General features: G+C 39.6%; 2 protein-coding genes, 1 long non-coding RNA gene and 1 pseudogene across 8 annotated transcripts; 3 read left to right on the forward strand and 1 right to left on the reverse strand.

The window, feature by feature from the left end:
• The first annotated feature begins 37,179 nt into the window (after window positions 1-37,179).
• On the forward strand, window positions 37,180-224,476 carry zmat4a (zinc finger, matrin-type 4a). Of its 2 annotated transcripts, none has more exons than XR_014877406.1 (7): window positions 37,180-37,356; window positions 70,224-70,325; window positions 107,529-107,618; window positions 140,002-140,158; window positions 162,495-162,716; window positions 183,434-183,902; window positions 184,239-184,319. XR_014877406.1 is itself a non-coding variant. In XM_085181642.1 (7 exons), exons 1-7 carry the CDS (start codon window positions 37,270-37,272, stop codon window positions 213,761-213,763), a joined length of 783 nt encoding a protein of 260 aa, XP_085037768.1. In that variant the 5' UTR covers window positions 37,180-37,269; the 3' UTR covers window positions 213,764-224,476. The 2 variants fall into 2 exon arrangements, 1 of the variants encoding a protein (XP_085037768.1); XM_085181642.1 differs by lacking the exon at window positions 184,239-184,319 and adding an exon at window positions 213,736-224,476 and having other exon boundaries at window positions 183,434-183,530.
• Window positions 107,625-119,759, forward strand: LOC146507238 (uncharacterized). The gene is made up of 2 exons (XR_014877407.1): window positions 107,625-109,989; window positions 110,176-119,759. It is a non-coding gene; the product is annotated as an uncharacterized LOC146507238 (long non-coding RNA).
• On the reverse strand, window positions 178,031-179,450 carry LOC146507239 (uncharacterized; annotated as a pseudogene). Its single transcript, XR_014877405.1, has 3 exons — window positions 179,081-179,450; window positions 178,713-178,995; window positions 178,031-178,621 (listed from the first exon to the last, which is right to left on the reverse strand). The product of XR_014877405.1 is annotated as an uncharacterized LOC146507239 (transcript).
• A 55,307-nt stretch (window positions 224,477-279,783) lies between the features above and the next one.
• LOC146507240 (uncharacterized) lies at window positions 279,784-287,856 on the forward strand. Of its 4 annotated transcripts, none has more exons than XM_085180988.1 (8): window positions 279,785-280,061; window positions 281,972-282,090; window positions 282,173-282,361; window positions 283,283-283,426; window positions 283,519-284,520; window positions 285,951-286,109; window positions 286,524-286,619; window positions 286,703-287,856. In XM_085180988.1, the coding sequence occupies exons 4-8, from the start codon at window positions 283,424-283,426 to the stop codon at window positions 287,021-287,023; spliced, it is 1,581 nt and encodes a 526-aa protein (XP_085037114.1). In that variant the 5' UTR covers window positions 279,785-280,061; window positions 281,972-282,090; window positions 282,173-282,361; window positions 283,283-283,423; the 3' UTR covers window positions 287,024-287,856. The 4 variants fall into 4 exon arrangements, with proteins under 4 accessions (XP_085037116.1, XP_085037114.1, XP_085037115.1 ...); XM_085180989.1 differs by lacking the exon at window positions 279,785-280,061 and adding an exon at window positions 280,451-280,801; XM_085180990.1 differs by having other exon boundaries at window positions 279,784-280,061; window positions 281,972-282,361.
• Window positions 287,857-288,358: the final 502 nt, after the last annotated feature.

The following is a 288,358-nucleotide window of genomic DNA, read 5'->3' on the forward strand; positions in this document are numbered from 1 at the left end:
AGGAGACACACACTAAATGGTCGCAATGGCACAATTGTCTTACTGAAAAACATCAGCTGTGTTGACATCCTTAATCCATTCATTGTGCTCAAATCTAAGCAATCAGTCATCAAATGTAAACCATAAACTGTAATGAAACAGTGATGGAAAATTCAAGGAACTTGAAAGAAATAATTACCAATGGTCAGCACAGACAGGACACAAAGCCAGTCTCTTGGGTGAAAGTCTCGGGTGTGATCTTTTCCCTCCTCTTTCTAAAAAGCACATTTATCATTTATCCTGCTTCATGTGAATCAGAAGAGTTGTATCTCCATAGTGGAAAATCCCCAACCACATAATGCATGAAAGGGTTCACACTCTCTCACTTTTTCTTACTATTTCACACAGAATCTGTCGTCTTGTCAGTCTACATCACAAAAAACACATCTTGTTTTTGTCTAGTCTGTTTGTTCACTACCACATTTGACACTGAAAGCTGCTGCCAAGTCACAGCTCATCAAAAAAAGAAAAAAAAAAAAAGACCAGAGGCTGCTCGGCACCCCATAATGAGCCTATCAAGCCTGGGCACGGCTTTTGACAGTGGTTTGTTAACAACATACCGAATGGTTTGTCCCTTTGTGATCTCACTGATTAAATAAACTTGAAATCACAAGCTGCTAGGAAAAACATAAATCTGATTGTAGACTGATATTCCAGTGGGAGGATTTTTCCATCTGTTTATATAACTCACTTAAGGGAAACAAAAAGATCTCCCCCAGGGCCTCTGTTTCATGTTGGTAGGTGTGCACACATACTCACGCCCACATACTCAAGTGGAAGTCATGCCTCATCAACACATTTTTCTACACTTATCTCTCAGTCAAGTGTGGTCTAACAGTCATGGTGTGGTACACTTTCCCCACCTGTTTTGTCTTCTTTATATTCAACAAACTTTTGTTATAAAAGGAATTGCAATCAAAACCTCAGTGCTAAGCATTTTCAAGGCTTTAACATTAGCTTATGAATTGTGTCACATGCTACGACTCTATGAACAACAATTTCAAATCTCTGTATGACTACATAGAAGTCTTCATACTTTAAACATTTAAGAATGGTTATTGTTTCCATTACAGTTGTATTCCAATTCAAGAATGATGACGGTAAGGAAATGCATCATCACAAGTGTGACTATCTTGGTCATTGCTTCAGACTTACTGGATATTGCACTCTCCTCCACAAATAATTCTGCATCTCATTGCTTTCATTCCTTTGTCCAGTCTTTTTGTTTTCTTATCACCTGCCGATAAGGGGCAGGCCTTATCAAGGATTTGATGACACACTTTCTTAACAGTAGATTCCTGGAACTCCAAATTACTTCTTGGCCCAAAAGCAGATGCTGGGAAGTATCACTGTCTTCAAGTTTGGTCAGGTTCACGCTGAACATTGGATAATTGTAGATATTTATACTGCAGTCCTGAACATTCCTATAATAGTGCCTACATTTCCCAAACAGTTTGATCGGGTATTGTATGTTAACCTGCCAATTTCCCAATCACTAGTAGAAATTTGATATGTTGTTCCACTGAATATGTTTGAAAAGCACAAACTTGTGCACTTACCATTAGTGAGTGTAAATCTCTCTCTATAAATTATAGGCAGTGTTCTGTTAACGCCAATATCTTTTACTTCATTCGCAATATTGTTATGTATTGTAAGATCTATCATCAGGTCAAAATTGGATGTTTCCCAGTACTTTGTTTGCTCACTGATAGGGCTTACAGTATCAAACAAAGAACATCAGCTGATCATTTCAGTTCAGTAAGGAGAGATCTTTTGAAGGTTTGAACATGACTTAGTGATATACAGAATTCAATTAAGCTATTTGGTGATTAGACTCTCATGACCCATCACAGCAGAACAGAATCCCAGCATTTATAGGGATTTGGGCAGGACCCCCCCCCCCCCGAGAGTCTAGACGCTGGTGTTAGAGATGAAGATAGAGCCTTGGAGCCTGAGTAATATGGGAGAGCCAGAGATTGTGAGGAGGTGGGTTGCAGCGAGGCATCTGCAATGGAAAATGACATATGAGCAGTGATATTTAAAGTATGCAGAGCGGAGCCTGATTTGTCTGAAGAAGATGGTCAGACCAGTGATGTTGCAATGAGCTGGGGAAATGGAACTGATGTAAAGCATAGATTTGCTACCAACTGGGAAGCAGACAGAAATTTAAAAGCATTTGTCATCATTGTAAAGTCCCAAGTAATGTGTGTTTTCTGTCAGAAATCCATCTGAGATAATTAGGTTTCTCAAATGGCCTTCCTACCAGAATAAAACACTAAATAAGTGAATCATCTCCTAATTTAAAGATTAATTGTCCAAACCCTAGCACCTCCAAACCACATGAAAGAATGTGGCTTGAATTAATACGTGTTTTGAGTGGTTATTCAGAGTAGAAAAGTACCAATCCATTTACCATTCACCATAAGAAGATATTTCAGGAGCCTAGTTCTTTAATTTGATGTAAGTATACTGTTTAACCCTCAGAAGTCTGACTGAGTACTGGTGATAAGCTGAACACCAGACCTGAACCACAACCCTGAAATTGGAACAAGCAAAAATTACTTGCTATGATAAAATGTAAATAGATTTTGACATATCAGTTAGAATTAATATTTTCTTTTTCCCTTTAAAGCCAAGACTTGAGAGAATGTACAGTTTTTTCAAGTCTGGCAAAGGGTTAGGGTTAGATCTCAGTGAGCCAAGGTATAACAAGACTCAAAACTCTTCATACGTCAATGATGGACTTTTCACAACGGTGTAATGACAGCCTTTTTCGAAGAATTCAGGCTGTGCTCCATACTTTAAAAACACATTTCCCTTCCACCAAAGGACAAAATGAAAGAGTTGTTGAGAAATAAGCAGTTTGGCATTGAAATGAAAGCAAGGTTGAGGAGGTTGGATGGATGCATTTACTCCAAGCCCTGAAGATCTGCTTTTAATTCCAACCTTATGCCAAGATGTTTTCTTCTGTGAGAGGAGTTTACAGTTTTTGATTGGTGTTATTCTGTTGTTATTTTTTTTTTCTCCATTTAACCACAACCAGAAGCACACAGCTAATTTTAAATGTACTTGTCAAAATATCGACCACGGTTCTTAAGCTAATCCTAAAGCTATTTCAACAAAAATTGCTCCAATCAAGACATCTTATAGACTTTCTAGCATTAGGACTCCTAGAATGACATTGTAAGTCTATCAGCTCAGGTGTCGTGTTAAATTTGGCACAACAAACTCTAAATTTGTGATTGTCAAGTTTCTGTATCTTTCCACATTGCCTTCAGGGTAGTGGGAGAAGAAACTGGGGGATTTATCCTATGTGGTACCCTTATTTTCTTATTTTAGTTATAGACTATTTATAGAAAATTCAATGCCTTTTATCATTGGCTGGTTAAAAAGGAAGGACGGTAGGAAATCAAGAACACTCTCATCTGTGAAGGTTCTCAGTCATCCAGGTCATTGTAGTCTAAGGAGCTTGGAAAGAAAAGCGAAGTCCAGACGCTTTCCAAGCTCCTTATACCAAGAATACTCTCATTACAATAAGATTTGTGAAAAAAAAGTCACAAAAAAAAGTCCTTTCTGTAAACCTTATTGAGAATACAGTTGAGTTGTTCTAAAATGTAAATGCCTGCTGTCTGCCATGCTTTGCTGAGACCTTTAATGGAACTAAGCCATTGCAGGCAATGAAATTAGTTTCACTGTTGCTTTTTCTGTTACAGCAAGTCAAAATGTCTAACTGCATTGTGACAGGTGACATATTGACACAACAGAATTTATGTGAGGAAGCACTTTGGACTTTAATTTTTCAAAGCCATATTGTGCTTTAGTAGAGCTGCATGGGAAGGAAATTGAAATTCAAATAACAAACATGAGATCCTTCACTGAGTCCCAGATTTTAAATGTATTTTCAAGACAAGGCTTCTTGATTGATTGGACTGAAAATGAATCTGTCCTATAGCTCATTAGTTTTGAGCTTCACATAAGGATATAAGCTTTGTGAAACTTCAGAGAGGATGATAAATGACTGACTGAATGACATCTTTCTAAGGAAATGATACAACGCAGAAAGATTTTCAGCATTCAACCTATCATCTGCGTCTTCCAAAGATGAATAACTGCCCATGAACAGTGACACTGGTTTCCTGCTTGCTGAAATAATGCACACCTTGTGCTGCATTACCCATTATTAGCTAGGTTACAGTAGAAATAGAGGAATGCCTGTGCTAACCTTGGACAGAAGGATAATCTGAAGAAATGAGTCTGGAGAAAGGCCTGACTCATATTTCACTGACCCTGAATGGGAGACTGAATTGCTATTTGCCCATGCCTGCAGGGCTCATAATGACCTACATGGTGTTTCTGTTAGAGCAATGGTATCAGGTTATATATCAACAGTGTCAGCAAAAAACAATACTGCCTGGACTTCAACTGAGATGGGTTTGTTTCTGAAAGCTGAATCTGAGGGGTATCTTTGCACAAAAGCTGCTTATAAGAAAATGTTAAATGAAGAGGTTAGGGGGCTGTCATTTATTGAAAGGTCATTACTGAGATACCATTAAAAACCTAGATCAGATGGTCTGGAAACAACCTCTGAGATCCAAATGTATCTGTAGATGGATTCTGTGTGAATAAGGTGACAAACTAAATTACAGCAGGGGAAAACAAAAACTCTGTTAACCGCCGTGGATAGCCCTGCACACAGCCTCCATGTATCTCTAGTTCAAACTCTTCAATCTCTCCTTTTCAAGGGTAATTTCAGCAAATATTTTTCTTTGCCTCCATATACTATATAGGTTGACGTAGGAGAGGGAAACCCCACATAAAATCACTGTTTCTGCCTCCAAGGCTGACATAAATCTTAATTATGGGAACGCATAGCACACATCACAGTAAGTAGTAAGTCAAAGGGATAGAGGCGATGTTTTTTCATGGAAAAAACATCATGTTTTTCCAAGAAGGCAAAAGATTATACACAACTTACTTACATAACTATTAATTATTAACTATAAACAAATCAAAAGGTGGTAAATAAAATAAACATAGTAGGCCTAAATTTGCAGGTTAAAAGAAAACTTTATAGAATAGTCTGCTTGAAATTACTATTGCGTGCTATTTATATAACATTTTGAAAACAAAACATAACGTGAAGAAGCAACAAAATTTTCAAGTTTAGTTTTACCTATCCTTATTTTATCTAACTTGGCTGGCTTACAAACTCTACTTGTGCCTCTTGTTCTTTAACAATTGGGATTTGACACTGAACTGGATAGGTAGCAGAAAATGTATGAGTGGATTAAAGTTTAGATTAAAGTGTACAACATCAGTTTTTACTTCAGATAATCGAATGAAAGTTAAAGTAATAAAGTTCTCTATGTCCATGCTTTTTTATATTTTTGAGCCCAAGGTACACTAGGACCAAAAGAAAAGCACACCTATATTCACATGTGCACGTTTGATTTGGAAATCCAGATAGTGAGCTTATATATGCCTTTGCAACAGTAACATGGTAACATGGAAACATGGAGGATGTATGTAGAGAAAGCATTCCTATGGAGAAGAACGCTGGATGCCAAAATCAAGGAGCCCAGAAGGACGTTGGTTGGTTAACTGAGGTGCAAAAGGGTGTCATTAAAGATAGGTCCCAGATAAATAAGAAGTACAGCAAGATGGCATAACTAAGGCTGTAGAAACTGCAAAACAAAGATTCACAACTCTGGCCACTTGGTTGAAGAAATATACCAGAAAAGCATAGACCACGAGAATAAATGCCCTCCGAAGATCTATCCAGGATTTTCTCTCAGCTACAAGGGAAAAATAATACAAGGGCAAACACAGCCAGAACTCAACAAAGCAATACTTGAAGAACATCATGGAGAAAGAGACAGGAGACAACACCAAGACCACAGTGGCTAGTGGCCCTAAATGTAACCCACAGCAACCTCCCAGAGCAAAAACCAGTCAACATCACAGAGGGAGACATCCAATGAAGAGCTGGACAGCACCAGCAGCTGACATGATCCTTGCCTGCTGGCTGAAGAAGCTAAGAGTACTCCATGAACGCCTGGCAGCTCAAATAAAAGGCCTGCCACCATCAGATACTCAGCCAGACTGGTTAAGATGGGGCAGAACAATCCTGATCATTAGGGAGCCCCACAAGGGTACCGCAGTATCAAACTATCAGCTGAGTACCTGCCTCTCCAAAAGATGGAAGCTCCTCTCAGGCGTCACAGCAACCAAACTGAGTAGGCACATGAGTCAATACATGATTCACAACGCAGGAAGGCAGTGGAAATAACACTATAGGACTAGCTCCTGGTTGATAGAGCAGTATGCAAGACCAGGTAGACTAACCTGAGCACCTGGACTCACCAGCCCGTTCTCACTCCCGAGGCGTAACATGCTGACGTTTTGTCACGTCCCACGGCGTTCCTGAGGAATGCAAAAGGAGACCTTCGGCGTTCTTATGGTACACGGCAGGTTATGGCCGAAATCCAGTGCAATGACGCTCCCACGGTAATAGATGTTCCAGCCCTGTGTTCCAGCCCTAAACCTAACCTTATCCCTAGCCCTAACCATAACCTTTTTTCCTGACTTTAACCAGGACTTTAATGATGTTAAATAGCGTGTTTCTAAGCAATTTGAAGAAAAAGAGCGAACATGTGTAGATTGAGTACATACGGTTCTCATATTTCCTCATTTTTCCGAGGTCGTCATTTGGGAACGTGGTGGGTAGCCGGAAACGTAATATGTTGACGATTTGTCACCTAGCGTAAAATGTTACGCTTTGGGAGTGAGAACGTGTTGGACTCACCTAACCAAGGTCATCCACTGTCCATGCTGTTGTTCTGCATAGGCCTCAACCCCCTAAGATGCAAGAGTTGACATGGATTTAGATTCAGAAGTGCAGTAACCCTCAGCCTTGACTCACTAATACAGCTCACCAGGATCTACATCAAGGATATCGAGATGTCAATCAGACTGGATAAGTATGGCCTAATGGTTGCAATGAGAGGGAACGTGATCCACATACATTCAGAGGACAAGATAGGTGGTAAGATGCCAGTAGGAATAAGATCCAGACCATGGATCTACTGGTCATGGAATTATAAGCTGGTAACAGGAGGAAACACATAAGCTCACAATACATGGAGGTCTCCACCCAAAGACTAGAACCCTAAGGCTCTATGAGCAATGGAAAGGGGGGGGGGGGGGTGAGGATTAGTGACTGTTAGAGCCACAAACCAGGATAAAGGAGCCTCCGCAAATACAGCAGGAAGATGGTCCACCAATATGACTTGCTCTAAGAGTGCCTTGGGCAAACACTCAGTGAGGAGGAACTATCATGGATGACCAAGCTCCTGCGTGGGCTGTACCATTGACAGATAGATTAAGTGGCTGACATCAAGAAATCCTGCTAGCAGCTAGAAAAACCCAGCCTAAAGGACAACACAGAGGGTCTGATCATGGCAGCACAAGAACAGGCCCTAAGCACTAGAGCCATAGAGTTGCAAAGGTGCACCAGAAACTATCCAACATACAGAAAAAATGCAAGCTTGTACAATGAAAGTGGCTGGGAAATTGTATACTACATAGGAGAATTTGTGCCACATTTGGACTTGAATTCCCCCTGTCCCAATGGGAGACACCAACAAAGGTAGCTGAAAACAAGATGAGATTGAGACGGATAAGCAGCAGCAATTGGTATTGGAAAGAAGACCCCAGTTGTGACAGACAGACAGACAGATAGGCAGACAGACAGACAGATTATTAATCCTTCCCAGCAGCCATAGGGTGAGAAGTGAAAATTGAAACAATACAGGTCACCGGTCTGTCATGAGGCTAACAGACAACCACTCATACTTACAGTTAATTTAACATTACTTTAATTACTGTAATAAATGACCCAGCATGCACATCTCTGGATCATGGTAGGAAGCCAGAGTACACAGATAGAACTCATAGAGGCACAGGGAGACTTGAGACAGAAAGACCCAGCCAGTGAGTTCAAACCTTGGTTCTCTTGTCCTAACCATTTTTTTTTTTTTTTTAAATGTAGGTATTAGTACTTTTAGTCCTCCCAAATGAATAAAAGGCAGCGTTTGCTAACGAATCTCTAGGCAATGTGTTTGTGTTGCCATTTTCACATGCATCAGACAACTGGCAAGACGCAGGCTAATTCAAATGTTCACATAGCATTAACATGGCTTTTTCTTTTGCTTTCTTAATGTTCTCATTCTATCCTGTAAGCATGTTTTGATCAAGTTATCCATGTAGCCCTGTGCCTTCTTTAGGTCTGTTTGACCTCTGAATATGCTCCCCACCTCTGAGTTAAGGAATATATTTCACAATACATGCCTTGGGACGACACTAAATAGTGATATGCTTTTGTTTAAATGTTTTCAACTGTTTCTCTAATGTAACTCAACAGAGGGGTATGACAGGCTGGCACGGGGCTCCCTCTAGTGTTACACGAGCGCAATTTCACAACAAAACACAGCTTAGACTGAGTGCAGAATAACGGGGGGTTTTAATGGTGATTTAGGACATGTAGTTTTGGTTTTTTTGTTTGTCTTGGTAATTTTTAAGGTAAAGTTAATTTAGCAAATACTACTACAAGTTATTTATTTAGTGCAAGTGCCTAAATAAGCACTCTGGCTGGGGAGTTGACAGGTCTTCATCTAGAAGCCCTCTGAATATTTATTTATATGTAAATGCAATTTCATATTTCCTCCCACATTCTCTTTCTTTCTTTTTTTGCTTTTTCTCCACATTTTCTAAATGGCTATTACATCAGCCACTGATTTTGACTGAAAACATACCATTTGAAAATGTCAAAGATTATTTACTTAAAAAACATATTCTTAAAAGATTAAGGATAGTGCTAGAGCCACACATTTGACAGCATTTTAAATTTATTATCCTTTTCTGGCTGAAAGCTGAGTCCATTAAATCCAACCAAACAGGGCTTCCAAGTAGTTTAAACCAAGTTGATAAAGTGATTCTCACATACCGCATGACCTCAGGTCTGGTCTCTGGAAACTGGCTTCTTCTCTCTTCTGGCCTGGACAAGATGAAGTGAGAGATGCTGTTGGACATTTACACCGATATTCAATCCTTGTCCTTGGCAGCGCAGGGGGTTCCTTATTCTCCATTCGCGCCACGCCTGAATGCAAGACAAACATGCAGCTGCCTGACAGTGCTTCATCTCTGTGGTCACCAGTAGTGAGTACCAACTCCCCTCACCCCAGTGATTCACCCTAACTCTTTTTTTTTTTTTTTCAAACTCTCTGGAATCCTGTTCTTAAATGGAAACAGTCCTAATTGCCTGTTTGTGGCTGCTGGAGCGGGATGGCAGTGGTTTATGTTAAAATGCTATTAAATGAGGTGTGGAGGGGTGAACCCTTATATGTTTCCCCTCATGCACCATTTTCTTCCTCTACATGCTTCCTTTCAGCTGTGAAATAGGGAAATTTAAAAATTAAAGATTAATTGGACCTATAAAAACTGAAATAATCAGAATAAAGCAGATATGTTTTTAAAGCTGCAGATATTTTTTAAACCATTAACCTGCACTTTAGAGTGCCCATATTTACAAGAACCAACAAATGTATCACTCAGACACATTTCGTAATCATATGTGTTTGGTTTGACACTGGGCCATTTTAAATTCTGAAGGTGAAGCTTTACCCTGATTTCACCTTATTGCAGTCCAGTGATCATTTCCAATTTGCTTTGGGATTTGGCCATGAGCATTAAATAAACAGCATATTTGAATAAGATCCATAATTTTTCAGTTCTGGGAGGAAAACTTGATGTGCTTTTAAGAATTTTTTAATGTGGAAAATGTAGGGAGAAAAAAAAAACACGAGACAATAATTTGTTTTTCATTGCAGGGTCATTTTAAATGTCTCAATGCGTGACTGGAGAGGGCCTTTAAAGGGGCCATCTGTTATCCAAGTGAAAATAATAAGCATAAATAACTTTCTTTTACAGCCTATGATGACTTACAGCCTATTTCAGTAACCCCCCACCACCACCACCATTTTTTCCCACTTATTTTTCTGAAGTTGTAAATATTGGACAACAGCTCTATAATCACAATGCATATTTCCGTAAACACCAGCAGTAATATAAACAGCTCATTTTGAGTGGAAATTGTAATTGTGGAAATATTTCTGTCAGAAAAAGGGCAATTCTCTTGAGTGGAAATGTTTTTGGTGTTTGATTAATCAGTTATACTCAAGCAAGCATCAGACATTATACTTGTCAGAAAGGCCACATAAATTCTGAGCAAACTATAAATTCTTCATGTTCTGCATGTCTAATTTATTGTAGACAACTATAGCTTTTCATTTAGAACACACTCAGACTGTGCTGTGTAATTGTCCTTGGCTATGATAGATAGCTTTACTAACAATTGATTAAATGTAATCAGCTACAGGGATCTTTCTTTCAGTGTCTTCATGAGGTAGATGATGTGAGGTGAGAGCAGTGAGAGAGTAAGTCTCGGCTGGATAACAGAAGAGTACACTAGAAGCATCCCAGTGTTTCTTCATATTATAACCACTGTGATTCAGATCAGAAATGGTCAGTGATTCATCTCTGAACATTAAACTGATCATATTTTATCTTCAGTGCTCACTTTGGTGACGGCACACAGGGAAAAGTGAGAAAAGGAACTAATTGTGATGTAACAATGTTATATGGAATAGAGGAACTTTAACAAATCAGGTGGAAGGCTGATTTATTAGCTTTATGCGGATGATAAATGATGGACATTGTTGTGCTTTTCAGCACACTTTGCTAAGAACATTAGTTTTATTTTGTTTGTTGTCATTTATTTTTCTTTATAATCTATGCAAAGCCTTCTCTGCAGTAGCAGAAAATGTTTCACATTTGCCTGCATGGTACATTTATTTCATTACATTACTTCAAAGGAACCCATATATTTATGCAAAAACAGGTGAAAAAAAACCCCTCATTATGATGCAACAGATTCAGACCCCTGAAAAAATGTAGGCCATGCAGATGTCCTTTATCCAAATTACCTGAAGATGGTGCTGTTCTCCAATGTTACTGAAAGGCAGTCAGCGCCACACATCTACTGAAAGGAACCTTCTAATATTTTTATGCTATCCTATTGTACATTGAAGATTGAGAACAGATTCCTTTGAGGTTTGGATAGATTGCCCCAGGAGTCATGGTTTATTCATCATCATGAATGAGGGTATGAGGCACTGTGCCTCAGGGTCCCATGTGTCTGTGTGATTGATGATTGGTTCAGCTGTGCACTATTGATCAGTTACTACACGTAGATGTGCTTTCCCGTCCTCTGTATCATCTCCAGAGAGCCAATGATCCTCTAACAAGAGGCCATTCTGCTGGCTGAACAGTTAATCAGCAGCTGTGTGGCCCATGCTCACCACAAGCATAGGAAATCTCCCGATGACTGTTTTAGTGGATGGTGGGGGGAAAATGAAGTGGATGATTTAGCTCCCAGCTTTGTGGTTAAATGAGACCTGTAGAAATGTTTGTCAATGTTAATTGTAGCAACACCTCTGTGGTTATTAATTTTATACATTTGTCAAATCTGGAAAAAGGAATATTTGCATTGCATATGCAGTAAAAAGCTGCTGTCTGCTCCCTTCTAAAACCTTCATTGAGAGAACTGAAGGTCCGTGATGCTGATAAGGAATGATCAGCTCTCTGTCATGACTGAGAGCTGGGGGATTTTCTCTTTCTGCCTCAGTTATCTCTCTTTGAGGTTATAATGAGTTTAGCAAAGGATTTACTGAGTGGTTTACTGCTTGGCATTGTTTTCCTCTCTTCCCTGTCACCCTAGCAGAGGTACTGAGCTTTAATCCTCTAATGTCGTTTTTTTTTTCCTCCTGTGTCTGTATGGTAAGCTGAGGACAAGTGCAAGGTAACAACTTGGGAGTGATTTCGAGTAAATGTGATCCACTATCTCCTCTAACAGCAACTGCATCGCCACAACCACAAGTTAGAAAGACGCCAACTGCACATTCTCTTTAGTATGGAGTCCTGTGCAAAACTGAGCTTGAGCACTTATTCCCCAGGTTTTCTGAAGGTCATTTGAAGCTTTTATTTGGACACTGGCTGGCATTTTTAGTCCAGTCATTGTACCTATTTGTTACTTTCCAATATATTATTCAAGCATAAAAAAGGCATCTGTCTCAGTCTCATCTGTTATGTGAATACATAATGGACAACTTTAACATTTCTTTGGTTTGATCTAAAAATCCTCAAAGACGACATCCGTGGCTAATAGCTCTTGAAGCGCTATTTGCTAAATATCTGGGCATGGTTTAAAGTGTGTCAAGCGATTTGAGAGAACTGGAAAAGTGAAGTGCAAAAGAAGAACTGGAGGGCCTAAAAAAAAAAAAAAACCTATCTGGATCAGACAAACATGTATGGTTTTATGGAGATCTTAAGGAGTAATGAATCCAAATGTCAAATCCGGGGTGACTTGAGCACAGTATTGTACATACTGCGTGTCTCTTTGTTCGACCCACCCTATAAAGAAACATCCTGATGCACATGTCTGTCAGATTTCTCATGCTCATGTTTTGAATATGATAAACAGAAGGAAATCTAAACAAATTGGACAGCTTTTACAATAACTCCGATAACACCACATCTGTCAGATGCATTAAATCATGCTTTGTTTTTTCCCCTGTGTGGAGACAATACTTATTTATTCTAACCAATATGAAGATTTTTGCACAAAACAAATTGAGCAGAATACAAATATACAAACCACACAAACCATGCCGTTTGTGTCCAACCTTAAGTATATCAGAAGGAGACGATTTTGCAATACTTGTATTGCTCCAAAAGCATTAATATATGACCCTAACACTACACACCTGCACTGTACTTGGTGAAGTAACTAAAGCTAAAACTGGTGGGAGCAGGTTATGTTCCAAGGTTTGGTTTAAAATCTGGTGGAAGTGCCACATGTTTATTGGGTCTTTTATTTATTTAGTTCAATTCAATTTTATTTATACAGCGCCAAATCACAACAACAGTTGCCTGAAGACAATTGTGTAAAGTAGACCCTATACATACAGAGAAAAACCCAACAATCTTTTGACCCCCTATGAGCAAGCACTTTGGCGACAGTGGGAAGGAAAAACTTCCTTTTAACAGGAAGAAACCTCCGGCAGAACCAGGCTCAGGGAAGGGCAGGGCCATCTGCCGTGACCGGTTGGGGAGAGAGAAGGACAACAGGATAAAAGACAAAGCATGTTTAAGTGCAAAATAAATGATCTACTGGGGGTGTTTTGGAGGAAGGTTCAGAGAAGGTTGGAAATTGTTACCATCATGGGCTCATCAGGTCAGGATGAGTGCAGTCCTTATATAATGGGTGACAGGTGAGTGCAATTATAGGCAAGCACCACACCCAATTAAAGGTGAGGAAAAGAAACAAGGTGCATCTGGTGAAGTGAGTGTGCTGAAAGGTGAGCCTTTACAACAGGGGGATACACTTCATAGGTGCAGCTTGTTAAGCCATACCTTTCACTTTGTATTAATTTAGCTGCAGAAAAATATGTTTTACTTACTTGTACATTGTTGGAATCACTGCTACAAAAACACAGAACACACGGAGGGAATAAATGTTCAGCTATTTCCACCTCTCCTTTATTTGGCTGTGGGACTGTAACCTTTGATGTTTAAATGCATCCAGTTTAAAGCTTCAGAGCTCTAATGGGCAGCCGTAACTTTGGAATTAAACAGCAGCAATGAGAACACGCTCAGCAATGAATTAATTGAATTAAGATGTTTGTATGAACTTGAATTAAGGTATGTGTCGGGGGAAAAGCATTTTGAACTTTAGAGTTTGTTTTTAAAAGCATGAAGTCATGTATAACCTTTTCACATTACACATATATGACTTAACTGTAACTGTAATCAACAAGTTATACTTTCAGGATTTATGACAGTTCATTATAAAGAATAATTGGACTTTAGAAATTACATCATCCATTGTCATCTGCTTCTCCTTAGTACAGGATATTTTTATGGTTGAAGGTGAGTGGGATCAAGGGGCTGCTACTATAAATTCTCTGCTGCCGATCACTTCATTCCTGAAGTTAAACTGACTGAGCCACTGTAGTTTAGTAATCCTATTTCAGTGAGTAAGTAAATTGCCTTATAAGGCACTATAGTAAATTTAAAACAAGAATCTGCTAAATTAAGGACAGGTTTAACCAGACATTTTCTAAATGTCTGTAGAGCTCATGCATTCGTCTACAATTCCACAATAGGTGAAAAGTGATAATAAGTCAGCTTTAGTTTATGTCAATCAATAAAGAGACAAAATATGTTGAGCATAAAATTTATTGTTGATTCTGGTTGCTACCATTTAATTTCCGTTATGATGTATTTTTTGTACAGTGTATTTTCCCTCTCTATCCTCGTCAAAATGCAAGTTTCGGCTCATAACAAGAGGCTAGCTGCAGGTTTAACTTGTGGCTGGCTGTACAACATAGAGCACAAGCATCCAGCAGGATTCACAGTATATTGTCTCAGAGCCAACAGACTGGCTGATCAGCACTCGATTACCTGCTCCCAATTTCACAGGGACTTGACCATTTCACACCAGCACAGAGAACCCCTGAAAAATAGCACTGAGATGGGTTTCCATTGATCACAGCACCTGTGCAGATGAAAACATCACGGTCTGTAACTCTAAAAATCTTCCATACCAATCCAACAACTCTGTTGGTGGCTATTTTAAAACATAAAGGAGTTTGAATTGAGAAGAAATGAACTGAAGAATGCCGTTCTGTGAAAAGGCAATAAAATGTGCAATGGATGGAGGAGGCTTGTAAAGCCTTTGCATTATAAGGCATAAAGGTGCTAATAATACTGCTTTTCATCTGTCATGCAAGCCCAATGGAGTCACTTATGCCTAACCTGTCTGTAGTGCAAAACACAAAACCTTGTCTCCACTGCAGCAAACTATCATTCAAAATTTTGAGGCAGCCAAGCACATGTACAACATGTACATGTAAGAACATTTAAGCATATTAACTTTCAGTTGACTTTATAGGCGTTTAATGTACACTTCTGAGCAGTATTCGGTGCATTTCTGAATGCCATTTCAACAGGCTCCTAATGAATACCATCAACAAAGGCTGAATCTAAAAAGGTGCCACCAGGCAGCTCTGCCACACCACGAGATGAGTGTCAGAGGCTTGATTGGATTTTCAGTGCTGGTTCATAATTGCTGGCCAGTGTTAATTTCCCTCCCTCTGCCTGAGTAGAAGAGGGTGGTGGGTGGGATGATGAATGAGATTTGCAAACAGAATCCACAGCCAGCAGTACAGGTCCATGTAGTGCTCCCGGGAACTGATCTAGCATGTATTTCCTAATAAATCACCCCGTTGGACTTAAAGCCCTTTGTGGCTGAGAGTCTGCAGATACGGTGCAGATGGTAACAGCACAGAGCCAGAGATGAGGCAGGCAATTAATCGAGAAGCCTAATATTTGATCGATCCATATCATTCCTTATTCCATACAACAAAGAGCACATTGTAAAATAGCATTTGAACTCCAGCTTAGTTACTCACTTCTGGCAAAAAAACAACAAAAACCAGACAGCCAATAGAGCAGAAATTCATAAAACAAAAGAACATTAAACAGAACTTGCGCAGACTGTTTCACTTACCACTTACCATATTCATTCATTTTAAATATTTGACCTTCATCATGTACATGGACAACATTCCTGCACCCACGTATAAGGAATGCTTCAATCTAATACAAGCGCGCTCATGCTCACAGGTGTACTCACACACAAACTACACCCTTTTTGGCTCCTACCTCAAAGCACACTGTGCGCTGTCAATCTTATGTGCTGCACAATAATATTTAATATTTAGTATTTACTGTAATATTTACATAGATCATCGCGATGATGTCGTTTATTATATTGCTCTCTTTTTCTTTGCTTGTTTTCTCTTTTTTCTTTCTCAACAGGTGATCCAGGTGATTCATATATGTATTTTTTTTGTCTGTTTGTTTTTTTGGTTTTTGCCCCTTATTCCCGTCCCTCTTCCCCGCTCTTTTTCTTTCCCTCTTTCTTTCTCCCTTTTCTTTTCCCCAGTCAAGTCTGTCCCGTGTTCAGCAAATGAAAATAAAATAAACAATAAAAGCAAAGGTGAATCAAATAGACCAATAGGGCAAGGCTGGGACGGTCCATTTGGTAAAGTAAATCCGTTGGGCATCTTTCTTTGCCTTTAGACAAAAATTCTGATGGCAATAGAGCCAAACAGGACAGGCAAAAAAAAAGAAGGAATGCTTCAATCATTCCAACATCCAATCAGAGGTCTGATGAGAACAGTCTGACAAATGGCCACCTTGCATGTAAGAGTTCCAGGATTGAGCCTGTATCATTAATGGGGTCATTAATGGGACAACACTAGTTTCTTACAACATCTGTAAAGGTTCAAAACTTCATATAAAAAATAAAATTAGAATAAAAGATAGTAGCTCTAAATCAAAACATTGCAGACCACATTTCACAGATCCTGCTCTCAGATCAGATCTTTTTTTTTAAAGATAGCATTTATTGAATACCATTGTTACAAGTTATTGATATTACACCCTGATTATTTCTGTGTCATTTTGCTATTTCAGTTTGCAATCCACTATATGATTGTGAGAGTAACAGTTTTAGTTGTGTTTATTCCATTCACTCACATGTGTTTCACATTGAAAATTAAAATACATAAAGAGCTGGTATTTCTGATTTGTGTAAGCAAATAAACAAACAGTAAGCAAAAGCTTGTGGGAGCTCTATTTGATTGTTTTTATGAAGCATTTTTTCAGCACCCCTGTTGCTCATTCAGTTGTGCAGAGATTTCATATTCAAATTTCATGACTGGCATGGAAAGAAATAAAAAAAAATAACCTGCAAGTTGTTATGGAATTGTTGGTTCAAGTAAAAGCCATGAGACACCATATTAGCAGAAGTACCAGCAGTAGCAGGGATAGGAGTTGCAGTATTTTCTCTTCAACTGCCAGGAAGCACTGATGGCAGAAGCCCTCCGTTCTTTGTACCTCATAGATTTTAGTTCCCTACAATATCCCAGGTAGATGTTGATGGTTGACACATACTGATGATTTGTGTGGCAAATTTAACATCAAGCAATCCACTTTTCACTGTCTGCAATGGTAATAAAAGCTGGTTGAGCTTTTATGTTAGTCGATTAGCACGTGCCTGAGAATGCGTCATTGCATTTTATGAGTGCACCTAAGTGGAATGTCTTCGCACGTGTGTGTGTGTTATCATGCAAACAGCTGCACTTGATATGTTACATATACCAAAGCAGCGTAATGACTGGAGGCAAACTCATATGCAAACCTTGTTTTTAAGGCTTAAAATAAGGAACTGAGTTGCTTTTTCTATAAACAGAGCCAAAGACATATATTCCAGAACAACAGCAGTGAAAAGAAATCTACAAAAAGACTGTGCAGCTCAGAAACTCATTCTTTTGTCTTTTAGAGACCCTGAGAAAAAAACTCTAGATGAATAAACAGAGACAAAAGGCGGTGTGAGATTAGAGTCATCTTGAACACAGGACAAGGCCGTTCCCTGTCACACACCCTTGTAGCACAATGGAGTCATAGTTCCTTCGGTAGTAGCTGCCAGCATCAAATAACGATGCCTGTGATGACCCTGAGATTTTCAGCCTTTGGGCATTGAGATGTGAGGACAGAGTACTGCCAAGGGATCCTTGACTCAGAGCTGCATGTTTGGGCTGGCAGTATTATTTTGGACTCAGAGAGCCTGTCTGCCAGATAGCAGACGTGCTTGACTCAGACTGGAGAGTCTGCATGACAGGATTTAAAAAAAAAAAAAAATCCATCCTCATCCTGGTGACACCCTTTTCTGTCACTGTTGAACATGTCCTAGAAGTCCTAGTTTTATTCTGTTTTGGCATTTTCATCAAACATGTTTCCAGGGCATCAGGCAGCTTTGAAACTGTGTTCATTTTGATCTCAAGTTTTGATTTAGCTATAGTCCTTTGACTAAGATTTCATTTAGTTTTAGTCATAAGTTAACAAACATAAATGTTTGTTTTTTTTGTCAGTTGCTCCACACAGTGTATAAAGCATCTTATTTTATTTAAATGCAAAATGTGTCCATATGTCTGAGGAAACAGCAACAGCACGCTTAGACTTATTGTGTTTCACTTCCTGGTCTCAGAATTGCTAACATTATTTAGCTATTCTATCTTTTCCTCTTTACCAGTGTATTCATATCTTGCAAATAACATGGACTGATATTATCACTGCAAGATGAAAGTGGGAAATTACAAATCAAAAGGCCATAACTCCATCAACAGCTGCAGACCTCCAGCATGGGCATGCTTTATTCATTTGTGAGCATGTAGTACTAAATCTCTGTAAAGTGCACTGTTTTCTCACTCAACCCCAAGTTCTTTTGCCTGCCAACCCATACTGTGCCATAATTGCAATGTGTGTGAGTAATTGCCTCGTGTGCTCCTGCGATGCACCAAGCAATTTCAATCAAGCCCTCAACAATGGTGCACTAGAGTGTGTCCAGCCTTCTATGCCGCTTACCATATCTACCCATTTACCCATTTGCCTGTTCAGAATATAAATCAGGAGGTCTGCATTATTTAGAGAGTGAGCGACAAATAAGAAAAGACAGACAGGGACGGAGAAGGATAAAATCAAACTCACGAGTCAGCTGTGACCCCATGTGATCAGTCAGGCATTGGTCTGTGTTATATTAAGATGCCTCGGGGGGGGGGGGAACTTGCTCACTTGCTTCGATCGGACTACATTTTACCTGTGTAGTCCAGGAATCTTGGGACGGGCCTAATGACTTGCTGAAACCTGCAAAACATAAACAAGCAACTCATAAAATTACAAAGTATGCGCAAAACGTTTTTGGAATACGCCCATAAATCCAGTTTTGTACTTGTGCTTCAGCGATTTGTGCTGGATCTCTTCCAGTGATTGTTCTACGTAATTTTCATTTTGGGGAAGTGGACTAAATTGCAGAGAGCCAAATCTGTCAGGTGGTCCAAGGAATTACTTGTTTTAATGAACTGTGCCAGCCCGTTCTCACTCCCAAGGCGTAACACGGCGACGTTTTGTCACGTCCTGCGGCGTTCCTGAGGAACGCGAAAGGAGACTGTTGAGTATTGCAGCATTGACAGCGATCAACTCGAAGGAAAATGACGACGGAGGCAAAAATGTCCTTAACATTTTGGGAACTTTATTCCACATCAACACGTGGCAAAACTTTCCACATGGGTGCCATTTTCGTTATGGTACCTTTTTTTGTCTTAGGGGCGTGATGACGCAGCATCCGTGCTCTTACAATGAAACAGTGCCTCCTTGTGGTGACAACTAAAATACTGTCTCTGTTAAACCACAGTAACCATAATGCAGTTAAACACTGTACAACATGAGTACACACAATGAATATCTTAACACCCCCTCTTGTACTCAGGTTGCTGGAATCTAAAGAAAAGTTGTACAATAAACAGTTGTACAATCTCTACCACACTTCCTTTTTTTTCCTTTCTTTTTCTCTCTCTTTTTTCATCTTTTAAGCACCAAACATAACGTAAGCAAACTTAGCAGGTTTTAGCTTAGAAACAGGTTTGGTCATAACATCTGCAACCATTTCTTCAGTGGTGCAATATAACAGACACATTTTCTCTTCATTTACAATGGACCTTACAAAATGATATTTAATGTCCACATGTTTGCACCTCTGTCGACTCACAGGGTTTTTAGCCAGGGCAATTGTTCCCTGGTTGTCCTCGTACACTATTGTTTGTGTGTATCTGTAGTCATCTATACCTTTCAAAAGCTGTTCTAAATATATACACTCTTGCATTGTGGAAGCCAGAGCCATATACTCTGCTTCACAGGTAGAGAGCGCCACCGTGGGCTGTTTCTTGGTCTTCCATGAAACTAAAGAACTGTTGTTACATAGATGTACACAGTAACCACTAGTGCTGCGTCTGTCGGCGGTGTCACCTGCCCAGTCAGCATCACTGTAGGCCACTAGACCCAAATTTTCATCCGTGTTTCTCCTAAAACACAACTTCTTATCTTTGGACCCTTTGAGATATCTCAACACATGTTTCACAGTTCCCCATTGTTCTTCTGTAGGCTCATGGAAATGTTGTGATAACTTGCTTACCACAAAACTCAGGTCAGGACGGGTACCTGATGCGAGGTATATAAGACTGCCCACCGCCTCTCTATACATCCTCACACCTCTCATCTTAGTAGCATCTTCTGTGTAACACAACTTCTGATCACAGGGAGTTTCTCTGGGTTTACAGTTCTGCATGTTAAACCTCATCAGTATCTTGTTGACATATGTTTCTTGTGACATTGTTACACATCCATCAGACTGAGTGAAATCAATACCCAGAAAATGCTTAAGTCTGCCCAAGTCTTTCATCTTAAATTTGACTGAAAGCATTTCTTTCGCATCCTTCATTACCTTTTCATTGCCAGCAGCAATTATCAGGTCGTCCACCCAGATTATCATAATCACCATGCCATTTTTTGTCTCTTTGGTATAAACACAGTGGTCTGCTGGGTTTTGCCTGAAACTGTTCGCTGTTAGGTATTCATGCAAGATCCTATTCCAGTTACGACCAGATTGTTTTAACCCATACAAGGATTTTTGTAATCTACAGACTAGCCCTTCTCCCTCTTCATAACCTTCTGGCTGATCAATGTAGATTTCATAATCAATGGGAGCGTGTAAATACGCTGTCTTCACATCCATTTGATGGAGTAACAGGTTCTCCTGCGCTGCTTTCTGTAACAAAACTCTTATGCTGGTTAAGTTGGCTGTTGGTAAGAATGTCTCTCCATAATCTATCCCCAACTGTTGGCTGTAACCCTTGGCTACGAACCTTGCCTTGTATCTGTCGTTTCCCTCAATGTCACTCTTAACGGAATAAACCCACTTCCCCCCCACAGTTTTCTTTCCTTTTGGCAAAGTGGTTAGGGTGAAAGTGTCATTTTCCCGTAACGAGTGAATTTCTTCATCCATGGCTTTGATCCAGTTCTTTGAGTTAGCTGATTCTATGGCTTCCTTAAATGTGTTTGGGACACCACACACTGCCCTGTAGCAGTAGTCTATGGTAGTGTGGATCCCATCGCTGCCACTGTTGGCAGCTACAAAGTCATTTAAATGTCCCGGTTTTCTTCTCTCCCTAATAGGATACCTTTTGTTGTCAGATCCATCACTTGCCACACTTGACTCTTTTTGTTCACGCTCATCAGGTATACCACTTTGTGGACTTTTGTCTGTCACAATAGGTTCTGGAACCTCCTCATTGTCCTTGTCACCTTTCTCTGAAGGTCTGTTAGCCATAGGCTGTCTTACTCTGCTACAGTCACCATTTAGTTCCCCCTCATCTGTCTGTGTTTGTCTTTCTACATTTACTTTGCTCACAAACTTAACAAGTCTATGTTTCTGAACTTTCTCAGTTTCTGGGTGGTAAACTAAGTAGGCGGGACTGTTCTTATCATAACCTACAAAGAAACCTTGGTCACATTTTGAATCAAGTTTCCCCTTGTCCTGTTTGTATGCATAGCACACAGACCCAAATTTCTGCATCTTTGACAACTCTGGCTTTTTACCAGTCAGCATTTGGTAGGGTGTTTTCCCTGTTCGCTTATTAAAGCATCTGTTCCGTGTTACAGCAGCAGTTTGAATGGCATAGTTCCATAGGCATTTTGGTAGCTGACTCTCAATTAGCCCATCTCGAAAAGAGTACGCCACCCCCTCTCGGCTGTACCCTTCTGATGGGGTGAGTACGGGGCTGATGTCTCATGCTTGATGCCATTTTTTCTTAACAGGGTTTGGAAATCTCTACATGTGAACTCTGTCCCATTGTCTGATCTGATGCATTTTACTTTGCCATATGGTGCAACATCCGCTAGAAATTTCTCTGTTGCCTGCACTGTATCAGTTTTCGTCTTCAGGAAATATACAAACACTGAGTTTGAATAATCATCAGTGAATGACTGCACATATTTGTACCCATCAATAGATTCAGTGGCTATCGGACCTGCTAAATCTGTGTGTACCATTTGTAAAGGAGCCTTTGCTCTTGTATCAGGATCTCTGTTTCGGGTTTGTGCAAACTTTCCCTGGATACACACTTCACATTCCTGGTCAGGTCTGTCGGTTCTCCCCTTAATCTGCATACCGTTAACCACACCTTGCAATCTTACTACATCTTCATAGTTGCAATGACCTAATATCTCATGCCATGCCTGTATGTCATGACAGGTGTTACACTTATCATTACCCTCAACTTCAGTCTGCAAATAGTACAACTTGCCATACACATGAATGTTAAAGTTAGTACCGTCTTTGTGGGTCAACATGTCTTGCCCTTGTTTAAAGGTGACTGTTGCTCCTAATGCGGTGGCTGACTTTACAGAGAATATGTTCTGGGGGTATGATGGAATAAACAGTGCATCTTTCAGCGTTGCTTTGCGTCGCTGGTCTGTATTGTCAATCAGGAACACCTCTGCGTCCCCCCTCTGTTGGGCGATGCCTCTGCACTGGGTACCGTCTGCCAGTTCCACGCTGTGTGACTCCGGTCTGAACGCGTTGTCGAAGCTCTTGAACTTGGCGATGTTGTTAATGATGTGTGAGGTAGCCCCAGTGTCTACCAACAGGCCTTTCTCCTCAATGCTGTATGCTGACTGCTGGACTTTGATGTCTACACCCTCAATCCTGAAGGCATAATCCGGCGTTTCTGCTTTGGATCCGTTGCCGCTCTCATCTGCGACCTTCCGCGCACCATCTTGTTTGTATTTATGTCTACATGTGGTATCACTGTGTGTGCTGCTTTTGCAATGACTGCACCACGTCCTCCGTCTGCACACTTTTGCTCGGTGGCCTTTTAGTCCACACTTGAAACACACAATGTCCACATCGCTCTTGTATCTGCATTGTGCGCTGGATCTCGTGTGCTCACGCCCGGTTCTTCCTCCTGTTTTCATTACGTTGTCGCTACACTCCGATGCGCTTGACTTTTCAGTGTCTTCGAAACTCCGTAGCTTTGTTTTGAACTCAGCAAATGTCATATCGTCTCTATCGTGAGTAACGTGTATTGCAAATGGCTTAAAACTTTCATGTAGTCCTTTTAAAACCATAGCAATCAATAATCCATCACCTAAAGTCTCACCCGCATTGCGCAGTGCTGTAATGGCGGCCTCTGCTCTGATGACATAGTCTGTGACAGTCTCTTCCCTCTTTTTCTGAAGCGATGTCAGCGTGGTGTACAGGTTGATAATTCGGGGCTTCCCCTTTCCAGCGTAGTAGTCCCTCAATATTTTTAATGCTCTTCTCCCATTATCAGGGGCATCTCTCATAATCAGTGAGAGGCTTTTATCGTCCAAAAATTGGATTAACTCGGCATAAGCGTCAGCGTTCTTCTTACCGTCTGCTGCTACTTCAGCCTCACTGTTCGGTTCCTTCAGAACAGTGTCTTTTAATCCCAACAAGTGCAAATATCCTAGCACCTTAGTTTCCCAAAGTTCATATCTGGTCTCATCTCCGTCAAACATGAGTCGAGGCAGCCTGCTTGCTCCTCGTTGATCCATGTTGCTATTTAGCCGTTAGCCTGCTATCCGTTGTGGCTCCGGATCTTCATGAGAAAAAACTCTTCTTCGAGTCGGCCCTGGGCCCATAACCTGTTGAGTATTGCAGCATCGACAGCGATCAACTCGAAGGAAAATGACGACGGAGGCAAAAATGTCCTTAACATTTTGGGAACTTTATTCCACATCAACACGTGGCAAAACTTTCCACATGGGTGCCATTTTCGTTATGGTACCTTTTTTTTTCTTAGGGGCGTGATGACGCAGCATCCGTGCTCTTACAATGAAACAGTGCCTCCTTGTGGTGACAACTAAAATACTGTCTCTGTTAAACCACAGTAACCATAATGCAGTTAAACACTGTACAACATGAGTACACACAATGAATATCTTAACAGAGACCTTCGGCGTTCTTATGGTACGTGGCGGGTTATGGCCGAAATCCAGTGCAATGACGCTCCCGCGGTAATAAACGTTCCAGCCCTGTATTCCAGCCCTAAACCTAACCTTATCCCTAGCCCTAACCATAACCTTTTTCCTGACCTTAACCATGACTTTAATTATGTTAAATAGCGTGTTTCTAAGCGATTTGAAGAAAAAGAGCGAACATGTGTAGATTGAGTCCATACGGTTCTCATATTTCCTCATTTTTCCGAGGTCGTCATTTAGGAACGTGGTGGGTAGCCGAAAACGTAATATGTTGACGATTTGTCACCTAGCCTAAAATGTGACGCTTTGGGAGTGAGAACGTGTTGACTGTTCTGGTATACTATAGCACCCTGCTAATGTACTCCACAGTGACAGTAGTCTGGGAGGAAAATTAATGGTGCAGAACTTTAATCCTTATTATCTAAAAAAAAAAGTTTTAAAAAGCTCGGAATGGCTTTGGTCAGTTTAAACTAAAAGTAGCAGATGTGCTGTAAGTCTGGGAAGATGACTTTAAACTGTGGATGTAATCTGGTAAGGTTTTTGATTTTAATGTTTCAATAAACAAAACTTTATGATGACACCTTGTAGTGTTCACCAAATATTTGGCTACACATCAGCACTATCTATACTAAATAGCGAATTGAACAGTACTGTCAGTAATGCTGTAGAGAGGCAGGACTTGGTTAGAGTTAGCTTTCGGTAAAGCTTGGAGTTTACTGTAACAGGATGGAAATTTTAACAGAATAAGGCTGATGTGATTTTATTGCACTTTTAATGATATTTAACCAAAACTATTGCCTTTCCCTGACCTTAGTCTTAGGTTTAGGCACTTGTTGCTTACATGTAATGATCATCAGCCTTGTACACTTAACATTTATCTGAACCACCTCATGATCATTCTGTTATACTACATACATTTGGCAATTCATTATTTTAAAACATTCTTTTCAGGAAGATGAAAATAAAAAAGATGACTTTTCAGTGAATAGTGAGCAATTACATTAGCACTATAATGTAAGTAGGAAAGTGATTTGGTTGTTAATGGTTGTAATTACTAGGAGAAAGAATATTGTTTAAGAGGACCCATATTAAACAGTTAGGTCTATAAATTGTTGGGTAATGATACAGTTTTGTTATTTTGCTAACTGCACACAATCACAGTGGATTTAAAATCATACAGCCAAGATGAGACTGAAGTGCAGACTTTCAGCTTTAATTCAATGGGTTTATTATTTGTGTACATGGTTCCCTGTTATCAGAGAACCCAAAATAATTGGACAATTCACAAGCGGTTTCATGAGCAGGTAGGCTGTGACCACCAGCTGTGATCTTTGTACAAAGTTAAGTTTAGCGTTCTGCTTCAGCTTACGTCAAAGCTATTCTCTGCTAGGACAAAACTTTAAACTATCCTTCCATGATAACGTATGCAAAACTGCTCATGTAAATGTATAATGTTCAAAAACATTACATATTTATTTTAGATATTCTTCAAGGTTTTATTTATTTTACATTTGTTCTAGATTGCATGGGATTGGAGGGGGTTGGTAAGCTCCATTTTTGTCCCAGGAGCTTGTTCCTCTGACTACTGCGTGACCTTATCAAGAACCAACCCTCCCCTCCACTTGAGAGCAGGTGATGTCTGTAGGTGTGCAATGATCTATTTATGAAAGAAGAATGACTCAATGTTCCTCTATATTTGAGACTTCGCGGCAGCATATGAGTGCTCTGAGCAAAAGAAAGAATGGGATTTGTAAGGGAGAGTTTAGATGTGTGCCAGAGAACCCCCGGTGGCTTATTCCCCTGCTCAATGCATCAGTGGAACTCATATTTCACCTGTCAGGATCTGTCATCTCCACTGCTGTCTTCCCTGTCCCCAAGCTTCCTCTGCCTGGTCTGTTGGCTTTTTTTCTTTAGCTGATGCGTGCGTGTGCATGCATGTGTGTCTTTCTTCATCTTTTTATTAAAACCCTAATAATATCACCCAGTCAATCTAACTTAAGGTTCCCTTGTGATCTGGTCGCCTATTATCATTATTATTATTTTATTAGATTACTCTTGTGTATAATGTGCAGTAAAATTCTTTCATTAAACATTTATGAATCTTTACCTCGTGAAGGCTTTTCATTGTAACCATGCATTACATTTTAATAAAAGCAGCGCCTTTGCTCTGAAGCTGTGCCAGCAGTTGCGTCAGGTTTACCCCTGACTGAGAACATCCAAATTCAAAGTATAAAATTATGTTTAATTCTGAGGAGATAATTTAGGGCTGTCGATGCCGGCGGGGTTTTGGCAGCAATATCTTGTCAGAGTGTGATGTAACAGAAGCTGTCATTTTTTCCAGTTAAACAGATACAGCAGGTTGCAGTCCAGCATGAACATGCAGTAACCTCTGCAGCTGAATCACACAACAAACACTCCATCTTCTCAGAGAGGAAACAAATGAATTAACGTGGAGAAATAAAGTAGAAAGAAACACATGAGAAATTAGAAGTCACTGAACCAGGTTGGGCTTTTGCGCTGCTGTGTTAGTGAATGTGCCCATGATGGCCAGTCTGCAGCTTCTTGTTGCTGTGCTAAAACACTATGTATGTGCTAAATGAGCCCCATGAAAAAAGGGAATAGAGCAACAGAATGAGCGGTCGAATCAGCCACAGGCCCTGAAGAAATGAAAGCCGTTTCACACTTTTCCTTCTTTAATCTCAATATTATCAATATAAGGAACCCCAGAAAGAACATCCAGAGAGATACACTGGCATATGGTTACCGATGAAACCTAATCTGCTGTCCTCTGGTGACCAGTTGTTACAAACCCCTACAAAGCAGTGATGGGCAACAAGCAAGTCATATTATATATTGATGAAGGCCAAATGTGCAACTACAAGAATGCTGAGCTTTTAGTTTTCGTTAGCAACAGTGCAGTGCTTCCTGCAGGTTTACATTCTGTAGGAAATACTGTGCTATTGCTGCCATTGACAGTAGTCCTTGTTCTGCTCTGTGGCCTCTGTGAGATTGGTGTAGTGGTACATGAACCAGCCCTCCATGTGCTGCAGTTTCTTCAGCTCGAGGCAGATTCCCAGAGCAAAACTACAACTACAGTTGCCAGCTGGCAGGTCAACTTCAAAAATGAGTAGAGACAGACAGCGAGTCCTTCACATGCTGATCCTCTGGCATTCTTCAGGCAAGGTCCATGGGTCATCAGCACCGTGCACACAGAGAACTATACACCCAGTAATGTTGAAAAAGCCTGCAAAATCACTATTAAAACTATAAGAATATTTCAAATTCAAATTCAACATGGAGGACAATGCAGAAAAAGTACTACAAAAAATATGAGAGGTGCAGCCCAAATTAAAGTGAAGCCTAAAATCCCAATGTTGACTGTTAAAATTTTATTTAGTAGAAAAAATAAAAACAGAGTTGACCACAGAAATTGTCAAGCTATTCTAAAAAGTTAGAATGTTTCGGTCATTCGAAACAGATGCTTGAATTACAGGGCTGTGAAAAGGTTTTTGCATCTTGTTTAATCTCCAATTCTTTTGCATATTTATCACACTTACATATGTGATCAATATATATAAACAAAAGAAGAAGCAATTAGAAAAGGACCAAATACTTTTCCACAGCAATGTAAACGCTTATGAGACTGTTTCATTTGGAGTTAGGACATCCACGTGTGGTATCTGGGCTGACAGTTGAAACTTGTAAATTGCTATTCAGTATAATCAGTATGTAAGCTAACAGGTAAAGTACATTGTACCTGTTTTTAAAATTGCATATAAAGTGTAATGAAACAGCAAATCAGCATTTTAAAAGTCACTGAATAACTTCACACAGGTGCAGTGACTTTCCCCCTTTTTAATGCTTCAGATATCTTTTCAGTCACTACTTTTCAGTCAACTCTTAACCCTCTCAGGCTCAAATTAAGTTTTTGTTGCTAATGCACAAAAGAATACCTGCAGTGGTACTTCTGAGTAAAAAAAACTCATAAAATATGTATGTGGGGTAATCAGGTTGTTAGCTTTTAACTGTTGCAAATTTGCAATGCCTGCCTTGAGAGGGTTAACACCCACCAGAGTCCCGTAGAGAATTAGGGATGGGATTTGGGTTAAGTTTATGTCCATGCCTTTTTTTAAATTGTCCATAAAATGTGCTTATTTAGCATGCTAAGACAAAGCCCAACCCTAACTCCTACTCTCGGTTGGTTCCCTAATGACCTGCTGGATGTGAGGAAGTTAATGACATGTGACATCACTCTGGCATACAGGGCATATTTAAATAGCCTGGGATGTCCTAACATCTCATTACATCTGGACACTGATAAGGTCCTTAGCCTTCTATTCTAAGGTTTACGACCTTATTTTCTGTGAGCACATAATATAATTTTTTTCCAGACGTTTTTCACACCAAGTAATAACAGCTTACCTTTTGCTCTTATATCACAAAATGATGAACCAGAAGTTCAAGTTTATGACCAAAGCTACCTTTTATAGTGTTTGTCCGTCATTTATGTACTAGAAATAAAATCTAAAAGACATCTGAGGATTACCTGCAGAACATTCAACCCCCTGAGGTCTAACCCATCCTCCGTGATGATGACATGAACTCAATCCTGACCCTTTGTTTTGCAGATTAAAAAAAAAAACTGATTTCTTTTTCAGAAATTGGAAAACAATTGTTGGCAAATAGAAGACACACAAATTTGGAGAACAATTTTCTTTAAAAAAAAAAGAGAAAGAAAGGCAGAAATAAATACATATTCTGGGAGGGCTAGGGTTATCACCTGTGATGAGGTAAAGCCCAGTAAGCCAAGTAAGCTGGAGAATATACAGCATATATTCCCCAAAGCATCCTGTTTCCAGTTCCACACTGCTGTTCTTAGATATTCACCATCATACGATCCTTTCCATTCCGGACACGTGTGGCTTCAGCTATTTTCTCCTTCTCTAAGTGTGTAAAGTCTTTGGTTTTGCCACTGTCTCCTAAACCAAGAGACTGACTGCAAGAACAGGCTGTTCAGTCTCTTTCTCATATGTTCCAGATCTCGGCATATTCCTTTTAAAAAAAAGTAATCAAAGTATTTGTTTCATCTGTGAATGATCATCATGACCCCCACCAGCGTTTGCATGCATGGTGTTCTTTTAATCTGTAAACACAATAGCTCGAAAACCTTTGAATAAATTCTGATAAAACTTTGTAGGTGTGTAGAGTGGAGTCATGTTAACTATTCCTTCAAATTTGGCCTACATCCACCAAGGCCTTCAAGGTCGACTCAGTGATTTGTTGGTCGACAACTGACAAAAAGCCTTTTAACTTAAACACTACTATGCACTATGAAATGTGCTGTATGTTGTCAATCTGCAAAAAGTATAAAGATTTATCATGTCACATTTGACCTCTGACCCCTCCATCAAAGTCAATAGATTGATCTGAAAGTCAAAGTGATAATAATGCCATATGGAGCTTTTTAAAACTATCTTTATTATTTATAGTTTTTTTGGAAATCAAAATAGAATTCAAAAATTTTGATTTTGATGAATGTAACATAGTTATAGTCCAATATACTCACAAACAAAAAAAGTATAAATGTTACTGTACTAGTTAAGAAAGACTTACTGTACTAGAGTAAGAAAAGCTTTCAGTTTGCTTATTTTTTCTGCACTGCAAACTTCTTAAAGGAAACAAAAAGCTAACATAAATTAATATATAGAAAATACAAATATTAATTCCTTAAAAATAAACAGTGAGGTTTCCATTCACTGAGTGCTTCTTGTTTTTGACTCTGACAGCGAGGTCCAGTTCACTATTTCAACAAGTCTTTATTTTTAAAGGTTCTTTCCATCCCTGAATGTGTGGTTATTAAACTTACTTATCTGTCATACAGTATTTTTGCATTTTTGTGCAGTACAAATAACCCCAAATACATCACTTGGTGACATTTTACCTTTTCAGCCATAGTGCATGACAGTTACAACAGTTGCTTGTTTTAAGGATAAAATATGACTACTAGCGTTTTTCTTTCACTGTGCTCCCAGCCACAGCCACTCTGGTGGCTATGGGGTTTGCTTTTTATGGGCTACTCGGCTGTGACTGACTGATGGTGGCATTCCCTCTCTTTGTGTGGCAGCTCCAGCTGGAAAACATAAATAAAACGGAGGCAGACAAGGAGCCAAAAGCAATGTGCCAGCCACAACAGGCATGTGTGTTACAGACTTACAGCATGGCTCCTCACAACAAACTGGGCCAGGTTTGAAAGGCTTAATTGCAGCTGCCTGCTTACAGTAGTTTATGATAATATGAAGTCTTGCAGGCGCACTTGTTTGAAATTCTAGTAAGAATCCTCTCTGTGTCTTTGGTGAAACGGTTCCTGCTTCTGCCCACAGGGAGCCCAGTGAGATTTGTATTTTGTTACTAGAGGCAGAGACTCTACCCAGAATTCCACCAAATTTAGAAGTGGCCTATATTTTGCCTATCAGGCCTCATAATGCATCTGAGTGTTAGCACTTTTTGTGCTCGGGGGGTGCGTCTCAAATGCTGCAGTTTATGACAAATCATATTAAAGACGCACTCTAAATGGCGTAATGCAAATATCTGCCTAATGTGCTAAGCCTGTAAAGGAGGATGGGATGTGATTTTGGAAATGATGTGGGGGGAAAAAGGGTAGAATTAATATTCAGCGTTCAGTTACAACCACTCCTCCATAATGCATGTCGTGAATACATTTGACTACAGAGTACTAAGTAATGAGATGCAAAGGAATCCAGAAATGAGCAAAAATCATCTGGCTCTGACACACTTTCAACTTAGAGCTCCGTTCGGTGGCGAACATGCGGCGGCGATCAAAGAACGCTTCTCCAGAGGGAGCTATGTGGCCTGGCAGTGAGGCGGGCTCCAGAAGTTCACAGGTTGGATTCCTGCAGCAGTTCTACATCAGTTGCTGGTTGTGTATCCTCCTACCTACAATAAAGGCAAGTTAACTGTATGACAGCTTCAATAAACACACTGAATGAAAATGTGGTGAAATAAGGCCTCTGGGAATGTGGCACATTTCCTGTTTCGAACCTCGCTTGTTGTGACATACTAACCATCTGGACCTGTTGGCAGATGAAAGACTTTTTCCACCTCTAACCTTTTTTTTGGTCTCCCTCTCTAACAAATGAAACTGTTCTGACCTGGTATTCTGACCTAGTTGGAAGCAGTGGAGATGTTTTTTTCAAATTGCAGTGCTGACCCTGTTTGCACATAAATGTAGTCCTGCAGCTATGCACCGCCTTTAGACCTTAACCCACATTCTGAAACAGAGCTGGGCCATTTCCAAGAGCTTACCCTATCAATGTCTAAATAGCACCCTGGTGTGTGCAGGTAGTGCCACAGCTGCATTGCCATATAAACAGTGTGACTCAGAAACACCATCAGCCTAACACAGCTGCATGAGACACACAGAGGTTAATGGTTCCCCTCTACACAGACTGTTTTACTGCAACGCAAACAAAGCTTGTTCAGCTGAAGATGGTCAATTGTTGGACAACAAAGAATAAACAGCACCAGAACATGTGCCTAGAGAAGCCACAGTAAAAAAGGAAGATGACGTTTTTGATTTAAACAGCAGGTTGATTTAAACAGCAGGTAGGTGGGTGTGATAACTATGTCATTGTCATCATCACATAGAGCAGAAGTGCCAAACATAAGGTACCAGCCTACGTCTATTGCAGCATAATTAAGGGAGGATTCAGGGTCACCTGGTCCAGCCCTAACTATATGCTTTAGCAAAAAGGAAAGTTTTAAGCCTAATCTTAAAAGTAGAGATAGTGTCTGTCTCCCGAATCCAAACTGGAAGCTGGTTCCACAGAAGAGGGGCCTGAAAACTGAAGGCTCTCCCTCCCATTCTACTTTTAAATACTCTAGGAACAACAAGTAGGCCTGCAGAGCAAGAGCGAAGTGCTCTAATAGGGTGATATGGTACTACAAGGTCATTAAGATAAGATGGGGCCTGATTATTTAAGACCTTGTATGTGAGGAGCAGGATCCATCCATTCGCTTCCGCTTATCCTTTTCAGGGTCGCGGGGGGGCGCTGGAGCCTTTCCCAGCTGTCATAGGGCGAGAGGCGGGGTACACCCTGGACAGGTCGCCAGTCTGTCGCAGGGCCAACACACAGGGACAGACAAGACTTTATTGGCTTTAACAGGAAGCCAATAAAGTGAAGCCAAAACAGGAGAAATATGCTCTCTCTTTCTAGTCCCTGTCAGTACTCTTGCTGCAGCATTTTGGATTAACTGAAGGCTTTTAAGCGAGTTTTTTGGACATCCTGATAATAATGAATTGCAGTAGTCCAACCTGTAAGTAATAAATGCATGAACTAATTTTTCAGCATCACTCTGAGACAGGATATTTCTAACTTTAGAGATGTTGCGCAAATGGAGTAAAGCAGTCTTACATATTTGTTTAATATGTGCGTTGAAGGACATGTCCTGGTCAAAAATGACTCCAAGGTTCCTCACAGTGTTACTGGAGGCCAGAGTAATGCCATCCAGAGTAAGAATCTGGTTAGATACCATATTTCTAAAATTTTCAGGGCCGAGTAAAATAACCTTAGTTTGATCTGAATTAAGAAGCAGAAAGTTAGCGGCCATCCAGGTCTTTATGTCTTTAAGACATTCCTGCAGTTTAACTAATTGGTGTGTGTTATCTGGCTTCATAGATAGAGCTGGGTGTCATCTGCATAGCAGTGAAAATGTATGCTATGTCTTCTAATGATGGTGCCTAAGGGAAGCATGTATAATGTAAACAGAATTGGTCCTAGCACTGAACCCTGTGGAACTCCATAATTGACCTCAGTGTGTGAAGAGGACTCTCCATTTACATGCACAAATTGGAGTCTATTAGATAGATATGATACAAACCACTGCAGTGCAGTACCTGTAATACCTACAGCATGTTCTAATCGCTCTAATAGGATATTATGGTCAACAGTATCGAACGCTGCACTAAGGTCTAGCAGGACAAGCACAGAGATGAGTCCACTGTCAGAGGCCATAAGAAGATCATTTGTAACCTTCACTAAAGCTGTTTCTGTGCTGTGATGAGCTGTGAAACCTGACTGAAACTCTTCAAATAAGCCATTCCTCTGCAGATGATCTGTTAGCTGTTTGACAACTACTCTTTCAAGGATTTTTGATATGAAAGGAAGGTTGGAGATTGGCCTATAATTAGCTAAGACTGCTGGGTCTAGAGATGGCTTTTTGAGTAAAGCTTTAACTGCAGCCACCTTGAAGGCCTGTGGTACATAGCCGATTATTAGAGATAGGTTGATCATATATAAGATCGAAGAATTAATCAATGGCAGGACTTCTTTGAGCAGTTTTGTAGGAATGGGGTCTAAAAGACACATTGATGGTTTGGAGGAAGTAATTATTGAAGTTAACTCAGAAAGATCAATTGGAGAAAAAGAGTCTAACTTAACATCAATGGTACTAAAAGTAGCTGTAGATAATATTACATCTGTGGGATGATTATTGGTAATTTTTTCTCTAATGATTAAAATTTTATTTGTGAAGAAGTTCATGAAGTCATTACTAGTTAACGTTAAAGGGATGGTTGGCTCAAAAGAGCTCTGACTTTTTGTCAGCCTGGCTACAGTGCTGAAGAGAAACCTGGGGTTGTTCTTATTTTCTTCAATTAGTGACGAGTAGTAAGATGTTCTGGCTTTGCGGAGGGCTTTCTTAAAAAGCAACAAATATTTCTCCAGGCTAAATGATGATCCTCTAAATTTGTGACACGCCATTTCCTCTCCAGATTACGAGTCATCTGCTTTAGGCTACGTGTTTGAGAATTATACCACGGGGTCAGGTACTTCTGATTAGAGACCTTAGTTTTCACTGGAGCTACAGTATCCAGAGTCGTACGTAGTGAGGAGGTAAAATTATTAACAAGATAATCGACCTCTGTTGGGGTAGCGTTCAGATAGCTCCTCTGCTCTGTGTTGGTACAGGGCATTGAAGATGATAACAGTGGGTGGATTATATTCTTAAACTTAGTTACAGCGCTTTCAGAAAGACATCTACTTTGATAAAGTCTACTCTCCACTGCTGTGTAATCAATTATTGTAAATGTAAATGTTATCAGGAAATGATCAGACAGGAGAGGGTTTTCAGGAAACACTGTTAAATGTTCAGTTTCTATGCCATATGTTAAAACAAGATCTAGAGTGTGATTAAAGTGGTGGGTGGGTTCTTTTACATTTTGAGAGAAACCAGTTGAGTCTAATAACAGATTAAATGCCATGTTGAGGCTGTCATTTTTAGCATCTACATGGATGTTAAAATCGCCCACAATAATCATTTTATCTGAGCTCAGAACTAAATCAGATAAAAAGTCTGAGAAATCAGACAGAAACTCTGTGTAAGGCCCAGGTGGACGATAACAAGTAAGACTGGTTTCTGAGTTTTACAGCTGGGGTGGACGAGGCTAAGCATCAGGCTTTCAAATGAATTAAAAGTCTGTCTTGGTCTTTCATTAATTAATAGGCCGGTGTGAAAAATTGCTGCCACACCGCCCCCTCGGCCTGTGCTTCGAGGTTTCTGGTAGTTAGAATGACTCGGGGGTGTTGATTCATTTAAACTAACATAATCATCCTGCTGCAACCAGGTTTCTGTAAGGCAGAGTAAATCAATTTGTTGATCAATTGTTAAGTCATGTACTAACAGAGACTTGGAGGAGAGAGACCTAATATTTAATAATCCACATTTCACTGTTTTACTCTTTGGTTCAGATGTGGATACTGTATTGTTCTTTCTTTGTAATTGTTTATGTTTAAGTTGTTTGTTGCTGGTTTTTAGTTTGTTTTTTGTCTTTTTGGGAGCTGACACAGTCTCTATGGAGATGGGTTTTTGGGTGGTAGCAGGAGGAGAGAAGCTGCAGAGAGGCGTGTAAGACTGCACAGACTCACAACAGTAATTCATACTAAACGAAAGTGCTTAAGTAATAAACAGTTCAATGATAGAACAGGTCTTGATGCATTCTCAATCATCCAGGAAAGTAAATCTCCAAAAGTTGATTCTGTTCATCTGGACGTAGCGTTTTCAGTGGGAGAAACGTTTCGTCACTCATCCAAGCCATAACTTTATAATTTGAAAGCAAAACAAATCTGTTAAATCCATATTTCCAAAAAAAGAGAAAAGGAAATTAGTGCAAAGCGAATTATTGACTTCCTATAACCATAACAAGAAAGAAAGAATTTGCAAAGATTTTTTTAATCCAGTCTACTTTCAGCATGTACTGTGCAAATGGGAACAAATATTAGTGCTTGGTGAATCTCAAATAATAATGACGAGACAGACATAGAAGCACCTAACATCTCATTGTTACATCTTTCCCTCCAACATTCTCTAACATTAAGCTGAGCTTTATACATGAATGAGATTTAAGTTATTCTACAGAAGGTTGTTTTCACATGTTTATACATAGTTTTGAGTTTCTCCTAATGTGACTACCAAAGAGGATTTTTATTCATTTATTATTTACTGATACACAGCCACACTGAAGTGTTTAGTCAGCATAATCATAGTTAGAATCAAATATTACACATAATCAAACGTTAACAGTGGTAACAAAATATGTCTGATCATGTTGTCACGGGTAAAATAACTCAATTTGATTTGATGGCAACTGAACTATAAGCCTACATCATATATCCAACTACTGAAAGCGTTCTACAGACTCTGAATTTTGAGGAGCTGCTTGAGGATACTGATCAAACAAGTGAGGGGGAGTTTGTGCCTTGTGAGAGAACTTTCCAAACCTCCAGCTGATCTCAAGGTTTGGGAAGGCCTCTGTATATAGCTGAATAGAGCTGAGGACTGCCTGGCTCTGCAAATTTGCAAAACATTTTTTTAAATTTGATTTTATTATCCTTTGTTTCTTTTTTTTCATTATACACATGCTTATTTTTCAGTCAACAGTAAAAAAATGAGTTTCACAGAATTCTAACAGGCTGTGAGCAAAGCAGATCGATTCAAATAGTGATTCATTCTGTATTTCTGCATTAGTTACGGTTGACTAAGCCTTCATTCATTATTGCCATTTCTTCTTCTGCAAGCACTAAATAAAGCTCAAAAGTTTGGAGTTGAAGTAAATGTTTCATAGCTTTGTTGTCTAGTTGCCTAATTGTCACCACTCAGACAATACCTCCACCTCAGCACTGACATAGACAGAGAAGAAGTCAAAACAGGAAGCAAAGACATTGCAGTGTTTTCTTTTTTTCAAATTTCTTTCCACAAAGTCTCAAGTTTTCAAACTGTTGCAGCACCTCCCTCTGTGTAATCTCTGAATCTCTGAGTTTCTGCACAGACACATCATTAAAACAGCTGCAAAAGCCGAAATGATCATATACTCGTGTCTTCCAGTTGGCAACCCATCAGGTTACAAAAATCAAGAGACGCACGGGAGAGCAACACCAAAACAGCACCAACTTTAACATCACTTATGGTCATGTGACAGGGTCTTTAATTACTCTGACCTGGAAGCTATGTCCATGTTTTATACAGTCTGTGATTATGACAGCTGGCAGAAGGACCATTACGCATGTTTCTGACACTGTCCCCTAGTGGCAGTAGACAGCTACAGCATGCTGTGTAGGTTCTGGATAGCACCCTTTAAGGACCCTTTACTTTGCAGGGCACAAATGTCCTTTACCTCTGCTTTTTAAACTTACTCTGCTGAGTTGTCCAACAGGCTAATCTCAGCACTTAAATGCTAAGGCTGAATGTAATGTCAGGTTAACGAAGTATACATGAAATAAAAACTAAAAATTAGATCAAATGAAAAGCTTTTGCCACACAGAATGTCCACTGCTCATATCAGTAATAACGATACTCCCACATGAATCATAAAAGGCTCTTTGCAGACCGTTTCATCCCCAGCCCCGGCTCCTGCCTGCACATCACAAACGACTGAGCTGATGACATTTGCTAATGGGAAATGCCGCTGCCTACCTGCTGCCTCAAAGTCAACTGACGTGGCTGATGAGCGGCGCGCGGCCAATGGGAGCGCAGCGGGGCGGAGAGCACGCTTAGATTGTACTACAGTGTAGTACCACTGCCAGCAGCAGACGCGTCTCCCGCTCAGTCCCGCTCTTCAGCATCTTCTTCTGGTTCATGGATTATACAGTTTCCCTCCAAGTGCAACATCAGCTGGCGGTGTTCCCGACGCATTTCCATCAGGGCTACAGCGTGGAGTTACAGGTACGATCTGCACGCGTTACCGCTCTTGTCTGCTTTCTTCTTTTTTCTTTCTTCGCTCGGTTTTTTTTTTTTTTTCTAGACTGTGATGAGAGACGTGTACGCGAGTTTAGGAGTGAATGAGTGTGACTTTATGTAGATGCCTTGCTGCAGGGGACAAGCATGGTTGTGGTGTTGCATGCTGATATCTTTAACACCGAGGTCCTTGTTGCACGGAGGATCCCGTCAGAAGGAGCGCAGCGCAGCTGTGCTGCTGCCGCGCTGCGGCGCACACCGGGGTGAAAAAGTGAGCAGAGCAGCCTGGTTGCTGGAGGTTGACCTTATGTCTCGTGTAATGTTCCTGCGTGCTGAAAAGGTGACAGTCCCTGGTCGATCCCCGAGGGAGTCCCTCTCGATAAGCTAGAAATGAAGACATTTTCAGAAACAATCTCAGTGTATTAGTCCATTATAGAAGTCAGAGATTTAACTTTAAATAATTCAACACACGGTCTAGTACTGCACACACAATGCTGCAAACACTCCTCTACCCCGGGGGCAAAATCCTCCAATAACCTTTGGAGAGTGTGTTTCACTCTTCACATTAAGCTTTCTCCTGCAGCCTGTGGCTTCTTCAGTGCAGGACAAACTGTAATCAATGTTAAGCAATCAGCGGCCCCCCATAGACCAGTCCAGGTTGCTCGTAACATTCATAATAACGCCCTTTCTGATTCTTAATGATGACAAGTAAGATGGATAGGAATGAGCTGAACACACCTGTGTCAGCCTCAGGGAAGAGTTTCAAAAGTATTGACTGACCTGAATGGTTCCCAACACCAGATTTAAAAACAGAAGAACTTTTTCTTTAGTTGTGTTTGGTGGTGAATGGAACTGAAGCTGTTCGCTTTGTGTCTGTACAGCATCAGAAGTGGAATGACTCCCGTATACCAAGTTACCCACTGTAAATGCACTTGTCAACATATAACCCCCATCCTCCCCATCGAAACACACAATTAAATTGTATCATAGATTTTTAAGTAATAAAAACAAAACAAAAATGCTGTAGGAATGTAGCAAATCACTCATATATGGTCATATATGCAAAATAATATTTAATTAATTTAAAGAAAGATTCATTAATAATAATAATAATAATAATAATTACTATTATTAGTATTATTAGTATTAATAATAATAATAATAATTACTATTATTATTATTAGTATTAATATTAATAATAATAATAATAATAAAGTAATGAAACTGCATTTGGTGAAATTTTGTTGCATAACTTCCTTCGTGTTATGTACTCTTTGTGCTCTTATTGAAATTACTGTTATTCCACAGATAATGATAACTTATAATTGTTGTTTGTTGTGCAGCACAATGCAGCAACTGATACATACGCTCTCACAATGCTCTACACTCAGCTTTTTGATGTTTTTTTTTTCAATTGTATCAAAAGTTGTGTTGACCATCAATAGTTTTCAGTGTATTGTGTATCATTTAGAAACTTGGATTGGGACTGGCATATGTGGATGACTATACGAGCCCTTTTTTCATACATAGATAACGTGCTGACAGTTCTGGCATCCGTATCGGGCGCTTGCGATGTTTTTTGCCTTAGCCGACATCGACACATCAGTGGGCTGTCAGTGAAAGTTATGTGAGAAGAGTGGACACACACACACACACACACACACACACACACACACACACACACACACACACACACACACACACACAAAACATGTCCCCAAGTACTCCAAAACAGGGGAAAAGGCATTTTCCTTTTTAATGCTGTTCCAGCCGCTGACAGTTGCCCTTTTCTCAGTAGCTGCCAGTTCCACTAGTAACAACTGATCTCTGGATGGATATCTGGAGGGTTACACTGTGGCACCACAATACAACACATTCACATCAGTTTAATAAAATTGGTATGCTCAACCATTAAGACTTCCTTTCACTGGAACTAAGGGGCTGAGCCCAAGTTAAGAAAAACACCACATTCCCCCCTCCACCAAATTACACTTGGCACAGTGCAGTCAGACAAGTACCGTTCTCTTGACAACTGCCAAACCCAGACTCGTCCTTCAGATTCCTAGACAGATAAGCATGAGTCCTCACTCCAGAGAAAATGTCTCCACTGCAGTCCAGTGGTGTGATGCTTTAAACCACTGCATCCGACATATTGCATTGTGCTTGGTGATGTAAGGCTTGGATGCAGCTGCTCGGCCATGGAAACCCCGTCCATGAAGCTCTCTACGCATTGTTCTTGAGCTAATATGAAGGCCACATGAAGTCTTGAATCTGCCGAAAGCTGCTGTTATTTTACTTGCCCTACCACTTCATGGAGTTGCAGTCATTCAGTGGCTTCCACTTTGTTATAATACCACTAAAAGTTGACTGAAATGTTTAGTGAGAAAATTTCATGACTCTACTTGCACAGGTGGCATCTTATCACGGTACTATGCTGGAATTCACTGAGATCTAGAGAAAGAGAGCTATTCTTTAACAAATGTTTGTAGATTCTATACACCTGTGTTCATGATCGGAACACCTGAACTCAATGATTTGGCACTATAGTGTATATGTCCGCTGATATTTAATGCCTCCCTTTGTAAAACAAGAAAAAAGTAAGGAGGAAACCCATGCAGATCAATAGAAAGGAAACTTTTTTCAAGGCTGTTTGCTTTCATGTGCTATATGAGTATTGTACGTGTTTTCTTACCTAAGGCTTCCTCTTCCTCCTGCAGCATCATTTCAACACATACTTAAGGATCCCAGACACATCCCAGGTGTGTTTTATTCTGCAGCCCCCAGCAAGATAAGAAAAGGAATAAAAGAATTATGCACCATTTTACCAAGTGGGTGCTCAAAGTGCCATCTGCCTTATTTAAAGTAATACGAATGTTTAAAGTTATATCATCAAGTTTCCCCTTGTGCGGAACAATAGATGGCACTGTTGAAGGCTTCCAAGTTTTCCCTGGGACACAAACATTTCTCTTTTAAAGCTCAGCAGTAAGGTTCTGCACCAAAACAGCAACATGTTATAAAGTGTGTCAGATAATAAAGCTCCTTCATCAACCCTATCTTTAATATTCCAGTGATTTTTTTTTCAACCACCAAGGATGACTACAATCCTTTCTGTTTGTGAAAACCTTCAATTGAAGAAAAAAGCACTTCCATTCCCCCGCATGCTGTCTGTAATTTGTGATGCCTATAAATAAGAGGCTTTGAAGCTCTGCGCTTCCACATCATCAATAATGTGTTTGTTTTGCAGAGTTAAAATTGCTCTGCTTCTTTGTTGCTTTCCATTGCATCCTTGCCAAAGTTGTTTCCATTCTCTCTCCGTTATTCCTTTCACAGAAGGTCAACTGAGATGGGGCTTGAGATTTTTATAAATAGCACACAAAGTAACCAATTGCTCCAACCATAGGCACTGAGCACATTTATTACACAGAGCTTGGAAGTTGTTTTGAAGGAAATAACTAAGAAAACTCAGCTGCATCACAGAAGATAATGTGTGCTTTATCAAAGGTGTGGAATCTTCTCTCAGCTTCCAGACTGGCCTCAAATATGCAGAACCACTTGTATCTGCTTACAAAAATGCAGTTACTGAATAAGATGTTAAACAAACATCCAAAAAGTGCCCCTGTTTATAAAGAATAAAACAAAGCATGGTTCTTTTTACCTCTTAACCAGGTCACCGGCTATCCATCTAATGTTAGAGTTGTGTATTTAGTTTGTGCTTAACAGGCATATTTTCAGAAATTCAAAACACTCAAAAGCCATTTTATTCAATGTTAATGCAAATATTTAATCACAGCCAGACTGCTGGAGGCAGGAAGGCCACAGTAATTACAAATAATCGCTCGGTACAACCAAGGTATGCAGAAGAGCATCTGTGAATGCACATCACGTCAAATCTTACAGCAGCAGAAGCCCACACCAGCAGGATTGGAAAAACACTGCCTGATGTGATGTGTGTCATTAAGATGTTAGGGTCAGAATTAAGTGTGGACAACATGAAAACATGGATCCAAGTTGTTGTTGGTAGTATAAAGGTGTGGAGGATATTTTCTTAATATACTTTCGTCCCCTTAGTATCAGCTGAGTATTGTTTAAACACCACAGACTACCTGAGTATTGCTCCTTAACCATGTTCACCCCTTTATCACCACACTAAATCCATGTTCTGATGGCCGCTTCCAGCAGGATAAAGCATGTCACAAAGCTCAATTTATCTCAAACTGATTTTGCAAACATGACAGTTAGTTCATTATACGCAGATGGCCTTCACGGTCAGCAGATCTCAATCCAGTAGAGATAGTTGATGCAATGGAACAGGAAATTTGCATAATGGATATGCAGCATATGTGGAATGCTTTTATGACAATATGGAATAAAATCTCAGAGGGATGTTTTAAGGAATTTTTTAAATAGTTGATGCTGTGAAGAATTAAAACAGTTCTAAAGGGTGTTCAGCCCAGCAGTACTAAGGTGTACCTAACAAAATGACCAGTGAGTGTAGAATGTTAGATTACAGGGTTTTTTTTTGTTAAGGCCTCCTCCCTTTATGTGTTTTTAAAGACATCATCTATCTTAACCCTAAACCCAGATGTTAAAAGATTAAGGACTTTAGTGAAATCAAGCCAGTAGAAGGAAAATAATTCTCCATGTATTTACTAAGGCATTGGTCATACACAACGCTTGTTTCACCTTGCTTGGAAACACTTCTGGTGTCCCAAAAGAGTCTTTTAAATCTTAGATGCATGGATATGTCACCTTGTAGTTAAGTGCTTTTGTGTAAGCTGTTATGGATGTAATTTCCAAGTTACTTTAACTACAGGATCATCCAACAGGTTTGTGCTGTCATGTCCCAAGCCACGCTATGTCTCTGACAGCGTATTATTTGATTATTTGAGTTTGAATCCTCCTTGATCTCATGCCCACGCTGGGAAGAATTAATCTCATCAGACCGACCAGTGTCACTATTTTATTGTTGCACCGACTCAACATTTGCCCTAAATGTCTGTTCTGGCTGAACACCAAGCTGATTATATTACTGAAGTGCAGGCAGTATGCCCAGTGTGAGTGCTAATGTTTTCACTCAGCAGATCTGTGGACGCCGCTTGGGTCACACTGCATGGGAATAGGCCACTTAGCAGCAAACACAAAGCAAATGCTCATTGTTTCGACCTCAAGGCATGACATTACAATTTGGCCAGCCTTTGCCTCCCCAAAGCCAGAGCAGCAGAATAATAGAGACAGAATGGGAGGCAGATCAGTGCACAGGTCTCTGGAATACGATGTAAAGTGTCTTTGCAGCCTCGCTCAACCAGTCCGGCTAATTTGCCCCCCTGGGAGCAATGTTAGAATCTCTCACATGGCCCCGGAGCACCAGCTGGACAAAAATGCTGCCGCTGATAGAGGCAGATTCTATAGAGCTTACAGCTCAAAGTGTGCACGGAGAAGTGAGACAGCTGCTCTTATTATATATGTACTTTCCTTTGTTCCTTCCTTACTAAATCCTTGACCAGCACCAAGTCGCTTCAGTCCCATGTATTTTTAGATGATTTCCTTTTATTTTAGCTGCATTTCCTAAAAGACACTATATTTTCTTTCAAACATGCACTGCTTTTCATTAATCTGAAGGTGTCTGAAATTGTCAACTTTAGAGTTAAACTTTTGCAAAGAAAGAGCGTTAATAGTCTTACTTGGCTGGACCTAGCAACATTGACATCTCACATTTATTGCAGTCTCCGAGAGCAGTTGCATTAATGAAAAAGTACGCACAAGATACTGACTCTGCGTGTCTGTTGTGTATCTAAGCTAGTTGTTCTTCTTGCTTAAGAGCAAATGCATGCACATATGTGATATTAACTCTTACCAACTATCTACAAGTTGCTATAAAAGAAAATTATCTCTCTGTGGACTTTTGCTTCAGCCAATCAGGAAGAGAGACTTGTGTAGGAGGGTACAAATTTTTAGCAGCACTGTGCCATGCACACGAAGATGCAGACATGCACACAGAAACAGGCAGAGAGAGAGAGAGCCTTCTCTTAGTGACAGTGGTGGCAAGAGCTAAATGTTCTAAAGTGTTTTTACATACACACTGGATTCTACAAGTGCAACAAATCCTTTGCTTGTATGGAAAATTTGGAGTGCGTACTGTGACAAACAATGGCCCTAGTATGTTTGAATAGTAACGTAAAAGTGACAATTGTCTGCATGACAGAATTAAATCATTTTGTCAAAGTTTAAAAATGGTCTTATATGACATTTAGCAAACCCAAAATCATCCTTCAGTTTCCCATGAAGCAGTGATGGTGTGTAACTGGGCCAAAAAAATGTGTGTCATGTTCTCAGTAAAGGTGAAAATTGAAAATAAAAGCATGTGACATTAAATTGCATAAAGAATTTGACTGAAAGCGCTTGATTTGAACCAAAAGAAAAAAATTATGCAGGCTTGGTATTTTTAATTGCAAATTGTTAAGGAAAGGGAATTACTACTTACCTAGCAAATACCCAGACAGCTAAATATGATATCATCTTAAGTATCTTAAGTGACTGACTGTCAGTTTAGAGCCTTTATTGCCTTTTTCAGATGAAGTCTCACCCAGTTATTTTGGTATCATGTTTTTTCTGTTAAAACCTTCTACAAATGGGCAATAAAATAGTTGGACATTAACTAAACTCAAACACTACCACTAACCCCAGATGTGTCACTGATGACCCTCTTAGATATAAGGATAAGACAATGCTTGTATTTCATGGGTTGTTGCCTCTCATTGTGGTATCTGCAGAGATTGAAGCTCATGTCTTTTGGGATATGTAAGCAGCAGAACACCCTAGCATTACACTGGCTAACAAGACTTGCAATTAGGCCGAACATGGGACCTCTACTGAGACTGAGAGTGAAGTCCTTTGCAATCAAGTTGTGGGGTAATCAACATTCAGAGAGTGGCAGGAACAGTGATTACTACAGACATCCTGCTTGGATTTGATGATGATGCCAATGATGGTGATAAAGAGGACAATGAAGATGAGGATGGTGACGACGATAGCTATGATATGTAAAATGGATTCAGTTTTGTCATATGTATATATCAATGTTACTGGATTTCAGTTCAGGATAACTTCGGTTATACAGACAGTCCCAGTCGAGTACAGATTGATTTACCACTAACTGATTTCTTCTTCTTTTTTTGTGTGTCAAAACTGTCAGAGTTCAGTTTTACAGATGAGATTTAGTTCAAATGATTTGAGTGAGAACTGAGAATGAATTTCAAATGATTTTTTATCCATCTCTGAATAAGCTAAAGGAACAATGCATGCTAGAAAGCAACGTCACCAGTGTAGCTATTTAGATGCTGATTCCTTCATCAATACCATATCAAGATCTAAGGCTTTTCCTCTGATCCAGATTAAAATTCTACTCAAACTAGTCAATCACAGTTTAACTAAGAAGAAAGTTTGTAAATCATTGTCATCAATCTTTGAAGCAAAAATGTCAGATATTTATTGTCTGGGTTTTCTGTGTTTTACTAAAAAAGCAACCTGCTATTTTCCTTTTTTATTCTATCTTGGTGAACACCAATAATAGATATTTCAAACACTGGGAGTTTTTAGTGTCCAGTCAAACCCTAAAAAGTCAAAGTCCAGTGTCTTCGCTGTCCCTGAAAGAAGGAAGCTTAACTCTTTACATATGTGCAGTTAACAGGTAGTTGTGAATGTAAAACCATGCTTAAAAGAAAGTACACCTTCTTTCAGTAGCCTACCTCCTTCTTATTGTGTTGTCTAATCTCAACAAAACATTGTACGATCATCTTCACACAAAGAGAAATGATTAACATCTAGATGTTTGTTTGTTTTTCTAAAGATTCATTATAAATCCCAGTTCTGTGGGTTTTCATGTTCATTGTCCTCTTGGACTGATGACCTCGCAGTTGACCCTACAATACTTGATGGTTGACTTAAAGATGGCAAGTTGCCAGATTCTGTGGCTGGAAAACAAGCCCAGCTCATTACCCCTCACCACCACTGTGACTGGCAGTTGGTTATTGGAGGTGTTTAAGCTGATATGCTGTGTTTGCCTTTCACTAAATGTAGCTGAATAAAAATAGATTCCAAATACACAAAATCAGTAGTAGCCCACTTAATACTAGTGGAGTATAAATATTGTGTTTACGTATGCGTAAATAGCTTTACAAGGGATACTGATAGTGAGAATTACTACAAAAGGTCATATTAGTCATACTGTGATTTAATTGATACGTTCTACATCTGTGTGCTAGTGGCTGTGTAAGTAACTGAAACAAAAATCAGTGTAGATCTGATTAACAAGAAGAATTATTGCCATTTTATTCTGTAATGCTTTGCTTTTATTTAGTTATGGCATTGATCCAGGAGTTCTCTGCACCATCTCTGTCTTCCACTCAGCATAGATAGAGCTATGGGACTTTCAGGTGGCGTTTTCTTAGTCAGAGGATTATTGCCCACGTTGGATTTTACACCAATATTTGGCCCCAGAGAACAGTGCTGGAGGCCCTCCAAAATTGGTGACCGACAAGCTCACTTTATTCCTTATAATAATTCATTGTCAGCAACAGGTGAGCAAAGATAACTATAGTCCCATTTATTCACCCAGTAGAATACTGGCCATTGTACCATATCACTGATTGATTATCTCTGCTGTGCTGGACATTTAACACCCATTTGTTTCACTTGCAAAGTCAGGCAAAATGAGAAAAATGGAGGTGCTGTGGAGAGGACTTAGGGTGAATGCGAATAAATAGTGGACCATGAGGTCTATACCTTTTGAAAATTTTGTCATTGCAAGCTGCTCAGATTGCAATTTTGTTCATTTTCTATGTATCAATTTTCAGACAAAAGTGGATAATGTAGGTTTCAGAGTAATGCCATCATAGAACTGTAAAAGTCTGCAGTGATCAGAATTATTGCATTCTTCAACAACTTCAGCAACTGTTCCAAGTGACTTAGAGATGTAGTCATACTTAAAGACAATCACTGTGGATATGTAATAAATTGATCAACTGTATTACTACAGCACATCTTGTCTATATCTAAACACAAATGTAACAAATGCTCTAACAATGGTTGGCTGGTGATCTCACATGAATGCTTAGCTTTGAGCTCATGGTCAGTGTTGGCCCAATGTTGTCAGTATGTACTGGCTGCGAATTCTGCTGGTTTAACCATTATCCTAAACAGTGCTGGCAAAGGGTTTCACTTTACTCATGGCATTTCTTCATAGTGTTCATTGGGGTTGGACAGTCAGTTGTTAGTTCACTTATTTTTACAAATAGGTGGTCCACTTGTGCAAAACTTAGTTTCAGACCAAGATTCTGCATATGGAAACTACTCGCCACCCGCCACACTTTGACTTGGTTATCAGAAGTACTTTACAAGTCTACACACACCCAAACACTGGTTCTCCTCAGACCTGGTATCATCAGCTCTAGTTGCACTGCACTGTGCCAAGTCATGAATACATGCATTTCCACTACACTGTTGTTTCCCTGGAGGTCTGCATGGGCCACTGGAACTAATCAGTCAAGATCGTAACCAAAACAAAGCTGTTTTTGTGCTTATTATTAAGCACAAAAACAGTTATTGTAACTGTTGGTGATTTAACTTTAATCTTTCTAATTTAGAGATCACCTTGATTTTATTGTTCCTGTTAGAATTGCTTACAGAGATTTGGTGATTGTCCCATTGTCATTTGGTAAAAATGTTTGCCATCACTGGGCTGTATGTTTAGCATGCAGATTTTTTGGATATGAATGAATAGATCTGACCACTGGGACCATTACATTCGGCAACAACATGCACCAGTGCTGAATATATAGGTTGCACAATAATACTGTTTTACCTCAGACATATAAACTTTGCTATGGGTCATTCGACTTTGAAGTTATTACTCTGCCTCCTCAGATGTGGTCCCAACTCTGCCAGCAAGAGTTCAAAATGCCCCACTAACATCTTGAAATATGTACGAAAGCAGTCATGATACAGCCTCAACTCCTGGATCAAACCATGAAATTCTCCCTGCTGCTGCCTTCGTTTGAGAACTGGATGAATCCAGAATCTCAGTTTCTTCCTTTTCTTATTTAGGAAGATCAGGATCAGCTCATCATCAACTTCTTTTTGAGGATGGATTTTCTGCATATGAAATGAAATACAATATTTTTGGTGTATGTATCAACCTAGTATTATGGCAAAAGGTGTAATAGACACTCCGGTCAACCGTGTCCATTTCACGCTTCGCCTCTCCAAAACATGAAATGTACACGCAGTACACGCAGAAGATGCAGTAATCCGAAGTACCAGCACAGGGAAATATTTTATTTCAAGCCAGCATGAAAATAATCACAAGAAAGCATTTAAACAGTAATTATTAGCACCTTTACATGTATATACATATTAGCTGCCTAGGTTAATCATTTCTGATGACGAAGGACCCTTGATTGTACTTAATACGTTTTCTGCTCACTACCGACTTTGTGGCTTTAAACATATTATCTCCCCTACTGGTAATGCATCGTCTGCATGCATTTAGATTTCACATTTTAGAGAGGCAAAGCGTGAAATGAACATGGTTGACTGGCGTGTCTATTATGCGCTTTGCCGTGATATCAGGTTGTGTATATATGGTACAGTTCACATTTGAAAAAAAAGAAAAAGATTTTCCACTACATGCTCAGTGTGTAATATACTGCTACTGGTTAGAGGAAGAGAAAGAGAGATTTGACAGTTTCATCCTCCAGGCCCAAAAGAGAATAATATATTTACCAGTAGGCTAGTCTAACTTTCCTAAATGATGGATGATTTAGCCTTGAGTAATAGGTAAATACAAGTGGAAGGATGCGCAGCCAAAACAGTAATATTTCATAAAAGTCACATTGGCTCTTTTAAAGAAAAAAGAAAACCTTTTTCCATCGTTGAGGCCAGTTGTTCAATTTGTTTTTATGTGTATAACATGGTTTACCTGTCTCGCCTTGACTGTGGACTGGGCCCTCTTCACACACAGAAGAGTCCTTCACAGACACACTCACATACTACCGTCTCTTTAAAATCACTATTACAGTAAACTCTAATTTAAAACCAGCAGACTCCTTCTGTTTTTTTCCCTGCATGCAGAGAAACATGTTCTTATTGCAAGTCAAACACAAGTTATATGTGGAGACGCAAGCATAAAACTGATCAATATATATGAAAACTGTGATCAATATGTAATATATTTATATAAATATCCTAATAATCCTTATAATTAGGCTACAGTCAGACTTCGGAAAACAGTGGTTGGAGACCGTTGGAGACGGTGTGCAATGAACTTGGAGTCTTGTTGCATTAGAAATGGTTGCTTTGAAGACGGGGACCAAGTCTACGACCAGTTGTACTCTGATTCAAACCCTTGCCTATCCGTCCGAGAGTAATTGCAATCAGTCTGAGTCGCACGACAATGACTTGGAGACAAGTTGCCTTCCACCATGTGATCTGTGCAACTGCCTTGCAGTTGAAAGGGTGCTGCACTCCTAACCTCTGGGTTTCCATTTTTGAAATTGTACCATGATAGTGTGATACATGCTGACAGTAATTTTGCATTGTTTTTTGGATGTTGTGTCAAAATATGTAAATATTATATAGTCAGTTATTCATGCCATGCACATTAATGCTCCCTCCATGCCATCAGTGCTGTGTGCTGACAGCCAGTCTCATAGTCCCTCTCCTCTGTAGCCTGGAGGATGCAGCTCCAGGCTAAAGAGCTCAAATTCAGAGGACTGTCAGAATTGCATATTTAATGTTTGTGGAGGCAGTAATCAACTATGTTTTTCATAAGTTTTCTTGTGCCCAGGGACTGATTTACAGATCAGATCAGAATTCAGTTTTCCATGAATTTAGATTCTTATTTCCAATGCAGGAGGTAAGGGTATTGAATATGCACCCAATTAAAATTTTCCTTAGCAATTATGTTATTTGGCAAGCACTTTGATAAAATTACATAACTGAAAAATGCAATGAAGTGTGCCATTAGTGGAGTATCTCATCCTTCAGACGAACTCTTGGAAAGCTGCTGGTTAGTGGTTCTGCTCTGCAGCGTCTCTGATCTTGCCACAAACAGCACTCTGCCTCCTGCAGGTTCTGGAGACCGTCCCACCCATGGACCAGATTCTTTTTGAGGAAGTAGTAGGATGATATCAAGAACTTCCATAACAGCAGTATGGCCAGTAAGCCATCGTGTAGTGAAATAGTACTAGAGGCTGGGGTCCTGTAGCTCCTGTTAGAACAGGCTCTCCAGTAATCACAAGGTTGGTGGTTCAATCAATCTACTCACGTAGAGTAGAACAGCATGATGTAAGAAACAGTGCATTTAGAGACTAGAGAAGTCACTGGTTGGCACGACTGAATTTCAAAATAGAAGCTAGTAAATTGATTGCTGGTGGTAGACAATAAAAAAAAAGCCAAAACCAGACGGTCACCAAATATTCCTGCGTATCCGTTAGTCTTTGTGTGGGAAGCAGTGGAATTGTGCTGCCTCAGGGCCATGAGAGAGTAGACATACAGATTAAATGACTGCATTTTGTGTTTATTTACATTTTACACAGTGTTCTAACTGCTGTGGAAACTGGGCTGTATAATTACACTAGCGCTTGCGTTCTACAATTTGTCATAGTCAGCGTCATAGTTAAGTGTAGTGAGAAATTTGCATACTGTGAACTTTTTTAAGAAAAGATCTTATTATGATTTTACATGATCAACGCTTCAGCAGTTCTTTGTGGCACGAGCTCACTCAGGGCTCTGCGGCCCCTCTCTTTCTCATGCTGCTACTCTTAATGTGTGGAGCTACTATGATTAATTGGCAGTTTTACTACTTGCTATACTACATATGGAATAAATGACCAACTTCTAATTTATGGGTTTCTACAGTCCTCCATGTGTAGTCATAATTCTTCATTAAATAGCTCACAATTTATTGGTGAAGCTTACTTTATGTTAGGAGTTGAGGGTTACTGACTACTGTCTACAGTCTGGTTCATTATTTTGCCAATAGATTATTATTTTGGCTGAAGGCACATTAAAAATAATTTCAATGAGCATCCCTCTTTCTGCAGAAATACAATAATATACAACTGAGCACTAACTGAAAGTGTCTCATTCTTGTGTACATGTTGGTATTAGTTAGATGTCTTGAATTCACTGGGAGGACTGTAGTCTCATTTTAAAATCAGTTAGTAATAATAATAATAGTTTGCTAATTGTGAAACATCTTCAGGCCACCCATGAAGAGAAAAAAATACACTTAATTTAAATTTGGCCATCTCCTTGTGCAATGCTGCACAACGTCCACCCCAGCTGCTTTTGTTAGGTCAATGCCTAGAACTCCTATTCTGACCATTTGGACCTGTGTCTTTGGTAAGTGCTGGATTTCCTCCACTGTACCAGAACTGTGAGACTTCAACTTGAATTTCTATTTGTAGTAGAGAACAAAGTTGAAAGGAGACAAATCTGGTAAGTGTGTGTGTGCTGAGTGAAGATTGTGTTAGTGTAACTGAACTGATCCTGCCTCTTCACTGTGCTCTGTGAACACAGATCGTATTGGCACGATAGCATGTGTCACACTTGAAGTTGTTTGCAGCAGCGATTGGTAAATGGTAAATGGTAAATGGCCTGTATAGCGCTTTTACTAGTCCCTAAGGACCCCAAAGCGCTTTACACAATCAGTCATCCACCCATTCAGCAGCAGCGAATGGTCTCCTTGAGACCTTTAGGACTTTTCAGGAAAAACAAAAATTTGCAGTCACATCTGTGGTTTCACTAGTGGAGAGAGTGGTGAGTGGACCAGCAGGGACTGGCAGCAAGAAGGTGACTGGTTTAGGGTTGAAGTAGCTGGCCGGGACATGTGGGAAATCTGGAGTGCACACTTTGGTGTTTACAGTGCTGGAAAACAGCAAGGAAAATAGAAATCCAAAAGGATAACAGTAATGGAGTCTGAATTTTTATAACACCATGGCTAACAGACAATCTGGCAGATAGTGGGTGGTGAGAGCTCATTTATAAATACTGCAGCAACGTGATTAGGTAATTGTCCTGGTGTGCCAGCCAGCCAGAATCCTACAAGAACCAAAGCCCAGCCAAGAGGGAGAAAGAGAAAGAAAGGGAGAGTAAGAGTGAGAGTAGAGGAAAAACCAAACAAATGGGCATGTTGGCACTGGAGACATATAAAGATCACGATAAGGACATGTGAAGTGATCTGCTGTATGAGGAGTTAAATGACATTAAATCACAATGGATTCGTTTTACATTGTATGATTATAAAGTGTGACTTTTTATCCAGGAACTTTGCTTTTGTAACTCCAGTACAGCAACTGGATCTGATCGTCGCAGCTCAAAACAATGCTTACAGTTCCCCAGACACTGCTCATCACACTGTATACCTAAAAATAGCAGCGGGTGGTTTTCAATTTTCAAGATATCAGAGTTTGTGCAGACTAGCTCTTCCAGTCCTAAAAGCTGCCAGTATGATCTGTATCATGGATGGAACAGCACGCAAAAGTAAATTATCAACTGAAAAGGTGCAACGTGTCCTCCGGGTGTTTCCTTTTAGATGTATTGTTTACACATAACAGGGCCATGTGGTACATGCTTCATTTAAGGATGCCTTTACATCTGCTGAGGTAACATTTGAAGCTAGAGGGCAACATGGAGATCAGAGAATATATAGCCTCTTTTCAACTACCGTATTTTCTGGACTACAAAGTGCACCCGAATATTCTTCATAAAATCAGGGGAAAATCCTGTTTTGTACATACATTAGCCGCACCTGACTAAAAGCCGCAGGCGTTTCAATGTTGACTTATCATATGTAAGAGAATATGCACAAAGGGAATTGTCAGGAAAGAGATGGCAGTTTGGAGACACACCCCTTTTATTAATATTTTGAAAAACAAGTTATGGGTACATATTTGCATAACTTTTTAGGTATATGTACAAGTACCGGTAATTACAAGTACGAAACATGTACTGTGCTTCATAAATGAGTAACAAATGTAGTACATAACAATAACCTGCAGCACACCAGAAAAATAGATTCGGCCTACCTTTTAGGCTCAGGTGCAGTGACACGGCTTTAACAAGAAGAAAAGTCAGTCATTCACCACCATCTTTCTCTTCTTCCTGCGCACTAAAACCACCAAAGTCCTCTTCTCCAGTGTCGGAAACGAACAGGCTCAGGATGGCTTCGTCATCCACTCTCCGCTTCTCTCCTTTGTTGTCACTTTCAAAACCAAAGAAATCCTCGTTGTCAGTGTCGGAGTCGAACACCCTCTGAAGGACCGTGGCGGTGTCCTCCTCTCCATCTTGCAGCAGTCCAGCCCTTCGAAATCCGTTTTTATCGTGCAAAAAGTAGCGGCTTATAGCCCGACAATTACGGTAGTTCCTTGACTCTACTCAGTTTCTGTCCTTTTCCATTATTAAGGAATCACTCACATGACTCATCAAGTGATGCCACTGATTGGCCAATTTGTGGCATGCAGTCTGTTGATGTCACGTTTTCAGACTCAGCTTGCGTCGAACCCCGGCTGAGCAGGTACTACCAGTACCATGTACTACCACCTAATGGAAAACCCTAAAAATGTCAAGCTGAGCTGAGTAGGTACAAGTGGAAAAGAGCCATATGACGGAGAAACTGGTAAGTGGTAAGGACAGAGACAGAAAAAGTCTTTGAGAACCTTAACATCAAATTAATACATCAAGTAAAAGAGAAATCACTGGTGGACTGTGAGATTTAAAAAGAAATGTTCAAAAACAAAAGCAGCCGCTGAATTCCTCGTTTTAGGAGCCTTGAAGAATAATTCCAAATAACAAGTCAATAGAAAGAGTGAGTGAAAGCATCTAAATCAGCAATTTGTGGAAGCAGGAGCTGTATTTAAAGTTGCTAACTTCTTGTTAGCAGCAGAAATCCAAAGGCAAGACTAAACGAAACGTCAGAAAGGGCATGACAGCAGAATGACCTCTCACCAAACGTAAAGCCAAACGTATGGCATAAGACAGGAGGAACTTAGAAAAACGTGGAATTTATGGGGCATCTGTATATCTGTTCCAGATAGTGTCTCCAGCATGAGTCTCACAGTAGCCAAGTCTGTTTATTACTGATTTAAAGAAAAAAAGAGTAAATGTTGAGTACTGTCACATATACTTACTGAATCAAAGAAATGTTATTTCCTTTGACATCAGTTAACTTTTACTCTACATCTGAAAAAAACCCTGTACAAACACCATTAAAGTCAGTCTTTATATAAGATGACAAAACGTGTGCACTTATAAATAGAAATAAAAGCTAAAACATGACAAAGATTCTACCTTTTCCTCTTTGTAATGTTGGCTGACACCAGGGCTGTGCAGAGATGTTTGAAGGGGCGGGTGCTCAAAGTTAAAAAGGGGCAGGTACATAGAAACAGGCTGAATAACAACAACCCACATTCATCAAGAATCTAATATGAAATCACATCATACTGTATCACTGTCATCAGGTGTGGACAACACAAACCGAATGTAGCCCGTGTTTTACCTGAAGGGGTACAATGTTCTGTTGAGGGTGTTAGAGGACAGGGCTGTGTTGATCTGAGACGGTAGACATTTAAAAAATCCACAGGAAAGATGGTAGCTGATTAAAGAGGTGTTATGAGATAATAATAAAAAAAATACAAAGATTGGTGACAGCGCTTGGAATCATAAGGCAAGAGGTTAAAAAAACTGTGGTAGTGTAAGAATGTAACAAAAAAATCTATACACATAAAACACACACACATGCACATGCAGTGACATTTTATACCTTCTGCAGAGTACTGTATATACTATACCACAGGTTTGTGTCATGGTGCTGATCCAGAATCCTCATTGTTTATTCCTAATGGTATAACACAATATAATAAGTATACACACAATACGGTAATATTATGTTGAAACACAGTACGTATCACTCCGCGAGGCTCCTCGGTAGCCATAATGCTCCGACAATCTATCAAGCAGTGCAGCTCCGTAGCTTACCAAAGTCGAACTAAAACATTTTTTGACAGATTGCTGAGCGCTGTGTACCACACCAAATCGGTTCGCGGTCATCAAGCACAACCAGAATTCATACATAAGGCGCGCTGTCAACTTTTGAGAAAATGAAAGGATTTCAGGCCGTGCATGGCGTTAGCGTGGTTAGCTCGTTAGCGTGGTTAGCTCGCTAACACATTGACGCCGTCCAGCCCCACGCACGGGGCAATGCGCAGTAACTCGTTAACGGAGATTTGCCGTGTCCATCTTGTCGCTGCCTGCAGGTGAAGCGATGGGGAAGGAGGGGGAGTTGTGTTCAGTGAAGGAGAGGCGAGGCCGAGTAACGTTGCGTAAAGACAAAAGTGGACGAAAGAGAGGCAAACTTGTGGCTCCACAACTACAATTATAACGTAACATAGACTATATCGATATAAAGGATATTGTCACATCTTATATCTCGTATAAAAATATATAGATATTTTTAAAAAACTCGATATATCGCCCAGCCCTATAATCAAGTAATAATAATTAACTTACTTTAAAGCAAACCATGTTCCCTAAAACAGTGGACAGAGCTACAGACCCATGACGACATTACACAGTAAGCTAGCTAATGACCAGCACTTCTTGTGCAGTTAATAAAAGGACAGTTAATGTTTTGAATTCCTGGACTTGCAAGCCAAAAATTCAGTAAAGACCAAATGGACTGTGAAGGTTTTAGGATGACTGCAGTTCACTGGAATGTTTCCTACATCGTAGCCTTGTTGGTGTTGTATTTCAGCCTTTGCAAATGCAAACTTAAAGGTAGTGTAAGTCATTTTTGCACTAATAAATATATATTAATTGATGTGTATTTAAAACAACAAATTCACATAAACAGAAATAATTAAACAGAAATAATTAATTATAACTTAATCAACTTTAAAATTCCACTAACGTCAGCTAGCAGCAATTAACAACAGTGCTTATAAGAAAAGTTTAGGATATTCTCAACAACTCATCTCAGTATTGCTGTAATTGGTCAGAAGTGCGCTACACAATCTCATCGAATCATATCAGTCTCCTTTTGCAAAGTTTTACAATCTCCTCTAAAGTAAATAGACGTGAACACCCGAGCTGAGCTAAGCTGTCAACATAGCTGAGCTGAAGTAAACAGAAGACTGACAGCATCTACTCACTACAGATGAGCAGCAGCCAAAGTTGTTTGTCCTGGAGTGGCCACTGTAGCTGGGATGCACTTGAAATGGGAGGGGTAAGAAATAAGAATTGTACTGATATCAATCTGCAATGTGCTGAAATCTAGTGGTGAAATTTCACTTATAGTACCTTTAATTTTTAATGGCTTCATTTTGTGATATCATCATATTGCTTCCCAAATATGTTTCCATAGTTTTGTCATGTTTGCCATTTTTAGAGTTGGAGAAAAAAAAAGAAAAAAAAAGCTTTGCTCCATTTTTACAGCAAAGTTTTACAGTCTGGTTGAGACAACATTGATGATGATGATGATTGTTTTTTTAAATGTTATTTGACTTGCTGACTGTCATTTTGGCTGTTAACGTTTAACCTAGTATGTATCAAAAGATCCAACACAAATATACAGTGGGGCAAAAAAGTATTTAGTCAGCCACCGATTGTGCAAGTTCCCCCACTTAAAATGATGACAGAGGTCAGTAATTTGCACCAGAGGTACACTTCAACTGTGAGAGACAGAATGTGAAAAAAAAATCCATGAATTCACATGGTAGGATTTGTAAAGAATTTATTCGTAAATCAGGGTGGAAAATAAGTATTTGGTCACCTCAAACAAGGAAAATCCCTGGCTCTCACAGACCTGTAACGTCTTCTGTAAGAAGCTTTTCTGTCCCCCACTCGTGACCTGTATGAATGGCACCTGTTTGACCTCATCATCTGTATAAAAGACACCTGTCCACAGCCTCAACCAGTCAGACTCCAAACTCCGCCATGGCCAAGACCAAAGAGCTTTTGAAGGACACCAGGAAAAGAATTGTAGACCTGCACCAGACTGGGAAGAGTGAATCTACAATAGGCAAGCAGCTTGGTGTGAAAAAATCAACTGTGGGAGCAATCATCAGAAAATGGAAGACATACAAGACCACTGATAATCTCCCTCGATCTGGGGCTCCACGCAAGATCTCATCCCGTGGGGTCAAAATGATCATGAGAACGGTGAGCAAAGATCCCAGAACCACACGGGGGGACCTGGTGAATGACCTGCAGAGAGCTGGGACCAAAGTAACAAAGGTCACCATCAGTAACACACTACAACGGCAGGGAATCAAATCCCGCAGTGCCAGACGTGTTCCGCTGCTGAAGCCAGTGCATGTCCAGGCCCGTCTGAAGTTTGCCAGAGAGCACATGGATGATACAGCAGAGGATTGGGAGAATGTCATGTGGTCAGATGAAACCAAAGTAGAACTTTTTGGTATAAACTCAACTCGTCGTGTTTGGAGGAAGAAGAATACTGAGTTGCATCCCAAGAACACCATACCTACTGTGAAGCATGGGGGTGGAAACATCATGCCATGGGGCTGTTTTTCTGCCAAGGGGACAGGACGACTGATCCGTGTTAAGGACAGAATGAATGGGGCCAAGTATCGTGAGATTTTGAGCCAAAACCTCCTTCCATCAGTGAGAACTTTGAAGATGAAACGAGGCTGGGTCTTCCAACATGACAATGATCCAAAACACACCGCCTGGGCAACAAAGGAGTGGCTCCGTAAGAAGCATTTGAAAGTCCTGGAGTGGCCTAGCCAGTCTCCAGACCTCAACCCCATAGAAAATCTGTGGCGGGAGTTGAAAGTCCGTGTTGCTCGGCGACAGCCCCAAAACATCACTGCTCTTGAGAAGATCTGCATGGAGGAATGGGCCAAAATACCAGCTACTGTGTGTGCAAACCTGGTAAAGACCTATAGTAAACGTTTGACCTCTGTTATTGCCAACAAAGGTTATGTTACAAAGTATTGAGTTGTATTTTTGTTATTGACCAAATACTTATTTTCCACCCTGATTTACGAATAAATTCTTTACAAATCCTACCATGTGAATTCATGGATTTTTTTTTTCACATTCTGTCTCTCACAGTTGAAGTGTACCTCTGGTGCAAATTACTGACCTCTGTCATCATTTTAAGTGGGGGAACTTGCACAATCGGTGGCTGACTAAATACTTTTTTGCCCCACTGTAAGTAAACAGTATACAAGAATAATAATGTCTGCCCAAATAAGTCTGGCTACTCATTTTAGCATTTTTATATGTAAATCTTTTTATCCATCTGAGGACAACTCAAACTGTGGTTGACTTAATGGTAAACAATCCTCTCCTTCCTATTTAGAAAGTTCAACTATTAGAGAGACTGATAAAGTCACAAAAAACGAAAAAGAAAGAAAATACATAATGCATATATGATGTTAGTGTTTAGTATATAGTATTAGTATAACATGGCTGCACACTGAAATAAAGTCTCTTTGTGTCGGAACTCTGTTTTTGTGTATTTGGTATGCCACAAATGTAGCAAGACTTAGTACGTCTGTAGGACACAGAGAAACACACAGTAATACTGTTGAAAGCTGACAGCTTTTTAAATGCCTCTTCTCTCTTTTTTAAAGCACTCTGCTGTGTGTTACATCTCTCTGACAGTTTAAGGATGGGGGGAACAATCTGGGGCAGCTAGTCACTAAAGCTCCTCACCGGAGGAATTTGAGGCCTGTGTGTGGGAAGTGCAGAATCGCCCCATGTGAATACAGTGGAATTCTAAAATCACTTAGTTAAGGATGAGACAACACATTTGGTATTTATGTGGCTTTGGTTCTAAGAGATGATTGCTCAGTGTAATCTAAGATTTACTGATATTATTCCGAACCAGACAACCAGACAACGTACCCCAGTTGTTGTTATCAGCTAGTCTCCAGTGTGATGATGCATTATTGAGCAGGGCTAGTGTTGAAGGCTGGTTTAACATGTGTGACATATTAACTTACATTACATGTTCTTAAACCTTCAAAACCGGCAACTTCCATTTACTCTCACTTCTGTCCAATTCCGATCAATCTTTTATTGAAATTTGATAAATTCTTTCTAACAATGAATGTCAGTGAATGATTAACTAATACTTTTTCTGACCTCCTGACTTCTAAGACTCTTTCAAGAATTGATTGTCATAAAAAAAGTCACTGATATAGATATTCAAGTTTGATAGCAAACAAACAAATCAGTGGGTTATCGCAACAGCTCTGAGTTGCTATAAAATTTGCCGCAGACATTTGTTGTATACATTTCTAAGTGTGAGCACCTCTTAATTTTTCGTCTTTAGTTTTCTACTTGAACAGATTAGCCCAAAATCAATTCTCAGATAACTTTGGGGATTTCATGACGTTCATCTGCAGTTCCTGGTATGTTGGCATTGATTCAGAAAGAAAGAAAAGTCCACTGAGGATAAAATGTAGTACTGATACAAGTGTAACAGAGTAATGCTATGCTGTTTAGACAGCTCATTTTTAACCTATTGGCAGCGTCTGATCAAAAGAAGCATTTGTCCCGTACTCACTGACATGCTCATTTGTATGCTTAATAGCATATGTCTTAAAGCGCTTCTGTGCCCTACAAAAAATAATTTAAGATCTAATAAAAAGCTGGCAGAGAACTGGATATTTTCTGGGTGTGTGCACTCTCCAGAGGTCTTTCCGTGTTGTGTTTCCTGATCATGCACTTTTATTTTCATTCACAGTGTAACCAAAACAGGCCTAACCTGTCCAAAGAATAGCTTACCTGACATTGGGATCAAAGCTGGAATTTTTATGTTGTGACAGCAGCAGTACCCATTTAGCTGATTATCATATTTGTTATCTGAACTATTCTTAGCCAAAGGGTCATCTGCCACTAAGGCCAGCACGAGTCCAGCTCATCTGCATGGGCATTCATCCAGCTTCCCAGCTTAACACACTCCCTAACAAATTACAACTGACCTTTTTAGCAGTAGCATCTGCTGGGCACTCACCACTGTAACCTTCTTTTCATCTCTGAACTCTTTCTCTCCCTCTGTTTCATCAGCTTTTTTCTTTTTTTCTATCCCCAGCCTCACTTTTCCAGCTCTACGGAGCTTGCCTCCGTTGATGTGCTAACACTTTGTCGTAGTCAAAGACGGTCGGTAAGCAGGATTGTCTAGGTGCGAGAAACAAGCTGGCTTTCTGCTAATTTGATCATTGGTGTGAAATGTGCTGGTTTGTTTCTTCTGACTTCTCTGGTAAAGGAGAAACAAGGGACAGAGTGGCAACATAACTTCCGTAATGAGCTCACGGAGCTGTGCTGAGAGAGCTTGCCTGTAATGTTGTTAACAACAGCTGCTCTGATCAGATATTGATGATTGAATTGTGTAAAGGACCCCCTGTTGGTTTATGAGTGCGATGCCTCCCCTTATCCAATTACACTGGGTAAAAATTAATATTTTTCTCATTTAGAAGAGAGTCAACCTCTTGCAATTATAGCAATGTATCTGACAGTAAAATCCATTAGCTTAATGAATTGAACACCAAGGAGAGGCACATGTTAATTTGGTGAGAAGCTGTTGCTCTTTGGAGCGCTGTGCTTAATACTCAGCAGGACGTTTCCTGCTTTCTCTCTTGTGCCTTTGTGTGATAGACACACTCAGGAACAAGTTCTCTTCTCAGGTAAAAAATAATTATTTTTTTCTATTTTTGCCCATCCACCACTTCTCATTAAGTTAATCTTTACAGGAATGAAACATGAGCTGACCACTAGGTTTTAATATTAACCCTGTGGTTCAGACCTAACAACAAGGTGATGCTTTATTTCTCAGGACCTCTTCAGCTTACTTGGCAACATGTTAGGACAGGGGTGGCTGTAGCTCAGGAGGTGGAACAGGTCACCTACTGATCGGAAGATTGGTGGTTTGATCCCTGGCTCTTCCAGTTTGCATGTCAAGTATCCTAACCCCAAGATACTAACCCCAAGTTGCTCTCCGATGCATCCATCAGAGTATGAATGTGTGTGAATGTAGTTGGTAGAGCTTGAACTCTCTACTAATGGCCCACCATTAGCTATATAACACAACTATAACACATAGTTGTATATGTAGACAGGGCTTAACGAGCTTTTAACTGGAACTATTAGCGTAGGTGTACACTTTGGGCTATAACTGAGAATATCAAGTATGAAACACAGAGTTGATGACCTTTGAAGGGTTGGAAGTAGACTTATGGTTTGGTTTAATGCTATCCCTTCCATCTATTTTCTGACAGACCCAAACTAGAAATCTTATAACAGAAGATCTGTTAGGACAAAATTCAGTTCAGTTAAATCCAATTATATAGCGCCCAATCACAACAATAGTCACCTCAAGGTGCTTATAAACCCCAGAGAAAACCCCAACAATCAGATGACCCCCTATGAGCAAGCACCTGGCGACAGTGGGAAGGAAGAACCAACTAAAAAGGCTCAGGGAGGGGCAACCATTTGACCGATTGAGGGTAAGGATACATGTAAGAGACTGGACTTGGCTAGATGTGGAACAGGCACTATGCAATGATCTAGAGATTTGAGACCTACCATTTATTAGCTCAAACATCAAAAGACATGAATGCTTTAAAAGCATCAACATCAGCTTTTCTCTGACAGCATCGTGGGAGTTTCTAAAAATAACGGAGTCTTCATTAATCCCATGCAAACGTACACCTATCTGGAATAACCCTGACATATTACAAAACAATAATATGATTAATTTCCCAGAATGGAGTTGTAAAGGAATTAAATACTTAGAACATATATTAGAGGGAACAGAATTTATTCCATTTGACAGACTAGTTACACAATATGGGATCAACAAGAAAAGATTTTTAGAATATCAACAAATTAAATCCATAATAAAAAAGAAATTTAACCTCAGTCAAGTTGAATTACAAACACCACCAAGTGCGGTACATTTTCTTACTCTTAAATCCCCCAAATTATTATCTAAAATATACAGAACACTTTCTAAAATAGATGAATCAATATCCCTTCCTATTGCAAAGTGGGAAGCAGATTTATCAGTCAGCTTAGACCAAAACGTCTGGTCTCAGATTTGCTTAAAAACCTTTAAATTGATTAAAAATCCCAGTGTGCAATTAATACAATACAAAATACTACATAGAGTGCACTATACAGGTCATCGAATGTTCAAGATGGGCTTTACATCCGCCAACAACTGCTCACACTGTCAAGGCAATACACCAGACATTACATCCACTTGGTTCTGTCCACCAGTGCAGAAGGGGGTCGTGGTTTGGTCCCGCCTTAGCTATTGTGGTTGATGTGGAGGTTGGGACGGGCTTAGGGCATCTGGAGGACCCCTAGAGACGTTATCCCTGGAGGGCTTAATCCGGGGGTTGTGTTCATAAACTGGTTAGTGGCTCTGGTCGCTCTTAGAGGTTGTTCTCCTCGTGGCTGCGGGCAGCGGGGCTGGAGGATGGTCTGTGCTGGCGGACGTAGGTTACTGGCCTGGTGGCCTGGCTTCCCCTGAGTGGATCCGGGGCAGGCGTGGGGGTTTGGGGTTCGGGGGTGCTTCGCCTCTGTGCTGGGGCTCTGGCTGGGCCTTGGGGGCTTCGGTCCTCGTCGGTGTGTCGCTGAGGTTGTGGGCGGGTGGGTGCACGGGGGCTCAGCCCTGGCGCAGGGGGCCTCTTGTGCATCGGCCTAACTGGGGGGTTCTTCAACTGGCAGGGAGGTTGTTCCATCCTTGCAGGAGTCCACTCTGCAGGTGGGGGAGAGACATAGGAGAGGTGGAGAATAAACTTAACCTGGGTGTCTGTTGTCTTGTGTAGTCTGGGAGATGATTGAATGTTGGGGTGGGTACAGTTTCCTCTGCGGTGGGGTAGGGTGGGCTGCCCCGGGTCCTCTGGGGCTTGGCGGTGCTGCTGCCGTAGGCCCCGGTCTGGATGGGCCTGGGCTCCCTTGCCTTGGTGGATACCAGTGGACGGGGGTGCCTACTGGGGGCATCCTCCCCTCCCTTCTTTTCCTCCCCATCCCTGGCTACCTCCCTCTTCCCGCTCCACCACACCCACCCACACAGGTAGGGCCTTGGGGTGCGGGTGTGTCACCAGGGTGCAGGGGAGACATTCCCACCCCCCTCTGTCCTCTTCTTCTGTGCCTCAATTTTATCTCACAACTTAGACATCCACATTACTTACACTCTCATAACACACACACATATATATAGGGCCTTGAGGGTGGGCACGTTAACGGCGTCCAGTAGACGGTCTGTGTATTCAAACCTACCTCTGGCGCCGGTGCCCACCTCTCAATTTTAAATCCATGTAGGCATTGAGGGTTCTCGGGAGGGGCCGTGCTAACACCTGCTGCTCTCTGGCAGCAGCACCATGCTCTCCCTTGTTTTAAATGCACTTTAGAGCAACACGCAGCAACACTACACATGAGCAGGAGGAGGGAGGTATGGGGTCTCAACACCCCCCAGTTCTCTACTAGCCATCGGGGCGGGGGGGGGGGGGGGGGGAGGAGATGCTGGCTGTCCGATTGGCCTCCCTGCTGCTGCGGAGCCTGGGACGGTCTGCTTGCCTCCACCCCGGAGGGAAGGGTAACATCTCTTGGGTCTGGGTGCCGTTTCTCCCTCTGGGGACGAGGGTACCTGGACCCGGGGTATAGAGTATGTTTGGGGAGTGTGATTGTGTGTACATGTCCATTTATGTTTATCCCTACATTGGGTGAGTGCTGAGTGTTTGTATATGTGTGCATGAGGGTGGGAATGCTTGTCTGTGTCTGTGTGTGCCTGTTTGTCTGTGTCTATATGTCAGGTCGGGTCTTAGACTCCACCTCTCTGGGAACTCCCAGGCCCTCCAAAGTGTGGAGGCCTATCTCCCCTCACCACACTCCCTGCCGGTAACTGATGCCCTCAGGGGTCGGTGCATTGGTGGTTCTTGGTGTCCGGGGCTGGGTGCTCAGGTATGTACCAGCTCACTCCCGGTGGCTACTTGGCGGGGCCTGGCGCCTGTTGCTCGGTCAGGCCTCTTAGGGGCGCGGGGGGCCCTCGGGCCTCCGGCCTCTGGGCCTGCGGCTCGGTTCACTCTGGCACAGCTGGCTGCCGGCGGAGCCGGCGGGCACACCGGTGCAGCCCCCTCTAGCTTCTGCCCGGTGGCTACTGGGTGACCCCTTGTCTGGGGATCCTCAGCCCTTCCCATGAAGGTGGCACAGATGCCCCTCCGGTGGTCCTCCTTGGGCTCTTGCACTCTGGGGCCTCTGGATGTCTGGGGCCTGGATCTCCTCCATGCCTGCTTCATGCCCTGGGGGACAGGGCTATGGCTCTCTACATCCTCTTGCAGACCATTACATGGGGAAACCATTTGAATACAAGTGCGCCGATCCACACAGGTGTGCACACGGGTGTTCACTGTTCGTAGACTTAAATCACACCTTTCTTGGCTGCTACTTCAAAGCACATTGTGCACTGTCTGTCCTGCATGCTGCACAGCAACATTCAATATTTAGTATTTACCGCTGTTTACACTTAGCTAGATTAATGCGATGGTGTTGTGTTTAGTATGTTGCTTTGTTTTTTTGGCTTGTTTTCTATTCTTTTTCTCTCAACAGGTGATCCAGGAGATATTTTTTCCCCCTTTCTCACTGTTCCTCTCCCCTTATGTTTTTCTTTTCCTTCCTCTTTCTTTCTCCCTTTCCTATCCCTCACTCATGTCTGTCCCGTCTGTAACAACTGAAAATAAAATAAAATAAATAATAAAAACAAAGGTCGATCAAATGGACCAATACGGCAATGCCTTGATGATCCATTTGGCAAAATAAATCCATTGGGTATCCTTGTTGGTCTTCAGACAACAATTCTGACGGCTAAAGAACCAAATGGGACAGGCGAAAAAAAAAGAAAAAAAAAGACTGGACTTGAAAAGCAATGTTTTGTACTTTTTCAGAATCCTTCTTACACATAAGTAGACTCATACATAAAATGCTACCTAACCCTAAGTGATTCACTAGCCACTTTGTGGACATTATGAGGTTTTGAGGGAACAATTTGGCAAATTAGCAACATTCTAGTTATGTAAATTGTCTGGGTACACCTCTGACTCACAATGAGATACAGATTTAAAGTACATGAATCTAATGTTTGTCTAATGGCAAACAGAAGATGTACGAGGTTGGTTTCAGAGTTTCAGAGAACAGGACAAAGGAGGACAAATGCCTAACCAAGGTGTTACAAGGGGTCTCGCTTCTTAGTGAAATAGGTCAATACAGTATTACCCAAAATCAAAACCATTAACAACAAAGAACTTTTTAAGAGGGCTTGTTTTAGTGTTATTTATTAGGCGGTGTTGAGATTTTTACAGTAAACTCCGACCATTGCTGACCTTAAATGCAGACAAAATATAGGGCCAGAGCTCACATCCTAACAATAGATCCAGCTGAATGATTTTTTGTGTCTCGCGGGATTATGCATTGTGGAGAGAGATAACAGAAAAATATTTACTTATTTCTTTGTCTGTTTACTCCACATTGTAGGGTCATGGCCATTTGGTCCAAACTAAGATGAATATGCAGACTTTACAATGGCAGAAATAGAACTGAGCCCTCCTTCTAACTATGGAAAATGAAGTCAGAGATAAGAGTTGCTTTCATTCCCAGGCTGCTGCAGAAGTTACCTCTGATGCCTCTGCTTCTTAACAGAATTTAGGCTGATTAATTATTCATTTTGCACATCTGTGCACCCTTGCTAAAATAGTCAGTGGCTCCAATTGACACAGGCTGATAGAGCTCTCAAAGATGCTTATTTATGTTGTTTGTCCTCTAGAATCTGAACTAGAAGTGACGGTGCTCTTGACTGATTACAAGACTTAGGAAGAGAGTGGCAGTGCTGACTTATTTATGTTTCTCTTCTTCTCTTGCTGTTTATCTGCAGACACATACACTCCTGACATGTTTCGCCCTTGTTTTCTCAGTCTGACCATATCGTCTTTGCTGCCAGAGAGCAGAAGGGCAACAGTCCAGAGCCAGAGTCCTTGTGTTATAAGTACCAGTCAAGGGCATGCCATTTCCTGGGAAAGTTATTCTAAATGCTAACAATAAAAGAAAGTTTAAAACTGGATTTAGATACTTATGCATCCATGCTTATCTATTCCAGCTGCCTGTGACGGTGTATATGTGACAGCTGCACTGCAAAAAACAAGCACAAAATGGTGACATCAAACTCATGTAGACCCATTCCTACAAGACTGCTCAAAGAAGTCCTATTAATGCTTCAGTCTTCAATATGATCATCTTATCTCTAATAATGGGCTATGTACCACAGGCCTTCAAGCTGGCAGTAGTTAAACCGTTACTTAAAAAGCCATCTCTTGACCCAGTGGTCTTAGCTAAAATAGGCAAATCTCCAACCTTCCTATTATCTCAAAATACTTGAAAGAGTAGTTGTCAAACAGCTAACAGATCAGAATGGCTTATTTGAAGAGTTTCAGTCAGGTTTCAGAGCTCATCACAGCACAGAAACAGCTTTAGTGAAGGTTACAAATGATCTTCTTATGGCCTCTGACAGTGGACTCATCTCTGTACTTGTCCTGTACTTGTCCTCAGTGCAGCATTCGATGCTGTTGACCATAATATCCTATTACAGCACACTGTAGGTATTACAGGTACTGTGCTGCAGTGGTTTGTATCATATATATCTAATAAACTCAATTTTATTTATATAGCGCCAAATCACAACAAAAGTCGCCTCAAGGCGCTTCATAGATACAGAGAAAAACCCAACAATCATATGACCCCCTATGAGCAAGCACTTTGGCGACAGTGGGAAGGAAAAACTCCCTTTTAACAGGAAGAAACCTCCGGCAGAACCAGGCTCAGGGAGGGGCGGGGCCATCTGCTGCGACCGGTTGGGGCGAGAGAAGAAAAACGGGACAAAGACATGCTGTGGAAGAGAGACAGAGGTTAATAACAGATGTGATTTAAATAACAGATATGATTCAGGGTCACCTGAAACTCCAATTTGTTCATGTAAATGGAGAGTCCTCTTCACACACTGAGGTTAATTGTGGAGTTCCACAGGGTTCAGTGCTAGGACCAATTCTGTTTATATTATACATGCTTCCCTTAGGCACTATCATCAGGCATTCACTGCTATGCAGATGACACCCAACTTTATCTATCCATGAAGAAGGTAACGCACACTAACTAGTTAAACTGCAGGAATGTCTTAAAGACATAAAGACCTGGATGGCCGCTAACTTTCTGCTTCTTAATTCAGATAAAACTGAGGTTATTGTACTCGGCCCTGAAAATCTTAGAAATATGGTATCTAACCAGATTCTTACTCTGGATGGCATTACTCTGGCCTCCAGTAACACTGTGAGGAACCTTGGAGTTATTTTTAACCAGCACATGTCCTTCAATGCACATATTAAACAAATATGTAAGACTGCTTTCTTCTATTTGCACAACATCTCTAAAATTACAAATATCCTGTCTCAGAGTGATGCTGAAAAACTAGTTTATGCATTTATTACTTCCAGGCTGGACTACTGTAATTCATTATTATCAGGATGTCCTAAAAACTCCCTGAAAAGCCTTCAGTTAATCCAAAATGCTGCAGCAAGAGTACTGACAGGGACTAGAAAGAGAGAGCATATTTCTCCTATATTGGCTTCTCTTCATTGGCTTCCTGTTAAATCCAGAATTGAATTCAAAATCCTGCTCCTCACATACAAGGTCTTAAATTATCAGGCCCCATCTTATCTTAATGACCTTGTAATACCTTATCACCCTATTAGAGCACTTCGCTCTCGCTCTGCAGGCCTACTTGTTGTTCCTAGAGTATTTAAAAGTAGAATGGGGGGGAGAGCCTTCAGTTTTCAGGCCCCTCTTCTGTGGAACCAGCTTCCAGTCTGGATTCGGGAGACAGACACTATCTCTACTTTTAAGATCAGGCTTAAAACTTTCCTGTTTGCTAAAGCATATAGTTAGGGCTGGACCAGGTGACCCTGAATCCTCCCTTAGTTATGCTGCAATAGACGTAGGCTGCTGGGGGATTCCCATGATACATTGAGTATTTCTTCTTTAGTCACCTTTCTCACTCAACATGTGTCAATAGACCTCTCTGCATTGTATCATACTTATTATTAATCTTTGTCTCTCTTCCACAGCCTGTCTTCTATCCTGTCTTCCTTCTCTCACCCCAACCGGTCGCAGCAGATGGCTTTGCCCCTCCCTGAGCCTGGTTCTGCTTGGTTTCTTCCTGTTAAAAGGAAGTTTTTCCTTCCCACTGTCGCCAAAGTGCTTGCTCATCGGGGGTCATATGATTGTTGGGTTTTCTCTGTATGCATTATTGTAGGATCTACCTTACAATATAAAGCACCTTGAGGCGACTGTTGTTGTGACTGTTTGGCGCTGTATAGAGAAAACTGAATTAAACTGAATTGAATGATAGTGGAGATATTTCATACTTGAATAACATTCAAGTTTAATCTTCTGTTCTGTTGCTGGTGCTTCATATTCCAAGAATCCAACATTTTCTCTGATGCTGAAACTACTGCAGGCTGAATTTTTTTTCCACACAAAAAAAATATCATGACTCATTAGGGCAATAAACAAAGATCCAGGTCTAGAAACAGAATTAGTGTAAAATCATTTTGTAAATAAATTTCCATCCTCCTACCTTGCTGAAAGACGACCACCAAATTTCTGCCTTTCTCTTTCTTTTGCTGTATCAGTCAATATAATTTTTTATGTCCTAAGTAGATATTCTATGGCCAGTGGATGTAAATTTAGACACTTGGTTTGTTGGCATGATGAACTATCAATTAGTAATAACGAGGAAAAAGATTTTTTTCATCTTTCTGCCAATGAAAATGTAAAATCCGACCCCAAATATAAATAAGCCTTGCAAATTTTACATTACCACAAGCTAAGTGGTACTCTCTGTGAATATTAAAGACTACACTTATGGGAAGCTTGTAAAACCACACAGACTGCATGTAAAAGGCAGAGGAAACCTCTAGGTCTAAAACATTATGGCCAGCAGGGGTAAATCATCTGAAAACTCTGAATTTAATGATGACTTTGAGACAGTGATCTTACTTCTGATTTGTGAGCTCAGTCTCTTTTTGTGTACTCTGTTGCTGCTTAAGAGTATTTTTCAGTTCACTGTGACACTAATTTTTTATAGAATGTTATCTCCTTAATAAAAAAATAAATGTTAAAGTAGGGTATCATTTAAGGTGTGCTTGCCTTGTGATTGACAAGTCTCTAATGAGCCCTTTCCCTTGGCATTCTCCAGCTCTCTGTCAGAATATTAGTGTTTCCTGCTTGTCTTAGACAAACCAGAGGACACCTGGTGCAGTTTTTAAGACCAAACTCATCCTCACCATGGCCCTACTAAGTGATTTGAGGAAGATTAAAACTTTGATGATCATATGCTGTGCAATGATTCCTTGAGTAGAGATTTTGAATCTAAAACCAATATCAAGATGCATCTTCTTCCATCTTGTTATTAATGCATCTTAGTATTGCTTGACAATCTTGAGCTGAATGTGTGTAAGACCAACAAAGAGATAACAGTGGACATTACCAGAAAACTAGCAAAGAACCTTCATCCTCTCAGCATGAATGGGATCCTGCCGGAGAGGGTAGACCAGTTATTACCTCAGGTGACTGAAGGACTTATGATTTTGCACTACAGAGACTCCTGTACTGCAAAATCCCCACCCGGATGGGGAACTGCATCCAATGGGACCAGTTGTCCATTACTAGTTCATTCTGCCGAGAGAACCCATAGTTACAATCTCCCAGGATATATAGGATATATGCAGGATATATACATCAACATATACACCTTACTAAAACATGTGTTGATGGTTTCATTACTTTGTTACCCATATGTGCCCAAGTGTATTAAATAAAACCAGCAACATAATTGTTGTTAAACTGTATTTTTAAGACTTCTTAAAACTTGTTACAGTTTTCCTAGTTTTGCTAGTAGCACAGAGCTATTAGCTATCAGATTTGTAAATTGAAACAAGTTTGAGATAAGTTCCTCCTAAGTTCCCTCTATCCCGTTGCTCCAAATGAAGCTGTGCCTTTGTAAATGAGGATGAGTTAAGCCTGACTGCTTCCAAATATGAAATGCGAGCTTCTATTGTAAACCAGGCTGAATTAGTAATAGAAAGCAGAGAGGGCTCAGCTATGAAAATAAAAGGTTTTTGCAGCCATGTCACCTAGAATACATGTTTTTTCTCCAACAACACACAGCCTGGAGTTCAATTTTATACTTTAATGAATTCCCAGGAACAGCTCGACTTTGATCTCTTGTTATTTATTCATTAACAAATAACATTTTAGCTTCATGTCTTAAGTGGGATATTTTGTATAGTTTTTCTGACTCATTGCTTGCAAAAGCTGCTCAGCATCTGTCACTAAGTTAATAAAATATTGATTAACTGCGTTGAAAATATGAGTTTATTGTTTACTTGCTCTATTACATCTTGGTTGGTTTGTCACAGCTCCCTGTAGACCCACAAAACAAGGCTGCCTGATAGTACCAATGGAAATCAGACAGCTTTCTGTGTTTGTGTGAATGTACAGTGGACATATTATGTCATTTTGTCAAAACTGTTAGTCAGAGAGGTCCAGTTTGATTCGGACTTGCCGTTTAAATAAAAAAACATTTTCCCTAATTTCTTTTGACTCATCCTGTCTGAAATGGGCTTTTTCTTTCAAAAACAGTCAGCATTATGTGTGCAGTTCTTAAAAACACCTGCCAAGAACTGAACTCCAGTCAGTAAACTCATTTTCTCCTTCTCCAGATGAAGTCAACAGAGGTGGACCAAGGGCTTTTCACAGACAGCTACTGCAAAGTGTGCAGCGCTCAGCTCATTTCCGAGTCCCAGCGGGTCGCCCATTATGAGGTGAGAGTCACATGACCCTGATATACTATACTACTCTATTGGCGCTAATGAGAAGATTTGTGCTGTTTAGGCACTGCCCCCAGAGACACTTGGAAAATCTATCCACCTGAGCCCTGCAGCTCCACACTGACATACACCTGAGTTCACCCAGTTGTTTGTTCTTTCATTTAGCCTCAGTTGAATGCAAACCTAGAAATACAGATATAACCAAAAGAGAACTTTGAGATTTTCCACAGCTCATACTTTAAGGGGTATTCATGCACACTACCTAACATTTGAACCCCAAGAGATCATTGCTAAATTCAGTTTGACAGCACAGTTGCAGTAAACAAGAAAAGCCATTACTGAAAAGCTACAAAGCATTTTAAAGCTATGAATAAGTCTCTAATCTCTCATTTTGTATTTAAGTATTGCAAAGTGATACAACTAACTACTGCAAAAATATATTTAGGAGTGGTGTTAGATTGGTAATCAAAGCCAAGTATTGTATCCAAATAAATCCCCTAAGTTTTCCCTTCATTAACCTTACTGTTCACAAACTGAATTGCCCTTTGTTTCTAATGGTTAATACAGTTCCTAACATGGAAGCCCACTAACCATTAATGATATTCTATCAATAGGATTATTGAATAATCTCAGTAAAGCCCTATTATTTTGATATTGTGGTGGCTAGCTTTGGAGCTGGCTAGTAACTACCAAAATAGAGAGATGGACTAAAGAAACCACAAAATTTGTCTGCAGTATGCCAAATATCATCTCACGTCCACTTTAATGTTCTTGCATGGGAGTTTTAAGGAGTGTCTGACAAAATAAAATAAAAAATGTAGTAAATCTATGTAAACACATCTGTACCTGTCCTTTAACCCGACGCGCTGAAACTGGCGATGCCCCAATCAGTCAATTCAAGGTCAAATTGAGGAAGGCAGCCAGTTGGTTTCCTCCTGCCTGAGCATCATCAGGTAGTGGACCTCTATCTCTCTGCAGATGCCACCGCTCACTCACTGTCAAACTGAGTTTCAAGACCAGTGAGTCTGATGGCTAGCCTGCCGCTACTGGACATCTGCAGTAACAGGAGTTGAAGGGACTCATATGAACACTACCATCCAGGCAATATTATCAAAGACTGGCCAGCTGACTTTCATTCTATGAGAGGCTGAAAGAAAACAGTTTGAGACCTTGAGTCAATTAAGCATGTTATTGATTTCCTGTTGTTGTGCATCAGTTTGCTGAGGTGAAATCTCAACAACGAAAACTAAATGTTTTTTTTGTCTGGGTTTTTTTTTTTTTTTTTTACATTTTTCTGACAGTGTCACTTTGTCCTAACTTTGCCTCGTCCTAAGCTTGCTTTCCTTGACTTTGAGTCAACTTTTCTTTTGCAACTCTTAACTCAGACTCTGTTTCCTGCAGGGCATAGTGCTCGCTGTGCTGCTGCTGCGGAGTGCTATTTAAAGTAGCCCTAACTGCCTATGGGAAACAGGAGAACTATTGTGTTCTTCAGGCTGTTGCAGGAGACAGAAAGTGGCTGTACCAATCCGAATCAAATATTAATTTTGTTATTGTGTGGTGAATGCAAAATACAGCACTTGGCCTGTTGCCTCCTGGAGATGGAGTGTATTTGGCTTCTATTTTAGCACAGTTAGGGTCTAATGCACGGTGACGTGTTTGGGTCATGTTGACGACAGTAAGAAAAAAGGGAAGTGCCACAACAAAGTAAACTTTTGAATCGAGATGGCAGTTTTGCATTTGAAAAGGTGAAGTGTTTGCATTTTGTTTTTGTCGATTTGATTCCAGCAGTGCTGCATTTGAAGATTTACAGTTGCTGTATATCAGACTGTAGAGCTTCAAATCTTCTGACTTGCATCTGAAACTCATGACCTCTTTCATTAAAAATATGAACATATGTATAAATCATAATAATGGTCGTTAATAATGAAAAAGTGCATTTGCCAAAGAAAGAAGGAAGCCAGAAGATTTTACGTCTATGCTTCAGGTGAAGCGCTGGGCCAGTTGTGTATCTGTAGTTGCAAACTCCTTTTGACGGGGGATGCACACAAAAATTTTTAAGCTTTTTGCAACAGATAATATGTTATTGTTATTGCCATTTCACATTTTTGGCCTTAAGGGTCTGACTTCATCACCCCCACCCCACTCAAGGAATCTCCAAGGGAGACAAGCAATAGTGATTTCCTCCCTTGGCCTCAAGCCCTACAGGTGGATTTTGAGGTGAAAGTAGGTCCTAAGGCATATTGTTCTAGAGGTACTGGCAACACCAACAGTGTCAGGAAGTGTAGGGTGAGCTTTCAGGCAAATGTCATGGTTTTCCTCTGCAACTGTATAAGGTATAGTGGGAAGAGTGTGCAGACTTCAAGTTCGACTCTGCAAAAACAAGAGAGATCAGAGGCAATAGAAGACAGACATGTAAAGGGCTTTCAGGGTAGGAATAAATAATTAAATAACTAACTGAAAAAGAATTCATAGTTAAAACTTCCTGGACCATAGTAGGAATGGAGAACTTTTTCTGTATCCCCCCTTCAGATGAAATCTTTTTGACAGACTGGTCATCTAACTCACTCAAATATGATGATCTGTGATCGAGTCAGTGTTGCTTTGAATTTTTAAACTCCAAAGTTAAATCAGTCTTTGGGGTGACAGTAGACATGTAATTGATCTTTAAACCTCCTTTTCAAATACATCAAAGCAAGAGCTCCCCTGCAGAGTGGATCAGAGTGGCCTTTGGTTCTCAGTTCAAAGATATGAGTGTGGCGCATGTTAATTTATGCATCTGTCTCGTTGCATGTTTTCTGATTTGGGCGTGTACTACAGCCTCTCTTGACAAGCTGCCCTCTTGCAAGCAGTGCAAGAGAACCTCTTTTAAACTAGGTGCCTATTACGTTTTAATGTATTTTCCCTAGCAGTGTTGAGTAACTGCTCTTGAAGAAATATAACACAGCTCGTTAAATGTCTGATTGTTCAACGTGTCTTTCACTTACTGAGTCAACAGCAGTTTATTAGTACTTGCTTGAGTGTGGCATGTTTTAGGGGTGATCTAAGGCACTGTTTTATGGCATCACAACAACCACAGCAACCGAACATTTTGTATTATAATGACTTATAAAAACACTTTGCAAATATATGGAACACTGAGGGCACCAGGGCACAAGTTTAATAGTGCACAAGTTGGAGGTCTATTTTAGTTACTGGTGAATTATGCAGCAAAAACAGGATAAATCTGAAAATATTAGTAATATATATATATTTTAATCCTCAAATAGAAGATGTGTTAGAATAAGCTTAAATGAACAGGCTTAATTACGCACAGTGGTAGTTCAGAGTAGGGCTGTTCGATATAACGATATATATCGGATGACGATATAAAAACGTCTATCATTTCATTTTACGCTATTGTTTGTTTCATGGTGTTGCAAAATAAACTGTTTACGGCAATATTTTTTCATTGTTTTGATGGTCAGTGTAGTGACCTATATATACCTATATATATAAGCTATATTAATTTCTTAAAGTTCTCTCTTTCTCTTATATTTAATATAACCACACTACGGATGGACAAGCGCCTGTTTTTATGCGTTGTCGTTAGCAACAACGACGGTAAAACCATCGCGTGTCCGCTTGTTTATTTTCTACATAAACCTTTCACAATAAAGCTCAAGATCCTGTTGAGACTTTTCAAAGTAAACTAATCACGTGAAAGAGTATGCAGAGTATTTACGGATTAGAAGCAAAAAAGGCCCGTCAGGTGCTAAAAAATAAACCTTAGACTCAAACGTTAGAACAGGCTTTTCCCCGCAGCACGCTGTGTAATAAATACTCACAAAGAAAACGGCGGCCATTACAACTTATGTCTAAAAATGTATCGTTTCATGCATCGGTTAAAACACTCAAATCCAGCTACATGATGCCCAGCTGGAAACACTTCCCGCAAGTCGAGCTGCCCGAGATTCACAGAATTTACAGAAAATGTTAAATTTTTCTGATTTATATCGATAGATGTCTTATATCGGGATAGGAGATTTTGGTCATATCGCGCAGCCGTACTTCAGAGAGACCTTAAAGTCAAGCTCAGATAGAGTCCTGACAGATCAGCTGAATGCTTAACTAATACCTTTCTTCACATCCAACTGCCAAATCTCATATTGATGTGTTATATAAGCTGCATCAGCCTGTCCACAGTTGGCGCTCATCTGCAAGTCACTTTGCAACCCACCTCCACACCAGTTTCTCTTTTTTTTAGAATGTAGTTAAGTCTTATATAATATATTCTCTTTTAACAAATTAAATCTAAGCAGCAGTCTGTTAGTCTGTTATTTGAGATGTGGCAATGCACAGCTTCCATTGTGCCATACCTTAATGACCTCATAGTTGTGGTCAGTTATTACTTAATATAGAGTGAAACAGGTGTACATTTCTGCCTTGCTTCAGTTCTTTTGTGTTATCAGAACGTGGCCTTTATTTAAAAATTAATTAATCATAACATTAATTAACATGAGGATAATATATACAGAATATATACATGATAGCATCTAGGACTGGGTGATATATTGAGTTTTTAAATATATCGATATATTTTTATACGAGATAAGAGATGTGACAAAATCGTTTATATCGATATAGTCTATGTTACGTTATAATTATACGTGTGGAAACGCAAGTTTGCCACTCTTTCGATCCACTTTTGTCTCTACGCTGCGTTATTCTGCCTCGCCTCTCTCCTTCACTGAACACAACTCCCCCTCCCCCATCGCTTCACCTGCACTTAATGACAAGATGGACACGGTAGCTATCAAAGAGGACCTGGTCGGTAAAAAGAAAACATTTAGAGATTACTATTTTAGTGCTGCAGCGTTACTCTCGTTAAAATGATGTTAACGCCATAACTGTATTAACGCGGCAAATCTCCGTTAACGAGTAACCGCGGATTGCCCCGTGCATGGGGCTGCACAGCGTCAACTGCACGGCATCAACGCGTTAGCGGTTACCTCGTTAACGTGTTGACGCCGTGCAGCTAGCATTACTAGTATTTTCACCATTTACAACAGCGCCATAAAGTGCAAAATGAAGAGTGTGTGAAACTGTGTGCTGTATCCCAGACCACAAAGTCTCCCGCCCTCCTGCCCCGAAACAAACTACCTTACATATAACCTTACACTAAAATCCTTTCATTTTCTCAAAAATCGACAGTGTGCCTTATGTATGAGTTCTGGTTGTGCTTACTGACCACGAACTTATCTTTTGTGGTGCAAAGGGCTCAGCAATCTGTCAAAAATGCTTTAGTACGACTTTGGTAAGCTACGTAGCCGCACCGCTTGATGGATTGTTGGATTACGGCTAGCGTAGTCAGGAGCCTCGTGGAGTAATGCATACTGTGCTTCAATGTAATATTACCGTATTGTGTGTGCATAAGGAGCACAAATGGCACCTGTAAGAGACACGGTTACGAAGCGGATTTCAAACTCCAGGCTGTCAGTCATGCAGTAGAACTTGAGAACAGAGCAGCGGCAAAATCTGTCTGTCTTTGTTATTATGCTCAGCGTTTTTTAGTTTACATTTTGACTGAACAGTTGTGAGCATTTTGTTATGCACAAAAACAACATTGTTTTATTTTATTTATGGAGAATTATTATTTAATAAATGCTGATAATTTATTCCTGAGTAATTTTTTCATGTACATCTATGCTGTATGTTAATAAAAATGCCTATGTGAGATCTGGGTCACAGTGTGACTAAGGCTACGCTCACACTGCAGGCGAAAGCGCATCAAATCCGATATTTTCAAATCCGATCTGGGTCACTTTCGTATGTGGTACTGAATCTGATACATATCCGATGTTTTAGAAAGCGACTGCTGTGTGAATGGTCAAGTCGCATTAAATCCGTCTTTTACGTCACTGACACAAGACAGACGCCAATTATCAGCGCTGGACTAGCGGCACAAATCCACTAGATAAGATAAGACATCGCGAACGCTTCCTGGCCATCCGGTGAAACTGCTGGGAAGACAACATTGGAGAAACGTGAACATTTTATTTGTACTGCATAATCTGCAGATTCAGACAGAAATCTGCAACTATCCTTTGAAGCACCGCTCCTCTAAAACAGAAATGAGGATAATTATTAGGTTATCTACATTATTATGTAAATAATAAAATAACTTAAAGCAAAACTTGGGAAACCTGAAGTCCGAAGTCTTTATATTAAGGGCCATCAGTCAAACAATAGTTTGCTCTGGGTCTAAACAGAGCGCGTTGTGTGTGTCGTCTTCTTTTGCGCATGCGGGCCGCTTTGAGCGTTCACACTAGAGCGCGTTTGCTGTCGCATTTTATTTGTAGTGTGAACGAGCAGACAAAAAAATCGGATTTGATCAAAAAAATCGGAATTGAGCATTAAGACCTGCAGTGTGAACGTAGCCTAAGAACTCTCTTTTTGTTCTTACTTTATGGCTTTAAAAAATATTGAGATATATATTGTATATCGCCACCTAGCTAAAGAATATCGAGATATGAATTTTAGGCCATATCGCCCAGCCCTAATAGCATCATGTAAATACTTAGTGCTTCCAGTCCACACATCCCCAAGGTAATATTACACTGAAATCTGATTAAAGGTATTATTATATTGAGTACAGAGAAAAAAGATAGTTTGAGATGATCCGAGCTTTGTGACATGTTACAGCTTTGTGATATTCTGCTGGAAGCAGCATCAGAAGGCCGATCCAATGTGGTCATGAAGAGATGGACACGGTCAGCAACAATGCTCAGTTGATACTAGTGACCCAACCTGTGCAAGGAAAATACCCCCCACACCATTGTGTCACCACCAGCAGCCTAAACTGGTGCTGGTGGTGTTGGCTGGATGGCTCAATCCTTTTTAAAATTTTGGCCCTGACATTTTGATATCACAGCAGAAATTGAGAGTTGTCAGACCAGACAACATTTACCAGTCTTCCTCTGTTCAATTTTTGTCAACTCATGAGAATTGTAATTTCAGTTTCCTCTTAGCTGACATTGGTGGCATCTGCTGTGGTCTTGGTCTCCACTATCTACGGATGAAAATATTTGAATACTTGTTAAACGCCTCACTATTTTACCTAGCTGTTATTTCTGTCTGTCTGCTGTGTGGTAAATTGCAGGGTTTATCAGATCATTATACCCTAAAATAGCTTGTATTATGGAACCAAGGTTAATCTTATTATGATTCACAGTTTTGAAATAATTCTCTGTAGGTTTATGAGTAGGAGAGAAATGAACACAAAATCCATTGTTATGTAATTTTTTATTTAAGCTTTAGATACAAAATGAAATTTGGAACTTTCACCTATACAGGAAAATCTGGTTTCAAGGATTCAAGCTTTCCAGTCAGAGGGAAGTCCTGGAAAACTACCGTATATTTCAGCAGCATGAGCTAAACATGCCACAGCAGACTACCTTTTGCAGAGTTTCATACATCTAAGGCAATGTGTATTTCAGCCAATTCAAGCTGAATAATCTCATTCCCCACATCCAGGAACAATGCCTGTCAAATGCTATTTGTCAGCACTGCAGAGTCATTTTCAAAATGCCACCACACTAATCCAGCAGCTGCAGCATGTATGACTTTTTCCGTGAAAGCTGTATCAAGCTCACATTTTGCATTTTCACTCCACTACATTGTGATTCTCCTCTCAGTACATAACATGATCGAACAAGAGCAGAATTCAACTGCATTGGGGACACTCTTAAAGTTCGAGTAGCTCAGTATTGGCTGCTTGTGTTGTTCTGTTCACTGCTATGCTCTTTGTGCACTTCATGTCCTCACTAATAGGTTTCTATTATCTCGGAGACATTACAAAATGAGTTTGCCTTTCAACATTTTATGCTATGCTTTATGCTTTATACAGCAAATGACTCACTTGGCTTGTAAAGAAGAGAAGGGTTTAGGAGCTCAGCTAATATACAGTGTAATACTACAGTACATAATTAAATATAATGCATATGTGTGTTAGGCTAGATTTGGTTACATTTATTGAAGCTTAAGGTTGAAAAGAAACCATGATGGTAAAATAGTCCATTGAGCTAGTATAGTGGTGTAGGGGGCAAACAGACCCAATAAACCAGTTATTCCCACCACCCATCCCCCTACCACAAACCTAGAACATCTTAATGAGCAGCTGTTTACTGTGCTGAGAAGAGACCAGACTAAAACATACCATTTATGACTCTGTACTGCCTTTCTTTCCCGTGCTGAATGTCTTTCTTGCATCTCGCTCCACTCTGCATGGGCATCTTTGTTTTTCAAGGAGTGCTCTCTGGCTGAACAAGTGTTTAATATATAATAGTGGTTTTTTTTCTACTTTTGTGTTCTTTTCGAATTGAATTGAATATCTTTATTGTCATTGTCGCTTGAACAATGAAATTTAAAAAATTGTCTTCGATCGGTGCTGAAAACCTTAAAATAAAACAATAAAACAACAGAACATTTACATTCATTCCAATACATATGCCTATTAGTATTAGTTGCAAGTTATTCCACAGCATGGTACAAGGTTGGTAATGCTGATGTTCAAATACGATATTGCTGTTGGGTAGAAGCTGTGTTTAAATCTGTTTGTTCTTGCTTTGATTGTCCTATACCGTCTGCCTGAGGGCAGCAGTTTTACCAGGAAATGGCCGAGGTGAGAAGTGCCTTTCATGATGTTCTGAATATTTCACTGTTCATTTGATCTGACACTAAAGATTTAAAATATACAACGAAGAGGAAAAGCATCTACCAATACAGGAGTATTCATAACGTGTGTACTCAAACTACAACAAAAAAATCTGCTTCCGATACATGCAGTGGTTGCTATTCATGCTAGCTTGTGTAGATAATGCCAAATTTGGTCACAAGAGGACCGTAAATCACAGTGTGCACAGACAATAAAACATAATTTATAGTACAGAACATTGTTCTGAGACAGAGATCACTTTCATGTTGGTTTCACGCTAATTAAGTTTATTTTATTGATTTAACTAGTCAAGCACTGATTGACTTGCCTGTCCTGATAACCGATCCATGAGATAACATACTGTGAATTGTAGTTGGCTAAATTTGACAAAGAGCAGTGAACTTAAGAGCTACAATGTAAAATTAGTTGAACATCTAGCTTGTATACAAAAAAAGTACAGTCCACTGGAGCTCATGGTATAAATCAGAAGTTATTTTCACAGTGTCCCAACTTGAACTCCACCGCCAGGGCCTCTGCCCTTGACTCCCACCCGACACAAAGATTTTCTCTATTTCTGTCAAACATGCTGCCCACCACAGCTGTAGCTGCTTATGTCACGGTCATGTCATGCACCTGGCCTCTACAGCGCCTCTTGTAGGTTGTGAGCCCACAGAAGAAAAGAGTCAGTTAGGATCTGACTAGGATGTTTCCTGGACGCCTGGGTGAGGTGTTCCATGCAATCTATCAGGAGAAGATGGGACCAGAACATGCAGGAGAGATTATGACTTTCAGCTGACCTGAGAACACCTCAGTGTTTCGCCAGATAAGCTGGAGGAGGTGGTTGGGGAGAGGGAGGTTTGGGCTAGTCAGTTAGTCTGCTGCCCTTGCCGCCTGGCCCCAGTTAAGCAGAAAAAAATTGATGGATGGATATTTTCATACTATTTATTAGGGCTGGGCGATATGGCCTAAAATTCATATCGCGATATAACTTGAAGCATGTGCGGTAACGATATATATCACGATATATTCTTTTCTTCTGTATAACGTATTTTCCACACTATAAGACACACTTAAAATCCTTTAATTTTCTCAAAAATCGAGAGTGTGCCTTATGTATGAATTCTGGTTGTGCTTACTGACCTCGAACTGATTTTGGCGTGTGGAAATCTGTTAAAAAATGTTTTAGTACAACTTTGGTGAGCCGCACTGCTTGATGGCTTGTCAGAATATTACGGCTGCCGTAGTGAGGAGCTTCGCGGAGTAATCTGGGTCCAAAACACCGTCCACTTCAGGTCCCAAAGTCAAACGAACACTAAGAGTTAAAAACAGTCTAAATTCTTTCATCTTTAATTAAATCATCAGCGTTGCTGCTTTATCGGGTGTAACAATTAAGTTTTACATCCATGCATCCATGAAAACAGAATTTATTAAATTTAACGGAGTTAGAAGTTAACAGGAAGTTAGCTCACTAGTTTCCACCTAAACATGACATGCCATGTTCTGACTGAGAGATTTTTGAAACTAATTAAAACGTACAGCTCTGCTACCACTTCCAACATAAATGAAGACAGAAAACTAAACAGCAGTGGCATTTGTAGGGTTACTGAAGTTGGACTACCTGGTATATAATGTTGTGGTATGTGATTGCTAGCGACACAGCTATGTTAGCATAACATTAGCACAGTGAAGCTGGAGGATGAACGCCAACTTTTTTTTCCACTCGATAAAAGTTAACGTGAGGGATTCTGGTGGTCAGGGACAAATCACATAGCAGGATGCTATATACGGGCCAAACTTCAGTCAGGAGAACAACATGGGAATAGAACAGCTGCGAGAGAATTCAACATTAATGAATCAATGTTACGGAAGTGGAGGAAGCGCAGTTTTTGGCTTTCCCCATATTTCAAAAGTGCTTCATCTCTGTGCTATAACTGTCGCCCGCCATAATTTGCAGATGATAATGGTTTTAGCCGCTGCAATGCTTTCGACCAAAACAGGCACAGCTTGATGACATCATCAACATGCGCTATCGCAAATTTATATCGTTTCTATCGTATATCGTTTATATCGCCCACCCCTACTATTTATTTTTCTCCGTTGGGTCTTACGGTTCTTCAGTGTGCCAAATCCCAGTTTATCCCATAGTGGAAAGACTGTTTTGTGATGCTTTAGTTTTTGTTACTATTTTACTGGATTCAGAGCAGATAGTTTATTATATTTTCTGATTTTATGATCTAAGTTATCAAGGAGTTATCAGGGAGTCCATAAAACAGACTGGTTGGTGTCTTAATGTTGCCTGTGTTTTCATGTTGACAGTTTGGAAAAGATTTTACCAAGATAGGAACACAAACAAGGCTAAATCATATCTTAATATGATTTTACTTTAATGCACCATTGCACTACACTGCTCCTCTCCCATTCTCTCCTCTGCATGTAAGTCACTGTCTCATTCATGAGCTTAGTGTTGTGTCTGCTGTATTCGCACATTCAGCACTCCAATCAGACTGCTGAATATGTCTGAAGCTTTAGATGTCTAGAGAAGACCACAGGGCCTAATAACTGCGACTGGCTCAGACGATATCATGTGCCCTCAGGGGTGCTGCCATTGCTGTCTCATCTGGGGATGTCCTCATTTTCCAACGCTTGCATGTCTTTTTTGATTTTCATGGTGTGAACTAAATATACCTGTTCAGTTGCATGTTAACACAGATATATCTAATCAGTCAATCGTACGGCAGCAGCTCAGGCATGCAGACACTGTCTGTGATGTCCAGATGGTAGGGCCAGAATTTGGCATGAACAACATAAAAGCATGGATCCATCCTGCCTTGTATCTACAGTTTAGACTGGTGGTGATGTGATGGTGTGGCGGATATTTCTTTGACACACATTGGGCCAGCTGAGCATCATTTAAAGTTACCAGAGATATTGTTGCTGACCATGTGCATCGCATTTGAAATTCAGCTTTTCTCACATTTTAAAACAAATTTCTCCCAAAACAACCTAAGAAAGCGTGAAATCAACATTTTATAAATCCTGAGCAGTTACTCCTCCTTTCACTGACACAGGCTCATCACTAAACTGTAGCATGTGAGTGTGTAGGAGAGTGTGTCAGCTATTGACGAGGTAATCTGCATTTTCCATGCAGCTCAGTTTGACCTCTACAAGTATTGATTTTTTGAGGGAGAGGATTAGTAAATCACTGTAGTTCAGTGTGAGTACTAGTTGTTTCTATCACTCCAAAGAGGCACAAAGGAAGGATCTCTACCAGCTGCTATCAGGAGTGATAATATGCATTCTTGGAGACACGTATGGTAGCAGTAACTACCACCAAGGTTTTTATCTTTGGTAGTCCATGAACAGATTTTGATGCAGTCAGTGGAGTCACATAGAATTGCCTTTCACTCATGAATTCCTGGTGCCTCATACACTAGCAGTTTCTGTGCAGCCCTGGCCCATGTGTTTGTCTGATAAAGAAAGAAACTAATTTCTGTGATCCCTTTGTAATTACCTCCCATGCATCATTAGCTGAGTGTTGAGGTCTCCTAATACCTGCAGCAGGTGCATCAGAGAGTTTATAGATGCTCTTGTCTGCATCTGGAAGACTGATGTCCACATGGCCCCCATCTGTCATCTCCTGTCATTTTCACAGGCTTTGGAGTTAATGGCATGGAAATATTAGCCATTTCTAGTGCAGGCAGAAACTAATCTACAGTAGAGAAATGAGACTGAAAAGTGCTGTTCCACTCAACCTGAAGTGTGATCACTGGAAAACATAATCAACAGTAAAGTGACTTTGCTTCATTATCAGTCTTTGTTATTAAATTAAAGAGTAAAAGACAATTGTAAGCTCCTCAGGAGTCTGTCTCTCCGTGCCATGCGATAACAGCACAAACAAGAAGAAGATTAAAAACGCTTCCAAACATGTTGGCACAATGAAAAGTGGACCAAAGCTTCCCTGGTAAGCAAAAAACACTAATGCAGCGGCGTTTACACAGTTTAATTATGAGGCTGTCTCACTGGGAAACAGAGGAGTGAAGGAGTGGTTATTAATAGAAAGAGTCCTGCGAGATCAGTTGTTAGCCCGTCCTTAAAGCAGAGAGAGGGAGAGAGAGGCAGAGAGAGAGAGGTAGGTGAAACAGTCCTTTTGGCTCTTGAAAGATGATTAAACGAGTTCCGAACAGCCTAGAATCTTCCTGACAGGGAGGCGTTTAGCCCATGATGCGCGTCAAATTGAAAGAGCGCGAGATGCATATTCCACTTGCAAATAGATTGAATTTCTTCACAGTTTCGCTGTGACTCAGCTCATAATCCCAGGCAAGGTTTTCAACCCTCCCAACATACACACACACATGTGCTTCTGGCTCTGTGAGTCACAAATTCCAAACAACAAGCCCAATTTTCAACATTGCATCTCGCCTTTGGTGGTTTGGTACAATTTGTTTGTTGTGTGCCATGAAAGTTTTGTGCTCTGCGGCTGCTGTGACACTGCTGCGGTGTACCAATACAGAGGATGCTGAGAATCATTAGCATAAAGAGAGAAAATTACAATCAGGATTATAGTTAATAGCAATTATGGACTCTTGACAGAGAATTCCAGTCAATCTTTATTTATCAGGATCACAGGCGGGGGTTGGGGCCTATTCCAGCTACCATAGGGCGAGAGACAGGGTACACGCTGGACAGGCCACCAGTAGGGCTAACACAAAGAGCCAGACAACGATTCACACCCATGGGCAATTTAGATTCAACAACTGAAAACCATGAGAGAGAGAAACCTGGAGAGAAACCATGTGATAGAGTGCCAGGAGAGGAACTTTGGTAATCTATGAGTTGATCAGGAGTGGCAGAGAAGTATGTGAATGTGGTCCAGAATAAGTATGAAGACACCAAGACAGTGGCGAGGTGTGCAGTAGGAGCAACAGATTCAAGGTGGGATTGGATTACATCAGGTATCGGCTCTTAACCCCATCTTGTTTGCAATAATGATCGACCGACTGACTGATGAGGTCAGGCCTATAATGTTTGCAGATGACATTGTAATCTGTAATGAGAGTAGTGAATAGAGGAAAGAGAACCTGGAGAGGTGGAGGCATTCTTTGGAGAAAAAAGTAAAGGAAGTTAGTAAAAGTAATACAATCCAATTCAAACCCCAAGAGTAAGAAGACCACCTATGAGCAGGGACTTGGCAACAATGGGAAGGAAAAACTCCCTTTTAACAGGAAGAAACCTCCGACAGAACCAGGCTCACAGAGGGGACAAAAGACACATTGTGGAGTAGAGCCAAAAAATAAAATTAGTTAATGATTAAATCCAGAGTGGCGTATAAACATACATTAATATTAGAATAGGTGAGTGAAGAAGAAATACTCAGTGAGGGCCCATGAGGGCATCATGGGATGCCCTCAGCAGCCTAGACCTATTGCAGCATAGCTAAGGGAGGGTTCAGGGTCACCTGATCCAGCCCTGACTAAAAGCAAGACCAAATATGTATGTGAATGATAGCAGGGCTGGTTTAACAGTGGAAATGCAAGGTAGCTAAATTGTAATACCTGAAGTTTACCATTCAGAACAACATACAACGTACATGAGAGGTGATGAAGAGAATGAAGGCACACTGTTAAAAAACATCTTAAAAAAAACTGTAATATTCCAGCAGCTGGGGCGCCAAAATACTACCGTAACATAACAGAAAGTAACTTTCTCATGAAAATACAGTTATTGAACAATGAAACAATGAAATGAAACAATAAACAATGAAATTACCTAAAAACAAGGTCAATGAATGTGGCAATATGAATCATAATACGTAAATGTACAGAAATATACAGTTAACAGTTGGTTTAAATAATAATGGATTGCATGCCCTGGGACAGACTGACAGAGGCGAGGCTGCCATATCGCACCATCGGCCCCTCTGGCCATCACCAGTAGGCGGTAGGTGAAGAGTCTTGACCACAGACACAATACCGAGAGTGTCCGAGCCGGGGCTCGAACCAGCAACCTTCTGATCACAAGGCAAACTGCCAACTCTTGAGCCACGATCGCCCTAAATAGCAATGATAATAATACTTATGTGATGTAACACAAGCTTATAGGAATCATGTTAGATACTTTTCCATAGTATTACATTTGAATTCAACAGTTCAATCTTTCAAATAACGGACAGATATTTGTGAAATCATGATACATTTGTGAATGTATTTTAACAATCTAAATATGCATATGTACAGACAGATACATTTAATAATCATGAAAATTATGTTTTATTACATTACAGTGATTTAACGTTAATTTACATTTGAAATGTGAAATCACAGTCTATTTACTTAAATTTAATGATATTCTAGAAGAACAGAACAAAACTGTAAAATGCAGTAAAATACTTTTATATTAGGATTTTTTCCTACAGTGCAGCCATACCCGCGACCTTGTGGTTGTTAGTTCACATTCATTGGCCGATGCTTAGCGTCATGTAAAATATACAGTAAGATACTTTGACATTACTATTTTTTGGAACACTGCAGGGTGGAGTGGGTGGAGAGTGTCAGGGGTGATTTGTGACAGAAGGATAGCAGTGAGAGTGAAAGGTGAGCTTTACAAGATGATAATGACACCTGTAGTTCTTCTTGCTTTGCAGCAGTGGTGCATTATTACCTCTCTGCCCTTCAATTGAGTTCTTATGGCAGTTTCTTTTATGGATTAGTAATTTAGTGAGTAAAAACGACTACAACAACAAAAAAGGAAACACTTTCACTGCAGCCCTCATATGCAAGTTAAAGTCCAGCTTTTGGGAAGAATTGTCTTGAAATTCTTGGAAAGAGGACCAAAAGCTTTGTAAGCTCAGGGGAATTTGAATGAGATATAATATTAGGAGCTGTCAAAAATAGAATCAGCAGAGTGAAGAGTCCTCAAGCTTAAAGGAAGATGCTGGACTTGCACATTGTACCGCCTAACAGTCCAATGTTTCCTTGAAACACCCCTTTTTTCCCCAAAAAGACATTAAAACATAACTGAAGCTTTCATGACATTTTCAACAGGCTTCAGCTTTTACATTTTATTATGGATGGTCCATTAAGCCGACAAGCTTGTTCTCTTTGATCTCACAGGGTTTTGTTTGTGGTTGATAATGCGTTTTTAGTGGGAACTTGAGAATTGACTGCATGGCCTACTTTGACAGCGTTGACAGTGTTCTCTCGGCAGCCTCGGGGTTTGCTCCCAGTATTGTCTACTGATCTCTGCAAACCAGCCTTTGGCTTGCTGCCAAGCGAGTTTTAGTCGTTTACGAAAATCCCAATCAGCTTTCAGTGTGAAAGCATTAAATAAAAGAAATCCAAATGAATCCATCTAGTAATCATCTGAGGTGTCAAGTTGGTTATCAAAGCAATGAGGTGGCGTGGCGGCTGTTAATTCACATCAGACTGTCAGCAGTGAAGAATGAAGTTGCTTCCTGTCCTGAGAACAAATTGAACTCCTGCTGTGATTTATGCTCTGATTGCAATTGCGTGTGTCGGTATGAGCTATCTGAAGTGAGGTTTATTTTCCTGCAGTGGATAAGTTGGCAGGTATTACAGTGACAAATGCGAGAGGACAGGTGAAATGATTTGAAATGAGAGTGTTGGACCAATATATTCGACCTCTCCCAGTGATACTGATGTAGGTTGTGCTGATGGATAGGTTTATTCCAAGTGAAGCTCAGCAGGTGCTCCCATAACCACCAACTTCTATTAGTTCTCCACCATTTCTCATTATACGTACACAGACTCCTTATGAAGCCATGCATCAGTTGTGGGTAGTCAGTCAATGTATTTTCTTTCCTGCAAATTCAGAATTTTAAAAAATTGTCTGTAAATTGATTTTTTAAATTGAATTTTGCACAAATCCTAGGGCTGCTCAATTAATCGAATTTTAATCACAACTTTCAACGATCATTAAAAATGACTGAGCCAATTATTAGCCTCTCCCTCGTGCTTTGCTCTCGTGCTGCTCCGTGTGGCAAATCGAGCGCACCTCTCTGCATTTCGAACATGTGTCACAACAATTAAGAGCAGCGCCACGAACCGGTTTATGCCCGACAATATTTTTATGGACCGGCCTTTAAGGTGTCGCGGATAAATACAACAAAATAAAACTAGTACCGGTACCGGAAAAAAGAAAATTTATTCATAACACACGTGAAAAGACCCAGGAAAACCGAGTAAACAATAAAAACGATAACAAAAAACGCTGAAAACCGATAAAACCCCTGAAAACTATACATTTCACACCTCAGCCTCAACTCTCGTGGCCCGGTACCAAACGACTCACGGACCGGTACCGGTCCGAGGCCCCGGGGGTTGGGGACCGCTGATTAAGAGGACCCGAGGGAAGCTCGGAAAGCTAAGCAGAAGTTATTTGGAGAGGAGAGTGACTGCCGTTGGTTGAAAAGAGAGGTAAAAAAACTTCAGTGGTGTGGAAACATTATGGGTTCGCGGAGTCATACGTGGATCAAGTAGACATAGTGTGTAAACTTTGCTACAGTGTCGTAGCTGCAGCACAGAGCAACACTGCAAAGTTCACTAAACATAGATGTTTACATTTTTCATTTATTTTTTACATTGCAAACGTTTGCACTGTTATCAGTATTTGCACACTATTTTATATTATTTTTTGACAATCTTTAAAGTCATTATTCAATACATTGTTATTGTTAAATAAATATCATCAAATAATCGAGATCTCAATTTCGGTGAAAATAATCAGGATTATCATTTTTGCCATAATCAAGCAGCCCTAACGAATCCTAAAAGATGTTTCCTGCTGTTTATTCCAGATGCTCTGTCCTGATTTTTCACAGACGTTTCAAAAAGAAATGATACAGCTCCAGAACTCATGCACTTTTACGGACATAGTATTCCACCAAATACTCCACAAGAGCAGAGATTATTCTGCAGACTCTCAAGAAGGAGATCAAGATATAACCACTCATTTTATCAGTGTATTGTGAATGCACACCTTATAAAGCTACAAGTTCAAAACCTACAAAACTTACTAACAACTGTTTCACCCTGGAAACACTGAAAAACAAGCCTATAGAAAAAGTCCAACTATAAGTAGCCCGTACATGGAGGTCCTACGGACATCAACAATAGATGTTCAGTAGACGTTAAAAACAGATGTTGCCTGGCGTTACAAAACAACCCAATCAGTGGACCAAAATTGCATGTCCAAAAGTGACATATAAAGATGTCACTCCGATGTCACTTTGTGCATAGCGTAGTCGTTGTGCGGTTGATCACAACCATTTCAAAACCAAATAAAATTGTTTGAAGACACCAAGACAGTGGCGAGGTGTGCAGTAGGAGCAACAGATTCAAGGTGGGATTGGATTACATCAGGTATCGGCTCTTAACCCCATCTTGTTTGCAATAATGATCGACCGACTGACTGATGAGGTCAGGCCTATAATGTTTGCAGATGACATTGTAATCTGTAATGAGAGTAGTGAATAGAGGAAAGAGAACCTGGAGAGGTGGAGGCATTCTTTGGAGAAAAAAGTAAAGGAAGTTAGTAAAAGTAATACAATCCAATTCAAACCCCAAGAGTAAGAAGACCACCTATGAGCAGGGACTTGGCAACAATGGGAAGGAAAAACTCCCTTTTAACAGGAAGAAACCTCCGACAGAACCAGGCTCACAGAGGGGACAAAAGACACATTGTGGAGTAGAGCCAAAAAATAAAATTAGTTAATGATTAAATCCAGAGTGGCGTATAAACATACATTAACATTAGAATAGGTGAGTGAAGAAGAAATACTCAGTGAGGGCCCATGAGGGCATCATGGGATGCCCTCAGCAGCCTAGACCTATTGCAGCATAGCTAAGGGAGGGTTCAGGGTCACCTGATCCAGCCCTGACTAAAAGCAAGACCAAATATGTATGTGAATGATAGCAGGGCTGGTTTAACAGTGGAAATGCAAGGTAGCTAAATTGTAATACCTGAAGTTTACCATTCAGAACAACATACAACGTACATGAGAGGTGATGAAGAGAATGAAGGCACACTGTTAAAAAACATCTTAAAAAAACTGTAATATTCCAGCAGCTGGGGCGCCAAAATACTACCGTAACATAACAGAAAGTAACTTTCTCATGAAAATACAGTTATTGAACAATGAAACAATGAAATGAAACAATAAACAATGAAATTACCTAAAAACAAGGTCAATGAATGTGGCAATATGAATCATAATACGTAAATGTACAGAAATATACAGTTAACAGTTGGTTTAAATAATAATGGATTGCATGCCCTGGGACAGACTGACAGAGGCGAGGCTGCCATATCGCACCATCGGCCCCTCTGGCCATCACCAGTAGGCGGTAGGTGAAGAGTCTTGACCACAGACACAATACCGAGAGTGTCCGAGCCGGGGCTCGAACCAGCAACCTTCTGATCACAAGGCAAACTGCCAACTCTTGAGCCACGATCGCCCTAAATAGCAATGATAATAATACTTATGTGATGTAACACAAGCTTATAGGAATCATGTTAGATACTTTTCCATAGTATTACATTTGAATTCAACAGTTCAATCTTTCAAATAACGGACAGATATTTGTGAAATCATGATACATTTGTGAATGTATTTTAACAATCTAAATATGCATATGTACAGACAGATACATTTAATAATCATGAAAATTATGTTTTATTACATTACAGTGATTTAACGTTAATTTACATTTGAAATGTGAAATCACAGTCTATTTACATAAATTTAATGATATTCTAGAAGAACAGAACAAAACTGTAAAATGCAGTAAAATACTTTTATATTAGGATTTTTTCCTACAGTGCAGCCATACCCGCGACCTTGTGGTTGTTAGTTCACATTCATTGGCCGATGCTTAGCGTCATGTAAAATATACAGTAAGATACTTTGACATTACTATTTTTTGGAACACTGCAGGGTGGAGTGGGTGGAGAGTGTCAGGGGTGATTTGTGACAGAAGGATAGCAGTGAGAGTGAAAGGTGAGCTTTACAAGATGATAATGACACCTGTAGTTCTTCTTGCTTTGCAGCAGTGGTGCATTATTACCTCTCTGCCCTTCAATTGAGTTCTTATGGCAGTTTCTTTTATGGATTAGTAATTTAGTGAGTAAAAACGACTACAACAACAAAAAAGGAAACACTTTCACTGCAGCCCTCATATGCAAGTTAAAGTCCAGCTTTTGGGAAGAATTGTCTTGAAATTCTTGGAAAGAGGACCAAAAGCTTTGTAAGCTCAGGGGAATTTGAATGAGATATAATATTAGGAGCTGTCAAAAATAGAATCAGCAGAGTGAAGAGTCCTCAAGCTTAAAGGAAGATGCTGGACTTGCACATTGTACCGCCTAACAGTCCAATGTTTCCTTGAAACACCCCTTTTTTCCCCAAAAAGACATTAAAACATAACTGAAGCTTTCATGACATTTTCAACAGGCTTCAGCTTTTACATTTTATTATGGATGGTCCATTAAGCCGACAAGCTTGTTCTCTTTGATCTCACAGGGTTTTGTTTGTGGTTGATAATGCGTTTTTAGTGGGAACTTGAGAATTGACTGCATGGCCTACTTTGACAGCGTTGACAGTGTTCTCTCGGCAGCCTCGGGGTTTGCTCCCAGTATTGTCTACTGATCTCTGCAAACCAGCCTTTGGCTTGCTGCCAAGCGAGTTTTAGTCGTTTACGAAAATCCCAATCAGCTTTCAGTGTGAAAGCATTAAATAAAAGAAATCCAAATGAATCCATCTAGTAATCATCTGAGGTGTCAAGTTGGTTATCAAAGCAATGAGGTGGCGTGGCGGCTGTTAATTCACATCAGACTGTCAGCAGTGAAGAATGAAGTTGCTTCCTGTCCTGAGAACAAATTGAACTCCTGCTGTGATTTATGCTCTGATTGCAATTGCGTGTGTCGGTATGAGCTATCTGAAGTGAGGTTTATTTTCCTGCAGTGGATAAGTTGGCAGGTATTACAGTGACAAATGCGAGAGGACAGGTGAAATGATTTGAAATGAGAGTGTTGGACCAATATATTCGACCTCTCCCAGTGATACTGATGTAGGTTGTGCTGATGGATAGGTTTATTCCAAGTGAAGCTCAGCAGGTGCTCCCATAACCACCAACTTCTATTAGTTCTCCACCATTTCTCATTATACGTACACAGACTCCTTATGAAGCCATGCATCAGTTGTGGGTAGTCAGTCAATGTATTTTCTTTCCTGCAAATTCAGAATTTTAAAAAATTGTCTGTAAATTGATTTTTTAAATTGAATTTTGCACAAATCCTAGGGCTGCTCAATTAATCGAATTTTAATCACAACTTTCAACGATCATTAAAAATGACTGAGCCAATTATTAGCCTCTCCCTCGTGCTTTGCTCTCGTGCTGCTCCGTGTGGCAAATCGAGCGCACCTCTCTGCATTTCGAACATGTGTCACAACAATTAAGAGCAGCGCCACGAACCGGTTTATGCCCGACAATATTTTTATGGACCGGCCTTTAAGGTGTCGCGGATAAATACAACAAAATAAAACTAGTACCGGTACCGGAAAAAAGAAAATTTATTCATAACACACATGAAAAGACCCAGGAAAACCGAGTAAACAATAAAAACGATAACAAAAAACGCTGAAAACCGATAAAACCCCTGAAAACTATACATTTCACACCTCAGCCTCAACTCTCGTGGCCCGGTACCAAACGACTCACGGACCGGTACCGGTCCGAGGCCCCGGGGGTTGGGGACCGCTGATTAAGAGGACCCGAGGGAAGCTCGGAAAGCTAAGCAGAAGTTATTTGGAGAGGAGAGTGACTGCCGTTGGTTGAAAAGAGAGGTAAAAAAACTTCAGTGGTGTGGAAACATTATGGGTTCGCGGAGTCATACGTGGATCAAGTAGACATAGTGTGTAAACTTTGCTACAGTGTCGTAGCTGCACCACAGAGCAACACTGCAAAGTTCACTAAACATAGATGTTTACATTTTTCATTTATTTTTTACATTGCAAACGTTTGCACTGTTATCAGTATTTGCACACTATTTTATATTATTTTTTGACAATCTTTAAAGTCATTATTCAATACATTGTTATTGTTAAATAAATATCATCAAATAATCGAGATCTCAATTTCGGTGAAAATAATCAGGATTATCATTTTTGCCATAATCAAGCAGCCCTAACGAATCCTAAAAGATGTTTCCTGCTGTTTATTCCAGATGCTCTGTCCTGATTTTTCACAGACGTTTCAAAAAGAAATGATACAGCTCCAGAACTCATGCACTTTTACGGACATAGTATTCCACCAAATACTCCACAAGAGCAGAGATTATTCTGCAGACTCTCAAGAAGGAGATCAAGATATAACCACTCATTTTATCAGTGTATTGTGAATGCACACCTTATAAAGCTACAAGTTCAAAACCTACAAAACTTACTAACAACTGTTTCACCCTGGAAACACTGAAAAACAAGCCTATAGAAAAAGTCCAACTATAAGTAGCCCGTACATGGAGGTCCTACGGACATCAACAATAGATGTTCAGTAGACGTTAAAAACAGATGTTGCCTGGCGTTACAAAACAACCCAATCAGTGGACCAAAATTGCATGTCCAAAAGTGACATATAAAGATGTCACTCCGATGTCACTTTGTGCATAGCGTAGTCGTTGTGCGGTTGATCACAACCATTTCAAAACCAAATAAAATTGTTTTCAAATGTTGCATAAAAAACCCCAAAGACACATGGGTTTACTTCATAGCAAGCAGTGCACGCTACATCGCTACTGCACTACTAGGCTGAGGGAAGAGCCGAGCTGAGCGCTCCTCACCTGTCTCCTAGCCAACTTCAAATAAACAGCCTTCCTTGCTGCCTTTTTATTGAATACAGCGAATACAAGCACCACCCATTGTAAAACCCCCTATGGTCACAAAAGGTTAAAACACTGTGTGTGTGTGTGTGTGTGTGTGTGTGTGTGTGTGTGTGTGTGTGTGTGTGTTTGGGGGTGCGTTTGTGTGACCTCCTGCTCACCAAAGGGTAATCTCCCCCACCCTGTATATGGCTTAACCCCTCTAACGGTCTCACCATACACAAACACAGGTGAGGTCATAAAGGCAGGAAGTAAAACATCCTCACTATTCTGTCAGGCCGTCTGTTTTATATTGATGATTCATGCATGGTGGTGTTGGCATTTCATATAAGCAAGCAATAAAAGTGCTTTACAAAGCCAGTATGCAGCATACCAAAGTGAAAATAACTCTAATAGAAAATGAAAATAAATAAAAAGAAAAGTAATGGGAGGAAAAGTATAAATCATCAAAGTGATTGTGGAAATGCTTCAAGTTATTTTTTCATGAAGTTGCTCTGTGAGAACAGTGAGGAATTTTGATTAATGATCAGACTGGGAAAACAAGGAAGCGCACTGCCTGACAGCACAAACTATGCTTCAGCCTTAGTGTCCATATTTTCCTCATCCAAAGGATTAAAGATTTTTATTCCGCTCACACTGATTTCTCTGATCTATCTGGGACTATGAACATGTTCGACATTCAGCTATACTATCCATTAGGCATCAAGAAAGTTTTAAAAAATGGTAGTTTTTCCAAGTACAGTAGTCTGACATATATTTCTAAACCGAAGAGATAATGGTAGAAGAAGCTATTTGTGTGAGGTGACGGTCAATCTAAGTATCATAGAAGGATGGGGTCCTTTGTATCATTTTAGAAGTACACTGAAGAACCTGTACATATACACGGAACTGAGGAGCTTCTTCGTTTTAGTTTTAGTCTGGACTGTGAACACTATTTTCCTCACAGCTGTGTCTGAAATTAAAGGAAGCCAATTATGTTTGGTAGCTACAGTTTTTCTATTTATTTATTTTTTAGGTTAATGTGTTGCAGCAGTTGAACCACTCTGTGCATTTTTCTGTTTTGAAGAAAACTTTCTTTCATTCTCTGTTTAAGCCCTCTGTGGTGTTTCCGAGTAAACACACTGTAATCCCTCCACAAACCCCTGCATGGACCCGGTGTTTTGATGTAAACAAAATGATTCATGAATTTTTGCCTGTGTGAGTGTGGCCTGCAGTGTTGTTCCCCACAGCGACAGGTTTTGTATTAGACTTGAAGGGTCCAGCAGCAGTCAGAAACCCTCTGCCTAAATAATCCAGGGATGGCTACCAGGTACGTAACACAGCTCAGTTTTGGACCAGAGTGTCCTAAGACCTCTGTCACAACATTTTCGTCTGATTTGCTATAATTAGAAGGGCCCAGTGAGGCAAGCACACAGCCACTGGTCTAGTGCAAGTCACGAAACACTCAAGGTTACATTTGGGTAAAAGCTTCCAAACATGACTTGAGAGGTAACGAGGGTTCTTGTTGTTGTTAACCAAGTTGTGTAACAGGTGTCGACAGGAGGCACTGAGTGCTGTGATGATGCTGCAATAATGGTGCAGGCTGGTCCTTTTAGGCAAGGAATGGGCAAGTCCTTGAAGTTGGAATAGAAATACTCTACAACGCTATCTTTTTGGAAGTTATAAAAGCTCTTCTTATTTGAGAGAAAAATGACAACAATGGAACAATGATGTGGAAAAAGTTCAGGTGGTTCAGCTGTTAAGATTTTTACCCATCACGCAGAGGTGTTTCATTTGTCCGAAATTTGTTTTATAGGAAAAAACAAGCCCAAACATGCAGCTAGAGTCATGAAAAATTGTTTTCAGCCACTGGAAAAACAAGGAGCCCTGCAACAGATGGTGCGGTCCCCACAGAGTCCCCGTCTCAGCTTCACAGAGTCAGTCTGGGATTACATAAAGAGACAGCAGACAGTCAGAAACCCTAAATCCACATATGAGCTGTGGCAAGTTCTCCAGTCTCTCTTGAAAACTGCTTTGAGGAGAAACAATGAAACAACAAATCAAACTAGTCAAGCATCCTTGCTTTACAATCAGAGCAGTTTTGGTAAAACTATATGAAGCTATATAGGGATTTCGAACAGATATCAAATGCCAGTGTCAGGTGTGATCTGCTCATTGAATGGTTTTTATCAGTTATCAGTCCCATGCATATCAGCAGTAGGTGGCTTTCTTTGTTCATAAAGCAAAAGTGTTTTTATCTTCAAAAACCTCTGGTTGCAAGGTAAAAAGTGGTATGCTCTGCTGCTGCTCTACATACAACCAGGAGGTAGAGCAGGTCCTGTTCTATCTCTATGTCTGGCTGCTCCAGTCTGCATCCCAATTATCCTTGGGCAAGATACTAACCCCAAGTTGCTCTCCGATGCATCCATTGGAGTATGAATTGGTGTGAATGTTAGACTGAAAAGCGCTTTGGCTATGGCTTTGAATACTGTGGCGGAGTAGAAAAGCACCATATAAGAATCAGTCCGTTTAACATTTAAGTGAAATAAATATTTGATCCCAAAGGAAAAGTTACTTAATACTTGTAGAAACCTTGTTGGCAACCACAGCGGTAAGACAATATTTGTAGTTTTTTACTAGGGTTTCATATATCTGAGGAGGGATTTTGGCCCAAATCTCTTTAGAGAAACTCTCTAAATCCTTTTAGCTTCCTCCTGGACGTCTGGAGACTGGCCTAATTGATAAAGATACTCCTGACTGATTGGTTGGTTGGTTGGTTGGTTGGTTGTAATTTGTCTGCAACATGGGCACACAGTCAATCTGCAGAAGCCAGAATTTGAGATTAAATAGTTATTTCACAATGATATACAAATGATTTTGTTTATAATTTAATGTGTTACCATATTAAATTACCATAAATATTATAGACTGTTAATTTTTGTCAACAGGGGATCAAATATTTTCTTCACTCTATTTATTTTCTGTTCAATCATCCAATTTGTCTCAGTATGTTATGACAAATGACACGCTTTGATTAGGGACTAGTGACCAGGACAGAAATATTGTAATTGTAATTGTTATCTTGCCCTTATCTTCTCCTGTGAAGGACAAGCAACAGGACAGGACTAAATGCTTGATGTACTATAATAACCCTACTTTAAAAATGTGAGATTCATCATATTTTCTCCTGACAATCTGCCCTGGCGAGTTAGGTGCTTTGCATGCAGTCTACATGGTACACTACTGCAGCTGACTGTGTCAGATTTATAACAGCTACAACTAACCCGAAAGAAATGATAATTATACTGCAGTGGTTCAGCCGAGGGACCAACAATGCCACAATTTTTGGTCTAAGGAATTAGACAAATGGGATGTTTTGGCAGCTAATGCTCCGTAAACACCCAGGGATGAGAATGCTGTCAACCTAATTTATCTTGTGGATAAAATGAAAAACTAACTCTCCAGGTATGGCTTAAAATGAAAGGAGCTAAATCACATTACTAAAACTTTTATAGTGAAACATCTTAAGTAAAAGCATCATTTGTTGGCAACTTGTCAACTAACACATTGTACTAATGTACTAATGGAAGGACTTGTGATGGAGACAGCCATTGGTTGTTGGTATAAATATATGTAAACTGGACTAAAGCACTCTATTTATGTCGGACATGGTCTGAATTTGTACACCTCAACATAGCACTGATTTATAGTTCCCTGCATCTCGTACAGAATTACTGTTAGTTTATAGGAAAAAAAACAACTTTCTGTTTATTGGTGTTCACTTAAAATACTGTTAAAATAAGCAGACTTTAAACCTGCTTTTGACTTTTGCCTCTATCCCCTTTCTGGCTGTCATTTTTTCACACCAACATTAACAGCACAGAGAAAAAAATATGCAGCCATCTGTGGTCCTGAAGCAGAGGGGTAATCGATATTTTCAGACAATTCTCTCCCTTCAACCACATGTTCTTCTCTACAGTTGCTGCAGACAAGTCAATGGCAATTAAGACATCTCTTTCTTTGCTGTTGAAAAATGGCACAGTGAGCAGCCAAAAACCACATTGTACAATTCATTTAAATTCCCTCTCCTTCCTTTCTGCCCTACACATACACATAAAAACAAGGCAAATTGCAAATCTTTTGCAAATCTCATAAACCCATATTTTATTCAGAGTAGAACATAGAGAACATATCAGATCCTTACACTGAGACATTTTACATTATAATGATAAAAATATTTGAATTTGATGACAGTAAGGCATCTCAAAAAAGTTGGGATGGATCAAAATTTGAAAAATGTCCATTTAAACATGATTTCCGTGTTCTGTTGTTAATAAGTCTCATTTATCAGATTAACAAAGCATTTTATTTGACTTGTGTTTACAGTTTAAACATCTCAACTTTTTTGGAATTTGGGTTTAACAAGAGTCTATGCAATCATGTCCGACGCAATTAAGATTTAAACTGTCCTGAATGACAGCCATGGTGTTTCATGACTGTAATTCTTTTTTTAAGGAAAGGTCTTTATTTTCATTGCATTACATACTGAGTAATCTATATTTCCACCAATGAGTTGCCCAGTACAGCCACAACCTTCTAAACAGTTGCCAGGGTGCAATATCAGGTTTAGCTACTAAGCTAGAACACACCCTTGATATAACAGAAGAATTTAGCCACAGTGACCATCACCCATTGATGCCATTTTTAAGCCTTGAGTGGAATTTTTTGCTGATTGGAAAACAAAGGCAATGAATGGATCTGACCGTGAGTGATGCTGCATGCTTATTGGGTACCAATGTGTTGGACAAAAGGTTAGATCATGTGGATTAATATCGTGTTGTATCTAATAAGACTTGAAACTAATGTCTATTATTAAAAATATAAAGCACGTGTTTACTGAGCTCACAGATCAAGCGAACCAACGGCCATCTTCTCCTAGTCCTTTTTACAGCCAGATTTCTTTGTGCAGCCATGAGAGTTGACTCCTGCTGGACATTTGAAAAAATGCAAATGGACTGGGTGTAAAAACATCCATTTTCTTCTACATTACTACTTCTCCCACTTCATTTATGGTCCCACAAATGTGTCTCTCTGTGTACACAGTTTTGTTCGCATAGTGAGTGGAGAAGGGTCTTCACCTAAAATGTGTTGCCGTGCAGCCTTCTTCTTCAGTCACATTTCTCACTCACTATGTGTTAATGTACCTCTCTGCACTGAATCATACTTGTTATTAATCTCTGGCTCTCTTCCACAGCATGTGTTTATCCTGTTTCCTTCTCCCTCTCCCCAACCGGTCACAGCAGATGGCCCCGCCCCTCCCTGAGCCTGGTTCTGCTGGAGGTTTCTTCCTGTTAAAAGGGAGTTTTTCCTTCCCACTGTCATCAAAGTGCTTACTCAAAGGGGGTCATATGATTGTTGGGGTTTCTCTGAATCTATTATTGTACGATCTACTGTACAATATAAAGCACTTTGAGGTGACTTGTTGTGATTTGGCGCTGTATAAATAAAATTGAAATGAATTGAATTAAAATCCTAAGTGTGCTGATTGGTGGACAAGCAGACTGGAATAGGGAAGGGAGCAACATCACAGTTCTCTGGGAAAACCACCAAAAAAAATTGAAAGACAAAAAAATAGAGCATGAAACACACAGACAGTGACTGCAGTGGACTCTTTTCAGTGTTTTTAAAATTTGTTTTCAGTTTAGCTCTCTCTCTGTTATAACTTTGCTGTTCTCTGTGGCTGGCTGATGGATCAACAGCAGCACAATCAATCAGTGGCCCGTTTGCACCACATACTTTGTACACTTCCTCAATACTGAAGAAGTTACAAGGATCAGTTTTTACATTTAAAAAAAAAAACAGGGCTAGAATGTTTTGGGATTATCAGTTCTTTTAACTTCACAATGCCCAAAGGAGGGGGATGGCTCACTGATCAGCTCACTGATGTGGTGGTAATGCAATATGGATTTTTTTCTCATCCCTGTCAGATGTGCACTCAGCCACCCTGTCATAAAAGGATCTCCCACTGAGGTTTAGTTATTTTTATATTCTGAGTTTGAATCTGTGGAATGGAAGAAAATGTATATATTTTCCTTAAATTTTCTACTTCAGTCTAGTTTTAAAACTATGCCTAAAAGCAAACAGCAAGTCATTTTTAAACAAATTTCAGAATAAAACAAAATAAATTAACCACAGGCAGCCTTTTGGTGAGCTTTTTTTTGCTTGTCAACTTGTGACTGACAAGTCATTGGGCAATCGGCATCTCCTGGGCAATTTTTGTTTCCCTTATAATGGCCATAAATTGTCAATTTGGGCTCAGTGTTTTATTTGGTATGACCCATAAACTCATAAAGAGTTTTTACTGAGGTCTATAAGAAGAGGAGCCAAGTGCTATTTTCCCATAGACTTTTATGCAATTGGAAATGTTTGTTAAACCACAGCAGTCGCCCTCTGGTGGTCATTAAATATATTGCAATTCAAAGGGCCTTTCAATTTGACTTCACTTTTCAGACCCGGAAGGATGTTTGCGTAGCTACGGTGTCCACCAGATTTTGAGACACCTCTTTTAAAACCACAAATGTTGTGCTGCAAGAAAAAGTCTCCATCATCAAATAAAAAAAAAAGAATTTAATAATTGAGGTGGATCCTCCAGAGATCAGGAATCTCTCTTTAAAATTTATGGCCCTCTATTATGTAAGAGGTAGTGAGATATTTCAACATGGAGTGAAGTGGTGAGCCAGAGAACAGCTGCACTTCCAGCATAGATAAAACTGCTTCAATGTGGCATGGTCAAATGCTGACGTCGACCTACAGAGATTCTTTTTTTTATTTTATTTTTTCAGTGATATCCATGTTTGCTTTGTGTGTAGGTCCAATTCATCATAACTGACAGGGTCCCAGACTTCCCTACTCTGTACCAAGTTTACAGTCACCTGCAGGTGATAGCACACATTGCTGACAATGCACAGAAAACACAGCATTCCCACGGGCACTGTGTCTTAAAGAAGTACTTTTTTTTTTTTTTACTGGCTTAGTCAACATTTCCCTGCCTTCCCTTCTGGTAATTTGTTAGGGCTACATAGTGACTTCTTATCTGCAGGCCTCCACATTTTTTTTCTTAATTTTTGAATCAGCTTTTGGCTGCTTCATCACCTAAAGAGATTGCTCTGCACATCAGCAGCCACGTTGATGATGAAAGGACGGGTAGGGTTTGGCCATCTAAGCCAGAAAAAAGTAATTTTGCTTCAACCACAATAGCTAGTGCCATGGCTACAGATATCAAAGGGGATTAGAACACTGTAATGATCATAATCCAGTCACGCAAATTCAACAGCATACATTTTGCACACTCTCATTTAGAGTGTCTCTTCTTAAAACTTTAGCATGTGTGCACAGTGTTCAAATCCCTGCTTATTCTCTACTTGTTCTGCAGTTCTGAAGGATGCATGCAACAGTGCTGTGCAGGTTTAACATTTGGTAAAGTACAGTGGGAGGAGGCTACATGGGTCCTCCTGGCACAAACAAGAGCCAGGATGAAAACTCCCACATAAATGACATCAGCTTTTCAAATATACACTTTAATTAAATTTTCAAGAGAGAGTGGAAAATTGCTCTTAAGATGCTTTTAACAACTTTTTGGCGCAAGTATTGGAAATATTTTTTAAATAACTTAACAGAAAGTAAAATAAACAAGTTGTTCATTTGAGTTCTCATATGAAGCACTGGAATGTCTCTTTTGTGGATTCTTGGAACAGCTGTGCTTCCTGTTAGTGGATTCTCTGATTGTGGCTATTGGTGCATGACAGTTTTTTTGTAATTAAATGATTTTCCTAAGTAAACATGCTGACAATGTGAATGAGAAACAGAAGGTAAAGATAAAAAAGCTTTTTTTTTGGTTTATGAGAAGTGATTTCCTCTCAAACATGAGAAGAATGACGAGGTTTCACAGCTGTCCTGTGGGAATTCCACATTGATCCGTGTTCATCCGACAAACATGGGCACACTGGAATGATGCTCCACCACAACCTTTTCGATTCAACACCTTGGCTCTGTTATGCGTTTTATCCCCTTCATGGGAAGGATCACTGGATATCAATGCAAAGTTCTCACTTTTATTAATATGATGAAACATTTCTATCCCGATAGGAGTGGCCTTTTCTAGGATGACAATGCCCCTGTCCATTGGGCACAACAGCTCACTGAATTGTTTGATGAGTGTGAAATGATGTAAATCATATGTTGTGGCCTTCACAGTCACTGCATCTCAATGCGATCGAACAACTGTTGGACATTTTAGACTAGCATGTTAGACGGCTCTCTCTACCACCTTCTTCAAAACACCAACTAAAGTAAATGTTTTGATAGAGTGATCTTCTATCCCTCCCATTTACATTTGTTGTTTGTTTTTTTGTGCATATATATGCACTCACCTCACAGGAAATTGAAGTTAAACTCTAGTCGATTGTCTTGCTGCTGTGCCCTCAGTGTGGAATAGAGATTGACAGACCACGTGACTTTCGCGCATTGCATGCCGGTAACTCGTGGCAAAACAATCCAAGTACCGCATCAAATGCAAGCATTTGCAGCACCGCAAAACGTTCATTCTCCGGTTCCAATACCTTCTTGCTTTTTCTTTGCCCCCCAAAAAAGTTATGTACAAAACGAAGGAGAACAATGCCGGTCTGTACAAAGACAGACTTGATGAAAAGTCAAAGAAAAGATACGAGGAAAAAAATCAAAGGAGTGAAAGGTTTAGACCCTTACAGCACACAGAGTGGACAAAATACGTTAGCGTGCTGCCCAACTTTCACCACGATCATATTTATAATGTTCTTGGAGGCACGGTGGTTAGCACTGTTGCCGCACAGCAAGAAGGTCCTGAGTTCAATTCCAACATCAGGCCGGGGTCTTTCTGTGTGGAGTTTGCATGTTCTCCCCGTGTTTGCGTGGGTTCTCTCCGGGTACTCCGGCTTCCTCCCACCGTCCAAAGACATGCAGCTTGTGGGGATAGGTTAATTGGAAAATCCAAATTGCCATTAGGTGTGAATGTGAGCGCGAATGGTTGTCTGTCCCTGTGTGTTGGCCCTGCGACAGACTGGCGACCTGTCCAGGGTGTACCCCGCCTCTCGCCCTATGACAGCTGGGATAGGCTCCAGCGCCCCCCGCGACCCTGAAAAGGATAAGCGGAAGCAAATGGATGGATGGATGGACGGTTCTTGGAGTGAGTGCATACACTCATGAAGTTTAGTAACTTCAGGTCACTGCAACAAGCCCAGGTACAGTTTACCGACGGATGGGTACAGGACCTTGAAATGCACCGTGTAGAACGAAAGACCATCGTACGTATCATAAGTTTACCAGTCTCACAAATCGTCTTCATAAATACACATTCGTTAACCGTTTATTAATAGGACCTTTAAGCTAAACGGTAATTAATTAGTAGTGGAAATAATTTCTGGTTCGCATTACAGAAATGTAGCAGTGACAATAATACTGTATGCTGTAATCATACTGGGCAACTAGTGATACAAAAAAACCTGTTTTATCCTGTGAATAAAAGTATATGTTTTTGTCAATGTACCATGGTAATAACAGAAGCGAAACGCAATATTGTGTCAGGACAATTCACTATTTACGCACAATAAACAAATGAGCATAGCGCCACAATTTCTGTTCAGCGCCAGACTTGCTTGTAACCTATATCACCAATTATGTTATGAAAAATGACGTATTAACTACAACAAAACACTGACCTTTGTGGAAATGTTTGGAGCAGACTAACCTGTGAGCTGGAGTGTTCTGGGACGTTATGTTTGGTCTTTGAATGGCTGTAATCCAGGCCATCCGTCGCCTCCTTTTACTTCGGAAACATGGCTCGAGCAATTTCTCTTCAACGACGTAATCCGATAAAAAAACGATCTCTTTACCCGTCGGCTTCCCATGGCTGTCATGCGACCGGCTATTGCAGTTAATAATACAACAGCTTCTTGACAGTTTTTTGTGTTTCTTTTTATCGCTGTGTAACTGATTTCAATTGAAAGCCCGCGTGCGCTAGTACCTCTTGCCACAAGTTCCCAGAATTCTTTGCGGTTTTACCCTTGAATGATTTTCAATCTCTATAAGAGATTGAAAATGTGACGTCATTCAAGGGATTCAAGGGATTTCTCCCATAATCAGCATTCATTATTACATGGCCTGCCCAGGCCTGTAGCTGAATGTGAGACAGTTACATGTGGCCACGGCACCAAACGCAGGATTTTAACGAAACAAAGTCTGCATAAAAAATATTTTAAATCAACCTAGCATTTTTCGATTCAGCTTTATTCTCAGATCTGTGATTTTTAATTTGCAGAGCCCTATTTAATAAATCTGGTGGGTAGTGTTTCCCAGTCTTACAGGCTGGGAACAGGTTAGGTTATGTGCTTTTCCTCCCTCATCACTCTCTGAAGATGCCACATTCCTCTGTGGTGCTGCTTCTGTACCAGACGATACTGCAGCGCTGCTTTCAGTGGAGCTGCCTCAGAAAGACCAGAAAATGCTGTGGCTCACTCTACATTTCTACAGGCACCAGAGATTGTACAGGCGTTGTTGGGCAATCCTCACCTATTGGTGTGTGTGGACCATATGAAGTCCTCTATGACGATCATGAAGAAGAATTTAAACTTCCTGCCCTGCTCATCTGGGATTGCATTAGTCTCTCCATATCCTCATCAAAGCCACAATCAGCTCCTTGATCTGTTTGATATTTAGGTTAAGATTGTTGTCCCAGCACTATCATCTGTGTTAGATAATTTATCTCCAAAAAGGAGAGCAAAAAGGAAGATGTGATTGATCTATCTATCGTACCAATGCTAGCTAGCACAAATTTAGTGTTTTGTACACTTTGCCAGTTTTTATTTACATTTTTCTTCCTTGGTATATATTTATTGAAGTCTTGGTAGCCGGGGATCGGGGGTCCACCAGGGCCTCAGCTCCTGGCAGCTGCCCGGCACACAATGCCTATGATGCCTCCTGCGGGCGTTGGGCCTGCAGGAAGATGGGCCCGTGTCCTTTTTTCGGGTTGTGCCCCGCCGGGCCCCATGAACTAAGGCCCGGCCACCAGATGCTCACCCTCAGACACCCTCCCCGGGACTGGCTCCAGGGCCCTGGTAACCCTATCCTGGGCAGGGTGAACTGTCCCCTAGGTGTTCTTCTCATAAGGGTCTTCTAAATCGCTCTTGGTTCAGGCATGTGACATGGATGCCTCCTCGGCGTATCCTGGGTGAGGTGTTTCGGGCATGTCCCACTGGAGGGAGGCCCTGGGGCAGACCTAGGACATGCTGGAAAGATTGTATCTCTCGACTGGCCTGGGAACACCTCGGTATTCCCCCGGATAAGCTGGAGGACGTGGCTGGGGAGAGGGAGGTCTGGGCTTCTCTGCTTAGGCTGCTGCCCCTGCAACCTAGCCCCAGATAAACGGAAAAAGATGGATGGATGGACAATATATATTTAGATTATTCTTTACATGTTTTTTATGAAATAGTGAATGGCCAAATTCATTTTTAGAGATTTTTGTACAACGTGTAACAAGAAAGAAGAAATTCGACACATAAGTCAAAGAACCAAAAGAAGAAAGAAAGAAAAATAATCTTGTCACAGTTTTAAAGCCTTTATTGTGAAAGCAACACATTTTGTGTGGTGTACCAACTTTTATGCAGTGTCATGTGAGACTCTTTTGGCATACAGATGAAAAATATATCTTCACACATCATCAAACTGCTTGAACAAAACCACACTACCTGGTTCTGCCAAAAAATAAATCATTTTATTTTAGCCAGTTTATCGGTAAGTTTGGGGAAAAAATTAGAATTTCAAATAGTCTAATTTCCATCCTTCTTTCAGTTTGAAGATATAATATAAAACGTAGGTGATCAAACCAGCTCAGATTTTAATGATAAGTGCGGAGTGAATATTCATGCACCCTTCCTGCTTTTCAAGCTCTGTTTGTTTTCTTTTTAAAGAAGCAGCAGAGCTCATGTTGCTGTGTCTCTGCCAGGAGACCAGACAGGCAAGACAGATACATTCACGCAGACTTGCTCTCACCACGCTGCCCAGGCAGGATGAGTTTGCCCTTGTAAAGAAATGCATACACATGGATGTCTCTGATACCCCTGTCTGCTGGAGTAAGGCATCAGGCCCTGTTAACGCTGCTACTATACATGCTTCACTAGACTTATTTTGTAGCTATCACTCCTCTGTGGCATTCTTTAAAAAGAAAAATTGCAATATCCAAGGATGTTTTCCTTCACCTCCTACTTCCTCCTCCTACCTTGTGTCATTCCCCTTGACTTCTAAAGCATTACATCCTTAAGCAGAGTCATTTTCAGATGAACTAATCTGTCCTCCCAAATCCCGTCTTTCTCTTGTCATGGCTGTGCTATCAGATCCTGGGGGATTGATGGGCTGCCGGTAAGAAGACTCCTGCTTCAACCTCAGTAAACCGAGCACTAGTTATCAATTCAGTCCAGTATCAGGGATCGGAAGAGTGCACCTCATTTGACGGCCTTCACCTATTTTTAATGGGTCCTCTAACCTAAGCCAGTAATTTGAAACAAGAGGGAGAACTAAAGGGTAGAAGAGTTGTTCTGAAAGTTTTTCTTTTTTGTTTGAACAACATCATTTTTTTTTTCAAATAAGCTCCAGCAAATACTGATGTAAAATTTTGTATTTTGGTCTAGACAGCCCTAAAATGTGATGTCCACATATGTGGAGAAGGTCCTAGGAGGTTAATGCAATATCTCTCAGCCTTTTCCTGTAAAAGCATATTTTAAAAGCAAACTGCCTTATTAGAAACACAGGAACTTAACAGGACAGTTTTTCAACATGATATTTATCATCTGAATAAGCACAGGCTTTATAAATGGCAGATCAAAAATATATAAGGAAAGTTTATATTGCAGTTTTGGTTTTAAATAGGTCAGTAGCAGTGGTTCAGGCATGAACAGGGTGTCTCTTAGTACCGTGGCAGAGAAGATATGTTGCAGGGGCATCCAATGTTCCAAATATGTCTTCTGTTCCCGACACTCTGTGTCCCAGTAGGCCTCACAACAACTTGGGATCTCTTATCATTGATGGAACAATAACATTCTGACCAGTCTCAGGTGAAACATAATTTCTCCCATAACAGAGCTGGATGTCAACGTTTTGGATATATAGTATTTGTTGATAAGGGAACAGTCGGTTCTCATAGTCAACTTGTTGGAGACCAGAGCAACTTGGACAAGGTTTTCAGTGATTATTACCAAGTGGTTTGCCTGGATTGGCAAAGCAAGAGTCTCCTTCATCCAGCTAAAGAACATTTGGGCATCCAGAAAGATGACCCTGACTACCAAGATCCAACTGTTCAACTCCAAAATGAAGTCAATACTGCTGTACAGGGCTGAAACCTGGAAGACAAATAAAACCTCATAATGCAAAATCCAGAAATTCCTCAACAGCTGTCTCAGAAGGATTCTTCACATTCGAAGGCCAGATACAATCAGTAACATCAAACTAGGGGAAAGAACCTGTCAACTCCCAGTAGGGGAAGAAATGAGGAAGAGAAGATGGTGCTAGGTAGGGTACACTTTGCGCAAACCGCCAACCAACATCACCAGGCAGGTTCTCAGGTGGAACCCCAAGGCAAAAAAGCAAAAGAGAGGCTACCCAAGAAACACCTGGCGACGAGACTTCGTGGCAGAATCAAAAATGATGGGCTTACACCTGGAACCACCTACAAAGAATGGCCCAGGAGAGAAAACTCTACCTTTGGCGGCCCATACCCTGGGAGGGGTGACAGGCAGTAGTAGTAGTTGCCTGAAGTGGAGAAATCTCTATGGTTTCATCCTTACCCCTTTCGTATTGCCATTTCATTGTGAAAATGTCTTTTTCTTGTTTTTGCAGTGTTATCAACGGTTTGTAGCCTTGAAATATTTGCAATTAATAGGACGTTTACTAAGCCTCTGTGTTATTTTGCACTCAAATTACCATCTTGCTGCAACTACTTGAACATTTATGTATAAATTTCTGAATTTCTGTTTCAAATATACGAATTTCTGGCTGGACTCTGAATGTACGTTGTTAATGTAAATTTCTCTGTAAGCAGACACCTGCAGATTTGTGATTTTCAGGGATTTATCATAGTTAATCGCTGTGCTGTCATAGATTGCATGTAATTGTCAATTTGTTCAATGATAAGCTGATAGCAAGCTGACTCCATTGTATTCTCATTTTATTACGATCTTGACACACCTACGTATTGAGGCCTGACGACAGCTATTGATTGCAAGTCTTTGTAGACTTGGGACCCATCTTTGAAGCAAACATTTCAAAAGCAACAAGATCGCAAGTTTGTTGCAAAAGATTGCAATAATTTGTTCGTGTAATGGTCTCCAACCACTGTGTGACTGTCTGGGACAAAGCCTGGGACAATGGGATTTAGCCTTCTTTTTATTCTGATCCACACATTTGGGTGATGTTTTTAAACTCAACCAAATACATGTATTTTGTCTTGTTGCTTACTGTTGAATTTATATCCATGTATTTATTTGACAAGAATATATTTGATGTATATGCCTATTTACATTTTAGATTTGAGTCATTTCCTCTTTTTTCTCTTGCAGAGTCGGAAACATGCCAACAAAGTGCGACTGTATTACATGCTACATCCCGTGGATGGAGGTTGCCCTGCCAAGAAGCTCAGATCAGACAATGTGAGTCCTGTGTGAATTCTCTTCATCCTGCTGTGTGTTTGCCCACAGCCTTGGTAATCACCGAGAAACACACACACACCTCAGCCCCAGTCCACCCCTGCTGGTCTCATATGGAAACCTTTAATGGATTTTTCACAACAACAGCCATGAGACTCGCTGGGCCCTTGTGCTTCAGAATAGGTGACTGATAAACAGCGTTGCCACATTTTTAGACCAATGAACAATGCGATTGTGATGGCACTGCTGGCGATGCCAGAGGATGTCAACCTTGCATCAAACACAAAGGCGCATTGTTTGGTGTCCGGCCCTCACAGCAATTACTGTCATGTAAATTTGAAGCATGCGATGTGTCTGACAGACACAATTATGTGTGACTTTTGTTCCTCTTTTTCTGCACTGAGGAAGGGTGAAAACACGCTTCTAACATCCTCTTTGCAGCTCTGCCAGCACACAGATAAGCATCGCAGTGTGGAAATTTCATGGTGGGTGCTGATATTTGATGTAAGCGTCATGGTGAAAGGTGCCTTTCCAATCCAAGTCGAGTTTACAGCTGGAGTGTGGTGGTGGAAGACTTGAATATAGAAGTGGACAGACTTTGATGAAGAGACAGGGAGAGGTCTATGCTTTGATTACTGAGGGTTTGCCAGCTATCAGTAAAGAAATCTGGGTTTCTGAACCAGATAAGGACATGTCAAGGGATGCTATTGCATTCGCTTGCTGCCTCAGCTTGTCATCTAATCCTGCTGCTCTTGTTCTTTCTCCTCTTGTACCCATCTACATGGGTTGGGAAGATGTCACACGCCTCCATTCTCTGAGTTCTCTAGTTTTGGATAAGTTCCTTTCCTCTACCTTCCAACCATTCCTTTCCTGTTTCCTTTGTTTTCTCTTATTTTACTTTCCTATGTTTTTATATTCATTCCTCTTCTTCTTGAATTTCTTTACCCTATCTCCTTTTTGGTCCTAGTATGTTTTTCTACTTTTTTGTTTCTCTTCCACTGATTTCTTTCCTTTGTGTTTCTCACTTAGTTATTACTGTTTTTGGTTTTGATGCATTTCTTATTTCATACTCCTTCCTTGCTTCCTTTTTTAACCTTCTTTCTTTCCCTTCCTGTGTTGCTATTTTTGCATTAGATATTTTCTCTTCTTGCTTTATAAGTTTTTTTTCTCCTCTGTTCTTTTCATTCTTTACCCAAAACTTTTATTCCCCTCTTTTTTGCCTTTACTTTTCCTGTCATCTATTTTCTTTTATTTAATTCTCAGATAATTTTCTTTCCTCTCTTCATTTCCTCTGCACTTGTTTTGGGCTTCATTTTCTGGTCCACTTTTCATTTTCCCTTTCTCTTTCTCTTTTCTCATTATCTTTGTTTCTTGTTTCTTATTTATCTTTGTTTAATATGTATTTTCCTCTCTGATCTTTTGCTTTATCATTTGTTCCTTCTTTCCCTCCAACAAATGTCACTATATTCAGCGTTTTGTTTATAATCAATTTTCTTCTCTTTCCTGTTTACTTTCCTTTCCGTGCGCAGACACCATTACCTCTTATACCTTTAGTGTAGTTTTCTCCCTAGTTTTCTGGCCCAGAGTCAGGCAACACCATGCCTAAACTGGAGTCAGCTGATGTCCTCTCTTAGAGCTCAAACCAATATCAGAGTCATTTCTTGAAGTAAACCCCCTGGATCCAGAGAAGCATTTATGGACCTGCAGTCCAAATATTAAAGCTGTTAGAATTTTGTGTGTAGCTGTCAGAGTTTGTGTCTGCATTGCAATGGCTTTGTCACCACCCATGGCCAGAAGATGGCTTCTACATGGACCCTGTTGTATTACTACAACATCCTTCCATTCTGTAGCATTAACATGGAGGGGGAGTTCAAATCAGAGGAGCTTGACAAGTTTTTCTGCTGAGCTGACATTGCAGGCTGCTTCATATGAGGGAAGTTTGTGGTATGTAGTAGGGATGCACCGATACCACTTTTTTGGAAACGAGTAGGAGTACAAGTACTTGCATTTCAGTACTCGCCGATACCGATACCGAGTATTTAATAAAAACATGATTTAAATTTACAGGTAACAGCTTTAGTCCTATAATTTAACAAAAAAAAAACCCCCAAAAAACAAGGGACTGGTTTGGAATTAAGAACATTTATTTAAAATGAAAAGCATGTTGTATGCAACATATTACAGAATAAATAATTATGAAAAAAATTTTAAATAGTGACAGTGCAACTCAAGTATTGTTTTCAGTTTATTGTAAACTCTGCCGCTTTGGACAACACAAGGGGCATTAATAAACATCTTTGTTATTTAGTGCACAATATTTGAATAAACTAACAACATCCACCAACATAGAACTGTGGCAGTCAGTGCAACTGAGGTAGTTATTAACATCAAGTCTAAGATGACTCACTTAATGGAGAGAAAAAGTGAGTGGCAGGGTTTTTTTTTTAAGAAAAGTAGCGTTTCTGCATTATCAGCAGTCAGACTGTTTCTGTTTTCATCTATAATGTGTGACACTGAGCTAAAAAGCCTTTCACTTTCCACACTGCTACATGGGGCTGAGAGGCATTTACTCATCTGTTTCTCTGTTTAGAAGTCTCACAAGCAAGGCTAGTGCGTCGTAGCTGCTCACTTTTTTAGTTAGTTCCTCAAAGGGGGCGAGGATGGCAACAGTCGTCTCCATAAGAGCCCATTGGTGAGCGGTGAGATAGTCAGAGAGTTCATGCTCGGACACCCCAGCACTCGCTTTTGCTCAATGAGGGACTGGAGCATGTAATACGTGCTGTTCCAGCGCGTCTGTACGTCCTGCTGCAGTCTCTTTATTGGCTGGCCGAGCTGTCCCTGAATGTCCTCGAGGCGGAAGTAGGCTAAGGCGGAATGTTTAAAAAAGCCCAACTATTTTCCGTCCCCCTGCTATAGCATCAGCTATGCTCCTCTGTGCTAATAAGCGTGGGTAAACTCTTTGTACTCGTTGTCGTGTTGGGATTTTGGTGCTTGATTAAATTACTTGTGTTAAATGCGCTACCTTTAGAGCCTCCTCTGGACAATTTCGCTGAGCACACTTTGCAGTCCGCCTTTGTTTTCATGTCTTTGTTCACTTTGAAATAGTTCCACACGGCTGACTTGTCTCGCCTGCCCTTCTCTCAGCTCTGAGCTGCAGCCGGGGCCTGGGGGCGGGCACTCGGGGCCTGTGATTAACCCCTTACATGCCGCTTAAACATAGACAGGTCTCAGACCCCGGTATCGGGGGACTTTTAACGAGTACGAGTACTTTAGAAAATGAGGTATCGAGGCCGATACCCGATACTGGTATCGGTGCATCCCTAGTATGTAGTAATGTGTCAGTCGCGAACGAAACAGCTCTTAGAGCCGACTCTTTGAAGTGAACGACGCGAGCCGTGGGTGCGAGCCGTGGGTGTTTTTTTTTTCTTTCTCTCACCCTCTCTCTCGCATTTTTCTTCACTTCACTCCGCACCCGAGCCTTTTGCTTGCGCTGGGAAGAGGGGGGAGGGGGCGGAAGTTGCGCTCTCAGTAGCACAGGAACAGAGCAGGAGGGAGAGAGAGAGAAAGAGAGCCAGGGACAACAACGTCACATTAGAAAGGTATAGTAATCATCCACAACTATTTTCAGTTGCGGATGATAAAGGATTCAGAAAATTTAATCATGCAGGCCCATATGACAGAGAATATGCATCTTCTTTTTGTTTTCATATTTTAATTTCTATTTAATTGTGTTGTGGTTTGCAGTGTTTTGTGTTGTTTCATTTTAAATTTGTTTAACAGGAAAAAGCTGAAAATTTAAGTATTTAAAAGTTGAGATGTAAATACTTGGTTTTTGTATTATATGATTTATTTATTACATTTTATGTGGAGTGAATAAATAAAAGTATGTTTACGGTGGCCCCAAGAGACAAAGCACGTACAAACTTCAAGACACGTACAAACTCTGAAGCACGAACAAACTCCAAAAAACACGTACAAAACACAACAGAAGTGCTCCAGGATGCTAGGGGCAGTGTTGAGCTTTTGTTACTTAGTGGATACACAACCCAGGAAGTACCAACGACCGGATTTGGTGTGTAGTAACAGGTAAATGAACATTTTTTTTTAATTATTTAAATATATGAGAGCTTGTGTATAAATACACAAACAATACACATATGCTTTCAATTGTGTAATTTAAGTGATCTAGGTAGCTGTTTTGGAAGTTCAGTTAACGCTAGAAATGTGCTTTGGAGTTTCTACGTTATTTGGAGTTTGTACGTGCTTTGTCTCTAGGGGCCACCGTATATATTTATATATAAACATATATAAATAAAACCACACTTTTTTAAAAGTAATTCCTTTTGTTCATGATTTTATATTGTTGTTAATAATAAATTAATTAAAGCAACAAAACAACCTGAAGAGCTGGTTGGGAGCCGAGCCGAAAGAGCCAGTTCCCTAAAAAGAGCCGGAATTCCCATCACTAGTGGTATGTGTGATCACACATGTGATGCAACTTATAGTAGGTGAGGTCTGGTGCTGGTGTGGTATGGAAGAGTAAGGGTCAGGATGAAGACAAGTAAAGGAGAGATGAGGCTTTGTTCAGTCTTCATATACACAGGTATGTCCATATAAAATGAACAATAAGAAAATGAAATATCGCAATAGAATATGGGTAAAACGCGCATGCGCAGTGCCTTTGTTTTCATACGCACATGGCAGAAAAAGCATGAGAATGAGAAGGGCGAAAGTGGATCGTTGAATGAAACGGATGAATCAGAATTGGATTGTGAAAATGCTGCAACTTCAGTGGTGTGGAACTGGTTTATCTTTCGTCCGTCAAAAACACAACAAAGCACTATTTTTTGTAGCACATGCTGGCGGGCCGTTGTTATTACCGTGTTGTTTGGAAAATACGGCACACTTAAAATCAATCCTTTGATTTTTCTGAAAATCGACAGTGCCCCTTATAATCACGTGTGCCTTATGTATCAATTCTAGTTGTGTTTACTGACTTTGAAACGATTTTATGTCGTACACGGCGCTCGAAAATCTGTCAAATGTTTTAGTACGACTTTGCTAAGCTACCAACCCGCACCGCTTGATGGATTGTCGGAGCATTATGGCTATTGTAGGCAGGAGCCTCGTAGAGTGATACGTACTGTGCTTCAACATAATATTACCGTATTGTGTGTGTATAACCTCTTTTTAAGTTTTGTGGATATTATACATGGTTATGCTGAGGATATGTCGGCCAATTTCCACCGAAAATGCCTTTTGGTTAAACTGTCAGCAAGGAATTTGCATTTGCACCGTTAAATTTTTATATAAGTTTAATGCACATAAAAAACAGCTGCTTGTTTAAGTGTAATAAAGTTGTAGAGTTGTAAAGTATTTTGTCTAGTGTCAATTATATCGTCAATATCGTCATTATATCGTTATCGCAAAATTTCAAATGTATATCGTGATAAGTATTTTTGGTCATATCGTCCTGCTCTAGTATGAAGACATTCTTTTGATTGAGAAGAGAAAAAAATATTATATATATATTTGTAAACTGGGTGAACAGAGTTGAGTTTTTAGGGGCTTCACTGATGCCTGCAGAGGAACAGAAAAGTTTCTGCCTACCTTTGATTAAATTCAAAGTTCTGAAGATGCTTCCCTGTGCTTGTGTGTGTTGCTCGGTTCCAAATAGAAAAGTAATTTTCACATTTATTTTTTGTTACTGCAGTTGTACAGTAAAAAAAGTTAAAAACAAAAATGATTAGGCATCAATCAAATTTGAATTCATAGTACAGTAGGTTACATTCCAGGTGGCACCCACTGCTGACAGTGATTTTATTGCTTGTAACGAGATGCCATCCACAGGGAAAGCACCATCAAACCTGTCTATAGAGACAGGCTCCCTCCCCATCTGCATTTTACGTATCAACTAATAGGCACATGAACCTCTGTAGAGGGGGCAGAAGGATCTCTAGGTCATGTGGTTTGATGCAGAATCCTTTCATTAGTCTAGAATGAGAGCCAAGGGACCCATTTGGACCTGACAGAACAACTCCTCTGAGCCTTCCTGCGATTCAAATTAAATCAACCTCCGGGTTAATGTCTGTTCCAGGAGGGAGAGCTCCTGTTTTACTGTTAGAGAACGATCAGGATGATGGGGTGTGAAGGGTTCACTCATTTCTGCAGCAAATTCTCAGCCTTGCTTTGATAGTTTACTTTCTGCACTCTCTTGCCTCATCACTAATACTGTATGTTTGGACCAATGTTTGCGCCACATTCATTAAATTTTGAAATCACATGAGAGAAGAGGGCTTTGTAGTTAAATGAATTTCTAAAATAGATCTGAAATATTCTTTGTTAAACTTGTTTCTACAGAAATAATTTCAGTCACAAAGGGTTTTGCTTCCCTTTTGGAGCATATTGGTCTTTTGATCATCGTGTTCTCAATATGTATGTATGTATGTATGTATGTATGTATGTATGTATGTATTTGTTTCTGGGTATCCCTTGATGTAAAAGTAGAGACTACTGACTGATACTTTAAATACCTGTATTCTTTACCAGTCATCTGAGCAACAAATTTGAAAATTACACTGTTATTATTACAGTGATTAGAAAGATAGTGTCTAACTATAACATATTTTATTTTAGTATATCCTCAAAAGGTTCAAGACACAAGCCTGTCTATAGGCATGTGCCATCTATCTTCACAGTTCCTTGAAATTTATTCAATATCTTCAGTGGCAGTATTTTGGATGTCCGAAGCCTAAGATTAAAACAATTTTTTCTTTTAGTATGTGTGCATGGCAGTTGCATGATTTTAAACACTTGTGGTGCAGATAAATTAGGGCAGAATCTGTGTTTTAATAAAACAAGTCAACCAAACAACCAAAATAGATGGTCTGATCCATAAAATGTACTCCTCTTTTTGTACATTCTGTCAGTCTGCCCCAGTGCAGCTGTGGCTACAACCGTAGCTTGCCTCCACCAGTGAGTGAATGCGAGAGTGAATGAATAGTGGCGTTGTAAAGCGCTTTGGGTGCCTTGAAAAGCGCTATATAAACCCAATCCATTATTACATACAAAATACAAAATAAATAATTCACTAGATTTAATTCCTGACACTTGACATACATTTTGGGGTACACACTGGGCTGGGTAGGGAGAAGGAAAGATTAAGCTCTACAGTCACCTGTTTATTCATTTAGAAATTAAACTTTTTTAAAAAATGGAGCCACTGGACAATTTGGACACTCTCTACCTGTCATCTTAGGTTAGAACTACAGGCTTTAAGGCTGTTACATTGATTTGTGTCTTTTGTTGTTCTGGAACACTGACTGCATTGTAAAAAGCAAATTTACAGTTTCGCATGTGCGTTACTTCATTCTGTTGTTGTTTTTATTCTCTTAAAGCAAGGCACATTTGCTAACTTTCAGTGGTGTTGATCTCCCAAAGGGTGATTCACTCCTGGACCTTTCAGCTAACGCCGGCATTAGAACTTTCATTGGTCCGTTAAAAGCTATCTGAAAATGTCTCATAAGAGTAGTGTCTTCACGATTTGCTGTAGTTACACAGCATCGCCAAAATTATTTTACATTTTTCAAGCAAATCTACACCAACTTTTTTTTGTGTATTTTTTTAAGCTGGTTGAAAAAATCTATGACCAAACCAGGACTAGCTTCACACATTGCTTCATCTTTGCTTTTTTAAATGTCACAGTAAATCTGTGTTTGGTCTGTAGTCTGACCTTAGGCCCTTGGTAAAAGGGCACATTGCCTTGATGGGAAAGGCTCCGCTTAAACTACACAGATGTGATGCGACCAGGCTGTGCTTATAAGGTGGCACTATCTAAAAATACACTCGGCAGCACAGCCTCCAGAGACTGTGGGAGTGCGTACGGCCTGGCGTGACCCGATGTCTGGACCCGGTTGAGCTGATGGCATCTGACAACTGTACACGCTCCTGGTCATGCTAGTCCCGGTGATAACCTGCTCTCATGTAAAGGAGGAGGGGGTGTCAGTCAATGCTTGCTTTGTGGATGGAGATTGTAAAATGGCATGTTTGGGATTGTGGCTTCATTTGTTCAGATTTTTTGTACCAGTCAGATTAGTTTTACAATCACTGACGTTTTACTCTGTTAAAGCCAGACAGACTCTCATAAATAAGATTAAATTGTTTATTAAAAGAAACGTTGAAAACCCGTGAAACTGCAAAGCAGTTATTGATGCTACAGTTTTATCAGGCAGACATGAGTTCAGCACCCATAGTTTGACTCTACTGCATTTTCATTTCTGTGTTGGCTGGTCAGTCAGCCTTCTGTTCTGACATTTAAACAGAACAGTATGAAGAAAAATTAGGATTCAGATAGCCCTATGAGATCTGCACATTCAGCTCTGATAATGCTTTGACATTGCAAAAATATTTTGCTTGAGCCAGCAAGGTTTTTAGTCGATAACAGGATGGGAAATGCCTGTGTTGTACAAGTACAGAAGGTTGAGCGGTATAAATTAATATATAAAATGTACATTTGATAGACTATTTTACTGCAAGCTAGACATTTGTTGACTGCTGATTTTCACATTCGCATCATTATTTTACATGACTTTTTAATGATAATCAAATTCATCTTTTTTATCAATAACTGGAAAAATGCTTAAATTATCGTTTTTTCACATCATAGCACTGTGTCTATTAATTCTATTTCAAGAAGAGAACCTCCAGCAGAACAGTGCTTAAGGAGAGGCAGACATCTGGTTGACCTGTGAATATCTGTTCACTTTTAAAAGTGAAGACAGTTTTACAAGTTTAGAAATAGGTTTCACTACAGTTAGTATTTACCACAGTGGTCAAATCCAGTAGTCGAGTACCAGAAAACAGATGTTGTCTTTGCTTTCCTTTCTTAGGTGGTCATGATTCTGCGGGTTAATGAAATGCTGACCCTGAGCTCTCTAGCCATTATGTCAATATTTGAACTTCTATCCATCCATACATCTGTTTTTTAAAACCACTTAACCAGTTAAGACCAGTTTTGAATCACCAATAAACATCACAAGCTTGTCTTTGGAATATGGAAGGAAGTAACCAGAGAGTTCACAAAAGCACAGAAATACAGAACATACAGTACTGACTTCACACAGAAATGCCCCAGCCAGCTGGTGGATTCGAACCCGCAGCCTCCTTTCTGTGAAGCACCACCACTACTGCATTACTGTGCCAGCCACTCGTCCATCTATTTAAATTTAATTGAAGGAATAAATGTGGTTCCACTGCTAGTAACATGTAAGCATCTTGATGTTGGATGAAACCACTCTCGCAGAAATGCAGCATGAGGTGCCACTATTTCTCAGGATGTTATATAAAAGCTTTGCTCTTGACACCCGATAATCCCATATCAATATGAACATAGTCATCATATAACAACTACACAGGAGAAAACATTTTTCACAATACCTCAGGGATGGCTACATATTGTTGTGTTGATGTGTTTGTCATGCCTCATGGTGCCACTTCTTAACACCAGGGTAGGTTTCATTTATGCCTATTAAAGGCTGTTAAAATAAAGCCACTAATGTTTATGCTGTACCACTAGTGCATAGGCAATACTGTTTTCATCCAGTTCCACATTTTAAAGCAATACACAGTGATCTAGAGAAGAAATAATGCAATAAACAAACCCACTCTCTATATATGTTGTACTGGAAAAAATGTAGCTAATTCTCATTCTCACAGAAGGCTGACGGAAAACAAAACAAAACAAAAAATCTTTTAATTCTGCTCTGATGTGAAAAACAGTTTTCTCTATTTTTCTGGTTGTTAGCATTTTTGTGTAAATGCTAACAGCACTATGATGTCAGCTAAATACTAATTTTAGCACGCTAACTTAAATTTTATGACCCTGACTTGTTGGTTTTTAGCAAGCTTTGTGCTAACTAGCTAAAAATAGCTAAACAGCAGTAAGCACAAAATACTGGCCACTCCTCGAAGGTTCACCAGTGTGCAAACCCATATGGAAAAGATATATATAAATCTTATAAAGTTTTTATCTGTCTTGTATGAAACTTGTATGAAAAGCATACAAGAGTGAACACAGATATAAGATCCCTTGAAAAATTATATAATGAAACTTGTATGTTTTGTATACTTACTAAAAATATATATTAAAGTAATGAGAAAGTGGCCACTTTCATGAGTAAATCATGTAAGCCTTATATGATTTATATATGATTTACTCATGAAAGTGGCCACTTTCATGAGTAAATCATATATGTTTTTACTATTTCTTTTCCATATGGGAAGTTTTCATCCAGTGTGGCTAATGGTTCTCACCGTGGTTTACTGGCATCCCAAAGTTCTGGAACCCTTTCTAGGATGATATATGTCAATGATTTTGTTTCTAAACAGCCCTTACGTTTCTGTAGATTATGGCATGATGTGTTGCGTTTTGAGATATTTTAACCTACTTCACGTTGCCAGACAGGGTCTATGAAAATGATTTCTTGATTCATCAGGTCTGGCAGTAATCAGGCCTGGGTGTGAAACTCCGCTTTCAGCTTTCAATATGGTTAATTCATGATTTAACGTTTTCATACAGGGCCAGGTTGATTTGTATAGCTTGTTTCCCTTAATATACAAAAGCTTAATTTAAAAACTGCATTTTGTATTTACTTGTCTTATCTTTGTCTAATAATAACATTTATTTTTATGATCAGAAACATATAAGAATTGAGAATGTGGAAAAAATAAGAAATCAGGAAAGGGACCAATTCTGCATAAATAATGCACTGTAATAATTAAACTGCTGTAGACTAAAACTGGCTGTACCTTGAACAAAGTATGTACCCATGGATATAAAAATCAGTTTCACAGTCTGTTGGACTGACAGGCACACTTACAACCATTCTGTTCCATAAAATTTCCACCACTTTACTTTGTCAAACACAGCCAATATCCATTATACACATTCATGTGCGCAGAGTTTTGCAATTGGTTGGATGGTTCTGGTGTAAGCCTGCCAGTTTATTCAACTGCCAGTTTCCATTAAATCAGGCCTCAAGCATTCCCACCATATCCTGGTGGGTAGATGGAGCAGTCACACTGGAGATGGCACAGGTGTCCAGCGTTGCCTTGACTGAACAAGAAGTGACTGCAGTCTTATGCTTCGTTGCCTTGACCTCTCCTTGGGCAATGTGCAGCAGATTGCACTCTTGCACACATTTCTAATAGTGTATACGTACACTACATCAGCTGCATGGCGAGGAAGCACCAGGGACAGAAAAAAAGGCCTCTGGAGGTTTGAGTTCATAGTGGGATCACATGGACAATAGCAGAACTCCATTCTGCTATTTTGCTGCAGCTTAAAAAAATAAGATGGCATAAGTACAGCATGTAGTTTATTAAAATAAGTAGGTATCAATGCAGAAACAGAATTGTAAAAATAATAAAAGTTACATTCTAGTCAAGAGCCAAGAACTTATTTGTGTTAATGAGCAGCTGAACTGTAAAATGTATTAGAACGCACAGCATAACATGAGAAAAGCATAAGAATAATTAAAAAAAGTATTTCAGACCGTGCATTAGAAATCTGCTTCACATGCCAATAATACAAGAGCATAATGTTCTTATTTGCATATTTTGATTAGTACATATTCACCTTATCTAAACAGCAGATGGAGCACCACTTGCACAGAATATATTATTTATTGTCTGTAATGTTTGCTTCCAAGTATTTGAAATAAATACCAGGTTGCTCCTAAATGTCAGTCACTACTTAATGTAAAGTTATGCTATTATGAATAAGAGGAGCAGATATCATAATTTGAAAACATTCTCTCATAATATAAAAAAAAGCTGAAAAGAGAAATGTTAAAAAGAACTATGATCCGAATAAGAGAACATTTCAGGATGCCTCTCAAGTGTTGCTGCTAATCTGGCAGCTTGTGCAGAAATCGTCAGTTGTCTCACCAACTCTGTAAATCTGTCAATAATAACTTTGCAAGATGGTGAGTTGGTGGTTCCTGATGGCAGCTAAAGAGGTAACTCATCACAGTGGAAGATAGGAAACGTCATCATTTTAAGGATGCTGGACTTCCTGTACAGTTGCATGGCAAGTTATCAGAAGCTCCTTCATTGATCTTCCTCTTCCATGAGCTTCAAATCAAGCTTGTTTATATTTTAAGACTATTTTTTTCTGCTGCAGTTAGTTTTCTCTAAATCTAGTCACTCCAATCCACAATGTTAGTAATAAAAATAATGGTGACCTCATGTTTTGTTTTGCTTCAGATTCTGAGCGATGAAAGTCACCACTGTGTTTTTTATTTTATTACTACTGTGATGTGGAAACACAAAGCTTCATACAGTTATGAAGAAAATCAAGATTCAGTTGCAGATGCCAGATTCACATCTTGGTTTACAGTGGAAGCTGTGCAGCTGTTATTTGTGCCTTTTCTTACGTTTTTGTAGATGAATAACATTTGGACACACAGTATTTTTTTCTCTAATTTTATGGAACAACGATGCAGCACTTTTAACCTCTTCTGTCTGGAAACAGTATTCTAAATCATACCTGTACTTGGAGACATTTCAGAAAGAGCAGTTAGATATCACTTTACTGCTTAGCACAAAAGGATAAATGCACACAGGCTATAGAACACAAAGCTGAGTAAACAAAAGGGCACCTCAGTGTTAGGAATCTATCAAGCCTTTCCCTGAAAAGTGATATGTCAATCTTCTGCTGTTTGAAGAATGAAATGAGGAGAGGATGATGCCTTTTCACCTGCCTAAATGTATTTGCAGCTCCCCTCAGTGTGGAACTGAGGCTAGACTCCTCCATTTCTCTCCCTAAACTGCTTCCACATTTTAAACATCCTTAGTGTGAGTGTGAATTTCTGCTCTGTAAGGGAGGTGGTCCATTATGCCCAGTGACGGGGAGGGATTTAGCAAAAACCCCTCACCGTGCAGAAAGCAGAGCCCAGCAGAATGAAGGCTAGAACCAAGAGGTGAGAGCAGTGAACTATCTGAACCTCCAAAAAGAAGGAAAACAATGGTTGTAAAAAAAAAAAGGGAAAGAGAGGGAGAAAGCGTTTCTGTTCCACAGGAAGGTGTAAGAGAGCTGACAGTGTTGACTAGAACCGCATAACATCTCTGCACCAGACCCCTGTGCAAAGCTCTTTTCTAAGAAAGAAGGAAGGGAAGAATACCTGAAAAGTAGGTTTAAGACTGGAGACGGTTCAACCAGTTCGGATAATTGGCCACAGAAGTTGTGGAACAGTAAAGTCTCCTGAAAGTACTGTTCCAAATTCCAACACTTATTGGCCGCTCTTGGTGAGCTGCACAATTGTGCGTACAGCAAAAGGAAAACTTTTTAAAGTGTTTTGACTTTACTGGCCTTTGAGCACGACAAGCTACTTCGGTGGCCTGTGAGGAGTTCTGCTGAAGGATTCCAAAGAACGTTAAAGAGAACAGAGATAGCAGAAACAGATTTACACAGTTTTCACACATGCGGTGAAGCCTGAACTTTTCTAAGACTTCCTGGAAAGAGGTATGTGTGAGAACGCACAAAGTCTGTGTGATGGTGGATACAGCAGCGTGCAGATCAGGCTTATCCGGTCGTTAAGTGATGACGTGACGAATCCTACTTCCAGACCTAAAGTAGTCTGCGTTTAATATGGCTTTTGTGTTGTTAACATGTTTAATGTTTTGTATTTTCTTCTATTTAATCTCAAAAAGCTCCTAAAACAGTCAGTGATCACTGTTGACCTCCCTCGGCTTTTATTACCGCTAATCATTTATTTAAGCTCAGTTTTTAAAACCTTAGGATGTAACTACAGCCCAGCCCATGCAGCAGTATATGAATGACTAACCTCGTATTGTGGATGGATTATCTCAGTTGTTCTCCTGGCTGAAGTTTGGTCCTTTTACAGCAGCCTGTCATGCGATTACATTTGTTCCTGACCACCGAGAACACTCACGTTAACTTTTATCGAGTGGAAAAAAAGTTAGCTTGTTTATATTATGCTAACATAGCTGTGTCGCTAGCGGTCACGTAGCACATCATTATATACCAGCTAGCCAAACTTCAGTAACCCTACAAACGTCACTGCTGTTTAGTTTTCTGTCTTCATTTATGTTGGAAGTGATAACAGAGCTGTACGTTTTAATTTGTTTCCAAAACCTCGCAGTCAGGACATGCTATATTGTATTTAGACAGAAGCTAGCGAGCTAACTTCCTGCTAACTTCTAACTCCGTTAAATGTCAATGTCATCCGTTTTCATGGATGCCTGGATGTTAAACTCAATGGTTACACCTGGTAGAGCAGAACGCTGATCATTTTATTAAAGAGGAAAGGCTTTAGACAGTTTTTCAACTCTCAGTAATGCCATAGTGATCGTTTGATATATGGACCTGCAGTGGAGTTTAGGCCCAGACACGGCTAGTGACGTCAGATTTAACGACCGGATTACAATTAAAACCTGCTTAATCTGTTTAGAATTTGTCTGGACCTCATCAGTGATATGACAGACTTAACAGTGGACGCTTTCTGGGTAAATAAGTCAGATTCATACACTTCATTTAAAGCATTAGCCATGCAATCATCACAGCTGAGCTTGTGTAACTAATCAGAATATCCTCCAAGTCCCTCGGCTGGGTCATTCACAGTGTGAACCTGCTGTTCACAATTTCATTACACTGTGAAAAGCTTGGGCAAGGATAAGGAGCGAATCATTTAACCTTGTGAAGAGACGGTGAAGGCTGCAGATGATGGAGCTTGTCAAACGTGTCAATCAATAAGCTTTATGGAAGACCATTCAGATTTTTATATTAAATCTCTAGAGTTGTTTTTTTTTTTGTGTGTGTCATACAAAACCTTGTCTGAATTGGGATGTAAAGTGATGATCCATAATGTTAACTTCCGTGCCTAATATGAGACTGGAAATTTGCATTCCACGAGTTGAGCTGCAGTTGCAGCTCTTCCCTCAGTCCCTTACCAGATCAGTTATTTTCGTGGCTGGAGTTGCTCATTTTTTTCTTGACAAAAAGCTACAGGATTCAAGACTGAGGCTTCTTTCTGTTTAACTAGAATGTGGAGACTGTGAATTGAAAAGCTGCTGCTCTTTTCTGATATGCTGTGATGCATTCGTCATGTCCTAACAGTTTTCCCTTTTGAATGCAGTTAAATCTGCATCCAGTACAGTACATCTGGATCTCTTATAAATGAGACATTGAGTCTCAATGGGACTAACCTGTATAAAAAAGGTGTATAGATTAGTTAGGAAACTGCAAGCAACACTTGCTTTGCTATAAAATCTAATTATTTGACTGAATTATGTGATAGTTTAATAATGTTTTCACTTTGAGTTTAACAGACTTTAATACCTGAGTTTGTGCTATTGACCAACATTAAACTACTCTTCCAGTGCTGACCTTTGAAGGAACGAAATTGGTCGTGAGTCCATATGTCCATATTATACCAATGACAGTTGAGAGAAAGGCAACACACAAACCTGCTGTAAAACGTGGAGATAATTCAGTGTTGGTTGTTTTTTTTGCTGATGTTTTTTACTGTCTGCATAGTTCTGATTTAAGTGTAGCTGCTCTGGTGTTGGTCATGATGTGTCATGATGCTGTCTTATTCCTGGGTAATTCACGGTTGATGTAATAGATCAATGCTGATGTGTTTTAGTTGGTTAAAAAAAAGTACTAAGTTGACTCACTAATGTCATAGACTTTCCTTCTCTTGCATATTTTTCTGACCTGCTGTATGAATTGAGACGATCTTGCACCCTATACTAGTGTGTGTGTGTGTGTGTGTGTGTGTGTGTGTGTGTGTGCGAGTGTGTGTGGTGGTGGGGGTGTTTTCTGAAATCAGCAGAAGGGGGAAAAGTTTCTTGCGGCAATATTCACTAGTTCACTAGAATTTAAGTTATATATAATTCACATTTTATGTGATTGAATTAATGTAGAAAATATAGCATTATTGAAAAGTTACAAAAGAACTTTGAATAATAATCATACTTAAACTCACAAAATCACAAACTAAATGAGAAGCAGATTTTAATAAATTATCATACAAGTTGAAAAGTTAAAGTTTATCATCCTTTCCACATCTGCCTGCCGTCTCGCTCTCATCCAGCGTTCACACTGCTCCACCTTACTCTCCAGCTCTTTACCTCCTCAGTTCTGCTCGTCTGATTCGGCTGCTCTGGTCTGGATGTCAGTCTATATTTGCTCAGATTGGGTCTCCACACTCGGGGCTCTCTGCTCAGTTCAGCCACGCGGTTCGGCCCAACCAGAAACCCTCCCAGTTCTTTATTGGTCTGTAATGTCACAGCTCAATTATTACTCTGTTCTCTAGCTACAGTCCCCTTGCCATTAATGATACATTGATGATAACAGGTGACTAATGTGTAAAATGGCTAATGTTAAAATGTGCACGGCTAGGTTTTATGATTTATGATAACTTCTTAATAGAGTCAGCTGGAGGAGAAAAGATGGCAGAGTTGGGATCGATGTTGTTGGAGTGTCATAATTCAGTAGTAATTTGAGGATTGATTAATAACATGTATCAATTTTTGGTTTTTTTTGAAAAACCCTACTAACCATATTTTGTTTACTCATTGATTATTTGTGTGTTTATTTTAATTGTATGTGAACTAGCAATATATCTGGACTGAATCCTCCTGTGTGTGTGTGAGTGTGTGTAGGTGTGTTAACTTTGTTACTCTCAGATACACTAACTGCAGATCTTGACTCCTGCTGCGGCTTTCGGTCTTCAACCTGTGACAAAATAGCAACATAACAGCTGCTACACAGGGACTGGCACTTATTCGTGTTTTTTAATATTCGTATCGTCAAGTTGTTTACGTTTAAGTTTATGTATAAGCCTGTTTTTGTAAGGGATCGTGTATAAAAATGCCATCCTGCATGTGTTTCTCATAAATTTATTTTTAAAAAAACACAGCTTGGGAGCCAGTTTGTTTCTGATTTCGACCAAATCAAACATGTTTCATTTTATAGCATGTTTTTTCATGGGAGGTTCAAATACGAGGTTATTGTCAAAACCAATAGGTACACGTTCTAAAGGAGCTGTCTTTTCTTTTTCTTTTTGGCAGTTTTGTTTCTAACACACCATTGCACACACAAACAAAGCAGTGGCCAAATGATCCTGTTGTTTCTGTTCTGCTGTTCTCCACTGGAAGGGAAATAACCTCAAAAGGAATCTAGTTGTAGTTTAGCAAACAGTGACCTAGTAAGATCCCGAGGCTTTGCAAAATCATAATGTGTGAGTAAAATTTATAGAGAGCGAGCCAGACTTTTTTCATGTCATCTTCTCATGTACTGTTAGTGGATCGGGGACATTTTTGAAGGCACTTTTAATCATTAATCATAATTTTGCATAACTAAATTAAGAAATACTATATGCAGAATAGACTGGTTAATTTAAGACCCAGCCGCAGCCTCGTTTGTGATAATTATCAGTGCAAATGATGCTCACAAATTCAATTCTATATTTAGAGATGTTGATCTTGTTCACACAAAAAAAAACCCTCCAGTGAGTAAGAATAACTGCTTCGTGCCGTAGTACACAATATGCTCTTGCAGTAAAAAGTGAGGCCCCAAAACTCTAATTCTCGTTGCTGCCTCGTGATGCATCGTCCAGTGAAGACCAGTCAGGGTTTATTCTCAGCTCCTGCTGGCCCTGCCTGCCGTTTAATGTGAAGGTCATTTTATCATGTGCAGCAGAGACTACTGTGTCAGCCCAGCTTAGTGCTCCCCTGTATGCTCCGCTTGGCAGCAATAGACTTCATTGTCCACAGCTATGTTGGGAGCAATTCCTTTTTTTAATCCTTTTTTTTTTTTTTTTTAGCTGGGATACCCTTGTACTTGGCTGCCCTATTTCTTCTGTGCGCGCCTTAGGGGAGATGCACATGAACAGTGAGTGTTCCCTGACCTCCAGATTTAGCTCAGGCATTATACGGTGTTTATCCGCACCAGAATCACGCCAATCCAGTCCAGGTTTCCCAGAGCTCAAGGCTATCGCCTCAAGGATCGGTGCAGCTTGTTGACTCCATGCATCTTAGACGGAGTCTCTGTGAGGCTGAGCGTGTTGCAGCCTTGGCATTTGTGATATAGCGACAGTAGTAAACAACACAAGTCCAGTGCTCCAAGACAAGACAGGGGCAGCGCTTCTCCTAAACCAAGATGAAAATGTGCTGCACAGCACTGACAGCGGAGAGAGGATTTACTGCTTGCAAATCAAAAAGATTATTTTATTATGCCTTACATGAATAGGAATGAGGCAGCCCCATCCCTTCCTCCCTCTATCTCTCCTCCTGGCCCCATCAGTTACATATTCAGAGGAGTGCAGCACACCCCTCTATTCTGCCAATGCAGAACTCCCAATTATTTCTCACTGTTGAGTTAAGATTTTAAACACACACACGCAGAAAGATTTTCACTCTACATGGCTGCTGAAATATGGCATTCGTCAGGTTTCAGGTGGCTAATTTTATTTTATTTTTTAAGAAAAGAAATACAAAAAAGGAGATATTTTAAACTATGTCGCTGACCTTATCCACATTCCCCAAGTTTATTTCACATCACCATTACTACTTCATACCTGAAACAACAGTTTCTCAGCCAGGTCTCCACTGTGATTGGGAGCCTGCAACATACACCTACCTACTGCTTCATTAATTACATTTCCCTGCAATTAGCTCCTCGTTTATCCAGTTTTAATTAACCATGAAATTATGGATCTTTCCTGTTTGGAAGAGGCATCTCATCTGGTGGTGCATTTTTGCTTCTTCTTGAATATATTTGCTCATTGTGTCTATAAAATACTGTGTATTAAGTGCAGTAGTGGCTCTGCTGCTGCTACCTTGGTAGCTGAGGGAAGGTTCTGTGTGTGTGTGTGTGCCAATGTACATGTGTGTGCTGAGTTAGTGAAGGACAACACCAAGGGCGGAAGGAGGGGCTGTGTGCATGTGTGTGTGTGTGTGTGTCAGAATGACTCAGAGTGCAGCAGTGTTTCTGTGTTATCACACACTGTGGGAGGAAGAGCTGTGTTTTTGTCTTATCCTCTCACACACGCGCAGTTGTGATCCGTGCTACAGTAGAGCTCGCCACAAATAGTATTTCAGTAAAAACAGAAGCCTATGTTCATGTACTCAGAGGTTAGGTATGAAGCCACTGACACATTCAAAAAAATCGATAGAAAAGCAGGTCCTACCTGACCAGAAGGTCTGAGATTGGCCTTTTTAATATATTCTTCATTTATCTAGTTGAAGGTCTCATTGAGAAAAAAAACGCAACTCTGGCCAAGGAGGCAACAGAAATGACAACACATAAAACACGTATAATATAAAAAGTAAACAAATACAGCTGACATTCAGTACTGACAGGTGAACACATGACCTTATGAATAACAGACCATTACAAGAGGAACATCAAAAGCAGTCGCATTGACTCATTCATTGAAAAAAGGTCGAATATTGTGAGCATGTAGACTTTGTGGTTTTTACACATACAGACACACAAATGAGAGCAGTGATTTATGCAGAACAAACAGCCAGTGGAAAGTCTGCGGACACACGGCGACAGCAAGAACTCCAACATGGGGATATTTACGAGGAACTTCTGATGATGTATTGAGAATTTCTTCTCCACTCTCTTATTTCTCTCTTGATGTTTTTATGTGCCATTACAGCATGTCAGTAACTTCTGTCTGCTCTCTCCTGAAATCTGTTTTTTTCCTGTTTATTTATTTTTTGTGTCTTGTGTGCTCATTTTTTCTCTCTTCTCTTTCTCCTCACCCCCCAGCTGCTGGCAGTAGGGAGTTCGTCCTCCCCACTCTCTCTAAATGCTTGCAGACAGGGAATGGTTGCTGTGGTTCTGTCTCATATTGTAGAGGTTTACCTACAGTAACAATACCTTAGACCTGGTTTAGAAATCTAATTGTCCCAATGACTACATGTCAAATCAGAAATGCAGCCCAGTTTAGACTTTTTTAACATAATTTCTGATGTTTCAGATCCCTTTCAAAAATTGTATGTATTTACAGATTAATTTTAAAATGTAAAACTTCTATACAAAGTTTCTACTTTGTTCACTTATGTATCGTGCCTAAAAAGCAACACAATTCACTGTTGGTAAGTCTTTTCTTAGTCTGTTCGACCATGCACTTCAATTTCTGATGCAGTTGTGACATCATTTGTGGCTGTGACATTAATGACAATAAAGTCAGCTTTGCTTAGATTGTATGCACCTGCAGTAGATACAACATTCCTTTTCCAAATGATTCTACACCTCCCCACAACTGGCTGTACGCTATGCTTTGTGCAGCAACATTATGACATCACGACTTGTCCTTATAAAGACAAAGTGGCACTTTGAGTATGCCGAGGCCACAAACTATTTGTGGCAGTGTTTATTCTCCACCAGGTGCAGTGTTTCATAGGATATGATTTGGCCGAGCAGTTCTCTAAAAAGCTGCAATTGCTTTCTTTCAGCCAGGCATATTTTGACTGGACTTTCCTCTATCGCCCTGTAAATTTAGAGAGTAAAACAGTCTCATGACTCAGTGAGCCACTGTTAGTGAGGTAGTGTGTAAGTGGCATACAGTAGGTTTTCCTCTAAAAATAGCAGTGTACAGAGAATAGTATCGATGACAGTGGGATTATTGAGCTCTGAAACCAAAATTAGAAGATATAGGAAGCTAAAACTCTATATAGAGTTCAAGGGAAATACAGATTCAGGTGTTTACTCAGTGGCTTTATTTGCAATTTGTCAGATACATTAAAAGACCATCCCACTGTTAAGAAGGTGGGGTGTTCGATCAAAGCATTTAAGAGAGTTTAAAAAAAAAACAAAGAGCATGATTTATTAAATTCAAAATGTGCTTTCAATTATATTTTTACACTCTGTACTCACTTCCACTTAGATATCTTTGCTTGATCACTTGTGAATGTGTACGAGCATAGATTAGTACAGCTTTCAGTCATGCAGTCTGGAATTGATATTAGTCTTTAACAATAAGACTCCAAGGGTCACAAGTCTTCGATAGTTGCCCTTTCTGTAACCTCTATTTAAAACAATGTTGTGTAATTGTTGGATAAGAGTATGGGGGTGATATGTCTTTAGGTGGCTCAGCATAAATGGGATTGTGCATGTGATTGGCTTAACTTGACAGATGCACTGGATTCTGCTTTTCCTGATTTGAGGGTCATAAAAAAACTTTTTTTCAGTGCTTTTTACACCATCATTTTTCCTTTTTTTTTGCATAATCAGCGTATCACATTTCTTAAGTGCCTATACCCAGTAGAAGACAAACTTACATCTTTAACATCAAAGATCCGTTTAGGTATAAGGCGTGCTTTCTTGTTATTCTTCCTACCCTATTCAGCACATCCGTTTGTGTTTAATGCATCAGCCATTTCAAATTTGGCACAATCACAACCCCATTTTAACCGGTGGCACCTTCTTCTCCTGAGCTGTTTTAACGTTCTGCCCTCAGCTTATTTAGATCGCTGTATGTTTGTCTACTGCAATTCAGAATCTCCCACTCAATGACATTAGTTTCCTCTCAGGAGAAGCTTTTGTGTCTGAGCCACACACCTCTCTTTCATCATAAAAAAAACAAAAAAAACAAACAGGGCACGATGATGTGGAACTCAACTCTTTTAAAATGAGGGCATGAGGTGATTTTAACAGTCTGTGCAGAAGCTGCTGTTGCAAATCTGTTTTCATCATTAAGCAATTAATTAGCTTCATTACTAGCCTTATTAATGTGAGTGTTGTGTGAATCAGTTTGTACAGTCATGTTGGCACAAGCTTAATGTTAATGTGGGTGGTGAGTGTTGTTGAAAAGTTATGACCTTCAATTGATATTTCTGGGTATCTAATGGTGTGGAAAACAGTGGATGTTTTTTTTCTGATAAAGAATGTCAAATTCAAAATATCACATGTATGTTAATGTAATGTTGCAGACTCAACAGATTGTATGCAAATGCTTCCAAACTGATCAAACATTTTGGAACACTGGAGTATAATTATGAGTCATATGTCATGCTTGGTGAGTAACTCAGACAGTGGAGCTTTGTAGCTGTGCATTTTCATAGCCCCAGCATGAAAGAACATTATATATCTGTAATTTATGCTCAGTGTGTACTTTGTGGGATTTCGGTTGGTCAGTGGCTTGGCTGTTTCACTTTGTGAAGTAGACCAGAGCAGTGACTTTACAATGCTTACAATTTGCAAACATGTGAGTCCAAGTCCGAATTTTATGAAAGAGCAGTTGTAAATGTCAATGAAAGATTGTTGACTATTAGACTTGAAGGCGATGTCCAACAGAAAACAAAACAGAAAACAAATCAAATCATGAAAAAAAGATATAATTTTGAATTTGGTGACAGCAGAGCAAAAGTTGGAATGGGGCAACAAAATGCTGGATATTAAGTGGTGCTATGAAGAAAGCAGCCCACATCTAATTAGGCTGGTGGTGGGTCAGTGTAAAAAGAGCATCTTATAAAGTTTCTCAGAAGTAAAGATGAGCAGAGATTACTAATCTGGTAAACACTGTGCTTGAATTTTGGGCAGCACAGTGATTAGCTTTCTGTGTGGCGTTTCCATGTTCCTCCCCAAAACAATCAAGTTGTTGGTTTAGCTAATTGGTAGTTCTAATGTACTGCCAATGTGAATGGTTATCAGCCCTGTGATGTCTTATAACAAGAATGGGATGACATTCATTTCTGAAAAGTTGAGCAGCTGGCCTCATCAGTTCCCAAATATTTATGTACTATTAAAAGAACAGAGGATGCTGCACAGTTGTAAACACGGCCCTGTCCCAATGTTTTTGAGGCATTCTGCTGCCATCAAATCCAATTAGTTAATATTTTTGTAAAAAGTTTACATTTTGTCAGTGTAAACACTGGATATGTTTTCTGTGTTCTATTGTGAATAAAATATTTTGTTTTTGTTTGGAGCATTCGGGCAGGGGTGGCAATCACACAGATGTTCTGTACTGAAGTAGTATGTATACTACTGTTAAAAAATACTGCAGGGAAAGTTTATTAAACTTCTTTGCTCAAGTAAAAGTGAAAAAAAAAAACAGCTGTGAAATGTACTCAGAGTAAGAATGTAAAAGTAGCTCCTAGAAGAACAGGTAAACTAAACCTTGTGCTATATTAAGGTAATAATAAAATAATATTAGAAACTTTATTTCAGTCAATTAAAAAAAGATTTTGGCTCTAGACTATAATACTCTGACTGGATAGGAAAACTGACTTCGCTACAGATTTTCAGATTGCATTTTCGGCCCTGAACATGGCATGTGGCTAGCTATTGAATTTAGAATTTAAATTGGGGCAAAATTGCTATTAAGAAGAAATAAATAAAATACACACAATAAATAGTGACAGATTTCAACCCAACTCTGTGCAATTGAGGGGCCATAAACTCAGAAATCATAGTATGACAGTAAAATTTTACACAACCTTAAATGTACTAAAGTTGTATAAATAAAATCAGGAAGGTTTGACGAGGTCAGATGAACTCACCAAATTTTCATGGAATGACCCAGCAGCATTTTTAAATATTTAACTAAACATCTCACATTGTCCACTTCAAATGTGACGAAAATGTACTTTCAGGAGTTTTAACAAGCAAAGACAAAATAAAGAGTAGCTTGATAACAGGCTGAAAAATAATCTTCAGTTTTCTGATTTTGAGTTGGTTCAGTCACTCTTTACCTGTCCTTGTCATGCTTATATTTAAATTTCTGAATGAACCTAGCAACTCATTAAAACTTTTAATTGGAAACGTTTGAGTACACAAAGTTAAAGTTAGAATTCTTCCCATGAAAAGAATAAAGAGTTGTGAAATTAAATACACAATCCAGTGTACATACAGTATTTGCGTAGAAAGCCTCGTCTGAACATACAGTTTTTACCTTACGTTTATTTATTTTTTCAAAAACTAAATTCAATAATGTATTCAAATACTGTTGAATAGTTGAAGTGAAAGGTGCAGTTATTGACAAATGTAAAAAACTTTTTCTGCCTATGTCTGTTAATGATTACAGCCCATTCCATTTATGCACCGTGCCTTCGTCTAGACAGAAAAGACATTTCTCTGTATACAACCGGCTAATGCAGTGAATACAAGAGTCCTTCGGCTGGCTGATTGAAATTGATTGAGTGGTGCTGAAGGTAATTGAATACTGCTGAAATAACCTACTGGTTCCTTTGAGAGTAACAAGGAAATACTGTTTAACGGCTCTAAAGCAAAGACAGAACAAATGGCATCTGTTGTATCCTGACTCATATCCAACATTCTTAATGAGTACAAAGTTTGTGTACATGCCTTATATTATAACTTTGCATTGGGAATTGAGGTTGCCTATTATCCAAATTATTTTTTAAAAGAAAATAAAAAAGTATGCCAATAGCAGAATAGACCACTCTAACATATCAAATGAGGTAAGGCATTGATTTTATTTTACTTGAATATCTAAGTGCATCTGCCATTTTTTTCAGTTTTGCAGAGCTCTTTAACTAAATACAGAAGTAACAGTAAACACAAAATCTGTTTTTCATTGTTATGGCATCGCCAAAGACATTCAGATTCAATTGTATAGAGTCTTTTAATTCAGTAGTCGATATTACAACCCGATATCACAGCAAAGAGTGTAACAGACATGTCGCTCCACCATGTTCATTTCACACTGCCTCTCCAAAGCGTGAAATGCACACACAATTATACTACTGCAAGAGAACAAGTTGGTAGTTGGTAATTGCCAGAAATGATTAAGCTAGACATTATTTTTATTTACATGTAAAATGTTAATAATGTCTATTTAAATGCTTCACATTTTCTTGAAATAAAATATCTTCCTCTGCTGTTACTGCTTTGTTCTGTTCCATGCTTTAGAGAGGCAACGTGTGAAATGTACACTGTGGACTGGTGTGTTTATTATGCATTTTCCCGTAATACTGGGTTGGATATTGTCAATGAGCCAAAACAGCTTTTGCACATGATGTGATATTTTGCATGAATCCCTGTGATGTGTTCGTCTGAACTTTGACCCTCTGCTGTATTGACCTTTGTATGCAAAAAATTTGCTGAATTGAGAATGAAAAATTAACTGCTTGCGTGTCAAGAACAGCAAATTTGTCCTATGTCACTAATGTGCCATATTAATGATATATTGGTATTAGCCAAATGGCATGTGGGGACTTTTAAAAAAAGACATGCAGAGATGTGTGCACAACTGTGGAGCTTATTCACAGCTGTGAGCTCAGAAACACAGTCCTCGGCCAGTGCAATTCTGTGTCTGAAATGGTGAATATACACTGGTCTTCTGCAGCTATAGTGCTCTGCAGTATATTTATTTTCTTAAGATCCTGTTTACCTTACTAAATATGTTTCTAAACAGTTTTTCTTATATCCTAACATGTATATAACCTAGATGTTTTATATTTGATACCTTTAGATTTAGATTTATTTAATTATTTTTTCATATTGCACAGTATGGTGACAAGCAAATGCAATAAAACAAAAAAAGTGGCTTATTGTGGGACATGGTCTGTGGTGCTGCTGCAGGGGAGGCGGATGCACCTGAGCAGCATCCGCAATCACGCCTTGCCGGCTTAAAGTCTGTGCTCTGACTGTCGTCATGGTTGTTGTTGCTTGTGTTCGGCTGGCGTCTGGAAAGCCGCAGCCACATGATTGTGAACAGGAATCATGAGAGTTCAAAAATGATGCTGAAAAGCATGAACATATCATTGGGTCTGTCGTGGTTCATCATGTCATCGGGTCTGTCGTGGTTCTGTTACATCGCTATTCTATTCTATTGAATAAGAGCTTGTCCACTTGCTAATGCTAGCTGTTTTTCAGACAAAGCGCAGATCATGACTAGTCTTGGAGAAGTCAAAGCAGAGCCAATGGGTAGCTTGCCTTTCACACTGGTCTCCCATCACTTTCCCATCCCGTGAAAGATGAGACTATTATCCACAATGTGCATGCACAAACCACCAGAAAAAAAGCTTCTGGCTTCTGAGCTTGCCCAGCTCAAGTCCTTCTTAACAGGAGATGGACGCGCCTGTAAAATGAAGACAGCCACAGTTTCCTATGTCTGCTGCCCTCAGGTGAATGTATGGCTATTCACCCTATGTAGTGAGCTTAACATAAGAAGAGATGGTTCTAGGAACGACAGGACACATCGCTTTGTCTTTGTGTCTTTAACTGAAGACCGTTTTTTCCTCTTTTAATTTGTAAGACTGTGAACATACAGTAAAATAATACGTAAGCATCCGTATCAACATATTTTGTAAACAAAACAGAAGTTAGCAACATAGCTTTCCTTATGCTTTACATTCACCATAAACATCTTTCCGTATACGTTCAAATAACCTTTTAAGTAACATGAAAGTAACAAATATTACAGAAAATGAAGCTAGACATTGCTTACTTACAGATTATGGCTCAACAAACTCTCCAACGATGTACACTGGGCTTAAAGTTTTACAGCTTGTTTACTGCTCCATGCATTTTCTCACACTGCCTGCGTGAACTTTGCCTGCTGCTTACAACCCATCACCAAAGGGGGCAGTGTAGCGCACACCAAACAACCAAAGAAGAAGCCACAAACTGAAGGGGTAATACTGCCCACTATTGGGAAACCTGAGAAATGCGCCAGCCAATGAAACCCAACAAAGCAACAACCGAGGGGCAGAATACTATGAGTATACGACAAGTGGAGCTGTCAGTAACAATAGCTGAGGGTGGCCACAAGATGGCAGTAATGTAAATTTGACTAAATCTACCTTGCTTGTCCTAAAGCCGTGTCCAAATTCATAGGCTCCATCCTCCTGAGGACCCGTACTTCACGGTCTACGTGGGCCGGGTCTTCAGAAGTTCGGGTAGGCCGGAAGTAAACGGCTGTGAAATTGGACAGTCTAGCCTTCAGGTTTGTGTCACTGCTGACTCGGTGGAGTTTAATAAACTCGGCCGTCTGCTCCTTGCTATCTAAAATATAACACGACACTGGTGTAAATTCTCGACCATCTCACACTTAATAAAGTTTTATTTTATCTAATCTAATAACTTTAATCTCAGCCAAACCGATTTACTCATGAAGAAATAAAACACTGAAAAAGCCAAAAAATAACATTTTTAGATTATCTAAGTGACTTATATATCACGTTTAACCAGAGTAGCGAAAGACCTTGGTGATCTGAAAATGATGTGCCGGGAGTGTGCCGTTCTCACTGGCTCTAGTGACCCTCTAGCTCCTAGTTAGCTATCGGTGGGTAACAGATGTCTCCGAAAGCGTTTGAGCGCTTTTGCAAATATGCGATGTCTTAATAAACCAAGCAGATATTTGTTTACACAGCTACATTCTCATCTGAAAATATGTTAAAAGTTTATTTTGTGACGAAGAAAGAGTAATAAGAGTAATATTAAAACTTATTAGCGGCCGCCATTGTTGATAACTGGAATTGGCTGGGCTGCGCTATGAATTCTGGGATATGGTGGGCCACGAAGGATACACCCGACCCATCCTTCAAATTCGGGGAAATAGAGGACGCATTTGTTGGCTGCATTCAGAGGAGTCTACGAATTTGGACAGCCTTCGTCGCGTTGCTGTGATGTAATCGGTCTACAAATGCGGCCTCAGGAGGATGCGGCCCATGAATTTGGACACCCCCTAAAAGTTTGGCATTTGATTACCCATATAAACCACTAATAAGGCTAAGAGCTTTAGCACTGGATTTCAAAGCAGCTAACCACAACCTCCAGCAATCCTTCAGAACTGGTAGCAGCGCACTCATTGTTTGATAGCATTAATAGGGATTGAGGCCTTATACTTTCCAAGAAAGACTACACATTTTGTTTTTGTACGTGAGATGGATTCAAGATATAATTTAGAAAATGTATAATAATTTCAAACTATTCTCATCCTGTGACATCTAGGATAGACACCAACACTTCCTGGGATGCTAAATTGAATAAATGGAAGAAAATGGAAAAATGGATGTGTGCAGTTTCGTACTGTATACTTTAATATGTCTCCATGAGCGAGGTTAGCTGTGTGCTGTCAGCAGTTTTACACTACCTTGCATTTGCGAAGCATCATGCTCTTTATTTGCATTTTGGACACCAACGGCTGGCTGAATATAATGGTCTCTCTGTATCTTTCACCAGAAAACTATGGGAATTGAAGTATTTTTTTAACAAGACACTTATTGTATTGAATGTGGCAAACTCAAAAATTTGTGAGTGGTTAATTTTAGCAGTAAATTTACCCTGAAGAATGAGAGGGTTGCTGATATTGTATTATTTTCTGTTATTAGACATTCCTTTCACATTCCCTGAAATTCAGATTTTAGTTTAAATATTACCATATATGCTCCAGACTAAAACCTGAACCACCAGTCGCAATCCAAATTTCTTCTCTACCTAACTGAACTCTTGGAAGTAAATTTATCATGAAGGTGAGTGAGCTCATTATCTTGCTTCATCTCAGACTGAGACAGTTGAACTGAAAAGACACACACACACACTCAGACTCATTGTTCACGCATTGCGTCTGGTAGAGTGCACAATGCACCGGAGCAGACATTTGAGAGAGGTCATGAAGTTCACCCTCTTCTCTCCTCTTCCTCCTGTATGAATATCAGCCTTTCGGTGATCTGGCCTGACTGGCAAAAACACTATCTTCTTCTTCTTCCTCACTTCTCACTTCTCTGTAAAAAAAGTAGCACAACCTTGGTGAACAATACTGCTGGGATGGTTATACATTTTTTGATGATAATGGGTTTTTGGTGCAGTTTGTAAAGATGGAGTGTGACGGCCTTGAGTTGGCCTTATCTTGACGTGCTCTGTTGGCTACGCTTTTCTTGTTGTTCCTGGAAGTTGATGGGTGGAGTTCAGACCTTGAATCCAGAGATGTAATGCAAGATCTATTAGATCCTGTCTATCATTTCCTCTGGCTGGCGGGTTGATCTGCCTATTGTTGTTTTGTCTTTTTTATATCCTTTGGCCTTATTTGAAGAGCATGTGCATTTTCTCTCATTGTCAACAAAGGCTTTCACTCTCTTGTTGTAAGATGGTAGTATAACCTTTGTCTTACAAATAATAATTTGCTTTTTGTTTGCTCAGCCTGCCAATGTCTGAATTAACACTGAACAGAACTGACTTTGAAAGGTCCAGGTCATTTAATCTGCCTGTTTGATACATTGACAGAAAAGACAGTTCTATCGGGTCCCAAGCGTCTGAACATGTCTGTTAATGGCTGAAAACTGATGAAGTTTGAAGACATTTGCAGCCATTTCTGAATTCACCCAGTTAGAGCAGGGCAATATGGCCAAAAATATTTATCACGATACATATTCAAAAATTTGCGATAACGATATAACTGACGATATAATTGACGCGAGACAAAATACAACTCCACAACTTTACTAGCGCAAAAAAACCCCATTCATGTATTTTCACTTAAACAAGCAGCTGTTTTTATGTGTATTAAAGCTATATAAAAATTTTTACTGTGCAAATGCAAATTCCTTGCTGAAAGTTTAACCAAAAGGCATTTCCAGTAGAAATGGGCTGACATATCCTGATCATAACCATGTATAATATCCACTGAAGTTAAAAAGACAACAGTGTGCCAAATAAAAAAGTCAAATACGTATTTTTCAGACCATAAGGTGCACGGGATTAAAAGGCACATTAAGCGAAACAAACCAGTCAGATAAATCAAACTTTATTCAACTCATACTTCTTGCTTCTTCCACTTCTGTACCATTGATTCTTTAATGCTGTATTCTATCACAGCTGCTCTATTCCCGTGTTGTTGCAATATATTATTGACTAACCTCGTATAGAGATTGACAGACCACGTGACTTTCGCGCATTGCATGCCGGTAACTCGTGGCAAAACAATCCAAGTACCGCATCAAATGCAAGCATTTGCAGCACCGCAAAACGTTCATTCTCCGGTTCCAATACCTTCTTGCTTTTTCTTTGCCCCCCAAAAAAGTTATGTACAAAACGAAGGAGAACAATGCCGGTCCGTACAAAGACAGACTTGATGAAAAGGCAGAGAAAAGATACGAGGAAAAAATCAAAGGAGTGAAAAGGTTAGACCCTTACGAGCACACAGAGTGGACAAAATACGTTAGCGTGCTGCCCAACTTTCACCACGCTCATATTTATAATGATACGGTTCTTGGAGTGAGTGCATACACTCATGAAGTTCAGTAACTTCAGGTCACTGCATCAAGCCCAGGTACAGTTTACCGACGGATGGGTACAGGACCATGAAATGCACCGTGCAGAACGAAAGACCATCGTACGTATCATAAGTTTATGAGTCTCACAAATCGTCTTCATAAATACACATTCATTAACCGTTTACTAATAGGACCTTTGAGCTCAACGGTAATTAATTAGTAGTGGAAATAATTTCTGGTTTGCATTACAGAAATGTAGCAGTGACAATAATATTGTATGCTGTAATCGTACTGGGCAATTAGTGATAGCATAGCGCCACAATTTCTGTTCAGCGCCAGACTTGCTTGTAACCTATATCACCAATTATGTTAAGAAAAATGACGTATTAATTACTACAAAACACTGACCTTTGTGGAAATGCTTGGAGCAGACTAACCTGTGAGCTGGATGTTCTGGGACGTTATATTTGGTCTTTGAATGGCTGTAATCCAGACCACCTGTCGCCTCTTTTTACTTCAGAAACATGGCTCGAATAATTTCTCTTCAACGACGTAATCGATTAAAAAAAAAACGACCTCTTTACCCGTCGGCTTCATGGCTGTCATGCGACCGGCTATTGCAGTTAATAATACAACCGCTTCTTGACAGTTTTTTGTGTTTCTTTTTATCGCTGTGTAACTGATTTCAATTGAAAGCCTGCGTGCGCTACTACCTCTTGCCACGAGTTCCCAGAATTCTTTGCGGTTTTACCCTTGAATGACGTCACATTTTCAATCTCTATTGTGGATGGATTGTCTCAGTTGTTCTCCTGACTGAAGTTTGGTCCATTTACAGCATCCTGCCATGCGATTGCATTTGTCTCTAACCATCAGGAACCCTCACGTTAACTTTTATCGAGTGGAAAAGTGTTAGCGTTGATTCCTCCAGATTCACCGCTTATGTTATGCTAACATAGCTGTGTCGCTAGCGATCACGTAGCACATCATTATAAACCAGCTAGCCCAACTTCAGTAACCTTACAAACGTCACTCCTGTTTAGTTTCCTGTCTTCATTTATGTTGGAAGGGATAGCAGAGCTGTACGTTTGAATTTTTTCAGATATCTCTCAGTCAGAACATGCTATATCATGTTCAGGTAACTAGCGAAACTAGCGAGCTAACTTCCGCTAACTTCCTGCTATATTCTAACTCCGTTAAGTGTAATATATTCTGTTTTCATGGGTGCGTGGATGTTAAACTTCATAGTTACACCTGGTAAAGCAGCAATGCTGATCGTTTTATTAAAGATGAAAGAATTTAGACATTATAACTCTCAGTGATGCTGCAGTGTTTGTTTGACTTTGGGACCTGAGGTGGACGGAGTTTAGGACCCAGATTACTCCCAGATTTACGAGCGCCTTAGTCCCACAAATACGGCAATAACGACGGACGCTTGCATGCTCTACAAAAAACTGTGCTTTATTGTGTATCTGACGGACAAACACCAAACCAGTTCCACATCACTGAAGTGGTACCATTTTTACAAACTAATTCTGGTTCATTCGCTTCACTGAGCAATCCTCTTTCTCCCTTCTCATTCTCCGTTGCCGCCATGCTTTTTTTGGCCATGTGCGTATCAAAACAAAGGCACTGCGCATGCGCGTTTTTACCCATCTTCTATCGCGATATTTCATTTTCTTATCGTTGCCTAACATTGTACCGGTATTACCGTGAACAGTATAATATGTCCCAGCCCTACACCCCGTCTCTTAGTTTCTCAGACCCCCAACTGAACTGAAATCTTCTGTTACTAGTTGCTTGATCTGGTCTTTAAGGTTCTTAGACTTGGTTGTTATTTGTTTTTCTTTTTTTTGACCTTTTGTTTACTGCTTCTTCTTCAGACTTGCTTTTTTTTTTCACTTAATCTATCAGGCTTCAGTTTTCTGCTTTTTGGGTCCTGTATTGGATAGAGTTGACTCTATTTGCATTCTGCCAGGATCCTATCCTTCAGACAGGAAATGTTAGAATTATCTTCTAAGTTGAGTCAGCCAAAGTAAAGCCATTCAGTGTTAAAGTGCTAAAATGATATGCTGTTCTTCCTTTGTTATGCATATTACATGTTTGAACCCTATTTTTAAAGCTCTTAAAAATAAATAAATGTGGTTCTCAATCAAGCATTTTTCTTTTCTAGGGCAGTGACGACGGCGATGTGGACAAGAATAAATGCTGCACACTGTGTAACATGTCCTTCACCTCAGCGGTTGTGGCACAGTCACACTACCAGGGTAAAATCCACGCAAAGAGGCTAAAACTACTACTGGGAGAGCAGCCTGCCATCACAACCAAAGGTATATCCCCTGTTAAAAATTCATCATGGGTATCAATGATGGAGGAGCTACATGTGTTCAAAGGGGATTTATAATTGAGAAGAAAATAATTAAGGAATAGGAGAGACAAGTTATAGTACTTAAGGCTACCAACAAGATATGTGTTGGCAGTCTCGTAGATGTATATGTGAAATTAAATATGTGACAGATCGGGTTTTCTGTTCTCCCTATATTTCCATCCCTACTGTATCTGAGCTTTGGAGCAATGCAATAGGACAGACTCTTAGATCAGTGATCCAAAATGTCACAAATAAAAAGAGGTGCTGTATGGTCAGTAATACTGCGGGAGCCCATAGGCTAGACCAGGGGTAGGGAAATCCAGGCCTTGAGAGCCGGTGTCCTGAAGGTTTTAGATGTGTCCTTGATCCAACACAGCTGATTTAAATGGCTAAATTAGCTCCTCAACATGTCTTGAAGTTCTCCAGAGGCCTGGTAATGAAATAATTATTTGATTCAGGTGTGTTGACCCAGGGTGAGATCTAAAACCTGCGGGACACCGGCTCTCGAGGCCTGCAGTTCCCTACCCCTGGGCTACTCCTGTAGCATACTCAGGGAGATGAGGAACAAATTATAATTATATATATAATTTTATGTTGTTTTTCTGCCTGCCTTTGTGCTGAGTTTTGAAGTATACAATAGTTTAGCTACAGAGACTTCATAACAAATAAATCATAAGACTTATGAAACTGTGTTATGTCATGGAAGCAACTCAGAATTAAAGAAAATGGTCTTTGTTTAGAACACTTGATTCCTGATTTCTTACTTTTTTGCATATTTGTCACACTTAAATATTTTAGATCATCAAATGCTAAGGATGTTATGACCAGTTATTAAGTTTGAATATCTTTTTCCCTTAATAAATGAATTCATCAATTAAAAACATCATTGTACTTTGTATTTACTCAGGTTATCTTTGTCTCATCTTAAAATTTGTTTGATAATCTGAAGCATTTAAATATGACTAATATGCAAAAAACTCCATCCATTCATCTATTTTCTTCTGCTTATCTGGGGCCGGGTCGCGGGGGCAGCAGCCCAAGCAGAGAAGCCCAGACCTCCCTCTCCCCAGCCACCTCCTCCAGCTTCTCTCCAGCGTGTCCTGGGCCTGCCCCGGGGCCTCCTCCCTGTGGGACATGCCCGGAACACCTCACCGAGGAGGTGCCTTGGAGGCATCCTTGTCAGATGCCCGAACCACCTCAACTGGCTCCTTTCGATGTGGAGGAGAAGCAGCTCTACTCTGAGCCCCTCCCAAATGGCCGAACTTCTCACCCTATCTCTAAGGGAGAGGCCAGCCACCCTTCAGAGGAAACCCATTTCCGCCGCTTGTATTCGCGATCTCGTTTTTTCGGTCACTACCCACAGCTCGTGACCATAGGTGAGGGTAGGGACATAGATCGACCGGTAAATTGAGAGCTTTGCTTTTACAATCAGCTCTCTCTTCACCACAACAGACCGGTACGGCGTCCGCATCACTGCGCCCGCTGCACTAATCCGTCTGTCGATCTCCCGCTCCCTTCTCCCATCAGTTGTGAACATGACCCCAAGGTACTTAAACTCCTCCACTTGGGGCAGGAACTCGTCCCTGACCCGGAGTGGGCACTCCACCCTTTTCCGGCTGACGGCCATGGCCTCACATTTGGAGGTGTTGATTCTCATTCCCAAAAAACTCAAAAAGGGGAAATCAGGAGCGGTATTTACTTACATATACTATACATACATACACACATATTAGCCACATTAGATTCCAAAAATTGATTTGTGTTATATTTTAATAAAATTGCTTTCAACATCCATACATCAATGTTTTAATTGCTTATCCAGTCTTGCTGTCATTGCTCTGAATATGTATCTGTTAAATCTTTGTTTCAAATTATTACATTATCACAAAATATGGAACTTTTTATGTGGACATTTCACACACGATTTGTCCTGTGATGATCTGCACCTCAGCAAGAGCAACAAAGATACAGTTGAGTACCACCTGAAAAGGGTACAAAAGGTACGCATGATGGTCTGTGGTTTGTACTGTTGCCTGGCAGCAAGAAGGTCCTGCCTTCAATTCCACCATCTGATCAGCCTTTCTGTGTGGAGTTTGCATGTTCTTTCCATGGGTTCTCTCCAGGTCCCACAGTCCAAAGACATGCAGTTAGTAGGTTTGGGTAAATTGATGATTCTAAATTGCCCATAGGTGTGAATGTGTGAAGCGAATGGTTGTCTGTCTCTATGTGTTTGCCCTGCGACAGACTGGCAACCCGTCCAGAGTGCGCCCTGCCTCTTACCCTAAGACAGCTTAGATAGGCTCCAACCCCCCCCCCCACTGAATTGGATAAGTGGAAGAGAATGATTGGATGTACCATGGGATTGGATCACGGTCTGATCTTGTATCAGCTGATGGAAAGATGTCAGACTTATATCTGATAATCAGTATAATATGTATTTTACCTGATATAATTCAGGGTCTAATTACGTGCCAACAGCAGGTCACGAGTTGGTGTGTTTGCATGTTTCCTTATTGCATGAGTCTTTATGTGTGTTATTGAGAGTTAATCACCAGCTGCTCTTTACCTCAGGGTGATCAAAGCCTGCTGCCGTTGTAATTTGCTGAGAGCTGCTTACCTTGAAATCACGTACATATTAGCAGTTGCGAAAATAATGAGCAAAGGTTACAGAGGAAATACAGCAAACATAATTTTAGATCAGTTTGAAGTCCAACACCTGAGTCCACAGTGAGCAGCGTGGATGTGGGTAACTGAGCTTTGTTTGTTTCCTGTGGTTTGTTGGTGCTCCAGTTGATCGGGTCATTGATATGCACTGCAGAGCTTTGTGTTTTACTTTGTGCTCTCACTGCTACATTTCTTTTAATTTGTTGGATGCATTCAGCTGGCTGATAAGGCAATGCATTTTTATAGTGGTATTATCTGAAGCCTCACATTGTTGGACCATCCTGAGTTTATCCAGCATTAGTGCTGCCTCAGGCACTGCAGCCTTTTTCCCCTCCCAAAGTGGGAGGATTGAATCCATAGATTGGCACAGAAACCTCTTGTCTTTGAGTTCATGTTTGACTTAACCTTCTGGCTGAAAAACCTGAACAGAATAATTTCTTTCACCGCAGGAGTTCTAGAACAGCATTTGCACTTAAAAGTAATGGAAAGGTCCTCTGTTGCGTTTTCTTTGTATTGTGTTTGTGAACTGAAAAAATAACAGGACAGATTATGATTTAAGTGAGGTCGAAATATTAAAGCTCTCGAAACTGTGGTAGTGATCACCAAATGCTGCTGCATAGTGGCACTTCCCTGTGGTGCATTGACAGCCTAGTTTCCACATGTGGTCTCTGTGCTTTTTTATTCTCGGGATCTAAATTGATCTCTTGCTGCTCATGCTTAGCTGGTTCAAATATTAAGGATCTGAGGCAGTCACAGAAAAAAGGCTTGATGCCAAACAGAGTTTTTGTAAATTCTCAGTTCAGTATTCCTGTCAAGTTCACAGTTATACTGCTAAAGAATAACTTTTCACTCTGTCTCACATAAGTCATTTGTATTACACTTTTCTCAGCGTTCTAAGCCTTTTTAAGCATAACTTAAAAATAACAAGTTGCATTAACATCAGATTTCTGGAAATATGATGTGTTTAGGATGTGCATTACTTTTGTTCTGCAATAATTCAGCAAAGATGGCATGAACTTCACCTCTCAGGATGCTGGGATGCAGATTGTGATCACAGAGTCCATACATGGCATTTCCCCATGTTCATATATAGTCAATCTAATTGTATTGTCTGTTTACAGTAAATACCACTGAAGTGTGTTTTGTCTCTCGTCCTTACTGCTGTTCACATATCCCTGGTGCTGAAGTGCAAGAAACAGTATCTGAAATGAACTTTTTGACTCACCGCCCAAGGGCACTGAAAAAATTCACTTGTTAAGCTCATTTCTTTATTAGGCAAACTGTTAAGTCAGCTTTTTGTGTCTTATACATTTGTTTATATATATTTCATTGGGGTAATTTGATATAATGCTGAATTCAGCCATAAAGAAGCCAATATGTGAAGCAAGACTTTCTAAATATGTTAATCAAATCAGGCCTCAAGAAGTCTTGATCTTCACCATCATCATCCACTCTGCTGTCTACAGCCTTTGTAGATTTAACTTTCCAAATAGAAAATCTACCTAACGTGTGGTGCTTGATGGGTTGTAACATGTAACATGTATGCAGTATGTTATTTCTGACATCTTCTTAGACACTTAAATGAAAAGAATGGGAATAAATAAATAATTAGACTTTTGGTTAAAATCCATTTACAAAAATATAAATGTTTTGTTTGGAAATGTCTGGTATATTTACAGAGGACGTTATTTCCCTCCTGCTATTGTAAAACTGATTAAAACAGAATAGTGTGAACCCAAATGCACTAAGAGCTCAGATTGAATAAAGAACAAAAAGTCTGAATGAAAACTTACAGGAGGTAGCAAAGCCTCACAGATGAAGAAAAACAGTGTTGCTGAACAAAAAAGGAAAATAAAATTTAAAAAAAGTCCCAGGGAACGTTTCCAGGGGAAAAAAACAGGAGAAGATTAAAAATGCATGAGGACACAAAAATCCAAGCAAATCAGACAACTGGGGACAGTTGGGACAGGCTACTGGCTGGAAAACTGGGAAGAAGACCTCAGGCACAAAGCCTATCAAGACAAGTCAGGCAGGTCCAAAGGCAGAGCAGACTAGCTGAACTGTTCCAGAGGGCACTGTGACTGAAGGGCAGACTGGCAAGACTGGTTAGTGGGGGACAGGTTGAGCAGACAGATGGGACTAAAAGCTACGATCCAGTGACAAACACAGAATGACTGGAGGCTGGGCAGAGAGCATTCAGCAAAGTTCTGCACAGACTTTTCAGATAACATTACACGATAGCATGGCGCCTAAATGTTCAGATCCTAAAGGTTTAAATTTAATCCTGATTTGGATCTAATCTTGTTGGTCATCATTGGCTGTTTTCACTCCTTTATATCTCGCCAGCAGGTAGCTCAGTTTATCTTCTAATCTCTCATTTACTGTGATGAGTGATAAACAGAGAACAGCCGTGTTTATTTAAGGAAATATCTATCAGTTGTATTAAGAAGTTCATGTAAAGCAAAGGGCTTTTTGTTGAGAAACTGTGTATTTTATCTCAGACTGTGATGTTTTCTAACCTTAAATAGCTTACATCTAACATTAACTAAAAAGTATAATAAAACAAAATTAGCAGTTGTAATGCAGTGGAAGGTAGCTCCAAGAACACAGCCAATGAAGATGTATGTCTATGTCTAGCATCTACTATGTTGTTAATATACATTGCACACTGACTGCAGACAGCTGATTAATGATGTAAAAAACTGGGGATAGACATGATTTTAGTTTGGTGGTTTAATTTGAATGATTCAGGTTTAACAGGAAACGTTTGGAAATCTTTGTAGTGCTTTAATGTTCAAAAACATCCATCCATACTCTTATTCAGATCAGGGTCATTGGGAGGGTGGAGCCTATCCCAGCATGCAGCCGATGGCAGACCAGAGTCAGACCAGATGGTGGATTTGAACCTTCTTGCTGTTGAGGCAATACTTCAACCACCATGCAAAAAAAAAAAAAAACCCAGACTGTTCAAAATGGCATAATTATATCTGTTTAAACTTTAATGGTAAATGGACTGGTTCTTATATAGTGCTTTTCTACTCAAAAGCACTTTACACAACTTGTGCATTCACCCCAGCCCATTTTTCTAAGTGCTTCTTTATAGCTAACATTCACACACATTCATACTCCGATGGATGCATCGGAGGGCAATTTGGGGTTAGTATCTTGCCCAAGGATATTTGGCATGCAGACTAGGGGAAGCCAGGAATCGAACCACCAACCTTCCGATCAGTAGATGACCTGCTCTACCACCTGAGCTACAGCCACCCCGAAAACCCAAACATCCAAAGAAATAAAGAGATACCTTGACTTTAGTTTCAGAGGACTTCACGACTGTTTGGTTGTAGTTGTACTTTAGACATATTGTGACTGCTGAGAAATTCTGATGTAGCCCATATGGAAAAGATATATATAAATCTTATAAAGTTTGTATCTGTCTTGTGTGAAACTTGTATGAAAAGCATACAAGAGTGAAAACAGATATAAGATCCCTTGAAAAATTATATAATGAAACTTGTATGTTTTGGATACTTACTAAAACAATATATGAAAGTAATAAGAAAGTGGCCACTTTCATGAGTAAATCATATACATTTTTACTATTTCTTTTCCATATGGGAGTGTTCAGACAGCACCCTTTGCTTTTCTTTCTGCCACATGTCAGTGACAGACATAGCCATTAACGAGGCCATCTGTGGCCAATGGTTCAGAACAGAGGCAGAACCGTCTCAGCCAAAAGAGGGGGAGGCACAGCTATCAATCGCACTGACATCCAACAAAGTACCAGGACACCACGGAACCTCTTCTCCACCTGACAGACACATTAAGTTTTGTTGACTGAAGTTGCTGACATCCATCTTTGGGGAATCATTTGTATCACTGAAAAAAATCACTTATTCAGTGCTTCTCTTGCATCTTTTTTAGTGTGAAAATGACAGAAATGAAATTGAAACCACTCCATTAACCTTAGACTCATATATTACCCTGAAGCACAGTGAATTTTTTTATTTCTGTCTGTTTCACTACAGATGGGTTCAAACCATCAGAAGAAAAAGAAACTAATAGTAAAAATGTTGAGTTCTCATTACCCAAAAAACTCCAATCCTGCTGAAATAAAAGAAATGTTAGCTTAGGTTATTTTATCCTGTGGAAGTGTAATTTAAATCCTCTCTATTCTAAAGGCACCCAGATCTGTCACAAATACATAATGTCATAAAGATAAATCCAGAGTGCCGAGAGGCCCCAGCTATTGATTTCTGCATAAGTCACATCAGCCGACTCTGTTGATCCAGTTGCCTCTCGGGATGCGTCGTTGTTCTGCTGGCTGTCAGCCAGCATACAGCTGCAAAAACTTCTAGCTCTCCAAGCACTGACTTTGGTGTCCACACAAGACATGCTGTGAAAAAAAGCCTCCAATAACACTAATGAGAATTTATAGCATCATGGGAGAGCATCATAAACTTTACTTGATGTTATTTTTGCCTTTGAACAGATGCTGTACATCATCTTCTTGTGCCCAAAATGCCTATTCGAAAACCCACGATGAACATTCGAGAAATGCACTGTCATCAATCTCTAGTCACAGACACACACACACGGAAAAGTCCTGCGTAAGCGATTGTTCTCAATTTCAAACTTTTTGAAGATGCGAGAATTTCATCTGACAGTTGAAATTAATCTTTAATGCTTTACCTGCAGGCGCAAAATTACACAACGCTTCTATAAGCTAACCAGTAACCCTTGCTTGCCCTTTTACTTGGGCACCGTTGTGTTAAATTTGAATATTTCCACTGACCCACATAGCTCATGCTCAGCTGCACACATTTTCTGTTGAATGAACTGCTGGTGTTGCAATGTATTGCAATACGCTTTCTATTTTAGAGCGGAGGCAGGCTAAACGAGCGTTGATCTGTCAATAGTACTTTTATATAATCACAGCCATGTTCATTTTTGTATTTCTTCAGTCGCTATTTCCAAATTCTGGCTTGTTTCCCATCGTCTGTGTCGTAAGAACAATAGCTTGCATGAGCTGCGTTTCCTTTAACATCTGCAGCTTAATGTGGGGCTGTTTTGCTCCTGCACTAATTTACTGAGAAGTGATTTAGAGAAATCTGGAGCTAAATTGTTCATATTGTAAAATAGCTGTTCCCCTTCCATTACGTTTAACTGGGGACATTATCTTAAGACTTTAAATGTCTTTGTCTGTTAGCATATAATCAACAGCTAGCCTGCATGAATCATAACAGCAACATTTAAAGCTCCTGTATTTTTATATTGCTTTGTGGTTCCCTGCTGTTTCTCAAACTATCTAATGGGACACTTTTAGCATTTGCAGCATTTTAGAGATTCACACATTTGCATTTGATGGATTTTACTTTCATTGTGTTGCAGCAGCTCTGCTCTGAGAGCAAAATGAAAGTGGAGCAATTAGAATGGAACACATGAAGAGAGCCGTATTATGTGGTCATAATTATTAAGTCCTGAATGACTGTAATCAGCACTAGAACAAAAGATTTTCCTTACATTTGATTAACTAAATTGTATTTTCATACATACATCTTTTTTTTGCATGGAGTTTGAAACAATCATTTCAGCAACAACGTTTATGAATTAACTATTATAACTTTCGTCATACGCAGACCTTTCATCTAGTGCCAAAACCCAGATTATTTTTCTGTGTTTTTAAGTTTTTAGGGGTGGGAGTTGGGGACAAGATGGCAATTTATTAAAACTCTCGATAAATGCCAGTAGTGTTATTGTGAGCATGTTAGAAAGTCACTGTGGTGAAGTATTGTGTGAGCGCAAATCCCCAGACAGCGCTGACAGGTGTGATTAGTTTACAGAAATAATGCTGTTTTCTAAACACAGGTGCTGTCAGTTCATTTGAATATAACATACCCAATCTACCAAGAGCAGAGCAATTTTGAGCAAGGTCACAAACTAAGAGATGATATTCATCTCCCAGTAAACTAAGCGGACAGGTGCAGAAAAGCATATAAATATAAGGCATACCGTGTACGGTAGAGTCTGGCAGAGAGAGTCATTATAATCAAAATAGGCTTTGGTAATTGTCTGGCTCCAGTATATAACTGTAAGCTGTGAGACAATATGATGGCAGTCCATTCTACAGTTTATTTCAGTGTTGGTGTGTGTGTGTGTATCTGTAGCTCACTTACTGTCAAAGTGCATGAAGCCTAATGCAAAACCCTTGTGCGCTGTCCATGGTCCTGAAATTCTAACGGATAAATTTGACTGTAATAAAAACTTAGTTAAAGAAAAGTGTGTTTTTAGAGTTTGTTCATGTAAATGCATTGATCAGATCGACGTCCATCCACCATTCCTCCTTTCTCTCCGCACTTCAGCAATTTTGTGTTGAACCCATTGCACAGGCTGTGAAATTCCTGCTGCTGAACCACAGTATGTTGGAAAGAACCCGGAGTTAAAAGAAGTTCAGTTGCCGCTGGTATCGTGCGACTCTTTTAGGTTCTGGGTTCTAGATCTAGGCTCTGAGTTCACTGAGCAAATGTAGGAGTAGTTCAATTGGCACAGATAGAGAAATGTCTCACTTTGCTTGCACAAAAAAATAAGACGTGTTTTTTTTGTCAGTTTAGTTAGCAGTAAATTGCGTGTCACAAATGGTAGTAAATCATTTTGTGTGTATTCCTCACCCTATAAAAAAAAAACCTTCCAAAAGAATCTTCCCACCTCTTGCACACAATTTCCTAACTGCAGTGTTTCTGTAAGTACTGACAGTAATTGTTTTTAAACCAGTTTGTGCTGGTGCAACCCGTTGGTAAATCTGGTTAGTTACCTCGCCATCTGCTAGGCATACTTCTTAAATGTGACCTAGTCATTCTGTTTGGACTGCCCTACAAGATGTATTAACTTTAATAAATAGAACAACATCAGCAACTTTGACAAAGGCAATAAAAAAAAAGAAAACATCCTGCAAGGGTTACTCAAAAACTTAATTTTCCATCCTGAAGCCTTTCTCATTCTGCTGAACTAACTAAACCAGAGGTGGACTCAGCAGCACACTGGGTTTATAGTGCTGACAGTCACCATGAAACAAAAGTTACCTGTAAATAAATGTAAAGGGCTTACAGTGGTTGTTTAAATTTGCTATATATCCTGACACAAACAAACACACACACATATTTTTTTTCTTATGTCTTTGCTCTACCCTATTCTGCGTATTCGCTGTTATCTATGTGTTATCTATAGCTGATATCTGTGCAATATCAGATGTAATGCCTGCCAGATATAAACTGCTGTCACGACTTATAGAGTCAAGGAGGATAAACGCCTAGAAAATCCTGATTTTAAACTATGTGAATATAATCTCATATAACCCCAAGCCTTGCTTTAATCAGGTCAGATATCTCTGGCATCTTATTACAGATCAAATGACAGATATGATGAGGATATTTATAGGCCCAAGCAATCATCCTCACATGCAAGTTTGCAGTCTAGTGTGCAGATGGAGTGAGGAATTGTTGTGGGTTTAATGTATATAAAGATATACAGAAAAGCTGAATAGAAAATCCGCTATATGTTTTAAACAATTTACATTTGTAATTATGTTTCCTGTCCATAGAATGTCAGAGAAGTGGCACTGATGGTAATTGCCTGTTTCATTTCATGCGGCACACATTTTAAAGTGTCCCTCTTTAAAGCGCAGACTGTGGGAGAAAGGAAAGATTTCTGTATCTTCAAACAGCCAACAAGCAATGCAACACTGAGTCGGATCATTTGACCCGTCTGTTACCTTCTGTGGCCTCCTGCTTTACTTTGCCTGACTTCAAATGTTTCGCAGCAGCTGCAGGACGATGTGATAAAACTTAAGCAGATGTATTCATGTATTCTTTTACTTTAGTTGTAAAAATAATCTTGCCCAGAGAATATTTTGCATTTTTCATAGCTAATTTAAACATCAGCTTTAGGCTGCAGTAAAGTTTACTGCAGTTTATTGTTTGTTGCATTTAAAGCAGGGATGTCACTCATTTTACATTGTGGCCCACATACAGCCCACACTGGTCTTTAATCCTTAAGATGTCTTAAATGTCTTAATTTTAAAAAAAAATGCAATTTCAACAGTGTCTCAGTTTTTGTATATGGCAAATGTAAAATTACATAAATAAAAATTAAGAAAATTATCTTTTTTAAAACTGTGAACACACTTCAGAAACAAACATAACACAATTCTGTAGTAGATAGTAAAAAAAATAATGTTTCTGCCATTTAATTTTTATGTTTTATTTGTTAAATACTTTGGTGTTATATGACTGACCATACGGGAGGTATTTCAAAGTGGAAAATCTGTAAAACATATAAAAGTACAGTTAAAAGCTCAAAATGTATGCACTCGTCTACATTTCATATTCAAAGCCTTTGAGTGGGACAGTGGGCTGATTCAGGCCCCTCGGTCTTATTTTTGACACCCCTTAGTTAAAGGATGTCTTTGGTTCAGCCTGTATTCCAAGTGCAATGGGAACCAAGCCTCATTTCCAAACACATGGACCAAGCTTTGAATTGCACAAACTGCAGCTTTGCCCTCAAGTCTTCTGTGTTTATTACTCAGAATTGTCTCAAATGCAGCAGGCTTAGTACACTTGTGCCCCCCGCCTCTCCCCCTCCCCCCCGCCTCTCCCCCCTTCCACTTTAAAGCATTTTAAAGTACAAATTGTGACGATGGGAAACAAATTGAGGGTGATAATTAACTTCAAGTATGAAGATTTGCTTTCCATTCAGAGATTTCTCTTTGACGACAAAAGGAAAATCTGAGAAAACATTTGAGTGGTACATGTCAGCAGGGTTTATATTCAGAGAGGGTGGAGGGGTGAGGGAAAGCACAGCAGGGATCCTCATTGTAGGAAAGGGTCAGTGAATGGATTTGGAGCACTTTGGTCCCGTCTTCTCACAGAAGCGGAATCTCTGTAGATTTATGACTCTGTTTTAAGAGTTAGAAGATTTCTACACTGCCCTGTTTCTCTGTCTGCTTATAAGAAATGCCATGGGGGGCAAAATGAGACACTCTGCTTCAGCTGAAAATAAATTGTTGCATTAGTGAAAACACGAAAGTGTGTTTCTGTTCGACTTTGAGCAGATGAAAGGATTGCCTTGCTGTGCTGTACATTTAATTTTTAATGGATTCTTGGTATTCTCTTACTAAGCTGGTCAGTAATGAAAGAAGTGTTCACACAAACAGCAGCAGAAGAGCTGCATAAATAAATCCAAATTAGTTTTAAACTGGGAGCTGACACAGCCAGCATCAAACAGCAAAAGCTTTAACTGTGGTGTCAAAACCTCAAAAAACCAAAACCTCCCAGCTCTTTCTACATGTTTGAAAAATTCCCTAACAAATTACAATGTATAATGTATGAATTGTATTTATATTAGTGTCCAAAAATGGCTGTTTACAGCAAACTGCTGTTCATAATGCAGGCTGAGCACAATGTGTGACTCTTTTTTTTTCCACCTGTCCTGTTTGGCTCTTTTGCCATCAGAATTATTGTCCAAAGGCAAAGAAAGATGTCCAACGGATTTACTTTACCAAATGGACCATCCCGGCCTTGCCGTATTGGTCTATTTGATTCACCTTTGCTTTTATTGTTTATTGTATTTTCACTTGCTACACACGGGACAGACATGACTGGGGGAAAGAAAAGGGAGAAAGAAAGAGGGAAAGAAAAACAGTGGGGAAGAGGAACGGTGATACAATGTGTGACTCTTGAATGTGACTAAATTAGAATAATGTGACTAAAAATGACTCATGAGTGTGTCCACAGAAAAGCCTGCATGGAGGTGTCTGTTTTCCTCAGGTGTTTTATTTTGAGCTTCGTGCTTTCCATTCGGTTTTAAGCCGCTGTTTTTTTCACTGTTTGAATCACTTTTTACATTTGATTTGCTTTTTTTGTTTCAGTACACCCACTTCACAGGATTTACCCTGCACACGGAAAATGGTGCTTGAGCTTAACTGGGGTTAAAGTCCAATTTTTCCTTCGCATGTGACAACTTAGGAGTGAGAACCGACTCTCACTGTTGTCTAAATCAACACCAGGGGAGCTCATATGATTTTTGGCTAGTTTTCTCCCGTGATCTCTGGTTAATCCAACACCTCAACTCTATCTATTCATTTTCTTAAAAGCTTATCTCATTGAGGGTGGCAGTGGGCTGGAGTATATGGTGTGAGGTCACCACAGTCACTCTCACATCCACAGCAGGCTAGAATCTGGACTGTAGGAGGAAATCGGAGTATGAGGCGAGAACCTGAACAGGATACGTGTGCAATAGGGGTGCAACAATACTCATATCGATATTGAACCGTTTGATACAGTGCTTTCGGATATGTATCGAACAATACAAAATTTTTAATTTATTTTATCAACTTTCCTTCTGACAATGCTGTGTTGAGCGCTCAGTGGATCTGCGCTCGACAGTGCAGCCTAGGCAGAGTAGTCAAACTCAGATTCACTGAGCGCAGGGCAAGCTAGCAAGACAGAAGTTAAGCTCTCGTTGCAACATGGCAAATTGAACCTCCCCCACCCTCATTCAGATCTGGCGTTTGGAACTATTTTGGTTTTCATGTGAAGTATGACCCTGAAGGTAAGCGCATCATGGACAAAAGTAAAACAGTGTGTTGGATGTGCAATGCAATGCTCAATTACATGGGTGGGAACTAGTGTGTTAGTGCAGTTAGCTCGTTAACGTGTTGGCCGTCCAGCCCCACGCACGGGGAGATCCGTGGTAGCTCGTTAACGGAGATTTGCCGTGTTGTGGCGTTAACGTCATTTGAATAAGATTAACGCTGACAGCACTAGTGGGAACACAACAAATATGACTGCACATTTACTCCGACATCATCCTAGTGCAAAGACAAGTGGAAGCAGACAAAAACAACAAACAGGCATGCTACAAACTTTACCCGAGTCATTTAGACAGCCGTTAGCACATGATTCTCCTTATGGGGACCTGATATGTTTAATAGAGATTGACAGACCACGTGACTTTCGCGCATTGCATGCCGGTAACTCGTGGCAAAAAATCCAAGTACCGCATCAAATGCAAGCATTTGCAGCACCGCAAAACGTTCATTCTCCGGTTCCAATACCTTCTTGCTTTTTCTTTGCCCCCCAAAAAAGTTATGTACAAAACGAAGGACAACAATGCCGGTCCGTACAAAGACAGACTTGATGAAAAGGCAAAGAAAAGATACGAGGAAAAAAATCAAAGGAGTGAAAGGTTTATACCCTTACGAGCACAGAGTGGACAAAATACGTTAGCATGCTGCCCAACTTTCACCACGCTCATATTTATAATCATACGGTTCTTGGAGTGAGTGAAGTTTAGTAACTTCAGGTCACTGCAACAAGCCCAAGTACAGTTTACCGACGGATGGGTACAGGACCTTGAAATGCACCATGTAGAACGAAAGACCATCGTACGTATCATAAGTTTACCAGTCTCACAAATCGTCTTCATAAATACACATTTGTTAACCGTTTATTAATAGGACCTTTAAGCTAAACGGTAATTAATAAGTAGTGGAAATAATTTCTGGTTCGCATTACAGAAATGTAGCAGTGACAATAATATTGTATGCTGTAATCGTACTGGGCAATTAGAGATACAAAAAAACCTGTTTTATCCTGTGAATAAAAGTATATGTTTTTGTCAATGTACCATGGTAATAACAGAAGCGAAACGCAATATTGTGTCAGGACAATTCACTATTTATGCACAATAAACAAATGAGCATAGCGCCACAATTTCTGTTCAGCGCCAGACTTGCTTGTAACCTATATCACAAATTATGTTATAAAAAATGATGTATTAACTACAACAGAAGACTGACCTTTGTGGAAATGCTTGGAGCAGACTAACCTGTGAGCTGGAGTGTTCTGTGAGTTATATTTGGTCTTTGAATGGCTGTAATCCAGGCCATCCGTCGCCTCTTTTTACTTCGGAAACATGGCTCGAACAATTTCTCTTCAACGACGTAATCCGATAAAAAAACGATCTCTTTACCCGTCGGCTTCCCGTGGCTGTCATGCGACCGGCTATTGCAGTTAATAATACAACAGCTTCTTGACAGTTTTTTGTGTTTCTTTTTATCGCTGTGTAACTGATTTCAATTGAAAGCCTGCATGCGCTAGTACCTCTTGCCACGAGTTCCCAGAAGTCTTTGCGGTTTTACCCTTGAATGACGTCACATTTTCAATCTCTATATGCTGCTGAGAATATAGCCCAGAAGAAGCATATAGTATAGCTTTTATTTTGGAAAGAGCCATTTCTCTGTAATAAACTCTCTTTCCCAAAGATGAGTGATTTCTCAATCAGATAGATTTATTTTTTTTATTATTTTGTTGTTTCAGCAACATTAAATTTAAAAACTGTACTTTGGAGTTAAAATATATATTTATAATTTTAATAAATGACAAATTAAAAAAGCATGAACATTTTTTTTTGTATCGAAAAAATATCGAACCGTGACCAAAGTATCGAACCAAACCAAACCGGGAATTTTGTGTATCGTTGCACCCCTAGTGTGCAATCGTGAAAACATGCAAACCTCACACAGGTATATCCCAGCTGATGAGCTGAGGTCTTTCTGTGCATTTCTGTGCAAGCTTGTGCTAACAGCTGCACTTCTATACCAGAATCTGACCCTACCATTACAATGTTGCAGCAGAAATCATGACTCACCACACCACGCATGTTCCAGTCTTCTGTAATCCAATTTTTTAGGAGAGCATAGTCTCATTTTCCTTTTTCTGAGCTGAAAGGAGTTGAAACTGCCATGGTCTTCTGCTGCTGTAGCCCACCTACTTTAAAGTTACATGGCTTGTGGATTCAGAGATGCTTTTGCATAACTTAGTTATAACAAGTGGTTATGTGAGTTACTGTTCCTGTCCTATAAACGCAAAGCACTTTTGCCATTGTCCTGTTACCGTTGGTATTAACAAGGCATTTTCCATCCAGAGAACTGCCGCTCACTGAATAGTTTTGCGGACTATTCTCTGTAAACCTTAGAGATAGTTTTACAGGAAAATCGCAGCAGATCAGCACTTTCTGAGATTCTCAGACCAGTCTGGCAACAACAACCATGCTGCGTTCAGAGTCACTTACTTTTCTTCAACATTCTGATGCTCCGTTTGAATTCCAGCAGATCAACTTAACCATGTCTACATGGCTAAATGTAGACATGGTCAAGTGCCGGGTGATTGGCTGATATGATATTTGCACTGATGAACAGTTACACATGCGCACATAATAAAGTGGCCGGTGAGTGCATATTCGTGGTGCCCGGAGGACGGATTCTATTGATTTGGTGAGATCAGCAGAGTTTGCCTCTATTGTTATCAGGAGTTTGACATTAAAAGCATCTGTCAAGCATTGGATCCAACTGTACTTTGGGTTTATCTAACATCTTGGTATCAGTGTTATAGGTTTACATGACTGATAGCCCACCTGCTCTTTTATCTGTCCTTAGCTGTTGTACACAGCCCCTTAATAACTGTTTCCCAAAACCTATTTACCTGACTATTTGAGTTTGGCAACGGCTCGTGTCTTGAGTCTTTAAATAACTGGTTGATTCAGTTCGGTTCGATTCTCCATTCAGTTTTATTTATATAGCACCAAATCACAACAGTCACCTCAAGGTGCTTTATATTGTCAGGTTGTAAGAACAATCAAACAACTCCCTATGAGCAGGCACTTTGTGATCATGGGAAGGAAAAACTCCCTTTTAACAGGAAGAAACCTCCTGCAGAACAGGCTCAGGGAGGGGCGGGGCCATCTGCTGTCATTGGTTGGGATTGAGAGAAACACAGACACAGAGAAGAGTGGATTTGAGAGCTAAATTCTGTGTTTGCAGGGTGAGTACCTGCTAAACTAGACCCTGCAGAGCTCTGCCACATCCTGCTTTACTGTCAATTAATAAAGCTTCTTAAGTACAGTTTTTCTAGCATAAAACTTCAATTAGAAAAACTGTACAAGTTAACAGGTGACATTGAAAATGCTTCTGTAACCCTGCATGCTCTTTTCTAACAATCTGACTACAAACTACAAATCTGAAAAAGTTAGGACAGAAAAAGCACAGGGACATGCAAATCTCACAAACCCACATTTCATTTACAATAGAGCATAAAAACATATCGAATGCATAAACTGAGAGAACATACCATTTTAAGAAAACTATATCATTTTGAATTTAATGCCAACAAGTCTCAAAAATGTTGGGCCAGAGTCATATTTACCACTGTGTAGCATCCCCTCTTGTGGATCTGCAGACAGCAGAGGGTCTATCAGGCCAATAAACAGCTGCTGTGTGTGTGTGTGTGTGTGTGTGTGTGTGTGTGTGTGTGTGTGTGTGTGTGTGTGTGTGTGTGTGTGTGTGTGTGTGTGTGTCATTGGACTAAACAGCTCCGAGGCTGCTAGTATGAAATGTGGCATGTGTACTGTCTGTTTGACTTTATACAGCAAGACCGTCAGGCTCAGATGATTCACTCGGTTGTCTCTTAAAAAAATGTTCATTTCAGACATCATTGTCAAAATCATTAAGTCTCTACAAAAAAATAGGCTACTTTCCCAGATAGTAGTTTTTACTGCGCTCTCTGCGCTTAGCGCAATGTTTCAGCTCTCGATTTTATCTCTGCGGAAAAAAACTTTCCACGTTTATCCAGATGATACTTAAACCTGTAACATTGAGAAGCAGGGCCCTTTTCATTGAGTTTAAAGTGTCCTTTACACAGCAGGTGCCACATCAAGCTGAAGCCATCTGTCTCTTAGTGATGGTGACGACCCCTGCCTTCTGAAGTGAACTGAACCCTCAATCAAAGCACCGAGGGGTGTTTAACAGTGTGGATTTAATGATGCTCTAAATGGGAGGAAAGGCTTTCAGTCCTTTATGTGCCTGCTGGGTTATTTGATGCCAAAGACCCATCCTGTAATAACACAGTGTGTTATGAGTCAGGAGCCACATATGGAAAGTAAAGACTTTAGGTAAAACTGGTGGGCTGCTAGACAAATGGCCTGGACACTCTGTCATAAAGCCTACTAGAAAGAATATTAAATCAGAGTGTGATTATGCTTTGCTGGAGGAAGATACTATATGGAGAGGCTGCACTGATGATGATAAATACTCTTTGCTTAGGCCATATAATCATGCCCCTCTAATTCCTGGCTATTTGCAGCAAATTATTTTTCCAGAGTCTCTCCTCTTTTGGGAATTTTTCACATGAGATAAATTTAATCGAATAATCTACACTGTTTGACGTGCAACAGAAATCTAAGAGCCACTTACCAGAAATCTGTCAAGACCACTATAGTCAAAACAAGGCTGACATTTCTATCTGCGATCATTTGTATCTGGTGGTACGGCCCAGTGCTGGGAGGTGTGAAAGGAGGAGGTGGGTTGAAAAGCAGCTTGCAGATGAGCATCAACTGTGGGCAGACTGAAGCACTGTAAATTCACTCCTGCATCCAAATCAGATGTGAATTCAGATGTGCCAATCACCTCCATGGCCACAGGTGTTTAAAATCAGGCACCTAGGCATGCAGACTACTTCTACAAACATTTTTGAACAAATGGCTCGCTCTCAGGAGTGGCATTATAATAAGATGCTACCTGTGCAAAAGTCCAGTTTTGAATTTCCTTACTACTAAATTTTCCATGTTCAACTGTTAGTGGTAAGTCGTGATAGAATGGGGTCAGCAGATCCTGAGGCTTTCTGCAGAGTCATTAGCTACATACAGGTGTTCAATTAAATATGTGTGCACTGCCCCTCGTGAACTTTTTATTTTGTTCTCCATTTAACTGATAAGACAGCTCGAGAGATGTTGACAGCATTGTAGTGATAATTAACATGTTTACCAAAACTGCTGTATTAAATTTAAAACAATATTGGAGATGCTGCCTTTCTTTGAACAGTCTGGAGTGCAGGAGTGTACTGTGAGAATAATTAACCTTCTTTCTGTTCTCTCACGTCTTTATCTCAGCAAACAGTAAACATTTAACCTCTTTTGAGTTCCCATTCACTCTAACTTCTTTCATTCTGTCATCACTGTGTCTGGAAATCGCCTGAATGTTATGATACCAGGAGCTGTGCTTTTGGGGGAGTGTTGTATCTGAGTATTACGCTTTTAGTTCTTCGTAAATTTAGAGCTTTTTTCCTGCTTTAATCCGAGGCTGCATTAGTCTGCCTATAGATTTCCTAGTAGAGTCTTTATATTTGGGTTGCAGAAATGCAATCCCCTCTCTTTGAGCAAGGCGTTACATTTCTCTCAGCTCCAGGGCTGCTGTTATGCTGCTGACCTCTGACCTGCATGCTAAAGCAGCTGCAGGGATTAAATTGAGTCTGACAGTTTACATTGGCCTATTATAGTGGGGGTCACTCTATAACCGTAAAGTCCAACATTTAAATCCTACATAACATCCTTTTGCTGTGGAGGGAGAAATGAGCCAACCACTGAATGTAAAGTGTAATGCAAATGGCCTCACTGAGGGCCAGCTGTGCTCAGCAGACAGCGAGTCCTGACACTTCAGGCTCCATACATCCTCTCTCCCGCCATGTTTCTCACTGGACTTTGCTATTTTTGAAATGTTGACTGGTGTAATGGAAGCTAATGGGACAAAACTAAATGTTGACTTAGGGTGAGCTGTGCAGTGGAGCGTTAAAGCTGATTAAGCTGATAGGGCTTCTTCGTGTTGGGGAGTGCTTGTTGCAGCACGTTGCTCGTTCGGGGGTTAATGCCGTCATCCATGCGTGAAGGCACAAGTGGGCAGCCCCAAGAAGAGCTGGCTTCTCTTCCGTTTGCCAAGTAGAATTTAGGTTTTCCTCTTTAGGCATCTAATGGAGATAACAGCTTGTTATTCACAGGGCTACACTTGCACGGCCACAGTTACGTTGCCGCTGATCAGTGCTCATTAAAGCCGTCACATTGTGCTCTGTCTGCCAGCTACAAATCTTTGCTTTAAAAAAGCTGACAAAATGTTGCTAATGTAGCTCATTTTAAAGTATTTTTTTCCTGGGCAGTGTTTTTCCTGAGCATTTATAGTTTCTCACATTTGTCTTTGCAAAAATGTGACATTTTGGGTTATTATATCACCATTATGTTCACAGCACCCTTTCAGGACTTATACATTAGGTTTACTGTTTGACATAAGCCAAAAAGACATAAAGTGTCATCATGATGCAGAACCCAAGTTAATTAGCTGGATTTCAAAAGCATTAAAAGTCATGTCAGACATTAAAATCAAGTTATGGTCTAGAAACACAGAGAACACTTTGTTCTTATTATTTGTGTCCTTAAATTTTGTTGTTTTGTTTTGCTATCAGTTATGTCAGTCCACGACAACTAATGTCAAAAGTCTGTTTGTATCCATACAGGTACAGTGTACCCAGTGTTAAAAAGGTATATATATTCCCAAAAAGTTAAAAGGTGTTTCTTGGTTTAAATAATTGCAGTTTGAGGAGACAGTCTGTTTGGGGTCTAGTAAACAAACATGTTAGCATATTGATTTAACACTTAGACTTGATAAAAAGCATTTGGGCAAAATTCAGGAAGAAGGTTTTAGGTTCAGTCTTTGCTTTGCTGTCCACTTGTCTGGGGCAGATATGAGAGAAAGAAAATTCAAGGGTTCAGTAAGAACAAGCAAGTATTTTACAAATGCCTCCCTGTTTCAACTTATTAAATAATATATATATATATTTTTTTTTAAAAAGTCATTCTTTAACTTTATACTAAAAAATGTTGCCAGGAATCAGAAGTGGTCCTTGAATCAAAACCACATGGGTACAAATTAGCACCCATTGTCGAATGGCAATACCTTAGAGTACTGTTTAAGCTGTAGTACCTCTTCATGCCTCTTCTTCATCTGATACAAAAGTGTATGAATAATAAAGATGAAAATTTGACTGTGAGGCCAAATCAGGTTAGTAGTTAGCCCACAAGCTACCAATGGTTTGAGAGTTAAGCCTAACACAATGGGCCCATTTTAATAAACCATAAAATCCCCCATAGTGTTTTAGATTCTCCTGAAGTAAGAGAGTGAATTCATGCAAGTCAGAGTGTGCTTTTCCCCTGAACAATCACAAGCTTTTTCATTTCGTAACCACTGGAAATGATTTCATATTTCTGACAGCTTAGTAGACAGTTCAGATCTGCTTCTTACGTTTATGAGTCCCAGTTAGAAGATAATTTGATATGTGGTTATGTATTTATTTTGTTTTGTTGTTTGAGTTTTACACCTATTTTTTTTCCAAACGTTTAAAGCTGTTACACACACAAAAAAGTTGACCTGGTGTTTCAATCTTTTACTAAAGTCACTGTGATTGTTTTTGCTTTGTATTTGTTTCTTCAAAATATGAAATTAAAGCTGTATCATACATTGTTAGTTTTTTTTCAGTCGTACTTCTTTCTCTGAAATTTGAGGTTAACTTAGTATAAGAAAGTCTGGTTTTCTTTAAGTTTCCTGGAAGACATTTCACCTCTCATCCGAAAAGCTTCTTCGGTTCTAAGAGTAATTGGTGGAGAGTTTGAGATCCCTCCCAGACGCCTTACTGCCCACTTACATCCCGGGCCATATGACCTCAGTAAATCACATGATAGGGTGGGGCTAGGTTTCACATTGGGTTACCTGAAACTTTGGCTAGTTGTAACCCACACCTGTTTTCACACTTTAGCCCGTGTGATTAGGTAGAGGATCAATAGGGGGTCCATGACCCTCTCGCGGACACTCCCATAAGGCTTAAAATCTGGGACTCTCAACCAATGGCTCTTAGAACTGAAGAAGCTTCTCAGATCAGAGGTGAAACCTCGTGAAACTTGAAGAAGTCCAGATGCTTTTCTTTCCAAGCGCCTTAGACTCCAATGACCTGGATGACTGAGAACCTTCACAGACTTAGTGTAAGAAAGTATTTATAGTAATTTTATGCAGCTTATCTGCGTGAAGAGCCAAATATGGAAAGTAGAGACTGTAGGTAAAACTGGTGGGCTGCTAGACAAATGTCCTTGACACTCTATCATAAAGCATCCTAGAAATAATATTAAATCAGAGTGTGATTATGCTTTACTGGAGGCGGATACTGTGGAGACTGATCAATATATTATTTTTCAAACTGATACCAACCCTGAAATGCCAATTTATTAGCCTTAAAAAAAAGCATAATCAGATTTCCCTAACACTTAAGTCAAGTGTAGTTACTTTTTTACTTGTTTATGTCTTGTCTGACTCTATTCACGTCATCTGGTTACTTTGTTTGTGGCATTCAAACATTTGTTTGCAAAGTGCCCTCTGGTGGACAGGCTATGCAGCATCAACACTCATGGCTGAGCGTTGTTTCTCTCTTCTCTATAAATCATTCGTAATGTTGTTACCGATAGATCAGCGAGTTGTTAATATTGGCTGAGAAAATTGACCCAACAGTAAATCTGCTGGGCTCTATCTGTCAAGTCGCGTACTGTGGTCATGTCAATTATGTAAATTTTCTGCTTTGTATAAGGCAAGGGGTTCCCAGATTACGTAAAATGCTGTATTTAAAAAGTAGTAGTGTCTTAGCAGATTTGTTTTATTTACAAAACTATCACTAGATCACCAAGAGACATCTGTATCATTGTTGTTTTACCTTCAGAGGCATCCCCCAGTCCTGTTAAGACCTCCCCAGAAGCATCTCCTATGACCTCCCCACGACAGCGCCGTGATTCAGACCGCTACTGCCAGCTATGCAACGCCTGGTTCAACAACCCTGGCATGGCTCAGCAACATTATGATGGCAAAAAGCACAAGAAGAACGCTGCCAGAGCAGATCTTCTGGAGCAGCTGGGAAAGACCCTGGACATGGGAGTGATGAAAGGTAATATGAATACATTTTCAGTACATCAGTTCATTTTTAAACTATGTTCATGCATTTGTGAAGGTGCATTATCAGATACAGTTTATAAACGAAGTTCAATAAAGGTTTTCCAGCCTTTTTAAGGGTAAAAAATTTTCATTAAAAATCTTATTGTACAGTATATACAGTTCTAATTTCTTTTGAGGTGACACATACCACCACTCACAATAAAAAAATCACAATGAAATAACTGTAAGCCAATAGCAGAGTTGCATTACTGTGAACGGTAATTTCACAATTTGCATTATTGCATTATCAAACAATATAACTATGTATCAGCCGATAGCAAGTCAGCACATTTAGCCATTTAGTTCAAACTGAGCCTCTGAATAGCAATGACAGGGACTGGCTTTTGCTGCGGTGCCCGATCAGCCTGTCTTACAATTTCAAAAACTGCTGGGGTTTCCCTGCATAACCATGTCAAGACTAAGGGGACAGAGAATATCCAGTAATCAGCAGGTCTCTGGCTGAAAATGGCTTTTTGATGCCACAGATCAGAAAGACAAGACTAAGTCAAATAATCACAACCAAAGTAAGCAGAAGAGCATCTTCGAACGCACAACCTAACAAAGCTTGAACTAGAACTGCTACAGCAGCAGAACAACAATTCCAGCTTTCAGTCCTATCTGTGAAGGGAATAGAAGATTGAGAAAACTTAGCTTAGTTTGATGAAATCTTTCGTTTTGCTGTGAAATTTGGATGGTAGGGTCAAAATTAAATGTAAAAAGCATGAAAACAATGACCCATCCAGCTTTGTATCAAAGGTTCAGGCTGCTGGTGGTGGGTGTGTAGTGTTGTGGGGCATATTTTTTTTTATCATGGTTTGTGCCCCTCAATACCAGCTAAGCACCATCTAAATACCACACCCTATGTAAGCATTGGTGCTGCCCACACCCATCTTTTATCACCACAGTGAACTCATCTTCCTATGACTGAATCCAGCATGTCATAAAGCTCAAACTGGTTTCTTGGACGTGTATTTCACTGCAAAATAAATGACTTCACTAAGATCTGGTGACTGATCTCAATCCGATAGAACACCTTTGTGATACGGTGAAACAGGAGATTGTGCCATATTGACTGTCATGTCAATACGGACCATAGTTTCTGAGGAATTTTTTCAGCACCTTTTTAAATCTGTGCCACAAAGACTTTTGGTAGTTATGAAAGCAAAAATGGGATCCAACTAGGTAGGGATAAGTAATGTCTCGTTTAACGCTGCAGGTAATAAATGTGACTTGCATAGCTTAATATTGATGAGCAACAGAGAGCAGTATTACATTTGTTAATAGCTGTGACTATTTATAAGCCCTGCTCTGTGGAGCTGAAAAGTAACCCTCTTGACTTCAGTTGTCAGCTTGACTCTTCATGGAGCCCACCAGCATGTCACAAGCTGTTAATTTTACAGAGGAGGAGGGGAGAACTTTCTTGCTTATCATTTCCCAGTTACAATATGTCAATAACAATTACACAATATTATTCCAGCTGGCAGAGTGCTGGCTGCCAGAAGAGCACACGGAGCCCAGAGGTGTTGTAAAGGGCAGCAGAGTGTGACTGCACCAAATGGGAGAAACAAGTCTTCACAGCTGATTGGCCATGGACCTTCTAACTCAGAGCCTGATTGGCTACTTTTGCTAGTTGAGGGCAAACTGGTTGGTTCTGCTTTGTTCAGCTTTGTTATGCTGCCCAAGCTTTTGAGTCCACGATGTTTGTTTCAGGAACATTATACATGGTGTGTTTGACTGCCGATGTTTGCAACTTCAGTTACCAGTACCGCATTTAAACCTATAAACAGGGACATAAATACACTTATGATTCAAAGAATAAATTCACCATTGTTTTGGACAATAAGCAGATAACAAGAGTATTAACATACATATTGTGCTGTAATGTGTGTTGGTGGGGATGGTGGTTCTGTACTCTGTGGGTTACATTTTGGCTTGGGGGAGATTGGGCCATATTAAAATTACTAGGTTTACAGTTTATTTTGAGAATCTTTTACCAGGTGACATTGAATGGTGACCACTGGCTGGGAGAGTGGCTAAGGGGGTGGAGCAGGTCATCTACTTATCAGAAGGCTGTTGGTTTGATCCCTTGCTGCTCCAGTCTGCATGCTACGATATCCTTGGGCAAGATACTACCCCATTGTGTTCACTGGAGTGTGAAATTTAGAAAGTGCTTGTATGAATGGGTGAATGAGACATGCTGTATAAAGTGCTTGAGTGGATATATCAGTATGTATATAAGAACCTGTGCATTAAGGATACATGAGAGAAAACTGACTGGTTTCAGACTATGAATATACTAAGAGGCTGCATAAAGAGTCAGTATAAGACAAAGGTGAACTTTATTAATTCTACAGGGGAGACACAGAATAAATAAAGGGCTGGAAATGAGCATTTTTAGCTCTTTTCTAAATAAGTATTTTTGGTATACAAAGAGATGTTTTCACACCTTTGTATAAATTGGTGAGGTTCAAGTCAGGAGATTATGGCAGTCAATTCGAACATTCATGCCAGTTCTTAAGGAGGATCATTGTCCTCCTGTAGAACTTCTTCTCAGTTCCAGTTCTCAACAAACTGCCTGAAGTCTACGTCCAGAATTTGATTATTCTTAGCCAGATCCACTCTTCCCTCTATCTATTGTTATGTTACTTGAACTATTGGCTGCCACTCAATTCCAAAGCAGAATATTTCTGCTACTCTGCTTAACAGATTTTCATTTCTGCTCCTGAATTTCTCAAACACATGGCTCGGAAAGTGTGACCAATGAGCTCAGTGTGATTTTTTAGTTGTAATCTGACTTTAACTCATTTGTAGACTTTCATGATTCCAAAGAATCGTTCATGTAGGCTGTGTTTGCGCATCAGTGCTAGGTTAAATGCTGCACAGTTAAATGCTGCATCTTGTGTGTCAGCTAAATGTTTCTACAAAACTTGTTTGAAGTTTGACAGATAATGGCAGAAGAAGCTAATGGATAAAATATGATAGAAGGTACTTTTTAGAGTTATCAGGTATCATTATTGGCCTATATTGGGCCTATTAACTGATATATGCATGTCTTGTGGCAGATTGCTGCCCCTCCTTTAGCCTGGTCTGTTGGAGGTATCTTCCTGTTAGAAGAGAGTTTTTCCTTCCCACTGTTGCCAAATACTTGCTCATAAGGTTCTTTCTGATTGTCCCAACATACCCAAGAAACATGTCCTGGCTCTGCCCCTGTGTCTCCTTCCATTAGGAAATGTCAAAACCAACTCTTCTAGGAGGTATATAGGATGCATCCTAGTCAGATGGCTGAAGGATTATCTCCCTACTCTCACCCCCAACCAGTTGTGGCTGATAGTTGCCCATCTCTGAGCATTTTTCTGCTGAAGGTCACTTCCTGTTTTGTTATTGGGGTTTTCTGTCTTATTATCATAGGCTCTTTACTTTATACACTTCATTAAGCACTTTGAGACAACTTGTGATTTTTCATTCATGTAAATAAAATTGAATTAAACTAAATCAAATTGAATTGACCAATAATCCTGTGCTGGAAAAAAAGGTAGGTTGGAAGGAGAGATATTTTTTGTTGCAAGATTCCTTTGTTTCCTTTACACGAGGTGTGAAATAAAGCATCAGCATTGGTTAATGGCCATTTTTGAAACAATGTTTCAGTCCAAAGTTTTGCAGCACAGGGTGTTTGAAAAGTATGACTAAGGTTTCTAAAGCGACTGAAAAGGAATTATTTCTAAATGAAGACGTAGTTTGTTAACGGGTTCAGTGTTTTGCAAATGAATCAAAGAATACACTGCTTCTACAATCCTCTTATAACAAGTGTTGATCTCAATGAATAATTCATTAGAGATTTGCATGTAAAATGAAAAACCGTTTAATCCCTTTATATCTTTACCTTCATCTGTTCTGCACGGCGCCTGTTTTTACAGTGCATTAAGAGGAGATGAATTTGCCGGCTTCAACAGAGTCATTATGGAGCGACAGAAAATGTCAGCACACTAGCTGTACTATTCAGCACTTGGACTAATGAGCATTACTCTCTGGCGATTATCAATTAGTAATGAAGTGGCAAATTGTCCTATCAGGCAAAACCAGCAGTGTGAGCCCACAGACAGGAGAATGGGACCGCAGCAGGCCTTGCAGGCGGTCGGGATGCTGCTGCTTCTTTCTGCTTCCTCTCTGCATTTTATCCTTTCATCTTTCCCCCCTTTTTTCCTCCCCTCTACCTGACCTTGTGCACTTCTCAACCTGCTAAGAAAATGTGCAGTCTGACTCTGAAGATTGTCCTGTGATGAAATATTCAAAAGCTCTAATAAAATGGGAGGCAGCATCATTCAGTGGTCTTGTTTGTTGTTGTTGTTGTGTGTACAGAGCTGTGCAGCATTGAAAAGCTGATGGCAAAGACATAAGGTTGAAGATGGATAAAGAGATGGGCAAGCCATTAGCACTTTTAGCACAAGTGTAGAGACCCTCCAGATGTGTCTAACCTCATGATAAAAGCCTTTGTTTTATAAGTGAGTACATACAAAAGAGTGCAGGTTAACTGCATGAGCATAGTGTAAAACCGAGGCCCCTGTTCACCTGTTCTCTTTGGCTTAGTTGATTTAAGTTGTTTTGGTAAAACTCCATCTTTGCGCTCTAATAGTCTACTTGACCCTCTGGTCTTTTGTCTGGTGCTCATTCTGTTCAAAGCTAACAGGGAGTAGTATTGAGATGGTGATATAACTGTGAGGACTGTAATGTTTGCATAAATGTAAATGGGATGGAAAATGAATTTGTGGTTGATAGTCCATTAAGACACTAATGGGAACAGATTGTGTAAGCACTTTTGCCCAGTTATCACTGCAGCAAGTTTAAAACAGATAATCTCTTTTTTCCAGGTTTGTTTTCTTCTTCTTTTTTTATTAACCCTGGAGAACCCATGGGGTCAAATTTGACCCCATGGTTTCCCTAGAAAACCAATTGGGCCGGCTCTGACCCCATGGGTTCTCCAGGGTTAGGGTAAAGATGTGTTGGATTTTATCTCAGAAATAGCTAAACTTGTATTTGTGCTGAACTCTCCCCATTCCAGCACCGCTGCTCAGTAATTGTGTGTTTACTCTTGTCAGTGTTTACAGTCTGTGCCTGTAACTGTGTGGAAATCTATCCATCCATGTTCATGACTGGTTATCCAAGCCACAGTTTCTGGAAATCACTTTCCCAGCTGTCATAAGGTGAGAGGCAGGGTATACCGAGGGCAGGCCGTCAGTCTATCTTAATGTTTCAGTTTAAATATAGATTAGATAAACTAAAAAAATAAAATCTTTCAAAAATGCCCCCTTTTATGACTCTTACATCAGAACACATCAAATCAACAAATGACTGCTTTTAAGCTTTCTTTTACTTTCTTGTACTGGCACATAATGGACTTCATGAGAGAGACTGAAATAACACACATGCTATAGACTCCTTTGTTGTCCCACATTCAGTGTTCATAGAGTGGCTAAACGAAACATGAGCTGCATCCCAGGTTTAGTGACTGACAACCAGACAATGTGAAGAGAGACACAGCAAACAGCTTGGTTCATCTGACCACCAGCCAGCAGTTCATGTAACTATCTAAGTGCCTGCCAAATGCTTTTTATAGTACTCATAAGACACCTGCTGTCACAGAGATATGAGCATCAGCAAAGGTAGAAGTCACGGTAAGTGGTAAAGCTCTGTTATATGAGATAAGCATCACCTTTGCGTTGAAGTGGCGTTATACATGTTTGATCTCATTTAGAACCATTTGCCATCATCGTCTCGAGTTGTAAACACTGCCTGCGTGCTGTCATTTTCCTTTATCATGCCCATTTGGGCGATGTACTTTAGCTAATGTGATTTCCAACACCAGCAGACATAAGATGCAGTTTGTAATCATCTTATGCCATGTCAGAGAGAAAAAGTATTATAAATGTAATAATGCAATCGATGAAGGACGATGCACAGGAGCTAAAAAAAAGATGAACTACTGCACCACTGTGATCTGTGACTTCCATCTCAGTAGGTTTTCAGCTTTCATATGAGATGAATGATGAATTTGTCCTATCAGTCCTGGATATGCAGTAATTGTTCTCATTATTTATTCAATCAAAATGTTTTGAGACTAAAAAAATGTAATACAAATGTTTTTAAAAAATCTTTGTGGTTTAAATTTGGTGATCTCCCTCTTCTTGTGTAACCCAGATCTGTTTTCAGGGCGGCTGCTATATTTAATCTAGTTTGTCCCTTTGTCCCACTTTTCCCCAATGCCTGTTGGATTTCTTCCTGTGCATCAACAAGCAAAACTTGAACTTTATTTTTATGTTTATTTTTATGTGTTGGAAGTGAACAATGAGTGGTCAGAGTCCCATCATAATCAGTTCCATTTTTGGCAATGGAGGTTTAGCAGTCCTCAAAGAGTTGTGCTGTACAACATTATGGCAGTACTCTTACAAAACATCAGATCTATTATTCTCCAGTCTCACAGTTTTTTAAATAAGTAAAATGATACTTAAGTAAACTTCAGAATGCAATTTTCTAAAGAAAATGCAGTGTGAGCACTGCTAGCTGAATGGTTTGAGTTCAATTTTTATAATTGCTAATAATTTGTGTGTGTGTGTGTGTGTGTGTGTGTGTGTGTGTGTGTGTGTGTGTGTAGGTGTGTGTGTGTGTGTGTGTGTGTGTAGGTGTGTGTGTGTGTGTGTGTGTGTGTCCTTATCAGCGAGTGCGTGATATACAGAGAAAGAGGGGAACTGGCATCAAATTAGGAGGTAAAATAGTTTTAAATCTTTAACTGTTTTGTGCGTCTTGTTTTAGACTTTATGTTAGTGGGGAGATAAACTATACAGACTAAAAACAGAGACATTAAATGAGGTTAGACGACTTGAAATGTGGGAGAATCCACTAGAATCCACAGGCAGGTACGTAGTTTCAGTTCTAATGATCCAGTCACAAAATATGATTCCTAATGTCATCAACTGACTCCTTTGAACCGCCTGTCTGCTGAAGACAAATCCACCCATGAAAAAATCAGAACGCTCTATCATTCCCATAGATTTAAATTCACCAATTGAAAATAACTGCCAATAGCTTTCAGTTGGACTGAAGTAAATACTGACATACTGTTACACTGGGGCAAAGGTACTCCCTGTACCTGGATCCACACAGTTGAATATTTTAAAAACTAAAGTTAGAAATGAGAAAAATACAAGCTCACATGTCCAAAAGAATCTAATACGTTGAACAGTGTTGAAGGAAGTTGACGAAAAAATATCATGAATGTACTCAACACTTAATCAGCGTTTACACTAATAAACTTCTGTCTTTTTATCCAGAGCCAATTTCCTGGGCTGAATATGCTTACATGTTTGGTCGCCCATCCTATGTCCCTTTTAGTCCAGGAGAATCCCTGTATGTAAGTCAGTCGTGCTATTTTATAAGGACACAAGATGAAGTGTTTGTTTCAACATCATTTCCAAGGATATATTATTTGGAGTTATTATCACTGCCTGATATTCACCACACACATAGCAGACCAAATACTCTAATCTTTGTTTTACCTGATCAGCTGCCTTTGCTTCTCAAGGTTTAAGAGTCCATCAGAACATTTACTTTTTTCTAAAAGGCTGTCATGTACCTTTTAGTAAAAAGTAGCTTCCGTCTACCCACTTTACCATAAAGCCCTTTAGTAGAGTGTTTGACCGATGGTTGTCCTTCCTAAAGTCTCTCCTGTCACCACAAAGGACTCAAAGCTCTCATTTACAGTATAAACGTTGCACCACGACTCAGCTGCGAGTGCCACTACAAAGGATCTCAGTGCTTTTGAAATGAAATGCTTCAACAACATTTCTTTTTACATGAAAAAATGAGAACTCTTTAAATAAAAATGGGAAACTTTAAATGTCATTTTTATATAAATAAACTGTTTGCTCACCCTTTTATGTAGCATGAATCACAATGTTTTTTTCCTTTTTTGAGTGTAGCTGACAGCGTGAGAAGATGAATAATAGTAGCAGGAAGACAGCAGAACTCACTTTAAGTCCATGCTGTGCCACAGCTGGTGTTTGCACTCCTATCACTTACCATGTCTCTGAAGAACAGTCCTCGCGTCTGCTCTGCCTCTGCTGAGTATCTTGTTTGAACCGGCCCTAAAGATGATTTCAGGCGGAGCAGCCCATATTCACTAAGTGCTTTTCATATTGTGGCTGCTTCTCTGAAGTGTGGGGGAGAAAGCTGTTCACGTGGAGAGAAGCAGACTGCGTTTGTGTTGAGAGCAGTTGAAAGAGAAGTGGAAAGTAGACTGCAGAAATATTCGAATTTACCTGTTTTTATCTTTTTTTTTGTTGCACACCAGCTTTCAGATGCTACGTCTTTAACACCGAGTGATGTCATCTCTTCCAAACCTTATTGGCTGTGAAAATAAGCTGCTCTTAAGTCTGCATGGAAACATTTGAACCCCCCCACCCCACCTCATTTCAATCCCTCTCCTAGCTTTTCAGTCAACTACATCCTTTTTTCAGAATAAAATGGCAGCTAGTGAAGTGGCCACTCTCCCAAAGCATGTTATTACCTAACTGTCACACAGTCTGACTGTGTGTCAAAGCTAAGAAATCACACTGAGGTTTGACAGGTACGTGGTTGGAAACATCATCCTCATTTTAATATTTCTATGGCACACTGATGAGCAGGTACGAGAAAAGTTTATGGAGCTTAGCGTGAGTAATTCTGTACTAAGAGAGCGTGATTACTCCTAAAGTACTCCACTGTGTACTCTGGGCAGTGATGTATAGTTCTTTCTAAGCACAGTTGGAGACTCAGTTTGTAGAAAAATCTAAGAGTGACTTTAATACACAGTTAATATTAAATGTAGGCGATAATATAACATTTACATTCTTTCATTAAAGAGGTAGTGCTTAGTAAAGCAGTACAGCATACAATTATTTAATTAAAGAGGACCTAATATGATTGTTTTTATTGTTTGTTCTATTACTGCTGGTCAGTGTATACAGAAGTGTTTGCTCTGAGCCAATAGAACTCAGTTCTTTGCCATTTTTCTACTCTTGGGTGTGTATGATGGCAGAAGAAGGGCTTAACCTCTCCAAGGTCATCTTAGGTATGCAGCTGTGACTGTAGCAGCTCCACCCATTTACTCTTAAAATCTTTTGTTTTGAGGGGCAGCCAATCAGAAGGCATTTGCCGTTAAGGGAACGAAAGCAGCTTGTTTCAGACAAATAAAGGAGTGAGGGGCTGTACCAGAACCAGCATGAGCTAAATGAGGATTAATTTGGACTGTGAATCATGCAAAGCTAGAACAGGTCATCTAATAATCGGAGGTTGGTGGTTCGATTTCTGGCTGCTTCAGTGTGCATGCCAGACGTCACATCCTCCGTCTTAACCTTCTGTCTTATTTGGTAGTGCTACAGTCTACAAACCATACACCCAAGCAGCTTTCACTAGTATCTTGTGAACCTTCCCATTCACTCTTGCAGCTATCCTTCTATGATAATTGTCTTCACCCTCTCCACCCTGCTTGCACTCACTTCTTCACCTCTCTAACCTCTCTTTCTCTCTCTCTCTGTCTGCTTTGGACTGTTGATGTTTAAATGTAGCTACCTTCACTATCTCTATTATTTGCATGTCCACCTTTCCACCTGTCTCCTTCTCCTTCACATACATATTCTGCCTTGCTTGTACTGACTTTAATTCATCTTCTCTAAAATTATATTCTATTATTTTTTCATCGCTCAAAATAAGTGTCACACTCGCAAAAGCCGGTATACCCGCTGAAACGCCGTACATTTATCGAGACTTTCAACCCCAGGTAGGCCAATTATGGATCTCCTTAAAATGCGGCCTTTAAGGCTGCAGACCCTGAATTGGGATACATCCCTTATTGACAACTTTTCACACGGTTGCTGTACGCACACAGCCGGCTGTAGCTTTTCAGCTCACAACCCGACACATACCAACAACAACTCAACAGCATAGATAGCACAGACATTAAGGCGGCAAGGTGTGATTGCGGGTGCCGCTCGGGTGCGTCCACCTCCCCTGCAGCGGCGCTGCAGACCACGCCCCACCACACACATTAACCAGGTAAAATACATATTTAGGCAGAATTTTGCAAATATCTATTTTTCATTTTTAGCAGCATAGTGCTTTTTTCCAATTATTTTTTAAAAGTCAGGTCAAGGCTCCAAGAGCCCAAAGGCGATATAAGGGTGGCGGTCTTAAAGGTTGCTGACCCCTCACCTAGACAAACAGTCCTTTCCTCTTCCTTCAGTGTTCAGTATTGCATACAACTCGTAATAACAGTAAGCTTGAAAATAAGAAAGAGAAATGAGTTTAAAAAAATAATGAATGATCAAGATGAGAATTGTTTCAACCTGGCCATGAAACCAAAAAAACATTCATAAATGTGTTTCTGCAACCGGTTGTCAGTTTTGTTCTCATAGATCAAGTAAGGTCTTTGCCATTTTAATGGTCCCTCTCAGTGTATTTTGATGTTGTCAATTCTCAACCAGAAACCACTAAATTTAGACCACAGGCTAGCTAGCCTGTCAACACCCAGCAGACAAATTGTGTTGGGTCAGACTATCACAGCTGTTAATCAGGGATGCTTCACTGGAAGATATCATTTAGCATGTGGTCTCCCCATTCTCTCACTTTTTAGCTCTTTTTCAACCGAGGCTTGCAGTCACTGTTCTCAAGCTGTTGCTTTCAGCTGTATGTTGTATTCTCCACTCTTGTATTCCCCACCCTAAAATAGATCCATTATACTGTTAACAACAGGCTCAGAGACGGGGAAATTACACCAAGCTGATCTAGGTCCTTTTCATGTAATGCTGAACCCTAATTTAAAACTCTAAATTGGAAGAGTTCTCCTCAAGATATTACGCCTCTTCTTACCCCACATTTTTGAACCGTCCAATTTAACAAACTTTCAGTGCTTCGGTGGGATGAAAAAATTTTTGAGTAATGATTTTATTCTGTCAGTTTTGCAAAGCAATTCATTATACTAAATCTCACAGTTGCAACTTAGCACCCAACTGATTTCATAGAAACGGTGATTGAGTGTATGCTCTTTCAGCCTGGGCTCAATGCTACATTGAGGGAGAGAATGAGCTAAAGTTACCAGATCTGAGTGGGGCAGATGCTTGCTGGTTAATTTAGCATGAATCCTGGACCAGTACCACCTTTTTCCTTGCTCATAATCAATCGACAAAGAATGTTGCACTGCTGATCAGTCATACTGCCAACAGTATCTCTTCCAAAGGCAGATAGGTCTCAATAAGCTAAGAGAAAGCTAAGAGAAAGCAAAAGATTCACTGCAAAACAAATTGATCTTGCCCAGGTTCAGAATCTGTTTGAGTGGTGCAAGCACGTACGGTTAGTCTATACGTTTGTGGACAAATAGTCTTCTCACTTTTTTTTTTGTAGTTTTCTCTCTGTACACTATGACAGAGGATTTAAAATAAATAAAAATGTAATTAAAGTACAAAATCCCAGCTTTATTTCAGTGGAATTGACAAAAATATTGCATCAACTGTTTATGAATTATACACATTTTTATACATAGAGGCTTGAAAGTAACTGGACAAGCTAAACAAGTTTTAATATAAGGCCTTTTTTAAATTCTTGGGGTTGCAGTCAGTGGCCCATGCATATCTGCAAATGTTGTGTGTTCTCCTTTGAGAAGTAACCTTAGACACTGATGCTAGCATCGTGTTACATCTGTAGTGTTGTGTGCTCTGTATAAATTGCTTTTTAAAATGTTTTACTAAGGCTTTGCTTGTATCTGCAAGTATTTTTTGACATACAATTACTCGATACCAGAAAAATCTCTCAGCTTCATAGCGTTCACAGACCAGCATGCATTTCATCTGTTTTTACAGCTCAAATGCTGCACGAGTTGTTTTTACACTAAAAACTGAGCTGAGCTCCTCTTAGCTTACAGTTTTTTCTGATTGCTTAAGCACATTTTTTGTAACTATTGGCTATTTTTGCAAAACTCTACACACAAATAAGAAAACCTGTCACCCAATTTTCAAAACATTGTAGTTCTCTTGCAAAAGCGAACACAGCTAGATTACAGTTTTTTACAGACGCTAGGACACATTTCTCAATACTTAGGTCACTTTTGCAAAACTCTTCACACAATTCTCCTAACTGACCTTCAGCTTGGCAAAGCAGTTCATTTCACATTCAAAATGCACTACAACTACCAAAACACTTTATTCAGGTCTCAAATAAACTCATTCTTCCAGAACACTAGCAAAGGTTGACAGCCGACAAACACACTTTGTCACCCACAAAACAATGACCTAAAAAACACTAACAACATGTAACATTACACAGTGTTTTCTTGTGTAAAGCAAGGACACATCTCTGTTTATAATTTCAATATATGTTACTGGAATGAATCAGACATCATGCAGAATTCGTTAATATTTGTTTATGTATTTTTATTTTTTTGCACTAAGTAATCCCAAAATACAAGAATTTGTATACACACCATCCACTGATACACATACAATAATAATGCTAATCTACTCGGTCTTCTCCATTTGGCCACAGGTTCTCATCCACATCACATCTTATGTCATCTAGGGCTCGCCCCCTCCCAGCCACTCTTCTTCCTCTTTCAGCCACTTCTCCATTTTTGGCTGGGTCCATGTTTACATCACAAAACAAACCTATTCAGCAGTTGTCTCCTTTTGTAATGAAATTGAAGGAGTAACACCTGTGTAGATGTTCATCTACAATGAGAATCAGCTGTGGCTGGTTAAACTGCATTTTTAGATTTAAAATATGTTTCAATACAGTTTTTCTCCATTGGTTTGGCTCATTTCTTGAAACAGAAATTACATTCTCAAAATAACATGGACAAACCTCCAAACCTCTTGGCAAATGTTCACAACAGAATGGCATTTCTCATTCATTTTATCAAATGGCAAATGCCTTAGTACATGTCTCAATTGTCTCAGTGCATCTTTGCAAATGATTAAGTACAAGTAGCCTACAGTTATACAGTTAGTCCACATTTAGCACATTTTCCAAATGAATAGATCTTGTAGATCTAAAGTGATTAGTTGATTCTCAGTCTAATGATCATTCTCTCCAAAACATGTCAGCATGATTTCATTGTATAAGTACTCGCATGCACAACCGTCTGTTCAATTGTCAAAATTGGTCAAGAACATAATACCATGAATACCATATATGAATTTCTTTGAATATTTGACAAACTGATGACAGTCATTGACAGTCAGGTGAAACTAGGTGTCACACACAGGTGTGTTCCATGATTGTGTGCTGCCAAACACAGATATATAGAGCTTGACCAGAGCCAGTCCGATCTCTGAACATGGATAGACAAGGCCAAGCAAACGGACAAGGGGAAGTTCTTCCTCAAGGAAGAGGAGGAAGAAGAAGAAGAAGAGGAGGACTGAGAATGCGTGGTGGAGGAATAGGGGGAAGAGGAGGCCGAGGAGCACGAAGACACAGTGCTGTCCCGAATGAAATTCAGGCCACAATTATAGACCATGTCATAAACCATGGCCTCACAATGTCAGAGGCAGGTCGTCGAGTGCAGCCTAATGTGCCTCGCTCTACAGTCTCCTCCATCATCCAAACCTTTCGCAGGGAAAACAGGTATGTACTCTATGTAATCTATAATGGAATTATATGTTATATAGGACAGGGCACTATGCGTGAGGCAAAAAATGTATAACTTACTGTAGAGATTTTGTGTGCATCTGCCTACAGTGGTAGGTCTATACTAGCAGGTGGAGAGGACTAGTGGAATGTTTTGATACTAAATATGACAAGAAATATATTGAACAAATTACTGTAAACTATGGAATTACCTAATTCATACAGTTTAGAGAAGTATTCCAGTCACTGTGCAGCGGGAGAATTAGTACAGCAACCACTGAATAAGTCCTTGTTTTTTGATTTTGTGTTCATACAATTTACTACTGTAATGTACATTTTCTTTTTACATATGTATGAAACTTTCTTTGCGTGTGAATAAAAAATGGTTATCATTTCCTTGGTAGTGTGAGTGCAATCTGTGATGTCAAACCTTGGAGGCTACTCTTTTCTGTGGTATATTGTTGGTCCTCTGCCATAGTGACAAAACATCTAAACATTTTGTATGGCAGTACTCACACAATGCCAAAGGGACGATGCATTTTGGGGGCACTGACTCTTCAGATTAGAAAGAAATGTAGTTTTGACACATGAGTGAACTGTTTTAGGGGAGATATGAGCTTTTGCAGGTGGACCATGTTGTTGTGATCAACCATCCAGGTTTATTTTGACAAAAGCACCAAGAATGATGAGAATGTCCGATCTGTGTCGAGAAATGAGCCAAAGCTATTGAGAAGGATCTTTGCCATTTTGGAGACACTGACTGTTTAAATGAGAAAGAGATTTAGATTGAAGCCTGAGTGAACAGTTTTGGAAGAGATATGAGCATTTGCAGGTGAGCTATAGTGTTGTGCTAAACTGTAAGAGTGTTTTGCCAAATGATCTTAGAGTTTTGAGAATGTAATTTCTGTTTCAAGAAATGAGCCAAACCAATGGAGAAAAACTGTAAAATATTGCTGTTGAATTTTGCTGTCTTATTCAGTTTTGCATTATGTTATTGTTTTGACCATAAGTTTTAACAGTTTTGAAAACAGTATGTAAGTACATGCAAAATGTCCTGTATGTACAAAGATTTTTGGCAGTTGTTGTGTCTGAGTGAGAAAATAATTCATGAAATTTGAGAGATGTAGTCATTGAATGCATTTTGTGCCAAAACAATGATAACTGATCCTCAGTTTAGCCCACATAGACTTCTGTTGTGCTCACTGTGTGAGGAGTTTTGCAAAAGTGACCTAAGTATTGAGAAATGTGTCCTAGCGTCTGTAAAAAACTGTAACTCTTCACACCTTTGTAAAAATGGTGTTTTCGTATCAAACAGTACACACAAGCCATCATCTACTAAGCACACAATGCGCCAACTGCACACTGATGGTATGAATACAAAACACATCTGGCTTTTGCTTTCTCTGTGTACAGATGTCAATTTGAGGTCACACTTTTGTCATAGTGTCATGTAAACATACAAGGATCCAAACTTCAAGTATTGGTGTTTATTCACACTCATCAAAACCAAGACAAAGTCAGAACACAAAATAGGAATTTCCCAAAAAAAAGGGGAAAAAAAGACAATCAGCCTACATCATGTCGTCTTTCTGGGTCCGGCCACAAAACTTCATCCACATCACATGCGATATCCTCCAGTCCAAGGCACCGGGGAAAATATCTCCTTGAATGCCGTATCCAGGCCTGACATGATGCCTGGTCAATATCTCCACATGCCTCCTCCATTGCCTGTAAAAGGGCTACCTGTTGATGAGGATGACGGTCGTACACTTTCCAGCGCCAGGCAGAGAAGAACTCATCGATGGGATTTAAGAATGGAGAGTATGGAGGGAGGTTGAGTGCCATGAAGGATGGGTGGTCTGTAAACCAGTTGCGGACCAAAGCAGCCCTATGGAAACTAACATTGTCCCATATGATGACATATCGGGTATGCTCTGGTCTCTGAACAGTGAGCATGTCATGCAAGGTGTCCAGGAATGCAATAATGTGTGCAGTGTTGTATGGGCCTATGGTTGCATGATGGTGAACAACACCATTTTGGCTTATAGCTGCACACATGGTTATGTTACCATCACGTTGTCCTGGGACATTGATGATGGCACGGTGTCCAATAATGTTCCTGCCACGTCTCCTGGTTTTACTGAGGTTAAAACCGGCCTCATCTACAAAAAGTAGCTCATGTCCCGTTGCATCTGCTTCTAGTTCCATCACTCTCTGGACAAGACAAAACAAATGCAACACATCAGGCCCATGCACAGCACTACAGTATGCACTTCCAAATTCAGAACCAATGACACTAGCTTACCTGCACATAGTCATATCGCAGTTGCTTTACACGTTCTGTGTTTCTCTCGAAAGGAAATCTGTAAATTTGCTTCATTCTTATTCTGTGGCGCGCAAGTACACGACTTAGTGCAGAAATGCTTGCACTGTGTATATTTTGAAAGATGGTGTCATTATCAATTATGCGCTGCTGTATTTCGCGCAGTCTTATTGCATTATTGGCAATCACCACGTTCACTATATGGGTCTCTTGCTCTGGAGTGAACATTCTGCCTCTGCCCCCAACATCTGGACGTCTAGCAATTCTGTAAAGTAACAATTTCAGTATTTTTGCATGTATGGTACTGTCGTGTTTCTCATTAGAGTATGGCAGTGCTACAAAGTACTTACCGATTCTCATTTCGAAATGTCCTAATGATGCTTGCCACAGTGTAGCGGCTCAGTTTAGGCTGAACCCGTTGGCCAGCTTCCCTCAGGGTCATCCCATGGTTGATGACATGGTCCACTATTGTAGCTCTGATGTCATCAGTTATTCTGTTTCTTACTCTTCTTACCCTTCCTCTTTCCCCTCCTCGTCCTCTTCTTGCTCCTCCTTGTCCTCTTCCTCTAACTTCCTCTAACCCTCTTGCTTCTTCACCTCCACGTCCTCTTCCTCCAACTTCTTCACCTCCACGTCCTCTCCCTCTGCCTCCTCTGATTCTCACTCTTCTCACTCTTACTGCTCCTTCCATTGTACTCCACATAGACAGCTTACCTGTGGCCTGTTTATAGTGCTTAGGCTGATTGCAAAGTGGACTAATTAATCACAGTTAGGGTTAAAGCCATCAGAAAAAACTGTAAATATGTTTTTGGATATTTGACCTGAAGTTATAGTTTTTTCTGAATGCTTTAACCCTAACTGTGATTCTTATAGCACAATTTCAAAAACTATTAATACTTATACCAAAATCACTCACCGAGTTTGCAAAACTAAAAGCACAAACACTGCTTTGCACTCAGTTTGCCATTTTGTAACACACACTTTGCAAACCTGTAGCTACAATCCACTGCACAGCACTCTTTTTGCAGAACTGTAAACACAACTCACTGCTTTACACTCAATTTCCAAATGATCAACACACTCCTAACAAAACTATACACATTTATGGCTATTATTTACACCATTTTGCCAACTGTCTGGCACACTGTCACATGTGAAAGCTGTTTTAGATAATTAGTTCACTTTCCAATCAGCCTAAGCACTATAAATAAGCTACAGGTAAGCTGTCCATGTGGAGTACAATGGAGGGAGCAGGAAGAGTGAGAAGAGTGAGAATTAGAGGAGGCCAAGGAAGAGGACGTGGAGGTGAAGCAGTAGGACAAAGAGGACGACAAGGACAAGGAGGTGAAGTTAGAGGAAGAGGACAAGGAGGAGCAAGAGGAGGACGAGGAGGGGGAGGAGGAAGGGTAAGAAGAGTAAGAAATAGAATTACTGATGACATCAGAGCTACATTAGTGGACCATGTAATCAACCATGGAATGACCCTGAGGGAAGCTGGCCAACGGGTTCAGCCTAACTTGAGCCGCTACACTGTAGCAGGCATCATAAGGACATTTCGAAATGAGAATCGGTTAGTACAGTCACTTTGCACTACGATTTGTAGCACTGCCATATGCTGATGACAAACGCAACAATACCATAGATGTAAAAATACTGAAATTGTTACTTTACAGAATTGCTAGACGACCAAATGCTGGGGGCAGAGGAAGAATGTTCACTGCAGACCAAGAAACCCATATAGTCAATATGGTGATTGCAAATAATTCCATTAGACTACGCGAAATTCAGCAGCACATAATTGATAATGACACCACCTTCCAAAACATAAAAAATGTGAGCATTTCTGTATTAGGTGTTGTATATGCCCGCAACAGAATCCGAATGAAACAAATCTACAGAGTACCTTTTGAAAGAAACAGTGAATGTGTAAACAGCTGCGATATGACTATGTGCAGGTAAGCTATAGTATCATTGGTACTGAATTAGGAAGTGCATACTGTAGGGCTGTGCATGTGCCTGCTGTGCTGAATTTGTTGTCTTGTCTAGAGAGTGATGGAGCTAGAGGCAGATGCCATGGGTCATGAGCAGATTTTTGTGGATGAGGCTGGTTTCCACCTCACAAATACAAGGAGACGTGGCAGGAACATTATTGGACACCTTGCCGTAATCAATGTCCCAGGACAACGTGGTGGTAACATAACTATGTGTGCAGCTGTAAGTCAAAATGGAGTTGTTCACCATCATGCAACCCTGGGCCCATATAACACTGCACACATTATTACATTCCTGGACACCTTACATGACATGCTCACCAATGTTAGGAGACCAGAGCAGACCAGATACGTCATCATTTGGGACAATGTTAGTTTCCATAGGGCTGCTTCGGTCCGCAACTGGTTTACAGATCACCCACTCTTCACTGTACTCAACCTCCCCCCATACTCTCCATTCTTGAACCCATTTGAAGAGTTCTTCTCTGCCTGGCGCTGGAAGGTCTATGACCGTCATCCCTATCAACGCATAGCCCTTTTACAGGCAATGGAGGAGGCATGTGGGGATATTGACCAGGCATCATGTCAGGCCTGGATACGCCATTCCAGGAGATATTTTCCCCGGTGCTTTGGACTCGAGGACATTGCATGTGATGTTAACGAAATTTTGTGGCCGGACCCAGAGAGACGACACGATGTAGACTGATTTCTTTTTTTTCCTCAGTGAAATTACTGTTTTGTTTGGACTTGGGAATAAACACTTGTGTTTGTTTTAATGTGTGTAAATAAACACCAGTACTTGAAGTTTGGATCCCTCCATGTTTACAGACCTATGACAAAAGTATGAGCTCAAACTGACATAGCCTACCTTGTGCACAGAGAAAGCAAAAGCCAGATGTGTTTTTTATTCATACCATCAGTGTTTAGTTGGTGCATTGTGTGCTTATTAATATGATGGCTTGTGTTAACTGTTGGATACGAAAATACCATTTTTACAAAGGTGTGGAGAGTTAAGCAAGGGTTATTCGCTTTTACAAGAAAACTACAATGTTTTGCTGATTGGGTGAAGAGTTTTCTTATTTGTGTGTAGAGTTTTGCAAAAATAGCCAATAGTTACAAAAAATGTGCTTAAGCCATCAGAAAAAACTGTAAAACTAAATAGGCAGCTGATATGAATCTCATTACACCCACTAAAACATCTTTTTTTTTAACCCTTTTGGGTTTAGTAGTTTACCTCCTGGCAATTTTTTTTTTAGAGGTATACTTCTTATACGGTGAGATCGAATAAAGATCGAAGACATCTGTCTGTGTTTTTTTTTCTCCGCATGCATCAGCTCCACAACCTGTTATTTTATTTAACAGTTACCAAATTCCTAAGTTAACTCAAACAAATGAGACTGCAGAGCACATTTTTCTTCTGCTGCAACCACTCATCGGCTGCTCCCCACACCCTCGTTTTTCTCAGCAAAGGGACAGGTTAACCAAAACAAACGAGTCTCCAGTGCCTCAGAAAGTACGAAGCAAAGTTGATGAAGGGGAGGAATTGCAGAAGCCTAGAGCTTCTGATGCTTCATCGCTCATGCACCATAGCGCCATGTGGGAAGAGCCGCAGGTGGCTGCCAATGATGGATACCGAAGTCACAGTGTAATCTTTCACCCTTTCAAAAATAGTTTGAGAGGCAGGCTGTCAAAGGGGCACTGCAAGGCAGAGCTTCTCCGCCTGCTGCAGACATTTAATGTCGACTCATGACTGCGTCTGGGGACGATGGTGCAAAATTGAAATCTCAGTCATGGTGGCGACCAGCTGACAGAGTGGTTATTGTACAGCTTATCAGCGGGGAAGTGAAAGGGAGGGATTTGCTGCTCTCTGTGGGGAATATTGCCCTCCATCAAAACGGTAGAAGGGAAACAGCTGACATCAACACCCGAGACCAAGCCCACTGCAGATTTTCACCTTCCGCAACCCTGAAAGCAGAAAAACAAGAAGACTTTCAAAGTTTCGGCAGCGCTTTCCTCACCGCAGCGATTTAACAAACAATCATTCAGTGAGGAAATTTGATTGAGGAGGATATGGAAATGTGATTCAATGAGTGCAGGGTGGCATTTATTTTCTCTTGGCCTTTTGCTCTGAGGCATATTTATGGAGGAGCTAACTCAATTGCGAGAGCGAGGAAATCAAGACGGCCATTTTTCACACCACAATAAGATTAGTGCAACATGAAGGCGATTACACAGGGTGCTTATAATTTGCAGCAACAGGGTGCTGATTCAATACAGCCATTATCACCCCAAGGGCATTGCTGTCGCTATTTAGAAAAAAAAATAGGCAACTCATTAAATGTTGTAGATTCCAAATGATTCAGACATCTCAAGGTCTCAGGTGCTATGGATTTACTATAAAGATCTTAGAGCTATGACTGCTGCACAAAGAGTCTTCTCCTTCAGTGCAGTTATGGGAGTCTTCTTTAGCAAACACCAGTTTGTTAAGGCAAACGTGCAGAGTCACAAGACTGCTCATCTGCTGCAGGACTGAGACCCGTCTGCGTGAAGGCAGACATGCTTTCTCACTGTGATGGATTGATTTGTATTGGCCACATGCAGCAGAGCAAAAATTGTATTACTGAATCATGTTTTGAAAATGTCACTGGAGTATAGCATTTGTTCAGTTCCCAGATTCGTTCCTGTAATGTGCGCCATTCTGTTTGATTCCAGGTCTGAAGCGAAGCTACTCCTGTGAAGTCTGCAGCGTCACACTCAACTCAGTGGCACAGTACCATGCACATCTGCAGGGCTCAAAGCACCAAAACAAGTGAGTGGATCCCACTAATGTTCACCGCAGCCAAACAGCTCATTTCCACATCAAACTACTTATGCTGCTCTGGCAAAAGCCAACATGTTGTTTTCTTTGCTTTCACTTGCATTTTTCTTTCTGCTTCTCAACAAAGAACCAGACATGCTACACTGATAATAAGAATAATGCAGTGAGCGCCATTGCTGAGCTTTTGCTGGAGGCAAGCAGTGAGATTTTTCTCTGAATTAATTTCAGTCAACAAATTAAAGGACAGTCTATTATGGGAATTAACTCTCTAATTTAGCCTTGTTTTGCTTTTAGGTTGTTGCTAACTTATTGATGTTCAGCTTAAAGTGTGGATCTTAAACACTTCTGCGCTACAGTCTACCAGTTAATCAGTCTGGCTGACTGGGCAGAGTGTCAATTTAAAATTGTGGGCTGAACTTGGTTTTTGTAGTTAGTAGTGGGAACGTACATCTCTCTTTTTCCCAAATCTAGCTCTAGACAATAGGTCCTCATGGCTGAACCTTACCACAGCTTTTTATAATCTATATCCACACATATCCTGTTTACATTACCACAAAATATATTCCTGCTAAGATATATGACATCATGAGATTCATGACATCGCCTGTTTCCTGCTCCAAACTACCATCATTACCAGTTTAAACAAACGGCAACCTCCTATGCAGAAAAAAAAAATACATTTCTAAAAACCCCCTTCAGGCTGGCTCCATATTAACTGTAGGGATGAAATTAATGTGTTTACTGTCTGCCAAATAAAACAGCTTTTAATCTCTACACAGCAAATCCAGCATGTCCAGATTAACACTGTCAGATTTGATTTCAACACTTTTAAAGTGTCTATATGGGTCCACACCAGAGAGTGTTAATTTAACTCTTTTTGGAGAGTTGGTACGTTAACTCTGATTTAGTGTTAAACACCAAATCTGTCTGGAGTTGATAATTTAACACTTGGTGTTAAGAGTTTATATATTAACTCTCAAAGAGTATTTTAGTTTAACTACGTAAGAGTTATCTTCTAATTAATTCTAAAAAGTGGGAATTTTACTGTTCTGAACTTCTAGAAATTTCTTTTGGAAATAAACATTTACTAAAAAGATGCAATGGTTTTTGAAAAACATTTATTCTGAACTGTGCACCACAATTTCAAAACATTTTCTAAAGATGTAACAGTGTACATGTTCTCACTTTCATTAGAATTTTGTTTATCAAAAGGTCTGACATAGGTGAGCTGGTAAATGCAAATAACAGCATTCTCATCACTTATTTCAATAAATACAAAATACAATATGCATGTCCTTCATTCATCACTTTGTGGAACTGCAACGCACTTCTGCTCTCCCCCATATTCCATCTTCACAAGCATATCCTATGTGGAGATTGAATAAAAATTAGTTGACACTAATTAATGGCACAAATCAATTGCAGCACAGTAAAAAAAAAAAAAGGAATCCTTTGAGCCATTACTTGTGTAAAGTATTTTCCCAAAAGACAAGGACACAGACAACAGGTAATACTGAACTAAATGTAAAACCTCAACCTTTTTCATTTTTACCTAAACCGTGTGCACAAAACTCTGGAGGAATCTAAGTGCTAACGTAGAACTCAGTCGGGACTCGGGACATCTGCTACTGCTGTTTGCTCGTTTTTTATGGGAGATCGTTTTCAGGCTTCAAGTAGCACCATTATATCAACATTTCACATTCTAGACATTGTTTTAAGTGTATTTGACCAAGAAATTTGACTGAAAATTCACATGCAAGCTTTTTTTCAAGGCTGTGGTATTTGCCCGCAAACAATACCTTTCAGCTAGCTAAAACAGAATATTATGCTATCACCGAGCAACATGGCTAATGCCTTTCACACAGCTTTGTCTCAACTCCAAAGAGCCACAGAAGTAAAAGCTAATAACAATAATTGAAACAATCTTTGAAAACATGACTTACCAAGCATGGCAAACAACTCAAATATGTAGAGCAAAATGTTCTGAAACGGCTTCACTTCAGCTTCGATTGGAGCCGTGCTGGGGGCGGAGTCTGTGAATTTACTCTATTGGTGTCATAGCCCCTGTAGGAGTTCAGAGTTAAGAGGTCAAGAGTTAATGTTTCCATTGTAACACCTCCAGATTTGAAATAGAAACACTCATTTTTAACACTCGATTTTAACTACTATCATTTTACACCTCAGAGTTACATTAAAAGAATGTGACTCTACTTAGAGTAAAATTAACTCTAAGACTACTAACACCAAAACATTTAACACTTTTGAATTTGCTGTGAAAAGACAAGGACACAGGCAACAGGTAATACTGAACTAAATGTAAAACCTCAACCTTTTTCATTTTTTCCTAAACCGTGTGCACAAAACTCTGGAGGGATCTAAATGCTAACGTAGAACCCAGTCAGGACGTCTGCTACTGCTGTTTGCTCGTTTTTTATGGGAGATCGTTTTCAGGCTTCAAGTAGCACCATTATACCAACATTTCACATTGTAGACATTGTTTTAAGTGTATTTGACCAAGAAATTTGATTGAAAATTCACATGCAAGCTTTTTTTCAAGGCTGTGGTATTTGCCGCAAACAATACCTTTCAGCTAGCTAAAACAGCGAGCGGTGCTATCAGCGAGCAACACGGCTAATGCCTTTCACACAGCTTTGTCTCAACTCCAAAGAGCCACAGAAGTAAAAGCTAATAATAATAATTGAAACAATCTTTGAAAAAATGACTTACCAAGCATGGCAAACAACTCAAATATGTAGAGCAAAATGTTCTGAAACGGCTTCACTTCAGCTTCGATTGGAGCCGTGCTGGGGGCGGAGTCTGTGAATTTACTCTATTAGTGTCATAGCCCCTGTAGGAGTTCAGAGTTAAGAGGTCAAGAGTTAATGTTTCCATTGTAACACCTCCAGATTTGAAATAGAAACACTCATTTTTAACACTCGATTTTAACTACTATCATTTTACACCTCAGAGTTACATTAAAAGAATGTGACTCTACTTAGAGTAAAATTAACTCTAAGACTACTAACACCAAAACATTTAACACTTTTGAATTTGCTGTGACTTGGCTAATTTACAGGAAGCAGGGTTGGTTTAGTTATGTAGGTATTAATTTTGAAAATCTTTTTCTTTTTATTTGGCTGTTCCCTGTAGAGTTCCATCTCACTGGGGATACTGGAGATGTCACACTTTTACATCTTTACCTGTTTTAAATTTCTAAAACACATTAAAGAAAGACACAGCAGCAGAAACGTGTAGTTAAAGGGAACTTTGTCCTGGAAACACCCGGAAAGACTGTAGAGTAACTGAATTATTAGAAAAATAAACAGAGAAATATTTGCTACAGTCTAATGGGAAGCATTAGCATAACTATGTTACCCCTTTCCCTAAAGACGTGAGGGGGTCACGTCTTTAGGGAAAGGGGTAACATAGTGTTAAGTCATAGGAAGCTTAGATTTATGTTGACTGAAAGCTCAGACTTAAAGCTCTGTAACAATAACACGTGTTTGTGTCATGACTTGTGACTTGTAAGGCGTAAACTTTGTTTTCCCTTCCGACCTCAAATTAACAACTACCTGTGTATTTGTTTATTATTCTGGGGGATTCTCCTTTGCTCAGATTACGTGACTTAAAGCAGTTTTAGGACTGCACACTGTGTGGGATTCCACATGGACCTTTGGCAGCCGCTGTGAATTAATGGGGCTTACATGGTGCATGTCCTAGAATTAATTCCCCCTGTTGGCCAGCTCTGCCAGAACACCTCCACGGGGATGCTGGCATCAGGAGACGTGACGTGCCGTTTAACAGCCTCTTTGCTTTAGTAATGGATGAAAACTCCACCTTGTCAGAGCCACTAGGTTTCTGTAGCACACAAACCCTTCATCCCGCCTCACACTCTGAGCAGGGCAGAGGACTGGCACATCAGACCACTCGTCTAACCACCCCACCCCATCGTTGCCATCCAACCAGCCTGATTTTATCCACATAGTCCACAACTTTGCCTCAGGTCTATTTAGGTCATTTGCCTAATGCTGTTTCACATGGAGTGAATCAAAGGCTTCTCTGCTCTCCAAAACTACAGAGTGAGGCTAAGGATAATATCAGAGCTGTTTCACATGAATAACACTGTAATACAAAAGCTAATGAAAGTGGAAACCATTCATTTCACTATGGCTAATGGGACTTATATTCATCCATTTTGTTAATTGATTGTCCAGTTCAGGCTTATACGGGTGGGATGGGGAGTGGGAAAGCTGGAGCCGAGGCACAGTCCATCCTTGACAGCTTGTCAGGGCTAACTCAGAGACAGAGTCACGATCACATTCACACCTAGGACTTATTTAAAACCAACAGGTAACCTAGCATGCATGTTTTTGCACTGTGGGAAGAAGTTGGAGTACCTCAGAGAATCCACTCAGGCACAGGGAAATAAGCGAATTCCACACAGAAAGGCCCCAGTCAGGAGTAGAACCCAGGACCTGCTTGCTGCGAGGCGTTAGAGCTAACCACTGTATCGATCAGTGGTAACATAATGAGATCCTTGTATGTGCGAGTAATCTGTTAAAAGGAGTGGAGCTGTAAAACTTAATTAGGCCATAATTACATTACACAGAAGTCATCTATTAACTTTATTTTTACCATTTGATGCTGGTTTGATTACATTTATGCACAAACAACTAGGTTTGTTGTTTATGCCTTATACAAAGAAGATCTGTGAGACCAGCCCAAACTGGATTTTGCTTTCTGAGAAATCAGTGTGTTCTACTTTTCTGTGTAGCGTGAATGAGAGAGAGCAGGTCAAACACTTTTAGTGTCTGTAAGTCTGTATCTGCTGTTATTGATGCCACTCCATTAGTGGGGACTCTTTGCATGGTTCACCGAGTCAGGTGAGGCTGGGATCTGTGTGCGGGTCGATACAAGGAGAGTCACGCTGTGGTGCAAAACGGGAAACAAAGCCCACAGGCTTCAGGGCTATATGGGCCTTTATTGCTTCAATGAACTAAGGTCAGGAAAGCAAAGAGGAAATTCAATTTTGACTCAGGAAAGGGGACTAATTACACCATGGCAGGTGCACTAATGAGAAGTGTGATCTATACTCCTCTATTGAGACAGCTAAAAGAGTACAACAATCCTGGTGTTTAAACTATCTGATTTGCTGCCGGCACCAAAAGCAGGAATCTCTAATCTAATGTGGGCTTTTATTAGGTGACCTTGGCTTTACGGCCTGTTTTCTTTCTGCTGCTGTTTTGCCTCCTCTGTTTCCAAACTGGAAAATAGCTTGGAAAATCAGGTGCTGAAGCCACTTTCTGTGGCCAATAAGCAAGTAGTGCATAGCAACCATTTAAAAAATCAGTGTGGAGATATGTGTTGATATTTTCGAGCGCTGACCTTTGCAGTGCTTTGACCTCAAGGCTCTTCGGTGGGATTAATCTTTAGCCACCGCACTGAAGACATCAGCATGGGGAGGTAAATGTTATAGTCCACATTGTTGAATTATGAAGCAGAACTTTACTTGCAGCTTATTTTATGGTGGTTTGTTCAAAAATGCAACAAAAGAACTGTGTCCTTTTTTTCTTTTTGTTTTCCTTCCCTGATTGCAAAGACCTGCTGAGAAAACAACAAAATATATATAAAGCATCAGGGTCCTTTAAGTCTTCACTGGTGATGAGTGAGAAGAAATAAAGCCAGTGGAATGAGTTTTAACCCTCTGAGGTAGAGCAGGGCGATATGACCAAAAATATTTATCACGATATACATTTGAAAATTTGCGATAACGATACCCATATGGAAAAGATATATATATAAATCTTATAAAGTTTGTATCTGTCTTGTGTGAAACTTGTATGAAAAGCATACAAGAGTAAAAACAGATATAAGATCCCTTGAAAAATTATATAATGAAATTTGTATGTTTTGGATACTTACTAAAACAATATATGAAAGTAATGAGAAAGTGGCCACTTTCATGAGTAAATCATGTAAGCCTTATATGATTTACTCATGAAAGTGGCCACTTTCATGAGTTAAGTCATATACGTTTTTACTATTTCTTTTCCATATGGGTATAATTGACGATATAATTGACACGAGACAAGATACTTTACAACTCCACAACTTTATTAGTGCAAAAAAACAAAAACATCAATGATTTTCACTTAAACAAGCAGCTGTTTTTTATGTGCATTAAAGTTATATAAAAATTTAACAGTGCAAATGCAAATTCCTTGCTGACAGTTTAACCAAAAGGCATTTCCAGTGGAAATTGGCCGACATATCCTCAGCATAACCATGTAGAACATCCACAAAACTTAAAAAGAGGTTATACACACACACTACGGTAATATTATGTTGAAGCACAGTGCGTATCACTCTGCCAGGCTCCTGCCTACGGTAGGTGTAACGCTCCGACACTCGGTGCAGGTTCGTAGCTTAGCAAAGTCGTACTAAAACATTTGACAGATTTTTTAACGCCGTGTACATAAAATCGTTTCGAGGTCAGTAAACACAACCAGAATTTTTACATAAGGCACACGGGATTATAAGGGGCACTGTCGATTTTCAGGAAAATCAAAGGATTGATTTTAAGTGTGCCGTATTTTCCAAAAAACACGGTAATAACGACGGCCCGCTAGCATGCTCTACCAAAAATAGTGCTTTGTTGTGTATCTGACGGACGAAAGCTAAACCAGTTCCACACCACTGAAGTTGCAGCATTTTTACAAACCAATTCTGATTCATCCGTTTCATTCAACGATCCACTTTCACCCTTCTCATTCTCCGTCGCCGCCATGCTTTTTCCGCCATGTGCGTATGAAAACAAAGGCACTGCGCATGTGCATTTTACCCATATTCTATTGCGATATTTCATTTTCTTATCGTTGCCCAACATTATACCGGTATTACCATGAACGGTATGATATGGCCCAGCCCTACCCTGAGGTCTGTTTCTCAAACAAAGATGGATAAAATGATCCATGACTCACCAACAAAAGGTCTGCCTGTGGAAGTAGTGTAGCGGTCAGTATTTTAACAAGAATATAGTGACAGAAAATTGAATCATATTCTTCACCGCAGACATCTGTTTCATAAGGGATTTTAAATCACTTGTTTTTTTGTTGTTTTCTGGAGTGTAATATCAGTTTTTAACACTGTGACAAATAATGTTTGTCTTTATGTGTTTTGAGATGTTTTTAAGCTTTAGTTAGGTCAGCAGAATGCAGATGGAATCATTTGTACAGCTTCTCTTCCTGCTTATTATTTCACTTGAATTATCTTTTTGGCTTCATTCTACAAGACAAATTGCTTGTTAATTCCTGCATTGGACTGCACTGTCATCAGTTGGTCAGCTCAGGCTGACACCATAATTATTGTAGCATTACATCGTCCCAGGACATCTACCATCAGTGGCCATTATGTGTGTATGTATGTGTATTTAGCCTGAATGTATAAGCACACATGTGTTTGCATACAAATAGACTTTAAGAATGCTAATAGGCTGAAGGAACACATTAGATGTGAAGGTCCTTTTGCTGACGCCTTTGAAATTTAAGCAGGTCATTAAAATGGGGCTCTCTTTTTTCATTTGCTCTTTCTTGAAAGATTGAGGTTGGGATTTTTTTTTAGCCATTTATGCTCATTTTTTGATAATGGAGAGATAGACAGAAAACTATAGAGTGGTGACACACATAAAAACTTGCATAGAAATGCTTTTATCAGTTAAATTGGTTTCATTGTTAATCAGTTCTTATGTAGTGCTTTTATACTCTAATTAGCCACTCAAAGTATTTTATCCCTCATTCACACACATTTTGTTCTTCTTTTAAGTGTTTTCTGTCTAACATTCTCACGGTTCAGTAACCTGCATAAAGATAGTTTGGCATGCAGCCTGGGATCAAACCACCAACCTTCTGATTAGTAGATGACCTTCTCTACCTCCTGTGCCACAGCCAACCTTCAGTTGTTTTTCTGTATGGAAAGGAAGCATGCAATAAGATTTATATCATCTATATGCAAAAGAAACATGAATCAGATACTTTTTTAATGGCAAGTTCTTTTTGGATGATACTGAATGGAAACATTTTAACTCTGAGGCTACTAATAAATAAAGAGAATAAAACTTCTCCGTAAGATCAAATTAACACTATTTCAGAGACTCAATGACAATGCAGGTGCTTCTTTCAGTCAACACAACCAGTGCTGTGTTGGCAGCTGGCAGTGAGGAGCTGTCCAAGAACAACTTTACAGGGAGCAACAGATTGAAGCCCACAGGTTATAATAAGAGTAAGTAATGAATAAGAAAGGATAATCAGCCTCTCTGACTGATTTCCACACAACAACCTAATGCTGATATAGGGGTGGGATGGGGAGTGGGGAATGCTGATACCTATCTGATAACTGTAAATCCATTGCTTCAAACTGAGACTTAATTATCTCTGCCTTATCCAGTGTGACCTACAAGTCTTTTGATAGTACGAGCAGAAGTGAGAAGAGTGACAGCTCTGTGAGCTAGGACTTGGAAACCATTGTGCTTTGAGCTACATAAATATCATGAGACATCTGTAAAACATAAACATTTGAAGGCGGTGGGGGAGTTGTTGAGTGTTTGTACGCTAGCAGAGCAACCAAACACATTTAAGTTGTCATTTGGCACGCAGGTGTTTTGCATAATGTGTAATACAGGCTACAACATGCAGTATGTACTTAAGACCTCTACAAGGAGGCTGCAGAGAGAGGCGCTGAGACTGTATTATTATTGTTATTTATTATTATAATTGTTATTGAGGCAGCCTCTAAAGGATGGTGTACTGTTACACAACAACAACATGCGTGTGACATTATGATTAAATTATACACATAATTAAATATAAACATAATTTAAAAACTGCTCACATATTTACTTTGTCACCTTTTAAACTTTGTTATGCTAAAACATTAAATACAACTTTAACTTCAAACACAGGTGCAGCCTTACAGGTTCATAGGCGATACTTATAAGCTAAACAAGAATACATCAAATACTAATAGCCAAAGTAAACAGGTTTTACTCCTCAGCCCTGAAAGGCCGATGGGGATATCATCACCCCACAAAACGGTGGGCGGTGTGGACACCCAACTTTGTGACAAATAACATAGTTGCATCTACCAAAAATTTCCAATGAGTCCAAATCTCAGAGCTGCAAAGTTTTCTGAAAATCTTGTGAACATTATAACTCAAGAAAGATGTCGCCTGGGATTTTCAAATTGATGTTATAAGTGTATCTATTAGAGAAGGGCAAATCGTTCAAAATAGTGATCATATCGGTACCCACACCAGTGTTGGTATCACATTGGTACTAGTCCGGTTGGATCGATACTTTTTTGTTGCTATCCTCTAAGTTCAGTACGTAGCCTGGCCTGCTGAAATGTATTAAATTAATTGGGGGGTTTTTGGATCACACATGAACTTTGAAAAATGTTTGAAACCTTTTGTGCATGTGTCCAAAAACCGAAAACTGCTCTCACCTACATAAGAGACCTTTAAAGGTTAAAAGTATCCATATTGATATTGGCAGTAGAGGCCCTCAAAATTTTCAGTAGCACACAGCACTGCTATTTATTAAAAGTTTGAATCTCAGTGACCTCTACTTCAAGGTAGAAGGTAACCCTAACCCCAAGGTCAAGTTTAGAGGTCATTTTTCTGAAAATCTTGTGACTGCACTAACTAACAACAAGGAAGTCAACTAGGATTTTCAAAATATTTAATAATTGCCATAAAAATGTTTATTAAACCTTCAGTTAAATAAAAAAAACAAACAAAAAAACAACTCAAAAAGAAAATTCAATTCAATTCAATTTTTCAATTCAATTCAATTCAATTCAATTCAATTCAATTTTATTTATATAGCGCCAAATCACAACAAATGTCGCCTCAAGGCGCTTCATAGATACAGAGAAAAGCCCAACAATCATATGACCCCCTATGAGCAAGCACTTTGGCGACAGTGGGAAGGAAAAACTCCCTTTTAACAGGAAGAAACCTCCGGCAGAACCAGGCTCAGGGAGGGGCGGCCATCTGCTGCGACCGGTTGGGGTGAGAGAAGGAAGACAGGATAAAGACATGCTGTGGAAGAGAGACAGAGATTAATAACAGATACGATTCAATACAGAGAGGTCTGTTAATACATAGTGAGTGAAAATCAGTTTGCATATATGGATTTTTGCATTGGAAATTTATTGCTTCCGGTTTAACTAAAAAAAACAAAAGCATATAAGACGGTTATATGCTTTTGCATGGTACTACTGCTTTTGCATATAACCGTGGCTCATCGGGGCGACCGTGGCTCAGGGGGTTGGGAAGCGTATCTGTAACCGGAAGGTCACCGGTTCGATCCCCGGGCTCTCTGTCCTGCTCTACATGGGCCTGATATCCACTTACGAGGACAATATAATGCTGAGGATTTTGAGGGTGACCGTGGCTCAGGGGGTTGGGAAGCGCATCTGTAACCGGAAGGTCGCCTGGGCTCTCTGTCCTGGTCGTTGTGTCCTTGGGCAAGACACTTTACCCTACCGCCTACTGGTGTTGGCTAGAAGGGCCGATGGCGCGATATGGCAGCCTCGCTTCTGTCAGTCTGCCCCAGGGCAGCTGTGGCTACAACCGTAGCTTGCCTTCACCAGTGTGTGAATGCAAGAGCGCTTTGGGTGCCTTGAAAAGCGCTATATAAATCCAATCCATTATTATTATTATTATAGTGTTAAAAAAATCACATTGAAATGTAGATCATGTGGATGGCTGTGTGGTAACAAATTGTGGACCCAGATGCTGGATGCAGCACACTGATGTACGTCAAAATCAAAGATTTAATACTGATAAAAGGTAAAAGGAAACAAAAAGCACAAACAATAATTTGCTGAACAGGAACAAAGTGACTGAAGGCTGAAACAGAAGACTGAACATTTGCACACTATGAGAGAGGACACGACTAAAAACAGATGGAGAACTGAACAATATACATCCAGAAAGGCAGAGTGGACACACCTGGGAACATAGCTGAACAAAATCTAACAGTGGAAGAAAAATTGAACATGACATACAAAATAAAACAGGAAGTGACTAACACAGAGACCAGGCCAAAAACATACAAAGTTGACAGAACACAGGGAGCCCAGGGAGGCTATAATGAGACATAATACATGACTAAGGAAATTAACAATTTAGTAATATTAACAAAAACAGACTAAAACAAAGGAAACCAAAGACTACAAAAAAGTTAAAATACTGTGAGGTCTCAAAAACTCATGTATCAAATAAGTTGCACTTGGCGTTGGAAGGTTAAGCCACATTTTTATTTTAAACTCTTCAGTCAAACTATAATAAACAGCCTGGTGTTGTGTTGTTATATTATTGTCTGTTTTTTAATGTTTGTGCCAGTCAGTGCTTATCATGATTCAAAAATAATTATTAGGCCATGGAGTTTATGTGAAACTCCATGGCCTAATAATTATAAAAGTATGAAAGCTGCATGTTATTTTTGAATGACTTGCCACCCATTGATTATAAACCGCAGCATTCTGACGACAAAGAATTCTTCTGGTTGGCACTGACAGGTCTATCCACAGTCTCTCTTTAGTGTGCTCTCAGTCGATGCAATAGGCTAGCCTGGGGAGCAATCAGCCCCTTGAGGCTCAATCCAGCCTGTCACCAATCACCATCAGCACCTGCATGATACTTCCCCCCTTCCCTTCTATTCAGTCAGTTTCAAAGAAGTAAAACGTGTGCATACAAATGATCACATCTTCAAAGCATACAAGAGCTCTCACTAATAAGCCTTGACACTTTTTCTTATTGCAATTCAGATAGCATATTTATCCGGTGTGTTCAAACGAAAGAACGTTCCAGCCGGTAGCATTTGTTTTCTGTACAGTGTACGCAGGCTGGTAAAGCTATCTCTGCAGGGAAATAAACTTCTGCTTATTTAGACACAAAAACAAAATGGCCTTTGAGACAAACTTGGGAAACATCAGTCACCCGAGATAGTGTACCCATTTGAAATTCTGCCTCCATCTAAATTAGCATTTCAGGAAGGAACAGACTTTATTCCATTTGACAGGCTAGTTATACAATATGGGATCAACAAGAAAAGATTTTTAGAATATCAACAAATTAAATCCATAGTAAAAAAGAAATTTAACCTCAGTCAAGTTGAATTGCAAACACCACCAAGCGCGGTACATTTTCTTACTCTTAAATCCCCTAAATTATTGTCTAAAATATACAGAACACTTTCTAAAATAGATGAATCAATATCCCTTCCTATTGCAAAGTGGGAAGCAGATTTATCAGTCGGCTTAGACCAAAACTTCTGGTCTCAGATATGCTTAAAAACCTTTAAATTGATTAGAAATCCCAGTCTGCAATTAATACAACACAAAATACTACATAGAGTGCACTATACAGTAGGGGTGCAACGATACTCGTATCGATATCGAACCGTTCGATACAGTGCTTTCGGTTCGGTACGCATATGTATCGAACGATACAACATTTTTAATTTATTTTATCAACTTTCCTTCTGACGATGCTGTCTGTGTTGAGCGCTCAGTGGATCTGCGCTCGACAGTGCAGCCTAGGCGGAGTAGTCGAACACAGATTCACTGAGCGCAGGGCAAGCTAGAGACAGAAGCTAGGCTAGTTGCAACATGGCAAATTGAACCTCCTCCACCCTCATTCACATCTGGCGTTTGGAACTATTTTGGTTTTCATGTGACGTATGACCCTGAAGGTAAGCGTGTCATGGACAAAAGTAAAACAGTATGTTGGATGTGCCAGCAATGCTCAATTGGTGGGAACTAGTGTGTTAGCGCAGTTAGCTCGTTAATGTGTTGACGTCTTCCAGCCCCACTCTTGAGGCGATCCGCGGTAGCTCGTTAACGGAGATTTGCCGTGTTGTGACATTAATGTAATTTCAGATTAACGCTGACAGCACTAGTGGGAAGCCCAGAAGAAGCGTATAGTATAGCTTTTATTTTGGAAAATTGAGATAATGTATCTCAATCAGATACAGGGCTCGCATGCAGTGTACTGTGTAAAGGTACACAGAGGGTTATACATAATCTCCTGTTTGTTCTGTTTGTTTTATGTAGAACAAAACTAGTTCAGTGCCCATTTCTCCATAATAAACTCTCTTTTCCAAAGATGAGTGATTCCTCAATCAGATACAGGGCTCGCAAAATCGCTAGCCCGACGTCCTGGGGCTTTTTTCCAGTCGGGCTACCAAAATCTATCTCTGCCCTGCCCGTCGGCCTATCGTAGGAAGGAAAAATATATGTCAATGCTTTTGCATTCTTTCGGAAATGTAGCTGGGTAATTATGTCATTGGCATCGGCCACTGTCAATATGTGACATACTGAAATCACGTTTGAATTTGCGCTTGTTTTCTGCTTTCACTTTGCAATCGCGTGAACTGTGTATAGAGAGCGACAGTACTGATTGGTGAGTGATGATAATTTGCGCACCAATTCCTCTGACATCGTCTTATCAATCGTTAGCTTACTATGCAAACATGACAAGTGAAATCTCCCGCAGCTTAAACATGTGAGAGGTTGATCGCGCAGAGAATCGCTGAGCGTTATGTTAGTGCGTGTGTAAAAGCAGCAGGATATATATTTTAGTTCTGCTGAGCCAAATAAGACAGGTCAGGGTGAAGAAGTGACAAAACGCAAAAGTTATGACAAATCAGACTATAAGACAAAAAGAAAGTGCAGCTTTATGGTTTCATGGACAAAAGAATTTCTGTGGCTGCAATATGACGAGCTAAATAACCAGGGCTGCACATAAGTGGTCCGCAGGTGCGCATTCGCTGTCAAAATAAAAAACGTGCACAAGATAAGAAGTTGCAACGTGTGTTTGCGTACATAAGATTTTCTGGAGGAGGACAGACATTTGTTTAGAACTCTTAAAGATGTCAAAGAAGCTCCTTTAAGCAATTACTGTGATGTTCCTCCACCTCCAAAGAAATGTCAGGAGTCCGAACCACAAAAGAAGCGCGTATTCTCGGAAAAGTGGTTGCAGGAGGTGAGCTGGCTTCAAACAAATGATGAACGCACAGAGATGTGGTGCAGAATGTGTCGTGAAAATTTAATAAATGACAAATTAATAAAAAGGCATGAACATTTTTTTTGTATCGAAAAAATATCGAACCGTGACACCAAAGTATCGAACCGAACCGAACCGTGAATTTTGTGTATCGTTGCACCCCTACTATACAGGTCATCGGATGTTCCAGATGGCCTTTACATCTTCCAACAACTGCTCACACTGTCAAGGCAATACACCAGACAATTACATAAACGCTTTTTGGTTCTGTCCACCAGTGAAGAAGTTTTGGCACGGGATATGTGAAGACATATCAAAGTGTCTGAAATGTAAAATTCCAACCTCCCCTTTAGTGTGCTTGTTGGGCAAATTGGATGATGTCACTACAGAAACTAATACAGTCCACATGGTTTTTACTGCCCTATGCATCGCCAAGAAAACGGTCCTCATGGACTGGAAAAATAAAAATAATCTTAATTCTAGCCAATATAGAAACCATCTAATAGATCACATTAGTGATCTAGTGATCTGCGGCTCGGTTTATTCAGCCAGCTGCAGCCCCCGCTGGCTTCTGCTCCTGGGTGACCCCTCATCTGGGGCTCTCCTCAGCTCTTCCCAGAGGGTGGCACGGATGCCCCTCCGGTGGTCCTCCTTGGGCTCTCGCACTCTGGGGCCTCTGGATGTCTGGGGCCTGGATCTCCTCCATGCCTGCTTCATGCCCTGGGGGACAGGGCTATGGCTCTACAGCCTCTAGCAGATCGTTACATGGGGAAACCTTCTGAATACAAGCGCGCTGATCCACACAGGTGTGCACACGGGTATTCACTGTTCATAGACATAAACTACACCTTTATTGGCTGCTATTTCCAAGCACATTGTGTGCTGTCGGTCCTACGTGCTGCACAACAACATTCAATATTTAGTATTTACTACTGTTTACACTTAGCTAGATTAACGCGATGGTGTTGTGTTTAGTATGTTGCTGTTTTTTTGCTTGTTTTCTCTTCTTTCTCTTTTTAAGTGCCCTTTCTCACTGTCCCTCTTCCCTTCTGTTTTTCTTTTTCTTCATCTTTCTATCTACCTTTCCTATCCCTCAGTCATGTCTGTCCCATCTGTAACAACTGAAAATAAAATAAAAGAAATAATAAAAATAAATAAATAAATAAAAATAAATAAATAAATTAGCATTTCAGGGCCGAAAACACACACAAAAAAAGTCTATTTTCCTGCACCGTTCCAGTTATCGGCCGTGTTGGGGCTGTTTATTCAATAAGTCATAATTACTCTTTTCTAATGTAGTGTTACACGTAATATATTCACACATGCAGATACACAGCGCTTTGTAATCAGGAAAGCGGGGTCGGTCATGTCCAAGTCATGACTGGTGACCCCAACCCTACTCTTAAACCCTAACTCTGAGCCTATGCTTTTTTTTGTTGTTGTTTTGTTTTGTTTTGTTAGTTAGTTAGTTAGTTTTTTGTTTTTTGTTTTTTGTTTTTTGTTTGTTTGGTTTTTTGGGGGGGGGGGGGGGTAAATTTACATTCATCAGAATTATCATCATTTTGGTTCTTGATTTAAAAAGCATAATAACATATCCTGGTTAGCTGTTTAATGATGGAAAGCATTAGCTGCTTGATGCACGGCATGGCGTAGGGTGAACTAAAGACAAAGGATTGGGTTTTGGTTCAAAATAGTATCTGACTGCAGGACCAAGCAGACAGAAATCAGAACCAAGCAGCCAGCAGTATCAGACTGTAAACACTAGAGAGGCGGAAGCTAGAAACAGAGAGGCATATCAGCTGGAAAAAGCCCACAAGTAATTAAAAAAAAATAAAACAGAAAACAAATTTCATAGAGAAACAAAACACATTCAGTAACACTAAGACAGGAAAGCAGCAAGGGAAAAAAAGAAAGAAAAACACTTTAAAACACAAAAGAGAAACAAAAGAGGAGTCAAGGACAGGGCAGGAATCTTGACACAAGATACACAAGCTTTCCACTTTACTGTCACATTCTTATCCTTTGAAAATGTGAACTCAAAGTAATTTGCATACCCTTATCTCTCAAAGTTGCAGACCTTGACGCTGCTAGGTGTGCCCAAACTGACAGCTGTGAGTATAGCTTTCTTTTAAAAACATGCATCCATTCCTCAGTGCTATGAAAAAATTCATAGATTTCAATTCTGTTTCCTGGTTTCTTTATTTTCTTTCTCCACTTTCCTTTGCAAATTCAAAAATATGAAGCTCCCTCCAATATGCCACACATAACAAAACTTACTTATCATCCATGTTGAATGTGATCTGTCACTGTCTTGTAGTCAGTAAAAAACACCAACAGCCTGCCATCAGTGATATTTACTATGCCATATTTATCTTTCTGCTTCATGAACCGAGCAGGACAGCCAAGTGCATTATTAATTTTGGTCTCTGGTGAGGTTTGTCCCAGGAGCTGTTGGGATAATTTGACTGGAAAAATGACTGAATGTGTGTCCTGTGTGTTTCTGAGTGATGATCTTCAGCTATAACAACTTCATCTGATATGAAAAATGAAGAAAGAATGAAAAGAAAAGAAGCACGGGCCACTGTTTTTGTAATGGTCTTGGAGCACCTGTGGTTTGGAGTGCATTGTGTACTGAAGCACAAAATAGCTGGGGCCAAGGCAGGGGGGATTTTTCACTGCCCATATTTTCCCTGCACTCATCTCCCATGTAATGGCTCTGCGATTTACAACAGCGCACGATGGGAAGCTCTGAAAGGGACCGGGCCTTTTTACACCTCACACCTATTAGCTGCTCAGTAGAGGGATTTTTCAAAACCACTTTGTGTGCACGTAGCAGGCGGATATGGATGAAAAGAGCAGCTTCCAGGCCTGACAGTCATCATGAGCTGGGAAGGACAAAGGCAAAAGAGAGCAATACCAGAGAAAGTGCTCGTCAAGGTTTTTATTATTCAGCCTCATTTCTCCCGATCATCAAGCCCCTAATTAATTCCCCTGTGCACAGGGAGATAACACAGGGATGCAGTTGGCTACAGAGGAGCAATTGTCAACCTCCAAGTGGGGCAAGTGCCTGTCAGATCACCTGTTTTTGTTTTGTTTGTTTTTTTCTTCTCTCTTAGGCTGATAGTCCCCCAGGGGCCTGCTGTTAGATGAGATGCAAACCCTCATTAATTTAATTCCCTGTCATTCACTGGAGTGTAATCAAGTATTCACTTTGTTCCTTGTTGTTTGTTATTGAAAACCATCTATCACTGTTGAAGAAGGCCAGACTCTGTGTGGTGGATGGGAGCCAGTTCAAATGATAAAGCAAACAATGTCTCCTGTAATAAAACCTCTCTGAAACAGTAGTTCTGCCTAACAGGTATATGTATGATTAGTGCTGTTAACAAGGTTCTCAAGCCTCTCTTTGCTCTGAGCTTTGTTTGTGGTCAACGTCAGCATTATGGACAGGGCTCTGTGCTCCAGACCTGCCCACTAAAAGTCGCTGTGCCCCCACATTTAAATTCTCTTGGTACATTTTGAATATAAGTTGCACTCATTTCATATAATTTTGGTAATGAAAATCATAAACACCCATATCTCTGAGAACAGTGCAAACACAATTTAATGTTTTGTTTGCAGAAGTTTCTGCAGAAATCGTGGTAACTGATTTATAAATGTGTTGAGGATTTTGTCTCCTAACAGTCAGCTGCCCTTGTTTTCATTGATCCACTTGTGCACTCGGACAAAACGTCCCTACTGTTTGTCTTCTGTTTTGTCTCTACAATTTAAGACACATATTTTTTACACTTTGTAAATATCCATATTTGGGTTGTTGTTGTTTTTTTTTTTCTGTTGTTTTTTTTTTTTTTTCTTCATTTTAAAGCAAAGTGACCAAATGCCCACCTATAAAAGTTTCTTGCCCCTCTAGTTCATATGATCTGCTGTGGAACATTGGATGTTGTAGGTGTCATTTAGGTTGGTCAATAAACCAGTCAACTTTGGTCCAGATCAAATAATTTCCACAGTTGTTGGGTGAAGAAGTAAGTGGCATGTGTGCTCATGACAGGAGAAATGGTGCTCCCTTTTTATGGGACATCCACAACCCGCAGCAGCAGTTTAGCCCGTAAATTCTGTCAAGATATCAGCACTTCATAGAGTTGGATCCAAGTGATTTTCACAGTATAATCTGTCCACCGCTTCTGCCGTGACGTTCACATTTGCGGCTGATTGTAAACAATCCTTGAATAACGTCTATAATTATAGTCAAATGGCAGCAGCACAGTGGTCAAGGAACCGAGCAAAGAAATGAGGCGAGGTGATTTAAAGGACTTTGAATGAGACACGGTAGTTGGTGTCAGACTGAGCATTTCAGAAACTGCTGATCAGCTGGGATTTTGCTGCATATCCATCTCTAGGGTTTACAGAGGATGGGACAACAAAGATGACATGAGGTCAGAGAATAATGACCAGAATGTTTTGAGCTGATAGGAGGGCAAGAGTAACTAAACTTTGATGCTAGAATTCACACAGGATAACCATAAGTGGACATTCGATGACTCGAAAAACATTATCTGTACTGATGAATCACAGTTTCTGCTGTGACATTTGGAATGTTGGGTCAGAATTTGTCATAAGGAACAGGAAAGCATGTATCCATCCTGACGTGTATCATTGGTTCAGTTTGAAGGTGGTGGTGTAATGGTGTGTTTCTTGGCACACTTTAGGCTCCTGTTGTACCAACTGAGCATTGTTTAATTACCGCAGCCTAACTCATCCTCTGATGGCTACTTTCAGCAGGGTAACGTGCAAGTCACAAAGCTTAAATAATCTGAAACTGGTTTCTTAAACATGACATCAGTTAACTGTGCTCAAATAGCATCCACCATCACTAGATCCCTATCCAAAAAGGCACCTTTGGGATGTGCTGAGTATAGTTACTTTCTGTATAATTATTGCACTATCATCAGGATAGAACAGTCCAAATGTGGTTCTACACTTGGTTCTGGTTGTGGTTCTTTAAAATGCTTAATAACCTCACATTTAGTACAGACCCCAAAAATACACATAATTGAAAAGTAGCTGTGTTTGGGCTCTCAGCCTCCCTTTTTCTTCAGCTGACTTAAACATATTATAAGATGTGCATGCACTATTTCTTTCAAAACTGACATTCCTATCCACGGAGTCCTGATGAAACAATTAATGATTCAAGAAACACGCCTGCTTTTATTATATCTTTATGCTAACACGAAGTCATTACAGTAAAATGGCAGCTGCGGTCACCGTACATCCAAAATATATCAAATTTTGAAGATAATTTATGAATTAGTCCTAAGTTTGGTAGTATGGTAGATGACACCTGCCAGCTATGGTATGACAGCCAATCTGAACTGCCTGTGGTCTGTTTGTTTAATGCAGAACATTATATTGAGAGCTGAGGTGAATCCACCATGCAATATTTCTATATACCTGTCATTAGGGCATGCAGTGTACTGTGTAAAGGTACACAGAGGGTTATACATAATCTCCTGTTTGTTCTGTTTGTTTTATGTAGAACAAAACTAGTTCAGTGCCCAATTAACTGTAAATCATGCTGCATTAAGTCCTCCTGTCATTTTGATCAGGCACAGATCATTTTCCCACAGTGAATTATTAGATGTAAACCTCTTGTATTGTGAAATTGCTTGGGACAGGTGATTTCTCCCAGCACAGACCACACTGACAATCGTGACCCGCACAGCCACAGCGAGGGAGGCTGTTTATCATGAAGAGAGAATTAACTTCAAAGGGATTTGAAAATGTCCATGTGGAATGTAGGCTGGAGAATGAATTATGCATGAAAAATGCTTCACTAGAGTAATGTCCTGATACAATTTGTCACACACCACAGGAATACATAAGTTGTAGAGTTGCCACGTGGGAGGGGTGGATGCAGTCAGGTTGTGCTGTTGCTCTCGGCCATTGAAGGTTGTGAAGCAGTGTAACCTACGCCGACTGTACTGTGAATTACTCATGAGACCCTTCTTCACCTTAAGAAGTTAGCTGGGGGGCTTTTTATGCAGTAGTAGCGTGAAAAATTTTACTCTTGACTTAAATCTGTGAAAGTATGATTGTGCAGAGCAGCACATTGCTTCGGGCAGTGTTTGAGGCCATGTATCATCCTCAAGCTCCTTAAAGTCTAAGCCACTTCTTCATATTTTCTAGGAATTCTATATAATTCTTGTATAACTTTAGCCCTAATGCACAATCATATTATACAGATCTTTTATTTTTCCCAGGATAAACTGGTGCAGTGATGTCACATGACTGCATCAAAAGTTATATAACCATAAGAACAAAAGAAAAATAAATCAAACTGAACCACACAGAATTTGATTCTTATCATTCAGTCAAAGGTAATGAACAAGTTTTTTGGCCTGGATAATTGTTTTCCCAAGTCTTGGCAATCCCATGGAATACAGAGGGTGGACTGACTCACCCTGCTTACAACACAACTAGATTGCCAGCTCTTCCTAGAAGGCTTCCTCTTGCTTCTTTGAATTTATTTTCCACATGTTATATGACACAGTCCAGCTAATTTAAAAGCCAGTCATCGGTCTGCAGAAGAAGGGTTTTTACATACAAGATTGCAGACTGAATCTGCTGATGAGAAAATTTCTTTGAAGCATACATCTCGTATAAGTGCTCAGCAGCGATGTGAGAAATATGAGGCTGTGCTGGAGAGAAATGCATCAAATTGCAGATACTTTCACATGCTAATTAAGTGGTCAATAGGTAGCCACAGCACTCATAGTGCCAAGGGTGCTTCAGGAGCTCTGCACTTGACTGTGAGAAGTAGAGACCCAAGTATGATCAGATGCAAATACCAAACCTGAGAGAACCTGTGACAGAATCAGAACATTTGTAATATTGCAACCTCGGATCAAGTCAGACCAGCTCACAGCTGTATCTGTAAAAGCCAGAGAAGGTTAAATCTGCTACATGTTCGACAGAATGATAACCAAAATGCAGAACACTGCAGCAGGATTACTGAACAAAATTCAAGTTTTAATACATGATTTAATGAAGGCAGATAATCTAGAAAAATCAAAAAAAAAAAAGCAATACAAGTGAAAACAGTCAAGAAATTAGAAGTTGCCAAAAAAGGACATGATGTAAAAAAATAAATAAATAAATAAAATAAGACAAGAAAAAAGAACCAGATACCAGAAAAAGAAGAAAACAGGAAGTGACTAGAAGTGAGACGCAAAGCACGCAGAGGCAAGAATTATGCAGATTTGGAGTCACATAGTCAAGATTACTAAGGAAGGTTCCTAACTGAGCTAAGTGAAGCATCTGCAGCAGTCATAATAAAAGCTATTCAAATTCTCTAAATACAAAGGAACAATTTAATTGCACCTTATAGGTCATGTGCTTCCTTTTCTTTAAACCTTCAACCTTGGTAAGGAAGTGATGTTATATATAATAATACATACAGTAAGAACATGTAAAGCATCTAAGACCAAGGAGTCTTTAAGTGCAGTTAGATTCCGCTGTTCTTTTTTTTCTTGATTCTTAGTCATTTCCCATGGCACCTCATGATATTTCACATCAATGTGAAGGAAAACTGATTAGGAAAGGTTTGTGTGTGGACTAGTTGGCTAGAAACAAAACTAGCATGAAAATGGTGAGCACAATACTATTTGCTTGTGTGTGCATGTTTATGTAAGCTTAGTCTCATACCATGTATGGTAGCAATACACACATACTAGAAAATAAGCTGTTACCAGCTCTTACCGTAGAAATATAACACCAACCGTGAACAAAACAAGTTCCTTCCAAAGGTCCACACAGAGATAATCCATAAACAGTTCTGGCCTGGAAGGATTGTGACAACAAAATGTTAAATTATGCACAGGAACAGGATGGTGGCTGAATTTGATATTCTGTAACTGCTGGATGTGAACAGGGACAAACGTAATGACTGCTATAGAAATCAAACCTCTGTGCACCAGTTTGCCTCACTTACTACCTGCTATGTTGGCCACACAAATGAGGAAAAAAATGGTGTAAAAAAAAAAAAAAAAACAGTTAGCAGTGAGACTGCTCACCGTTGCTGTGTTTGGGTGGCTGTGACTCAGGTCTTAGAGCAGAGAGCAGATTTTCTAACAATTGAAGGTCAAGGGTTCAATCCTGGCCTCTCCTCTCCTACATTGAATATTCTCAGGTAGGATGCTGGACCCTGAGTTGCCCATGACACAGCTGTGTGTGTGAATATTAATTAAAGTGCTTAGGCATAGATAAAAGCACAGCATGGATACGTGTTACTGGGTGAAGTTTAGGGAGCACTTTGAGTCCTCGCATAGAGTAAAAAGGCTGAATTAAACAAACACAAATCTGTTTTTTTTTCCTGCTGTATCGCATCAAATGTAACATGACTTAATGTAAGAAGAAATAATTTAGAATGCTTTGAAAGAGAACACTGACTTTGAATGACATACTTTTATTTTTCGTCTTGGGAACGTTGAAGAAAGGGAGATTCTACCTAATACTGAATCTAAATAACATGGGGTTGTAAAGCATTTGACTCAGTATAGACTCATACATATGAAACCCTCAGATACATAAAGCACCATAGTGCTGAGAAGCAATTCTGTTGTCAAAGTAGAAAAAGAAAGATCCCTCTGCCCTCCGTTCCCCCTCCCTTCTTTCATTGGTCTTAAGGTGTCTTCAGTTCTGTTTGTTTCCTTTTTTCCCATTTTTGGCTTCCTGCCTGTTTCTTTCTCTCTCTTTCACTTTGGAGATGCTCTTATATTCCACTATGCCTTTTCATTTTAATATCACACCATCCCACTCTGCATTTCCATGATAATGAGTGGTGAGACAAAAATATCTTCCCATATTTGACTCACATTGTGAAAACTATTCAGCGTTAAAATAAGGTTCCCTAGTGTGCTAATTCTTTCATTAATGTGTGAAAAATTATATTTTTACATAAAATGTGATACTTTTCTTTTAGCCACATACACACAATTTTTCATAAAGGGTAGATTTACATGGCTGCCAATAACAGTCAAATACATGAATGCAAACTAGCCTGTTTACTTTTGGATTTCCATGGAGATTTAATGATGGGTTAAGGCGCAAGTGCTTTTTTTTTTTTTATCACACACACTGGAGACCTACCTGAAACCAAGCAGAGTAATGAAATGTGTGACATTCAGCGATGGAAATGTGGCATGAAAATTGTGATTGGCCCTTAGAATTTAAAAAGCATTAGCTCACTTCATCAGGGTAAATTTACCATAAACTCAGGAGTTAATTCAAATGATTTCGGGGGAATTGCATATCCTGATGGCTTTGTCTTGAGCACAGCGATTCTTTATAATTAGTAATTACAGGAGTGTCAGGACAATAAACAACCAGAATCTCCAAAAGTTGATTCTGTTCATCTGGACATAGCGTTTTGTGGGAGAAACGTTTCGTCACTCATCCAAGTGACTTCTTCAGTCTCAGCTGACTGCAGGTTTTCCCAACCTTATAAACAGTACATTTGCATAATGACTGAAACCAGCCCAGTGAAGGAACAATGGGCTGTGAGGTCAGTTCCTTAATCATAATTATGCAAATTCTCATGACCATTGATCAACAAACACTGACCAAAACCCACTGATCAAAGACCACTGATCAATGGCCATAAGTACATTTCACAGAGAGTTGGGGAATGGCTGCAATCACAGCATTGTAAGATGGCGAAAGATGTACCCTTAGGCTGCCTCCTCAATTCAGAGATGGTCTTTCCCTTTTCACGTAAATGGCCTTCTTGACTCCGCGCTCAAACCAGCATTCCTCCCTGTGCAGGATGTGTATATCCTCATCATTGAAAGAGTGTCCACTGGCCTGTAGGTGTGAATAGACTGCAGAGTCCTGGCCTGACGAGGTAGCTCTTCTGTGTTGTGCCATCCACTTTGCCAGAGGTTGTTTGGTTTCCCCGATGTATAAATCCTGGCGATCCGGACAGCGTACACTATGTTACTCTGTTTGTGTCGGGGGATCCGATCCTTGGGGTGGACCAATTTTTGCTGCAGCGTGTTTTGGGTTTAAAAGCCACAGAGACCCGGTGTTTAGAAAAAATGCGTCTCGACTGTTCCGATACTCCTGACACATATGGGATAACTACAGGTTTTCGCTTGGGCAGCGGTTGTCCTTCTCTCCTGGATCAGCTTTCTTTAGGTGCCTTTCCAGCTTTGACAAAAGTCCAGCTGGGATAACCACATTTACTCAGGGCCTTCTTGATGTGCCGTTCTTCTGCCTCCCTGGCCGCTGTGTCAGTGGGGATGGTGTTCGCTCTGTGTTGTAGCGTCCTAATGACACCCAGTTTGTGCTCCAGTGGATGATGAGAGTCAAACCTTAAATACTGATCCGTATGCGTAGGTTTACGGTACACGTCAGGTTTTAGATGTGCCATTACTGATGGAAATCTCACAGTCTAAGAAGGCTAACCTGCCCCTTTTCATATCCTCCCTGGTGAATTTGATGAGTCGGTCCACCGAGTTAATGTGATCCGTGAATTGTGGTACGTACAGAGATTAGATTTTCACCCAGGTATCATCCACATATCTGCACCAACGGCTTGGTGGTGTTCCAGGGTAAGATAGCAAGGACCTCCCAGCCCATTGTTCCTTCAGTGGGCTGGTTTCAGTCATTATGCAAATGTTTATAAGATTGGGGAAACCTGCAGTCAGCTGAGACTGAAGAAGTCACTTGGATGAGTGACGAAACGTTTCTCCCACAAAACGCTACGTCGAGATGAACAGAATCAACTTTTGGAGATTTACTTACCTGGATGATTAAGCATGCATCAAGACGTAAACAACCAGAACTTTTTCTGTAAAATGTTCTTCTTTTTCTACCCAAATACTTGGTGTACGAGGGAGAGGGTTACAAGATCTGTTTGTTAAGAAAGGTTCAGTGTAGTAAATCAAAACACTTTCTGTGTCGAGGTGTAAGTCTGAAGCATTGGTGCATTCTGCCACGTTGAGCTTTCCAGTGAAATAAGCACAACAGTTTGTTTTGTGTAGTTGTTTTTGTCTTTGCAAGACAAACGCAGCAGGATGCTCTTTTCGCAGAGCAGACTGTGATTACTCTGCTTAGTTCGACTAAGGACAACATGCAATTCCCATTGCACTGACAGAGAAAAAGCCATTTGATTACGTGCAACAAACAACAGAAGCGATGCTAACTGCCAGTCTGTCATGTTCCTGCTCACAATTGTGCAGTTATTGTGTGTCCCCACTGGGCTAAATTGCACGATGCCTCTGAATTTTTTTCCCCATCTGCTCTATCAAACCATGGGCACACTTGTTTGTGCTGTCTGAGGGACAGACAGCCTTTGGTGTGTCGTGACTGAGTCTTTATTGTGTTGACCGATTGAACCTGGGAGTACATCAGTCCTGCTAATCGAGGAGACGTCAGGACAGCAACTCTGTAATGATAAAGCGATAAGATGAGGCCATCTGTTGGACTGGGTTGCTGGACCAATGCAGAAAAAGCTTGAAGTCACCTATTCAATCACACAACGATTGTGATTACTTGGCAACTTTTTGACACTGGATGTCAAGAGAAAGAAAAACGATTTCATTGAGTGCATGGAACAAAAAGGAGCAGAATGGCAGACAGAACCAGATCTCTACCTTTTCGATTCTGCAAATCAACTTATTGCTGATATATACTTATCTGATTTTTCAATCAACTGCAATAGCTTTAAGAATTTCCTCTAGGGAACTATGCATCATTAGTCTCTAAAACAGTGCTTAAACTAACCACTTGTATAAACTGAGTGCTGAAACTTATCTGCAGCAGATCATACTTTCAAAAGTTCAAAAGGAATGTTCTCCAGATGTCTCACATTGCACAAGTACAGAAACATGGCTGTTGAAATGAATTGCAGGCCAAGTGTGCATCAGTCATTGACGGTAGTTTGAAAGACATGCAGATTTGTGCAAATTTTAGGGACTGAGCCACAGAAAAAATAAGAATATTTTCTGACCTGACACACTGAACTAGAAAGTTAAGAATATTGTAAATCAAGGTCAGCTTTCTTTCAGAAAACCTACATTTCTATACAGTTATTGTATCTCAATTCCAGATTTTTCAAAGGCAAATATCTTTAAAAGAAATAATGCTAAATAATTTATTTTTTAAAAACAAACCACCTGGCCTAATCCTTATGAGGATCTATTTTAAATCATATTTCATGTTATATGTTTACGTTTACAAAGAAATTACATTTCTGTTGAAACATAATTTCAGTTGAAAGTATAAAGTCAATTGTTCCTGCTGCTTGGTAAGTATGTAGGCAGCTCATTTTTTTAGGTTCATGTCTTAGGTTCGTTTTTCATTATGTATCTGTAAACGACCACGGCAGACGCTGGTGCACGTTCATGCGTTGCTGTACATCCGCACCCAGAGCTGCAGCTCTCCCGCTGCCAGCTCAACATAACGACCACAACAACAACGCCAACCACAGGACCCAGTACAATATTTAATTCGGCGGGGCGTGATTGCGGATGCCGTGCAAGTGAGTCCGCCTCCTCTGCACGGCACCGCAGGCCACGCCCCGCCACAGTATCACTGAGCTTTCTATCAGCTAAATTGTCTCAGTCTGTCTCTGTCAATTAAATCTTTGGCATGCAAACAATAACTCATTCATGCAGAGGTGTTGGATCCCCTTGACTGCCTTTGCCCCTAGGCCTTGACACATAAAGGCCCTCAGGAAACTGGACATACATTTTAGGCCATGCTGTCATGTTTTGAACTGCATTCAAATCATTGAATCGGGGACTACAAAAAAACCTCCAGTCTTATTGAGGATTAGGTGAGTTCACTCCACCCAACCCACTGAAAACTCCTAGAGGACTTTGTGGAGTGGAAGACTGGCAGGTGCATTGGCTAAATTAAAGTGGATGAGTGTACCCGAGTCTCTTGTGGTGAAGAGACAGCTGAGCTTGAAACCAAAGCCATTCATTTGTTTTTACATTCCCTCCCTTAACTATGGAGACAAGCTCTGGATAGTGTCTGAAAGAATAAGGTTGCAGTCTTGGTAGTGCAGGCGTCTTGCTTCAAACTCAACTATGGCCTTTCTCCACAAAGAACATCAGCGTCTGTTTTGTCCTTTCTTCCTCCTCTCACCCCTAATCGGTCACAGGGGATAGCAGCCCCGCCCTGAGCCTGGTTCTGCTGAACTTTTTAAAAAGGATTTTTTTCCTTCCCACTTTCAGCAAGTGCTTGCTCAGAGGCGGTCACCTATGTGGAGAATAGCCTGTGGGTTCATTCCTGATTCAAACTTGACCATGGTTGTAGATAAAGTGCTTCAAATGCATTGAGTAAACAGCTGTATGGCTGTATTTTTTTACTGGTTGATCTATGTCCCCACCCTCACCTATGGCCATACATGCATGTAGTGGATGTTCCTCTTCCTCTGTGGGAACTTGTCTTGGAAAAGCTCCGTAGTTTAGGACAGGTTATAGTCCTCTTCCACATAACAAGTAGCAAGTTGAAGTGGTTTTCATTTGGATGCCTCATGCGCACCTCCTAGATTAAGTCTTGTGGATATGTCCTACTGGTAGGAACTGTGACAGGACAAGGGGCAGAAAGATGGATGAATGAAGTGATTATTAACTGGCATTAAAATCAGAAGGCTACAGACACCTTGGTTATTTTTCTGTCATTTCAGCACACCAAGTTTCTGCATGTAAAACGTACTATACAAAACTGCAATGTGACAAGAGATTCATTAACCTTAATTTGATTTACATCCATCTGTTTTCTTTTCTTTACTATTTAATGAGAGACATGATTGACTGCAAATACAAGTTGATTACCAAAACCTTTTTTTTCTTCAAATCTTTGCTGCATACTGAGCTGTCATATTTTTCATAGAAAACAAAACCAGCAACATTATTTTGAACAATAACTACCATTATGTCTCAGCAGTTGTGCAGTCATCTGGCATTTTAAAACTTCGCAATGTCAAAACAAACAAAAAAAACAAGAGAGAAAGAGCTGTGTGTGCAGGTTCAACTTTACAATATGTAAATGGATGTGTTTAATTCTCCCGTTGCCCCCATTGGCCACTCTGGCACTGGTGTCTCTCTATTTCATTTTGAACAGACTAAATTAATGTTTACTCAGAACACTGGAGGGCCACGCCACAAAAACATGAATGAAGTTTTGTATTTGTAATAAAATAGTAAAACAGATACTACTATCTGGGATGCTCCGAGGATGGCAGCTGAGGTATGGTTGTATGTTTTGCACAGCAGTTTAAATTTAAATATGTGTTTGGAACTACACACTCATATTGTTTTTGTACAGCATGTGCAGGATTGATGGAGATTCAACACGATATATAAAGGAAAACTGAGGCTGAAGGCGACAGAACATGACAAGAAACACAAGCAGCCAGATTCTCTCATCTGTTTGGAGCATTAAAAGATGTTGGTGTTGGTGTTTTTTTTTCAGCAATATTAGTTTAAAAAAAATATGAAGAAAACAAACAGGAAAAGGCTCTGCATATCAATTTAAATGATAATCTACATCTACATCCAATAATCTACATCCAAATAACACCTTTATTCTTTTCCTGTATTCTTTTTTCTATTTATTCTGTTTTATTTATTTTAAAATTTCAGCTGAAGAGGAGAAAACACAAACAAAATCTTTTTTTTTTTTTGCCCTCTCAGAATATATAACAAACCAAACCCTGCATGGTTTCCATAAATCAATCAATAATCATATTTACTCTTTTCAATTCAAAACTTTTGCAAAATTCAAAAGGAAGCCTAAAACTTTTCAAAGATTTTTGGTTTGTCTTTTGATATATATACACTGGTCACTCTGCGAGGCACGCCATTTACCTGCTCATTAACATAAATTTCTAAGTAGCCAACCACATGGCAGAAGCCCAATGCATTTAGACTTCCTGCTGAAATTTGAGCGTCAGAATGGGGAACAAAGCTAGTCTTAAATTTCAGAGACTTCCCACACAACCACTTTTCGGCTTTACAGAGAATAATTAAATATATATATATATATATATATATATACTGTGTATATATATATATATATATATATATATATATATATATATCCGGTGAGCTCAGTTCTCTGGTTGAAAATGTGTTTTTGATAAAAGAGGAGAATGGCTGGACTGGTTTGAAGTGAAAATGTTATGGTGTGGAGATAGGTGCCCGGTGGAACCCACACACACGTGCAGTCGGGGTGAGCTTGAATTAAAAACTACTAAACTGCATAGCAACAGGGAAATGGGGAGGAGTTTTCTTTTACGGAGAGAAAGATGCCTGATTGGAGGAGACAGAAACTGGACCAAACACTATCTATGGAAAGCCAAGTCTCACCAAATTTTTAACCAATCATATTCATGTGATATTTCTATGCTATTATTAAAACTTTATTCACTGAGGAGTGGCACCCTTTGTCTGTCAGGACAGCCGGACAGAGAGAAGTCCGCAGTGCTGTAACTGGAACCTTCAACCATTTAATAAACTTCATTATAAATAAAATTCATCTTTGAGTTTGTTCATCCTCTCTCAGAAAACAAACGCGACAAAAGAAAGACAACAGTAACTCCGATAATCACTCAATAGAGCCAAAGTATGTAGAAGAGCATCTCTGAAAAAGAAGAAGAGCTTGAAGACTGAAAAACTCCAATTTCTACCTATTTATCATATCTTGGTGGTATATGTCATTCCAAGCTCTGCAGTGTGGAAGATGTTGATTTTTTTTCAGTCCAGCAACACACGCAGTTCACAAAGTTGGACATTAAATGACTGGAAAAAACATTAGCTGGTCTGATGAGTCTCGATTTCTTCTGCGACATCTGCAAGACAGGGTCAGACCCAGGACTAGCAAAGTGGACCTAATGGTGTCCAGTGAGTGTAAGCTTTGACATCGTTTTCTTATCCATTGTGAAACTGATGAGTTTCTTGACATTTTTATGATTCTTAACTGGTGTAAATCAATGGCGACCGCAGCCAGCACCAAAATGTTTCTTTTCCTTTATTTTGCCATGTGCTGCATAAACTGTGTATACAATATCTGAAGTGTATTACTGATGAATCTTTTCCGTCTCTTTCTGTTTTTCTCCAACAGTCTGAAGAATCAGATATGTGTCCAGTGAGCGTGGGACGCCGATTAAAAAGAAAAAAAAAAAACTACTACTGGATTGATGTCAGACAAGCTGTGTTCAGCTTGCCCTGCTTTTTCTGCCTCCGCCCTGCTTTTCGCTCCTCTCAAAACTATTTCAATTTCTCTCCTCATCTCTCTATTTCCATCTCTCTCTGGCTTTTTACTCTGTCTGTTTTGGATATTTTTTTTCTAACACTAGCACTGCATCAGCTCCCTCACCTGTCAATATAAAGTGCAGTTCCTCCACATTGTTAGCCACTCCCAAACCATAAACCTTTGACTTCACACTGCAGCTGTATTCTCTGCTTTTTTTTCCCTTTTCTTGTTTTTAATTGTTTGTTTTTTCGGTCCACTGACCGTCTGAGAATATTAAAGTGGATCTGATTCGCAGCAGCCTTTCTAACATGCATGGACTGAATTTAGCTTTATTTTTCACATGTTAAGTACTGTAAATGGAATTAAGAATATAAGGGTTTGTTTGCTTTTGCTCAGTTTTAATGTAACACATGCATAGTGTCTAACATTGTTAAATCATTGCCCTAAATTATGTAAGGTAACAGTGTAATGTAGTGCATACATTCTGGACCTAAATCCCCTTGTAGCTTTTAAGGGGTTAATGGCAATAATGACACTAGTAGAAGTCTAACAATGAGTTGCATTGGTATTGTCTTCTATTGGCCATACTGAAGACTAAATTGCTCTTTTTTCTGGGGTTTTGGTTGTGCTGTAAGAAGACCACCAGAACTGGTGAGATTTGTCTGCATCTACACAGGATTACAAGTTTCAAATAGAAGCTTTCAACACTTTTAATTTGCCAGTACTGGCACCATGGTAAGAACTTTGCTTTCACCATGTTAATTTCTGTGATCTGGGAACAACTAACATCACTGTAAAGCAATCAAGTGGGGTAAGAAACTGTCAAACAATCAGACAAGTCAGAAAAAGTTAGCCAAACTTTGCTAAAGGAGAAACAAAGAAGGATTTCCCAAACTCTATCCATGTACCCCAGCATCATCCCAAGCAAAGCAGCACAGATATTTTTCTCCTCAGGTCCTCCAGGATACTTAGCTCATCTGCCCCAAGTTCTCCACCCAGTTAGCTTCGTTTCAGCATGAAAGGATTTGCGTTGCAAGCTCTTGAGGTCTTCACATGAGGTCTAGGGCTGGGAGTATTCTTCTGCAGACATACACAGAAAAGAGCGCTATTGCCAGTTAATTCCATTGGTACCAAATCATTTGCATAAACTAGACTTAGAAACAGGAACCATCTAACTAAAAGAACTGTTTGATGTCTGGAGCACCCTTGTCCTACAGCTTTGCATCATAGGAAGTGAAGGGCTGCCTCAAAGAATTTCTAGAACATTCCAAAAGACTGAAAGTCACACATACAGTCAATCTTTTCCATGTATAAGGCCATCCAGACATTATTACCGCACTGGTTGTGCCATTGTAATTCGACATCTTCAGCTAACTCTGGGCTTCAGGTTGAGCTACTCTAACTGTCTGGTTGTTTGGGTCCCATGTTTCTTGCCCCTGTCGAAATTTGTCTTTGTTTTCAAGCGGTCCCAGACGACTTCAATAATAAAAAGTCATCTGTTATCATCATTGACAGAAACAATGTCAAAATCAAACAAAAAAAATTACATTAAAATTGTTTTTAAGGTATGAAAAAAGTTCTGGGATTGGGAACGATATATATGATACACATGCATATGTTAAGGTTAAAACCTTACCTGATTTCAATTTGGCTCAGTTCAAGATCATCTTTTTCAGGTTCAGACGGCTTCCAGCGCAGCTATTTTTAGACCCTCCCTGGAAGTTCTGTTCTGACAATTTACATTTACAAACTTTCACAATGGACCACCTTCAAATTATGTTTGAAAGTGACATAAATTTCAAAGCCTAATGGTAGATGATGCTTGAAACCAGAAGCATGGTTGTTGTTACTCATTCACTGGATTTTGCACCATGACAAAGTGAGACTGTCAACACCATGTTCCTGTGGGATCTGAGGGAGAACACTGACAGAAAATTACCTGTCTTGTGCCACCATACTGTAATGATCTGTCATGTTTGGCCACACGAACACACTGCGCTGGGAGAGCCAGTGGAAATTACAAGTAAAGGTAGACAAAATGCGACTTCCACAGACTGATCTGAAAAGCTGATCTTGAATTTTTCAGGTATGGTTTAAATTGGGAAAAAAAGTTGTTGATCACACCTGTTACAAAGAACAGCTAGGTTTCTCTTGGTTATAAAAAGATGTCACCAGACATGATCTCTACCGCACGTTGAAAAGAGGGACTTTGTTTTGTTTTAAATTGCTGTCCAATGCAGCATATACAGTCTAATATATATAGTCAGTGTTTCAAAAAAATATATTTCCTTTCATTTCAGTATGGTCTTCATCTCAGGGAGGTGTAACTGGATGCTTTTGTGAAATTTAACAATGTTGTTGAGAGCTGAACATTCAAATGTACTGAATCCATTCCACCATAGAGACTCGTAGAATGTGTTGGTAGATGAGGTAGAAAGGACTGAAGTATAACTGTAATGGTTTCACAGTATTTGATATTGATGTGAAGTGTTTTAAAGGGTAATTCAGCTTTACATATATAGACAGTATATATATTATTCAAAGCTTATGTAGCATTCTTCTTTCTTACATGTCATGTCAAGAAATTAAAGATGTTGACTTAAAAGCCAGTATTGTATAAATGAGCACTATGAGGAAAACTATAGATGAATAATATATCACTGTTGTGGACCAGATTAAGTTGTAATTGCTATCTGTTTACAATGTAAGTGATTTTATCTACTATCATTTTCAGTGCTGTGTCAACTGCAGACCTGTGCTTGATTAACATGTAGCTTTGACTGTGTCGTTAAAGCGTTTAATTTCTCAGACCTCTAAGGTTATTGACAGCTGAAATCACTTAAATATGGAGTTGGAGATTTGTACTGTAGAGGAAAAGAATAAGATTATCATCTCGATTTGAAAAGTGGAAGAATCGCTGGCTGATGTCAGAGCCGCCAGCTGATGTGTGAGATGCTACCGCCAACGACATTATGAATAATTTCTAGAAATGTGTTTTTTAATATTGCAAATAAGACATGCACGTATGATTTATTATTGCAACGAGGAAAAAAAATGAATTGCATTGCTCAGCCTGAGTAATAACGTCTCTGTCCAGGCGTTGCTTTGAATCAGTCATTTCTCCTTCATCACAGGATGTCCTTTGCTCATACACCCCCTAGTCCTGTTGTGCTCTGGGTTATGTGCTTTATTGTGTCTGAGAAACGAATAAAAGACACTTGCAATGATTTCTTCTGTAAGTTGTTTTTTGTTTATTTTATTGTGTTGTTTTTTCATCTTATTTTTAATAATTTTAAAAAAGCCTATCAGAACACATTAAACTTTTAAGGTAGTGAGTCAGTAGTGTAGAACCACAGTTACCAGTGACAACTTGAAGTAATCGTATTCTGTGTGACTATGAGTCTTTCACATTGTTGAGGAGGACTTATGGCACACTTTTATTTTGGTCATTTCATTTAATTGATATTTGCGGGCATTATTTGTGCACAGCTCTCTTAAAACTAAACTATGTAAAATCACATCACTAGATGTCTGTAGAGTGCAGATTGGTGTTAAGGAATTCTGTTATTTTTACTCCTAGTTCAAGTGCATAATCCTAGCTGTGGTGGCCACTGTAGGACTTTTCTCCATAACAGCTGGATTGTTTCTACTACTTTTTGCGAATAAAACGATGGTCACATCTTTTGCTTTCGCATTTTAGCTTCTTGGATGATAAAACATATTTAGCTCAATGTTACGTGAATGCCTATGAGTTCTTTTCTTCTCTGCCTTTGATGTACTATGTGTACGGCTAGACTATAACCACATATATACAATGTGATTAGGTGGAGTGTCCATCTCTGCACCATGGTGGGTTTAACAAACGGCGCCCACGCTTATGAGTTTTTCAGTGGATTAATTCCAATGAAAATGTATAAGGTCGTTAGAAGACATGATTACAGACTAATAAATGCATGTTTCTGAATACAATATTTTATTTTCTACTAAATAAAATTACTTACTCTATTATTTTTGCAGTTTCTCTGAGCATTTCACCTGACTTTGGGGTGAATTTGATGGGATATCCCCTTCTGGCAGGATTGCTTTCTAATCCTTAACACACACCTGAACCTCAGACAAACAAACTGACAAAACATATGTTTTTTTTATCAATTATTGTATTATTATTACTTTTAAAATATTAGTAGTAGTAGTAGTAGTAATAGTATTGTTGCGTCAAACATCAATTAATCAAGTGCATTTGATTAACATAACCTGGTTGTTTCTTATCCTCGTAATTTTGACATATGGTAAAGTATATTTAGGTGTTCACAGAAATGCACAGAACCCTTTGTTCTTCACATGACTGTATCTCTTTGACTGACAAGCTATCATAATCACAATGTTTTTATCCCAATAAAGAACCAGAGTGTCATAATAAAGAGAGAATTATAGTTTTCCTTTATGATTCAAAATGCCTATAGACCCACCTCGGTTGACCAGAAATACCCTTTATGTTACTAAATACTTAAATAGGATATACTTTTAGTAAAAAATGCAACTATCGGTAGGGCACCTGATTGTAATTAGATTGTAATCTAAATTAGATCCTGCATTAAAAGTCTGTACTATATAGATCCATGGTTACATCAATAGGCAAACATTCAGACTGTTTTTTTATGATTTTTGAAAAAATATGTACACAAAGATAAAGACATTCTCATGACTGCTGAATTTAACCTCCTAGGACCTGGCGTCCACATATGTGGACATCACATTGTGGGTTATTTAGACTAAAATATTAAATTTTACTCTACATGGGCCTGATATCCACTTACGAGGACAATATACTACTGAGGATTTTGAGGACGACCGTGGCTCAGGGGGTTGGGAAGCGCATCTGTAACCGGAAGGTCGCCTGGGCTCTCTGTCCTGGGCGTTGTGTCCTTGGGCAAGACACTTTACCCTACCACCTACTGGTGTTGGCCAGAGGGGCCGATGGCGCGATATGGCAGCCTCGCTTCTGTCAGTCTGCCCCAGGGCAGCTGTGGCTACAACTGTAGCTTGCCTCCACCAGTGTGTGAATGTGAGAGTGAATGAATAGTGGCATTGTAAACCACTTTGGGTGCCTTGAAAAGCGCTATATAAAATCCAATCCATTAAAATCCAATCCATTATATGTTGCTCTTATTTTTCTTAAAAAAAAAAAAAGGTAAAAAAAATCTGGTAATTTGTTTGTCTTTGTTTTTACAATATGCACAAATATCAAAGAGAAATGGAAAATGCATGGCGTGAAAGAGTTCGGGTCTTAGGAGGTTAAAGCAACTTCCTGATGATACACTGACGACATGCTGGAGCAGAGATAGCGTGTCTGTCTGCAGTAGGTGGTATGTACAGCAGCCTTTTTGATAAGGTGTCTAGGCAGATATTACTAGCTAACAAGACTACTACTTATCTAAATGAATGCAGAAACAGATCTAACTTTAAATTAAAAATGTTATGTCTAAAAATATTGAGTGAAACCTCCCTAAATGTTAGTTAGGTTTGCCAAAAAGTTGAGTTTTAAAGGGATTTTCTTTCCTTCACAGATGGTATATTTGCTACATATGCGCAAATGTTGTCTGGTACTTATAACAGCAGATGGGCAGAACAACTGCCATCTGTGGTGTTATGGGATTTCCACTCACGATTGTTTAAGTGGCAAATATATTCGTTATACAGCGGGTAAAGTAAGTACTGAACACATCACCAATTTTCTAAGTAAATATATTTCTAAAGGTGCCACTGACACAAAATTATCACCAGACGTTGGTAACACCCCATCCAATCTACACATGCAAAGAAATCAAACCATAGACGTCCATAAATTTAGTTATGTGTAATAATGAGAAATAACACAGTGAAAAAATATTGAACACATGAAGAAAGGGAGTTGCAAAAAGGCATGGAAAGTCATGACATCATCTGAAATATATAAGTAATTAGATATTAGCTATATACCAATATTACTAATAATATTAGATTGCTTTCTAATATAAGTAATTAGAAAGCAATCCTCCCACTTAGTTTATCAGCTGGTTCAATCCCAACTGATGGCCAATAAAAATAATGTCATATTACCAAGGTGTCACACAAGAAACATCTCATGATGGGTAAAACCAGTGAGCTCTCTCAAGATCCAAAAATAAAGAAGAAAATAAAGAAAATAAAACACACAAAAAACCATGATGAACATTTTTCTTCATGCTGCAAAGAAACAACTGCTGAGAGAAGATCTGGGATCCGGAAATAATAAATGGACATTACTGTTGTTGACAATTTATAGAGATTTAAGGCAATATTTAACCACTGTGGCTAGCATACTGTAGCATTCAAATGGGTGTGAGTATGGGTGTTAGCATTAAACCATCATGAATCCATGCACCATTGGTGCAAATGAAAGTATCAATGGTTCAGCACAGTCTCAAGAGTGTGGAGGAGATACCAGCAAATGGACAAATACACAAGTACAGCCGAACAGGATTGTACAAGGACATCATCCAATTAGCAGGACCAGTTTATGCTCCTTTGTACAAGGAGGAACTGTGGAAGCACTGCCAAGTCCTACAATATAACCTTTAGTGAGCTACTCATGTGCATGTTTCTAATCAAATTGTCAGAAACTCCATGAGGGTGGCATGAGGCTCTGCAATCCATTAGGCCCTGGACTTGTGCTTACAGCCAAGCACTAAGCAGATCAACTGTCATTCACCAAAGATATGCCTCCCCAGACCATCAGAAACCCACTGCTACCATTGGAAGGAAGGAAATCCAAAAAAGTTAATCCAATCACAATCACAAATGAAAGGCTTTGATTAATTTCATATGCGTGATTCATATCCAGTACATACGGATAAAGAAGATTATCAGAAAGGACGGTTCTCTTTGAATCGTCTACATGTATCCTTCATTCTCTACTTTGGAGCTCCTTACATCACATTTTTTTCCTACTGAAATTTTTCGGCAGTGTGGGTTGGTGTGTACTGACCCATGATGATAGATTATTCTAATTAAGCTATGCAGACAACAGCGGCCCATCAAGAAGCAAGACTCATTAATTCACTGCTTTAAAATTTGAATCATAGAATGTAAATGGGAAAAGGTCCCAAATTAGTTTCTGCATGAGGAGGCGTGCCGGGAAGGAAGCCACAGTGTTACCAAAGCATCGTTGCTGACCTCTAACAGTCATTTAAATTATCTTACCACATACATTCATCAATTTGTCAGTATCACTTTTTTATGCCAAGCCATCAATCATTATGCAAAAACATCATAAGACTGCAGGAGTTAGTTGATGACAATCCTTTTTTTCAACAGTTTTACTAAAGCTTTGTGAGATTATTTAAATAGCTGAAGCAAGCATTGTCATTTGGATGCTCTTTAACTAGATTCCACACCCTAGCACTATGATACCCAAAGTCATAGCTTATGTGTAGGTATTCTTTTGATCGCTTGAATTGTGATTTTCACTCCTGTACCTGAACATGATGAGAGCAATAAAAAAAAGAGTTGGCGCCCACAGGCTGGAAAACATGGAGGATTGTGCAGTTCTCGCCTTGTTTTTAAAGGAAAAGGAGGATTTTTGAGGACTGTGGATGAGTATGGGATCTGTATTCCTTTTCCCAGAGCTCACCCTCACATGTGTGCCAATTTAAGCTAGGAGACAGAATAAACAGAAGAGAAAGAACTGAGAAAAGAAGCCATATACATCTGGGACAGAACCAAACCAATCCAGTGCAAATCCCTAATGCTATCTGTAGCGATGCATACAAAATATGTGAAATTACTCTTTTCCTGTAGTGAAGGAATTAGCAAGTGAATTAAGGAGCTTTGCTGAAGAACTACGTGCCAATGACAAAGTGAGTTTAAATTCCAGGAGAAAATAACCAGATTCTTTATATTCCATATACATAGCATCTTCAGTAACTCCAAAGGCATGCATAATGTGTTTAAACACTATTTATGTAATATAGATTGTTTCATAAGGAAGATTTATAGTAGAGTAGCAGAGTGACCCAAAAATAAGGTGAGCATTTATTGTGGCTCATGAAAAAATTCCCAGTGGAATATTGAAGTTTAACCAAACTGGAATACAATCATACAAGGAAAAATCACAGAGGAGAGCATTCAAGACAGAGGACATACACTGGTCTACACAACTTCCAGTTGTTGCTGAAAATTGTCTGCTAGGCCTCACTTCCACTTATTACAGTCATTTAACTGCACCTCACAACTTTTTAGTGCTGTTAGAATTACCTCACAAACAGTATGTCTTCCTATGCAGGTAATTGTACTAACAGCCTCTCCAACAAGTATGGACTCCAGTTTTTGGTGAGTGAAATTCTACTATTTTATCATTCTGTTAGCTAACATACTCCATAACCCTGAATTGGATAAGGAGAAGAAAATGGATGCACGGGTTAGCTAACACAAGTTAGCAAGAATTCTGCTAACCTGTAATGCTAACCTTAGCTATTAGCTAGTGACCAAATCTCTGCCTTTAAAGCTTCAAAATATGGAGGGTTATGCTACAGCCTTATCTGCAGTTTGTTGTCGTTTTCCCATTTCTATTCTCAGTCCACACATTTACACTACTAAAACTCATTGACAACAGAATAGCTCAATATGATGAGTCGCAAGCCACCTTTTTTTTTTTTTAGATCAACTGTCTTTGCTAAAATGAAAGCAGTCCAAAAATAGCTTTTAAACCTTTCCCCAGGAATTTTGTCTTTCTATTATAAGTTAGCACCTTTACTGAAAACATGTACGTTCCTTACTTTCCTGTAAGTGTATGTGTATCATGATTTCTGACTGACCCCTACCATAACCATCTATTGTAAAGAATATTTAGCACTTATTGCATCAAACCACTTTCCTCTTTGGAGGAAATTAAATTCCCTCTCTGCATACAAAGTGGATGGAAGTTATCAAAGAAAGTAATGAACATGAATCAATTTTTAATGGTACATTAATAAATTATTTTTTGCCTCATAATTTCCTGAGGCAGGAACACGGGCTCTTTAACTTTCCCTGAAGTCTTCTGCAAATCTGCTCTCGTTACTGAAGTAAATTTTACACGTGATATACAGGGATGAGGAAGAAGGGCAGATGGCACATACAGACAAATATTACAAGACTATAAATTCTTACATGAGTTCAGAAATGTGCACGAACCTATCCGGTCTTTAAGTGATGACATGATAAATCCTGCTTCTGGGTCCAAACTACCCTGTGTTTAATAAGGCTTTTGTGTTTTTAACATGTTTTAATGCTTTGTATCTTGTTCTATTTAATCTCATCCTCCAGCTTCACTGTGTTTATTATGCTGACATAGCTGTGTTGCTAGCGATCACGTAGCACATCATTATATACCAGGTAGCCAAACTTCAGTAACCCTACAAACATCACTGTTGTTTAGTTTTCTGTCTTCATTTATGTCAGACGTGATAGCAGAGCTGTACATCTTAACTGGTTTCCGAAAATCCCTCAGTCAGGACATGCTATGTTGTATTTAGATGGAAGCTAGTGAGCTAACGCCGTGCTAACTTCTAACTCTGTTAAATGTCATAAATTCCGTTTTCATGGATGCCTGGATGTTAAACTTAATTGTTACACCTGGTAGAACAGCCACACTGATCATTTTATTACAGATTAAATAATTTAGACAGTTTTTCAACTCTCAGTGATGCCACAGTGATCACTTGACTTATGGACCTGCAGCAGAGTTTGGGCCCAGACACGACTAATGACCTCAGACTTAAAGACCGGACAAACACATGGATACAGAAAAAAAAGCCTTAGTCAGGAAAAGTAAATCACTTCCTTAGCTTATCAGACACGAGATGAAAGCATGCAGTGTAAAATATCATGATAGTTTCCTCTGGTAAATAACCAGCTCCTTGCAAGCAGCAAAGCCTGCACCTTTACAGGTTAAGTAATTTGAGCTTGGGTTTCTTTTATAGTAAACTGCTGTGGCTGTAAGTCTGCATAAGAGATCAACGGAGAGTCTGTGGAAACAGTTTTGATTTATTTGACAGCAATGTTATTAACCTGTGGTTAGCCAGAATGGCTACTATTGTCTTTTACCCGGGTCTCATTTCTCTACATTCTCTACAGTTACAAAACAAAAAAAAAAATGTGTGTGTAAAGTTTATACAGTCTATAGAATTACAATGGCAGATATGGCTATAGTAAATATACCAAGTTCATATTTACATCAGAGAGTGACTTGGTAGTGACTCCAGGAGGCTCTACTTAAGCATAACATTTCTTGTGCCAAGTTCCTGCCTTGCATTTCATTTTTTACATGTGTAGAAAGCTACTTCATATCCTTTGCCAGTTGTTGAATCAACAATTAAGCTAATATAAATGTTGGGAAAAACCCGGAGTACTTACTGAAAAGCTGCAGATGATCCACACAGGCACACACAAAAGGCTTCAGCCAAAAAGGACATTCAAGCCAAGAACCTTCTTGCTGTGATGCAGCAGTGCTGACCATTGCACCACCAAAATGCATTACTTAATTTCTTAACTTTCTTCTTTTATCCATCAGTGAAAATTTAACTGAAGCATTCCTGAGGGTTGCTTTACCTCGTCCAGAAAAAAATCACCCTCCACTGCAATAGTTGCCACAGTAAATGGAAGTGTGCTTTTTATCCATGTGAAACAAAGAGCTTGTACTGCAGTTATTTATATATCTGTAACTTAGCTGCACTCATGTTCATTAAACTCAAAATTCTCTTTTGTAACTTTTTTTTTCATCAAATGTAGACCTTTGACTCGTTGATGGCCTGGCTTCTCCACTCTGACTGTGTTAATGTTAGAAATACCTCTGTTCCTCAGGTGCATTTAGCTGTTTTTAAACACAAACTTCAGATTTTGAACCTTTCTTTTCCATGGCTGTTCTTTCTCATCATCCTTTCTCATAGCACACAGCAGGAAATAGTCTGCTTCAAAATGATTCACACAGTATTGGGATTATTTTGTGTGGTTTAGATGGAAAGCTATTTAGAGAGCAAGGTGGCAGCACACATGGCAGCAGTTTATGCATCAGACTATTAGCAACTTTTTTGTTGTGTGTGTGTATTTATGTTGTCATATACACAAACTTTCACCAAGACGCTGGTCAGCGAAATATATCGACTTTTGCTGGGTAAAGTCTGAGGGGGAAAATGCTTACTTATTGGTGTGTTGTGTTTGGACCAAACCCCAGAATGTCAGGTTTCACATCAGCCAGAACAATCCAGCTAAGGATGTTGGGAGTTATAGGTATTTAACAGAATAACATTTAACAAATAAATCGATACAATTTAATTGGCAATGGATCCAGATAGCTATAACTCTTAAATGTCATCATCATGTTGATGCTGAGGAAAGGGGATTTCCAGTGTCTTTGTGAAAGAGCTTCTGGAAGACTGTTAAAAGTGAGACTAACAGAGAAGTCAGGTGTCAACAGCCAAAAATGAAAAGATGACTTGATATGTTGACACTAATCGAATCAGTTCTGTCTGTTAACAATCAGATCATTAAAAAAAACTTACCAGGTATTTTTAATTACGCCCTTCCATAAGCTGCCCAAAAACACATCGTCTCCTGGAAACAGCATCACCACCATAAATCTGTCAGCTTTTCAAATGTGTTCCTTTATTCAAACAAGTTTTCCTGGATTTGCATATCAAATGTTTGCAATTATCAGAAGCAGAAATTGGTGCTGGTCACCAACTGGCACTCTGTAATTCAGCCACAATCGCTGCTCATTCATAACTGATGGGCCTGTAGGGCAGCAAGATGGCCTCCCTCCAAATTGCTAACAATCTCAAAGCCCAGGAGAGCTTGAAAACATTTTCACTGTAAGACAGCATGCATTCCCTCAAGATTATTCTAATAGCAGAGAGACGACAACAGAAGGAATCTGACCTTTAGCTGCACATGATTTTTTGTGCGTTGTCTCATTATGTGTGCTGCTCCCCAGAGATTCAACAAGTGTTTAGTTAGATCACTGCCATTTTCCACATAACTGTGTGTGGAATGGTTTGTTAAATGTTCCAGTGAGTTAACACTGCTTCTTGTTAAATGTAATCTTTTGCAACAGGGGCATATTTACCATGTGCAATGTTGTTGTGTTGGGCTGTATGTTGCATGTAGAGCGGCACACGTTTATCAGCAGCACCTGCAGGGCATAGAGTAATGTATGCAAATCCAAGCCACGTACTTTTAATTAACGTCTGACTCTTTCCCCCCCTCTAGCATTTAACTCAAATGCTGTGTGTTTATGTGTGTGCATGTGTGCACATTAGGTCCACTTTGTTGTGTTTTCAAGTTGCTCATCTGCATGTTAAGCACACATCAGGGAAACTCCCAGAAAAGACTCCTGACTTAATCAAATCTTCATGAATCACTTCACTCAGAAGTCTGTTCTTGAAAAATTTCACTAAATATGATATATTATTATTATTAGTATCATGCAGTTATCAAATAAACATGTAAGCCTATTTGCACATTTCATTCAGCTAATGTTCTTATTTTATATTAAGAAAACCTTTCCCATTCTTCATATCCTAAATGAGCTTTCTTTGCAATTAGGGTATTATTAAGCATTTGTATCAATAACTGGTAACAATACAAATCTGCACATACAGCGAATAAATTCCATCTTCTCCTGTTGAACTTGATCTGAAACACACTCAGATACTTTAGGACTTAAAATACTTGTGAGCATCAGTGAATTATGCTTCTACCAATAATAAGCAAGGAAGTTTTCTTATTAATAAGCAAACTTCAGTGTATAACATCTGTATAACCAGTGTTGGGGAGTAACGGAATACATGTACCACCGTTACGTATTTAAAATACAAAATATGAGTAACTGTATTCCGTTACCGTTTAAAAAGGTGGTATTTAGAATACAGTTACTTTGTTGAAATAAATGGATTACACGGCGGTACTTCCCTGTTTCATATTGTGGCGGGTCAGGCCTGTTTGGGTTTTGTTTGACAGCTACGTTCTGTTGTTCCAGGCGGCAGCATTACGGTTGCCATGGTTACAGGGTTACGCTCTCTCTCTGCGCGTTTCCTGGGTGAGAGAGGCCTTTTTGTTGTTGTTGTGCTAAGCTAATAGGCAGAATGCTACAGGTATAGCTCTAAAGAATGTAGCATCATAGGCAGTGTAGTCCGTGCTGCAAGGAGAATGGACTGCCATACATGTTATGTGTCTGTGAGCGAGGGAGAAAAAGGAAAAAGTACGAGCTGTCATCGAGCAAAAACGGGAGCTGGAAGCATGTAAATATAATAATAACCACTGCAGCCAAGAAGAGTGCCTGACGAGCCCAGTTGTAAGTAAGCTATTAAGACTCGACTGTACACCGTGTTCCTGTTTTCCTCCAAAAACAGTAAGTTCCTTTGGAGCGGCCTTTCAACGCCTCTCTCTGTCTCTCACTAGCAAAGTTGACCCAGACAACAAAGTAAAGCTATTTTTTGGCTACGAGCCCGACACAGAACCCACCGTATTAGCCAGAGGTCCCTTTACTACGGTTCGGAGCCGCGGACCTTCAGTAACAGTAATAAATCACAGCAATAGTACATTCATGTAGTTGTAAACAGCATGATAATATATGAAGTAATCCAAAGTATTCAGAATACGTTACTCTCATTGAGTAACGTAACGGAATACGTTACAGAATACATTTTGGGGCATGTATTCTGTATTCTGTAATGGAATACATTTTAAAAGTAACCTTCCCAACACTGTGTATAACATCTATGTATAAGCATATTTAAAACCATCAGCTGTTGCAGTGCGATACAGCTAAACTGAGTAAAATACATAAAACAATAAAGTGAATTTTAGAAAGAACACAAAATGCAAAAAAACAACTAAAGCAGCAGATATGAAAAGTAATAAAGAATAAATATGGGTTTTGAAAGTTACTTTTTGGGGAGATTTCTGACAGAAGTAGGTAGTTTAGTCCAAAATTTATTAGCAGCTTAATTAACAAAGGCTTAATCTCCTCTGTGTTTTAAGGTGGATTTCAAGAGTACTCTGATTACCACTTGCAACCACAGGGACAGACTACCACAAATAACCAGTGGATAACTCCATCTTTTCTATACAGTCTGTTGCTTTAAGGCTGTGGTTCTCAAACTTCTTTTGGCCTGCCCCACAGTTTTAATCATTCATTCACTCAGTAATGAAAAAGTATTTAAGTGTAATATTTGTGAACTAAAGGGCATGATGGCAACAATAGCAAACCTGCATAGATATTTGAGACTCATTTAGTTTTTTTTTACCACCGAGCTTTGAGTATTAAAAAGAACCTATAATTAAGCGATGAAATGGAACATGCTGCACAGTTTCATAACCTGCTTTTCTTCTCGCTTCTGAATGTTGAATGTTATTTAACAACACTATAATTACAGCAGTGCTAATGCTAATCTGTACTGATGACTTAGCAAAATCAGGATGGTGTGTTCACCAAACATTTAACGAAACATTTAACCACGGATCTTCTCAGTAACCGAGTAGAAAACAGTGCTTACACCCTACTGCACAGCTTTGTCTAGTTAAATATTACACGGAGCTTGTAATCACTGTTCTCCTATCAGTATTGACTGCTGCCTGTGCTGATGACACCATTATGTGCTCTGGGCCAGAGGCTGCAGCTTATTGATTTTCAGGCTGGGTGGGCAGTACTGCTGGAATCCTCTAATGACAGTTATGGGATTGTCCCAGTGGAGGCTCAAATATGTGTGTATGTGTATAATTCAGTGTTTACTGCTTTTTCCAGACCTACTGGCTCACATTTCATCTGCATGTCTTCATCTTATTAGGCACTTTCATCTTTTTAGGCTCTCTATTAGCGGGTAACTGTGTGTTGTCAGGATATCACGTTGTGTTGGAACTTGTCAGTGAGATCCTGATGAAATAAGTAACATGAAAGGAATGTGTTGCCATTTAAGGATTAGCTTTTATTGGAAAAATATTTCAAAGAAAACAAAAAAATGGTAATGTAACCACAGTTTGATGCAATTGGTACTTAATGTCATGTTGTGCTACTCTCTGCTTGGCAATTGGTTTGACATTAAGCATGAAGACTTTCTGGTATTGCAATTAAGAATCATTTGAAGGGCAGATTATCTCTAAGTAGACTTGAATGCAGTCTCCATTCGAGATGGGTTGGCTGAAGACTGTCCATCTCTTGACACCCACCATGGGGTAAATGGAACTGTCACTACTAAATCCCAAGGAATAAATGATAGGCCAAAGTGTGTGTGTGTGTGTGTGTGTAACAGACAGAATATGTGTGTTTCATATTCAGAGAGGGTAAAAGAGAAAGGGAGCAGTCACAGAAGTTGATAGAAAAGTTATAAAGCATATTCAATAGAAAAAAATGAAGCATACCCCTTTAAGAATATTGCCCATCTTTAATGTAACTGGGAACATGCTGGCGATAGAAGATGAATTCCTCCATTTAGTTGTCTCCGGTTCGGGGATGGTTTCTGCAAACCTCAAGAATTCTCATTAAAAATTCATGGCACTGTCACCAGTGACATGGCAAAATAAAAAAAATACAAAATAAATAAAATGTAAAAGAAGGAGAAGGACCACACTACACGACACCATCTCTGCCACCCACGGTTTATCCTTCATACCTCGAGATCAGATAAGAATCAAAGTATCTGCATCCCCCAAATGCATAAATTAATTTTTTTTTCATTTTTATGTAATTGGGTCACAATTGTGCTTCCTTCAAAAGAGGCTTTGTAGTAGCCTCTACAAAGCCTCTATTAACTGCCTTTAATAGAAATGGCATTTGTATTAAAGGCAGTTTCCGTTTGAAGAGTTGTAATCATAAAAGGAGAAAAATGTCTCTATATGAAGTCTGCAGGCTGTACTAAAAGCTATTTTATAAACCCAGATCCACAAATTTAGGGATAAAGACTTACTAGTAGCAGTGACCTTGGTGGTACTGGCATCTTAGAATGAAAGGTTCTCTGTTTTCTCTCTCAAATAGAGAAAAAAAAAGTATATAATTGCTACATGTGGACAACATCCGATGTAGAAGGTACAATCTGAAACAAGCAGGAGTCTGCAAGGTGGTGTCAGGAGATAATGAAATTAGCCAGCAATGATTGGTAGTCTGTAGGATGCCTTTCAAAACCAAGGGAAACTGCCACAAAGATATTTGGTGTGTTCTGGACAGAGGACAAAGAGACTTGGTGGGGCAACGAGGAAGTACAAGAATGTATTTAACAGAAGATGCAATCAAAGAAAAGGTGGGATAGTTGGGGAGATGAAGAAAGTATTGGGGAGCTATGCATTTAACAAAGAGAAATGTGACAAAGAAAAAAGACGAGGCTTATTTTGAGTTGCATTGTGAGGTTGGATACTAAGGAAGGAGAAAAAGAATTGTATCTTTTGGGTAGGCAGAGTGATCGAGCTAGAAAGGATGTGCAGCAGGTGACGGTGGCTAAGGATAAAGATGCAAGTATACTAACAAGTGAAGACAGTGTTGAGAAGGTGGAAGGAGTGCTTTCAGGGGCTGACAAATGAAGAAAAGAGAAATACAACGAGAGATGTAGGATAATTAGTTAATCAGGAAGTGCAAAGGGCTTGTAAGGAGGAAGTAAGGGGAAGAGAATGAAGAGTAGAAAGCATCCAACCATCCAAAGGAATGGACAGTGCACAAGAGAGGTGAAGAAGAGAGTGCAGGCAGCGTGGAGTGGGTGGAGATGAGTGTTAGGGGTGATTTGTGAAAAAATGTTGCAAGATGACAGTGAAACCTGCTATGATGTATGGTTTGTAGACATTGACAGTGAAAAAAAAAAAGACAGGAGATGGAGGTGGCAGAGTTGAAGGTGTTAAGGTTTTCACTGAGAGACACCATGGACGGGATTAGAAATGAGTGAATCAGAAGGACAGCTCTTGTTGAGGCGTTTGAAGACAGAGAAGGAGCAGCAAAACTGAGATCCTTTGGAAATTTGCATAGGAGAGAAGATTCATGGATATAATGAAGGAGGACATGCAGAAGATTGATGTGACAGAAGAGGATACTAAGGATCGGGTGGGATGGATCATTTGCTGTGGTGACCCCTACAGGGAGCAGTCGGAAGAAAAACACTATATGAAGTCACTGGATAAACAACACAGTTCACATGTAAATGGAAAGATTAATTTGGAATTCTTTGGCATTTGATGATTCCTTTAGTTTAATGATCAGGACAGGAGAAAGAGTGAAGGAGGAGAGCGTAATAGACACCAAAGCATCAGAGTTTAGCCAGTACCAAAAAAGGACTGCACCACACATTACTATATAACTGAAATCTGTCCAAGAGAAATGTTTTTCAGATCTCCTGTGTGGCTATACAGATGAGAGGAGTGGATGAATGCCAGCGAGGGGACATTTCAGAAAGCAAATACATCTGTGTGTGCTTTTGATATATTGGAAGGAAAATGTCAAATTTATGGTAGCAAGAATTCTATATGTGCATGGAAACATGGTCTTCTGACATGCTAGATTCAGCTTGTCATATGCTAATCCTCCTTCCTGCTCTTTTTCAAGTGTTTGAGAAAAGATTGAGCAGTGGAAGCAAAAATGGAGACAGATGATCAATCTGCAACATATTCCCTGGAGTTTGGATTTTTCTAGGCAAATGAAATGTCAGTTGCATTAGTGTGAATTTTGATTGGTTTGCCTGGTATGGTAGGGCACAGCGCTGGCTTCAAAAATATGCTGCAGACGATGAGATGCTCTCTCTGTTTGAGAATTTGCCTGTTTTCACATGTTATTCTATTTTTTGATCATTTAATCCCAGACTAACTTAGGGAAACGTGCTATGAGAACTCAGAGGGAAGAAGAGGTCCGTCTAATTTGATTGATGACTTTGCGTTTGGGACTCTAAGGTCAAAGAAATAATAACCAGCCTGCTGCACAGCTGTAACATTAAATTGGTTTTGACTGCTAGGATTAAATGGCACAGAAATTTGTTCCAGTCAAATGTCACTCTTTCATCTTCCACTCATGAGCATTCAATTACAGAGAATTAATTAAAGTTTATATAATATTTATTCCTAAATCTTCAACTTGGGCTTATTTTGAAAAAAATAAGCCATGTAATGTGAGTCTCCAGCTGCCATTCAACACCGAACAAGGAGCTGCCAAGAAAAAGCCAACACTTTATGGACCATGTGATAATTAGCAGAGATTTGAGACAAATTCATTTGTAAAGACCACCGGAGGGTTTCCGTTTCTCTTAAGCTTATAATGGTTCAATTAGTCTAATGGTTAGTGAAAATACTGCTCTACACAAACAATGCCCCAAGTGTAAAGAGTGCTGCACATTGGGAAGGCTGCAATCCTAAAACAAACCACTTAAAAAAAAAAAAAAAAAAAAAGCACTTTTAGAGGCACAAGGAATTACTGCTTTTGGACAGTCTGAGACTTCCTTCTTTTGTCACATCTATAAAAAGACAAAATAGTGCAAAACAAACTTGTATAAACATGAAGCTTATGCCCAGATTGCTCTACATCTAGAATGGAGGGACAAACTCTGTATTTAAGGGAAAACTAAATGAGAGAAATGAAAAAGGGGAAAAGACACTTTCATAGACTCAGTAGAGCGGCACGAGAAAAGGTCACAAGGGGTCAGCTGGGTAGCTTAGTAGGAAAGGTCAGACTGCTGTGGTTAATAACAAGAATGTGTTTAACTCTGTTTTAATGATTACCAGGGTCAAATCAAGTCAGTTTTATTTGTGCAGCCAGACATGTCATTCAAAGGTTGAAAAGGCTTCACAGGTATAAAAACACATTAAAACAGGGTGAAAAAAATATCATCACTGATATATTTAAAAAGACGTTTATATAAACATGCACACCACCAGCAACACTTTTGTATATTTAGACTGAGCTCCAGGCAAGAGACTAAACCCCACTTTGTCCCTGATCCATTCTTTGAGGTGTTGTTATGTATGTGATAGTTAGAAAGTACATATTTTTCTATATTATTTTTATTGTTATTGTTATTATACATATCAGCGTCTCTTCATAGGCTTTCTGTTAAATCCAACTATTGGTTCCTAGGGTATATAGTAGAATAGGAGGTAGACTCCTCCTCTGTGGAACCAGCTCCCAGTTTGGATTCGGAGACAGACACGCTCTCTACTCTAAAGGTGAGATAATTAAAGTCGAAACTGTAAAAAAAACCAAACTGTATCAGTTAACTCACTTATTACTATCACTGCCCATCATTACTGGACAGACATTACAGTTAAATGAAGGTGCTAGTGGCCTATCCTTTGCACATTGTGTGTAGGAACATTTTAGTCCAGTTTTTTCAGCAGCAGCTGCAGTTTTAAATGGTGTGAATGCAAATAAAGATTGAGCAGAATTCAAACTAGTAAGTGGGCAAATTCAGTATAAGGTTAGCAAACTCAAAGTTTCAGATATATTAAATGGTAAATGGACGTGTTCTTATGCAACACTTTTCTAATTGAGCACTGAAAATGCTTTATACAATGTGGAAAATGTAACATTATACTCTGATTAACTTTGGGAAAAACTTGGGGCTATGTATCATGCTCAGGGATACTTGGGCATGTAGAATGAAGCAGTTAAGGATTAAACTATCAATCTTCTGATTAGTAGCTGACCTTCTCTACCTCCTGTGCCACAGCCACCCAGGATTTAGGTTTGGAGAAGTTATAAAATGATTTGCATTTATATAATTGGTATTTACTGGAGAATCAGTTGGTCAGCAGACACATGTCCGATCACTCATTGCAATGATAAGCTTTTTTGGAGCAGCATGAGTTAGTATGGCAATGGAGGAAATGAACAAAAAAAACCCAAACACAGTTACATCAGAGTTTGTGTCACTGTGCCACAAATCCCGTTTTTAAGTACAGGGCTGTTATTAATCTTTGTCTTGTGTGTGTGCACAAATCAGAAGAAAGCTACCTTAAGGACAGAGTGGTTTCAAAAAGATAAAAAAATAAAATGTCTCATTTGAATAGAAGAAGGCTCAGGATTAGATAAAAAGAAATTATTTTGGACTGTAACTCATACAGAAGGAATTAATTAGGATACCAGAAACTGGTAACAATGTGATCTACCATCATGATTATGTTTCTTGGATCTACTTAAAAGAAAAAAAACTTTTCTGGTAGAAGTTTGATATCATGGATCTGTCATTTCTGAGCTCTAGAAATACAGGCATACACAAACAAAGGTGTTTGTGTGTTGGGGCAGTGCATGTGCTCCCCAGGAAAAGATAGGAAAACCTCTTGACAATGGGATGTCAGCTCGCTTGCTGTTGGGCTGAGCAGCTGGCTAGCTGATATCAGTCAGCGCCCTCTCAAAGCGTTTGCTGAACCCTATCAGGTTGTGTTCATCAGCTGAAGTAGACGGGATGAGCCAGGAGAGAGTGTCTGTCCCGCTGACGCAGCAGCGTCGCCCAGACCTGTCCAAACACTGTCCCGCTCTAGATCCAGTGTCGCTTCAATAGACAGGCAGCCTGTGCTGGCAGCCCAACCGTGACTGCTCCGGTTACGGCTGCTCTCGCTGAATCATATCGTCTTTATTTGATCTTCTTTATTACACTCTCTCCAAAGTGGCACAAACAAAGTGAAATAGTTTAGTGTTTCATTTCTTGAGGACGATGGTGGGAGATATGAACATTAATAGTGACAACAATACAAAGTGTTATTAAATCATATAACACATCAAATAGAAAAGGACAAAAGATAGTGGCAACAAATCACATTCAAACACAAATTGACCTTTTTGTCTCTTGTCAGTTTGTTTTTCTTTATATGCCAGCTCTTTCCATCTATTTTAGTTTGTTCTAGCTCAAAATATCCATTATTTATCAGTTTTTTCTTGCTACTTAGTACTAAAGCATTTCTAAAAAAAAAAAAAAACCCAAAAAAACAAAACAAAACAAAAAAAAACCAAAAACAGCTGAAAACACTGCAGGATCACACAGAAAGAGACTTAAAGGCACTCTTCCCTCCTAATGAACTGAGCTCAGCAGCGTTTTTGATCTGATCTGACAATACAAGCATTCTCTGATTCAGGCTGTTGAACTTTGTTTTAAACCTTATTTACTCATTTACACTTCCATGTTTTATTCTTGGGCTAAAGTAGTTTTTTTCAGAATAATCCTTATTTGTCTCATACTGTGTATTGATGCAACTCCTCAGTTAAGCTTTACACCACCCACAGCTATTTCCGAATCTCTCTCCCTTGGTGATAGAAGATGAATCCCTCAATTTAAGATGAATCCCTCAATTTAGGAAGGAATGGTGGATTGATGGGGCTTCTGTGTTCTCATGATAGATATGAGCATGAGTATAAACCAAACAGTGGGTCGCCTTTAACATGACTGAAATTAGAGAAACTATTCCTCAAGTGCAGAATCAAATGTTTGTGTTCAGGTTGTTTCTTGAGTTTAAACAGTCGCGATGAAGTCTCAACGCTAAAGAAACTATAATACTATGATATACTGTGACCAACCTGTACTCTTTGATATGAAAAAAGTTCACAAGCTGATACTTTAGAAATATAATGAACCTGAATTTTATTGTTAAATTATGTAGCCATGGCAACATATTCATTTACTGGTATGCTTTTGGTGTACCTTGATAATGTTAAACTGTCATAAAGCTCTGTTAACCTTACAATTTCACTTTATTATTACTTAAATCGCGCAGCTTCTACACTGTAAAGTCTGTTTCGTTAAAGGCATTTTTCTGTGACTTCAATTTGAATGTGATTGCACTGCTGATCAAGCACTCATGCAAGGATGCGAGGTCTATGTGCTTGTAATGAATCTCTAATCGTTCAGCTGCTACACTGCATTGTATTAAATAACATTTTGAAGATTTTTCATTATATTAAAAAAAAAAAAAAAATTCGATGTGTTTATGTACCTTTCATTTTATCATTTCATATAAGTCACATTGACCCTTCCTGTAGCAGAATTTCAGGACGTGCCCTATAAGTTTATTACAGAACACTTCCTTATTAGGACCCATCAATTTCCAGTGCTTCCCACTCATGTATTGAAACCATAGTGTAAAACATCTCAATCTGGAAAATGAAGAATCTTAATAAAAAGGTTTATATATGACCGAGTATGTGAAGGGAATACTGAATTAGGAGGACACAGAATCCTGAATCAAAATACAGTGGCTTGCAAGACTTCCACATTTTGTCACATTACAGCCACAAACATGAATCCATTTTATTGGAATTCCACATGAAAGACCAACACAAAGTTGTGTACACGTAAGAAGTGGAACGGAAATCATACATGATTCCAAACATTTTTTTACAAATAAATAACTGAAAAGTGGGGTGTGCGTAATTATTCAGCCCCCTGAGTCAATACTTTGTAGAACCACCTTTTGCTGCAATTACAGCTTCCAGTCTTTTAGTGTATGTCTCTACCAGCTTTGCACATCTAGAGACTGAAATTCTTGCCCATTCTTCTTTGCAAAACAGCTCCAGCTCAGTCAGATTAGATGGACAGCGTTTGTGAACAGCAGTTTTCAGATCTTGCCACAGATTCTCGATTGGATTTAGATCTGGACTTTGACTGGGCCATTCTAACACATGGATTGTTCAAGGCTTGGGAAATCTTTTTGTAGCCTAAGCCTGCTTTAAATTTCTCAATAATTTTATTCCTGACCTGTCTGGTGTGTTCTTTGGACTTCATGGTGTTGCTGCTCCCAATATTCTCTTAGATAACCTCTGAGGCCATCACAGAGCAGCTGTTTTTGTACTGACATTAGATTACGCACAGGTGCACTCTATTTAGTCATTAGCACTCATCAGGCAATGTCTATGGGCCACTGACTGCACTCAGACCAAAGGGGGCTGAATAATTATGCACACCCCACTTTGCAGTTATTTATTTGTAAAAAATGTTTGGAATCATGTATGATTTTCGTTCCACCTCTCACGTGTACACCACTTTGTGTTGGTCTTTCACGTGGAATTCCAATAAAATTGATTCATGTTTGTGGCTGTAATGTGACAAAATGTGTAAAAGTTCAAGGGGGCCGAATACTTTTGCAAGCCACTGTATAGTATTGTCTTTCTCTACATGATGTAATCGTCAGGGGCTGGGTCTGTGTTTATTTTTGTATTTGTGATTTATGTGAAAGGATGTTAAGGCAAAACAAATAATCCTAGAACTTGAGTTTAGTTTATGTTTCTCCTAGGTCTTCTGTGTCAGGTCATTTATTTCCTGTCTGTGTTTTCATGTTGTCACGCCTGGTTCATGTCTATGTCTCTCCTTGTTTCCTGTTTTATTTTGGAGAGGTCTTTTGTTCCATGTTCATTGTTTTAGTTTTGCTTTCCCTGTGGTGCCATGACCTTCATTTGTGTTAGCTGTTTCCCCATGTGTTTTACCGTATCACCTCCTGTGCCTATGTTTAGTGTTGTCATTAAGTCTTCGTCAGGATGTCTGTTCTACTCGGTTCCCTTCAAGTCATGTACTTCTCGTCACAGTTGTCATAGTTATCATAGTGGTCAACAATAGTTGTTTCTGTTTAGTTTAGTTTAGCCCAAGCTGATCTCACCTTGCACCTTGTTTCTCGTGCATCAATCCAACATAGGCTCGCTTGTTCTGTTCTCCCGTGTCCGCAATTGGATATCTAAAATGCACCGGCTGTTCAGCCATGATAGTAATGATGTTATTCTTTATAGATTTCTTTATAGATATATAACATATTAACCTTGGCATCTATTGGTCAGTGTCACATTTCATATCCCCAAGCATAAATAATCAAGATTAATATTTGTCTTTTTAGATTGATATTTGGCAAAATCAAACTAATGCAGTGATAGAGTTTGTTTCCCTGTGTTATTTCACTTTAGACCTATATGGAAACTAAAAACACCTTTTCCAATCAGCACTTCATTGCACTGTAAAGCCGATGGCAATCTCCAGAATTTTATTTATTATACCTCAACTCTTATATCACCAAAGGAATGGGGATAGTATAGTTTATGATGTATAGTGAATAGTTTATGAAGTAACGTCTCAGCTGGCAAATCAATAACAATGCGTCTGAGTGAAAATAATATCTAGATGTGGTCTTCTGGTGCAGTCGCACAGGAATTGCCTCCTCCTTGTATCCCTGCTCGAATTATTTCAGCTCACGTGAATGATATCGATCACATTTTTAGCCAGTTCAATGTTTTGTTAAATGTATTGAACCGAAGGAGGTTGATTTGTTTAGGGAAATTAAGTTCTACCTGTAATTTAACAACAATTTATATTTTTGCTTTTTTTAATAATATTCTCAGCCTACACACACAAACACACCGATGCAAGCACACGTGGCAGGCATCATAGTTAAGAGCAGAAAGTCATTTTTTTCTCAGGCTTTGTTTGATAGAGTGTCATCTGAAATACCACGTGCTGATAAATTGCTCTGCAGGCAAAAAGGAGGAAGGCAATAGAAAGAATCTATGAAAATATTTCTCCTTCGGTAATACCTGCCCATCAATCTCCCCTCGGGTACATGCTGCAGAGACAGCAGAATTTAGGAAATGTCCTCTTCAATAATGCAGCAGAATTTTTTGCTTAACCCGACTCTTGAAACATTGGAAATTTGTCACACTCTCATAAAAACTAAGCTGTCAAGTGTTTCACTGCAGAGTCCTGCTGCAGGATGCTTTTACTAATGCATGCATTTATAAAGTAGATACTGGAGTAAAACAAATATCACACTGAATATGTAACACATTTGATGCTGACTGAGCATTATAATTACTAGAGTTTACTTTATATGCGCAGTGCCATTCAAATAGTTGCAGGTACAGCAGGAATCTACAGAGATAGCTTATATTAACCGTAGACTGTATAAAAAATGTATGCAGCTGTGGTGATATCACCCATTGGTTTCTAGAATGCATTTTGAAGCCTCATTCAGTAACTAATCTGCATCTCTTGGAATATTTTAAATAAAATTATATTAGTTTGTTGCTTGGCACGAATTGGCAGAAATCGATATCTGTGCCTTTTCACTGTACTGGTTATGAATTCAACTTATTGACCAACACTGTTAGCATTAAGTGATAACTTTTAGGCTTCAAAATGTGAAAGTCAAACCAGCTGGTAACATGATAGTGGCATCTCTTATATACAGTAAGTTAGCAGTACCAAGCTTGGCTCACAGGCAACATCCACAAATGTATGTGTGGAATGCTGAGACACAGATACCTCCTAACTTGTGTAAAGTATCACACTAATCAAATACAAGAATGTCACCCTGAAGCACTTTTATTATGATTAACCATTTAGGGAAAAAGTATCTTTCAGATATTTCCAATAAAATCCTATCAAAAAGACTTGCACAACAAACATAGAGGTCCAGTTCAATAAACAGAAGTTAGGTCTAGCTAGCTTGATAGCTACAGCTGTCTCAACCATATCCTGTCACACCTTTAACTTTAAGACATAACAAAATCCAAACAGGAGAGTTATACATAAAACACCCCAAATAGTTGTTATGAGGAGGGAAATGGGTGAATGTGGACAATGTAACATGGGAATCTACAGAGACTAAATTAACGACAGCTTTAAGTGGCTACTCCTGTTTTTGGCTCTTCTGTGCCGGATTAATTACTCGGGCCAGATACTGCTACACACATGGCTTAAAGAAAGGATGAACACACAGTGGAGAACTCACTGTGCACTTTTGTCTTGTGGACCTAACTTTATATCACATACCAAGATTCATGGGCAGTTTGCAAATGGAAAAAACCTTTTTCATTCATTTTTTAAGAATTAACCCCCCCCCCCCCCACACACACACACACACACACAACATTTGTATTTTTTCACAATGCACATTAATGTTCATACATGGAACCTGTGGCTTTCACTCTGGGGGCCTGCTCCATGGACACGGGAATGCAGAAGACTCACTAACGGCTAGTAAGGAGTTGTGCACAGAAGCCTGACACAGAGCTCATCAGTCAGCTCCTTATTTGAGTGTCACACACATCAATAGATACAATCCTGCAAAGAAACACTAAATTTAATCTGCACAGAACAGAAGAAAAATAAACATTCATCTGGTTGCATTAATTGTCTTATGTACTGTCACTGTTTGATGAAGTGAAAAATGATAACAGAAGTGAAGATTAAAAAAAGCATCGTTCCTTTTTGTTCTGACCTGAATTCATCACTTAGGTGTATATTTAAATTTTGTTTACTGCAGGTCCCTAAGACCACAATGTATTGGAATTATATCTATTAAGTCACAACCAATTCATTTACCACTGTCTGAGTGTGGGAAGGAGTCTGTTTTGAAGACACGCTATTTAGCCCAAGGCAGTTCTATAACCCACATTTTAAGAATAGCTGGTGGCAAATGTAACCTAATTTTACTTGCTTTCTCTAGCAGAAAAGTTGGAGCCCAACACACTCTTGTTAGAGGGTTGACAGGCCTTGGCCAAAGTTAGAAAAAACATTTCCACTGCCAGGTATTTGCTGCTGAGATAACCATAAGTTAATTGTTGAGGTTAGCCTTATGCAATGTGAAAACCTCAGGCTGCCATGGCTCAGGCTTTGCCTCTGTTTCAGCTTGTTTTTCCATTTGTCCTCTCATCTCTTTTTCCTTGTAGGATTCCACTTCTCCTGCATGCCAGCTCACCTGCACAGTTTTGATCAATCTGTCAATCCTGCTGTATATACACTTGTTAAGTTGGATTTCGTAGCCATATCCAATTGCTCATTCAGTTCTGAAATACAAACAAGCTTTAAAAGTAAAATGCTCCAATTTTTCTGGCTGTTTTCCCAGGCATTCAAGAAAAAAGACAGTTTGTGATGTTGAGAGTAACTACAAGTTAGAAGTGAGTTAAAGAGAGAGAGAGAGAGAATATTGGTTCCTGGTTAAATCCAGAATCAAATTTAAAATGCTTTTCTTGTTGATTGTTGGGGTTTCTTTATTATTGTAGCGTTAAATTGAATTGAATTGGCTTGAATTGAATTGAGGAGATGTATGATGAGGATTACATTTTTCTTAATGTATCAGTCAGTGAGGCACACAGCTACCATTCGCAGATTGGCACAGATGCCATAATATGGCAGTCGCATGACACTAAAAGTAGACATGTACAACACTATGTGCAAGATATGTGGGATGTAAAAGCAAGACTTATAATATCATCTTGAGCAAATATCTTTTACTGGAGCCTAAAGTTTCTAAATTTTCTAAAATGAAAATAAAAACAATCAAAGAAAATTGCTGATTTTGTTGAGCTAATAGAAATGTTGCACTTTAAATTACCCTGACACTTAAAAAAATTAATTCCCTCCGAGCTAGATGCTGAAATAGAGCAACTTGAATCTTGTCCACTGCAGTCATTCCAGTATTGTGCCAAAAAACCCCAAAAAGAAAAAAAACTGTCCCTCTTTTAACTTCTGACTTTGGCACACGTCGTCTCTTTTTATGCGACATCCTCTGGTGATTAATAAACGAACAGGACCGCCTTTCAAGTCATTCTGTTTAGGCTCAAATTGGTTTGATGTTTGAAAGTTTGCAGTGACAAAATGATAACTTGACCCAAATGCGTCAAACTAAAAGTAACAAGCCTGTTTTGAAAATGTAAGGAGTGGAAAGTACAGATATTTGTTTAAAAATGTGGGGAGTAAAAGTAAAAAGTAGTCAGAAAAATAAAAAATCAAGTAAAGTACACATACCTGAGAAGTGTATGTACAGTAACAAAGTATTTGTACTTTGTTGCTTCCCACCTCTGCTCAGTTTTGATTACCTTCTATTTATTTTCCTGAAGAAAAGAAAAAAGGGAAGCAGAGAAGACAAACATAAAAAAATAAATACAACCATGAGAGACCAGAGAAAAACATTATCTTTATTTCATATCTGCCATTTTCTCTTTATTATTCAGACTACTGATTCTCTTTGCTGCCCACACATCCACGTGGGACAGGTTTCCATCTCCTTTATTGTATGTTTTACTTTGCAAAGCTGGAAGTGACACATTAATAATGTATTTGGTTCCCTTTTTTCAATACAGTATAGACATTTGAATCTCGTCCGCAGGCACGAGATTTGTTGTTGTTTCTCCAACATACTACTGGCAGCAGAAACTGCAGGAAATACATTATGCTAGTGTTGATGTGTCTACTGTATAATTCATTGTGATGTATGAATCTTATGGTTGTTTGGCTGTAAAATGTGGCCACGACCCTCTATTTAATGTGATTCAAAATATACTTTACTGCAGTTGTTTTGTATGTCTGAAGTAACACTGTTACAGTTTTATGTAAATATGATTTCCAAGAGCATATTTTTGACTTGAAGAATCTGGCATTTTTATGATGCCTCTAAAAGCGTATGTTGGATAATAGCTGACCTCACAGAAACATTCATCTGCAGGCGTGAACAAAGCAGCCTTATATTGTGTGTTAGTGGATGGTTCAACAACACTATCAAACCAGATCACTTGATGCGCTTTATTATATGCGACCATATTATAAAAGCCACTACAAAGTGGCAACACATGATCTCTTCTTCAGCCTCCTTCAGTTAAGCAAACACTGAGCTGCACCATATGCCTTGTGGGGTCGGTCAGAATCTGAATTTGAAGCCAAAAGGATGCTTGCAATTTTTTTTTTCAAATTCCAAGCAAATTGAGATGCCGTGTAAAATGTAAATTTAAAAAAATGCTGAGATTTTTAAATCCCATAAACCTTTTATTTTTATTCACCTCAGAAGGCTGCTACTCCTGGTGAAAACACAAGACATTACAAGCAGTTTCCCTACATGCTTCCTAAGGGCGTTATCACTTGTGGGACATCTGATTAAGGTCAAGGACTAACGAGAAGCTACCATGCCTGTCTCAGAGCAGCTGGACATTTTACAAAGGTTTGGGTTGTTCAGTGAAGATGACTCAGACCCCACAGGAATAAAAAACACTATTTGATGTCCCTTGTCCTACTCATCATTGTCAACCCAGGGCTTGGGCTTGAGGGAAAAAGTGATGATTGCACTTTACTGCAGTCTGCAAACACTACTTTCTGACTTGTATGTGCTGAAACCAGTGTTGGGACTAACGCGTTATTAAGTAACGCGTTACAGTAACTACGTTATTATTGTGGTAACGAGCACGGTAACTAGTTATTATGCCAAAACCAGGAACGCGTTAGTCGTTACTGGGATTTAGATAGGCTCGTTATCCGTTACTTCGCGTGGTAGCTATCGCGGAGCTTCCACAGATTCAATAACATTAGCAAGTGGTGGAAGCCAGCAGGTGGATGAAGGAAAAGGGAGGCAAGAGGAGAGGCCCAAAGCGGCCGCTGGTCCGAGAGTGTCAGGTGAACTGAACTTCAGGTAAGAAGTTATAACCTGCAGTCCCATCTGGGTCAGATATGAACCAAGTTTAGGTGGAGTTTATTTTCGTTATGCTGACTTTTTCGTACTGCGTGCTAGCTAGCATGACAGAGTTTCTATACAGCTGGGTGGGTGCTATGTTACTGATGTTGAACTTTATTTTGTTCATAAGGTTAATTATTAGAGTTGCCAACCGTCCTGTAAAAAACGGAATCGTCTCTTATTCAGAGAAAATATCACGCGTTTTGTATTGAGCTGAAAAGGAACACAGTTTGTCCCGGACTTCAGCTACAATGAAAAAGACACAAAGTTGGAGTTATTCTGTGTTTACGCTGCACAGCTGCCTCTTCTTCTCTCATCCTCTCACCCTCCCTCTCCTGTTTCTACTTCAATCATGAAACTGATCAATGATCAGCTGATCGGCTTTTCTCTCTTGTTTATTTATCGCCCACTTTGCGCCAGAAAGAGGAAACCAGCGGATGTCACGGTAAACAACAGCAGCACTTTTAAGCTTGATCAGCTGTTGTTAAAATTTATTTAATATTAATTAAGTATCAGCTGATGTTTGCTGGAGCCACAGCTGTAAACCTGCTGGTCATGATATCGGTTTGAATATGTGGTGAGAGGGAAACATGAAGATGAAACCAGGAGATGACAGCTGGTAACTGTGCAGGGGCGGGTTTAGCAAAGTGTTTCCAGGGTTCCATGTAGGGCATTAAAAGGGAAAGGGAGGCACAAGGAAATACTTTTCTTATTCTCATTTAAAATGTCTCACTTTTAAAAAAATAATTATCTGAGTCTTACAACAAACGATTGATAGATTGATACATATATACCATCAGAACAGTGTACATCACTGTCACAACAGTGTTTATTTTCATTCAAAGGCTTTATGATTTTTCCTATAATGGTGGGCCGGTCTCTAGTCAAAATGCCCGGGACGATTTTTTTGTCCCAGTCCAGCTCTGTATGCAGCTCATCTGCAGTCTGGTGTTACCTACATCTTCCTATTCAGAAGGCAGAATTTCTGAGTTCTGAGTACAATCGAAAACACCATGACTGCAGTTTTTGTGTTGGATGTAAAAAGCAGGCTAGGATAGAATCAGGCGTGGGATTTCTCTCATGGAAATGTGCACATTATTTTTTCCTTTCTATTGGTAGGTGGCACAGTGCACTTGTGGCAAGTAAGCAAGCTAGAAGACTGGCAATCTTGCTGGGTATCCAGTTACGGAAGCAACACATTAACAAGAGAATTCTGAGTAAAACCAAAGTTACTTTCCCTAGTAACTAGTTACTCTGAAAGTAACGAGTAACTTGAAGTAACTGAGTTACTTTTGATAGAAGTAACTAGTAATGTAACTAAGTTACTAATTTAAAGTAACTTACCCAACACTGGCTGAAACGGGAGGAAAAGTGAGGGAACTCACTGAAGTCAGTAGGAGAGATTAGCTGCAAATCAACATTCCTGCAGTTGTGATGTTAGCTTGGCTAAAAGGGAGAGATGTATTGATAAAAACCAAGACAGTAGCTCTTCTATATTCAGAATTTCTTAAAAAGCAATTCTTAAGTACATTTGGTTTTATTGATGAAGAAATCTTATATAGGATTTTTGAGTGTCTGATATTTTGTGGCAAACAACAAGAAATGTTTAGTTTCTTGTTGCTGTTGTTGTTTTTTAAAGCGCTATCCCTGAAGCCAGCTTTGAAGATCCATATTTTTCTGTAGTGCCCTCCATTAGAGTAGTGCTTGTTTATCACAGCTATCCTTGTCAGCTCCACCTCCACAGCCCTCCCTCAGCCTGCAAAAAAGTTTTTTCAGCAGAGATTTAGCAAACGTTCTCATAAATATTACAACTGTCTTTTTGGCTATACTTAGCCTGTTGAATCATGCATCTTGTACATCACATGGGATTTCCAGACTGGTAAAATGGATTAGCATTTGTCCTATAAGATGACTGGAGGCACTGGAAGCCGGTCCAGATATTGTGCTTTGTTATTTTCAAATATTAACCATAAAACCACTACAAAAAGATCGGACACAGATCTCACTGAGCAGGCTTCACTGATGGATTCTAAGGTGGTGGGATATTTCACTGGATGGTGATTTTCTTTTTCTTTTTTCTTTTTGTATTTATAAATGTTGAATTTTTAATCGAAACAGAAGATTACATGATTGTGCCAACCATGTGAAAATCTGAGAAAATAAGCAAGTCATTCTTCATTAGACCCAAAATAACCCTAAGTAATATTTAAATGTTGAATAACTAGCTAAAACTAATTACTCTGAAAATTGTACAATGTTGCACATGTAAGTTTGACATTGGGTGGATGTTCTTACTGAATAATATATATAACAAAATTTGTGGGTTTTTTTTTATTTGAAAGAGATATAGAGAGAATCAAAGACTGCATGTATTTGTTTCCTGACCAGCCAAACAACTTTCCCATCCCAGCACTAACACAAGAGGAAACGGCACCCATCAAAAGATCGTCTGTGTAAATCAATAATGATGTATCTAGATACAGTATATTCACGAGTTGGTCAGAGTCTGCACATGATGCCTGGGTATTTCAGAAGTAACCATTATATAGCCAGTGCCAGGAAGTAATGGGAAGTCTCCTGCTTGTACGCATTCCTACTGAGCACATCTCTCGTCACACCATACAGACATAATGGGAACTCATCTCAGAGGGCACATAAATTCAATTCACTTCACACCTCAACCACCACAGTGAGTGAATTCACAGTTGGGCTTCAGACCTTCAAATTATTACTGGTCAAAAAAGGGATGAATTTCTTGTACTTTTGGTTTGGGGTAATTTATAATAATAATCTAATATTAATAATAATAATCTCATCACTTCAACTCATTTCACTTTCATTTATGAAGCACCAATTCACAAGAACAGTGACTTGAAGGCACTTTATATTGTAAAGTAAAGCCATCATGCAACCTTTTGAGCAAGCACTTGGCAACAGTGGGAAGGAGAAACTCCCTTTTGACAAGAAGAAACCTCTAGCAGAACAAGGCTCAGGTAGGGGCGGCCCGCTGTCGTGGCCAATAATTTGAAGGAGAAAGGGGAAGAGAGTTTAGTAATTGCAAACGATTAAATGCAGTAGAGATGCATTTAGGAAAGAGAAATTTTGCTTTTTATTTTCAAAAGCAAAGGTTTGTTTTAATTGGTTTTAGCTTTAGCCAAATGATGATGCCACTGCAACCCCATTATCATTCATACTGGCTCTGAGGATGCACTAGGCTCACTACAGTCTTCTCTTGAATGATAGGTATCGCCCCTTCAAAACCTCAGCATTAGCAGTCTTATGGGGGTAGAGGAAGTTTTCTCCAAAAAAGGACATAGTTTAATTCCATTTTTGGCACATCAACATAGTTTAATAAGATATTAGATTTATGATGGTCTCATAAATTTCAAGAGTGAAATCTATGAGACTCTCACACTGCAAATTCCTTTTGGATCTTAACAAGATTTATTGTGTTGAACCTTTTCACACTATGTGAAAAGATTCTGTGTTTGTCAAAATAACAAGTGAATGTTCATTTAGTCTGCATAATAAGATGTTAAGATCAGTGACAGATAATTTACTCTTCCACATCCGGGGGGGTATAATTGATATAATGAAAAGCAGGTTTTCTTTTTCTGATTACTGCTGATGAGCTGACGACAAACAAAGAAGTGTGTGTGTTTGTGAGAGAGAGAGAGCCGGTGAGATTAGCAGTACTTGATGAAAGCTTTCCCTGCCTCTCAGGGAACTTGTGGAGGGGTAATCTATATAGATTAAAAAAAAAAGAAAAATTTGTTTTGCACAATAGCAGATAATGAGCAATAACAAAGGCTGCAAAGCATCAGTGATTCCATGTCGCACACTAAGGTGCAAGTCAGCGCAACAATTCATTCATTTGACTAATAGAGATTTGCACTTATAAAACTAAAATTGTGATAGAATGTTGCCATGTAGTCTGTACACACTTCTCTTTGGTTATTGGGCAAAATTCCAAGTGTGACACTCTTTAGACTGTCGAGTTAGTAAATGTCCAAGAGTCAAAGGAGCTTACAAAGAAAAGCGTCTGGACTTTTTTAAGTTGCTTGAAGACGTTTCGCCTCTCATCCGAGAAGCTTCTTCAGTTCTAAGGTCAAATGGTGGGGAGTCCCAGATTTAAACCTAGTGGGAGTATCCCCCCACAGAGGGACAAAAGGACGCCCTGATGATCCTCTAATTGCCTGAGCCAAGGTGTGAAACTGGGTGTGGGTCCGAATCAGCCAGGGTTTCGGGTGAGCTTGTTGTGAAACCTGGCCCCACCTTATCATGCGAATTCCCTAGGTCAGATGGCCCAGGATGTAAGTGGGCGTTAAGGCGTCTGGGGAGGGAACTCAAAACTGGATTATAGATGGCAGACAGTTGGTGTCGTAAACCACCGCCTCTGTTCAAGGATGGTCACTCACAGTGGACATAGATGGCGTCTTTCACTCTGTCCTCTCTGTCCAAAATGTGAACACTGGCATCCTCGAAAGAGTGTTCTTTATCCTTAAGATGCAGATGGACTGCTGAGTCTTGTCCTGTGGAGGTGGCTCTTCACTTAAAGAAGTCCAGACGCTTTTCTTTGTAAGCTCCTTTGACTACGATGACCTGGATGACTGAGAACCTTCACAGACCTAAATGTCCAAGAATGAGTTGTCTGAGTTAGTTTCCTTCTAATTGTTACAGTGTTGTTCTTTCCCTCAACAGTCATTGAATCATACTGCAACAGGAGAGGCTAGTAATCACAAACCGTGATGGCAGGGGCATGAAGGTAAAGATGCCACACTGGGGGACAGGGACAATAAATTCATTTTTATCTTGTTTTTTGAATCCTCGGTGAGGGCTAGGGGGCAGGACTTGTGTTATGTTATTGTGTAATATTTGGTGAGGTATAAACCATTTTGGACGGATGCTTTAAACCATTGTTGTAACTCAGGGGTAATAAACTATTATATTAGATAGTTTTATTTAGGGACAATAAATAGCATCGTTGGTAATGTCTCTATTAGCAATCATCCACTCTTGCCCAAAGCCAATCTACCCACAGCAGGGGCATGCTGAAACTTGAGAGCCCACAAGGGGCCAGTTTTGGCCTGTAATCATATAATTTCTCAGGCAATGCAATAAACTGTGTGGTTCCCAAGTCTTAACAGCGCTCTGATGTGTTGCAGAGACAACAGCACACACAGGAGTTTGAGCACTAATGAATGGACCAAGGCGCTTTATTTACGGGGAGATTATTCCATTTTTCATTTCCAGGCTCGGTCCCGTATCAGACAGTAACTGAATCATTTAGCATTAGCGCAAGATAAATATAATCACACAGGCAAACAAATTACACGCTGCCGCTTGTCTGCAAAAACATCAGTAGGTATCAAATTAGCAATTCATATCAGGTGACAGTGTCGCTTTATGATAATGAGATTTTCAGAGCGTTTACAGTTGTTATTCAGTTCTGTCCAACTATTCATCAAGTCTGTCTTATTTAGGAGGACTAGGGTTCTGTTTGCTTTGGCCGTTTTTATCTTTCAAAGAAGAAATTGTGTTCCACTCCTAACCTTCAGTATTCTCAGAAAAAATGAGATTTGTTGTATATGTTATTAGCTCCAGGTGCTTTCACATGTACACAGTGTGCCTTGAAGCGGTACTGATTAGCTTCTTTGTAGCTATTTTGTCATTTAGACATTACACTAACTCATATTTACAGAAGAGACCTTTGCATCTCATTTAAATGGTGAAATCATGTCCATGTATATGGTTGCCTCAGCCAGTTTATTAACATGTGCGAATGACTATAGCAGGACATTTTGTACAGTGACTCAAAGTGTGAGAGTGAAGTGGCTGTGAACACTGAAGACTTTTGACATCTCATCTGACCAAAAGAATACACATTCAAAGGTCAGCTGCACGCAGGAAAACTTGAACTGAAGTTAACTTCCAGAAATGTGACATTTTAAAGCAGGGACTGGACAAATTAAAACTTTTACTAATATTATATAATTCTCGCAAGGTTTTTATTATATCACATCTACAGTGTATTTTAAGGAACTGATTCTATATCAGGATCAAGTCATCCATACCAGCGGCATGGATTGAAATAGTGCTATTTCTAAATCTAATAGTGACTACATTTACATCAACTAAAACCCTTAAGGGTGACCCCAGCTTGTAAAGTGGCATAAAGTAAAATAACCTTCAAATGACCATTTTATCAACTCTGAGTGAAAACATATCAGATTGGGCATCATAACTGTAGTGAAATTTAATTTTACAATGATGGGACATTAAAAAAAAAAATCCACTGCAGACCAGAGATGAACTACAAAGGCATTCAGGACTTGCCCCACCCCCCACTTAGTCTCTAACTCTCTCTGATCACCAAGTGTGAGTGTGGGATGTGGATTCAAATAAGAGTCTCCTTATTCTCTGGGATTGATCCATTCTCTGCAGTGGTCTAGAAGGATTGACCGTAGCATAAATTCCCCAAAAGACTGAGAATGACAGAAAAGGGAAATACAAGAAAGGGGAAGGAGAAAGAATGGACAGAAGGAAAAGCCATTTGAGCCATTAATACTAACTCGGCCAGTGACTGTTAGCGAACCTCACCTCGATAGATGGGCAGTAACGCGTTACTTGTAACGTTACTTGTAACGCGTTACTGTAATCTGATTACTTTTTTAAGGTAAAGAGTAAAGTAAGGGATTACTATTGCAAAAACGCTAATTAGATTACTGTTACTTTCCCGTAGGAACACTGCGTTACTGCGTTACTAAAACCGTGATTTTTTTGCAAGAATGTCTCATGACAGTGACGTAAGCGAGTGCGACGTTCGTGACAACAGCTGTGTGCAGATCAACAATGGATCATATATCGAGTGCAGGAGAGATTATGAGCATGCAGCGTTTAAAGCGTGGAAGTACTGACCTTACTTTAAGTTTGATTCCATAAAAAGTGACAAAAACATTAGTGTCCGTTGTGCGTGGGAAGAAAACTACTTTTTACAGCGAAAAAAACCCCTAAACTTCCGAGCAAGCACCGGGAGTGCGCTACCACGTAATGGGAAACTCACAGAGAAACTCGCGGATTCTTCAACTGACCACTGCGGCACACCTGCACCAGGGCACACCTCTGCCTACCCCACTCCTGCTTTACAGGTGAAAATAGAGCAACAGGACCGCTAGTCTTTGATGTTATTTATTTTCTGCTGTGTTTTACTTGCATCTATTTGAAAGAGTGAGTGTAAACACACAAAAAAAATATATTTTATGTGCTGGAATGTGCAGAAAATAAGTTTAAATGTTAAACAAATTTCTTCCAGTCAGAGAATGTTGCATATAATTAAATTTTTGCTTGATGCATAAAGTTAAAAGGTTAAAACTAATAAAACTAATTTTAAAAAGAGACTTTTTCCATTTGATTACATTTTGTATGATGGATTATGCAGAAAAAGTAGAATTGGGCTGAAAGATCTATTGTTTTATTACCTATTCAGGTTGTAAATCGTGTTTTTAAAAAGTAACTAAGTAATTAATTACTTTTGAAGTAATCAGTAAAGTAACATGATTACGTTTTTTGGGGAAGTAATCGGTAATTAGTTACTGATTACTTTTTTCAAGTAACTTGACCAACACTGCTCACCTCTTATTGGTAGTTGTATGTTGTATGTAAAAGTACTTTTTTAAAAAAAAATTTATCTCAAAATTATATGGTTAGGGTTCAGGAGTAGGGTTAGGTTCACCAATGATGACTTACTTGCACTCGTTTGTGCTGCATTAATGCATGCTACACCTCAATCCATCAGAGTTTCTATTATGCAGACAAAGAACCGACTCTGTAACAGGATGATATGTGGTAAAAAAAAAAAAAAATGAATGGAGAGATGATAAAGCTTAGAAAACATTAGTATCTAAAGAACGTAATAAGGAATTGCACAAACAATAAAATGTGTACATTTTGCTGATTCCGGCATTGAGAAGGTGTTCAACATCAAACTATATTTTGTTTTGTTTTGTAGTAATATATGAATTAACATCATGGGGGAATTTAATAAGAAAATTCATTTACTTTAAATCTTAAAAGTGAAAACTCAGCCTTGTCAAAGCTCTTACAGCGCTGGAGAAAATTTATTTTTAAAGACGAAATGAAAATATTCAAATGGTCAGCAAAAATTTACAGTGAATGCATGAATGCACACGAATGCACTCCTGCAGTTATAATTATAAATGCGCCAAATATGACCTGTCATTGTCCTCTGACACTGGCAGGCATATGGTGACCATCGCCTGATGATGAATATGGCCCCGCATACATTTCTACATCTTAAAGGTTAAGTAGTAAGATCTTAAAATATTCCCTGTCAAGAGTCACGTCTCACTGTCAGGCACTGCTGTGTATGTCAGTGAGTTTTCTCTCTCTGCCCTGTCCTTGTTCATCAGACATTCAGCATGATCTCATTTGACATTTCAACTTAAAATGACATTTCAACTTCAATTCCTCAGTTCTATTCAGCCATCTCATCAGAAGGTAATTGGATCATGCATTCATGAAGAGCAAAGGTATTGCAATATTTCTGAAATGATTTCTCAGTGGTGAGAAATGATAAATAACCCACTGTTTTCTCTGTTCATAAAGTTAACAGAATTATTCTCAGAATTGGGACTGTTTTCTCAGATAGTAAATGGAGCAAAAGTTGCCAGCCATTGGCACAAGGGCATTCACAGCCTTTAGTGGAAAACGAGAAAAACTAGTCTTTGAGTGATATTGGACAGCTTTCAAGGCATTTATCAAGGTGACGTAAAGGGCTTTAGATAGTGCCCGCTACATCTTCAACTTCAACTGCAGTCAGTTTCACTTGCTGGAAGTAATTACTCTTGAAAGACACATTGTCTGCAATCCTGACACTCCGTAGAAGAGTGTAGTAATATATGGGTCATTCTCATCCATTCCCCCACATCAGAAATTATAGCGCTGCCCATTCCAATGCTCTTATAAACCAAATGAAAGCAGTAAATGATGGAAATACCTCCAGCACTGTCACTTACACTGCAGTTATTATGAAAGTGACCTTGCCTCAAAAACCTTTGTGCACTGAATAGTCATCACTGTTCAAATATAAGTAAAAACATCTGTAATCATATCAAATACGGGCAGTTTTTAGGTTTGTAATTTGTCAAGTGCTCACTGGGTAATTTCACATATGGCCTTCTCGGTTTGATGGGTTTATTTGCATGCCTCACACTAGCTGAACATTGTTAATGGACCAGTATTGTCCATTGTTTTTATGAGAATTACAGTGATAATCTGGGTGACATTGCCTAAAGCATATTGCATCAACACAGAGCCACCCTAGAGTCTAGAGTTTCAGGGCACCATATGCAACACGGACGCTGTGTACTGTACCACGACATATGGACTGCACAAATATCCTACAGTGAGTTGCCCAGCTGTTACCATAAAGGTGCACCAGAAATGAGTCTGAGCTCAGTGGGGTTTGATGCAGTAAATTATAAAGATTAAAGCGATTCCTTGTTTTTCTAGTTTATTTTTTTGTCATTGTTGGTTGTAATGGTCTCATAACCAAGGATAAAACTAGATGTTCTGACTGATTTCTAAAAAAAAAAAAAATTAAATATGAGATTCTGCTATTAGTTTGAACATAAATCAAGACAGAAACTAAAACGTAGAAATGTTTGTAGGGTTATCAAAGTCGGGTTAGCTGGCCAATGACATGCAAAGACAGACTGGGATCATACCATTATGTGAAAGAAGGAAGGGGGCCAGATGTTCTGAAGATAGCAAATAGATTGATACACGCCAGGTACACAGAGAGACGAGGGAGCCGGATTTAAATACAAGTGTGTCGGGAAAAAGTGAAGAAATGAGGGAAAACGTAAAATTATGGAATAATCTTTACATCATAAGTCCTGTGCGAGTTATGATATAAAGATCATTCCATATAAAAGAGAATGAGTTTCAATGATATTGGAGACTTCCGAGTGCAGAATTTATAAAATTATGAGCTGAATGAAGTGATTTATTTTCAGCCATTGTCCAGGCCTTAAACCACTTGTGTGTTGTCCCTAGTAAATATAGTTCCATATCACAACACTAACATCGATGCATTTTATATTATAGGCTAAAAGTCCAACAATACTAGAGAGAAAACATCAACAGTTAAACAACCCCCTTTGAGCAAGCAATTGGCAACAGTGGGAAGGAAAAACGTGCTTTTAACAGGAGAAAACCTCAGGCAGAACCAGGCACAGGGAGGGGCAGCCATTTACCTGTTGGTGGTGATGAGAGGAAGGAAGTTAGATTGTAAGGTTTTAAAAACTGAGCTTAAAGACATGCTGCACATTAACAGTGCTAATAAAAAAAGACTAAAGTTTTTTTGTTTGTTTTTTCAAAAGAACCACAGTCATAATATTGATAAAGTAAGTTCATACTACACACATAAAAGAAGGAAAAGCCATGTTGTAAGCCACTTGCAACATTTGTACCTTAGTGCCCAGTGTCCCCAATATGAACAGCTTCCAGTCACCTGTCATCATCAGGATCATGTTAATAATAATTGAAGCTGAAGTGGAGAAGCAGTCCCAGCGAATCATGATTGGAGAAAAGGAGTCCTTTGTCTGGCAGCAGATGGAAAAACACTTATTATCCCCAGTGCAAAGATGCGACGTTAAAGCGGGATGTTACTAAATCTCTCCTGCTTATGAATGCAGCAGAAAAGTAATTGCCACTGCTGACTGAACTACAGAGACATATTGATTTGAAATCCAACCCTTACTGATACACACAACCTCATTTGTCAGAAAATAATTGAATTCTTCCTTTTTGACAGAATTACAGAGATGCATTCAGATGGTGGCCATTCTTTCAGTTGATTCATTGGGGGAATGCAATTCACTCAAGATGCGACAATGTTGTCAACGCATTATGGCAATAAGCATTTAGGCTGACTGAACTGTAAGAGAAAATGACATTTGTAAGGGTTACTGTGTGTCAGTGTCACAGCAAGGCTGACTTGGCTTTATCTGTGAACAGCGTTCAGGCAGACTCGACTCATTCACATTTTGTCACTTTTGGATAAGATAAGGCAATTTACTGTGAGGTCACACAACAGACAGTGTATGTAAGATGTGAAGAAGCCAGGGAGCAGCCGTGTCAATTTGGTTTTCTGTTCACGGAGGGCATGAAAGTAAAACACAAAGAGGAACAAAATGTTTATTCTCCGTGGGTTTGTCTTCCTTTCATATATGCAACGCCAACTTTAAAGATGGAAATACTTGTTATGGTATAGTAACAATGTTGAGCACCCACATTATTCAATCAGAAAATGAAACAAATATATCTATTACACAAAATATTTTAAGAATCCCAAGTCCCAAGTATTTATCTGTTTAAAAAAATACATGAAAAGCTGAAAGGTGTATTAACTAATTATTATGGAAAGCAAAAAGTGTGTTCAGAACCATACCATACTGATTAATGACACACTGCTCTCTCCTACATCAGCTGCCTTTATAGATTAAAAGTATTGGCATTGATGTCAATAATACTGGCGCTGTATTTACTTGTTATCCATAGCAAAGTTTGCAGTATCGCACAGCACTAATGCCTTGGATGTGAATTTGTATCTGTGTTAGGCCCGTGTTGAACCTGTCTCAGGTGTACCTCCCCTTCTGCCCAATCACTTTTATTGTACATTTATTTATATGCGCCCGTATTATGCATATTAAGCTCATCAGTCAGTAATAATGTGATAATCATGTTATTCGATTACCATTATTGCAGTTCAGGGCTGTCAAAATTAATGTGTGGAACCGAAAGTGGATTCTGTTCATCTAGATGTAGCATAGAAGTCACTTGGATTAGTGACAAAACATTTCTCCCAATGAAAAGCCTACATCCAAATGAACAAGGTCAACTTTTGAGGAGTCCTTACTTGGAAGATTGAGCATGCATTAAGACAATATGTGTGGACATTTTTTTATTAGAGAAGAGCATACGTTGAAAGGTACTTTTCATTCTGCTGCCAGTGTTCTGCACATTACCAAAAAATAAGTGAGATATTGATTTAATAAAGACACGTGTTCTTTTTTTTTAAGTCTATAAAAGAAAAACAAACAAATTCCCATTCAGCTCACTGATATAAAATTACATCCTATTTATAACAAAGCTATGGGCATAGTTGGATACCAGTAAGAGTAATTAAGAAAGTCAGTTTTATGTGACCCTTTGTTTATTATATATATATATATATATATATATATATATATATATATATAAAAATAAGACAACAAATCTCTGTATGAGATGACAGAGGATGTGCACAAGTTCATTGTTCAGTTGTAGAGCTACAGTTGTTACACTAAGCCTCCAATGCAATGGCCTTAAGTGTTGTAAACTTAATCTAATCTTTAGTAAACTACACAAACGTTATTGGTGACATGCTAGCATGCTGAAGCCGAAAATCTATTGAACACATATAGATTGCCTGAACCTCCATATTTATATTTGGGATAATGAGTCATTATCCTTTAACTACAAATGCTAGCCATAGAAATCCATGATGCCATTGGCTATTAATCTCTTTTTACTGGAAGCAAGTGAGTAATATGAATATATCTGCTGGAGTCACATATCCTGGAGTCATTTTTGACCAGGATATGTCCTTCAACGCACATATTAAACAAATATGTAAGACTGCGTTCTTCCATTTGCGCAACATCTCTAAAATTGGAAATATCCTGTCTCAGAGTGACGCTGAAAAACTAGTTCATGCATTTATTACTTCCAGGCTGGACTACTGCAATTCATTATTATCAGGATGTCCAAAAAACTCACTGAAAAGCGTTCAGCTAATCCAAAATGCTGCAGCAAGAGTACTGACAGGAACTAGAAAGAGAGAGCATATTTCTCCTGTTTTGGCTTCCCTTCATTGGCTTCCTGTTAAATCCAGAATTGAATTCAAAATCCTGCTCCTCACATACAAGGTCTTAAATAATCAGGCCCCATCTTATCTTAATGACATTGTAGTACCATATCACCCTATTAGAGCACTTCGCTCCCGCTCTGCAGGCCTACTTGTTGTTCCTAGAGTATTTAAAAGTAGAATGGGAGGGAGAGCCTTCAGTTTTCAGGCCCCTCTTCTGTGGAACCAGCTTCCAGTTTGGATTCGGGAGACAGACACTATCTCTACTTTTAAGATTAGGCTTAAAACTTTCCTTTTTGCTAAAGCATATAGTTAGGGCTGGACCAGGTGACCCTGTATCCTCCCTTAGTTATGCTGCAATAGATGTAGGCTGCCGGGGGATTCCCATGATGCATTGAGTTTTTCCTTTCCAGTCACCTTTCTCGCTCACTATGTATTAACAGACCTCTCTGTATTGAATCATATTTGTTATTAACCTCTGTCTCTCTTCCACAGCATGTCTTTATCCTGTCTTCCTTCTCTCACCCCAACCGGTCGCAGCAGATGGCCGCCCCTCCCTGAGCCTGGTTCTGCCGGAGGTTTCTTCCTGTTAAAAGGGAGTTTTTCCTTCCCACTGTCGCCAAAGTGCTTGCTCATAGGGGGTCATATGATTGTTGGGTTTTTCTCTGTATCTATGAAGCGCCTTGAGGCGACTTTTGTTGTGATTTGGCGCTATATAAATAAAATTGAATTGAATTGAATATCTGTAGGTTCTCAGTCATGGTAACAGCAGTCTAAGGAGCTTGGAAAGAAAAGCGTCTGGATTTTTTTAAGTTTCTTCAAGACTTTACACGTCTCATCCGAGAAGCTTCTTCAGTTCAAAGACCAAATGATGGAGAGTCCCTGGTATTTAAGCTCTAGTGGGAGTTTTCCCTTAAGGGGGTCGTTAACCCACTGTTGATCATGTGCTTCATCACACGAGTCAAGGTCATGTGACTTACTAAGATCAGCTGAAGCAAGGTGTGAGTGGGTGTTAAGGTGCATGGGAAGGGATCTCAAGACTAGATTATTGCATTTAAAGTTATGAAATATGATTCAATAAACATGTTTGTGGTTGTTACAGTAAAAAATATAACTTTCTACCTGGATTTTATTTTTTTTGTCTGATTTCAGATCAATTGTGTTAATACAGTATGTCAAAATGAAAACATAACTGTAAATTCATACACAGGAGGTTGTGCTGAAAGGAATGATACCAAACAAGGCAAAGTAAATAGTTTTTAAAGGTGAAATGTAGAGGTCAAATCAAAAGTTGTGAAAAATGGCCAATTATACCCTGGACCCCAGAGGGTTAAACATTTTTTTTAAAGTAACGCAATAGTTACTTTTCAAGTAATTATTTACTTTTAGAATATTGCAACTCAGTTACTAACTCAGTTACTTTTTTGAAGAAGTAACTAGTAACTTTAATTAATAAATAAAGACAGCAAAAGGTAAGAGAGTAAAACAGCTAAGAGTAGACATGTAAACAAAGTCAATAAAAAATAAAAAAAATATCATATTTTTTGCCCACATTCATTCACATTCAAATAAACAAGCCTTTACTTTAGTTACTGTTGTCTTCCAGGCCAGCAGTTTCTGAAACACCGAGATCAGCTCATAACCATGCTAATAACCATGTCTAATAACCTGCCATGTGATCAACTGATCAGCTGTATGTCCTTTACCATTTCAAGTCCATTTGTGCTTGCAGTTATTTTGCAAAACATATGAGTAGTTTGAGTCACAAGCTCTGTCATCGAATGAATTAAACTCGTAAGTCAAGGCACCACTGTAGTGAAAAACAATCTCCACTGCAGAAACTGAAGTTGCGTGGCTATTTAGGGATTTAATTAGTTTTTTACAAACAAGAAGAAAAACAGTGCAAAAGGTGTCATTTTACTCATGTTTAAATTCTCTCAGCAGTTTCTAAACAGAGTCTAGAGCTCATCTGTTGGCACAGGTTGAAGCATTCTGTCACATTCATTTCTGCAGTTTTTCCATCTAGGAAAATGTAAATATTTTTCGGATAGAATAGCTGCAGTGGAAAGGAAAGAAACAAGTGGTGAGTCATAATAAGCAGCTTCTTTGTACTGTATATTCTTCGGCACACTCTCCCAGGGGTGTCATTCAAAAAGATGTGATGCTGAAAAGAGTCCAGACGTATTACTTTTCTACAGAGTGATAAGCACAGTTCAGGGAATGGATTGGAAGTCTGCAATGCTTCATTATCCTCAAAAGCTTCTGTCACTTTTTTGAACTGGTCAGATCTCTATAGTTATAATGAAAGTGCAGCAGTTCCTTAAACATAGGAAGACTGACACTTGTGATTCTGGATTGAAGCTGATGACATTATGTTCTTACAAACTATTCAATATACTGACTGCAGTGTAATCTGCACCGTAAATTCTAGTTAGTCAACCATACTAAAAGAAACATGCAAACAGATTGCCTTAAAAGAAACATGTTAAAACATATGTTGTACTAACAATGTGTTTTACATACACAAGTTTATGTAATGAAAAAACCTACACCTATTTCAAGTCAGATGTACTCTTGACTTAGTAAAGAATTGTTATTATTTTAAACAATGAATGTTCCTGCAACATACTGTTTCTTAGTTGTAGTTATTTGAACAGGAGTAGCAAGTAACTGATCTCCTTAAAAATAAAAGAAAGCAAGTTTTACTGATGTTATTCATGTGCTTCTGAAATCCATCAAGGTAAATTAAAAAGAGGTTCATTCTCGTAAAATTTACTTGGTTGCACAAAGGGGCAACAATCTTCTGCCGTGACAACAGTTAACATCTGCAAATAACATCTGCAGAGAAACTAGATGCACAAAACTCAAAGATTTCTAACTAAAAGATGGAGATGTCATAACACACTGAACAGAGCCATGGCCCTCTGTTATAAACCATTGTGTCCCCAGCTCCAGTTTTCAGTTATGGCAGTTAAAACAACACCAGCAAAGGAGTACAATTTGTCACAGAAAATATAGTTTTTGGTGGCTTTGACTCTGAAGTTATTTCTTGGTTCATGAACAGAAGAAAAGCTATTGAAGGAAAATAAAAGGTCACAGAAGATCAACCATGACATAACAAACTATATCAGAGAATCAGGCAAGAGGCAGAAAAAAATAAAACATTGCACAAGAAAAGCAATTTAATTCACATTGTTCTAACTAATAATAAGAACATAATGAGATATGCTTAATCTCAGGATTCTATTAGTAAAAAAAAAAAAGATTTCCCACCTAAAAACAGAATAAACTTATTCAGCAGCAACAGCTTAAATTTAAATCAATCTTTGTTACACTTGATATAATCAGACATGACCATGAACACCACAGGCACTTTGCAGCAGTCTTACATGGTCCTTTATTGTAAACTTGACCATTTAGCACATTTAATCAAATTATTAAATATAATCCCTCTTCTCCTTCTCCTGTTCTGCCTTTATTACACCTTTCATCCACCTCTTAGCCACTAGACACAGTGTGACAAAATTCACAGATCTTTTTATCTACTTCATCTTGTGCCATGTGCAATAAACACCAGTCATGGATACACCGATAGGGTTGTCTTTATCCCTGTATTTAGATTCAAATTGGTTTGAGGTCTAAAAGATGTGTTGTGATATGAAATAATAACTCATACATGTTAAACCTAAAGTAATGAACCTGTTTTGAAGATGTACGGAGTAGAGTAGGCCCCATCTTATCTTAATGACCTTGTAGTACCATATCATCCCATTAGAGCACTTTCCTCTCGCACTGCAGGCCTACTTGTTGTTCCTAGAGTATTTAAAAGTAGAATGGGAGGGAGAACCTTCAGTTTTCAGGCCCCTCTTCTGTGGAACCAGCTTCCAGTTTGGATCCGAGAGACAGATACTATCTCTACTTTCAAGATTAGGCTTAAAACTTTCCTTTTTGATAAAGCATATAGTTAGGGCTGGACCAGGTGACCCTGAATCCCCCCTTAGTTATGCTGCAGTAGGCGTAGGCTGCCGGGGGATTCCCATGATGCATTCAGTATTTCTTCTTCAGTCACCTTTCTCACTCACTATGTGTTAATAGACCTCTGCACTGAATCATATCTGTTATTAATCTCTGTCTCTCTTCCACAACATGTCTTTATCCTGTCTTCCTTCTCTCACTCAAACCAGTCGCAGCAGATGGCCCCGCCCCTCCCTGAGCCTGGTTCTGCCGGAGGTTTCTTCCTGTTAAAAGGGAGTTTTTCCTTCCCACTGTCGCCAAAGTGCTTGCTCATCAGGGCTCATATGATTGTTGCGTTTTTCTCTGTATGTATTATTGTAGGGTCTACCTTACAATATAAAGCGCCTTGAGGTGACTGTTGTTGTGATTTGGTGCTGTATAAATTAAATTGAATTGAATAGAAAATAGCGATCACAGTCCTAAAATGTAGGGAGAAAATAAATAAATAAATAAACTTTACTCAAGTAAAATACGGATACCTGGAAATTCAACTCAAGTACAGTAACACTTTTCACTTCTGCAGAAAACAAATAACTAATAATGTGGCTACTTCCCAACAAACTCTAGGTTAGATTCAGCGTATCCCCATTTCTGTCTCCCCCGGTGACTGTGAAGACTGACCTTCGGTGTTGTTATGAAAGAGCATCTAATCCGGTTAAAGCTCCATTAGTGGATGGGCTCTTGTTTTTCTGGGTATCATGTCCATGCTGTTTTAAAAGGGATAAAGGTAAAAGCTCCAGAGGCAAACAAGTTCAATACCTCAATATGACTTTTAAAAAGAATCGTCGTTGTTTCCCTGAAAGCACCACGACAAATCTTTGGAGGGCTGCTGAGGGCGTGTTTTTGTAATGATACATTAAAGGACTGAAAGAGAAGATTAGAAGATTAACCCCAAAAAACAGATGTTTCAGACTCTTCACTCAGGAGACTGTAATCAAACTGACCTTGCTTGTTGTTGAACCTTGTATAGAACCTGAAAGGTTACTTTCCACACTCAGGGGAAGGTTGATAGGAGGCGCATCTAAACATACAGTCTTTCAAACAAGAAAAAGACTCCAGTCGTTCATTTGAGAATAAGAGCGTCTGTGTTTCCCTTGAATACTCCTGCAGATGACAGGTGACTTGTTAAAGTCAGTAAGTTCTTCTTTTCAAAGTGATTTTAACTGATATCAATATGAAACACATGCATGAATGTTCACAGTGATGGTGCCACATGCAGGTATATCCTTACAAAATACACAAAATGCTTTTTTTTAATTTTATTTTCTACTTTTGTTTGCTTTGAGCATGCTTAGTGTACTTGCATTCACAGATGTACAGCTGTCACTGAGGTGGTGTCTATGGAGAACAACAGATACTAAAAGGCAATATTACTTTGCTGCCATCTGAGAAGTCATATGCTCCAGTAAGAACAGAAAATTATCACTTTCTTAGGCTTTGAAATTTATACATTTACATTTTGACTTGACTGTTTAAACATTAATCCGTTTTGGGTTTTTTTTGTTTTGTTAATATCAAAAGTAACTGGAACTGTAATTTCTTTATTCAGTTGTGTTTTGGATAACAATAAAGAAATTGAATCTTGACTCTTATGCATATATGGATACAAAATGTTACAGCTCTTAGACCTACATTCATTGTCATTGTAAAACAGACAGTTGTACAAACAACTTTAATAGAACACTGAGATGATTAGGACTAAAGATCAGTATGATGATGACTTGTATCCCTTTTTTTTGGCAAGTGTACTTATACATTGTGCCTAGGAAATAAGATTTGGAAGGCTTTAGGAATGCTTGGATCCTGGCATTCATGGAGACATGGCTTACCGACTAATGCAGACTCAAAGTCTATTGATGTGGAAATCAGCATCAAATGAAAATGAAGGAAAAATCATGGAAAAATTAATGATCGAAAAATTGCATGGAATGGCATGAGAACAAAATATATTGAAAGCCTTTCAACCTTTGAAATTGGATGACTTCAAATACAGTGTGAATATAGTAAATACTCTAAATGATCTAATCACACCTGATAAATCTTTGCAGAGCAACTGATTGGCATGTTTTGTTATTTATTCATTCAGTCCTCACATACAAGGTCTTAAATAATCAGGCCCCATCTTATCTTAATGACCTTGTAGTACCATATCACCCTATTAGAGCACTTCGCTCCCGCTCTGCAGGCCTACTTGTTGTTCCTAGAGTATTTAAAAGTAGAATGGGAGGGAGAGCCTTCAGTTTTCAGGCCCCTCTTCTGTGGAACCAGCTTCCAGTTTGGATTTGGGAGACAGACACTATCTCTACTTTTAAGATTAGGCTTAAAACTTTCCTTTTTGCTAAAGCATATAGTTAGGGCTGGACCAGGTGACCCTGAATCCTCCCTTAGTTATGCTGCAATAGATGTAGGCTGCCGGGGGATTCCCATGATGCATTGAGTTTTTCCTTTCCAGTCACCTTTCTCGCTCACTATGTATTAACAGACCTCTCTGTATTGAATCATATCTGTTATTAACCTCTGTCTCTCTTCCACAGCATGTCTTTTATCTCTCTCACCCCAACCGGTCGCAGCAGATGGCCGCCCCTCCCTGAGCCTGGTTCTGCCGGAGGTTTCTTCCTGTTAAAAGGGAGTTTTTCCTTCCCACTGTCGCCAAAGTGCTTGCTCATAGGGGGTCATATGATTGTTGGGTTTTTCTCTGTATCTATGAAGCGCCTTGAGGCGACTTTTGTTGTGATTTGGCGCTATATAAATAAAATTGAATTGAAATTGTTATAACAAAAAAAAGTCCCCACTAATGCTAAAGGGGACAAACAACTTCAGACCATTAACTACTCTGGTAATTAAGTAATTTGAGAAATTGGTCAAAAATAAACAGATTTAAGAGGCAATTAGAGAATATGCAGTTTGCTTATAAGATGGTGTTAGGTGCCGAGGACAGAAGTACTGTGATTCTCAACTACATCTTTAAATATTTAGAAGGTCTTAGAACACATGCTAAAATCTCATTTGTTGACTTCTCATTTGCTTTTAATATTTTATGTCCACTTATCTTAAACTATTTAAAACACTTAAAACATTGAAGTTTAATCATAATATTATGAGTTGGACTCTGTTTTAATACACAGACCTTACAGATCTTTGAGCAAATGTGAGTGTTTCAGTCCCTCGCCTCTATTTTGTCTCTCATCAGGGCTGCATTTTGACTCCACTTCTTTTTTATGATCTCTAATGATTATAATGATTATGTTTGATATCTACACGTGTCTGGTAGGCGTTAGGTGTTAAACTGTGTACTTGACTTACAGTTGAGGTCAGATGTTTACATACACTTATCATGGACATAAATATCAAGTATTGGGGTAGTAAAAGACTTCTTTGAAAAATTATTTTATCAGGGTGGAATGATTTTACAGCATATATCTTTAATTTAGAAAAGAAGAAAAATAGGTGCAAAAGTTGTATAAGTGTGAATTTATTTTGGATTTTCTCTCAGAAGTGTAAACTGTCAAGGTTTACCAGAAAATAAGACTCAGATGCACGACTCTCAAGCAGTTTAACATAAAACTGACCTTGTGTTGAAGTCAATGAGATCCAAACAAATCCGCAAAGAATCTAGTTATTCATCTAGAATCAAGTAAATCCAAAATATGAACTTGGGAACATGAGGATGAAGACAATCCAAAATCAGGCAGGTAAAAGACAAGAAGGGATAACGGGGAGGATTAGCACACACTGTGACAAAGACTGAAGGGAGACTACATGAGTAGGGCTGGGTATCATCACTGATTTCTAGAATCGATTCAATTCCGATTCACAAGGCCCCGAATCGATTCGTTCCACGATTCGATTTAATTCGATTCGATTCGATTCACTTTGATTTGAATCTGGGAAATTTTGACAGTCATAAATATTATAATTCAGATCAGTACATTTACATATTTTTGTATCTATAAAAAGGAAGCTGACACACGCAAGACTTTATCAAAGGTGTGAGCGTCACAGCAGATGCCTTTGTGTCAAAGTAGCTGAAGATAAAACACATAAAAACATGAAGGCGATTTTCCTGGCCTGGGATTTTATAAAAATATTCTGCAGTACATCAAAAACGAAAGAAAACCATTAATCAACACATGAACATTACCTCTGAAGTTACAGCGGTTTTATTAGAGACACGGCTAAGCGTTTTGCATTTTGCATAATTTTAAAAAGTTTAAATTTGTTCAGTATTGAACGGCAGAAATTAGGTTTTCTTTTCGGAAGTATATAAAACGAAAAAAAAAAAAAAACGGCCGACAGCGCTGTAAACAACGGTAGACTTGTGCGTAACAAGCAAGCGAATAATGCAGAGAGAGAGAGAGAGAGAGATCTGTGCATCGTGATCGAAGCAAAACAGGGCGTGAATACAAAGCGCAGACCCGCCGACAGATCAGAATCAGCGAGCTGTCGGCTTTCAGCCCCGACCGTGAGAAAGGCGACATCTAACTGATTCTGATCCGCGGTTGCGCTGTGTGTTTAAGTCTTTGTGCAGAATCCGTGTTCCTGCTCTCATTTACTGTCTTAGCTGTTTGGTGGTTGTTGAAATTTTATGAGATTTCACCAGAGATTCTGGCATTTCGGACAAAATAAATTTATATTAAAAAGTCGATTCAGGATTTTAATGAATCGATTTTACGTTGATAAATCGATTATAAAAACCCACCCCTACTATTGGAGGCATTCGAGGAGTAATGGACTGAAATCAAAATAAATAAAAAAGTAAAGAGATAAAGAGATGAGGAATCAGATGCTAATGCTGTTGTTTAAAAGATAAAACTTGATATTTATTTCATTTTGTTCTCCTATATATTTATATATTTATTTTTGATTTAGTTATGAATACTAAGACCCAAAGATTATAATTACAACCCTTACTGAAACACTGTAATTCTTCACTTCACTTGCCACTGGTTTTAATCTTGTGGATGATCAGTGCATTTCCTGTGTATACATGCAGCATTACTGCTGTGGCTACCCACTGAGAAAATAAAACAGCATTACAGAAACTTACAGCAATAAGTAGGCTGAGGTGAGTCCTCGGAGATTCCTAACACCCTCAAGTTAAACCTCCACAGTAAAGCCATAGCTCAATGCTTTTATAGCTTCTTTCTGCAAACTGTCTTATCCTTGCTTTTACTCTGCTATCAAAGAGAAAGAGAAAACATTAAAGTGTAATAGAGAGCAAAATGTCAACACTTTCATTCTCTATTGGCTTCCGGTCTAATATCCCACCATTGGAAAGATTCTGCTGAGTCTGCAAAGGTGAATTGAGGCACACATGACAGCCCTCTGGTTTCTGAACTCCACCATGTCCCCACTCTACAATCTCAGCCTTGTTTTTAATAATTAAATTCTGTGTTCTTTTTTACAAGCCTCCCCATAGATAGAAGCCTGACTCCCACTGCAAAGTAACAGATGAGAGCTCTGGTGTGTTGTAACAAACCTCTTAAGCTTTTAACATTCTGCCCTTACACTTTCCAGCTCTGCTCATCGAAGTTCAAGGATGAAAGGGCTGTCCTCTTCAGGATCCACTGAAATCTTCCCTTAAGTCTTGCATGATGTTCAAGCTAAAGTCAATTAAATCAAACCTGGTGAATGTATGTTAAAGCACCAGAGGCAACATGTTAACCTATAAAAAGAGGATCTGTCAGCTACAATCCTTAAATTTGTGAAGAAAATATCAAAAAACAACTGATAATTCTGAAACAGTAAATGTATTTGATGAAATAGTTTTTAATTGTACATAATAGTGTTTTATAAGAAAAGATTGGGTAAGAGCGTATAGATATACCTATATGTAATATAGATTTAAACATATGTATGATATAGATTGACTATTTACAAAAGATTATTGTAGGCTGAGTTTTGTTGTTGACTTCTGTTAGAATTGTTTTCTTTTATACTTTTATTTTGGTCTAGTCCCGTATCCGTGTTGGATGTTTCTTTCTTTAGTTACTTCCTGTTGTATTTGGATATTTGTGTTCTTCTTGTGCTGTCTTTCATTTCCTTGATTATGTTCAGGTGTGTTTTGCTCCCCTGGTGTGTCCCTGATGGACTCATGTATAGGGGTGGGTTTTTATAATCGATTTATCGATTAAAATCGATTCTGGCTTGGATAACGTAAAATCGATTCATTAAAATCCTGAATCGATTTTTTAATATAAATTTATTTTGTCCGAAATGCCAGAATCTCTGGTGAAATCTCATAAAATTTCAACAACCACCAAACAGCTAAGACAGTAAATGAGAGCAGGAAAACGGATTCTGCACAAAGACTTAAACACACAGCGCAACCGCGGATCAGAATCAGTTAGATGTCGCCTTTCTCACGGTCGGGGCTGAAAGCCGACAGCTCGCTGATTCTGATCTGTCGGCGGGTCTGCGCTTTGTGTTCACGCCCTGTTTTGCTTCGATCACGATGCACAGATCTCTCTCTCTCTCTCTCTCTCTCTCTCTGCATTATTCGCTTGCTTGTTACGCACAAGTCTACCGTTGTTTACAGCGCTGTCAGCCGTTTTTTTTTTTTCGTTTTATATACTTCCGAAAAGAAAACCTAATTTCTGCCGTTCAATACTGAACAAATTTAAACTTTTTAAAATTATGCAAAATGCAAAACGCTTAGCCGTGTCTCTAATAAAACCGCTGTAACTTCAGAGGTAATGTTCATGTGTTGATTAATGGTTTTCTTTCGTTTTTGATGTACTGCAGAATATTTTTATAAAATCCCAGGCCAGGAAAATCGCCTTCATGTTTTTATGTGTTTTATCTTCAGCTACTTTGACACAAAGGCATCTGCTGTGATGCTCACACCTTTGATAAAGTCTTGCGTGTGTCAGCTTCCTTTTTATAGATACAAAAATATGTAAATGTACTGATCTGAATTATAATATTTATGACTGTCAAAATTTCCCAGATTCAAATCAAAGTGAATCGAATCGAATCGAATTAAATCGAATCGTGGATCGAATCGATTCGGGGCCTTGTGAATCGGAATTGAATCGATTCTAGAAATCAGTGATGATACCCAGCCCTATCCAATAGTAATGGCAATCCCTGATGGCTGTGGCCAGCAGAATAGTGTGCTTCATTAACATACTACAAAAACTGCAGGAAAGGGAAAAGGAACACCAACATTACTAATATAGAATCCATAAATAAACTGTCTGTGACTAGTAATAGATACTATAGAATTGGGAGATATTATAGATAATATATTTAAAGCCAAGAAGTCAGTGACAAGCAAAAAAAACCAAAAACATATGAAGTTCATTCTAGGGTCTGTAATCAAATTAGGCTAGGCTGCTAATATGTATTTACATGCAAATGTGCCAATAATGTCCTTCTCTTGATTATTTTCATGTTGGCTTGAAATAAAATACCTCTGTCTGTTGTTGAAGGGTGCAACTTACTGCAAGGTTACTGCAACTTCTGCATGTTTTTTTTTTTCATGGAGCTTTTTTCCAGGTGCTTTATCATCTCAACCTTAGAATGCTAATATTTCTTGGAAAAAAGATGGCAGCTGAATGGTAGTCAACCACCAATTTTGATCGACCAATTTGAATTCAGTGAAACTGATCAGCACTAGACTGGAGCTCTGAGGTGTTTGTTTTTCAGTAATAAATTTATTTTAGCTAAAACAACAAAAATTAGAGTTTAGCTTGAGCAGAAACCAAATGGTAAATGGACTGGTTCTTATATAGCGCTTTTCTACTCATCTGAGCACTCAAAGCGCTTTACACAACTTGTGCATTCACCCATTCACACAAGCACATCTTTCTAAGTGCTTTCTAGATAATTCATACTCTGATGGATGCATCGGAGAGCAATTTGGGGTTAGTATCTTGCCCAAGGATATTTGGCATGCAGACTAGGGGAAGCCAGGAATCGAACCACCAACCTTCCGATCAGTAAATGACCTGCTCTACCACCTGAGCTACAGCCACCCAAGAAACCAAATAAACTACACTCAGACAGACAATGGCCTCATTGTTAACCCTGACCACCTTTAGAAAAAGGTGTCCCAAGAGCATACTCGATCATGGTGTTCATAAGAATGAAATGTGGGCCCTAGTGTGGCTTATGAGTTTGACTGTCCCTTGTGGTACACACTTTTCAAGGACAAGGATGTCCAGGTGACATTCAAGAATGTCACCTGGACATCAAGGTCAGCACAACTTTCTTTTGTGAGATATTTTTCAACCAAGATTACCACCTGCTCTGGCCCCAGATGTCAGCCTAATGTGTACCTTAATCAAGCCATGTAATAACAACATGTGCCAGAACTTAATAGTGCAAAAGTAACATGAGAAAACTCTTTTCAGACAGTGAATGGATGGACTCTTATATAGCACCTTTCTACTCTCCCAGATTACTCAAAGTGCTCTATACAACATGCCACATTCACACACTTCCTCTAAACTGAGTGCTTCCTAACTACATTCATACACATTCACATTCTTGATATGTAGACCGGAGGAGCCAGGGATCGAACCACTCACCTTCCGATCAGTAGGTGACCTGCGCTACCGCCGGAGCTACAGCCACCTAGTGAGAGTAATCCCTCACTAGGTTTTGGATAAAGTGTACACTCACAAACCTGTCAAACCTGCATTTGAAACATTGGCTACCATAGCAGTATAGTATGGCAACATGGCATTTGGATCTTCTAACTAAAATACGAAAATAGCAACATAAATAGTGCCATCATTGCCAGAGCTGGCCCACATCTGGTTGACGTACACCCTGCCATGACACCAGTCAGTCAGAAGTGCCAGCTTGATGCCAGGTCCGGGCCAGACCTGTTTTCTATGAGCCTGGGCCACATAAACCAAACCACAATCGGGCCAGATGTGGCATGCCATTATATAAACAGTGGCCATCTATGCCAGGTTGCCTGGATGACATACCACTTACCATTCCAGAAGTCAGCCAGAGTGCCGGCTTGACACCAGATCGGGGCCAGACCTGTCCGCTATGTGGGTGGTTATTCAGTATCCAAATGTTGGCAGGGTTCTACTGCAATCCCACATTTGGGAATTAACTGGCCAACACTGAGAATGTCACTCAATCTATTTTTAAATATATATATATATATTAGGGGTGCAACGATACACAAAATTCACGGTTCGGTTCGGTTCGATACTTTGGTGTCACGGTTCGATATTTTTTCGATACAAAAAAAATGTTCATGCCTTTTTATTAATTTGTCATTTATTAAATTTTCACGGCACATTCTGCACCACATCTCTGTGCGTTCATCATTTGTTTGAAGCCAGCTCACCTCCTGCAACCACTTTTCCAAGAATACGCGCTTCTTTTGTGGTTCGGACTCCTGACATTTCTTTGAAGGTGGAGGAACACCAAAGTAATTGCTTAAAGGAGCTTCTTCGACATCTTTAAGAGTTCTAAACAAATGTCTGTTCTCCTTCTGAAAATCTTATGTACGCAAACACGCGTTGCAACTTCTTATCTTGTGCGCGTTTTTTATTTTGACAGCGAATGCACACCTGCGGACCACTTATGTGCAGCCCTGGTTATTTAGCTTGTCATATTGCAGCCACAGAAATTCTTTTGTCCATGAAACCATAGAGCTGCACTTTCTTTTTGCCTTATAGTCTGATTTGTCATAACTTTTCCGTTTTGCGGTAAGCTTTTCTTTGGCTGTCACTTCTTCACCCTGACCTGTCTTATTTGGCTCAGCAGAACTAAAATATATATCCTGCTGCTTTTACACACGCACACACATAACGCTCAGCGATTCTCTGCGCGATCAATCTCTCACATGTTTAAGCTGCGGGAGATTTCACTTGTCATGTTTGCATAGTAAGCTAACGATTGATGAGACAATGTCAGAGGAATTGGTGCGCAAATTATCATCACTCACCAATCAGTGCTGTCGCTCTCTATACACAGTTCGAGCGATTGCAAAGTGAAAGCAAAAAACAAGCGCAAATTCAAATGTGATTTCAATATGTCACATATTGACAGTGGCTCACCGATGCCAATGACATAATTACCCAGCTACATTTCCGAAAGAATGCAAAAGCATTGACATATATTTTTCCTTCCTACGATAGGCCGACGGGCAGGGCAGGGCAGCCCGACTGGAAAAATCGCTAGCCCCAGGACGTCGGACTAGCGATTTTGCGAGCCCTGTATCTGATTGAGGAATCACTCATCTTTGGAAAAGAGAGTTTATTACAGAGAAATGGCTCTTTCCAAAATAAAAGCTATACTATATGCTTCTTCTGGGCTATATTCTCAGCAGAGGAGTAAATGTGCAGTCATATTCGTTGTGTTCCCACTAGCGCTGTCAGCGTTAATCTGAAATGAGGTTAACGCCACAACACGGCAAATCTCCGTTAATGAGCTACTGCGGATCACCCCGTGCGTGGGGCTGGACGGCCAACACGTTAACGAGCTAACTGCGCTAACACACTAGTTCCCACCCATGTAATTGAGCATTGCTGGCACATCCAACATACTGTTTTACTTTAGTCCATGACGCGCTTACCTTCAGGGTCATACTTCACATGAAAACCAAAATAGTTCCAAACGCCAGATCTGAATGAGGGTGAGGGAGGTTCAATTTGCCATGTTGCAAGGAGAGCTTAACTTCCTTCTCGCTAGCTTGCCCTGCACTCAGTGAATCTGTGTTCAACTACTCCGCCTAGGCTGCACTGTCGAGCGCAGATCCACTGAGCGCTCAACACAGACAGCACCGTCAGAAGGAAAGTTGATAAAATAAATTTAAAATGTTGTATTGTTCGATACATACAGTGGGGCAAAAAAGTATTTAGTCAGCCACCGATTGTGCAAGTCTTTACCAGGTTTGCACACACAGTAGCTGGTATTTTGGCCCATTCCTCCATGCAGATCTTCTCAAGAGCAGTGATGTTTTGGGGCTGTCGCCGAGCAACACGGACTTTCAACTCCCGCCACAGATTTTCTATGGGGTTGAGGTCTGGAGACTGGCTAGGCCACTCCAGGACTTTCAAATGCTTCTTACGGAGCCACTCCTTTGTTGCCCGGGCGGTGTGTTTTGGATCATTGTCATGTTGGAAGACCCAGCCTCGTTTCACTTCTTCAAAGTTCTCACTGATGGAAGGAGGTTTTGGCTCAAAATCTCACGATACTTGGCCCCATTCATTCTGTCTTTAACACGGATCAGTCATCCTGTCCCCTTGGCAGAAAAACAGCCCCATAGCATGATGTTTCCACCCCCATGCTTCACGGTAGGTATGGTGTTCTTGGGATGCAACTCAGTATTCTTCTTCCTCCAAACACGACGAGTTGAGTTTATACCAAAAAGTTCTACTTTGGTTTCATCTGACCACATGACATTCTCCCAATCCTCTGCTGTATCATCCATGTGCTCTCTGGCAAACTTCAGACGGGCCTGGACATGCACCGGCTTCAGCAGCGGAACACGTCTGGCACTGCGGGATTTGATTCCCTGCCGTTGTAGTGTGTTACTGATGGTGACCTTTGTTACTCTGGTCCCAGCTCTCTGCAGGTCATTCACCAGGTCCCCCCGTGTGGTTCTGGGATCTTTGCTCACCGTTCTCATGATCATTTTGACCCCACGGGATGAGATCTTGCGTGGAGCCCCAGATCGAGGGAGATTATCAGTGGTCTTGTATGTCTTCCATTTTCTGCTGATTGCTCCCACAGTTGATTTTTTCACACCAAGCTGCTTGCCTATTGTAGATTCACTCTTCCCAGTCTGGTGCAGGTCTACAATTCTTTTCCTGGTGTCCTTCGAAAGCTCTTTGGTCTTGGCCATGGCGGAGTTTGGAGTCTGACTGGTTGAGGCTGTGGACAGGTGTCTTTTATACAGATGATGAGGTCAAACAGGTGCCATTCATACAGGTAACGAGTGGGGGACAGAAAAGCTTCTTACAGAAGACGTTACAGGTCTGTGAGAGCCAGGGATTTTCCTTGTTTGAGGTGACCAAATACTTATTTTCCACCCTGATTTACGAATAAATTCTTTACAAATCCTACCATGTGAATTCATGGATTTTTTTTTCACATTCTGTCTCTCACAGTTGAAGTGTACCTCTGGTGCAAATTACTGACCTCTGTCATCATTTTAAGTGGGGGAACTTGCACAGTCGGTGGCTGACTAAATACTTTTTTGCCCCACTGTATATCTACAGGGAGTCTGACAATGCTGCTGGCATGCTGCTAGTGTGTTTATTTCACCACTAATTCTCTATAGTATTGTTTTCCACCAAACCCTTCACTGATAGATTTTGAATTTCATTTCTGAAGCCATGGCATAAAATCACCTGTGCAGAGAAACTTTTCCATTACTAAAATCAGAGATGAATCACACATATCAGACATTTTTAGTTATTTTTTTCAAATACCCCTGTCCATATCAAATTATTGACAGTCTGTCTCCAAGACAGCTTAATGGTAAACACAACATTGTTTACTGCAAAGAGATTTTAGCAAGGGAAGTAACTGCAAGAGAAACTTAGTAACATCTAAAACGAACAACTGCTTGGAAATGCTCAAACAGATGATGTTAAACACAGACTAGCTAACTTTGAATCGGGTATGGCTTTTGTTTGTATGGGCCTTTTCACAAAACTACTGTTTACACCTCGAATTGTTTCTCTGAGTCTTCATAAAGGAAGTGCAAAGTTATCATTGTTCATTCGATATCAATTAATAATTCTAAATTGGATATGATTCCATGACATACCTCATACCTATGGGGTTAATAGACAGCCCTGTATACGTACCTTGTAATCAAACACACTTTGAGTGGTCTGTAAGACTAGAAGAGAGATATCAAAATGGCATTCCAATAACATTAATCACAACTGCAGCTTGGCTTTTACACTAACACAAATTTTATTTTTCCAGTCTAGTCTTTGCTGTTGCAGGTTATTTTGTATTCTTCACTGTATGCATGCTATTCGAATGTATAATTTCTTTTTCTGACATTATATTGAATATCTTTCACAAATGCAGTTTTGCACTGGGCACCATGATAGTGCAGAGAGGATGGTTTAAATGTTGTCAAACAGTTTCTCCACTAGTCTTTGTCTCAGTGTCTTTTTAGTATTCTACTGGCAAAGATGCTAACAGAAGACATCTGCCCACCCTCCTGCCCCAGAAGGCCTAAAAAACAAAATGCGCCTCTGCCACATCTTCCATTCTTATATATATAATATATATGGATTATGAAAAATCCCATATGACAACCTTAGAAAACATCCTCTATCCGTCCCAACAACACCTGCATTGTCTCACCTGAATGGCAGGTGTGTTATTTGAAACACTGTCTCTTCTCTGTAATCAGATCCTGGAGAAATGCTTCATGTAGCGTTAATTTCCCCTGATGGCACAGGTCATTTGAGAGCTTCTACCTTGCTGTTTTGTTTAAAGGTTTGTTAGATAATTGACAAGTATATCAAGATGCTGTCATATCACTATTAAAAGGGTATATCAGTGTTTCCATAAATGCTGGTGGTTAATACCACGGGAGAGAATGTGGAGGCTGAGAAGAGAGGTGTGCCATACTTAATATTTCAAGGCTTTTTCATACTGATCTCTGACATTACAAAATGTCAGTCCTGCACTCGCATTTTAAATGCATGATGACAGGTATTGACTGGAACCAAGAAGCAAACTTTTATTAAATATTATAGGATATATATATCAAGTTTTCCTTCAAGAAGTACAATGAAAAATGAATTCTATATTGTTAAAACCTAAAGTGGTAAAAAAAAAAAAAAAAAAAAAAAAAAAGCAGTAAAAATATAACAGTTTGCTAAACCCGTCTTCTGAAAAGACATTTTACAATCGTGACCTAGCAACTGTTTCTAGGAAATGCACACTCTGGATTTCTTAACACATTAAAGTGGTGTACACTGGGCCTCAGCCCGCACAGTACTCAACATACTTTAATATTTTAAGGTGTATGGAGGCTCTTCTTTTCCATTAGCATTTCTAAAATCTTCTACAATTTGAAAATCCAAAGAAAAGGGGAAAACTGTTTGACTGTTCTAAAACTTCAAAATCCACAATCAGTATCATTTTTGTTGATTTACAGATACAGATAAAGATAAGAGAATCCAAGTAAAGGTAGTGGCACAGAACCAAGTCCTTAATGCTTCCGTAGTACTGATTGAGCAACTGCTTTACTGTTTACAACTGAGCATCTTCATCCACCTTATTATTATTATTGTATTGTAATATAAAGCACTTTGAGGCAACTGTTGTTGTAATTTGGTGCTATATAAATAAAACTGAATCAAACTGAATTGAAAAGTTTACCAGAATAACAAACCTTTAATTAGAGTCTAGCATTCAAGGTTAAGTTATAAATGGTAAATGGACTGATTCTTATATAGCCCTTTTATACTCTCCCGGAGTACTCAAAGCGCTCTATACAACATGCCACATTCACCCAATCACACCCATTCTCACAAGCCCTGACTCTAAACTTTTCTAACAACATTCACACTCCGATGGATGCATCAGAGAACAACTTGAAGTTAGTATCTTGCCTAAGGACCACCAACCCTCCAATCAGTAGGTAACCTGCTCTACCTCCTGAGCGACAGCCACCACATATGGGGGTATTGTGATGTCTATAACAACATCAACATGACAGTTTAGACTAAAAGCTCATTGCTTACACATGTAATAGGGTTAAGGACCCTGCACCTGTCAGACAGGTCCATATCTTTGATTTCAAAGGCTCATTTCTACAATAGACGTCCATCCTAACACAGCCACACACAGTGCTGTTTGCATATGAAACACTTTACCTCTGTTGTATCTCCACCTAGAATCAAAGCAGGGACCTTTTGCTTGCTAGGCAGACACATAAAGCACTACACCATGGTGAATCTGCACTTGCCAGCCAAAACAATAAAACCCCATTCCTAATATTGCTGCTCTGATTTGTCAAGGCATAAACACCAGCCTTTCACGTGTTTTGTGTTGTGCTATTTTTAGAATGGATAGAACTGGTATAATTCCATTGGAATTGCAGTAGAGATTTCAGTTATTGCTTTTATTTTTGCTGTATCATGGTGTCCTCTCACGAACAAAAAATGGCTACTTGCATTAAATGAGAAGGCTTCCTTTGTCTTCATTTGTTTTAAACAAAAAAGAAAAGAAGAAAAAATACTCATCTGGGTAATTTCAGTTATAAGAAAGTGTCAGTGTAAGAAATACAGTCTCTCTTTTGAAGTCATCAGGTTGTCCACTGAGCGGTTTTGTAAAATGTCAACTGAGATAATGTTAGTTATATAACGAGATATGACATTAAAGATTAACACTGTGCTGTTTGCATATGAAACACTTTATCCCTATTCAATATAAATGATTGGTCGTGTTGCCTTGAGTTTAATTAACACATGATTGCACCCTAACAGTAAGGAATATCACATGTTCATCACTCCTACTCTCGTCTGGATTATTTTCTGGTCATCAGCTCACTGCTGAGTAACATTTCAGACACTGAGATTCATCCTATAGCTGTCAGCGATCATGCTCCTGTATCTTTAACACTAATACAGAAGAATAATACTACACCAAGTAAAAACTGGAGATTTAATACATCACTGCTCAAAGACAAAGAGTTTATCAAATACTTTAAAAAAGAATGGACTCTATATTTAGACTTTAATGACATTCCTGGAACATCAGCATCTGTCCTCTGGGAAGCAGGGAAAGCCATGATGAGAGGTAAAATAATTTCTTTCTCATCACATAAGAAGAAAGAAGAAAACAAAAATATTCAGGAACTAGAAAAAAACATGAAATTCTTAGAAAAAGCCTATTGGTCACACCAAGATCAAGAAATATTAAACAAAATACGCAAGACAAAACTAGAATTAAATAAAATTATTATTAAAAAAACCTTTTTTTTTGTTTCCTCAGCTGCCTCCTTATTCTCGCTCTACCACACCCACCCACACATGCAGGGCTTGGGGTGCAGGTATGTCACCAGGGTGCAGGGGAGGCACTCCCCCTTTGTCCCCTTCTGGCTGCCTGTGCCTCAATTTTATTCTGCAACCTAGACACCCACATTACTCACACTCTCACATAACACATACATATAGGGCCTTGGGGGTGGGCACGTTTTACAGCATCCAGAGGATGGTCGGTGTATTCCAACCCACCTCTGGCGCTGGTGTCCTACCCTCAATTTTAAATACATATAGACACTAAGGGTTTTCGGGAGGAGCCGTGCTGCTCTCTGAGAGGAAGCAGGAACCATGCTCTCCTGTGTTTTAAATGCACTTTAGAACAGCACACAGCAACACTACATATGAGCGGGCGTAGGGAGGTTTGGGGTCTTCACTCACCCCGGTTCTGTTAGCTGTCAGGGCTGGGGGGCTGGGAGGAGGTGCTGGCCGTCAGATTGGGGTCTGGGATGCGGGGCCTCCCTGCTACTGCAGATAAGGAGGTGGTCCGCTTGCAACAGAGAGAAGGGTTACATCTCCTGGGTCTAGGTGCGGCTTGCCCCTCTGGGGGCGGGGGTACCTGGACCTGGGATATAGAGTATGTTTGAGGAGTGTGGCTGTCTGTGCCGTGTCTATTTGTGTCTGTCTACACGTTGGGTAAGTGCCGAGTATTTGGTTGTGTATATGGGGGTGGGAATGCACGTTTGTGTCCGCGTGCGCCTGTTCGTCTGTGTCTATATGTCAGGTTGGGTCTTAGACTCAACCTCTCTGGGTACATCTCAGGCCCTCCAAAGTACGGAGGCCTATCTCCCCTCACCACACTCCCTGCCGGTGGCTGATGCCCTCAGACGTTGGTGTGTTGGTGATCCTTGTCGACTGGGGCTGGGCGCTCATGTATGTACCGGCTCACTCCTGGTGGCCGATTGGCGGGGCCTGGCGCCTGTGGCCCGGCTGGGCCCCTTCCAGGGGGTGGGGTGCCCTCTGGCCTCTGGGCCTGAAGCTCGGTCATCTCTGGCACAGCTGGCTGCCGGCAGAGCCCGCGGGCACGCCACTGCAACCCCCTCTGGCCTCTGCTCCGTAGCTGCTGGGTGACCTCTCGTTTGGGGCTCTACTCAGCTCTTCCCAGGAAGGTGGCATGGTTCCCCCCCTTTTGGTGGTCCTCCTCGGGTCCTCGTACTCTGGGGCCTCTGGATATCTGGGGCCTGGATCTCCTCCATACCTGCTTCATGCCCTGGAGGACAGGGCTATGGCTCCCCACACTTCCTAGCAGATTGTTACATGGAGAAACCTTTGGAATACAAGCATGCTGATCCACACAGGTGTACACACAGGTGTTTACAGACGCGGACTGCACCTTTCTTGGCTGCTGCCTCAAAGCACATTGTGCGCTGTCTATCTTGTGTGCTGCACAATATCGTTTAATATTTAAGTATCTACTGTTATCTACTGCTAGCTAGTTTATTGTGATGGTGCTGTGTTTATTATGTTGCTCTTTTTTTGTTTGCTTTCTCTTCTGTTTTTTTTCTCCATACAGGTGATCCAGGTGTTTTGTTTGTTTTTCCTTCTTTCTTCCTCCCTTTCTCACCGTCTCTTCTCCCCTCTGGTTTTCTTTCTCTCCCTCTCTTTCTTTCATTCTTTCTCCCTGTCCTATCCCCCAGTCATGTCTGTCCCGTTTGTAGCAACCGAAAATAAAATAAATACATAATTATAATAAAGGTCAATCAAATGGACCAATATGGCGAGGCCATGATGATCCACTTGGTAAAATAAATCCGCTTGGCATCTTTCTTGGCCTTAAGACAACAATTCTGATGGCTAAAGATCCAAACGGGACACATGATTGCACCAGTGATCTTCATTATTCAGAGCCATTGTCAGTGTGCCATATCGATCAACCAGAGTCATCTTTCCTTGCTGAGACAGCTACAAAAATACAGACCTTTCCTCAGCATTTTGATTTGTTTTCAAGAGTTTTTAAATATCACTGAAGCACGGTTTGATAAATCCTAACCTTTAAGTGCAAAGAGGAAAAAGCATTAAGTTATTAGCTGAATTTTATAGATCATTCGCTGTTTTAAAGCTTCATTCAGCTGCTGCATTCTCTGAGTTTTAAGACCCTCGGTTATCTATTACCACCTAGAAGACTTCATATGTATTTTTTCTTCAAACAATGTATATTGAACTTTTACTGAAGTAGTCTATATGCATGCTAATGCTCTAAATATTTATTACAGTACAGTATCTTTGTGTTTCAGTTTTACAGAACTGTGCAAAGTCTTGAGCCACGCTTCATTTCTCTGTATTTTGTTTTCACGTCCCAGAACTTCTAGTACTTTACAGTTTTCCAACCTTTTTAAAGTTCCTTAAATGTTTTAAGTTGGACATTGGTTGCTTTTTCACTTATATCGAGTCCAGTTCTTGTACCTGACCATTTTCAAAGGTTTTTTTTAACAATCACGTAATCATATGAATTATTCAAACCCAAAAAAGGTACTAAACTTACAGGAGGAACCAGTGTTGTATTTAGCTTAGCAAAGAACCATTTTCAAATTGTAAGTTTAGGCACCTTATTACCAGCCTGTCATAGAAACACATAATTTATTCCCATTTCTTTGATTCAATCTATAAAAAATGCCTAAGACAGGGGCGTATTTTCCAGGGGGCTTAGGGGGGCTATGACCCCCCCCCCCCCCCCAATGATCACACCCAACCAATATAACTTCTCTCAATAAAATTATGAATTATCTTGTATAAATAGGCTGTGGATTTTCTTTACTCATTTCAGTTATTACCAGCAAAATAGTTGCATGTGTAATCCAATTCCACCCCCCCCCCACCCCCAAAAAAAGAAAAAATCAGCACAATGTTACCCCGATGGCCTAAGATAACACAGTTTACCAGACATAAAATTGTACTATTTCACTTTATTCCTTAAGTGCTACTAGGTGAAGATTTGGCATATCTCAACATTGGTGTGCAGTGTGTCTTTAAAAAAAATTGAGGTAGTTGGAAAAGTAAAAAACAAACTGGTAGGCTTAAAACTATTTCGATGGACAGTATCTGAAAGTTATGTCCTTGAGAAATCCAGCAAACACCTGGCACAGGACCTGATCCGTCTTGCCCTTCAGTTGATCCACCAACTGCTCACTGAAGTCTCATAAGAAATAGTCCCAGTGAAAAGTTGGCTGCTAAGAAACCATTCTTTTGGGGGGGGGGGGGGGGGGGGGGGGGGGGAGTACACTACTACATAAAACTACAGAAATTACGAGACACGTTGCCTAAAAGACTTGAGGCTGCATTGAAGAATACAGGTGGTCATGTCAAATACTGACTTTCAAGCTTTTTAGAATTGTGCAAACGATAGTGTACAATGGTGAGCATAGATAAATGGTAAACGGCCTGTATTTGTATAGGGCTTTACTAGTCCCTAAGGACCCCAAAGCGCTTTACACATCCAGTCACCCACCCATTCACACACTGTAAAAAATCAAACTTGCAATTGTTGAGCTTACAGTTATTTCTTTCACAATTCAACAATAAAAGTTGAGTTGCCCCATAAACTCAAATACATTAAGGGTTTGAACTAATCCTTTAACGTTTTGGAGCAAAAGTTGGTCTCAGATGAAATTTATTGCTGGCAAAATGAATGAATTCAAGTTTTACATAAGTTGAAGCTGTTGGCGCCTTTCTGTGCCTGAGCACGCATGCGCATCTCATATTTTTGGATACTACGGGGTCTACTTTGCGCTTTTGCAAGGACTGAAAGCCACCTGGCCGTCTGCCTTAATGAGAACGTGAGGCTTTTTATACCAGGAGCTGGATAGATCGGTCATCTCAACTTTCTAAAGGCAAGTAATGTTTCTTTTATTATATCAGACAGTATATGTTTGAACAGTCTCAATTTGTCTTTTAGAAATATCACAACTGACGTTCTTTGTATTTTTCTGAAACTTAGCATAGCATTACTTTCTAGGCTAAGAAGCCTTGTGGGTTACGGGTATGTGTTTACTATATCATTTAAGATTCCATGTCACAAACTACGTGCCATGTCACAAAACAATGAAAATCCAACAAACATCGCTACTAAAGAGGCGCGCTCATATCTGACAAGCCTCCGCGACACCCCCTATGTGTATTTCATGAAGTGCAGTCTGTGGCCGCCATACCCCCCAACGAAACAAAATAGGCTGTCTCGCTCATGAGCAACGGCGGCAACCCCCCCCCCCCCCCCCCCCCCCCCCCTGTTGCTAGTTAAAAATAACTTTGCATTAGAACTATGCATCCAGTAATGAAGCTGGAACAAAACTGATGAACAAGTGATTAGGACCGGCGACATATCGAGTTTCTAAATATATTGATATATTTTTATACGAGATATGAGATGTAACAATATCGTTTATATCGATATAGTCTATGTTACAATATAATTATACTTGTGGAGCCGCAAGTTTGCCTCTCTTTCGTCCACTTTTGTCTCTACTCAACGTTACTCCGCCTCGGCTCTCTCCTTCACTGACACAACTCCCCCTCCCCCATCGCTTCACCTGCAGGCAACAAGATGGACACGGCAGCTATCAAAGAGGAGCTGGTCGGTAAAAAGAAAACATTTGAAGGTTACTATTTTAGTGCTGTCAGCGTAAAGTTAATGCCATAACTGCATTAACGGGGCAAATCTCCGTTAACTAGTTGCTGCGGATTACCGCGTGCGTGGAGCTGGGCAGCTCTAACGAGCTAACCGGGCTAACGCCTTGACGCACGGCCTAAAATCATTTCGATTTTCTCAAAAATCGACAGTGCGCCTTATGTATGAATTCTGGTTGTGCTTACTGACCGCGAACCAATTTTATGTGGTACACAGCTTAAAAAAATCAGTCAAAAATGTTTTGGTACAACTTTGCTAAGCTATAAAGCTGCACTGCTTGATTGATTGTTGGATTATTACGGCTACTGAGGAGCCTGGCAGAGTGATACTACTCTGCTTCAACGTAATATTACCGTATTATGTGTATAAGGACCATAAATGCCACCTGTAAGAGACACGGTGACAAAGAGGATTTCAAACTTCAGGCTGTCAGTCACGCAGTAGAACTTGGAAACAGAGCAGCTGCGAAATCTGTCTTTGTTATTATGCTCAGCATCTTTTAGTTTACATTTTGACTGCACAATTGTGAGCTTTTTGTTATGCACAAAACATTGTTTTGGTTTATTTATGGAGCATCATTAATAAATGCACTGATAATTTAAACAGATGCTTCAGGAGTTTTATCCAAATATTTGTCATTCTAAGTTGTAAAACCAATCACACAAAAGTATCCTTGGCATACATAATACATCCCAGTACACTGTTGGTGCATTCCATGTAGTCAAAGAGCTTGCAAAGAAAAGCGTCTGGACTTCTTTAAGTTACTTGAAGACGTTTCACCTCTCATCCGAGAAGCTTCTTCAGTTCTAAGGTCCAGGACTAAGAAGTCCAGACGCTTTTCTTTGCAAGCTCCTTTGACTACGATGACCTGGATGACTGAGAACCTTCACAGACATATTCCATGTAGAATACAATTTGTTAATAATAAATTAAACATTTAATTAATTAAACATTTGACGTAATGTATATCTTGTAAATTATTTGTTTTACACTATTTTACAAGGCAGAATCAGCTCACTTTAGTGAAAACAATTAGGACAGGAGAAAAAAATTCTTAAGTAATGTCAGGAAGCTGGTACTTTATTTTAAAACTAACTGCTATTTTTATTTATTTAGAGAATTAAAAGCCAACTCCAGACCACTCCTTGTCCTGATTTGTGAGGGACTGACGAAGAGTTGGTAAGGAGAGGAATCAGAACAGGAGTGCCTCCCCCTGCCCCCAAACACATAATCAGGTAATGTAACTTTGGTAATTTGAGATTAATTCAGGTTTCTTTTGAATTGTTGACACTGTCCTCTCCTCTCTTCTCATTATAGTTTTTGTATGCAGTGCCAGTTCTGCTCTTTTGTCTGTTCAAGCCAAGAAGTACTCTTAAGACATCACCAGCTACAACATAGAAGAGGATTTCATTTGCCCTGTGTTTACAGTGACTGCGTCTGTTCGTTTAGGACACGAGGGGCATTGAAGTCTCACCTCAGCAGATCACACAACAGGGCTAAGAAAAGGCAGGAGATCTCAACATTTTTTTTGTGATTTTTGTGAATTTAAAGAACTGTTCACAGCATACATTTATTTCACATATTTTAAGGCACTTAAAAAACCATCAGACTGTATCCTGTCCTTTCCAAAAATGTGACTATGTTACCAACAATTTATCAACCCTTACGTCACACACAAGCAGAAAGCACAAAAACTCAAAAGATACAGAGACATTATCAAGTGGTTCAGGTGTAGCAGCAAGTGATAAAGAGGACAATGAGTTTGTAGATTACCAATGTCTTGAACATAAAATAGCTAGACTTTTTCTATGCATGCAAATATTGTTACATGTTTCTAAAAGTGCTTTGCAGGGAATTATTGAGGAAATTAGTGACATTTTAAAATTTTCATTTCAAAGAATCAAAGAGGTGCTTGCTGAACAGAACATTGAGGCAGATGATAATGTAATTAAAAATATAAATGATGCACTTTTCAAAACCAACCCATTAATTATCTCAACAGAACCAAAAGGTGCATTATCTACTGATTACAAGAGAACTATTTATTTCAAGAATAATTTTCATGTAATTGAGCCTAAAGAGTACACCTACAAAGCGAGAACTAGAAATACATTTGTTTATGTCTCAGTAAACCAGGTCTTGGAGAACTTATTGAAAGAGAAAAGTTTCTTTGAAAAGTTAGCATTTGATAAAGAAATTAGTGAAGGTTACAGATCATTTAGAGATGGGCAGTATTTCAAAAACAACAAGCTTTTAGGATTGCAAGATACTTGCATTAGTTTAGCTTTGTATTTTGACGACTTTGAAATATGCAACCCTTTAGGAACATCTCGAAAAATTCATAAAATAACTGCAATAAATAACTGACTCTGGGAAAGTGTCATTTGTTGCTACAAAGCTCTCCTCTTGGTTTATGGAACATTACAGATCATATCAGCTTGACAGCAGCTACAAAGATCTGGAAATACTTGACCCAGAAGATTTGAATGATTACCACCCTTTAGCTGAATACTGCGTAGCTGGACAACTGATGGTGACACCTGTTACGTGCCTCCTGCATTGAAAGTGATGGTATGTATTATTCTTAAATAGTTTTCAGTTGATTACTTTGAATTCGTTAATTATTTAGACTTGCGCCCTTTTTTTTTGGTTTGTCTTCACAGGCACTGTTACTGCAAGTCCACGTCAGTCCAAAACTTATCAGAAAAATCCAACTGTCCACTGTTCCAGAATCTGTGAAGCAGCTTCAAGATGAACTACAAGCAAAGCTTGGACTTGAAGGTGACTTTGCAATACAATATGAAGACCCAGATTTTGGGAACGCACTTTGCAACCTGATGGATATTAATGAGCTACCTGCTGGACGGGCAGTGTTGCACCTCATTTGGGAGGAAAATGCATCAGCCTCGCCACCACAGACTCCATCTGATCATAGCGCTATCTCATCTATTGATACAGCCAGTGTGAGTTCAGCATCTTCTTTCAGCCCATCCTCATCCACCCAGACCTACATGCGTAGCACTTCACAGTGGCCAAATCCATTTCCTATCCCAACCTTTTCCTATGATGTAGCGTTAAAACTTCGCAAGGGCAATGAGGTATATGAGAAAGCAGGGGCAAATTTAAGTGTAACAAGAGACATCAAGATGGAAATTCTAGACAAGCTGGCACAAGAAATGTTTGCAATCAAAGCCTACCCTGACAAGAATGAAATAACATCTGTTGCACAGGAGCTAGTTTCCAAACATCCCTGCCTCAAAGAGCCTGGCAGTGGCACAGGATATGATGGTTGGGCAACAAGCATTAAGTTCAAGCTTGGCAACTACCGTTCCAAGCTAAGTCAAGCTGGATGTAGTGAAGTTGCAGTCAATCGAAAAAGAAAAGGGGAAGAAGATGACAGTGGCTCAAATAGATTTTCCTTAAAGAAACCAAAGCGAGGTGAAGTCAACTTTATCCCTGATGTCCCAGAAAACTACAATGATGAGTCTCTTGAAAATGAAAGATGCATTTTGGAAGATGAAATGAAGAAGAGGGATAAGAACATGGCACTCATCACCCAAAAGATGGACATCACATTCTCTCTCAGGAGGAAAGAAGTTGTGGAGATGCAGCCCTTGGTCAAGGAAATGCAGCTCAGATGGCCAGCTCTCTTCTTGAAAGAACAGGTAAGATAATCTCTTAAATATTTAAAGGAAAACTTCCGTTTTTTTTGTTTGTTTTTTTTCAGTGTGGTCTTATTTCTAGAATGGAAAACGTTGATTTATTCACCCAGACAAATTTCAAGGCATTTGGAGTTGTTAGAAAGAAATTTTAATCCCAATGTTACGAGTTAGTCGTTTTGCAGGAGAGAGCTGAGCCACGGTTATGGGGAAAGGATTCACTGAGACAACTAAGAAATGCCTGAATTAAGCCAAAAACCACTCTGGAGGGTTTTTAATTTAAGGAAACCACTTTAAAATGTGTTTAAAAGCTCCAAAAAGTTGATTTTTACATGATATAGGACCTTTAAAATTTCTTCTGAACAACTCCAAATGCCTTGAAACTTGTCTGGGTGAGTAAATGAACGTGAGCTCCATTTCTTGTGCCCTTGAGAAGCATCTGTTTGTATCACTCCAATATCTTGTAGAAAAGGTTGAAGGCTACCGTTGAGCTAACAATGCTAATGGTAAAATATAAAAAAATAGTTGGCTCTAAAAATATGAAGCTAATTTTGGTATTACCAACAACTCTATTGAAGTGAAATCTATTTACTTGTCAACTTACTGTGTATAATAACGGATTGCTTTTATTTTCCTCTTCTCTGGGCACCCAAAGCGCTTTACAATTCCACTACTCACTCACTCTCACATTAACACATCGGTGCAGGGAAACCACAGTTGTAGCCACAGCTGCCCTGGGGCAGACTGACAGAAGCGACGCTGCCATATCGCGCCATTGGCCCCTCTGGCCAACACCAGTAAGCGGTAGGGTAAAGGGTCTTGCCCAAGGACACAACGACCAGGACAGAGAGAGCTGGGGGATAGAACCAGCATCCTTCCGGTTACAGATGAGCTTCCCAACCCCCTGAACCACGGTCACTGCAATGAGTTGTCTTCACTGGGCATCTAAAATCTTTTGGTGGTGACCCTTAGCAGGCAACAGCCATGAAACTCACAGAACAGGATTGAGAAAGTCACTTGCATGTTATGAAAGTATCCAAATTTGACCACAGGATGTTATTCTTACTTCATTCTTACATAACTATAAAATTAATAAAATTTTTGCATTGAATTTAAAATACTATTTATTTATTTTCTGCAATGCATCCTGTAACAATTGAAACCATTATTTTGTCTTATCAACATTTGATTAGGTATTCTATAGACTTACTGTAAAATCTGCCGATCAGATTTTTCTTCTTTTTTTTTTTTTTAAATGCGTCAGTTATAATTTGTACCACCACTAAATCCAATCAAGGCCTGACCAATAGATCAACCGAGACTAACTAAATGTTTTGAAATTAAGCTGTTTAACCAAATTTGAAAACAATGTGATTTTTATATAATGTACCTTTTAAAAGTTTTCTTCTATATTTTTTTTTTTTGTTGCTTTGTAGATTTGTGCGGAATTCTCACGCATTACCACCAAGGATCTTATGGTTACCTTCATGACTGCCCTCGACACTTACTCACTTCGGCTGATTAAGCTGTATCGAATTAGAAAAGCTGCTTTCCGCAATGACATGGATTCCCTGTTGCAGAAGTTTGATGAACAGGTAATATATAAAATGTATTTGTGTCTGGTTTATGAGGAACCTAAAGTTCCCACTGTAACAAAAGATACTTTATTAAATATTTACTAAATTGATGTAAAAAAAATTTCAAAAAGTGTGTCCTGAATGGGATTATAAGCTAACAAGCAGCGCTGTGTGTTTGGCAGATGGCAGGTCATGACAGACAGTTCAATTCTCATCCCACTCATGGCACTTTGTTATAAATGTTGTAATAAGTGTGCTACATTTGTTGCACATCAAAATTACTTAAAAAACCCCCCCAAAAAACCATGAGCAATTATCTGGAATATCTTATTTCTTAAGGCTGTATTTTTAGCAACAACACTTACTGTGTTTTAAAAACAAAATGGTAGGTTTATAAATGAGACTGAGTCTTATTTGATTTCCTTGTTTTAGGTCTCAAACATAGTCCAGCATCGACGAACCATCGGTTTGGAAGGGTTACCGATATTTGTTCGCGACGACGAGACCAAACTCTTCTTAACATGTCTGGTGAGCATGCAAATCTACTCAATCTTCAGTTTTGGTTTTCAGAGACTTGTATGTACTGTTTTTTTTTTTTTTATTTTGCATAGGATACAGATCCAGTTGAGAGGGCAACCCGAGGTGTTACGGTGGGCATCCTCACTGTTCTGGAGGACTACGTGGGACCCAACTTGCAGTCCACAGTGGTCAACACTGCCATTGTTTTGGAAGAGGACATTATTCTTGATGATCTGCCAGACCTTCCCACTGCCTTTGCCTACCTGTTTGGCCTACTTTATGGGCTCAACATGGAGTTTCCCAAAGAACTCAAGTACACATTTGAAGCTGTGCAACACATTTTTATGGAGTTGACATCTACCTGTTCCCAGAGGGTTAGAAGCTTCAAAAGCAAGCTCTTAACCAAAGTCTAACCTATTTGACAACATGTTAAACTCAAATGCAACTTGTGTCAAACAGAATGCAGCAATTTGTTTTGATTTACAGTTTTTGGGTTTTGTGGTAAGTTGCTCTGAAAAAGGTTAATTTCTGGCTTTAAGAAAACGGTAAGGTGCAGAAAGTTCTGAATCAATCTCTTCTGTTCTAACTTTACTTAATGTAGCTTGCATGACTGACTGCAGATTTCATGTATAACAAGTTTTTAAAAAATGTTGAAAGTGTTTATTCTAACTTGAACTGTTTTAAACATTTTTTTATAATCTGGTTTTAGGTACATTTGTACTAGTTTTATAACAAATGTGGCGCAATACTGAAATTTGTGTTGATACCATTACTATTAAAAGACAAGTGGTGGAAAAATTTGTTTGAAAGTTGTTTGCTGTATGGAAACCAGATAGAAGTTGTTCACATCCTGCCATCTGATGTTTTGAATCTGTTTGTTAGTGACTATATCAAGATAGGTTTGATATTCTGCCTGACAATACCACACCTTTAAGTTGAATGAGTAACATTTGTTACAAAAATTTGACTTTTTTGTGTTTTTGGAAGGACTTTATTTGTGGCTGAATGTTGTCAGTATGTTAAAAATGGCTGATCTCAAAAGTCAACATTGTCAGTGGTGCAGTTGTGTTTGAACACAAAGTTATTTGAAAGTCAACTCTGTAAACATTCATTGGTACAACAGGGAGCACCTCATGGAAACTATAAAAGATACTTTTTCTAAACTTTAGGAAATCGATTGGCAAAACAAACAAAAAAATGTTGTGTAAACTTTAGGAAATACGTTGCCAAAACTAAAACTAATACCTTGTGTAAACTTTACAAAATACGTTGTCAAAACTAAAACTAATACCTTGTGTAAACTTTAGGAAATACGTTGCCAAAACAATAAAATATGAGTTAAGAAAAAGAACAATTATTAATTTTGTAAACACAAAAACATTAGTTGAAGCAACTTTGCTCCTAAACTTGAAATTATAAGTTATCCATCAGAACCTAAAAACATAAATGCAGTGGGTTGCCTTGAGTTTTTAAGTTTTCGCAACGTTTTTTTTTTTACAGTGCACACACATTCACATTTAGCTAGATTGAGGGTTAAGGAAGCCTGAGCTAAATGGTGGAATACTTGGCGCAGAATGTACAAATGGTCCGACCATGTTTTAGTGTATATTACTAGATCATCTATGTAAGCACTACAGTTGGGAAGGCCATAGAGGACCTTATTCACTAATCTCTGGAAGGTCGCGGGTGCATTACACATCCCAAATGCCATGACAGTGTACTGCAAAAAGGTGTCAGGCGTTACAAAA

The sequence above is a fragment of the Neolamprologus multifasciatus genome, chromosome 12 (assembly GCF_963576455.1).
Source record: "Neolamprologus multifasciatus chromosome 12, fNeoMul1.2, whole genome shotgun sequence".
Classification (NCBI taxonomy): domain Eukaryota; kingdom Metazoa; phylum Chordata; class Actinopteri; order Cichliformes; family Cichlidae; genus Neolamprologus; species Neolamprologus multifasciatus.

What these genes read in the sequence shown, in the direction of transcription:
- zmat4a (XM_085181642.1), top strand. Translation starts at nt 37,270, where the DNA reads ATGGATTATACAGTTTCCCTCCAAGTGCAACATCAGCTGGCGGTGTTC. An exon ending in GCTACAGCGTGGAGTTACAG is followed by an intron (nt 37,357 to 70,223) that starts GTACGATCTGCA and finishes CTCCTTCTCCAG; the next exon opens with ATGAAGTCAACAGAGGTGGA. An exon ending in GGCTCAAAGCACCAAAACAA is followed by an intron (nt 183,531 to 213,735) that starts GTGAGTGGATCC and finishes TTTCTCCAACAG; the next exon opens with TCTGAAGAATCAGATATGTG.
- LOC146507240 (XM_085180990.1), top strand. An exon ending in CTCTCTTCTTGAAAGAACAG is followed by an intron (nt 284,521 to 285,950) that starts GTAAGATAATCT and finishes GTTGCTTTGTAG; the next exon opens with ATTTGTGCGGAATTCTCACG. An exon ending in AACTCTTCTTAACATGTCTG is followed by an intron (nt 286,620 to 286,702) that starts GTGAGCATGCAA and finishes TATTTTGCATAG; the next exon opens with GATACAGATCCAGTTGAGAG.